At 42.7% G+C, this 288,358-nt stretch overlaps 2 protein-coding genes and 2 pseudogenes across 8 annotated transcripts; 2 read left to right on the forward strand and 2 right to left on the reverse strand.

The window, feature by feature from the left end:
* Positions 1 to 30,983: 30,983 nt before the first annotated feature.
* Marchf3 (membrane associated ring-CH-type finger 3) lies at positions 30,984 to 203,604 on the forward strand. 7 transcript variants are annotated; one of them, XM_076912630.1, is made up of 5 exons: positions 30,984 to 31,249; positions 135,635 to 135,878; positions 139,854 to 140,058; positions 164,973 to 165,182; positions 193,226 to 193,461. In XM_076912630.1, the coding sequence occupies exons 2-5, from the start codon at positions 135,691 to 135,693 to the stop codon at positions 193,427 to 193,429; spliced, it is 807 nt and encodes a 268-aa protein (XP_076768745.1). In that variant the 5' UTR covers positions 30,984 to 31,249; positions 135,635 to 135,690; the 3' UTR covers positions 193,430 to 193,461. The 7 variants fall into 7 exon arrangements, with proteins under 7 accessions (XP_076768745.1, XP_076768746.1, XP_076768749.1 ...); XM_076912631.1 differs by lacking the exon at positions 193,226 to 193,461 and adding an exon at positions 201,269 to 203,604 and having other exon boundaries at positions 30,985 to 31,249; XM_076912634.1 differs by lacking the exon at positions 193,226 to 193,461 and adding an exon at positions 200,051 to 200,103 and having other exon boundaries at positions 30,985 to 31,249.
* On the forward strand, positions 41,981 to 43,011 carry LOC117719595 (small ribosomal subunit protein uS3 pseudogene; annotated as a pseudogene).
* Lmnb1 (lamin B1) lies at positions 193,932 to 235,285 on the reverse strand. The gene is made up of 11 exons (XM_034517774.2): positions 234,801 to 235,285; positions 216,552 to 216,708; positions 215,868 to 215,993; positions 214,105 to 214,275; positions 212,271 to 212,396; positions 206,888 to 207,108; positions 206,009 to 206,234; positions 203,611 to 203,715; positions 198,691 to 198,810; positions 197,043 to 197,150; positions 193,932 to 194,763 (listed from the first exon to the last, which is right to left on the reverse strand). The coding sequence occupies exons 1-11, from the start codon at positions 235,157 to 235,159 to the stop codon at positions 194,722 to 194,724; spliced, it is 1,761 nt and encodes a 586-aa protein (XP_034373665.1). The 5' UTR covers positions 235,160 to 235,285; the 3' UTR covers positions 193,932 to 194,721.
* Positions 235,286 to 265,455: 30,170 nt separating this feature from the next.
* On the reverse strand, positions 265,456 to 266,324 carry LOC117719945 (NADH dehydrogenase [ubiquinone] iron-sulfur protein 3, mitochondrial pseudogene; annotated as a pseudogene).
* Between the last annotated feature and the right edge of the window lie 22,034 nt (positions 266,325 to 288,358).

The raw sequence follows: 288,358 nt of genomic DNA on the forward strand, positions 1-288,358 counted from the left end.
CTTGAGAGAGAGGTAGTTATGTGATAAAGATTCCTCTGATCCCAGTAGCTGGTAAAGATAAAGGTAGATACCTAGAAATGTAGTGTCTAAAAAACAATTTGATGATGCCACTATTGACAGGTATCAGAATGTCTCTTACAGTCATTTTCCTGTAGTACTTGTAGCAACAGGTTCTTGTCTGAAATTATGTCCATGGATTGATTTGTACTTATGTAAAGATTTATAGCATAAGCTCAACATCTACCCCCAAAGTAATGAAGCTTTCCCTTTTTTCTTTCCCTTTAACTAATACTTTAAGAAGGATCAGAAGGAACATTGAGTTTGGGTCTTCTGTTGCTACTCTCAAACAGTCATGCACTGTAATATGCTAAGGACTTACTGAAACACATACTTTTTGGACACTTCATTTGAGAAAACAAGATTCACTCCGAGAAGGGTTTTGGTTTAGTTTGGGTTTAATAATGTAACAACTTCATAAGCATCTACAACAGAAATCACAATTCAGCATGCTGTTATGAGCCATGGAAAACAGATACTGCCCTTGCACAGTGCCCTGTCTTCCTTGTCTTTCATTCTCTCCAGGCTCCCAGCTCCCCTGCTCATACACTATATCTCCTTCTGCAAAGCTGCAGCATGCCCATCCCCATAATTCCTTCTGAGATGTCTATTCAGCATTACAATGCTCTGATCAGCTTATGGCCAACTCCCTTCATCTCCTCAATTTTGAAATTTCAGGAGAAATTTTATTCATATTTTATAACCACTGAGATTATAAGGTGGTTAACTAAAACTATGAGAGAAGCCACATTTGGGACACCGGTAAGTCCCTGGCCCAATTGGCTGTGGTGACCAAAATCATGTAGCATGAAGACCACAATCAAATTCCCTATCCATGCATCAGAGGATGAAAGCAGGGCAGGAAATAGTGATCAGTAACTGGTATTCATTCAAACAACTTAAGAGTGTGTCGTTTGGTATGTTCATCAAAAGTCAAGAGAGTCAGTATGGTTAGTTCATTATCAAGAATTTAAGACAGGTTGACTGAAATTCATGGCTGATTGGATTTTGGGGGAGGTAGTGATAGAGGTTTGGGAGACAGCTGTGAGGGCTCAGTGGATGGGCAGTGCCTCTGCTTTGGTTGTTGAATAAAACAAGGTTCTTATTCCCTGAGGCAGAGAGTGGTTAAGAAAGTTAGGTTTTGGTTGTGTTTGATGGCTAGAAAAAGTGAAACATGGTTAATTTGCCATACTGTGGGACATCCAGAAACAGATTAAAATCTAAAGTGCAAACCATGGGTCTAGGTTTGGGGTATAGACTTAAGAGCCACGGGGTATGGTTGGAATCTCATCCACTTGGCATAGTAGGAGCATGCACCTGCAGTATACACATCTTTCACACAAAATATAGAGAAAGTTCCTGGGGATGGGATGAGAGATGACAGGACTGGAAAAGGTAGGAGCTTATCCACTTTCTGTTATGTGATAGCTGTGATTTGATAGCACCAGCACTGTTCCAAGCACTGGGACTAGCACACCAAACCTGATAGCCAGAGATCATTCTCCCAGGGGCTTGCATTCAAGAAGGAAAAGCACTACATCAATAGAAAAATAACTATCTCCTCAGAAGAGGGGCTTTCCTATAGTACTGATGGTGTGAAATGTCAAGAGATTTAGGACAGGGACTAAAGAGACTTCAGAGTTGAAACAAGGGAATTGGTGCTGCTGTAAACTGAATATTCCCCAAGATACTTGGGTCCTTGTTCCCAGCCTTAGGGATGTTAATTACAGTGAAAAGGAACTTGAAAGTGTGGTGCATCTCAACATGGAGAAATCCTGTTATCCACATTAATCTCATGTCTCTTTAAGAAGGAGACGGCGTTTGACAGCAGAAAGGAAAGGACATGTAGCAATGGAAGCAAGAGGTTAGCCGGATACAAGAAAGAAGTCACAAGCTTAGGAGGAATCGTAGTGGCTTCCAGACACTAGAAAAAGCAAAAGGCCAACAATGGCTCCCTAGAGCATAGTTCTCAACGTGTGGGTTACTACCCCTTTGAGGTGTGATCTCTCAGCTTCTCTAGTGGCCTGCTGGCATGTTTTCCTCTCCATGACGGACACTCCCTCTGGGACTATAACCAGAAAGAAACTCTTCTGTAAGTTGCTTTCGGTCATGGTATTTAATCAGAGCAATAAAAAGGTTACTAATAATCAATATAGGAGAATACATTTGTGTTCTTTTAAATCACCAAAATTGTTCTCAGTTGTTACCATAGCAATAGGAAGTAGATGCAGTTGTTGACATTTGAAGAACAGAGGTAAACTGCACGGAATTACAGAATGAGTCAGTGATTCAGAAAGTATCCATTTCTTTTCCTTATTCACTTAACATCCTGCTCACTGCCCCCTCCCACAACCCTTTCCCCATTCTCCACCCCCCTTCCCTTCTCCTCTGAGAGGGTGGGGGCCCCCTGGTTATCCCCCCACCCTGGCACTTTAAGTCTCTGCAAGACTAGGCATTTCATCTCCCACTGAGGCCAGACAAGGCAGCCCAGCTAGAAGAACACATCCCACATACAGCCAACAGCTTCTGGGATAGCCCCCCCGCTCCAGTTGTTTGGGACCCACAAGAAGACCAAGTTGCATGGTTGTTACACCTGTGCACAGAGGCCTAAGGTCCAGGCCGGGTATGTTCTTTGGTTGGTGGTTCAACTCCAAGAGTCCTGGTTAGTTGATTCTGTTGGTCTTCCTGTGGGGTCCATTAATCCCTTAGTGGCTGCAATCCTTTCTCCTTTTCTTCCACTAGAGTCCCCAAGATCCATCCACTGTTTTGCTGTGGGTGTATGCCTCTGTCTGAGTCAGTTGTTGGGTGGGGCCTCTCAGAGGACAACCATGCTAGACTCCTGGTCTGCAAGTATAGCAGAGTATCTTTAATAGTGTCAGGGATTGGTGCTTCCCCATGGGATGGGTCTCAAGTTGGGTTGGTTATTGTTTGGCTATTCCCTCAGTCTCTGCTCCATGCCTAGTCCCTGCATTTCCTATAGACAAGGTAAGTTTGGGGCTGAAAGTTTACAGGTGGTTTGGTGTCCCTACCCCTCCACTGGGGTTCCTGCCTCACCACAGGAGGTGGCCTCCCCAGACTCCATATCCCCAATGCTGTGAGTCACAGCTAAGGATACTCCATTGATCTTTGGGAGCCTTTTCTATCCTAGGTTTCTATCGCTTCCTGGAGACCACCTCACCTCCATCAGTTTCTGATTTCCATTCATCTCATGGCCATCCGGCCACCCCCTGACCCTCCCTACACCACCCCAAGCTCCCCAACTTCCCTCTCTGACCTAGTTCCCTCCTTCCATCTGCCTTTCACAACCATTCCATTCCCCCCTTCCAAGTGAGACTCAATTATCCTTGCTTGTGTCCTCCTTCCTGTCCGGCCTTTTTGGGTCTGTGGACTGTAGCATGGGTATCCTGTATTTTATGGCTAATGTCCACTTATAAGTGAATATGTACTATGCATGTCTTTCTGGGACTTTGTTACCTCACTCAAGGATGATATTCTCAAGATCCATCTATTTGCTTACAAAATTCATGATGTCTTTGTTTTTCATAGCTGAACAGTATTCCATTGTACCATATTTTCTTTATCCATTCTTCAGTTGAGGGACATTTAGGTTGTATCCAGTTTCTGGCTATTACAAATAAAGCCGCTATGAACATAGTTGAGCAAGTGTGTTTGTAGGATAGTGGAGCATCTTTTGGGTATATACCCAGAAGTGGTATAGCTGGGTCTTGAGGTAGAACTATTCCCAGTTTTCTGAGAAACCACCAAATTGATTTCCAAAGTGTTTATACAAGTTTGCACTCTCACCAGCAATGGAGAAATGTTCCTTCTTGCTCCACATCCTTGCCAGCATGAGCTGTCTCTTGAGTGTTTGGTATTAGCCATTCTGATAGGTGTTAGATAGAATTTCAGAGTTGTTTTGGTTTGCATTTTCTGATAACTAAGGACTTTGAACATTTCTTTAAGTGTATCTCAGCTATTTGAAATTCCTCTGTTGAGAATTCTTTTTAGCTCTCTGCCCCATTTTTTAATTGGGTTATTTGGGTTGTTGGTATTTCATTTCTTGTGTTCTTTATAAATTGTGGATATTAGCCCTCTGTCAGATGTAGGGTGGGTGAAGATCCTTTCCCAATCCGTAGGCTACCGTTTTGTTCTATTGACAGTGTCCTTTGCCTTACAGAAGTTTTGTAGTTTCATGAGGTCTTGTTTTCAATTGTTGATCATAGAGCCTGAGCCATTGGTGTTCTGTTCAGGAACTTGTCTCCTGTACCAATGAGTTCAAAAGTAATTCCCACTTTCACTTCTGTGATATTTAGCGTACCTAGTTTTATGTTGAGGTCCTTAATCCACTTGGGCTTAAGTTTTGTGGAGGGTGATAAATATGGATCTATTTGCATTCTTCTACGTGTAGCCATCCAGTTTGACCAGCACCATTTATTGAAGATGCTTTCTTTTTTTTTCCATTGTATGGTTTTAGCTTTTTCTTTTTGGAGGCATTTAGTGCTATGAATTTATTTCCTCTTAGCATTTTCTTTCATTGTGTCCCATAACTTTGGGTATGCTGTGCCTTCATTTTTATTTAATTCTAGAAAGTCTTTATTTTTTTTTTTCTTTGTTTCTTCCCTGACCAGAGATCATTGAGAAGAGGGTTGTTCAATTTCCACCAATGTGTAGGCTTTCTGGTGTTTCTGCTGTTGTTGAAGTCCAGTTTTAATTCATGATGATCTGATAAGATACAAGGTATTATTTCAATTTTCTTGTATCTGTTGAGGCTTGCTTTGTGACCAACTATATAGTCAGTTTTGGAGAAAGATCCATGAGGTGCTGAGAAGAGGGTATATTCTTTTGTGTTTAGGTGAAATATTCTACAAATGTCTATCAGGTCCATTTCATTCATAATGTCTACTAGTTTTATTATTTCTCTGTTTAGTTTCTGTCTTTATGACCTGTCAATTGGTGAGTAATGTGTTGAAGTCTCCCATTAATGTGTGGGGTTCAGTGTGCACGATTTAAGCTTTAGCAATGTTTCTTTTACAACTGTGGGTGCCCTTGTGTTTGGGGCATAGATGTTCAGAATTGAGATATCATCTTGGTAGATTTTTTCCTGTAATAAGTATAAAGTGTCTTTTACTGTCTCTTTTGATTAATTTTTGTTGAAAGTCTACTCTTTAGATATTAGAATGGCTACTCCAGCTTGCTTCTTCGGTCCGTTTACTTGGAAAACTTTTTTCCAACCCTTTAATCTGAGATAATGTCTATTTTTATTGCTGAGTTGTGTTTCTTGTATACATCAGAATGCTGGATCCTGTTTTCACATCCATTGTGTTAGCCTGTGTATTTTTAGTGGGGAATTGAGTCCATTGGTGTTGAGAGATATTATTGACCAGTGATTGTTATTTCAGGTATTTTGCTGTTGGTGATGTTAGTGTGTGTGTGTGTGTGTGTGTGTGTGTGTGTGTGTGTGTGTGTGTGTGTTGGTGCGTGCTTTCCTTGCTTTTGTTGGTATGGATTATTTATTTACTATGTTTTCTTGGATGTAATTATCTTCCTTGAGTTGGAATTTTCCTCCTAGTATTTTCTGTAGGACTGCATTTGTGACTAGATATAGTTTAAATTTAGATTTGTCTTGAAATGTCTTTTCTTCTCCATATATGGTGATTGAGAGCTTTCCAGGGTATAATAGTCTAGGTTGGCATCTGTGGTGTTTTAGAGGTTGCAAGATATGGGTCCAGAGCCTTCTAGCTTTTAGAGTCTCTGTTGAGAATTTGGATGTAATTCTAATAGGTCCGCCTTTATATGTTACCTGCCCTTTTTCCCTTGCAGTTTTTAATATTCTTTCTTTGTTCTGTAGATTTTATGCTTTGATTATTATGTGTTGGAAAGATTTTCTTTTCTGGTCCAGTCTAATTTGTATTCTATAAGCTTCTTGTATGTTTATAGGCATCTTTTTCTTTAGGTTGGGAAAGTTTTCTTCCATGATTTTGTGGAAATTTTTTCTGGGTGTTCGAGCTGGGACTCTTCACCTTCTTCTAGTCCTATTATTCTTAGGTTAGGTCTTTTCATGGTATCTCAGATTTCCTGGATGTTTTGTGTCAGAATTTTTTTAGATTTGACATTCTCTTTGACTGATGTATCGATTTCTCCTATTGTATCTTCTACACCTGAGATTCTCTCTTCTATCTCCTGTATTCTGTTGGTGATGCTTCCATCTGTTGCTCCTGTTCTCTTCCCTGGGTTTTCCACCTCCAGGATTCCCTCAGTTTGTGTTTTCTTTATTACTTCTATTTTCACTTTTAGGTCTTGCACAGTTTTATTTATTTCCTTCATCTGTTAAATCTTATTTTCCTATATATCTTTAAGGGATCTATTTGTTTCCTCATTAAAGACATCTACTTTTTTATTGTATTTTCCTGTATTTCTATAAGGGATTTATTCATTACCTCTATAAAAGCCTCTATCATCTTTATACGATTGGATTTAAGGTCATTTTCCTTGTGTTTTCGTTATATTAGGGTATCCAGGGCTTGCTGAAGAAGGGTATCTGTGCTCTGAAGGTGTCATATTGCACTAGCTTTTGTTGCTTGTGTTCTTTCGAGGAAGTTTAATCATCTAGATGGCTTTGGTCCCTGGATATTCCTGTTGTAGTCAGTATTGGGAAGAGGTTTAAAATATCCATTTTTTAAAAAGTTTTCACAGATACCTCCTTAGAGCCTCTAAGAAAAAATATTCAGAAAAGATCTGAAAAATTATCTCCTTAGTCACAGACAGTACCAGGAATAGGCTGCCTTCATCTTCAGCCTATCTTGGGGATGGTTAGTGCCTAGCAGAGGCATTCAGGACCCCGCCCCCCAGGGTGGCCCTAACTCTAGAAAGTAAACTATGATAACCCTTCTTGGTCCACAGACACATTGCTCTTGCTCACCATGGAGACCAGTATATTTTACACTATGACCCTAAGTACCTGCCATAGATGTTCTGTTTATGAATACAGAAATACATGTTGACCTTGGACGCAGAGCCAGCAAAGACTGGCCTTTGGTCAGTCTGGTTTAGGCACTGATGCTTCGCATTTTAATATCCCTCTGGTTGAAAGAAGATAATTACTATAGCTTACATTCTGAGTTGGGAAACCTGAAACGTAAACCTTCAGGAAAGAGGAGAAATATTAGAGTCATACAACAGATGGGGAATAGCAACACTGACACAATGCCTGTCAATAGAATAGAAACAAGTCCAGCCAGGGTACCTTATAAGAGTCAAGAACATACCTTTTCATATTGAAACGCTTTGCATGAGGTATTAGTGATAGAACACTTTCTGTCCTTAGAAACAGGGTAGACTGATAACAGAGACTCTTGAATGATTCTGTAACAGCAGGATGTAGAGATGATACAAGCTAAAAGACAAGTTAGATCTATGACCAAATTAAGCTACTTACATCCATCAACATGTTGTAAATCCTGAACTCTGACAGCAGTGCAGGACTATGCTATTCAAAAGACCCCAGCCATCCTGAGTCGCCACCACGAAGTCAACCCATACTCTGGCCACTGAGGCAAGAGAAAAAATTTATTTTTTTAAAACTTCCTCAAAAATGACCAAGGGACCAGTGAAGTGACTTGTAGATAAAAACACTTGCTACCAAGCCCAGTGACCTGAATTCAGTATCTGGGACTTGTGTATTAGGAGAAAGTCAATTCCCAAAACTTGTCCTCTGGTTTCTACACATGTATGTGCATGCACACACACACACACACACACACACACACACAAGAAATATAAGGGTGGAAACTTAATGGGTGGCAAAGATGACTTGGTGGGTAAACATACTTGCCATTGAGCCTGATCACCTGAGTTAATTCCCAGAACTCACAGGGTAGAAGGAAAGAACCAACTCCCACAAGTTGTCTTCTGACTTCCATAGGCATGGCACATATGTGTGCACATACAGAGAGAATTAATGAAAACAAGGAGTCAAAAGTGTTCAAATACATAATGGCACTAAGCTAACGGTTGGTTGGGAAGCTCTTACATAGAACAGCTTACTCCTTGGCCTACTAAGTAAAGCATTGCTGTGCTCTTTGTTAGGAGTTTAATACCGAGAAGAAAACATAGATGCTCACAGAGACAGAGTTGGGGTGGGGGATGGTGAGAAAGAATTGCCAGAGGAGTGAGGTTTAACTATAGCTCATCCAGTATTACTTTGTAAATTTATTCTAAAAGCCAGACTCACTCTGAAGGTTCGAGAAATTAAGACATTCAGAGACTACAAAGGAGGATTTATTCCCATTGTGGCTACTGGCTTGTAGTATCAGTCTTTCACTTGCACAGCATCTTTTGCCTTGCAAAGTAGCAAGATCCCTGAATTTGGCAAGGATCCTGCTCTGTGAAGCATTTTCAAGTTAGGAGTTTTAGCAGTGTCAGATTTCTCAAAGCCAGTAACAGAGAACAGGTGGAAAAGGCCATGGGGCTGCAGAGGTCTCACCTGACAGCACAGGATCACCTCTCTGCTGGAAGATGCAGACCACAACCTGTCCAGCGTAGTCAGGGACTTTCAATTAGGTGTTCTTAAAGCTCCTCACGCTATTAGCAGAGAAAACTTAGTTCAGATATTCCTTCTTTTACCCTATTTATGTATAGTGGTATTTTCTGTTTATACATGGAGAGTATATTGTATAGTTCTTGATATGTTTGTAATCTGCACAGAGTGAGGCCAAATGATGCCTTCAAAGTAAGTAAGAGGACACTATTGCCATTTAAACTAAATTGTCCAATGGAGGCAAGAAGAGTAAAGTTGATGATTTTGAATACTTAAGAAGAAACATCACTTTGCCACTGGTGCAAAACCTATAATTATGTGCAATTCCCTGCTTAAGACTCTTTAGTTATGCTGAACAATTGAAAAAAAACTAAATAATGGGGAGGAGAAAAGAAGGGAGCTTTAAACACTCAATACAAGATGTTCATTTAAATAAAGACATTGCCTCACCAGAAGGGAGCATTTAAGGGTCTGATCATCCCACTGGCATGCTATTATCAAATCGTCATCTTTAAACCATGGATTTGCAATCCTAAATTTTCATCATTATTTTGAAACCAGGAGTGGTTCCTTCTGTTCACAAGGCGTGATCATTTGTCACTGATATCTTTTTTTCTCTCTCTCTCTGCAAAAAAATAAACCTTTAAACCTTGGAAATAAGTCTTTTTTTTTTTTTTTTATCTTACCAAACCCATAATGTGATCCTCTTTTTAATCACTGACACAACACTATCAGTTCAGAGAGCATGCCTTGCTCAGTTAGAAGCATACTGTGATTTTCATCAGAACTAAGAACATGGTTGTAGACCTCAGTAAGACATGTTCGGCATAGGCTTGACACTGGCTTGTTAAATTCTGTTCAGGAAGTGTCCTCTGAAGCCCTGGACTGACAAAGGGATGTTTTCTGGTGGCCAAGTCAGGTGTCCTGCAGCAAAGAGAGATCCTCCAAATAAAGGACACAAAACTTGGAGACAGGATGATTAGAGAGGACTCAGTTACTCTTTCCATCAGTGTCCAAATACCTGAAAAGAGCAGCTCAAAAGGATGCAATTAATGGTGAGGGAGACGAATAGGGGCTCCATCCACATAGGAACTTGAACTTGTGACAGGCGTCTTACATTTTGGTAGATCAGGAAGCAGAGGACAAGCCAGGGTAGGCTCTAACACATAAGGACCTAGCTAGGCCCCACCTTACCCAAAGTTTCCACAGCCTTCCAGAACAGCACCAACATCAGGACCAAGTGTTCAAACACATATACCTATGAGAACAATTCACATTCAACCTACAACACAGTGCCCTGGCCTCTGATTCCTCAGGATTCATCTGAATCTTACACTAAAAACTGAGTTATACCAAAAAGAAAGAGAGAAAGAAAGAAAGAAAGAAAAGAAAAGAAAAGAAAAGAAAAGAAAAGAAAAGAAAAGAAAAAAAGAAAAGGTGCTATGGCCCTGTGTGGTTGTCCAAGCTTTTAATCCTAGCACTCAGGAGGCAGAGGCAGGTGGATCTCCTAAATTCCAGATTGACCAACCCTGCCTCAAGTAAATAAACACCTGGGGAAGAGGCAAATCCAAAGATGAGTGTGGTGATCAGCTTTTTGTTGCTGTAATATCCCACCAGAAATAATGCACTTAAAGGAGGAAAGGCACCAGCCAGTGGTGGCGCACACCTTTAATTCCAGCACTTGGGAGGCAAAGACAGGTGGATTTCTGAGTTCCAGGACAGCCTGGTCTACAGAGTGAGTTCCAGGACAGCCAGGGCTACACAGAGAAACCCTGTCTCGGGGGAAGAAAGAAAGAAAAGAAAGAAAGAAAGGAAGGAAGGAAGGAAGGAAGGAGAGGAGAGGAGAGGAGAGGAGAGGAGAGGAGAGGAGAGGAGAGGAGAGGAGAGGAGAGGAGAGGAGAGGAGAGGAGAGGAGAGGAGAGAAAACAAAAGGCTAATTTTGGCTCATAATTTTGGAGGTTTTAATACATTATTAGTTGGCTCTGCTGCACTTGGGCCATGGCAAAGTACTATATGGTCTTAGGATGTGCATAGCAAAGTTCTCACCTCATAGTGGCCAGGAAGCAAAAACACAGGAGAAGTCTAAGTTCCTAATATCCTTCCCAAGAATACATTCCCAATGACTTAACTCCCTCCAACTAGGCCCTACTCCTGAAAAATTCCATCAGCTCCTAATATACTTGTGATGGTTTGTATATGCTAGGCCCAGGGAGTGGCACTGTTAGAAGGTGTGGCCTTGGAGTAGGTGTGGCCTTGTTGAATAGGCGTGTCACTGTGGGTGTGGGCTTTAAGACCCTCATCCTGGCAGCCCGGAAGCCAGTATTCTGCTAGCAGCCTTCAGATGAAGATATAGAACTCTCAGCTCCTCCTGTACCATGCCTGCCTGGATGCTGCCATGTTCCTGCCTTGATGATAATGGACTGAATCTCTGAACCTGTAAGCCAGCCCCAATTAAATGTCCTTATAAGACTTGCCTTGGACATGGTATCTGTTCACAGCAGTAAAACCCTATCTAAGACAATACCATAAGCTAAGAACCAAACCTTTAACATAGAAGCAAATCACAGAACTATTCAGAGGCAATGGAAAATGAAGCACGAGGATCTCCTTGAAGAAACTGACCCAGGACTAGGAGGAGACAGAGAGCTGAGAAATTAAAAGAGAGCAATCAAGCCATTGGCTGATATAACAGTTGGAGAAAGAATGTGCTCTTGGTACCAAGGACATTTGTGCGAAAATCTTGCCAAAACTAGTTACATAACAAATTACATGACAATCACATTAATTATTTACTTAATTACTTCCCACATAGCCAATGGCAGCCATTTTAACTAACTCATTCCAGATAGCCATACCAGAGCCATGTTATTTAAACCTTTATCTGACCCTTCTGGTCCTTATTCCCTCTGTTTCCACAGTGGAAAGAAGTCCATTGCATACCTGAGACTCCCCCTGTTTGAACCTGTGATGCCGCCCTCCAAAGTGACTGCTTACATTCTCACCTGAGACTGTTGTCATTAGCTCTGCTAACAACTGTCATTTGAAAATGACTTGCAATCATTGTTCCCTGAAGGGCTCAGGTAGGCACATCTCACTGAGTGCTGTTCTAAATGGTGCAGCCTGCTTGGTAAACTCCTGTAAGGCGTCTTTGGGGACACTGTTCTCAAATTCTACAAACAGCAGGCAGTGCCGTTGCAACATTTTCCGAAGCCCACAGAGAGAACCTTAGCAGATAAATCCCCAGGAAGCATCCCTGGATTCACTATAAGAAACTATTTCCATCTTGCTTGGGAGCTGGCTGCTTCTCCTCCTAGAGGAAGACATAAGCAAGGCCTTACAAGGCTGAGAGTCTTGTCTCCCTTGTCCTTGAGACGTCACCATTTCAGATCTTCCCTACTGAACACTTGTAAGGGAGAGTTCAGATGTGTGATACATTCATCCTATGTTTTTCAGAGTCTGCAGCTTTATTAGGAACAAAACAAAATAATACTTATGAACACCTGTTGACAAGGACTGAGCCAAGTAGCAGTGTGGGTGGTGGATGGGAGGTGCTGCCAGGCCAGTAAATCCAAGTTGCTCACACCAAAGGAAGTGTTTCTAGGGAAGCTATCTGAGTAAGTGGTAAATACTTAGTCATTTAGGATAGGTCTTAAGAGACCAGTTCATCAACAAGGGAAGGTCTGTTTTCAAAGGGCTCGCAGAGTGGTAGGACACTATTCTCTTCTTCAGTCCACCCTTGATGCATAATGCACGGTCCTTAGTTTAAAAATGTAGGGGTTTCTGTAACCAAACGTTTGTCAGCAAGATGTTCAACAGCTACAGTTGTTGGGTGTCATTTGAACAAAAAGTTTTGAATACTGTGATTGTAAATAACAAATTCAGCCAGCTCCAGTCCCCTCGAAGGCTGAGATGGTGAGGTACACATCTGGGATTTTTCACCTGCCCCCCAGTGTCAGTGAGTTTTATAATTCTACCTAACTGTCTTGTCATCTGTCTCCGGCCTGCATCTCACGTCTCATATACTTCAATAACTTTTACTCCTCGCTGCTCTCTCACCCCACCCACAAACCAGCTCCAATAAAAGAAAAGAAAATCAAATTCAGGATGCCATCCAGACCCCACCTACTGCCCCCTTCATGTGTCTTAAATGCTATTTATTCCCGGTACTTTGCCATTGTGTGTGCACGAAAGCACACACACACACACACACACACACACACACATTTGTGTCTTTGAGCGTGACTGACTATGTAATATACCTTGCGAAGTTATCTGTTGACTCAGCCCAAATGCTACTTCCTTCACATTTTCTACTATCTTCTTCTAGTTCATAGTAATACCCCTTCCTTCAAGAGTCTGTCTCTGTCTCTCCCTCCCTCCCCTCATCAAAACATATTCCAAAACTTTAAATGGTTCTTCCATTTAAATATAAAATTTAGTAGCTTCTAGTATAATCAACACATTTGAAGATTTTTTTTAATCACCTCTCAAACCCTATGTCCGTTAGATGCCAGTCCACATTCCTCCTTCCCTTTTCCAGCCTGATGCAACCATACATTTGCTTATTCTGAACATTTCATATAAACGGAATGATAAAACATGTAATCTTTGTCTCTTTTGTTACACTCCTCGTAGCTGTTTTTGACTTAGCATAATGTCTTCCAGGCCCATCTGTGTTATAGTGCGCATGCGTACTCTATCCCACTTGATATGGCTTTTTGTGGTGATAGTTTATGCTTAGGATCAAACTTTACACACACTAGGCATGTGTAACCCTACCATGGAGTTATATCTACAACTCCTACTTTATTGTATTTATTTATGCATTACTAGATGATAGGTGTTTAAGAAGTCATGAAGAGTGCCTACCTAACACTACATTTTTACTTTTTATTACCGTTTAGTATATGTGGCCTAGTATTCTAGAGCATTTTGTTTCTTAGTTTCTTTTTTTTAATTTGGTTTTACCTATAATTATTTTTCATTCTATAATCTCCACATAGCAAGCATTTAATAAATGTTTGACAGGAGGATGCATGAGCAAGTATTATTGATTCTCCCTATGTGGATCAGGAAGAAACACAATGTACTTAGAGTGAGAACATTAAAATGAACCAAATAATAACTGAAGAATGGATCAGTAAATTATAATCTCAAAGATTGATGGTTCTCAAATAAACCTTAATCTCTACATGACTTCCTGAGACAATATGTAGTTGTTATAGTTACTTCACGCATGTGGTTCTTTTGTTGATATTAATCATGATCTGGTTGGTTAGAGGCCTGGAAGACCCCAGACAAATGGAACCATGGTATCTTTTGATTGTACTTAGCTTATGATCGAATTCTAGAGTAGTGGTTCTTGATTCTGTCTGAGCATCAGACCTTTCCCCCCAACTCCCAGTCAAGAACTTTTTCAAGATACAGACAATTTATCTTCCACCCATCACTTATAAGTCTAGAGGCTGAGTAAAGGTGAGGTATTCATATGCTCTTAAAAATGTACAGACATTTCTGGTTTGAGAATGACTATTTCAGAATCAGCCTGCAGTTGGAAAACTTCATGTTACGGAGTCCAAGCCCCTTAGTCCTGGCAGTACTTTACTCATCCTGAGAGTCTGCTACCACCAAGGCTACTTCACAATTTGTAAGCTCTTTTTATTTGGAAAGAGTTTGCAGTCATCTTTTACTAGCTAGAGTCACATGCTGGGTGACCCTGTACAAATCACATAATCCTTTTGTGTCTTAAATTTCCTCACATGTAAACTGTAGGTGGTAATACTTGCCCCACCCTCAAGGGGTACTGTGGAGACTAATGAAGGCATATAAAGCAGTCACCAAACACAAAATGTTCCATGCATGCTTATTAGACTGGTATGAAGTCCTAGTCACAGCCTTTTAAAATGAGACAAATACCAAAAGAAACACTTACGCAGGCCTCCCTGAACCCTCTATCATCATTTGAAAGATCCTTTCCCAACAGCAACATATTCCTTCTCACTATCAAAACAAGGAGATACAAACTATGATCACAGGAAGACAATGCAGTAAAAAAAAGTATAGGAAGAAGCCCTGTAATCTGTTTGCTGTCTCTTATCAACTTAAGATGCAACTAGAAATTATGCCTATAAATGCTCTCATTGGGGAAAAAAAGACTATTCTTACACATTATTTATGCATGCTCACACAGATCATTCAGATGAAAGCACTTACTCCTTTTTTATTTAAGCTGGAAGTTTGTATTCTTCACTGATCTCTTCTGCATAGCAACATTTAACCTCATTTCTCCATATGACAGAAAGAATAAGTGGTCAAAGAGACCCTCATCTCTATTTTATGATGAGACTGGGTAAGAATGAGAAGATGGGACTCTGTAACCTGGGAATCTGGGTAAGTTTGTATAAACATGTTGGCCCACAACTAATAGCTCATTTGTGTGTGTTCAGCTTCTTGGAAAAAGGAGACAGAAAACAAACCTGGATTTTAAAATATTTCTACATTTTGCTTTTAAAAGGTGAAAGTTTAAAGGGCCAGGTCCACTTTACAGCTATTCAGTCCACAGTTTCATGGTTTCTGTGACTCTCCACTTTAGCTATTGTGAGCCCTGAGCCTTAAGGAGAAGGCCCTTTCTGGGCCATTTGATCTTGAGTTCACTCGTACTTCCTTGGAAATTTAGGTTGAATGTCTGAGGACCGTTTCTTTGACTAATTTGAAGATTTATAAAAGATCCTATTATCTGTCAGCAACACCACAGCCCTTGCTGTGGAGGTTACCTGGAGTTTCTGTAATTCAGTAATTCACTTATAAGAACACCAGCCTCCCACAGAGACTCCCAGGATTTGTTTGGCTGATGTGCTAGTTTTGGGGAAGACTCTTGGACTAACCTTTGACAACAGGCAAGTTGAAATGTACTTTATTTTATTTTTATTTTTCACCCTGTGACAACTTTTAGAGCCTGGTTAGCATTCAGAGACTCCAGGGAAAAAGAGCCCTGGTGCAGAGAGTCTTGTTGGATAGGAAAATTATGTGCAGCTACTGTTTTTTTTTTAATTGGATTTTTATTTATTTATATTTCAGATGCCATCCCCTTTCCTCATTTCCCCTCCCTAGAAACACCCTATCCCATCCCCCTCCCCCTTTTTGCTTTTATGCCATTTTAATTACATGCAAGTATTAAGAGCAGTTCTAGGTTGAGGAACTAGCAATACAATAGATGCAAATAGTCAAGGAACAAGCAAGACAATAAACACAAATAGTCAGAAAACAAGAAGGCAATAAATAAAATTCTGTGAACACTCCCATGATCACTATTTCTAAGGGCTTATCAGGATGACCAAAATATCTGAGCCAACTTCCCTGTCCTGGACCAAAAAATCATTTTCATGTCTGAAGCCTACTTCCTTGTTCTAGCTTAAGACTTAGATTCCTGCCTGAAATTATTTCTTTGTTCTAGCCTAATGTCAGCTTCCTGCCTGAAGCCTACTTCCTTGTCCTTGGCCAATGTCATATTCCTACCAAGCAGCCCATTTCCTTATCCTTGTCCCATGCCAGAGTCTTGCCAAGCAGCCCCAAAAGTTCTCTGCCTCTCCCCCTTTTTTATTTCATAAACAAGATTGAGCATGTCTTAGGTCATTCTGCCAAGAATGCCTTCCTTACCTGTCATGGAATATGAATTATCAAAAGCAATGCACTTCTGTCTTAGGTTGGTAAGGCTCTATGCAGAATCTTACCCGTCCTTGGCTTGCCAACCTATTAATTTAATAATTTTGTCTGGGGGTCTGTTTTCAGGTTCAAGCCATGTACTTTGTTTGCCAACATGTTGATGTTGTTAAAGATAAGCTTTAACATGATGGGCAGGAATAAAAGTATTTCCAGGACAAAAAGGGCTAGCATGATCAAGCTATATATGCCATTCTTGAAGCTTGCCCAAAAGAGAAATACTGACCTCAGGTCATGGGTAATTTTATCAGCAGTATCTGCCACATCAGTGATCAGCAGAACAGCATTCTTTAAATTCATAAGCTCACTATGCAAAGTTAAAACAGCCAGAGAGGTGTTAGAATTATGTCAAATATACTGCAAGTGTCTTTAAACATTTTCCTAATTATAATGACTACCACTGTAAATTTTAGAACTAACATGAATCCAATGGTATTTGGCATGACACTCAAGATGGCTCCTTACTCTTAAACTCTGAACCTCCTTCCAATAATTTGAATAGGATAAGGAGCATCAATCCATTCTTCCAAATGCCTATCTAAATCCTCTTGTATATTCAACACATTAGTAACATTTTTTTTTTTTTTTGCTAAATGATTAACAAAAGTATCTGTATTAGCTTCTTGTGTCAAAGCAATTGCAGAAGCAGTGGTGCTAGCAATTAATGTAATTAAAGCTGTTATGCCAGCAATAATCAAGCCCACTACCTTCCTGCTTCTCCTTAAAGCCTGACTCACTTCTACCAGTACTTGCAAGCTTTTTTCAGAATACCAAGGTTCTGTGATACTCAGGGCAATAAAACAAAAGCTGGTTGATAGACCTCCATAACTGACATGCCGAATTTCAACACACTAACACAATTAGAAACTGTACAATCAATGCAACATACATTAAATACTGTAGAAGAAACAAAAGTAATTTTAACTTGAAAAGTAAAAGAGCCTTAACACATGTACTAACACTTGTTTGATTCTGTCCCAACTTTATCTCTTGCTAACATAACAGCATAGAGAACTCCAGCTAACTTCCAAATATGTCTCTGAAAATGTCCAAAACCAGCCTTCCAAATGAAGACTGTTATTTCCAATATTGATTGATTTCTAGACCCGTAGATGATTGAGTCCAAATAACTGGTCACATTTAAGAAAAATACAAGAGTCATTATAACTTCTCTTTTTGATTCTCTGTTCCACAAGGTCTACAAAGTTGAGGCAAGGCAGCTTGTCCCATCAGGGGTATAGATAAGCAAATGTGGGTCAGGAACATATGTCCAATACAGCTTCCCAGTCACCACTGTCAGGGCACTCAGCAAGCTCACAGGTGAGCATCATTCTTTGTCCGGGCATCAGCTTGTCTCACCCATCGCTCTGGCAGCCACCATACTCCTTCAGCATCCTGCAGAATAAAACACAAACATGCCCTCTACAATCCTGGGCATGTTAGAGCTCCCGGGAGTCTGGCCTCCTCTGGGTTTTGGGGGATTGGGTGCAAAGCTGGACCCTAGGACTGTTCCCAGCACCAGCACAAACCAGAAGGCATGCAGCTACTTTAAAAAAAAAAAAAAGTTAATTCAAGTATATTTCTACCACAATAATCTTAAAAAGATCTCAGTATGTTTTGTTGAATGTTTCAGGGGAAGAGAGAGCCATATAGAACAAAAACTTCATTGCAATAGTCAGAAAATATTAATGCTAATCTATGCCTTCAATGGGATTCACTTGAGTATATTTAACACTTTCTTCCACTAATATGGAAAATCCCCCAAAGTGTGTATTGTAGATTTTTCCCTTTGTAAAGAGATGCAAATGATTATATTAGGTTATATGATTCCCTCTGAGTCTCAAAGTTCTGTTTTTCCAATATCTCAAGGTAAGTGTTCTCTGCTTTGCAGATCTACAAGCCTAAGCATCATGTATTCATTCCATTGCCTTCCTTGGTGACACGTAGGCCACCTGTGTCCTACCCCACTGCTCTTCTTGAAATTGGAAGACAGGGTCATGGCACTTTTAAGACTGGACAGCATTCAGGTACAAGTTTATGGCCTAATGCATGCTCTCCACATCTCTTAAAGGGAAACATAAATTCCTAGATGAAATTTAATTATCTTTGTGCATTAACTTTTCTTTCTCTCTTTTAACTTCTTTAAAAGAAACATGGAAAAACTCTTAACTTTTCTTGATGACTTAGGTCATATGATCTGGGCTGAACCAGACACATCTCTAGAGGATAAAAAGGCAAGGAGAGGACCCCATATAGATGTTTTTTAGTTGTCTGGCCAATTACTTATGTCTATTTGTTCTAGAGGCTTTTGTCACTGGTTATTGGTAAGAACTTTTTTAAAAACTCTTTCCCTAAATCAGATCAGTGAAAAGAATCCTATTTGACACACATAAATTTTTTTGTGTTTCAATTTTTATGTTATCTAAATAACCTCCTTGGAGTTCCTCTTCCTTGTAGGAAGATTTACATAAACAATATTTTCATTCAAAAATATTTGTTGGTTAATGATAATATTCCTCTTGTTTAATTAGAATTATTAAACAGTAAAAATGTTGAAGAAGACCCTAGATCTCAAGATCAGGAGTGGAGGAGAGAGGGGGGGAGGGAGGGAGAGAGAGAAGAGAGAGAGAGAGAGAGAGAGAGAGAGAGAGAGAGAGAGAGAGAGAGAGAGAGAGATTTTGACTTGTGGGGTAGAGATTTAAACAGATATGGACAGAGGTTAAATGGATAGGCAGTTCTAAAAACAGGGACTAGTGAGTGAAATGACCAGTTTTTTTCTTTTTTTGAGAAAGATTCTGAAGTAGTAGAAAGACTAGGCTGAGATCAGAATGTATGCAATATCCACAAGAAGAATGTCACTGTAATTGTAGAGTAGGGGAAAAAAGGAAAAATGCTCTTTCTTTTTTTTGCTAGAGCAGGATGTAGACATAAAACACCTAGAATGTTAAACATTATTTTATTTCTGGAAAGATACTCAGCTGGGGAAGGGGGTGTGCTATTCTTTGGGTATCCTAGTGCATGCACACTCCAGAATCTGCACCTGTCTTTCCCAGGTGGGAAGTCGGAGGTCCTGCTTTTGAGACCCATGTCTCATAGATATTAGGTACATGATCTCATGGAGGACTCTCACAACACCTGTAATCCCTGCTCCAGAGGATCCAGTGCTCTCTTCTGGTCTCTGTAGGCACCTGCAAACACATGTGCACATACACATGTATACACACACACACATACACACACACACACACACACACACACACACACACAGAGAGAGAGGAATAAAATATATATATATATATATATTTTTTTTTTAGATTTATGTGAAGTTTAGAAAGCTAATATGCAGAGACATACTTGTGGGATAAGCCTATAGCCACTGTTATAATAATGAGAAAGTAAGAGAAATCAGAGATGGTCTAGTCCAGCCCCTGAGGCCTTACCATGGGCTTGAAATCCATATATTTTTACATGGGCATTTAAATTACCTGGAAAACCTAAAACCTATTCCTTTCCTATCCTCTGGACCTTTCCCTGTAACTACTCTGCTATAGTTGGACATTCTCCTATCCTGTATTAAATTATTTCCCCACCTTCATGTGTCTGTGCCATCCCCACAACCTACAGCCCCATTAGTCAAAACTGGCCCAACTTTCAGTGGCTTCGAGTCCCACTGTCTCCAGGAATCTTAGCAAACTCTCACTTCCCCCTCCTCTATACTTTGGTGATTTGTCATTGGGGCACCTTTGATTGACAGATCAGTTCCTGGTCCAGCAGAACACAAGTTCCTGCAAGAGAGTGGCCACACATAAGGTACCCCTGTTTGTGCACTGCCACCACACAGATGTTGGTGCCTTGCCAAAAGTAGTATTGAATAGACGTTTGATTGAATGAACAATTTTGTACCCTGTCCCTATTGTGCTTTTGGACAAAATCCCTTGCCTCTTTCAGTCTCAAATGCCTCTGCCATGAACAGAGGATAACAGCACAGGCATACTCCCCAGGTGTGCAGGAAGAATAAACCAATGACTGAAAAAGCAATTTAAAATTGTAAAATGAGATGCTATATATAAATGTTACATAATCAAAATCATTTCCTTCTGTATTATGTTTTATTTGGCTTTATATCTGCAAATCCTTTGTGGGTTTCAGGATTTCACAGATGCAATACCATTCACATTAGTACCTAGATTCTCCTGGGTAATAAAAAATTTTGTGTATTATAGATCACAGCTACTTTTCTTTGGCACACTTACATGTAAATCTGTCATAATTTGGGGTATTCATAGTAGCTAATGATAAAATTTATTTCTAAGGGATAATACATTTTTTTCCGTCTTTGACTGGCCAGTTATTATTCTAATACTGTTGCCTCCAGGGAACTAGCTCCCATTAAGTCTAAAATCTGGGTGATAAACGTAGGGTTTTAGAAGCCTAAATCTTCTAGGAGCTTTACAATGCTAGAAGCCTTGGATTTTAAAGCTCTGTTTCCTGTGGCCTTCTCTATCTTCATTTTGATCTGAGCCACTCATTGCAATGTGATGTCCTAGGAATCAGGAAAGATATGGGTTAGGACTTTCACATGAAAGCAAAGCAGTATGAGTTTAAGATGCTATTTTCTTCCTTAATATGGTCAAGAAGTTGCCAATAGCAAAATAAATTTTCTTGTATTACCTCTAGTGCCTATAAAGAACTTTGGGCTGCCAAGTATACAGCCTACTCTTATTCCTAGAATAGTTCTTCAACTTAGGAATTCTGAGGAAGGGGAGTCCTTACATGTTAAAAGGTTAAAGTAGAACACTGTATTCAATAAGTACTTGATAAGTATTATCACTAGAGGGGCTTTCATAAGCCTGGTCCTGTGCTAGCTCTCACTCAAGCTTCATAACAAGCTAATGGGGCAAACCTCATCACCTCAATATTCCTGGACTCAGCAATTGGATTTCCAAAGAATAGGACTTCTTTGTGTAGCCTAAAATTCTTCCTGTTTTAATTCTATCTATAATAGTTAATTTTATGTGTCAATTTCACCAAGCCACAGTATAGCCTGATTAAACATTAGTTTCTGATCTATAGTGGTGTCCTGAGTAATCTGACTCAAGCTACAGTTTGTTATCTGGGATGAGGAACCTCAGTAGAGAAAATGCTTCCATCCAATTGCCTATAAGCAAGGCATTAGTAGGGCATTTTCTTGATTAATGATTGATGTAGGAGGTAGAGCCCACCTATGGATAGTGCCACCCCTAGTCAAGAGTCCTGACTTAAGAAGCAGGCTAAGCAAGCTGCAGAACAAGCCAGTGAGCAGGTCTTGACTCCAGATACCTCCCTTGACGTCCTGCCCTGATTTTCCTACATGATGGCCTAAAACTGTAAGCTGAAATAAAGTGGTTTCTAGATGAGGGTAGCATTTGAATAGGTAGACTCATTAAACTGCCCTCTCTAACATGAGCACCATCTAATCTGTGCAGGCTTGGAGGCCTAAAAAGAATTTCATTTTTGCTTCCTGCCTGCCTGCTTGAACTGGAACAGTACGCATTTCTACTTTAGATTTGGCTCTATGTCACCAGCTCACCTGATTTTTTTTTTTTAAGTCTCTAGGCAGGAGAAAAGTTAAATCACTGATTTTCTGACAGACAACAGATCTTAAGACTTCTTGGCCTCCATAACTGAGTCAATTCCCAATAGTGAGTTTCTGTGTATGCACATATAGACTCCATTGCTTCTATTGCTCGAGGGTCTCCACAGTGGAGTCAGTTTCCCATCCCATGCCCATACCCAACACGTGATCTTCCCTTTCTCAATGGCTGCCTAATCTCTGGGGGATGTTCATTTCATTTTGAGGGGTTTTTTTTGTTTGTTTGTTTGTTTGTTTGGGGTTTTTGTTTTGTTGGTTTTTTGTTTTTGTTTTTTTTTTTTTTTTTTTTTTTTTTTGAGACAGGATCTCACTATGTAGCCCCCAGCTGCTCTGGAACTCACAATGTAGACAAGGCTGGCTTCAAAATCAGAGATCCACCTGTTTCTGTCACTCTGGTGCTGGGATTAAAGGCATGTATCACTATGTCCAGCTTCATTGTGAAGTTTTAAAACCAGGAGTATGTGTTTGTTAGTTTTACACCAGGCTATCGTTTTTCAAGGTTATTAAAGTCTTCCATCAGGCTGGTTCTTAGTGGTATAAATGTTTAAGAAATTGAGCATAGTTTTTCTTCTGAGAATGTATGTTGAAATCCTAAGTTTCTGTAGCACAAAAACTGTTCTTCCCTACCCATTTCTGTTAGCACATTTTATCGTGGTTGGGCCTGTACCAATCTAACCCTCAAATGGAGAAGTTGCTTTGGCATCCATGTAGAAGAAGAGTGCATTGTTTTGTGGGTGGTGACACACTGGCTGAAGATGCTGTGCCATCAAAATCTCTTCCAAAATTCTCTCCTAGTGGATATGTCCAAACTAACAGCATACTTCAGTTTGCCAAAAACACCTCCTTGATATTTTTTAGTCTGTGAAAAAAATTAATATTTCAGACTGCTTCATCATTAGTTATCTCTCTCATCTGTGTGAAATTGGTCAGAAATATTGCTGCATTGTCATACATGGGAAACTATTAATGAAGTTAATGACTTGCTCGGGGTCTCAATGATTCCCAAGCAAAGCTGCTGTTAGAGTCTTATAGCTTCTGGCAGGATTTTAGAAATGTTTGCATTTCCATGCGAGATCTTTGGGGTGGTCTGTTAAAAAATGTGGATAATTTTCAAAGTAAATCTATGTTGCAAGAGATGGCAGGAACAGAAGAAAGGAAAACACATCTTTAGTTAGGCACATTTTCCAGCTCTAGATCTGCTTCAAGACTTTCGGTTTTAATTATGAATTGTCTCCTTCTGAAAGTGTGTGTGTGTGTGTGTGTGTGTGTGTGTGTGAGAGAGAGAGAGAGAGAGAGAGAGAGAGAGAGAGAGAGAGAGAGAGAGAGAGAGAGGCCATTTTATATGTGCCAACTTTGTGCAGTAGGTCCTCTGCTTCCTCTTTTCTGAGAATCAAACTCATGTTACCAGGCTGTACAGCAGCCTAGGACTTTTACCTGATGAACTCTCTCACCAGTCCCTGCAATACATGTTTTAGTTTGCTTTTCTCTTGCAGTAATAAATACTATGGTGTAGCAGTGGTGACACATACCTTTAGTTCCAGCACTCAGGCGGTAGATCTCAGAGTTTGTGTCCAGCCTGGTCTACAGAGTGAGTTCCAGGACAACCAGGGCTACACAGAGAAACCCTGTCTCAAAACAAAAAAAAGCAAGCAAGCAAGCAAGCAAGCAAGCAAGCAAGCAAGTAAAAGAGCTATGACCTAAAGCAACCTGGGGAGGAAAGAATTTATTTGGCTGACATGTCTTAAGTCAGAGTCCATTGAGTAGAGGTCAGAGAGGACCTGAAGCAGTGACCACAGGTGGACACTGCCTACTGATTTGGTTCTCATGGTTTGTTTAGTTTGTGTTCTTATACACCCCAGGACCACTTTTCAAGGCCTGGCACTGCCCATAGTGGTCTGAGACCATCCACACCAATTTTCAATCGAGATATTGCCACAGGCCAATCTGATGAAAGCGGTTTCTCAATTAAGGTCCCCTCTTCTTGGATGACTCTAGCTTGTGTTGAAAAAAAAAAAAAAAAAAAAAAAAAAAAAACCCTATCCAACACAGTATGTATTCTCTTTAACATCTTTTTAAATGTGTGGCAATTAAAGAAGGATGGTAAAAGGCCTTTCCCCTTATTTCCATTTATAGGACAAGAATCTAAATAGATAAAAATTGCATATGTAGGAAATTGTCCAGAGCGCACTGTTTCTCCATTTCAACCTCACACTCTTCGCCACAGCAGTCAGTACTGCTATAGATGCAAAGCATTTGCAGTGCATAGTAACCATTGTCATGGGGTCCCCCTTGAGCAGCTAAACACAGTATGACAATTCTGCCAGCTGTTTTACAGCCAAGGAAGAAAGGGTAAACAGAGGTTAAGTGACTGCCAGAAGCACTCGCCATGACAGCTGTTCAGATCGGAACTCAACGACTCTTACCAGTCACAGCCTATTGAAAGGCTCTAAAGTATAGCTTGTCAGAAAGGGATGGTGGTCCCTAAAAACAAATTTGCCTTCATCCACAAAGGAGAAATCCTGCATCATGGTTCTGATTCTTCCCATTCTTTTTAAATTTTTTTTTTTTTTAGAATTTTATACATGAGGACTTTATACGTCATTTCCACTCCTCTGCCAGCTTCTGTGCCCTCCCCAGTGCCTATCTTAGTAATTGTGTGTGTGTGTGTGTGTGTGTGTGTGTGTGTGTGTGTGTGTGTGTCCTATTGAGTCCATTTAGTGTTGCTCAGATGTGTATATATGTTTATGGCTGACTGCTTAGGCTTGGATAACCTATAAAGACGCTTAGGCTTGGATAACCTATAAAGAGGCTTATCCCCGAAGAAGAATGACCCTCCTTCTCCCAGCAGCCACTAATTGCCTGTGATTCTCCATCTAAGGGTAGGGCCTTATGAGAGTCTTCCCTCCACATTTGTATGTCAACATTTGTATTGTTATTGTTCAGGTCATGTTTAGACAGCCATATTGTTGAGATTTTATGGGTATAGTACAGAAGTCACAATCTCACAGTAGACATTTTGGTCCTCTGACTCCTCCAACTTTTCTTCCCCCTCTTTTACAATGTTACCCAAACCTTCAGTGTGGGATTTGTGGATGTATCAGTTGAGATTGAACATCCACTGGTCAGTGTTTTCTGCATTTTGACCAGTTGTGGATGCTTGTAATAGTCTTGCCCACTAACAAAAGTTCTGATTATGGCTGTGGGTATAAGGATAATTATTTAGAAAACAGTTAGAAATTGTATTAGTTTGGGAAAGCATAGTCAGTTCCTTTTAGGGTCAATGACAGTCAGCAGCCACAGGTAGTTGGATAGGTTTACAGTACCAGACATGAACTCCCTCCTAATGAGTGGGCTTTATGTCTAATTAGTTTCTATTAGATAGGCTATGGTTCTTGGAAGCATTTTTACCCTAAGGGCTATATCTCTACCTCCATCTTTATCTCTGTATCTCTTTATGTAAAACTCTTTCTCTATTTCTATCCGGGTCTGTCATCAACAAGTTAGAACATGTAGCATTTGTGTTTCTGAGTCTGGGTTACCTCAATCAGTAGAAGATTTTCTCTATCCATTTATCCATTGACCTGCAAAGTCTATATTTTTGTTTATATCTGAATAGAATTTCATTGTATGTAGGCATCATTATCATTATCCATTCATCAGTTGAAGGACATTTAGGTTGTTTTCATTTCCTGGCCATTGTGACTAGAGAGTCATTGAATATGGAAGAAGCAGTTATCTCTGGAGTATAATATCAAGTCCTTTACATTTCTAAAGAAAAAAGTTGTGGAAGACATGAAAGATGGAAAGCCATCCCGTGTTCATAGTTTGGCAGAAGCAATATTGTAAAAAACAACCATCTTACCAAAAGCAATCTACAGACTCAATGCAATCCCAGCCAAAATCCCCACAATGTTCTTCTCAGAAATAGAAAATTTCCTAAAATTCATATGAAAACCTGAGACCCCAGATAGCCAGAGCAATTTTGAAAAAAAGGGAACAATGCTGGAGGGATGACAAGCAATATTACAGGGCCATGGTGATAAAAAACGGCATGTTACTCTGCACAAGGACAGACAGGCAGACCAATGGAATGAAATACAAGACCCAAACACAAGTGCACACAACTACTGCCATCGGATGTTTGATAAAGATGTCAAAAATGCACACTGGAAAAAAGGCAGCATCCTCAACAAATGATGCAGGGGAAACTGGATGTCCACATAGAGAAGAAGACATTAGACTTGTATCTGTTACCCTGCCTGTATAAAAATCAACTACAAATGAATCAAAGATGTCAACAGGAAACATGAAAGGCTGAAACTTCTAGAAGAAAACACAGGACCCTGCAAGATACAGGTATAAGAAAGGACTTTCAAAATAGGACATCATTTCCTTAGGAACTAAGACCAACAACAGATGAAACAGACATAGAACGAGACAGTTCTGTACAACACAAGAAACAATCCAGTGAGGAGGAAGCCTACAAACTGGGAGCGAACCCTTGCAGCTAATTATCTAATACAATATTATTCTGTATTTATATTATAATTATAATTAATATATAATTATAATTATATATTATATATAATATTATAATTATATATTATAATATATAATTAATATTATAGTATTACTATTCAGAATATGTAAAGAACTAAAAAAAAAAAATCAAGAAACCAACAACCCAACTTAAAAATGGGTTTTAGATCCAGGGTTCTCAAAATAGGAAATATAAATGGCTGAGAAATCTCTTTTAAAGTGTTTAATATCCTTAGCAATTAGAAAAATGAAAACTAAAACTACTTTGAGATTTCATCTCACCCCAGTCAGAACAGTAAAAACCAACAAAGCAAGTGATAACAAGTGCTGGGCAGGATGTGGGGAAGGTTGAACCCTCATTCACTGATAGTAAGATTGCAAACATCTTAAAATCAGTGTGAAGAATTCTCAAAACACTAAAAGAAAGTCTAACATCCAACCTGGCTATACCATGTTTTTCAGCCTTAAGCCATTCCACAAACTTCTCACCCCTTTAGTGGAAGAAATGTTATGAAGTAGGCTGGAAGTAAACAAATGACTTTCACCCCCAGGCCTTGGGGGTTTCTTTCTGTTTCCTATAGAGTTAGCCTAAATTCCTGATACAGGAAGACATCTTGTTTCCACTCATAGAATATCAGAATAACTCAAACTCAATAGATTATTATGGGAGCTAGCAACTAAAGGAATGTTCTGTCTTGTGTCCAAGTGATAGGCTCTTGTGAGACTGCATACAATAAAAATAAAATAAAAATACAATTCAATGAAAATAAAAGATGGTGTGGAACCAACTGGTTGTCCGGTGTTAAATGGTAAATGGTCAGTCCAAAAAAAAAAACCACACACACACACAACAGCAACAACAAAAAACAAGTAACAAATAGTCAACAGATTATATTTAGGAATATCTATGTATTTATGCATGTGATAACAATTAATGAAAAAAGAGACCATGAATTTAAAAGAGAATGGGGAGCAGTATAACAGGAAGGTTTAAAGGGAGGAAGGAAAAAGAAGAAATGTTGTATAAATTTTAATCTCAAAATGAAAAATGTTTTTAACTTTAAAAAGATGGTGTGGGAATGTGAAAATAGTATAAACAGGCTGTCTTCCTTGCCATCTGTGCTGGCTAGTTTTTAATGTCAATTTGACACAAACTAGGGCCATTTAAGAAGAAATCTTAATCGAGAAGATACCTAGATAGGATCAACTATGGGCAAGTCTGGGAGGTATTTTCTTAGTGATTCACATAGGAGGGCTCAGCCCATTGTGGGCGGTGCCACCAATGGGCCTGTGATCTTGGATGGTTTAAGAAAACAAGCTGAGCAAGCCATGAGCAAAGCAAGCCAGTAAACAGCATTCCTGTGTAGCTCCGGCATCAGTGCCTGCCTCCGTGATCCTGCCTTGAGTTCCAGCTCTGACTTTGTGGATGAGGAACTATCAACTGTAGGATGAAATAAACCTTTTCCTCCCCAAGTTGCTTTGATTTTTTTTTTTAAGTCACAGTAATAAAAAAACAAAGACATCACTCATTTTTAAAGAGAAACTGAAATGTACAATTAATCTAAGAACTGTGGATGGATATATCTATAGAAGAGAGACACGGAAAAATAAACATGAAATGTATCTATTTCTTATTTCCTAAAGAAATTTATTTCTCTGTCAGCAACTAATGTAAATGAGACTTTAGGTGGAATCATCCATCAGTCAGTGATTGGCTCCAATACCAAGGTGATTTAAACTTTTTCTAGTGCTCTTAAGCAAACCATACATCACAATGCTTCACTGGCTCTACTAAAATGATTTTTAATTTTTTTTAATATTATAATCATTTGTGTGTGTGTGTGTGTGTGTGTGTGTGTGTGTGTGTGTTGTGTGTCTGCCTGTCTGCACATGCATACACATGGCAGCATGCTAGTGCCATGTCACACATGTGGAGCTAAGAAGTCAATTTGAGGGGAGTCAGTTCTAGTCCCCTAAATGGGGCCCAGTGATAGAACTCAGGTATCCAGGCCTAGTAGCAAAATACTCTTTACGGTCTGAGCCATCCTACCAGCCAAAAGATGGTTTTAAAATAACAATTAGCACCTGTGAAAAGCCCTCACAGGGTGTGATCATGATGAGCACTGATAGCCAACTTCTCTAGTTACATCATAGGTGTGAATGGAAAAAGTCCAAAGAAATACATTTCTCCCATGGGAGCTTCCTGATTATCCAAAGATGATGTTTCATGACAGCCTTTAGTGAAGGGGCTTCCAGAGGGTCATGTAAGCAAACAGAGGAACATGGGCTTAAGGGAAGATTGAGGTTCTCCTGTTTACTGGATCCAAGACTCAAGTGTTGGAGGGTTGGTTGGCAGCTTGTGGCACCATCGGGAGGTTGTGAACCCATTAGGAAGCAGGGCCCACTCAAAGGACACTGGAGCATTTCCATCCATCTCCCTTCTCTGCCCAACCCCCTATTCTTCGTCACCACTGAAGTGTGTGGTGTTGCTCTACCTAGGGCTTCCACCTTGAGGCACCATGCTGCCACAGGCCCAAAGAGACCATGAACTCTTACTGTAAGCCAAAATAAACCTTTCCTCCTTATACAACACACTTCCTTGGGTATTTTTGTCACAGTGAGGGAATCTGACAGACACACTGCTAGAATCGGGGAGTAGTCTTCGGGACCTTCTTTTCTGATATCTCCAGACCTGTCCTCACCCCAATCCCACTCCATCCCAACATGAACACAGATTCATAGATTCTCTCCACCTTATCTACCTCTAAATTTTTGTAGGCAAAGGCTGTTCCCCTTAGTCACTCCACAGCTGCCAGTGACTGCTGGGATTGAATCTTTCTTATCTGTACCAGTCTTTTGGTTCAGTAAGCAAGAAAGAACTTAATGTGCAGGTTTGACATTACTAATTTTTTTTTACAGCTTGTTAAGGGCTATCCCGTTTTTTCCCCCTTCAAACAACCTGCCTATGGACCCCCTTTCCACAGAGTTAAACCAAACCCATGCCAGAGCTCCCCTAAGAGTCGCAGCTTTCTCTGCTACTGGTGCTGTTTCATTCCTTGCCAGATGAAAGCTGGCCTTTTACCTTCCTTCTCCCGGGTGACCTCATCAGAACCTTCTCATGAGACAAGAGTTATAAAAGGAGGAAGTTGTGGAAGCCAGATGGCCATTGAAATTACACCTGCGGCTCTCTCACACATGAACAGTCACCTGGCCTAAAAGGCTACATAGTTTAGAGTTTCTCAGAACTGAGAGAATGAGCTGAAGTGCTTGCGTTGGAGGCAAGAGTATGGACGTGGGGGACACGTGAGTGGAAGTTTGTTCCGTTTCCTATACTGTTGTGCATTCCTATTAACACGAGTTCAGGTCTAAGCACAGATTGGATCTACCTACCCCAAGATGACAGGCTAAGACATGCTCATTTCTAAGCTTAGACAGCAATACTCAAATATCTGCTTTCGACTCTCCGTTCCTTTCAACCCCGTATGTGCGTGTGTGTGTGTGTGTGTGTGTGTGTGTGTGTGTGTGTGTGTGTGTCTGTGCGTGTGGTCTTAAAACCTGGCTAAAAAGACCATTGTGGCAAGACTGTAGCTGTGAAAAGCTGATAGTGACCGAAAGGCTCCCGGTGCACTAACTACCATGAGCTACTTCATGCCTTCATCCTAATCAAGGTTTTCCAAAGGGGGAGAGGAGAATGCAGAGTCGGATCTGGCTTGCTCTGCAGTTTTCCGTCCAAGAAGACGGACGGTTCTGGCTTCTCGATAGTCCTGGAGGATCAAGCAGACAGCAGCAGAACCCATTGTGGAGGATGAGAAGTGTCTGGGGAGCCTTTGGGGCATGAGAAGAACCAGGCTTTTGCTGAGGGTCCCTAGGGGATGTGGATGGAAGAGTCTTGCTTAGTACTTTCCTGGAGGTTGGCTGAGCCAGAGTTCTTGTTTCGGAGACAATCGCCAGATCGAGCTTAGAACCGTTTCCAGTGTAGTTGGAGCTGTGAGACTCAGCCTGTGTGAGTACTCCCATGGCTGGGGCGCCTTTGGAGCCAAGTTCCTTGCCTCCTATTGGTGTCAGGTATGAGGGCTGTTCTCCGCAGCGTGCCCACTCGCGACGATTCTGGGAACTCCTACCGTCTGTCAGCAAGAGCCTTCCCCGGCCGCAGCCTCGTTCCCGGGGCGTTCGGGTCCCACTGCATCAAACCATGCAGGAGCCGCCAGACGACGCCGCCACAGCCGCCACCACTACACCACCACCACCACCACCACCACCACCACCACCACCACCACCACCACCACTGCACTTCACAACTGCCAACTTGCGGGCAGCTAGAGTGTCTCCGGGCCAACGCTCAGCCGCAAGCGATTGGACATTGTGTGAGGGGCGGGACCACGCTCTAAGCACCTCCCACGGCCTCCAAGGATCCTGGTTGCCCTGACGATTGGCTATGGCCTCCGCCAGTCAAACGGTAGTAGACGCCCCGCCTTACGGGGGCTGGCCCGAGGCTGGTTCCGCCCCAGGGCTCCGCCCCCTTCGGAGCCAAGTCAGCGCAGCGCGGTGTTCCGCCTCATTCGCTGAGCGGGTCCGTGGATTGTCAGAGCGCTCTGGGCGACTGCTGAGCCAGGCGACCGCGGAGCTTGCGACGATCCCCGTCAGGTGCCCGGTAGAGCTAATGCGCCCAGGTCTCGCGGGGCAAGAGCAGCCAGCGGTTCCGGGCAACTTGGGACTGAGGATCTGCAGCAGGGGCGTGGATTTGGCGTCTGGACTGGGCCAGGAGGGTGAGTAGCCGCGCCGTGAAAGCGGCTCCTCTGCTCCGTGTTGCCAGCGAGCCGAAGACCGTGTCGGTGCTGGTGGGTGGGAGCGTGGCGACTATGGGAGGGCAAGGCAAGGAAGGGGACACTTACTCTGGGTCAGCGTCCTGGCTCCCGAACTTCTGGTTTTCAAAGCATCCCAACTCGGCCCAGGACGTGGCTGTGCGTCGGAACCGACTTGGCATTGGTGGTTGCCACCCTTAGGTCCCAGACGCGCCCTTGCCCCTCTGCGGCGGCGACAAGGCGCGCGGGGACACCTCGGTGCGCGCACAGCAGTTCCTAGATGGCTGCGAGTGGTTCCTAAACATTAACCGGCGCCCGAGCCGGCGTGCGCAGCGAGCGCGGGTCGCGTTCCGACTGAGAACTGAAGGGACCCGCTGGGGACAGTAGCAGGCCTCTTTCGTACTCTGCAGATCTGAAGAAAATGACAGCGGTGCTGAACGTTAAACTTTGGGAAGTAATTGCTTTCTGTCAGTTTTTGAATGTGCGCCCCCTCTTCCTGGGTTGCTCAGACCTCCGCATCCACCACAAGGTGTGTCTGAGGGACTTGGTTAGGACCAGCAGGGAGCCTAGAAGCCAACACTAAGCTGGGTATCCCCAGCCTGGTTTGGTGGTGTTCCTTAAAACACCTGCGTGTTTTAAGTGATGAAGTTGTGGCAAGAACTGACAACTGAAGATTCAAGGTTAGACCTGACACTTTGTGGCAAAGTGTGGGTTACATTCCCCTCTCCCTGCCCCCGCTCTTGTAGCAAATGCAGCTTGATTTTTCTGAGTGCAGTTGCATGCAGCTTATATTCTGTATGAACTAGATAGAATTCTGTGCAATATTGTCTTGCCATTCTAATTTGATATGTGTGAGAGCTTATTAAGAAGACTGTGGAGAGTTGGCTCTGGTGTTGGGAATAGTTCTGTCTTTTAAAATATATACAATGTTGATTTGCATAGTAGATATGGACGTACAGGTGCATATATCTGAGGGTGTGTACCTATGGGTGGAATTGATAGGGGAATGAGATAGAAATATATAAAGGATTAACTCAGCCTTGAACTTCCTCTGGATTATAGAGGTGAACCCTCTTAGCTATAAAGTGTATAATCCTGTATGTGTAAGCATGTCTGAATCTTGTCTGGTCTGTCTGGGTCAGTATATGTCCGTGAACTTTACGAGCACTCAGTTCAATACCCCTCAGTACAGATTCTGCGTTCCTGTCTTACAGACCAGCCGCCGCCAGGCAGCCCATCTGTTAAAACATAGCATGTACAATTGAACCAGAACACTGGGGTGGATAGTGGGTAGGGGGCGACCCTTAGGAGAACAACACACTACAAACAAAGCCTTCCTCTTGACTCCTATTTTCATCTATTATTTGGCCAGAACTTCAAGTTTTAATGAGGGAGATGCAGGATATGGTGTCTCTTAGAACGGGGAGAGTATTTTCTGATATAATTGTAGCCATAAGTTGAGGAGGGGGAATTATAGAAGAAAAAACAAAATCCCCTGAGAAGAACTATGGTTGTTACCTCGACAGCAGGGCTGGTTTGCAGCTTTGCAGTAACATGTATATCACAAACTGTTGTCTTTTGCTTCAGAGAATGCACTAAAAATAAATTGTTTTGAACACACACACACTCACACAGTTTAATAGACGTAAATAGAACTTTATTGGCAAGGCTGAAGTTAAGATGGTGTTAGTAATCCTAATGAAGCATGCCTTTAGGAATTTATACCCTGGAAATAAGTTCCTATTTGGCCTAATCACTAGTAACAGTGGTTCGCAATGTGTAGTTTTAAAATAATAAGAAGGCTTTATCATAAAATTTCTGATGACTAAGAAGGTATGGGAGGAGTATTATTATAACAGCTTGTTAAGTTCCTGCTGGCAGGTGACTGATACTTTAAAAAGCTATAAATTCCTTTAATAGTATAGTTACTTTTAGTGACAATAGGGACAACACCTTCCAGAAGTGCAGTTGATCTTTTTCACAGTAATTTTACGTTCTTAATTACAGTTTAATAGTGGTGTTCATTATAAACTGGAGTGGTTTTAAGGACCCATCACACGTATTTTCATTTTTATGTTTCATAAACATTTGGAGGAAATATGTAAATCCCTAATATATAAGTCTAAATGTATGGAGGGCTATTCAGATCCTCCTGGTTTCACATGAATCATCCAAATTAACTGAGTAGCCCCATGGAAATTCAGTTCTGGGACCTAGGGTAGCTTAGGAATGTGCATTTTCAAGCACTCAAGACAAGTTCTGATACAAGGGGCCACTTGGACATCAAGAAGTACTGAAATAGTGTTTAGGATATAAAATAACATGGTCTGTGAGTTGATGTAACAATTGATTATTCAGAAATTTACAGGTGGTATTTACTGGCCACATAAAATTGATAGTTTATTAACTCTCTCAACAATGGGCCTCTTTTGCCCTGTGCCTGTAATCTTCAGTCATTCCTATTCTGAATTGGCCCAAATTTTAAGGAAGTCTACCTGGAAAAGCAAGATAATTTAACACCTCTCCTTGGTCTTGCTTCTCCAATGTCTGTTTCTGTACCCTATGCTGGGATATTCTGGGCTGATTTGGCCAGCCCTAATATATGTCATTCCTCATTTCTCCGTGAAAGATGAAAAGGGAGCCCCTTTTATCTCTTGGTGCTAGGTCAGAAGTATGCACATAATCAGGACTAGCACAGAGTTAACCAGAATCAAATGTTTCCTTGGGAAACTCTAGCTACTTGGCTGACCAGCCATGAGCCCCGCCCACCATGATTCACTCTGAAAGTTCATTTAGATGTACTTTAAGCTGTCCCTCAGAAATGGATTGAAAATGTTGTTTACCTGTATTCTTATTGAAATCAGTGTTACTTTTTACTTATAAATTATTAACAATTAGGTTTTTTTTTTACTTACCTTCTGATCCTAACATGTACATTCTGTGTTTTGTTCTTCTATTCCATAATGATAAAATTTTCCACATTAGACTTTTAGTTAAGATTCAAAAGAGAATGGATCTATATCAGAAGTTGTCCTCTCTAACATTCAAGTTTAAAAAAAAAAAAAAAAACTCAGAGGTCAGAAATGTCAAGAATATTTACTTCCTTGATGACAAAAGGCTTTAGATAGGTTGAGACATTGACCTCATATAGTTCCGGATCATTGGATCATCACGGAGACCTTTATGGAGCAATTTCTGTTTAGAGGAATATTTGGCATTTGATAGGTCACTTAACAATCTTTGGAGGACAATGATTTTTTCCCCACTTAGTTCCAGATGAGCAGACAGCAGCCACAAAAGCATAATACTTGGATTCTGTCGTTCATGTTTAAGACAACAGTGATCAGTAAGATGTTGGCTTTATACTGTGAGCTATCTGCCATTGTTTAGTTTGTGGTAACACTTCTTCTGAAACTGTTTTCTTTCCATTTTTGTTTATGTTGGATTTGACTTTATAAGTGTTCCTTAGAAAGTTAACCAGCGTATGTGATGAATGTTTGGGTGACCCTGAACTTAATCGGCCAACCTTGACATGGAGAGGCAACTAGTTTGCTAAAGGTCACAGAGCACAATTGGGAACAGAGCCTACAAGAGGAGTTCTTTGGACCCACATTTTAGTCTTGTGCTATTTTTGTCTGTGGTCACATTATACTTATACTACTGTTTCTACACTAACAAAAATATTACTTACACTCCATTTTCCCAGCTTCTGCATGAGTTGACGGATTTAGAGTGGCTGTAAAAACCTAAGGTATACCACGGCCCCAGACAACAGCAGTGACTTATTCCCACTTTTGGCAGACAGACGGGGGGAGGGGGGGAGAAGAGAAGAGAAGAGAAGAGAAGAGAAGAGAAGAGAAGAGAAGAGAAGAGAAGAGAAGAGAAGAGAAAGCAAGCAACTACCATAGAATGCATCTTTTCTTAAAACTGGGCCATAGGTGATTACAAGCTTCTATGCAACAATTTTTTTTTTTAACCATGGCATACTTTTGGCATCTAACTTTTATTTGACAAATTCTTTTCAAGTGTTTGACCCTTTTTTTCTTTACCCTTATTCCCACAGTGAAATCATTTTTGTAAAGGCTCGCTTTTCAAGTCAGTCTGTTCTAACATCCCCTAATACATAAATTACAACCATTTTGAATACCCCTTTGCGTTCCTACCTTGCTAGTCTAGTGGTGCTCAGTTCCTGAGCTAGACAACCTTCAAAGCTTTAGCTGTGTAGATTTAACAATAAGGAAAAAGAAAACTGGGGAAGGATGATATTGAAGCAGTAGTGATATGTGCATCATCCTCGGTGTCCCCGGCTTACAGTGTCAGTGTTATATTTAAGATCCAGATGAATGAAGTGACAGATGCACTCATCTGTGGCCTCACAGACACTACTAATACAAGCTGAACACATAGCTGCAGACAGCAGGGCCTGAGTTACACAAGAAAAACAAATGCTGAGCTCTGAAAAAAGAACTGGGCCGAGAGTGAAGGGTCAGGGGGTGGGGGCAGGATGGGGAGGGTGTGGGAAAGAAATACCTCCAGTGAAATGCCAGACAGAGTGGTAAGAAATTTATAGAAGTGTGGATGGCTTGGGGTTTCTTGCGGGCATTGATTCTGTTTTATATTGTCTTTACAACCCACTCACTCTGTTTGCTTTTAATAATTTATTATAGCAGCAGGCCTTCCCATGGTTAGTTTCTTTTTTTTTTTCTTTTTTATAACTTTTTCCTTCTCATTTTAAGGTCTAATCAGAGGCATATATAATAGTGTGGCTGGTCTCAAGTACTTAGGAAAATCCATGATCAATATCACAACATCATAAACTGCTGACTGTTTCATTCTGCTTTGCAATGTTTCCTCCCTGTTATATTTAACTTAGTATCTGTGCCTTAAACAATATTTTATTAATCTTTATACAATAAGATGACTGATCTTATTCTTCTTGGCTGGAAATATCTTTGAAACAATCCATCATCAGACCACCATTGATCTAATGATGTATTTATTGCTTACTATTGCAGCCCTGGCAAGAAACCCAGTATGGTTCTAAAAATTTGATTAAAAAGAAATCAGGCTTTTGCAAGGCGTAGCCATCCAATTATATTAGGACCTGCCAAGTATATTTTATGCTAAAACACACACATATTTCAAGTGAGAAAAACGTGCTCTTCTTGAAGGTTCTTAAAACTTTTTTGCTATGAAATAAATAGAACAAGAAGATGCACATAATTGGAAAATTATGAGTGCATATCCCAGTATTTTCTTTTGAGACAAGGTTTCACTGTGACGCCCTGTCTGGCCTGGAACTCACTGTATAGATCAGGTTGGCCTCAAACTCACAGAGATCTGTCTGCCTTTGCATCCTGAATTTGAGGATTACAGGCAATGCTCCACCATGTCTGGTTTCAAGATTCATTTTTTTTATTATTTTATTGTATGTGTATGAATGTTCTGCCTGCATGTATGTCTGTGCATGCTAAGCATGCCTGGTGCCCACAGAGTCCAGAAGAGGACATTATATCCCTTGGAACTGGAGGTACAAACAGTTGTGAACTTACCATGTGATGTGGCTGCTGGGATTGAATCTGGATCCTCTTCAAGAGGACCAAGTACTCTTAACCACTGGCCCATTTCACCAGCCCCCAAGGAACAATATTTTCTTTAAAAATTGTGTTCTTGCATTTTAATATAGATAGATTTATCTTTTTAGTTGACATAAAAACAAATATGATAAGAACTAGCTTCCAGCCTAGAAATCAAAATAAACTAAACTTAATTAACAAATACTAATTAAGTACTTGTCATGGGAAGACATTATTTTTTAAAAAGAATTACAGTTGACTATTAGCTCTTATCTGCTTAGCTAGCTCAAAATTCATTTCACATGTTAACACTTTTGGGAAACTTTTTTGTACATGCCCCCATGTGGACTAATGATCACATCTTATCTTGTCTCCTGCATTCTCCTTTCCAGTCTGGAACCCTTTAAAGGCAGGGAACTATTTGACATCTTATAATCTCTCAAGAAACCTTGGCAAGAAATAGTGTCTGTGTGCACTAAGTGCTGCAAAGAACTACAAATGGACATTGTTGGGGCTTCAAAGGGTATGGATAAAATCATCCACCCTAAAGTATAAGAATAGCAGAAACAGAATTGTAGGACCAGTCTTGGCCCTTCATAGAATGCTCTTCCAATCCTGCTCCACCTTTAAAGTCCCTTTGCTTCATTCCTGCCTTACCTCCTCCTCTCACTACCTGCCTGTTATGACTTCTAGGATGCCTCCAGCCCTGTCTCCCCCTCCCCCTCCCCCTTCCCCCTCCCCCTCCCCCTCCCCCTCTCTTCTTGTTCTCTTGCTCCTTGTTAGATCCTGAAAGGCAGCTTTTCTTTGACACTCCAGGCTGCCTCACTCATGTCTTCTGAAGCCACTGATGCTTTAGTTCCTTTCACTGTCCAGTGTAAGTGACCAGGTCGCATTGGTGGGGAGATTCAGGGGCCTTTGAGGAACAAGATTTTGATGAACCAAGAAGCTGCTGTCATCCACATTTACTGTGATGGGGAGGAAGCTTTTTTTTGTTTCAATTTAAATACATATTTATTTTTTTATTATTAACTTTAAAAAATGTTAATCAATACTCAATAACAAGATGTCCATACAATCAGAAGTGTAACCCAATACCCAACCTAGATATACCAACTATCTTTGACTGGCTGAGACACAGGAACATCTGCCTCCATGTCCCCCCCCCCCTCTCCTAACTCCTCTTTCTCTCCTTATTCCTCCTCTTCCTCTCCTTACTCCTCCCACCTTAGCTCCTCCTACATGTCACCCTTCCTGTTAAAATAAAACTTTTCTCTCAAAATACAATTATACCATAACTATACCAATATATATCAGTAAGGTACAAGATAGACCTAATACCCAGTCTATCATTTTGTTGACTAACCAGAACCTCTGTCATCTCTCCTAACTAAAAGACTTAGTTCTGAACCTGGCTTTTTTTTCCTTTGCTTTAGAATGAATGTCAGCTGAAAACCATCCTCTCAAATCTTTTCTCTCAAAATAAACAGCTGGAATTGGCTATGAGACTATAAGTATTCAACCCTGTCAGAAATCCAGAATGACTGAATTACTGAAGTTATGGGAAGCACAAAGCATAGCTTCTAAAACTTAGCCAAATTTATAGAGGCTGCTGAACACCTGGACAGTCCCTATACTACAAAATGTTGGAGCATCTGATCTTCAGCCTTCTGGCCCAGGATCATCTGACAGACATAGTGATGCAGAATTATTAAGGGCTGATTACTCTGTCTTGGCAGATATAATCAGTCGACTATTCTGCAGGTGTGTCCTTTTCTGGATAGTAATTTGTCTGTACATGAAAAGAGGCAATTCTTGTCTAGTGGCTGTTTCACCACAACTGGAGTAACTCCAAAGATGCTCAATTTCATCTTAGAATCCAAGACAGGAAGCTGTCAGGAGCAGACAGGTCTCTAATCAAAATGAACATTAATACAGAAATGCTTGTAATGCCAATTCCGTGGACTTCTGACATTTTAAAAACCAACTACCCATGTAAGGCAATCTAGACTGTTGTCTGTTAACTCCTCTCAGCTATTTCTAAATAAAATATAGAAAACACCCTAACAAACTCAGAGCCATGAATTTGCTATAGGCCCTTAGCTCACAGGCTAACCATCTCAAATCAGTTAAAAAAGTTAAAGAAGGACTGGGTCTAAGCCTTGTATTCCTAAATGTGTTATATAGGCATAATGCCTATGAGAGCAACAATATTAATCTCACTTTTATATCAATAAAAAACTCATATCAACCAAAACCTCAAATTTGAAATAAAAGTAAATTTTGTATCATTTAAGAAATTATAACTTCACCGGGTGGTGGTGGGGGCGCATGCCTTTAATCCCAGCACTTGGGAGGCAGAGGCAGGCGGATTTCTGAGTTCGAGGCCAGCCTGGTCTACCGAGTGAGTTCCAGGATAGCCAAGGCTATACAGAGAAACCCTGTCTCAAAAAAAAAAAAAAAAAAAAAAAAAAAAAAAAAAAAAAAAAAAAAAAAAAAAAAAACAAAAAAGAAATTATAACTTCGGCTTAATGACAGTTATATAGATTTTTACCTATAGGTTATAGCTATGCAATAAATCCTAGCTATTCTGGGGAGGAAGCTTTTAAAAATAATAATTGAGGTATGTTTTTAGCTTAGAGACTAGGTTTTATAATAGTTTTCATTTGTAAATCCCTTTTCCTTGAGGAAGCACCCTCAACATAGCTGTAGCAGTTTAGTGGCTTAGGTACGTTAGTGCAAAGAGTTGCATTACTGAAGTCATGTATAGACCATGCATTCAAAGAGCTTATAGTTCAATTGAATTAAGCATAACTGTCTGAAATAAAGCCATTAAAATAGCTCTTTCATGTTAGATCTTATGGGACCTTAGAGGATTCAGCAGATCAAGAACCAGGATTATGTGTCTTATCTGGGAAATTGAGTTTCACTTAATATATGTGCTTTACTCTTGTGCCTTCCAAGAAGACATTAGAAAGTTGAACAGTTTAAATCCAAAGGCATTTAGATGCTCAAGACCACTGGGAAGATGAACAGCATGAGTTCAGACATTGACTTTGGATCCTATAAACCAGGATCATTTCTCTCTGTATACAGGAGGGCCTACCTTTTTTACCCTTTGGGTCTAGATGCCTGAAGGACATGAGAGGAGCTCCAGGAAAGTGCAGAATTCAACATCTGTGATACAAATAGATTCACATTCTTGCCTGCAACGAATGAGCATCCTCCCCGTGATATTGTGCTTTGTAATTTATCCCATCTTTTCCTGTATCTTCAATAGGAAATTTCTTCCTGTAGGAGGAGCTAAGGTGGGGGGAGTAAGGAGAGGAAGAGAAAAAGGAAGAGGAGGATCGAGGCAGGGGAGGGGCAGAGATGTAGGAGGATGAAGAGCCATGCAGGTATGGAGAGCAGTCCTGTGTAACAACTTATATTTATGTTAGCTAATTAGGAAACACCTCTAATTGTATGGGCATATTGTTATTGAGCATTACTAAACATATAAAGCCTTTGATTAATATTTAAGCATTAGAGTCTCATTTTCTACCAGGCCCGCAAAGATGGCGGGATGGTCTGGGCACAGCCCAGTCTTATGAAGACAGCGTGGAAGATTGGCAGAGCCATCTCCCACACTGGCGTCTCATGGGTGGCAGGCCGGTGTCTCTGACTGCCTGAGCGGAAGGCCCAAGCTGATGCTGCTCCTGGCCGCAGGCCTAAGCTAGTCAGGAACATGGCAGCTGATTAAGAAAAGCCAGATTGAATGCTGCTGTTTTAAATATCTTCCACTACACTTCCTCTCCTTGAAGTTGTAGGGGATGAGTGGTGGTGAGGTGGATGTAATGGTTGTGGGGTAGGTAGTGGTAGTGATGTGTGTAGTGTTGGGGGGTAGGCAGTTGTTGTGGTGTGTGTAGTGTTGGGGGTAGGTAGTGTTAGTGGTGTGTATAATGGTTATGAGGTAAGTAGTTGTGGTGTGTGTAGTGGTGGAGGTAGGTAGTGGTGTGTACAATGGTTGTAATGTAGGTAGTTGTAGTGGTGTGTGTGTAGTGGTGGGGGTGGGTAGTGGTGTGTGTAATGGTTGTAATGTAGGTAGTTGTAGTGATGGGGGTAGTGGCGGGTATAGTGGTGGGGGGATGTGGGAAGAGTTGGAAGGTAGAGTGAACATGATCAAAACACATTGTATATACATATAATGGTCTTGAAAAATAAGTTTAAAATATTATATTTTTTAAGAAATGTATTCCTCTTACACTTTGTGTGCATGCCTCACAAACAGATGATCAGAAAAAGCTGTTACCCCTTAAGCTTTTAGGTTCGCCTAATTTCAACCTTTCTTCGTAATTCAGTCCTCACCCCCTCTAGTATTTTCTTTCCTGTGTATTATTTTCCCCTATTTTCAGGTAAAAACACTTACTGATAAAAGCTCTTTCACAGTCAGTGTTAGCATTAATCCCTTCCCTGTAAGTAACTACAATTCCGACCATTGGCAAAGGACTTTGTGCGAGCATTGCATGCGCTTTTCTGAGGAGCTATTAGATGTTCTGAGAACCTTACACAGCACAAGAGAAATTGGCTTCGCAGAACCTGTTCTCGCCATTCTTACCCACGTGCAACGGTGGAATTCCCCTTTATCTGTTGGCTTTTTTCTTTCTCTTAAAAAATATTGACAGTAACTTTCAATTTTCCTCACTTGTCTCGCTTCGCTGTTCTTTTTGATGTCTCGGTTTGCTCTCCCTGATCTGCCTAATCAGGTTGTATTGTTCCTAGCCTAATCATCTATTTTTCTACAGCTTTCTTGCACTGGCCACATCTACACATTTAGATACCATTCCCACGTTGCATGAGTTTCCCCCTTTGCTCTGCAGTAATAATGAAGACATTAGGTAGGGTTCCGATGGTGCCCCTTTCACGAGCTGAGGCATCATTTACTATTCCAGTCTTATATCCAGTTATAATGCTTACCCCATTTCGCAAGTAGTGTTTCTTAAATACTGCATAAAATTGTAAAATCTGGATTCATTACCTTTGTGCTTGCCTTTATGTTCTAAATTTATAATTCTATAATTTTCCTGTAGGAAAGTGTACATTAGACTGAAATGGTTAATTTGGGTTTAAGCCATACTGGCTTTGGCATATTGTGAATCATTTATACCATCACTTAATATAGTCCCAGTCCTTGTCATCATCTCCCCTACACAGTAACCCTGTTCCAGCTCCTCTAGCTTATGCTTATTTTGCAAAATGAGTTTATTCCCAAGCCCTATTACTTATTTCACTGAAAAAGAAAAAGAATAAAAACAAGAGGACTCCACATTGCTGGGAAAAGTAAACAATGTTCTTTGATGGTATCTTAGTTTCTTTGGGCTGCCATAACAAAATACCTGAGATTGGATGATTTATAAACAGCTAAAATGTACTGCTCACAGTCTAGAGCTGGGGAAGTCCAAGAGCAAGATGCTAGCAATCTGGTGACTGGTTTCTTCCTTGTAGATGGGGACCTTTCACTGTAACGTCATATGACAGAGCTGGCTGAAGATGGCTACTCTGGAGTTGAGGTGTGAGTTACACCAACCAGGGTAGAAATCATTATCTCAGCCACCAGAACACAGGATGTTCTTGGTGAGAAGGGTCATGGGATCAGAGTTGACTGCAGTATGCAGAAGAGGTTCTGCTTTCCTGAGGGTAAGGTAGAGCTTTGTACAGAAAAGGTAGCCACAAGGGGTCTGTGTGTGTTTGTCCAGGCAGAGTCTCCATGTTACAAACTTTTAGGAGGGCTTGCTCTATGCGGGCCTGCTGTGGTGTGGTGTGCTATGGTTCATTATGGAGACAGGGACCAAGGGCTTCGAGGTTGTGGTGACTGGGCAGCTCTGAGGACAGAGGGCCAAGTCCATGAAGATTGGGGATGACCTGATGATCCACAGTAGAGACTCTATTAACTACTATGTTGACACTTCTGTGTGCCATGTGCTCCTCAGACAGCGTATGATGGGCATCAAAGTGAAGACCATGCTGCCCTGGGACCCAAGTGGTAAGACTGGCCTGAAGAAGCCTCTGCTTAACCATGTGGGCATTGTGAAGATGAATGATGAAGTTCTGCCCACCATCCCCATCTCAGAACAGAAGGGTGGGAAAGCAGAGCCACCTGTCATGCCCCAGTGATTGCCTGTAGCATAACAGAGTCTTGGCAGCTGCTTCTGGATGTTATCCTTGTCCTGTAAAGATATTTAATCAAATCTTGCACAAAGAAATTTTTTAAAAAGCAGAAAATAGTCAAGATGTTTTCCTTTTCAGGCAAATCTACCTTCTAACTTGAAATCCTAACCTTCTCTGGAGTTTTTTTTTTTTTTTTTTTTGGGGGGGGGGAGGGTTGTTGTCGCCACTGCTTTGTTTTCCAATTTAGTTCTCTAATCTAAGTGGAATATGAAGCTGCTTTTGCTCCTTAACATCTGGCTTATGCTGGGATCTGTGACCTCCTTGTGTGGTCTCTGTTGAAAATCTTGTAATGGGATAAAGCCTTAGTTGTCAACCTTACAGAACAAAAAAATCCATGAAAGCTATGCTTTGTTTAGGCATCTGGAGAACAACTGTTGCAGACAGGTAAAAGATGAAAGCAAAAATCTTGAAACAGGTAGGGAAAGCCCAATAGAGAGCATTTGGTACTGGCTACCCATGTGTTTGCCCGTATGACTGTCCCAGTGATGCAGAGTCAGATGCTGTATTGTCCTATATTCCAAAAGTCTTAAACTTAACTGAACTAGAGTAAGACTCCTTCTTCTAGCCTTGACCTTCTCAGAGAAAAAGAAATGGGTAGGCTCTTTTTCCTTGGGAGATCTTCTGCATCCAGTTCACACTGACATGTATGGTAAAGAAATTTAAGTCTCAAGTAAAACACAGGGCATAGAGAAAGAGTGACTGATTAAGTGGCCTGCCTTTGTTGTCACAGACCACTCTTTGTATTTGTGACTCGATTATAGCACTTCAGATGTTACTTGCAAACAGGACAATGTCGAGAGCCAGAAAACTAAAACCACCCCTACCATTTCAGTTTCCTTCTGAAGAGTATAAAAACATTCGTTAAAAGACTTCCACTTGGGTCCCCACACACCAATCAGAAGTGGCTCAAAAGGCCACCCCTCAGTCAGTCACTAGCCATGGAACAGTGCCTGAGAAGGGGAAGGATGAGCAAAATTAACATTCTGTTAACAAGAAAGATGTAGGTATTGGGAGAGGCAGGGTACAGAATAGACACTGAGAGGCATATGTAACTATCTGCCACATGCTACCACTTCAAAAATAACTGTAAAATTCCTTGGGATGGCGGCTATGTAGCTGATAGGTACTGCTGATGAGTAGAAACAAAAAGGGGACAATGCAAACTAATTAAGGACAGAGAAGTGAGCCAAGATCAATGATTATTCTGATTACAGCCACAATCAACTCTAATGAGTTTGAATGTAGTAATTTATGTCTTCTTGTACTCAAGAAGTATATGCTCTTTGCTTAGTGAAAAAAAAAATGATTAAAATAATTTATTTCTCAATAAATCTATCTAGTATATTTTACAGTATAAGTTTATATGAATGTAAACAATTTTATTAACTTTATATATCATTCTGTTAACAAGGCTGATAATTATGGGTGATTATAACTGGCCATGAGTTCTTATGTACGTTTTTATACAGTAAGACTTTAGTATCCAAGAGAAGTTAGGAATGTACTGAGATCATACAATAAGTTGCTAAGCTAGGATTCAGACATGAGTTCCTTTATGTCCCTTCCTACTCTACATGACTGCCCATTTTCTTGGAAGACAGTCCTAGGATTATCACGGCCAGCAGAGTTTTAAGTGATTGGACCCTACCCACCTCTGTGACCTCATTATTTATCCTGTGGCCCTCTCTCAATTTTCTAACCATATGGCTTTCTTATTGTTGGTGTAATAAGCCAGTCTCTTCCCCACCTGTGACCCTTTGCATTTGTGGTACCTTCTGCTTGGATGACACAGCCTCTGTTCCTATGGCTACATCTGCTCTAACGAGGCTTTTAAACATCCCCTCTTTATAACGATATTCTGTTTAGGAGTCCTCCTGGGCCCGACTGTTCCCGCCCCACTTCTGTTTTCTTCATGCTCCTTGCCATAGTCTCATATAGTTTACTTAGTTATCTAGTTTTTGACCTGTTGTCTTCTACCTGTATTTTAAAATGAATGAGCAAACAAGTTAATAAATGAATGAGTGCTTATAATATAGATCTCTAGTAATTCAGAGTCGGCCTTTATCTCCCACCTAAGGTAAGATGCCAGTTGTCATTTGAGCCTGAATCAATCACACTCAGAATTTTTCTTGGAAAATTTGAAAATTAATTAAATCTACCTTTTATTCTGTTCAAGGGCAAAAGAAATGAATATTAAAGTTCTTTGGAGAGAAAATACACTTACTATGGTTATATGCATGCGGGTTTTAGTAGAGCCTTATACTAGGGACATTTGAGTAATAAATTCTGAATTTCTTATTTAGAATAGCCTATTGACACCAAAACTTTTAATTTGGTATAAACTGTTAAAGAACAAAATTATATATAAGACTGAACTTTAAAGTGGGAGAATTACAGTTGCATTTAGAATGGTAAGTTCACTTAAAATTGACTTCTCTGCATACACATAATTTTCGACTCACATAAGTACTTAAATGACTCCTTTCTCGGAACTGTGTTCTTAATTGTTCCAAAGTAATTATGGAGGTGCAAATTGAAAAATAGCTTTACCGCACATGTTAATTCATAAGCAACTGGAATACATGAAGCAGTATTTTCTTCCAAAGTCCTTTTGCTCTGGTTCCCCCTTCTTCATTAAAGTGAGTGCTTTTGTAAATGTATACAGTTCTTTATTTTATTGCTGTTCTATGGGTTGTTTCATGCTAATTACATTGTAAGACATTATGTTCTGAGGCAGTGCGATGTTGGCATGTAATTAAATTATCATTTAAGTTGGACAAAAACTTTGCATTCTGTTCATCCCTGTTCATTTTCCCTAGGCCCTTCCCCCAGGGGACCTCACGAACTAAGGTATCCTGGCCCATAGTGTGAGTCAGTCCACTTGGGGTTTTTGTCACTTGATATTCCCTTGTTGGGAAACCTGCTGCTAGTCACTTACTATGAAATACACTTCTGGCTAACCTTTCTGAGTCCGACTTCCAAAACAAAACAAACCAGATTTCCATTTTACAGTGAGTAAAACACATCTGTGTTTGAGAGCACTCTTTAGTTAGGTTCTTCCTGGTTGTTTTTCTATGAAGCCTCAAAAACAAGTCAGAAGAAATGAAAGGAGGATGTTTCAGTGTTCACATCAGACCTTCTTCCTGGGGCTGTTGGTGAAGACTCCTTTCTCCTTGCTGTATTCTCACTTTATAACCTGAGTAAAGTTGGAAGTACAATTTTGTGAGCGTACATTGGGATCTAGTGAAAACGAGACCAGGAATTAAAGAGCTGGGTTAATGTATCATTATTATTTAAGTGTCATTATTATTTAAGATTTATAGGCATACAGTCTCTGGCTCTTGGGGGCCTGCTTTTGACAGGGTAGTTTCCATGTATAATAGATCGGCCCTTTTATGGATCAACTGAAGCTTTTCTTTTTCTTTCTCTCCTTTTTTTTCTCTCCTGTCAAGGCTGTGTAGGTGAGAAGCAGCATGGGCTTATGGAAAATGTATAGCAAAAGCAGTGGCGATGAGAAAGAATTCATAATGGGTACACACGGAGCTGGAGTACTTCCCAAGTACTTTGCAGGGTGCCAATGAGGTTTCTTTGGCAGAGGCAAAGTGGAACATGTGCTTTGCCATGTGTGAACACTGATTTGAAAGGTCCTTTATGGTTCACAAAAGCAGCTGCTTTTGAGCTGGTGTGGTAGCCATAGCTTCAGAAATTGACTTAAGTATCTGTAGTGCAATCTCCTGACATCCATTTGGAGGTTTGGTTGCATATTGGGAGCTTACTTATTCACAAGTGACATGGAGCAAGAAAGTATTCGTTGTTAGATTGTGGGGCCTTTGTTCATTTTCCTGAGGGGTTTGTATATTCACTACATTCTGAGAAGTGTTTACAGTGTTCCATACATATGTAAATTTGAAATGATGACTTTCTTCTTAATTCTGAAAGCTATGGATAGCAATATTACTTTGCCTAGTGGAACAACACTGAGGTACCTTTAGGCATATTTCATTGTATTGACAGACTTTCTTCCCTGGGATTTGTACCCTTTAGTGCATTGTTACTCAGTGAGATTTTAGACTTTGCTAAGTTTTCCTTTATGAAACCTGGGGCTCTTTCTGTGTGTTTCTAATCTGAGACTTTTGTCCACTCTTTTTCTTGATTTTAGTGAGTTAGGTTCCCTTCCCTAGGTGTCTCAGCTCTAGGTGGTGCAGGCAGCATGGTTTCCTTTCGCTTTCAACAAGACATGTGTTACCGGTTCCTCCCTTGAGTAACTAGGACATGATTCTTTGACTCTTCATTAGTTTTCTATTTATTAAATGCTAATATACCTTAGCATTTTCACAGGTTGCTTAGAAAACAAAGGATGAGTGTTTTGGTTTTAGTAGAGCATAACAACTGTATTGCTAAATGCCAAGGAAAAGAATTACTGCAAGACGGGGTTAGTGCAGATAGCTTAAGCTGGAAATCATTTTAAATGTTTCATGGCTACATTTTGTGCTAAATATAAAAATAATTGTGTTTCCCATGTGCTAGCATCAAAAGCTCCGGGTGGAAAACCACATGGTCTAACAAGTAGGTCACTATTGATGGTAAAACATGAGACAGGAAATGTCACAGCTAAGATTAGAGACCCAAGCAGTATGTCTTGCCATGCTTGCATTGGCCATCCAAAGCACTAGATGGGCTCAACAGGATATAACTAACTTTAGCCCAGTTTGAAAATATTAGCAAGGATAGCCTTTAATGTCTTATTCTCCTTTGTTTCTGGATATTGCATTTCTCCAGTTGGGCAAAATAATTGAGCCACTTAGGTTTGCATAGTGACAGACTTCAGAATGTCAATTAAAATGGCAGTCATTACATTCTATCAGTGTACACAGAAAACCATAATCAGCTGTATACACTTACATGGATGGGTTCACTTGATGTTTGAAAATGTTAACAAGGAATAATAGATTGTGAACAGTTCTCACGGGTTCTCTTCCAAGTCTCCTTTGTCTTCATATTTGAAAGTGTGATAGCATAAGCACATCTGGGAAGGGGTGCCTTTAGTAAAGCCAGCTATCATTTCTTTGTCTTTGGGGACAATATGAGGAACATTTAATATTTAAAGTAGAAATGTTCACCATTGCAGATATCTGAGTTTTGCCAAGACACTTGAACAGTCTCATTTTTATGCAAAAGCATGAGGGAGAAAGGAGTAGTAGTCCCTAGTCTTTGTTTTGATGAGAGACATACTACATTTTGGGGAGGGACCCAAACCAAAACAGAGCCTTGGATTCTGAGCATCCATCGCCACTCCCCCATGCTGCATTAAGCAGTTGAGTGCATGCCCAAAGAGCCTGTGGTTATTTGGACGAGTAGATAGAGCATGCCGTGATGATTGAATTTGAATCTGTCATTAGAGCCTTATTCATTCACTTCCAGCCTAGAGTCCTTCACAAATATATCCTGGCTTACGAACTCACTGTACTTTGAGTGGAGAGTTTTATTGTATGAATCTCAGAGGCCTCCCAAGGCTTGTGTTTTCAAAGGTTATTAATGCAGATTAAAACACTCTATTTTGTACTGGGAATATTTTGTGTAGGTTATAACTTTGAAGAGGGCAGAGAAGTAGAAGGAAACCTGAACAGAATAAGTATTTTTTTATAATTTATTTACCATATTAACTTTTAAACTATGCAGTTCAATTAATACTAAATACCTTTATAATGTGCACCTGTTAACACCATCTACCTCCAGAACCCGCTTTGTTTTGCACATGAGTAGTATCACATGACCTTAACACCAGAACATAGAAATGATCTAGGTTTTTGTTCCTTTCCCAGAAAGGGAACATATGGCTCTGGAAGGACATATACACCCATATTAACAGTAGCTGCCTATTCTCTCCTCCCCAACACCCTGAAAAGCACCATTCCCTATTTTTGTCTCCATTTCATTTTAAATGGGACCATGGAGTTTTTGTCTTTTTGTGTGTCCGAGTTACGTCATTTGGTATAATGGTCTCAGCGCTTGTGCATGCTATTATATATACACCAGACTCTTTCTCTTGAGGCTGAATATTATTCATAAGTGAGAAAAGTATAGACAGTATTTTTAGTCTATATTCCTTCTTCAACTTAAACACCCAACCTAGATCTTCATGCCTGATCCAGGGAGAGTATTCTCGGGAACAGGTTGGACATACAGCCCTCAAGAAGCAATGCTCTGGGGTTTTTTCCCCTGTCGGCAGTAAAAAGTCTGGTTGATTTTGATTGAAGAAAATCAGAGTATGACAACTGAGGTGACAGTTGGCTCTTTCCCCCCTTTACAGGCCTGTTTTCAGCCATCACAGTATGAGCTGGTTGTGAGTTATAGGGTCAGTCCCTTGTCTAGACCTGGGTTGGAGAATGTGAGGTGACAGGTTTCTGGAAACATCCTAGAAAAGATCTGGAAGTGCCTGAAAAACAGTTTTAAATGGAGACTTAGATTTTTGGCTGTTCTTTCCAGTTTCAGGAATGTTATGAATAATAAATCTTTTAACCCTTATGTGTTTTGTGCAACCACTTACCATCTTATAAAATTAGTTACCTGTTTCTAGTTTCTATGACATTTCTTCCTAAAGTCAATGTGAATGACCAGATGGTCAGGTCTCCTAGTCTGTTCTGACCCCAGTCAAAGTCCTGCCTCTGACTCTACCTCTGCCTCTAGCTGGAGGTGATGTAGAAGGCCATCAGATTCCTTCCAGGGCTTTATGTTTCCTTTCTGGGAAAAGGAAAAAAAAAAAAACCTAGATCATTTCTAAGGACATGTTCTGGTGTCAACATCACATGATACTATTCATGTCTTAAGCCTATTGACTGACTTCCTTCCTGTAAGTTAGAAGGTTGTAAAATCAGTATCTGCTTAGGAACTTTTAATTGTGAAGTCAGTGTTGGTTGCTTAAATTAGCATTTGGCTTACTATTAAACCTGTGGTGCATTGAAGAACTCGATTAAATGTGTTTGATCCTCCAAAGAATAGCCAGTATGTTTTATACTTGAATGCAAGAAGAAGCAAGACTATTTTTCAGCTGAGTCGGGTGACTGGAGTCAGTGGGGTGTGGAGGGTTTAGTTTCATAGGAAAATAAAGAGGGGAAATTCAATATGCAAACATGTAACCAGAACCCAGTGAGGATTCACATAATTAGTTACTTCTGTCCCTTCATGTATGAAATATAACACCAGTGCTTATAAACCAACATTGGTATGAGAAGTAGCACAAACAAAAAGGTTGTAAGAGCCACCCTATCAGTTTCCTAGAGGCCTAAGGCAAAGGTTATTACAGCTCTAAATGAGACGTAGCTCATTTAGATTTATCTGAATTATTTATCTGATTTATCTGAGTCTTTTGGATAGACAATATTGGTGAGATCTCTAAACTAACAGAAAACAACTTAGATTTGATAGGTTTTCTTTCTGCTAACAAAAGTTTTTCCAAAGAAATACTGAAAAGTTAGATACAGTATCTGTTCCACAGGCATAGACATAGCCAACCAAGTTAATTTCCTACAAATGAATTATCCTTAGCTTTTGTGAAGCTCTCTAGTTAGGAGAGCAGTTAGCGTCTGGAAGGAATGAGGGGCTTTGGCATCTCTTAAGATTCTCTTAAAACAAGAGGGATTTTGGTAGGGACAGTGTGACTGGAGGTCATCTTTTGGTCCTATTGTTCTTTATTTTGAAGCCTACTAAGTTATTGTGTAAGTACTTTAGGAAATGTTACATACGGATAACCAGATACTCCTGCCTAGAAATAATTTCTTTTAAATGTTTGACTGTCCTTTCTTAATACAGCTTTGGTCATCAGACCAGGTTGCCTGGCTTCTATCAGGCACATGACTTTGTCATTGCTGCCTATGGTAGTACATCTGGAGTTCTGAGTTGCTGCCCTTAGGCTAGCACATATGGAAAACCCTGTTCAAAGCAAAGAATTCAGGTGATAAAGACTAAATTTAGAAATCTTTTATTCCCCACATAATAAAATGCAATTTGTTTCTTCTTCCCACACAAAGTAGAGCTGTCCAGGAGAATGATTATGAACAGGCATGACCCCATCACATCCCTCCACATGCAGCTGTTAAGGCTTCTGAATGCAATTTGTATGTGTCGAATAATTTTGACATTACCCAGCATTACTCTAACAGAGTAGATTTGCCCAATTCCCAGAGTGGATTCACTCTTCTCACTAACCACAGGAGACACTCACTCACCAAGTAACCCTCCTTGGTTAGTCACTCAGGGCCTTCTGAAGGGAAATCTCTGAATCCACAAGGTCATAAATGTGACCTTAGACATTATTCAGGGGCTCTTCTGCAGTTGGAAACTAAGAGCCAGTACCCTTCAAGCACGGGGCCCATTGCTTTTTTTTAATTTGTGGGTTGGACAACAGGGATAACCTAGATTCAAGTTTTCAGAGCAGAGTTTACAAGATTAACCAATGAAGACATAACCAAAGAAAAACTGGAATTTTAATCAGTGTCATTCATTCATTCATTTTTACATTCTGAGTCAGTGTGTGTGTGTGTGTGTGTGTGTGTGTGTGTGTGTCATGGTGTATGTATGAAGTCAGACTGGCTGTCGGAGTCAATTCTCTCTTTCTACCTTGTGGGTTCTGGGGATCAAACTCAAGTCACCAAGCTCCTTTATAAAACCTTTTTTAAAAGATGGTAGGTACCTTTATCAACTGAACTATCTCATAGACATTCAGTTTATTTTTAGTCCCCCAAAATAATAAAAATTAAAGTAATGCATAGATAAATTGACATTTGTTCTTCCCCATAATGTGTTAAGTGAGTGGGGGGGAGTTACAGTGAGACTTTCCCTGGACATGCAGAGTTTGAGGTTTATTCTCTCACTTGCTTTATAGGATGTTGTTCTGGATTTATATAGTCCAACTAGGTCAACTTGTAGAATATTAAATATTTCCAACTGTACAACAATGATAGCAGCAGAATACATCAAGTTGCTTTATTGCATCAAAAATAACAACCAAAGCCAGATGAAGTGTCACACACCTTTAATTCTGATACTCAAGAAACAGAGACTAGTGGATCATGGATCTCTCTGAGTTCTAGACCAGCCTAGTCTACATAGCTAGTTCCAGACCAGTCAAGACTACATGGTAGGACCATGTCTCAAAGGCAGGGAGGAAGGAAGGAAGGAAGGAAGGAAGAAAAGAAGGAAGGAAGGAAGGAAGGAAGGAAGGAAGGAAGGAAGGAAGGAAGGAAAAAAGGAAAAAAGGAAAAAGACAAATATAAAATATAATCGAAGATGTTATGTTTTGTGCAAGCACCAATAAGCAATACAAAAATGGAAATAACATTTTATTCTAAGACAAGTTGCTTGTTATCCAAGTTATTAGTTAAAAATGATAACAATCTAATATTTTATAAGTTGATCCTCACACCTCAAAACTAATAAAGCTATTTGAAATATAGGTTTGTACCCTCTATTATTAAGAATAAAAATACTGGAATTAAACTTACATTTTGCCTTGAAGCACTTCCTGATGGTAATATGAAGGTGTCGTTCGAAAAACATGGGCTCTTTTCAACTTAATGTAGCTTTTAAAATAATGTTTAATTCAGGAAGTTACTTGAGGGGCCTCTTGTCATTTGGTATCAGTGCTGTAGACTGATCCTGGGCCTTAAGTGCGTCAGACACATGCTTCATCATTGAACTGAATCCCTAGTCTATCACAGTGAATTTTAATAAAATACATTAAACTAGATGATATGGTTTTGAATCCTCTCCCGGTCTTTCTTTTATATGCAAAAGTAGAGAAACGACTTATCTTTTGGACACACTTGTTGCCTCCTGGTTTCTGTCCTAACATAAGATAAAGTAAGATGTTGAAAAAAATTATCTAAAATGGGTTTCTTTATCAGAAAATGTTATTGAAAGAATTAGAGATGTTGCTACTGAAATATCAAAGAAACAAATTCTGTAGGACAGATGACATGGGGCAAGGACATGTGGAAGGTATGTTATCTGACTTCCTGCTCTGTCTAGTTTCCGTTTCAGAGATGAAGTGTGCTAAAAGTTTCTGTTGGTAAGGTGCCACTGAAGAATCCTTCACAGTCAATAAAACATGTTTATGAAAAACAACTGAATGGCATTTCCTCTAAAGCAGATGCTTCTTTGAGAAAGATCCCAGAGTGAAGTGACAAAAGATTGGCTCATTCACTGTGAAGTCGCTTTGAGCAGCTAGTATAGCCCAGTAATGAGAGTAGAAGTACACAGTATGTCATGGGATGCTACTAATAAGGTTAGTTTTACAAAAACAAAACAACAACAACAAAATGTTGTGTCAGAGAAGCCATACAATGTTAACAGTTCATGAAAATCTTTTGTACCTTATGGAGATTTGCTGATTGCCTTTGTAAAACGTCTTTAAAAGTGGTCAGACCTACAGATAAGTTATATTTGTTTTTCTTCTTATGAAAAAGAAAGTATCCTGCAGTTTTGTGATAATATGCCACTTTACTACTGTGCTACCTAGCAGAACGATGGGGTGGGGCATAGCAGCAAATATGTCCTCTCAAGATAAATGTGTGTTCTGAGACTAACCAAGAAAATAAATACCATTCTACACAGACTATTATGAAAACAGTGTCTGGAAATGTTTATCTTATGTGTGATTTTATTGCTTAAAACTATAAAAAGCACTAAAGTCCACATATTATAATAAAAAAAATTGAACTTAGAGCTACATTTCCAAATTAATGTATCATGAATAAATAAATATAGATTCTTCAAAGGTATCAAAGCACATTCAGTCATATTCCTCTTGGAAAAATGACGATTTAGGATGATAAAAGGTTTTATGTTCAGCTATATTAAAAATAAACATTTCTTTTTCCTTTTTTATTGAAAGTAGATTCATCTCTCATAAAATACATTCGAACTAAAGTTTCCACCTCTTCTAGCACCTCCTACCTCCCCTCTTTCCCAGATCCACTCCCATTTTGTTTTGTCTTCAGAAAAGAACAGGTCTCCAAGACATGATAGCCAAACAGGGTAAAACACGATATAATAAAACAAAGTGAGAGCCCTCATATCAAGCCTGGACAGGACAAGGCAACCTAGTGGGAGGAAAAGAGTCTTGAGAGCAGGCAAAGATTCAGAGGAGTCTCTCAGGAACACCAAGCTAACAGGCTTACCATACACAGAGGACCTGGTACAGACGCATGATGGCTCCACGCTTGCCATTTCAGTCCCCATACGCCCATTTGAGCCCTTAGTTGATTTGGTGATTTGGTGAGTCAAGTTCTCCTGGTTTTCTATGTCCCCTCTGACTCCTAAAGTCTTTCCTCCCCCTGTTCCTCAGGGTTTCCCAATCTCCAAAGGAAAGAACTCTCTCTCTCTCTCTCTCTCTCTCTCTCTCTCTCTCTCTCTCTCTCTCTCTCCCTCTCTGTCTCTCTGATTAATGTCTGGCTATAGGTTTCTGAACCTACTCCCGTTTGCCTCCAGAGGAAGGCTCTCTGTTGATGACTGGGTAAGGAACCCATCCAAGGTCTCTGGCCTATCCAGTCTCTGGCTCCAGGCAGTGTAGGGCTTGGGCTCCCTCTCATGACATGGTTCTCTAGTTAAAGTAAACATTGGTTTACCATTGTTTATTTTGCATCCACCTCATGCTTTGTGATTCTGATGTGTAGCACAACATATCTACATATGTATACAGACACATATTTATCTATATATCTGTATACAGACACACCACACATATCCTAAAGGCTCTCAGTGTTGAAATTCACGATCCAATCATTTTCCAAACTGCTTGTTTAGGCTAAGGGTTCTTAAACCTGTAGGGACAGGGAAGACACATAGGCTACTTTAGAATGATAGGAGATGCACACTCTCTTCTCATAAAAATTATATTCAGATTCTGGGAAATAAAAATTTGCTTATAATTTCAGGATGTTCACATGCCCACTAATGGCTGTTGTTGTGGACATCACTTAATACTCCCATATGAGGACAGGGTGTCCCTAAGGACTTAAATGACTTACATAGGGTCAGAGAGTGACATAAATAGGACATGAATGTCCTGAAGACTTATGTAACTTGCATAGCATCACAGAGTGGCATAGACTAATCCTTCAATCAAGTGTGTCTGCCATTGCAGGCTTTTGTCTGTTTCCCAAAGATGCACATATAAAATGGGGCTCCCTAAGACCCCACCCCTAAAGTTCACAAGTCTACTGGGGACTCAAGTATTCATTGATACTATTTGTGTTTAAAAGAAACTTGTTTTTCTTCTGACCAGCATCCACTCATAACAACCAAATGTGAGTTTTATGCTGGAAACTCCATAGGAAACACAGAAATGATAGATAAAGTACCCCTAGAGAGAGTCAGATCCCAATTACTCGCTTGGGTGTTCAGTGCTATTTCTAATACACCTTTTATATTGTTGAGCCTTGTGGCCCTTCTCACTGGGGTTCTGCAGGTGTGATTCATCTATGCACTAAATGATGTTTTAGTAAAGAAAGGTAAAGCTGAGGGTCATAGTCCTTCCCATTTCCAAGCAACTCGGAGCTTTCTCTTTGGATTGTGAGCCTGTGCGATAAAGAATCGAACCTTAGATAAATTGGCAGATGGAAGAACACAAGGAGTACTAAAATAAGTATAAAATTTTATAAGCTTCATGGTCTTCTTCCCCAAAGGCCTAAATCCATGTGATAAGATAGTAGAACAAATACCTATATAGTCTAAATTTATTACTATTTTTAAAGACATGACAAGATTAAAGTAAATTAATTTTAGTCCTTGCTGCCCTGGTCATCAGTTGGTAGTACTCCTGAAGGTGATATGAAGTGTTTGAAGTTTTTCCTATAAATATTGGGCTCTGCATAGGGGCTAAAAATAAGCAGAGCAGCATGGGGAAATGGGCAAACATTATTGATCTATGTTAGGACTATTTCTGCTTTAATGTTTGCAAAAGGCACAGTGCAGCTTGGCAACCTATTTATAGAGAGCAGATATGCACTGCTATATATAGATGATAAAAGTAAGGTGGGTCCTCAGGTAGATTTGAGGTTCTATTAGGAAGTCAAACCAGAAGGAATCTCCTACAGAATAAATAAAAAATGGAGTGCCCATGACATCGCTATAGAACAAAGAGCCTAGAATTGAGGGCCTTACTGGTGGACATGCCCCCCCCACCAGAGTTGAGGACCTTACATGCCTTTCCTCCCCAGTGTGTCACCTCCAATTGTTGTTGGCCCTTAATAGCTGCAAGCCAGCTTCCTGTGAGCAAGGGCTAAAGCCAACATGAGCAGCTCCAAAAGCCCTCTGCCCTTTCATCTTTGCAGCAAATGCTAACTTCCCAGTGGTATTTGTTGTGTTTATACGTGTGTGTGTGTGTGTGTCTGTGTGTGTGTGTCTGTGTGTGTGTGTGTGTGAATGTGTACATGTTACATTAGTGAAAACGTTTACAAACGTAATGCTTTTGTTGGATCTTCCTTTGACGTTCAATTCTCCATCCATTGTTTGTAAATAGCTGTAACATTTACCCTCCACTCCTCTGCTACTATGATTTGCTTATGTCTCCAGTACCCCTACTTACTCTTCTAGTTTTCCACCCCAGTCACCAACCTTCTTCTATTTTTTCCTTTTATTCCCATTATTGAATTGTCCATTTGATTCAACAAGCATTTTTTTGTGAACACAAGGCACCTGCTAGGTTCCAAGGCTAAAGAGCTAAATAAGATGGAAGCTCTGTTCCTCAGTTGCTTTGTCCTGAGAGGCTTGCATTCATTGTTCTGTTCTCTTCTCTACTCTGATTATTGATTGCTCCCTCCAGGCAGAGTTTCTTCCAGCACACTCCATTGTAGCAACAGCTAGACATGGGGCTGGTAGAAGTTAATTTCATCTTAAACTCCTGATTATGTCTGATTTACAAGCTGGGCTTTAGAAAGAAGCTCACCCAGCCAAGGGGAAAATGGAGAGTGAGGGGTGGGGGGATATAAGTAACCATGGAATTCTGTGTAGGTGAAACATGCCACAGGAAGACTAATAGGCCCAGCCACCTCTGAACACCTAAATGATGCTGTTTCACCTGAGGCCAAGTTGTCCAGGCCCTGGAAAATGGTTTCTCAACAGTTCCCTCTTCGTGCCAATGCAGCAGTGGAATGCTGAAATAACTAATCATCTTTACATTCATTACAGAAAATAAACCCTGACTAACCATAATAACAACTGACTTCAGTTTAGAGCTGGTGAAATTGCTCTTCTTCTCTATGCCCATCTCTTTCGCTTAGATGTGTTATGCATATGAGTTTCTTTGCCCATGTGAATGTAAGGAGCATCATACTTCTTTCAGCAAGAGAACCACCAAAAACAGAGATAGGTAAGCATGCTTTTCATAGTCTCAAACTATGCCAGTTGTATGGAGGTCAGGCTTAAATGGTGAGGAAGGAACTTGAAAACAAGCATTTAATTATAACTCTCATCTCTATTGCTGAGTCTTCTGGTAATCAGCAGACAAGTGTTATTAGGGCTGAGATAATGCAAGAGCTTTTCCCCTAAAGGCCATGTGGTATGGCTGGAATTCTTAACCAGTTTCATCACTCGCCACAGAGTTAACATCTTCCTGGTAGCTGGCATGGTTTCCCAGATTCATTCTTTAAATCCTTATGAGCCATGTCATTCTTCAAAAAGTCTATCCAGCTCCTCCTCAGTCTTCCTGTTTCCCACTCTAAATCCTTAGGAATGTGTCGCTATGTGCAGTGTCCATTCTGTAGTGTTCTAAGTGGCATACATCCAAATGATTGCAGCTGTATTCCCCGAGTCCCATATAAAAAGATTCATTCTTGCCTTTCCAAAGTTCAGTGATGGTGTGAGAGCTCTGAGTCTAAGACATCCAAATGTCCCTCATCCCTTATATGCATACTCAGTGCCATATTGCTGGGACCAAATTCATCATGATCTACTTGTATTTTCCCGGGCACTCTGATCACTGGTTGCTATAAAGAATGATAGATTATCCAGTGACAAGAAATGGAAGCAAAGCAGCCAACATGGTCACTGCTGTAGTTCAGGTAAGACTAGAGACTAGTTTGGATGATAGCAGCAGGGATGAAGAGAAATTAGTGTAACAGAACAAAGAAGACCTGGTAATAGGTTGGAGATGTGGGGTGAAGAATAGAAAGAAAGCAAATATGACCCCACATTTTAGGCCTGAGCATCTAGCCATATGATGCTATGGTAGGAGAGACAGGTCTTATGAGTGTGAATCAAGCCATATTAAGTCGTACTATTTTGTGCACAGCTGTAAAGTTCAGGTGTATATACGATTTATGTCTGAAGACTTTAACTAGAATATCTGAACAGAAAGAAGCATCATCTTTCTAACCCATTATGAATAACACCGAATCGCCAAAATTTCTACTTTCTTAAATAATATCAAAAGGCCTCTAGTTAGGTCAGCTATAGGGATTTTTTTTTTTTTTTTTTTGATAACCAGTATTTTCTTGTTTTAATGTTTTCAATAGTGGACATGTATTATTAGCATTTTGATAACAGGGTTGTCTTTATTTTTAGATGTTTTTAGTTGAAATAGAATTATAAACACCATGGGGCTTTTTAAGAGGACAACTTGAGAGCCATGAGTCAGTACAGCACCTCATTTACTTATAGATGGTTATACATGCCTGTGTTCTGCCCTGTTAGTGAAGGGACTCCAAAGGTCTCTGCTTTAGTGACCCTGTCACGTGAACGTGCTCAGCAGCATCTGCTTCTCCTTCATCGTCCCTGTCTCTCCTTTCTGTGTAAGGTCCGGGCCTGTTACATTTATCTGGTCACTTACAAGTATTGAGAGATCTAGGGCCTTTGGCTCTGTTGGCATCTAACTCAGTGACTAAGTTACTTAGTCGCCCAGACCAAAGGACTCTGTGGACTAGATCTGATCTGTCACGCCACTTCAGGCCTTAAAGCCGTTTCTCCTATCAGTGAGAAGCAGTATATGCAAGCAGGCATTTGAGGGCGGGGAAGCCTAGGAAACATGTCTCCAAGAGATTCTCGTTGAAGGAAGATTGATGAGGGAGTTGTGCTAAAGGGGAACAGAACTAGCACAATCAAGGTTGCTTAAATGATATTAAAGGTCTCTTTCAACTCACTAGTGAGAACTTAACTCAAGATCGTGAATAGTAAAAGATGTGTTAACAGCCCTTTGAAAACTGAGCTTTAGCCTGGCTTTAAGGTATTATTACTATTTTGCTTTGTTTCCATAATTTGGCTTTGATGGAACAGGCAAATATCACCTGCTATGAGAGAGACATCAGTAAATGCTGTAGGGAGAAGGCCAAAAGGACAATGCCCCATTTGTTACAGCTTCAGCATTACGTCTTATAATAATAGATGCTCAGTATATTTGTTGAATGAAGATCTCATACCATATATGTTACTTCTAGAAAAGTCTACCTTATGGAAACAAATAACTTTTTTGAAACTATACCTTTACTTGAGGCTACCTTGACAGAATACTAAAGACTAGGTCGGCTTAAGAGACATTACTGAAGTGACTGGATGGGACAGTGCTACTGTCATTGCTGACCGGGAGTAGATCAGTGTGGATCAAATCAGAATATCAGGCAGAGAGTAGGCTTAGGGAACAAGGATGAAGTTTGAAACTTAGAAGCACAAGATGCAGGGCTTAGCCCTGTACACAGACTCCATGTCTCCAAGGGGCAGTGTGCTCAGGAAGTTGTGCTGGGCTGGATGGCTCTAATGGATTCACTGAAAGCTGGTTAGGGCATAATTGCCATACAAATGGGCATTGTATAAGAAAACAGAGACCTGCCATCTGGAAAGGGGAAGAAAAAGGACATGTTTTCCACACCGTCTTATTAAATAAGAAGTTCCTATGCAGTTGGCAATATTTTGGTTTTGCCCCAGCTGAGTCCCATAGCTTACAAACTTGCCAGTATTTCAGGATCAATATAAAAATTCCTGTTGTTTTGCTGACTTAGGTATTCACTGAAGGATTGTGTGGGAGGCAGACCTGAAAAGCAATTATGTGGAAAATACAGTATGCTGCGTCTCCTGAGGGCTGATGAGGAGGAGCTTGCCAGGGACCTCTGGGGCTTTGGCATGTATGCGTTAGTCCTGATGTCTGTGGCGTGTACTGATTCTCCAGTTCTCTGTCCAAGGTCTTCACTTCTTTATTGTTGCTCTCTCTCTCCCTGTCTCTCTCCCTCTCCCTCTCCCTCTCCCTCTCCCTCTCTCTCTCTCTCTCTCTCTCTCTCTCTCTCTCTCTCTCTCTCTCTCTTCCTCTCCCCCCCACCTCATGTGTGTGTGTGTGTGTGTGTGTGTGTATGTGTGTGTGTGTGTGTGTGTAGCACACATGTGGCGGCCAGAGGACAACTGTAGAAGTGAGTTCTCTTCTACCATGAAGTCTGGGGATCAAACTAGAGTGAGTCATCAGCCTTGGTGCAGCAAGCTTTATCCCTGGAGCCATCTTGCCGCCGAGTGTTCATTGTAATCTATGGCTTAGAGCTTCCTCAGGTAACATCCATAGACTTGGGGTTTGTCTCTCTCAGTGAATTTCTGTGGTGTCTCAGTTGGTTGTGACACAGTCTGAAGAGTGACATGGTGGGAGGGTGGTACAAGGAGAATAAGTGAGACTTCTGGCATTGATGCCAATGATGGATTTAAGTAGATTATCTTTATGATCATTTTCCCAAACAACCACGTATGCTTTTCAGTGATAGTGATACTAGAGTCTAGTTAACTCCCTAAGAGTCAAGTCTACACTGTCAGTGTAATCAGTCTGATGTGCAAATGGACAAAATCATTATGGCTGACCTAATATAATTTCTCAAGAGAGAAAGAGGGGAGAGATGGGGCTTGGGGACGGGAGCAAAAGAATAATATTAGGAGGAGGAGGAAGGGGAAGAGGAGGAAGGAGAGAAGGAAAAGGAGGAAGAGGAGGAGGAAGAGGAGGAGGGAAGGAAGGACAGAAACAAGGAAGAAAAGAAAGTATCTAGTCAGTTTGAGTAGAGGGTTTAGAAGACAGCCTAAACAGATTGTTACACCATTTCTATTAGAAACGGGATCTAAGGGCTGGAAAGGTATTCCATGGTTAAGAGAACTTCCTTAATCAGTGTTTTCTCACTAGCTATTTCATCATGACCCTTGAGTCACTTTATTTCCATCTTTAAGGTCTTTATTTCAAAGGTATATATGTTTAAGACTGGAAGAGATTGGGATTTTTCAGTTTCAAAAGGATTTGGGGATTCTGCCCACCTTGTTTCTGGTACTAACTGATTCTGAAACAGAATTGATAAAGGTCTTAGATCTATGTGTTTGGAATCAGATCCTCAGAAGTGAGGTGGAAGAATCCAGAATCTTTCTCAAGGATCATGTCAAGCAGATTCACTGATTCTTGGACAAATCACTGAAAAGGATATATATCTTATTCCACAAACTCAGGGGATGAGAAAAATCAAAAGCCAGGTATAGTGTGGCACATACCTATAAACACAGCTTTCAGAAGGCTGAGACAAAAGGATTAAGCATTCCAGGTTAGCCTGAGCTACATAGAAAAACCCTGTCTACCACAAGACCTACTACAGAGTCAACTAACCTGGGCTCGTTGGGGGTTTCACAGAGACTGAACTACCAACCAAAAGGCATGCAGGGACTGTACCTAGGCCCTCTACACATTTGTAGCAGATATGAAGCTTGGTCTTCATGTGGGTCCCCTAACAATTGGAGTAGGAGCTGTCTCTGATTCTGTTGTCTGCCATTGGAGCCTCTTCCCCTAACTGAACTGCCTAGTTGTGCCTCAGTGGGAGAGAATAAGATTATTTCTTCTGGGATTAGGTGTCCCAGGGTGATGTGTCCCAAGGTCTTCCCCTTCTCAGAGGAAAAGAGAAAGGGTTAATAGAGGAGGGATTTATAAAGGTGGGACTGGGAGAAGAGGAGGGAGGGGGCCTGTGATCAGGACGTAAGGTGAATAAATTATTGAATAAAAAAGAAAAACCCTGTCTAAAAAATACATAAATAACAAATTTGTATCCCTTTGTAAACATGTAATCTTTTGGACTACTTCATCTGCCTTTCTTAATTTCTTACCGCCATCTTAGGCATGCATATTTCCCTGACTCTGGGCAGTTGCTCACACATCCTATGGTCTCTCTTTGTCACTAGCTTGATATCAGTTCATCACACTGTTTAACAATGAGCCATCCAGTTCTCTAGTACCAAAATGCCTTTCTGGTTCAGTGGTTCCCACTCATGTCCATCCCAAGAAATCTTGATATAGTCCTGGAGTACAGAAGGGCATCCAGTCTCCTTGGGCAGCTTTCCAGCCACTCTGGAGTGAGTCCTTACCCCTCTACATTCCCTTCCTTGTCACATGAAAAGCTGTGTATTCTTCCTGTCTTCTCATTCTGCTGTCTACTTGTGTCTCTTCTGCTTTGACATTCCAAACCTGTCCCACTCTATGAGGGAAGTTTTCTCTGACTGGCTAGCTGTATTGTGCATTCATACCATGTCTGTTGCCTTTCCGCGTGCAAACTCTCACCACACTTCAGTGTTAGTTACTCAAGGATTGGGCAGTAACATTAGTAACCACTATGAAGCTAAGCTTCTTACTTGTTTTGTGTGTGTGTGTGTGTGTGTGTGTGTGTGTGTGTGTGTGTGTGTGTGTGTATGTGTGTCTGTGTGTGTGTGTGTATGTGTGTACATGCCCATAGACATACATAGAGAGGCCAGAGGAGGGAAGTAGGTATCCTCCTCCATCACTAAACCTTATTCCTTAAAATAGAGTCTCTCACTGAACCTGGACACATGTTTTACAGCTTGGCTGGCTGGCCATCAGAATTCAACAATCTTACTGTCTCTGCAGCCCTTTCCTCAGCATAGAGACTACAGTCCTACAGAGCCTTGCACAGCTTTTATGTGGGTGCTGAGGATATGAAAACAGAACCTCATTTAGGGGAGGAGGCACTCTTCTTCTCTGAGGCATCACCCAGCCTTAAGCTACAGGGAAGGTTGACCTTCATCACCTATTAGCACTATCACGTCTAGTTTTCAGATGGCATTTCAGGCTAGCCCCAGAAAGTACTTGTTAGCATCCTTCATTATAAAGTGTTATTTTAAAAGCAAACTTAAGCAGGCACCAGTCTGTTCTCTGTGAGACTCCACCTTCATGTGCTGTTGCTGTGAAAAACAGCAGATCACAGTGTATCCCATTAACTTCATCTTCAGATCCTTGCAGAACAGGTCCCTGATGCAGGTGTGGCTCTGTGGATACATGAATATGCAGAGAGAGGGCTGTACTATCGGTCTGGACAGGAATGTGAAGCTCATAGTAGATGATACAGAAGATGTTCACTCTAAAAGTCGAGGAAACAACTGGGTCAGATCATGCTCAGGGGAGATAACATTCTGCAGCCAAGGGGTCTCCAGAGATGCTCAGTGAAGTGAGAAACCATTGAGAAGCCACTGCAGTGTTTTAGGTTGGGAGGTTAGCTCTAAAATACTCATGTTGTTTCAATTACCCGTATGCTATTAACAGATGACAATAAATGCTCTTGGATTGGTTTTAGTAATAAACAGTTACAGAAAGATATGAATCAAGTAGTAAACTTTTCTCTTCTGCCTCTCATTTTTTTCCTTCCCAGCTATAACCAACAACTAATATTAGCATTTGTATGTGTTCTTCTCTAAGTGAGTATGCAGTAAGTGCCTGTTACTCACATTCTCCTGGACTCTGGTTTTTAACTAATTTATACTGGACACTTTTTTCTCTCTTCCCACTGTTTTTTTTCTCTTACTGGCTCTGTTGAATTCACCATGTATAAATAATCCATTATTGATTTTAGCAGCTCTCTGCTGACCATGTAGGTAATAGTCAGTTTTTAGTTAGCAATGGTAACGCTGCAGCAAAGGTCCTCCTGAATTTCATATCAGTGCTTTTTGTTGATGTCCCTCCACCAGGAGATTGAAGATCCTAGATGCATACAGTCCCTGGTAAGAGCGAGTACCCCAGTCTCTCTCAACGTGCACCACCAATGTGTCCCTTTGCTATTTTTCTTGGGATCAGCTCTGCACATTCCCAGGCTTGGCCACAAGCAGTACAGTCCCACCTGAGCCCTCTGCTGGAATGCCCTAATGGAAAATGTGGGTGACTCGGACGGTGAGGCCATAGCAAGAATGAGCCATCAGGACCCCTTGCCTATTGTCTGCTGAAAGTTTATCTATTAAAGCTGCATAATGATTTCTTAATTGCCAAATCAGATTATTGGCTCTGTTATGCCAGCATTTTGACCATGCTGCAAAAATTTAGAATTGTTTATTACCCCGTGATTAGTGCTTCTATTCCCCCTTAATTGCAGAGTCTTTGAGATTTATGGAGAAATGCAGAGGCTTGAGGCCCAAAGACATTGAATTTGGGGGAAATTTTTTAAATACCCATGATTTCCAGGTTCCTCCAACATAGTAGATAATGGATTGCTTAAACAGATATGAACTCAAGGTATGCAAATCATGAAATGTCCAATCTCATACCTTATCTATTCTTGAAGGACCCAATGTAAATCGTGCCTTCTGAATGTGCTTCTGTCCCCTCCCCCAGCTGTCTCGACACTGTGTACATAGGCTTCTAACACATCCATTGGCAGGATCTGAGTAGCCATGCAGCTGCTGAAGGCCAAGCCTTTGACTTGTTCCTGGTGACAGTCCTTAGCATTTATTTCTGTATAGGTATTTCTCCATTTGTGCTTGACTGGTGTATTTGTTAGGGGAAGGATAGGAAAAAAGAAAACTTAAAATTCAAGTCATAGCCATTCAAAGTTGAGATCGTATATGATTGGGCATATTTTCTGCTAAAATATTAATTCTGTAGAAATACTTTATGAGAATGCCACAAAACTAGAGGGCTCCCCCCTTGCTGTGTTATGTCCAGACAAAATAATAAGGATCAATTTGCCTCATCATGGAAAATGCACAGCAAGTTCAGATCCCCAGTCTGAAATAATCTCTTGACTCCCATGATTGTGAAGGCATTGACATCCAGGCAGACTCTATACAAAGGGAACAAGGAACATACAACAACCTACAAAATAAACAGTCCCTCAGTTTCAGAATACTAAATCCTTGTGCGGAACAGGCTTAATACCCTCCAGAACCATTGGCACAGGACATTTCCACACTAGTGCACTAGGTAAATCATGTCAGAGAAGGACGAGGTGGCTCTGAGATGCTTCCGCCTCCAGCTCTCAAAACAAGGGCTGCAGATCTTGATGAAGGTGGGAAGTTAACTTGTTTTGAGGTCTGTGACTCTAACACTCAATATTTTACACAGAGATTTCATTTGTTTTGTTTTGTTTTTGAGATACACCTTACCTGTTGTAAAATGCAACCTTTTTAGTGTATTCTATGTACTTTGACAAATACATATAGTAGTGTAACTATCAACACAACCTACAATTTTCTCCTGCCCTTTGGAGTCCACTACTTTATTCCCAAGCTCTGTTCACACTGACATAGTTCTTACGTTTGTTTGATGGTGGTGGTAGTGCTGGTGGTGGCTGTGGTGATTTGCTGTACTACGGATCAAAACACCTGCAGCTATCTGATGTTTTCTAACTCTAGTGGTCTCCCTTTTCCAGGGTGTCATATACTTGGGATCATATGTATCCTTGTTTGAGTCTAGATTCCATCCCAAAGCCTTTTCATCTGAAGGGTGCCCATGTTATTGTGTATAACAATAGTTACTTCCTTTTCTATTTTTATGTAGTATTCCATTGTGGATCTACTCTTTATCTGGTGATTAGCTATAGGAAACTGGATTGTCTCCAGATCAGGCTCACTATTAATAAAGCCATAGTAAATATTCACATAACTTTGTATTGTTCTGCTTTGGTGAGACAGGGTCTGACCTCTAAGTGAACTACGTAGCTAAGGGTGATATTTAACATCCCATCTTCCTGCCTCACCTCCTAATGCTAGGATTATGGTATTCACTGTTGCACTCAGAATGGAACCCAGAGCTTCATGAATTCAAGACATTGTCTTTATATCTGAGTTACACACCCAGCCCTGCAAGCCTTGTGTGTGTGTGTGTGTGTGTGTGTGTGTGTGTGTGTGTACACATATGTTGATGTTTCTTTTATCAAGATGCCAAGAAATGAGCTGAGCAGTCTAGAAGATGAACATCAACTTGCTTATTTTCAGTAGTGGGAATTCGATGCAAAGCTTTATCAGTGAGCTTCTCTTCCAGCTCTTTCTTGAATCTTTATTTTGAAACAGGGTCTAAGTTGTCATATCGAGCCTCAGACTCACAGTTCTCCTGCCTTAGTGTTCTCAGTTGCTGTGATTACATGTGCTGGCTAATTCAAGTCTTATTTGAAAAAGGGGTAGGGAGAGGCATGGGATCACACACCTAAATCAACACTGGAGAGTCTTGAGCATGAGAATTAAGTGGGATTCTATAAATAAAAATGGGGTACGGTGGGGAGAAATTACTGATTCCTTCAGCATACCTGAACTCTTTTCAATTTCTATAATATTGGTGAAAATTCAGAAGGCCCATGATTATGATGTAACTATCTACACTATTTTAGATCATTTCAGTAGGGTTACATGTTTGAGATAGATTACAAGGCACTTAAAGGGTTTAGTTAGGTTGTATTGCCTCAGCTGCAGGTACTTTGAGGGGGTAAGATGTGGATTAGGGTGGTAGACACCATCCAACAGCTTACACTTTTTATTTAGACACAGAACTTCTTTTCTTCCCTAGAAATGTTTAAAGAGTGTTGGACTATTTGGTGAGACTAATATTCAGGGGAGATTAGAGAAGCATTTCAGATGAACTAGGAACATCTATTGGGCCTCAAAGATTTCCCAGGCCCTTCGGGAAAATCCCCAAAGTTGATTGCCTCTGAAGATGTCCTGTATTGGAAACTTGAAGATGGACATTTTTTTAACAGGGTGATATTTCCAACATATATTCAAATTCTCCATTGCCCAGGAATGCATCCTTTTACCTCCTCATCTGAAGATTTTCAGATTCTGAGCACTGGGATGCGTTGCTTGTAAGACACCTTCTCTTCTGTGTTCAATGTGCTGTCCTTATTGGCTTTTCTAGTTTGCTTTCTTGGTTGCAGTGATAAAACACAGAGCAAAACCAACTCAGGGAGGAAAGGATTTATTTGGTTTATAGTTCCTCATCACAGTTCGTCACTGAAGGAAGCCAAGACAGGAACCTGGACGCAAAACCTGATGCAGAAGCCATGGAGGAGATCTGCTTACTGGCTTGTTCCCTGCGGCTTGCTCAGCCTGCTTTTGTATATAATCCAGAACCACCTGCCCAGGTGCTGCACTCCCACAGTGGGCTGAGCCTCTCACATCTATAACTAATGTTTAAAAAAAAAAAAAGTGTCTAGAATACTTGGCTACAGGCCAATCTGATGGAGGCACTCCCTCAATTGAGGGTCCTTCTTCCCAGGTGTGTCAAGCTAACAAAGTACTACCAGCACATAGTGAAAATAGAGGAATCTGGACAGGTCTTCTACACCTCATCTTGGCACTTTGGCTTTACCTAGGAACTTAGATCTTAATTCGAGAAGCATGTGTCTGTGTGCTGCTTAGCTATTGCTGTAGTCAGCATCTGCTATACTGAACAAAGAAATCAGCTCAAAAACTATTTGAGTGGAGGGTCTCATCTTCCTGTGGTTTGTTGTGGGTTTGTGGTGACCTGATCAATCTAGTTGGATGGCTGTCAGAAACAAGAAGATAAAGGCTTGTGGACCCGAGCCCCCCAACACCATGTCCCTTGGTAACTTTCAGAGTTCCACGGTAACCAAATCAGTACCCTAACTTGGGAATCTGGGTAGTAACCCCAAAAGCACCTAACCAAAACATAATGCTAATACCAAAATAACAAAGGAACCTGACTAAGGAAAATGGGCAACCTTGGCCTCAGAACTCTGGGACTGTTTCATGTTTTCTCGAAACTGTGTCCTATTCAATAGAATAGGAGTGGAGACAACTGGAAAATTCTTATTTTCAGTGGGATTTTGCTTCAGGGAAATGCCCATTCAAAAACCTGCCTATGAGCCACACTGCGATATACACCCTTCTCTGCCCATTCCCAGAGATGCCCTGGGAGAGAAATCATTCTCAGGCATCCCTGGTGGTTTTTTGTGCTGCGGGCTCATTTAAGGCTCTTACTTTATGGGTGTTGTCTTGGACCGGGTAGTAAGGACCAAGAAGTGAGATGAAGAGGACTGCTTTGTTTTCAGCGCCTGATCTCACTACAGGAGAATGTTTTAGAGCTGAGCTGTCAGAATGTGAGTGCCAAGGGAAGTTGGAAAAAAACAATCACAGGTTTTGATTGTACCAAATGCCCAGCAGTTTTGGAACTTTTCACCTGGTATCAACTAAACCTACCCAGTACTGTGTCCTTTTATTGTCGAGTAAATTGTTTTCTCAGAACTGCTTCTGTTTGTAGGCCTAATGAATTGTCCAACTTTTTGTTTTCCACATGGCCTCAAGAACACTCAGTTGGCAGATCCTAGAGGTCAGTTCAGAAAGGAACAAAAGAATGTAAATGTCTTTCAGCATTATTGTGAGGCATATGAAAAGTTCACAAAGGAATGCACTTGCCAAGGGAAGAATGCAGTGAAAATGGATACAGAGAGAGAAAGGCATTGATTAAAGAAGCTGAGGTACCGCTTCATTTTAGTAAACACAAGTTGATATGACTGTAGAAGATACCAAGGGGTGGTCATAATATAATAGGAAGTGATGCTTATTTATCACTGATGAGCCTTAAGGATTATAATTTAAATATTCATACAGTAGTACCAATGAAATGTTCTCTTCTTTGAAATGTGTTACAGTATGTGGTTTGCTGGATGATAGAAAGACTCAGTGTACACTCCATATATCTCACCCCCTTCTCAGCCGGAGGAAGGCTTAAGGATGAAGTTTGTGCCCTAGGTTACACAGCTGTTGGTCCTTTTTGCACTTAGATTTTCAGTGCACTGGCACTCTCATTCTCTAATGAGAACCATGCCATCATCAGGAGGAAGAAGGCAACTTCTTTGATGAATTTGGATCACATGTATACAGTTACAATAATAAAGATTGATTCGGGGTGCTCTTCAGACTTCGGGCTGTGAATGGCATATGATGAAGTCATTTTCTACTTTTTAGGATGCTGCACTCATTTAGCTCGATAAAGTCATTGAGGCTCGTAGGCTGGTGCTGAAACTAGAGCAGAATGTAAACAAACAGTTGTCGTGGTCGTATTCAGCCATTCAGAAATCCAGTGCTTTTAAAATTTTTATCTCCAGTCCCTTCAAACTGGCAAAAGGTAATTCTCAACATACTAAGGTAGCCAGATGATCAAATGGCAGTGTGGCATCCTCGTGAGAAGCAAAAATGACCTAGCTGTCCTATGATTTTAAGATCAGGGTTTGAAACTTGTAATTTTTCAGCCTGTATACACTTACCCCCAGATTATAGTCTTTGGAGTCCTGTGTATTGCATGCTGAATGATCCAAGGAAATGACTTTGTTAACAAGACAGGGTTTGATGTGTGTGTAGTGGTTGCTTTCCGCTGAGAGAAGAGCTTTGAGTTGGGATTAAATAGTGAATTAGGATTTTACTTGGAGAAAATAAGAAAAATCTCTAGCTAAAACTGAGCATAGTTTTTCAGATTACCCCATTTCTTAGTTTTCTTTCTGTTGTGATAAAAAAAAAAAAAAAAAAAAAAAAAAAAAAAAAAACCATGATGAAAAGCAACTTGAGGAGGAAAGGGTTCATTTTATCTTACAGCTCCTAATCCTGGTCCATCCCTGAGGGAAGCTACACAGGGCCATAACATGGAGGCAGGAACTGAAGCAGACATCAGGGAGGCACTCTGCTTGCTGACTTCCTCCCCATCGCTTGTTCAGCCTGCTTTCTTATACCACCCAGGACAGAGGTGGCAGTGACTCCAGTGAGTCAGGCCCTCCCACATCAATAATTAATCAAGAAAATTCCCTGCAGACTTGCCTGCAGGCAATCTGATGGCAGCATTTTCTCAACTGAGATTCCTCTTTTCATATGACCCTAGCTTGTGTCAAGTTGACAGACACCTAGCCAGGATACCTTTAAATTACAATTTGAGTACCTTGTGCTTGGTGTGTTCCCCTACAGTATTGTGATTTGTTTTTCAATGCCTTTACCATTTAGAGATATAGCTTATACTTTAGATTTTGCTTGCTATCTTGCCAAAATAAGTATTGCTGTGTTTCAAGCTTGATTTTTTTCCCCTCTCCCTCAAATTGTCTTTTTTTTTTTAAGAAAATTAAAAAATCATATCTCTGAGTCATAGCCTGTATTTTGGCATAAAACTTGGGATATCTTTTTCTTCATGTTGCTTCTATCTAGGCAACTGAGAACTCTGGATAATGAGTGCAGTTAACTAAATCCTGGCCAGCCCACTCAAAGCCCTTGGACTTCAGACACAAGTAAATCCCTGATGTAAACTCTGTCTGGGCTCCTAACTGTATTTGAGTACTTGTCTTCAGCACAGAAACTTAGCATCTATTCCTTTCCACAAAAGGGCATTCTGGGAATTAAGAGCTCATGTTGTTCATTTGTGTGGCATCTTAGCTCATATATCATTTGCATCCTATCCTTGGTGTCATCTCACAAATTATAAGATTTTAATAACAAATGTATTTTTAAGGCTTTTCACTTTGAAATTCTACATGCATTTGATAAAAATAAAGCCCTACTAACACTCTGGAGAGCACTGAACAGGATAGAAGCCACATACCCAGAAGGATGTGCTGTGCCACTCCAAAGAGAAGAGTTTGCAAACTTGCATATCCCCCAGGTTTCAAGTTCTTTGTTGCATAGCTGGCCCATTTGTTTCCATTCTCTGAGATTCTCTAGTAGTTCATCACTTTCAGTGTCCCACTGGTACGATTTTTCTTAGTGCTGTTTCTCTAACAGGAAACAGTCAGGGCTTCTTAGTGCTGAAGAGCGATCTTGGGCTTCCATCACTGTTCAGTGTGCTACCAAACAAGTGGGACTCAAATTCACACAATGGGCTTGTGTAAATTAATCATGGAGTAATCCTTTATTGCTCTATTGAATTGCCTTAAAGCTTTCTGTTTCAAACAGCTATGTTACTTGATTAAACCAATGTTAAAGTAAAAACAAAACCTCCCTTTGAGGGTCTGGTGAGACAGCTTGTGGCTAAGACTGCCTACTGCCAAGCCAGATGACCGATCTTCAATCCCTGGATGAAGGAGAGTACCAACTCCCACCAGTTGTCTTCTGACCTCCACACATGAGCCGTAGTCCCCCTTTCCAGGACATTTGTCTCTGATACTGGATATGTGAAACTGGCTACAGTCTGATGTAGTTAATAATAATAACTTGGTCAATAATAATAACCAATGGCCAGTTTGCCATTTGTTTTCTTACATTATGTTTTGCCCTTCCTAAGTTGGTATTTATTTTAATTATTCTATTGGTCATCTTTATGCCTTAGTAAAGCGTTTTGAGCCTTAGTGTCCTGCCCAGTCCACTCATGTGGTCTACCATGACTCTGTTCAGTTAGATGAAGCATGAATCTGCACTTTTGAAATGGAGCATGAGTTTTCTTCAACTTCTTATGTTTCCCAGTATTCTGCTTCATGGCTTACTTGGTTTTTCTTTTTGATGCTTCTGTTTTGCTTTTAAATAAGAGTGGTGAGCTTTGGATATCCATTCATATTTAATAACAAGGGTTTGGGTCTTATTTTTCTTTAGAGATGGTGTGGGTTTCCCCGTGCTATTCTGTGTGTGGATCTGACTTCCTGTTATTGTTGCCCATGAATAGGAGTTCTGTGGAGAAGTTTGATCATGGTAATTTCACTGTAGGATCCACTGAGAGTAGGCTGGATTTCAGAAGGACCAGATAGCAGGGGTTAAGTGTGTTTACACATCCTCTAGCCCTTTTATTGATCTTTGTGTTTTGGTCTAATATGAGACTTAGAAGCAAGTTACAAAAACAATTCAGAATTACTGTGCATCCCTCACTCAACTTCCCTTAATATTAATACTTTCTAGGCATTTTTAAAAGTTTCTTTAGAAATATAATTTTCTTTTTATTTTCTCTCTAATACAATTCTGGTATGTGGGCCAAGACATGTGTGAGAGGGAGTGAGAGATGTCCACAGCCCAGTAGGCTTTGGGCAGACATTAGTTTCCTCTTTTCTTTTCCATCCCAATTCATAATCCCTGGGGACACCGTGGTTAGGCAGCCACACCTACATTCTGTTTCCCATATCGCTCCTGTATATTCTAGGCTTTCAGGTTGTTTGTCTATCTCAGTCAGTTTTCTCCAGAGAGAGAAAGTGAAAATAAAAGACTGAGTGATAGAGCCAAGGCTGAGAAGGGAGAGGAGAGGGTAGGAGCTGATTGGTTGGTTTGGTTTGGTTTTGGCTCACCCGTTGTATGAGCTGGGAAGCCCCAAATTTGCAGGGTAAACAGACTCAAGTAAGAATTTAATCTTGCAGTCTTGAGATCCAGATCTATAGGGCACAGCAAGCAAAAAACTCAAGACTGTAAATGCTACGTTTTCTCTTCTCTATCATTATTATTTGTAGTGGTGGTAACTGTACATTAGCTGCTCTCTTGACAAGTTGATAAGTATACCATTCATTGCTATTGACCATACATATAGCATTGCACTGTAAATCTCTAAGCATATTTATCTTATTTAAGTAAAATTTCTGCCCTTTGATTAATAACTTCCTGTTCTCTGCGCTACAGTTTTGAGGCAGAATTATTTCACCAGGAAACCTCAGTTTTTGCTTATAACACCATCAGCTGATTGCTTGAGGCCCATATAGATTATAAGAGATAATCTGCTTCCGAGTGTTAATCATATTACACCATGTAGAGAAGTGTTTGATGGAACAGCTGGGTGCCATGCTCCAGCCAATTTGATACATCATGTGCTCTCCTCTGCTGGTCTCTGTTAGGAAGTCTTGCCTGACCTCTCAAAACTTGAACTTCTTTTCCTGACATTCCTTCCACTCTAGCTTCTTTAAATGTGATGTTTTCCCCTGTTTAATGTGGTAGCATAACCTTTGATCCCAGCACTCGGGAGGCAGAGGCAGGTGGCCAGTCTGGTCTACAGAGTGAGTTCAAGGACAACCAGGGCTACACAGATAACCCCTATCTCAAAAAAAGTGTGTGTGTGTGTGTGTGTGTGTGTGTGTGTGTGTGTGTGTGTGTGGTGTGATAGTTTTACTTAAAACCCTACAAAACTTAAAGTCATCTGAAAGGCAGAAACGGCAATTAAGAAATGCCTCCGTAAGATTGGGCTGTAGGCAATCCTGTAGGGCATTTTCTTAATTACTGATTGATGGGAGAGAGCCCAGCCCATTTGGTGATACTGGGTTCTATAAGAAAACAGGCTGAGCTCCTGCCTCCAAGTTCCTGCCCTGTTTGAGTTCCTGTCCTGGCTGCTTTCAGTGCTGTGGAAGTGTAAGTCAAATAAATCCTTTCCTTCACAAGTTGCTTTGTTGTTGGTGTTAGAAATAGTAACCCTAAGACAGTGTGTATACACATGTATATGTGGTCTGTGTGCAGATGCTCATGTGTGGATATACATGAATGTGGAGGAGAGAGGTCAGTGTTCACATTTTCACCTGACTACTTGAGACAAGGTCTGTCATTGAACATAGACCTCACAGATTGGTTAGACTAGATGGTTAGTAAACCCCCAGGGAGTCTCCTGTCTCCATCCCCAGAGCTAGGATTAGAGGAGCTCAGCACTGTTCGAAGTTTTATATGGGTTCTGGGGACCTGAACCTGGGTTCTTAGGCTTTCACAGCAAGAACTTTATAAACTAAGCCATCCCTGCAGCCCTGATGTCATTTCATTAGGGTTAGGATGTAAGCTGTATTCTCATCCCACCATCATCTACTAGACATCAAAGTCCGTGTACATAAACTCTTCTAGATACAGGCACAGGCCACAAGTCCTTTTGGTATTTAAAAAAGAAACAGAAGAAGAAACAAAGAAAGACATCCATGATTCAGCTCAAATCTTATGTGTTCACAGACTTACCAGTATGTGTCCTTAGGTGTCGATTTGCATTGTACTTATTTCAGATTTGTTCACATATTCATTCCATTTGTTGTGAGTCTAAATTGATCTATTAGCCTATTTGTTTGAACGTGATCCCATACAATTTGAAATACTCTTAAAGTCTTCATAATGTGATTTTAATTTTTAAAATAGACCAGTATCTCTGAAGGGCTTATTCCTTCCTGGAATTCACAATGTCTAGAGAAATGGCTTATCCACAGTAGGCACTCAAAAAATTTAAAGTTTGCTAAAATTTTATAAAGCTTTATATAATAATTGCATGGTACTTTTGAGATTCCAAGTGTTCTAATTTCTGATACAGTTTCCTGCTCACAGTTGATGCTGTTTCTGAGATGTTGTGGTGGCAGACATATTTAATCTCATCTTGGACACTTGGGCTCTATCTGAAATATACCTTAGTTTCAAACTTGCTACAGACTGCAGGCCTTTGGGCCCCCAATTCTGTGATTTTTTTTTTTATTTTGCATAGGTTACAGGATGCTATACATATCCTTGGGGAACATTTGACAATGAGCATATTTCTATAAATGCTAGTACTACTAGAAATGCTTGCTGAGGACTCATGCAGGGCATGTTCTGCTAATGATTTAAACTTTCTTTTGTAAGAAGCTAAATTTTCTTGGACAATCAATCTACCCCACTGTTGCATACCCAGGGACCAAAGTGAGTCAGGCATGAAAAATCCTTCCAAGGTCAGTTTCTTTCCCTGAAAAGTGTGTTTAAGAATTAAAAAATCACTGTGTATTTTCAGAACCAAAGCCTCCCCACTATCCCCTGAAAGTTCACCTACATAAAAAAGATAGCTCTAGTATTAATATAAAAATATCAAATTAAACCCATTGCATAATTCAATAATAGTACATAAATCTGTAATTTTTTTCTACCCTTACTTCTCAAAATACATCTCTTCAGAATCACATTATGGTTTTAGTAAATGTCTAGATGAAAAGTATATACCTCATATAAAAGTAAACATCTAGATCATGCCTCGGTTCAAAAAAGAGAGAGGGTGGGCATCACTTTAGTACAAATACAGTCTCTCTCTCTCTCTCTCTCTCTCTCTCTCTCTCTCTCTCTCTCTCTCTCTCTGTGTGTGTGTGTGTGTGTGTGTGTGTGTGTGTGTGTGTGTGTGTGTGTTTCTTTTTCTTCACTTTAGAAATGCTGTATGTCTTAGTCTAGTGTACGATCTGGACTTGAAAGGCTAAGAGGAGGCTGCTAAAGCAAACGTCCATCTCAACTCCATCCGCCATTGTTCTGTTGATCTTCTCTATCAATGTTGGCACTAAATGGAGGGCCATTTGCTGATCTCACTCTGTACCTCTGGTTTTCTCATCTTTCTTTATTCTCCTTTTCATTCTGAGCTGTTTCTGAGATGTCCCTACTGTCCTTCAAGCTCCTCCCTTTCCCCTGGAGTCAGTCCCGTACTATCAGCTTAAGGATCCAGCTAGCCTGTTAGGCCAATTATGTATTATTCAGGCCAGGTTTCATATTATCCCATATAATTTGCCAGAGGGTTAAAGGACTAAACAATTGCCCAGGTGTTTCCCACTGCCACTCTTCTTTCTGGGCACAGCAGCACCCTGTAGACATGAGATTTAAAACCTTGGTTGGGTCTATACATTGGCTTTGGGCACCTGTGATCCCGAGAAGTAAAAGGGAGAATTGTTTGGACATTACATTTTCTTCTAGTGGCTCTGTAGTTCTCATCTCCTAAAAGAAATCCCTGTAGGCTCTAGAACTTCAGTGTGCTGCCTTGTGGTTCCTCTGTGCACTTCTCTCCTGGCTGGGCCTACTCCACCTCAGCTAGACCTGACTTGATTGGTTGCCCTTACTCCTTCCCACATCCCTGTATAAGACATTTGTTCCCACAGCACATTACTGCCCCAAGTTTCTTTTCTGAATATAGACTATCAACAGGAATTTTCCTAAACTTCATTCCCCACACACTCTCTGCCTCCTCCACCCCAGACCTACCTGTAGATCAGTACCTTGCTTTCTCAGAGAGTAGTGATTCTCAAAAGGGAAGTAGCATACACCTGTCTAAAAAACCTATCCATTATTCTTGCCACCCTTGTCCCCCTCTATCAGCCTTATATACTAACCCTGCCCTTCCCTTTCTAGAGTTATCTGAGGACCATAAACAAGTTTTCCCTGCTACAACCTGACTAAAATTTTCTCCTACTTAGTTCTTTTATAGTTATTTTTTTACATATTCTAGCTAACTTCTCAATGTTAGAATTAGATAAGTAGTAGACAATACTGATTAAATATGAGAAGATTAAGAGAGCTGAAGATACAAAAAAGATAAAGGATTACAAACTCTAACTTGGTTTGAATGTTTGCTCTGGGCCTCTTCTAAGAGGAACCTTTGAGTCCTGTGTTTCCTTTGCTTTCCCTCAGAAGGAGAGCACCAGAACAGAAAGCAATCCAATTGGAAAGTTGGAGACCTTGCTTCCTCACTTATGAGCCTCAGTGAGCTGAGCCCAGCACCATAAATCATAAGTGGCAGTGAGGATGGATTTGAAACCCTACATAAACTGCCATTCCAGGCCAAAGTTAGCTCCCCACAGGTCTGCATTCTGAGCCTGCTGACACTTCCGATTGCCTTTTCTGATACTCAAAGGAGAGAATTTGAGCCCTGCCACTTTTAGATTCTGGCCCTGTAAGCCAGAGTTCTGAGGGGCTCCTTTGCTGTTCCTGACACATGATCCTGCACTGAGGAAGTGACCAGCCTGTGGACTCAGACAGCAGCAAAGCCTGGTCATAGGCAGACAGCTAACTAGCTCCTGCCCCAGGGAAAGACAGAAGTAACACAGTGAGGTCTTTTGCCCATTCTAGTCCTCCTCGGCTTTCTTCCACTCCTTCTAAAGCTGGCTTTTCAGAAGAGATCCATCCATTAACTGGAAAGCAAAACCCATTCTTTGTGAAGCCACAGGGAACTCCCCATTGCAGTCCTAGGTGGTGCCAGAGTGGTACACATGGCATGTTTCTACACGATTCTCTTCAGTGTTTCCTACACCAGAGCTTCCACAGAGGGAATGTGGATATATAGTGAAGAAGGAGGCAGATGGCACCTCACTGTGCTCATGCACTAGTTAATCTACTTACCAGCCAAGAGACTGGTGGTTGTACCTATGACAGGTTTAGTTGTTGGGGCCCAGTATACCCAGACACACAAGCCTCTTCTTGTCCATTAAGAGTCATCTACATGTGGGTCTTATGGATGAGGGGCAACAGTTCATGATTGCCACCTCAGCCATATTAGCAGTGTAACAAAGAAAATCCAAGACAAGGTATACTGCCACTGTCTCCCCTTCTACCCCACTCCATTCCAAAGTACTTTCTGTGCCAGGAAATACAGAGTGTCTTAGTTAATGTTCTATTGCTGTGGAGAGAGGTCCATGACCAAGGCAACTTATAGAAAAGAAGTATTTCATTGGGGGCTTGCCTAGAGTTTAAGAGGGTTAGTCAGTGATCATCATGGTGAGAAGACAGGCATGGTGCTAGAATGGTAGCTGAGAGCCTTACATCCTGATGCACAGGCAACAGACAGACAGACACTGAGCCTGGCATGGGCTTTTGAAACTTCAAAGCAAGACCTAATAAGGCCATGTCTCCTAATCCTTCCTAAACAGCACACTGACTGGGAACCAAATATTTAAACATATGAGCCTACGGGGACCATTCTCATGCAAACCACCACAGAGGGTAAAGAGCTAATGTGCCTTCAGTACCCCATCCAGCCTCTCTTTGCCCCTCACTTGTCCTGTGTACCACACTGCCATGGATGGCAGTTCAGGAGCCCCGAAGGCTGCACCTTAGAATCATATAGGTGAGATACTGTAAAACTCATAGTCAGAACCTGTGCATGTGGGGCCCAGACTGCCCAAGGAGAAGCTGAAGCATGTCTGCTTTGTCTTCAGCTCTGGGGGATGTCTGACTCACCATCTCAGGTACTAGTGTAAATTGATGAAAACCATGAGCTGCCCTCTTATTCCTTCCCATTCTTGTCTTCAAAATAGAGCCACTTGATGTATTCACCCGGTGTATGCCTCAGCCAGGACAGAGGGGATTGAGCAATGTGAGAAATAGACAGCCTTTGGTGGGACTGGCCAAGGGCTGTCACTGAGCCTCTAGGACATGGTGAGCAGGCAGGTGAGAGATTATGAAAACGCAGGGTAGAGAACTATTCTAGCACAAATAAAAAAAATAACTTGTTGGTTTTAAAGTTACTTCAGGCAGATGGTCTTATTGTTAGCCAAAATGAGTAAATCACGAGGAATATTGTGTGGAGAGAAGGAAAGCATGAGGCTACTTTATATACATGGGTTTGGGGTGCAGTAGGACAGAACGAGGAGATGGCTACTGGTGTGTGACATTTTCAGAAATACCGAGAGCACCAAGGTGTGGTGCATACTGTCCAATGAAGGCACAAAAGCATATAACAAATACAAGCTGTACAAATCTTGTGGAACATTCAGACAGTGTGTGTGTGTGTGTGTGTGTGTGTGTGTGTGTGTGTGTGGGAGTGTGGTTGAGTCTTGAAACTTAATGTGAACTGAAAGAAGAATGCATTCCCAGAAGACCACATATCATTCACGAAGTTATCGAAAAGGTCCTGAACAGGCAAGTTTGTAAAGACAGAGTGGATTCATGGAAATGCCGGGTCCGGGGGACAAGAGAGGAAAGAGGGCAGCTGAGGAATATGGAGTTTCTTTTCAGAGAGATGTGTTCTCAACTGATTTCTGTGATAGCTGCACAACTCTATGAGTCTGCCATAATCCAGCTGAAGTGAGTGTAGCTCACAAAGTATCTCTCAATTTTTAAAGCAAAAGCACATGACTGTATCTTGTTCAAACTGTAGCTCTTTACTTAACTGAAATTAAACCCCAAAACACACTCTGCAGCTCACCATCCAAGCTTTAGCTCCTGAGTATACATGTGGGTAGACTTCCTTATAAAGAGGAAACATTCAGAGATGCAGATGGCCTTAGCTTTGAGTTAGGAGGTAGGGAACAGCTTAAGGAATAGCTGTGTTGTCCTCATTTGTCTGTAGTAAGTTTTTGAAAGTAACCTTGTGAGTTGCATTGTTTGGTCCATTGAACCACCTCTCAGTTGCCCACTATTTAAAATATAAGCTCTATATCCTGGAGTTGAAAAGGTAGAGCGTAGAGCGGCAGAGGTGAGGTGGGATGTGGTTCTTTGGTGGGGGAAGAGGGGTTTACACTGATATATGAGTTTGAACTAAGTCTACAATTTTCTTCAACCTAAAAAAGTGCAAATGTAGGGACAGTCAAACCAGGTTTTGTGATCACTTGGTTGTCCTTAGGCCTCACTGGAATGGGATGGAAGAGTCTGAGGTATCCTGAAACTTGGAATGGTGCTGTCTACCAGGCGATAATAAGGAAGGAAGGTGGCAATCGAAGTAGATGTGCTTTCTAGAAACAGTCTCAAACAGTTCACGACACACCTTGTGAGTGCTCCAGTGTGGGCTTTTGAGTGCTGTGGCAGTCAAGCAAGAGTAGTCAAGGAACAGGCATAGTTCTCATAAAATGAAAAGGCATGAGCCTGGCAACCTGTGGTGACAGTCACTCTAATCATAATCTTTGATGTGTCCAGCAATTCAGGCCTCTGGTAATGTTAGCTTAAATATATATGATGGGTACTTTTCCTTTATTGCTTAAAGGGGGGGGGGAAAGCTTAGAAAGTCCTCTACCAGCTCTGTGTGGTGGGGCGGGGAGGTAGGGGGTGAGGGAGTTTGTACCAGCAGAAACAAAAAGCTGTCTTCCACTAACACTGCATGTAACACCTCAGGTTTCAAGAGAAACTGTTATTCCCCCAAGCCTTGAAGAGCCCATTAATATGCCATGTTGTTCCTTTCCTCTAGTGTATTTAAAGAAAGTGAGGCTCTGGGAAGCTATGTCCAAATATGGTTCTTATAGCTACAGCAGGAACTAATTTTACAGGTGTCCGAAGTCTTCTCTTGTTGCGTTTACATGGCCCGCTCCATCAAAACCAGAGACTATGCTGTCCATAAAGTAGGCAGCAGGCCTGAGACTCTCATGCCAGGAAAGCCGGCTTCCAAAGAGACACAGGTTTGCTTGGTGCCTTTACAGCTTTGCTTGAATAAATGGGGAGCACCAGGCCCTTTGACTCAGGAAAGTTCCATTCTTCAGAAAAGCTTTTCACTCACAGGACATTGACTCTCCGGAAATGCCCTCTGTCTTAATTAGGGTTCTGTTGCTATGATAAACTCCAAGGTCAAAAGCAACTTTGGAGGAAGAAAGGGTTTATTTCTTCTTATGGGTTACAGTCCATAATGAAGGAAGTTAGGGCAGGAGCTCAGGCAGAAAGGGAACTGAAGCAGAGATCAGGAAGGACCACTCTTACTAGCTTGTTTTCCATGGCGCACTAAGCTTGCTTTCTTATACAACCCAGGACTACTTGCCCAGGGGAGGGACATCACCGACAGTGGGTTGGACCCTCCCACATTACTCATGAGTCAAGAAAATACCCCACAGATTTTCCTACAGGCCAGTCTCATGGAGACACTTCCTTAACTGAAGATCTCTCTTCCCAGATGACCCTGGTGTACGTCAAGTTGACAAAAATCTAACCAGGGCACTCTGGACGAAGGCCTTGTTTGATGCTGGAGGGTGAGATGCTGCCCCTCAGAATCACATGCAATGTAAGGAAGGTATGCATGCATAGGGCTGCGGCTTTTCCTGCAGGTTCAGCAACACACTAACAATCAGCTTGAAGGATGTTGATGTCAGTTCTATAGTGCAGCAAAAAGCTTGACTGCTTGTGAGGGAGAAAATAATACATAGTCACAGTAGCTGCCAGCCATTCCTGACGTGGGATCTGGGTCACAAACAGCACATCCCAAACTCACAGATAGTCTAAAATAAATTTCAGCCCATTGTCCAACTCTTTTTCACAACAAACACGCTAACAAACAGCAAAACAAGAAACATTAGTTTCACCCCTTCCCCAGTCCCTTAATCTACCAGAGTAGGCAAAGGGTGGCTCTAGATAGTCCCCAGATGAAACTCAGTTTGCAAGCTGGAACCCCCATAGGACACCTAGCCATTGATGATTTATTTTATTTGGCCATAATGAGTTTTTCAATACATTTATATAAGCTATGATCATCCATAACTCAGCTGTCTACATACTGTCTGTGTTTCTGGCTTCTCTCAGAATTCAGAAGATCAGCCTCTGTGCCCATGAGGCCAGTAGATGGTGCTTTCTACAGTATGAATGCAAGCTTTGCCTCCTGGCTAGTGTAGTTCCCACCAAGATCTTGTGTGCCAATTGCATTGTCTCCTAGGCTCTATAACATTTAAGGTTGTGGCCCTCGATAAGACAAGGAGCCCAGAAGAAAGAATGAGATATCCTTACAGATAACCATGGTGACAGGTGTTTGCCAATCAAATATCAGTTAGATCTGCTGAGGAACAAGATTCTCATTCATGCACAAGAGTTTTGCAATCAGAGGCAGGTGAAATGAGTTTGGCCTACAGGATTGTATTTCCTTTTCTGATAAGGAATGAAGACTATTTGAAACATGTAAGAAAAGCACAAATGAAAGACACACATTCTACCCTTTGATGAAGCCCTTTCTCCCATGTGGTATCCAGTTTCTTAAAGGATGTTTTTATGTTTTGTTTTGTTTTGTTTTGCTTTGCTTTCTCAATAATGGGAAATGAACTCAGAGCATGGTGTGGGCTAGATAGTTGCTCTTTCGCTGAGCTGCTTCTCCAGCCCCTGTTTCTTCACCTAAATGATGGATATATACTATCATACACGATAGATCCCAGAACTTTTAAACCAAACCATTGCTTCTGCATAGGGCTCTTTTGGCTTTCCCCACCACCACACCCCCAGGTGCCCCAGTCTCTTCCTGGTCTTCATTCTTCAGATTTCTGTATGCACATCTCCAGCCCTGGGCTTCACCTGAATGATGTATGATTATCATCACACATCACCTCATTCTGCATGCATTCATCAGCAGAGTTTATAGAAAGTAGTGGGCATAAAATGTTTTCAGTTTTCGAGTGTGGGTTTATACTTGGGACCTTATTTTCCTCATCTACACAATAAGATCATATTAACAAACACCTCAAAGTCTGGTATACTCTGAATACTCATTGTGAGCTTTTATTATTTATTAAATATGAGGTATTTTGTCCTAGGCCTTAGAAATAAAAAAATACAACAACATGTAGAGATTAGGTCCTGTACTGGTGAGATGGCTCAGCAGGAGAAAGCACTTTCTACAGGCGCCTGCTGGCCCGAGGTCTATCTCCAGAATCCATGCAAAGATGGAGAGAGAGAACTGATGTCCCAAAGTGGTCCTGTAAAACCTCTATGGGTGTGCTTCATCACCACAGAATGTCCACACGTATCACACACACTCACTCACACACACACACACACAAAAAAAAAAAAAACATTTTTAAAAGATTCATTCTTACTAAAGAAGAAGATTCTAGGTTAATGAGTGGAATCAGTTATATCCAGAAAAATTCTCAAGATAACTGCACTGCTGCTGAAGCATAAATAGATGGGTAAAGTCTAGTTACCTATATAGGCTGGTAAAGTCACAGCCTGTTGAACCTCATATCAAATGAAGGAATGTTTAATGTATGATACTGACCTTTAGAAATATGTATGCTCATACATAACAAATATGACAGAGGTAACAAGAGTTTGCAACAAGATTCTTTCTTCAGATAGTTCTGTATTAGACTTTTAAAGTGGAGTCCATGAGATCTGGAGAATTACCTCATTTACAATGGAGTGAGAGTCACTTACATATCTTTCCAGTGTTTGGGATCTCTGAAAGTCCACGACCCCCAGCTCCATTAGGTCTGGACTGGTTCATTGCACAGACTGAGGAAACAAGTTCTGGAGAAGTAGTCAGTTACAAAGAGAGAAGCCACACAGAGGAACCACAGGACAGTTGTGTGTCAGGGAAAGAGGTGCAGGTACACAGGAGTAAAGGGCTGGGAGGAGAATTTTAAGAAGAACATGGCTTTCTTTTTGTCTCTTCTTCAGGTAAAGCAGATAATCTGGCAACTAAGTAATGTTGTCAGAGAGAGCACTAATTCTGTGTATGATCATCACCATATTAAGTTCTGGAATTGTCTTCTCACGATGACCATCTCACCCTTACCTAAATCACCATCCAGCCAGGAAAAGAGATTTCAGCACTTTTAAAGCCAAACCATTGCTTTTGCATAGGGCTGCTTTGGCTTGGTTCTCCAGCACACTCCCATCTGCCCCAGTCTCTTCCTGGTCTCCAGCCTTCAGATTTCTATATGCACAGATCTGATTCCACATGGGACCTGATTATCTATGGTGACTCAAACGGAGATGCTGACCTTCTCCAACTTTCAGGTCAAATGCAGCACTTTGTCACATTCCTTTCAAATCAGACCCACTGCAGATGCATCAGCAAATAGGTATATTTATCTGTGTTATGCACACAAAGTGGAAAAACTCACCATATGAGCAGAAAGCCTAACAGAATTCCCATTGGCTGCCGGGGCCTTTCTCAAAAGCCAGCCCCTCACCTCTCTACCATCCCTACCATCCTGCCCAGTGTCTAGTTACTGCTCGCTAATTCTGTGACTATGACTCCCTTGGCTTCCCCACTTTTGCTTCTTCATCATACCAATTATTTAGCAGTGCCTTGAATTAGGAGAGTCTCTGTGCTGAGGATGACAATTTCATTAACACAGCATACGACCATGTTTGTGGTGAGGTTTTAAAGATGTTTAAATAACAGACACACCCACTCCTCACTCGTAGCCACAAGTTTTTTGCTCTTGACTGAATCATCTGAAGGATTCCTTTATCTTAGGACACATATATTCTCCTCTCGTTTTGGATGGCTGCATAATGTCCCCTTAGATGCATGCAACATTCATTATACATGTGTCTTGTCTTCTTTTCTCTTTATCACAGACAATACTGTGATCAAACAGATTGCACACTTACATGAGCATGACGATAGGACAAATTTCTGGAAATGAAGTCTCTATGTCATGAATATGCATCATTTAGCAATGTTATTCTGCAGAAATTTATTTCCCAACCTCCTGTGTAAAAGAGACACTGCTTCCATTTTCTGTAAGTTACTTTTATACAAATGTTCATTCACACCCTGACTTGATTAGAAAGTTACTAGGTGGCTGGCAAGGAAATAAAAGTTATCAGTAGATGAGCAGAAATGATATGAAACAAAATTAAGTGCATCAAGTGGACTGGTGATTAAAACTTTTTAAATTCACATAAGTTTGTTTTCTGTCCCAAGAAACCTTCCTGTTTTCTGAAGTACTATGTTTTCTGAAGATAGATGCAACTGGGGAAAACTGATTAACAACAGACTATGTTAATAATAACAAAACCATCCCAGTGTCATCCCCATCACACCCCTATATCTGCTCATTTAAAACCAAAACATGTTGCATGACCACAGAGCTCTGTGTTCAGTCACGTACAGCCTGCCTCTTCTGGGTGGAGGATAGTCTGGCCAAGTCTGATAAACCTACCCCTGCCTGTCAATTAGACTAGATAGCAGGGTGGGCAGGGCAGGCATTAGCACTCATGCACTTGGGCCTTCTCTCCTAAAAGCTTCTAGGAACTACCTTCAGAGTTGGGAGTAGCAGCAAATCTGGGATCAGTAGATGGAAACCAGGTCAGGGCAGTACTCCCTAGTAGGTATGTAGGCCACCTGCCAGTTGAGTGGGCAGGGTGCCAGAGGTGTATGCTCTCCTGGTAGCCCAGGGCAGGATATGGAACCCAGGACTCCAGGAGAAGTGAGGGGGCAGGGCCTCCCATGGAGCTGGACATACTAAAGAGTGTCTATTTAAAAAACAAGGCGCATTTTAGCCACTGAGCCCAGAACAAGCAGATAGGAGGAAGCCAAAGTAAGGGGAGCTGGATGGGGAGACTGAGCTAATTAGCTGCCCCGGGTGGGACGGGCAAGGTTGAGGTGGAGGATGGAAGGAGCCCTAGTCAGACAGAAAGGAAAGGCTTGCAAAGGACCTTGAATGTCCTGGTGGAGGGCCAGGTGACCACAAAGAAAGCAGGTGACCCAAGCAGAGGCAGTGGAGCTGGAGAGAACTTGAGTGGGACCTGAACTGAAAACAGCCAGGCTCAGAGCTGGCAAATGCAGGAGACTGGTGACTGGGTCACAGGAGATTTCTGCCTTCACAGTCCACTACCATCAATGTACTCTATTCTCCTGTATGGACACATCGCTGTAGAACTTTTGACACCAGGAATGCATTTTGAACAAGGAGAAAGGGAGGTAAGAACATGTTCTCCAGCCCCACAAATAGAGGAGAAATGGCCTCCTACTTGGTTGTGCTCTAGGGGGAATAGGAGAAAAAGATGACAGCAGGATCTGATCTAGGAGCTGTTTTAGAGGGTCACCGTGGAGCCACCAGAGAAGGACAAAAAGACTGCGGGCAGCTTCAGAAGGAGAAAGAAAAACCACAAGAGGCAGTAGGCCTGATGAGGGAATATTCGATACCCACCAGAGGAGGAAATAAGGCATTTTCCAGCTAGAGAGGTTGAAAGGACTTTAAATCTGCTTGGATCCTTTGGTTACATCCAAGAGAAGGTTTAAGTTTTGAACCATCACAAGTTGAGCCAGAACAGTGCTAGGTTTTTGCACCCCAAAATAGACCTGGTGTACCTACTACATAAAAGCCCCCTGCCCGTCTCACCAGCTGCTGCCAGATTCTGCTGTTGCCTGGCCTAGAGGTACAGCTTCCTCATCTTGCAGTAAGCATTCCTCCAGATGGCAATGAGGAGCTTCCTTCCGGGGGCATCTGGCATCCATGGCATATAGACCAGTATAGGCTGTTTTACCAAAATATTATGCAAGTTAAAAATAATTTGAATTTATATATGGAAAACATGAAAATGTAATCAGAAAATTTCAACACCAGAATCAAATTCTACCTTAAAATAGACTGAAGAATGAATATTAGCCAGATGACTTTAACTGCTGCGTGTATCTTATACAGCTGTCCATTAAGACTTTCAGGTCATAGGCAAAATGAATTTATTGGAATAAAGTGATACCCAAAGCATGACTGGATTTATAAAAAACCCCCAAAATAAAAAAAAAAAAACCTTAGCTTACAAAAAGAGCCCCATTTTCTCATTGTTTACATAATCACTGTCTACATAACTAGAATGTGGTGATCAGAAATCTTGGCCAAGAATCCCCGAGATGGGTTTGAAGATGAGTTCATCAGAAGAACAGTGCTTCAAGGTCCTACCTTTGATCAGCACACTGATTTTAATTTCAAAACCTGCAGCTGCGGTTCTTAATCATTACCCTGGTAACAGAAAGCCTCACACAAAATGTAAGGGCAGGAGGATTAGGCAAAGGTTGTTTGTTTTTCCATCTGCCTCTGATCATCCAGAGAACAATGCCAAAATATGGAGGAGGAGAGCAGAAGCTCTTTGGCAAGCATGAAGCTCAGTCTTACTAGGGAGACTTCTCCCTCCCATGCTCTTGTCTTTAGGATTCCCCCCTTTTAATCAAGTGATGTAGCCTTGACAGGAGAAAGTAGCAGCCAGGTTCCTGCATTATCCTTTCTATCAATCAGATGCTCCTAGGGAAGGGAAGGCTTCTCTCCATCTGCTTCTCTTTCCCTGCTCCTCACTGTAAAATGGCTTTTTCTTATTATTATGGATACCAAGTAGATACTGCTCTAAATCTTCCTCTGTCCCCAAATTAGAATTAATGCTTTTAAATAGTGTTCTTTTGTGCCATCATGTAGGTAGTTTGTTTAGTGATAAACTACATTAGATATATTACCTGTGTTCTGACACGTAATTCACTGCTTTGTAATCAATCCCTCAAAGCAGTAATCTATAGGACCATTTTTTTTTCTCTCTCTCTAGTCATGGAGGAGAAATACTTATTATGCTGCACGTTAGGCAAAAGGGATGTGAGAATCGAGAATTGTAACCTGGATTCTCTATGCCCAATTCTGTACTCCTGTGATTGTGTGTTATCACCTCTCTAAACTAGAAATTGGTGTTACATGACTCAGAGCATGTAGCCTCAGGGCTTTGAGTACCCCCAAATCATAGAAGTTACATGTGCCAGACGCCTCAGAGAAGGGACCACACAGGTAGTTTCTTCCATCTCCACAAGCCCACATTGCTTTGGAATATGTTGTCTGGGCTAGTATGACCAAGCTTGCATACATGTGGAAAGACACTAGGACACAACTCCCATAGCAGCCCAAAGGGGCTATGCAGGTTGGGTTTTGAAAGCACCTTGAGTTTTTCAGATGGGTATCTGGGCATCATGGGAAGATTAGTTTTGTTATGAACTATTCTTGTTGAACTGGTAGAAAATGGTGTTGATTGCATTTGTATTCTCTCAAACTTTAGTACTTCTCATGGGAAATGCCTGCTGCATGATCCTCCAGGGAAATGTGACAGCATGAAAGTAGGTCCTGTAACCAAGTGTATGACAAAAATAACCAAACAGCTAGGGAAGAACTACTGAAATTGCAGTTCTAAGTAAAAGCAGAAATGTGAGGCAGAGCAAAGGGATGGATCATGTATATTTGAAGGGATAAAGAGAGGGAATACTTTTAAACTGATAAGCCATCATGTCATGTAGAGAAAGAGGTACATGATTACGGTTGGTTGTGGGGAAGTACCAGACATCGAATACAAAGAAAAATAATGTTCTCTGTTGCTTGAGGATATTTGAGATTGATATCAAAACTCTCAACTGTGAACCTGATGTGGTTCACACTTGAATCCAAGCCCTTTGGGAGACTGAGACAAGAGTACTGCTGTGAGTTTGAGCTAGCCTGGGCTATAGATTGAGATCATGGTTGTTGTTGTTGTTGTTGTTGTTGATGATGATGATGATGATGATGATGTTGTTTTATTTTTAAAAACATGTTTTTGTTGTTATTGTTAGGTTCTGTTGGGTGTTTTTTAAACACCCTATCTTAACATCTAGAACCTTGACAATAAGCTGCATTGTGACATTTTCAACCATGGATGTAAATTATTTTAATCATATTCATCCCCATGACCCTCTCTTGTTCCCCACCCCCATCCCCCCCAATGCCTTTCCTTTTTCCAACTCTTCCCCCTCTACTTCCATCTTATCTTCTTGTGACCCAATAAGTTTAACTAGAACTGCTTATTACATCAGCATGGTGAGGGCTTCTTTATAGGAGTATAGGCAGATACTTTTAATTCCCAGTGGAACAAAGAGCCAATAAATTCACACATGCAATAAGAAAGCCTGTGTTTCCTTCCACTGAGCTCTTCCCAGCAGCCACACAGCACAGTGCTGGGGTGTGAATTGAGAGAGGAAAAGCAGTCCCATGTGGGAGGAATATGCAGAGGAAAGAATCTGGCCCTCGATTAATGAATGGCATTAACACCTTTCATCCTGCATGGCACGCCTAAGGCCAAAGTAAGACAAGCAGGACAGGAAGAGAAAGGTTCTATCTTGTTAACTGACCTCATCCCACCTCCTCCCCTGTAACTACACCCCTTGTGCCCCAGAGCTTGCTTTAAGTTCATCATAGTAACTCAGCCAGAAATGCAGTAGCGATTACAAATACAGAAATATTGTGCGTCTACCTTTTGCCATTTCTCCTATACACTTACTTAGGGAAAGCTGACATGGTGCTCACTTTTTACTGGGGTTTTTATGGTGATGGGAGGCATTGTATTAGCGACAACAAAATATTGTTTTGGTATTTTCTTTTTAAGTATTCAAGATCTCTTTTCCAAATGGAGGGCAAGCCTATCTGTTGCATTGTAACTTGGGTGAGAAATGCCGGGCTCCATGAGAGCAGCAACAGTAATGGTGTAGATAATGAACGCTTCTGGCTTAGGAAAGGGGAAAAAACGAAAAGACCTGTGCAAAATTGCAGAGCCAGGGAGTCTGGCAGTTTTCCCTCATAGTTCACAGTGATAGACAAATTGTTAGTTACCACATGTATAATTTATTAGTAATTGCTCTAATTTGCCTCCTAAGTTTCTAAGTTGCCAGTTCACTGAGATCAACTATTTTCTACCCATAAAATAGGAATCATATGGTAATTTAATGAAGTAGCTAGCCAGTTAGGGTGATTTCCATGCAAAGGGGTTATTGCCTTTGTAATTTAGAAAAGAGGGGGAGGAATAACAATATCTGCTTCTGAGAAGCCCAGTGACTAATATCACTCTCTGGGATTAAAATGCTACACGTGTTTTCCTCTGGTGGACATATGGCCACTGAGATAACTGGCTTTCCTTTGGGTTGGATTACAGCCTATTTGAAAGAAAACCTTTCTTTCCCCACTTGGTGCGTTATAAGGGCTGCTGAGTGATAGATGGGGAGCCCTCTCACGGGTGATATAGTAGGCAGAGGAATGGAGTCTCCAGGTAGAAAGAGAGTATAGTTGAGAGTCTAGTCAGACATGCTGAAGGCGGTTTAGAAAGGCTTGGTAGAGAACTGGGGTTTCTTCTTAAAAGCAAATGATCCACTTCTCTCCAAACAGGATTAGTTGACTTGGCGTATAGCTAACTCTAATGGCTTAACTGTGTCTTCTCAGGGCCAGCCTGCCATATTCTCACTGCTATTTTTCATTGATGTATGTTCCTTGTGCATCATGCTTAGTTACATAAAGATAATTTTAAGCATATTATTTTTTAAACATTTCACTCATCTGTACGTCCCCCTTACTTCCATACATACACTTTCCTAACCCTATGGTTTCATGTTTCTATATAAGAACCTAGGATCCATAAATGAGAGAAAATATCTATTTGCCTTTCCCTATAGTCTGGCCCATTTCAATGTTCTCTGGTTGTATCCATTTTCCAACAACATCATCTCGTTGTTCTTTATGAGTAAACAAAACCCCATTGTGTTTTTATCACATTTTCTCTGTGTATTTGATGATGGACACCTTCGCTAATTCCCTGACTTGGCTATTATGATGGTGCTGCAATAAACACTTTGTGTAGGTATCTCTGTGGTACATACACAGCAGTAGTATAGCTGGGTCATATGGCAGTTATGTTCTGGTTTTTTGTAGGAACCTCCAAACAGGTTTTCATAGTGATGAAGGAATTTCTATTTCAGTAGCAGTTCATAAGGCTTCTCTTTTTCCCACATCCTGCCCAGCATTTGCTGTTATCTGTTTTCTTTAGGAAAGACATTCTGTTGCCTTAGGTGAGATGGAATCCCAGAATGGTTTAAAAATGCATTTTTCTGATGGCTAAGAATATTGAACTTTCTTTGCTGTGTTTACTGGCCATTTGTACCTTGCATTTTGAGAACTGCTCCTGCATTTCATTAGCTATTTGTTGGTTGGGTTTTGTGGTTCTTTGATGTTTAGATTTTTTTAATTCTTTTTATATTCTAAGTATTAATCCTTTGTCAAATATATTACAAATACCTCCCCTTCTTTGAGCTTTCCCTTCACTTGATTGTTTCCACATGTCAGTTTTTGATATTATTTCCTGAGTTGTTGGAGTCCTTTTCAGAAGGTCCTTGCCGATACTTGTATTTCCAAGTGTTTTTCCTGAACAATTTCAGAGGTTCCAGTCTTGCATTAAGGCCTTTGGTTAATTTTGAGTTGATGTTTATACAAGGTAAGGTTTGGCTCTAGTTTCATTTTTTTACTTGAGAATATTAATTTTTTCCAGCATAATTTCTTGAAAAGGCTATATTTTTCCAATGTATGTCTTTGGCTTCTTTGTGAAGACTCAGGAGGTCATACCTGTGTGGGTTTACTTCGGTATTCTCTGCCCCACTCCACTGATCTGAATATCTCTTTCTATGCCAGGGCCACACTGCTTTGTTATTAAAATCAGGAATAATGATACCTTCAACCGTTATTCTTTTTCTTAGGCTTTATTTTGGATTTGAAACTTTTCACTTTACCAATGAAACAAATTTTCTACTTACCTTTCTTCACTCAAGCAAGCTTAGTTCTCAGCCTGTATCACGTAACATCAGCAAGCTATGAAGGCCCTGCTTCTTACTGATCTCTGCCATGGCCAATTTGCAAGAGGCAGAAGCACGACTTAACATTTTGTTCTCAGGTTTAAGCTCCAATCTTAGAAATGACAGAGACCAGAAAATAGAGTTCTTTACCCAACTTTTAAGTTAATAGAAAGTAAAGGTGGGAGAACAAATGTAGATTGTTCTAGACATTGTTGGAAAGTCACTTTTCCCACTGGCAGCCACCCTGGAACTGATAAATTCTTTTTGCAGGCCATCAGAATATCACTTTGGCTCAATCTGTCAAAGTCACAATTACATCTCTCCAGAATCTCATTTGGCCACAGGTCAAATACATTACCTCAAAAACAGAAGATGTTCCTGAATAGCCTTCTTAACTACAACTGGTGTCCACATAGATTGAGCAAGATCAAATGGAAACAAGAAAAATAAAATATTAGTTGTATAATCCATACTAACATTCTTGAAATCAAGATACTCTCATGCATCAGCAGATGACTTTTGACAAAAGAAGTCTGTAGTCTGTACACTGAAATGAGACTCTCGGTGATTAGGAATGTGAAGCAAACTACACTTACAGCCTTTTGACCCTATTAGTGTATCGTTATTTGTTACCAAGCAGGTTCAGGGAACACAAGGGGAGAGGATCTCTGTATTTAAAATAGCGCTGCTCCATGTGTGACCACCAGCAGCAGAAGTGCCTGGAAGCCCATTGGCAATGTCAGTTGATGGCCCTATCTCAGCCCTCCATAGTAGAATCTCTGGAAGAGTCTGTTCCAGAGACTCGAGATGATTCTGATCCTCACTGCAGAGATCCTAACCTCTGCATCCCTGGAACAAACTGTCAACCAGCAACTGATGGCTAGGTCTTCTGCTTTGATGTCTTTCTGCCAGTGACCAAAGTGTAGCTGTCCATGCTATCATCCCTTGGCAGAAAACTAGGTCCTACATGTTGACTTTCTCTCTCTTCTCCAAATTTCTCAGCTATAGATAAGAAGAACTGTAGGACATCACATGAGCCCACCCTAAGATAACACTGTGTTTTTAGATTTGGAACTATAATGAGCTTCTCTTAACCATGTTTGATACTTTATTGATATGAAGAATTGATCTCAGTATTGATTTATTATATGATTACAGAATTAGCTGTAGGCCTCTGTGAATACCTTAGCCATCTGCCAAGAGAGAGAAAACAAAAACAGAAACAGAAACCAAAAGGAAAGGGAAGGGCCTCTTATCACTGAGCAGGCCTATTGCAAAACTGCACCAGAGATCACACTTCTTTTTTCTTCTAAACTTGTCAAAATCCACTCACTTCCTTCCCAAGCTGCTTCTCCCTGAGAAGTACATGTGAATCTTTTTTAAAACTTTAGATGCACAAGATGTAAATGTAAAAGCTAAAACTATAAAATTTTTGAAGAATTCAGGTGCAAATTTTCATTATATTGGGTCAGGCAATGATTTCTTAGATATATCTCCTGAAGCATAAGCTATGGGGAAAAAATAATAAAATCTAAAACTTCTGTGTTTCAATTGACACTATCGAAATAAAAATAAGAACAGAGCTATGAAGAAGAAGAAAATATTTGTAGAACTGAGAAGAGTCTAATATCCAGAATATGTAAATAACACACATGTGCTTGCGTGTTCGCGCACGCACACACATGCCATTTGTAACTTTAAAAAAAAAAACCTAGTGCAACTAAAAACTGGCAAAGATTTTTTTTTAAAAAGACATAAATAAATAAATAAATAAATAAATAAATAAATAGCAGGAGCTTCCTATGTAGCCTTAGCTGGCCTTGAACACACTGTATAAACCATACTGGCCTTGAACTTTCAACAATCCTCCTGTGTCTGCCTCCCGAATCCTGGGATTATAAAGCAACACACCATTACACCTGACATACAGAAGTCAAAATATTTAGCAAGTGAGAGCAGGAACCTCAACATCACTCCCCTCCCCACTCCAAGCATGGAAGTACTATGAAGCCATCAAGCTAAGGGAAAGAAGCCACACAGAAAAAACTACCTATTTCACAGTAGCATGTACATATAATGTTCAGACTAGGCAGAGCCATAGAAGCCAAGCTAATCAGTAGTTGCCAGGGGCTGTGGAGTAGGGTGTAAACGACTGCCAGTGCATGCATGGCTTTCTCTGGAGTGATGATAGTGTCTTAGAATTTGTTGATGATGATTTCACAATATTGTGAGACGTTAAAAACACAGAACTGTACACTTTAAGGAAGTGAAGTTCATGGTTTATAAATTATATGTGAATTATTTAAAGTCCTGGTTTTTCTCACTCTAGCTCTGATGGCAAAGGATTGGCAAAGTATTAAATATTTTGAAGCTATATGATGGGCTGGCCATTCATTATACTATTTTCTGTTTTCTTCTGTTTTATGTATGCATATTTCTACAATTTTAAAATCATGAGTGAAGCCTACAGAGTTGGATATTACAATTTCTAAGGCTAGAACCTGGGCATCTATCATCTTGTTTGCTAACAGCTTGTTTCCAGGGGCTGGCGTTTGTGTTGGTGTTTGTGGTTGAAAACGAGGTCTTGACATTTAGCTCCGTCTGGCCTGGAATTCACTATGTAGCCTAGCCTGGCCTCCACTCATCCTCCTGTCTCCAGCATGAGTGCTGTAGTCATTGGCATGCATGTACTACCACATCCAGCTTCCAGTTTATTCTTTTAAAATCATCTATTGCAAGTTTGAAAAGCAATCCACAGGGACTGGTGTTGGGTATCTGTAAACATGATGCTCTTAGCAGGTTTGAAGAGAAGAAAGCAGCTCTACTAGGGAAAGTAGTAGGTAAATAACAGAAAGCCCTTATAACTCAACAAGAGAGACAGCAGAAAGAGGTGAGATACAAATGCAAGAGTTTTAAAAGATCATTATTCTGGAGCCACTTAACTAAAATGAAACAGCCCTGTGCACCATAACAAACTTAAAAGCCAGCACCATTCACAGAGTGTCATTTTTCTACCCATAGTAATGACCTGGAAACATTCAGAAAGGGAGAAATTATGTTCAGAAAATGCTACTTAAGCAAATGGAGGCAAACAATTGTTTTAGAAAATAGCATTTTTTAAATGTTACATTTTTTTAAAATTTCAAATACCTAGGAAATCTGATTAGCCAGGTAATTTTACTTATAAATCTTTAATAACTTTATTTTTGTCCTCCATTTTTCTTCTGCTTGATGTTTAGTTTCTTAAGATTTATTTTGTTGTATGTATGAGTGTTTTCCTCACATCACATGTCTGTGCATGGTGCTAGAGGAGGCATCAGCTTTCCTGGAGCTGGAGTAATGGACAGTGATGAGCCATCATGTGGGACTAAGCACCAAACTGAGGTCCTCTGCCAGAACAAGTGCTCTTAACTGCTGAGCCATCTCTCCAGCTCCTCTCCGTGACTCTTTATAAACAAAAATCTACCTTGCTACTGAGAGCCAACAACAAGATATAAACTTCCTTTCTGAAATAAGCACTGGATACACTAAACATTTTGAAAATGCAAACTGAGAAAAAAAGAGGTTTTATTGTTGGTTTTTAATGCACTTTCTTCTAAAACATAATGTTTCTTCAAATCAACAGTGCTGGGATAAAATTACATGTAATTAAGTATTTTAAACATAATAAATATTTGGAACATTTTGATAAATATATACGTTTATGTAGCCATCATCCCAACTAGTATATAAAACATTCCTACCTTCCAGGTTTCTGTGCCCCTTTATAATCAGGCCCCTGTCCCAACACTAGGAAACTACTGGCGTGGTTTTTCTCACCATGACTACATGCATGATATCATGAGAGCATGCATGTGAAATGTTCAAACTAAGCTGATCCATCCATTAGTTTTGTCATATAAATTGTATAAGAAAAGACTTAAGCTGTGTGTTCTCTTGTTTTCTGGGTTCTTTGTTTCTGCATATTTCTAAGTTGCACCTGTATCCTGGCATGTTATTAGTGGTCATTTCATTTTGCTGTTAAAAAGCAGTCACTATATGAATATACTATAAATGGTTTATCTCTTCACCTCTTGTTTCTGATTGTATGAATAACGTTTTTTATGGACCTATGTTTTGATTTCTCCTTGATAAATATACAATGTTCATGTTAAACAGATGGTTAGCTTCTTTTTTTTTTTTTTTTTTTTTTTTTTTGGTTTTTCGAGACAGGGTTTCTCTGTGTAGTCCTGGCTGTCCTGGAACTCACTCTGTAGACCAGGCTGGCCTCAAACTCAGAAATCTGTCTGCCTCTGCCTCCCAAGTGCTGTGATTAAAGGCATGCGCCACCACTGCCCGGCTGATGATTAGCTTCTTAAGAAACTGCCAGACTCTTCCCGGAGTAGTTTCAACATTTTATACTCCATTAGCAATGCAAGAAAGTGCCAGGTAAAGCCTGTGACCTTGACTTCCCTCCTCCTCTAGTTTCTCCTCTCACTTGTTGGCTGCTTTGCCTACTGCTTTAGGAGCTTCGCAGCAGCAGCAGGAAACCACCCTCGTATTTATGTCAACCTGCCCCTATAGGGTTATAAACCTTCCCAAGATTCACTCAAGCATTAGTATTAATGGCGTGTTGCTGATATCCTAAGAAATTGTGTTTTAAACACAAATTTTCCTAAACAATGATGCCAAAAAATGGTTTCTAAAGCTACATTTATTTATGTCGCTTTCTAGCAGGTAGGCAATGAAGATTCGAGTCTTTGGCCATCCTTGTCTTGGCAATTTTCATGGCTTACTTTTTTATTATTATTATTTTTGATATTGCCTTTCTGTGAAAGTCAGCCTTTCAGGGGTGTTTTATTTTGTTCTTAACAGAGTCTCAGTATGTAGCCCTGGCTATCCTGTAACTTGTTACATAAAACCAGTCTGGCCTTGAATTCAAAGCTCCACCTGCCTCCACCTCCTAAGTGATGACATTAAAGGCATGCACCACCACTCTTGGCAGCTCTCTGTTCATGACAGAGGGACAGTACTGACCAGTTTTTGATGAGCAGCTCAAGCTGGAAGAAGTGGTCAGATCAGTCTGAGAATCTCATCTTCTTTCCATTGACCAATCTGTACTTTACTTTCCTCACCTATAATCTGTAGAGTAGGGGTGATAATTACCCATATCTCATGTGATTATTATAATGGCAATGATCTCATCGATGTCAACCCTTTGGCAGTGTTCCTGATTGTTTATGGCTCAGCCAATGGAAACTAAAACAGGTGTGCTCCAATATGATTGAAGCAAGGTCATGAGAAGAAACGTGGGGATGTGTTCCAGAATATAAATTCTGTCTCTGACCTGGACCGTTTCCCCTCTTCTGGACAGTCAGATGTTCCTGTTCCATTAGCTTCTAATGAGCCTCACCTCTTCCAGGTTAGCCCCTCTTTGTCCTGCACTTGAGAGGCAGGTAAGAGACCTCTTGTTTCCTACTCATACCTTGGATCCAGGCTGGTTTACGATGGTGCTGTCCGTCCCAACCATCACAACTCCTGTCTCGCTGAACCATCCTTTCTCTGAAGCAGTCTCTGACTCCTCATGTGCTCATGTTAAATAAATGCTTAGCTTCTCATGAAACTCCCAAACTTCTTTTCCAAGAAGTTTCAGCATTATATTCCATTAGCAAAGGGAGACCTATAAAACATATAGTTGAGGAATCATGATGTATCTGCCGTAAAGACCCTAGACTAGTGAAGCTGTGAAATCTCTTTTTTCTCATTAAAAAAAAAAAATGACCAGAATATGGCAAAGGCCCAGAGGAAATCCTAAACTCACATCTTAAAATTCTAGAGTGAATAAAAAAAATCTATCCCATAGTAAGTATGAAATCATTTTAGTTTATATTTTAAAGAAAAATTACATTATTTTGGAGTCCCTTCTATTTGCTAAAGAAAAATACATTGCTAAAATTCAAATGTTTCTTCTATCACTGTAATTTATCAAAAAGATTGCAATAATTCGAAACAGGTTTCTCTTTCAAGTAGGTGCTCACAGGACCATTCATGCTTTGTTCACTAGTTACAGGATAAGAAAAGAGTAGAAACATTCTACTGTGTATTTGCCAGGTACCATGCGCTGAGCTACACATTACCTAGTTAATGCTCGCAATATGCCATAAACAGTGCTAGGGGCATTATTAGTTTACTCTTATATAAAAAGAAACTAACATTGTATCAACTTTTCTATAGTTACATGAACAAAAAGCAGAAAAATTAAAAAACAATAAAGTGAAACCAGTACAAAGTTATAACATCATGGGTGCATATTAGCTTTATTATTATTGCTCTTAGTAAAAAACATATAGTTTTGTGTTTGTGTGTGTGTGTGTGTGTATACATAAACACAAATGATTCCTGTTATATAATCTTAAATTAGAAGGGAGGGGCCATGAAACCCCAATTCTCTCATTTTCCAAACAAAATTAAGGACCACAGGAATGAGATGATTTACTCATGGGGACACAGCCAGCTAATTGAAGTGCAGAAGCAATCAGCACACATATATCATGTGCCTCCTGTGAACATGAGTTCCCTGAATATTGCCAATATGTCCAAAATTTCCTTCTCTTCTTTCTCACATTGCAAAACCACAGGTTAATGCCATAGTCATATACTAATTTCTCCACATGGTACTGTTTCCCACATTGTAGGTCAAGAAAACATATTATACATTCAGGTCTTTCAGGTGCCTGTTGGTTGACACTGCGACTAAGGCATCCTGTTTACTTCAGCATTCAACCTTGAGCGTGTCTGTGGAGGTGTGCTGTGGTTTCACTAGGGTTGCAAAATAACCAGTAATATTCTTCTTTGTTTTTATATTTAGCAGTGACTATTAATGGTGTGATTATAGGATGTAAGCAAACCCCTCCCAGAGAGTGTGTAAATGACTCAATGATTGCCTGGGGACAGGTTACCCAATGCTATTTCACTCTGGAATGAAAATATGTAGCCTAGACAACTTTATTATGACTATAAATTTGGCTTTCTACTCTTACTCACATCAAGCCAAACCATATATGTTTGATGAGGCATAATTTTTTATTAGATCTGGAGAATCCTAGTACAGACAACATCATAATAGAAACATAATTTGAATTTTAATCAAGTTTATTCATTCCCAAATGTTAGCTACTAAACAAATTCAGTACTGTAGTTACACAGGAGAACAACCCAGACCAAAAAGAACAAATTCTATTGCTTCTCATAGATATTTTTATAGTAAGAAGTATAACTGTTGACACCTTTTCTGACCTTACCCTGAACCCTCCTTCATCAGCTTAATGTTTGGTGACTTCAGAAAGACAGATGCCTGCCTCTGCATTTTGCCATCGCTGGATTCGGTGCATTGAATTCTGCCCACCTATTCTCTACAATTTTGCTTTGGTAACTTCTCCAAGAGTGCATGTAGATCAGCACTCCTCATTCTGCACAGTGAGAATATTTGAAACCTTTCTGATAAAATAACACTAGTGAAAGGAAAAAAACTTACTGTGAAGGAAGGGCTTTGGCTGATTCCATACTGCTTGCTATTTCTCTCTTCTTTATCTAGCACATAAGAGATTCATGCATTTGAAATAAGTGTTACAAGAGATGTCATTGACTATATGAAGTCATAGCTGGAATTGCCTCCAACACGTGATAGTGTCTAGTCCACCTACACCAGCACATAAGAATAATATGAATCATAGAAACACTAGGATTCCGCTGCCATTTCTAACTCATGTTTATGAGAACTTAGCTTCTAAGCAGGGTATTTACTCTCTGGCCATTTTTCTAAATTGCACATATGAGTATGTAAAAATTAGAGTTTCATAGGGTTAAGGAAACAGGCAAAATAAGCCAGTGGACACAAAGGGGGTTAATTTTCAATATTAAGACTATAGTATTGCCACAACACTAGATAATTATCTTATTTTTTAGTCGTGAAAACAATAACAAAATAATATTGCTGTAAATGGCTTGGGGCCCTGGAAATACATTCTTTCTCTGAAGAATTTACGTCATCAAAACAGTTACAAGGGATATGTTTTCAATGGCTGGAGGCAGATTGGGATGATCTTAGTTTTTTTTAACATTTCATGGGGAAAATATTAATAATAATTAATATAAAATTAAAAGAACTTTTATTTAGAGTTTGCATAAAATGAGCAAAAATAAGATGTATGCACTGCCTCCATAGGGCATTGAATATCATTTCAACTTGCAAATATTGATACAACTGTCATATTATTTTTACATTGAGACAATTTTGAATTTTCTTTTCTTGAAGAATTGTCCCAAGAGGCACTGTGATTATTAAACTAATCTTTATTCATGATTTGTACAGCTTGACTCAAATCTCTAGAACAAAATTAATAAATCACATGTCAGTGGAGTAAATGGTGCAGACTAAACATTTGACGAACAATTCTAGGTGAGTGGTGCCACTTATATCAACTTTTGGCTTATGGAAATGTGCTGCTTAAGATAGTGAAAGTCTTAGGATCCTCCTGGAAGCTGTAGAAATCCATGTTTTTGCCAGATTTACTCCAATATGAGCCAAAGCTAGACTGGATGAGTCACTGTTTCTTCATCCCCTACTTCAAAGGGCAATGAGCAAGGAATATAAGACAACTGAATTTCATAGCTCACCAGAATCCGAACCACTACCTCTCTGGCAGCAATTTGTGTCCATTTCTTCTCATCTTTTCTTCAGAGGAACCTTTACAAGTATGACCAAGTGCCCTCTGTGCAACTCTAATTAAGCAGTAACCTAGGAGACAAGGATCATTGGTGGTTAGTATAGAATGTGATGCTGGCCAGAATACCAAGCTACCTGTCAGGAGCTGATAGTTTTCCATAAAGACAGTAATCATGTCTTTAAAAAAATATGCAGAAGAGTTGTAGAGATGGCTCAAAGGTTAAAGCACTGGATGGTCTTGCAAAGGACCTGGGTTCGATTCCTAATACCCACATGGCAGCTCGCAAGCATCCCCAACTCCAGTCCCATCTAACACCCTCTTCTAGCCTCCATGGACACCAGGCACACATGTGATGCACAGATATACATTCAGGCAAAACACTTACCTACGTTAAGTTAAATTATTAAGATAGATAGATGATAGATAGATAGATAGATAGATAGATAGATAGATAGATAGATAGATTCACAGAAACTATTACTATGATCATTTAAGGCATGACCTTTTTCTTTCTTTTTTTCAAAAATTGGATATTTTACTTACATTTCAGATGTTATGACCTTTTAAAGCCAACTATATTTTTAGAAAGTTTTCCATTTATAAGAGCATGCAAAGATAGTACAAGAAGTTATAATTGATTCCCCTAATAACATCTTACATCGCTATTATATATATATATATATATATATATATATATATATATATATATATGATACCACTAATAAAATGAGATTGAGAACTAAAGTACATACTTAATTCAATTTTTCTTAAGGCTTTAATATTTAAGTAAGGCTTATACTAATAAATAAAAATATGAAGCTTGTATTATTTAGAGTACTATATGACACTGTGTGCTTTTTCTTTTTATTACTGTGTAGTGTATGAAAATGGGTTTCATTACTCCCCCCACTCCACCCCACCCAAGACATGGTTTCTCTGTGTGGCTTTGGATGTGCTGGAACTGGCTCTTTAGAGGCTGGCCTTGAACTCACAGAGATATGCCTGCCTCTGCTTCTCAAGTTCTGGAATTGGTCAGGTACTTTGTATACTATCTATTGGGTTAATCAGGCTGACATCATTGGGACAAATACCTGAGAGAAACAACTTAAGAAGAAGAATTATTTATTTTGCCTTAAGGTTGCTGAGGTTTCAGTATATGACAGCTAGCTCCATAGTGACGTAGAACATTACAATAAGAGGCTGTGGCAGACAGTTTCTCACTTCACAGAGACCAGAATCAGGAAGTGAGATAACGTTGAGGCTCCAGCATTGGATATGCCCTTTAAACCCTCCTTCCTGGAATCTGCCACCCAGTGACCAACTTTCTCCTGCTCTAGTCCAACTCCTAAACTTTCCTCCAGCTGAGGACCAAGCCTTTAATACACGAGTTGTGCAAGATACTTTAAATATATTCAAACTGCATATAGCACCCACAAATGGAAATGTATCTGATGTTACAGTAGTATATGGTTGTAGATTTGAAAAAGGCAGACCATGGAAGTATTTTTATCACATCATATCAAAGGAACATCATATCAAATGACTTGCTGATGTTGACCTTGATCACCAGGCTAAGACAGTATTTGTCAGCTTCCTTCCTGGTAAGCTGATTGTTCTTTCCTTTCCTCTAGTACACTTACTGGAAAGAAAGCACTGTGTTCAGCCCACTTTTAAAGACTAAAGACCTATATTCTTCCTCTACAGAAATAATTGCATTTTCTTCTCTACAGAGGTTTTCTACCACCTGACTCTTATTTACTCTGTCAGTCATACTCCCATCAGCATGGACTAACTGACCTTTAATGACACTTCAAACTAAAATGTAGTCCCACTTTATTTTGCCACTTAGCTGCTGTGGCCTCCTTCGCTTGGTCCTATGTCACTTTAAGATGGCTCCATATCGTGAGATTCACTTTCTTGTCTTCTTTCAAATGAGTATTTAAGTTAATTTTATATGGCACTCAAAATATCAAACAAATGGTAGTTGTCAAGTTTTCCTACACATGACAAGACCAATCACTTTCTATTCAAATGAGCATTTTAAGACATGTCATATCAAACTAAATATTTTTCAGTTCCATTGGTCTTTCTGTTATATATTTCCCAGTCCTGGTGGGGTTTTTTATTTGAAAATGATTAGGTAGTAATAAACAATTTAGATCAGGAATAAGTAGGAACTTAAGACAAGATTATAAAGAATTAGGTAATGAAAAATTTACAATATAAATGCAGTGGGGTTTTAGAAATTAAAAGTTGAACTCTTAGAAAAACTTACAATTCAAGGCAGTAAATCAGCTGGACTAGCAAACTAGCATCTCAGCATAGTCAAGTTTGTGGGCCAGAGAAACAACTTGTAGTACACTTGAGATGCTGCAGCATCAGCATCTCATTCAAATCAGGAAGACAAAACACTACTCACTCTTCATTAGGACCATCTTTGACTGAAAGTTAAAGTTCATCTATGGAATAAAAATCAGGCAAAGGGAAGAACAATATAGTCATATTTATATGTTATTTCTGTTTACATAGAAACTTTAAGAACTAACAAAAAGTAATGTAATGAATGAATATATATATATATATATATATATATATATATATATATATAACCAAGGTCAGTAACTTTATTGCATATAGGCAATTCATTGTTAAGAAATGCAATCGAAGAAGCCTGTGATACAAGTTTAAAACATTGCATGGTCTAAATTTAATAATCAAATACTTTACAGGCAAAAAATTTAAATCTACAAATAAGTTGTTTCTCAATAAAAAAACAGAATGTTTTCAAAGTTTAATTCATTTGCCTTATTATCAGGTTTAGCCACTTGAAATACAGAATCAATTTTAAGTTGGTGATCAAAAACAGTTCAAGAAAAGAAAACCAAAAGCAGTCATCAGTAAAATATAGATGACATAATTGGGCATCTTCCTCTTCCAAATATTAAAATAAATCACAGCTAGCAAAGGTGGCTAAGGAGGTAAAGGCATTTGACACCTGAATTGGATCCCAGGGCATAAGTAGTGGACAGACAGAAGCCCAGCTTCCACAAGCTGTCTTCTAACACACACACAAGTTAATTAATGTAAAAATATCTTTAAATTAGTTATAATGCTATAATGACTTTAGAGCTCTTGTTTTATAAGAATAACTGGATAAATAAGTCAGAATCTAAAAACAGACTCTAGTGCATCTAAGAGCGTACAGCAGATCAAAATGATGTAAGTGAAGTTATTAATTAATTAAATTGACACAATTGAGAAACCACTTGTAGAAAATTAAATTAACTTTTAATATCACACACTACACTAAAAGAAACTACAAAAGGATTGAAGAATTCATGAAATTATAAAAGTTATAGACAATTTTGGATGACTGTTTTTCTAACGATAAAAGAATAATGGAAGAGATGCAGAGAAACGGTAATATGCCTAAGTTCTATGCCTTATGTTAGCTAGCAGTTCAACAAATTTAGGGCCGTGCTTGGCATGTACCTCAGTGGTAGAGCATGTACCCAGCATGCACAGAGCCCTGGGTTTGATCCCTGGGACTGGAAGAAAATTACAAAACAAAAGATTTTTTTTTTGAAAGCTATGAATACATTTTGACAAGTAACTAAAATCTGTATAGAATTCATAAGCAGCATTAATAAAAGAGAAAACAGAGACATGATAGACAGAAAAGACTAAATACTGTGGACAAAAAAAATACACAATAAACCTTAAAGACTTACCTGTTTGTGTAACATATGTATTGACAAGGAGTTAATAGTTTAAAGGTTCATGTCCGGACTCTAATAATGAAGCATCATGCTTTCCCACCTATATGAAGGGATGTTGTAATTGATAAAACCTAGACTCAGGAACTGGAAAGATGGCTCAGCAGTTAGGAGCACTTGTTGTTCTTGCAGAGGACTCATGTTCACTTCCCAGACCAACATAGTAGTTCACAACCATCTGTAACTCCAGTCCCAGGAGATCCAATGACATCCTCTAATCTCTACAGACACCAAGCATGCATATGATGCATATATATATATATATATATATATATATATATATATATATATGTATGTAAGTATGTATGTATATATATATATATGGAATACTCACATAAAAACATAAAATTAATAAACTTAATCAAAAATTTAAAATAGATTTAACAAAGATTTGGAGAAATGGGCAACCTGACTCAACTTCTAGTGGAAGTCAAAATTTGACAGATGGTAGAAGCTTTTAGGAAGGGAGGTGTTAGTGGGAAGAGTGTAGGTCCTGGTGAAGATGTAGTCAAAGCACTATGAGGAGCTTGCTGTGTGAAGCTCCATAGCAATGTAAAACCTCTGAAACTCCAGTATATGGTATATGTATACTGAGACATGCTTTAAAATATGGCCAGCAAAGTGGAGAGATCCTGAGATTGGGGAAGTGATCGATCAGGAGAAGAGAAGAAAGTTGTTTTGAAAACATCTGAGATCAATGCTTCATGACTGTAAAAGGCCCAGAAACAATCTCAAAATAGGTATAAGAACTCAGCTTATGGTAGATGAAGCATTAAAATGTTGACAAAGAATTATTTAATAGTGATTTAGCTCTCATTATGGAAGAGAACAGAGTACTGGTATTATATCCTATACAGATAGCTGTATTTTAAGTATGTTATGAATCTAAATGTGAAAGATAAAACTTTGAAATTATTAGAAGAAATTGCAGAAGAATATGTTTATGACTACAGGGAAAAGATTATTTCTCAATACACAAAAATGATAGTTCATAAAGGAAAAATTACATTAAGAGGTAACACTCTTTTATGCAAAACCCTCTATAAATAAATTTAAGAGACAAATCTTGGACTGAAAATATAGTTTTTAGCACATAAAACAGAAAATATGTTGGGTTCCATACCTTATAGTTGGAGAATCCTTATGAATCAGTATGAAGAAAAGAAAAAAAGAAACGTGTTACAAAAGTGGGGAGCAAAGGAGATTTTCAGAAAATACACGGGGGCGGGGAGATTTAAGTGATACATAAAAGAAATGCTGACTTTGCTGACACTTAGGAGAAACCCATGTGTATTAAAGCAAAGCAGCCCCCTCTCCACCCATCCTAAAGGCACAAATAAAAGTAGTAAGACTATCTGCTAGGATGCATGGTGGGTAGAATGCAGAAGTTTCCCACCTTGCTGCTATGTGGAAAGTAAGGTGGAAAAGCCTGGTAAAGCTGGAAATATGTATACTTTTTGTTTTTACCATTTTTACCCCTAGTCATATACTTTAAAAAGAAAAAAATTTGTAAAAGTAGTATTGCCAGCCAAAACCCAATGCCTCTTAATGAAAAATCAGAAAATAAATTAGAAGTGACTGTCATTTTTATTTCTTTGGTATGCCAAGCCACTAAAATACTGTGTGGAAGCTGGTTAGTACACATACAGTTTTGTTAAAGCACACATCTGTTAAAAATAAATAAATGTATATGTTATTATGTAGCATCATGGACAGATTTCAGAAAGAGCATTGAGTCACCTGGGGTGTTTTGGAATATTACATTACTGCACATAAAATGAAATGGCAGCAGTTTCCTCAATGTGCACACTTAGGAACAATTAGGAGTTACTGTCTTAAGATGATAAACTCATAAGTAAATGTATAGGCATGTTGTTATTATTATTATAAAGGTAGTGTTATGGCTTGCACCTTGAATGTCCCCCAGTGGCTCATGCATTGAGGGCTTGTTTGCTAGCTTATGGCACTGTGGAATAGGGTAAAACCTTTAAAAGTGGGGCCTGGTGGTTTGAATTTAGATCTGGGGTGCATTCATTGAAGAAGATGTTGAGAAACTTCCTTCCTGCTTTTCTCTTCCCAGCTGCCAAGAGATACACAGCTTCATTCTGCCACATGGCCTCGCCCTGCCAGGCTATACTGTTCTACCACAGGTCCAGAATAGCAACAGTCAAGAGATCATAGCCAAAGCTTCTGAAACTATGAGCCTTTCCTGCTTTTGAGTTATTTTCCATGAGGGATTTTGCCAGAGTAATGGAGATCTAACCCAAGTAGCCAAGAATGTAAGCGTAGAAGACAAAACCTCAGGGAGAAGAGGAGAGCACAGACGCTAATAAAGTTGATAATGTTTGTTGATAGTATTTGTCAAAGGATGAATGATCAGGGACTACTTATAAGCACTCCCAGAGGAATTCAAAACCATAATAGAGTATTACTGGGACTTTAGATGGTGTATTAACTGGTGACACTATTCACCATTTAATGAGGGATTCCATATTATCCTGAAAATATGCTGTTTCTACGGTATGTTTGGAAAGGAGAATTAAAGAAACTTAAGGTTCCCTTTGCCATGATGATTCTCTCTCCTTTCTCTATGCCCACTACAAAAAGTCTTGCTAGAGAAACTTGAAACACATGCTGTTGCAGCTATTTGTCTGGTAAATTCTGTATGCCTCTTAGAAAATGGAGAACTTGGATTACAGTTCAACTAAAACTCAAAAGCCTACAGAAGAAATACTAAACAATGGAGAAAAATGTGCAAGGACCTTGAATGGGAACATTAATGGGCAATGCCTTACAAACAGCGCTATTGGACATGTCTAGTCACCCTTTGGCCAGTTGTGTCAAATGTCACTCTATATCAACAAGGAGGAGATGAGTCCTGTGAATGCATTAACCAAGAAATGAGTGGGCACACACTGATGGTGTGGATGCAGATGTGTAATAACAATGATGAAGCTGTCCAGTCAGGTTCATCATTCTCTCCGAAGAAGTTGCTATAGTTGAAGCATCATTCAAAGCCTTCTGTGAAAACAAATTCTGTAATAGTATCATGCATATTCTACCATTTTAAACTCTATCATTACTACAAAGGATAATCATGCTAATAACTAAATAATCTGCCTATAACTGCCTATTATCTGTCAAGTTAACCATGATACTAGTTGAGGATCATAAGGGAATGAGTGCATAGAGAAAAGAAAAGAAGGCCAAGAATGAAGTCTGTGGTTCTCTAGTGGAAAAACGAGTACCAAGACAGGAAAAAACTAGAAGGCAGCATCAGTGAGGAGTCAGGAAAACCAATCAGCTACATTATCTCAGAAGTCAAGTGAAGGCAAGGGAAGAAAGGCTACCACAAATGCAAGGATAAAACAAGGAGGTCACAAGCTGGGCTGAGGTCATATGAGAACCTAGAGTTGACTGTTGAATCATCATGGAGAAAACAGTCTATGACCTTGACAAATGTTTTGATGGAGTGGCAATGACATGCTTATGGGATTGTGTATAAACGAAGAGGGGTGCAGCAGGATGCCTGTAGCATGGTGGAAAGGTTCATTATCTTCATTGTGACAATGTCTCAAAGTAGTCACATTGCATGCTTTCTCATCGCCCACTTCCAGACAGCTCAGTGATCTTGGTAATGCTGAAAAGAGGAGAGACTGGAAGGAAAGAAATGGAAAAGTTGTCAAGGAGATTTTGTGCGAGGGGAACTGATTAATGAGATGATTAGCTACAGAAGACACATCACAAAAGAAGGATTTTGTTTTTAGTTGGGAAACATAACCACATACTTGTGTGCTATTGTGAATGGTTCAGAACTAAGGAGAAATTGGTGATATTGAGTAGAAAGATGGTTGCTAGTGATCTTGTAGAACAGAAAGGCAAATAGAAGAATGAAATTTAGTGCACAAATGAGGACAGATGATAGATAAAGTCCATGGTACAGATAGCACCACGCATTAGAAGTGGGACCATAGGAGTTTGTGAAAGTTTTAGAACTCTCCAGTTGTCTCCATTTAATAAGGGGCAAGGTCAGCTAATAGAAGGTATTTGAGATTGGGGAAAGAAAGGGCAAGGTGAAATTGCCAAAGGAAGTTTAAATGAATGGAATGAGGAATGCTTGCTGACATTACAGTTGTCTTCATTATAAATCAAGATTTATTTGATTCAAGATAGGTATCTTTTTCCAGCATGTTCCTCAGAAAAAGAGCAAGCATGGGTTCAACAAAGAGCTTGATCATTATTTTGCTAAGAGACCAGACAAAGTATTCATGTGCATGGAAGAGGTTGACCAGTGATGGACCACTGTTTACACTGGATTTTGTAGCAATAGGAGATACTAAGGGATGGGCAGAGGTGGAAAAAGAAGGAAGATCAATGCATCATAGGTCCTGGGGAGACAAAGATTATTGGTGTTTAGGTAGTAAAAGAAGTAACCTGGAATGGTGGGCGGAGTCAGAAGACGGGATGCTTCCTGTGATATTTTATTATATGTATATATAGGTTTTTAAATACATGAATTTTATCTAATTCCTTATGACTCCTTTCTAAGATATGACAGAAGGATCACAGAAGTCACACATCTTTATTACTAATCCTACCTGTTAGTCGTTGCCAATTGGCTGTTTCCCCCTTAGGTCACAAGACGTTTTGCGGAGTCCTTTCCCTTCCTCCTCAGACCACCTAACCCAAACCTAACTGTTCTCCCTGAGCATCCTTGGCTCCCTAATCCCAACTCCCCATCAACGGCTGACCTTGAGCTATACTGGGAGCTTTGGGATTCCCTCCACAGCAAGAAGGGAAGTGAGAGAAGGCCAACCTGTTGCACATGTCTTGTCTGTCCCTAGCAGGTCTTGTAGGCAGCTTTCCTCCTTGTTGGCCACTGGATCTCAGATGATAGGCTACTTACTGGAAAGGAGCAAAGTACTTTCATTATGTTTTGTTTTCCTCTTACAGCTTGGGCTCTAGATCCCTGGTCTAGGAATGCAACGATAAAATAGTTTGGATTTCCCTGAGGTAGCTCTCTACCTTCAGAGAGCTTGCAATATGGAATGCCATCTGCCACTCTGTCCTGGAAGGCATCTATGCGTCCTGTTCCATCAGAGGCACTGTAAATATTACTTGTAAATACACTAACTATTATGGTATCCTTGTAGTTTTCTTGGTTTAAATGATTTGTGTGTTGTGATTGTTAATGGTAAATCAGTTTCGTGGGATAATTAAATCCTCTAGGAAGGATGAGTTTGAGAGTTCCCATTATTCGCTAGCTGCAATGTCTTGTTTCCTTTAACATGTGCTCATGTAGGCATTGGCATTTAGATTGGAAGGCATCTATTGCGTTTACCTCCTACGTCATGTATTTTCAGGTAGTTCCTCTACTGAGACTTCCTTTTGAGAGAGTTAAACTTGTATTCAAAAGAATTTTTATGCTTGTATCAGAAGCTTTGTTGATTAACATGGCAGATTTTATTTCAAGATAGAAAGTTTCCTCCTCACTGCATGTCTACAAGTTCACGTTCTAATTTAACTGCAAACTGTCAAGGACATACTCAGAATTGCTGAGGACTAAGGACAAATGCTGCCAGTCCAGGAAACCCACTCTTACCATGACATAGTTCTCAGCTTGCCCCTGCCCAATGTAGATTTTTTTAATTTTATAAACTTTTTATTTAAAAGAATCCTTGCAAATAAAAACATCACAAATGTGCACCAGGGGAAAGATGATTTGAACTTGAAAAGCTGGTCATCTGGAAATATATATTGTTTATTTTTGTTAATGTTTTTAACTTTAAAATTATTTTATTTTATAAAATAAAATTATTTTATTTTATGAGCACATGTGGGGATATCAGGTGACAATTTATAGAGGTTGGTTCTCCCCTTCATCACCATGTAGGTTCTTGGCTCAGATCATTAGGTTCAACAGCAAGGGCCTTTATCTGTTGAGCCATCTTGCACCCCCTAAAAATGTTATTTCTAAAGCAGCTTTTGGTTCACAGAAATATTTGAAAAAGTATTAGTAACATCTCTCCCTTGAGTGACATGTGTATCCATGAGCCCACCGTGACATATCCTAATCACCCCAAGTCCAGAATTCATATTAGGGTTCATTCTTGGTGTAGCACATTTTATGGGTTTGGGCAGATGTGTAAAGATGTATATCTACCGTTTCATATCTCACAGAATAGGTTCACTGTACTAAAACTATCCATGCTCTCTCTGCTCACCAGCCACCCAGCCTTGCCACCATGTTCTTTGTCTCCTGCACCTTCCTCAGTTAAATCAAGGCTTTAAGAGGCTATTTTCAGCCACTTTAATCTGGAGGAAAAGAAGAGAAAGAGGAAAATAACTAAAGGAGCCCAGATGTCACAGCTTCCTGTAAAGAATGGGCTTTAAGAAACATCATTGGTGAAGATTAATTCCTTTGTCAATAAATGCCAGCAGCTAATCTGGTGCCAATTACATATGCCTGGGGAGTGAGCCCTGCGAGGACTCAATCTTCATGGGGTTTTTCTGCCAAGCACTGGTCAGGCCCCCACCACTATTTTCCATTTTTAAAATTGAAAAGGAAAAAGAAATGCCAAACAGTGTTTGCAACTCCAAAGGGCAAACTGGATATGTTTTGACATATGTTGGAAATAAATTATTCTAAAGTCAGTTCACATATAGAATTATCTTTCTGGGATACACCAAACTAAAAGCAATTTCATATACTCGGACTCTTCATCTACCAAGTTACCGGGCAATATTTTGCCTTAGATAGTTCTGGTCTCTGGGGCTGACTCAGTCAGGGGATGACATTAGGAAAAGCAAGGCAGTTGAGGGCCTGCAATGCTTCCTCCAGCTTGAGAGATTTTGTGGTGCTAGGAATTGAACCCCAGAGCCTTATGCATGCTACACAAGTGCTCTACTGCTGAACCACATATCCAGCTTTGGTGTTTGTGTCCAGTTTGGGATGTGTGTGTCTCTATGTGTGCGTGCACATGTGCATGCATGTGTGGGTGGTTTTATTTTATGTTCGGAAGAGCTAGTCAGGATTCAATAAATTGGCTGTATAAATGAATCAGCAGCACCTAGAGTATGAGAAACAGTAGCATAGAGCGTTCTAGATAGGAGAGGATTGTAGCCAGACCCTATAGAGTGAGTGGCTGTGCTTGTTGGACAGATGCCCTATACCTGGACGCCTCCAGAGCAACTCCTATGAGCCAATCATGGGGCTGAGTTCTCTACCTGCAACTTCATGACCACCCCAGCAGGTATAAGTGCAGTGGCTATCCCCTTTTATAAGTGAGGCTCAACTGTCACCTGAGGCAAATGTGCTTCTGAAATCACTAGGCTAGAAGACCCAGAGTTTAAATGTTACCTCGCTGACTCTGAGCTCACCCTTATAACCTTCATATACTTGCTGAAAGCCCACTGACAGACAACCATAGTCCTCAGAGTGAACTGGATCCTTTCCCCCTTTAGCCTCATTCATTTTCTCCATAGCACTTAAAGAACTGCCTTCAGTTACTCTAAACTCCTCCTTACCTCCACCTGGAAGTCTTTCCTAAGTCTGGCTAGCTCCTGTTCTTTTCTGTCTCAGCTTAAGGCCCATTCCTCAAGATGACCTCTAACTGCCTAGGGTCATCCCTCATAGCTCTGGTAACTCCCTACCTACCTCCAAGCCACCTTGTGCTCTCATCCCTAGCGCTTGTGATAGTTTATTACTTTGCTTCTAAATTCAGATGTGTGCTTCTAAATATACAGCAAGTAGTTTTCTGGTTGGGAGGATAAAATGAGAGTAATATGTATAATTTGCCATCACTGTGATATAAATACTCCCAGTATCACCAACTTCAAGGCATGGTTTCCCTGAACTGGAGTTGGGAAGAACTGGAGGAGATAAGACAAGTTTGCTCCAACGTGCCATTGTGTGTCTGTCTTGTCATCTCCAATGAGAGATAGGAGTCAGAATGAGGGGGACAGGTCATGTTTCCTCAGTGAATAAAGAGGAGAAATGGGAAAAGAAGGGGCAACCAAGAAAAACTTTTGACTATCAAAATTCTGTGATAGTCAAATATATTGCTTGCTTACAATGAATACAGAAGGAATGGAAGAGACGAGAGTAAAGGCTTTGTATAATAAAAATAGGTACAAACTGCTATTCAGTTCTTATAGATGATAAAATACTTCCACACATGGAGCCGCCTGATCTTATCCATAAGATAAGATCATGTTTTGTCCATGAAGAAACCAGCTCTTGACACACTCTTCAGTAGGGCTTTCATATGAACACTTCTGTTCAGAGTGGGAAACAGACCACTAGATCCCTGCAGAATGAGAGGGGAGGCAAATGGCCTGGTGATTAGATACTGTAAAAGTGTTTGGCAAAGGACTGCCAAGGAAGTGGCAGAGCTTTACTGATTAGACCCCTCCCTCAGTACTGGGATCATGAGTCACTAAGAGCAGGGTTCCTGCCTAGGCCTGGGTTCAGACTCTGCTAAGGGAGCATAGGCAGTGAGCCTAAGCCTTCTGTTTCCTACTAATAGAGAATTAACAAGTTTTAAATTCCTGTCTCGGGATCATTACGGCATTAACTGGGGTAACAGAAGTCAGGTGTCTGGAGCTCCACTTAGCATATAGGGAATACTGTTATTTTTATGTCCTCTAATACTTCCTCTTCTTCTGGTGTTTTCTATAAGACACTGCTATATTTTAGCATAGTTTCTTAATGTAAATCCCAGGAAAAGAAAATCTTGCCAATCGCTGTTAATACAGCAGGGATCGAAAGCTGCTCAGTGTTTGATTTGGGCATATAAGAAGTGCTTCTAAAGAAATTTCAAGACAGTCACCAAGTCAGCATGAGAGCCAATAATCATGTAGGGTTTTTTTTTTTTTTTCACATTGAAAACTCTACTGATTTCTCTTCTTCATATATGTTCTTCGGTGGCTTTAAATGGCCTTGCAAAATACTGCGTTCAACAAAGCCTTGAAAATTTTAAGCATTTAATAGAAATAGCTCACCCTAAGCCATTATCTTACCATGCTGTGTAGTTAGTTCTCTGTGTGTGTTTTAAATCTGTATCATTGCTCTTTGCTTTGGTTGTTAAATCCCTACTGGGCAAAGACTAGCTTTTTCAGACTGTGATAATAGTTTTTATATTTCTAGTTTTTTTTTTTTTTTTTACAAAACTAAAACAAAGACTGACACTTTATGACATGTGAAATGTATATGAAATTTAAATCTCAGTGTCCCAAATGAAATGCTATTGAAATACAGCTGCACTGTGTTGTTTAGTGCCTGTGTCTGTCTCCATGCCACTGTGGCACAGTAAAGTAACTGTGACAGAGACCACACGCTCTGCAAGACCTAAAATGTTTACTAAGGGTTTGGTAAGTCCTGCCTGGAATAACTAAGACAGATCCCCTGAAGAGTTAAGATGGCATTAGTAAAAGCCTCACTGATTACACTGGGGCTTTCAAGGTTTTATTGCTTCTTATACCGTGTGGGGAGCGGTGGAAACAGTGTTGTGATACCATTTTTTAAAACCACAATGTGATTAAACAGCTCAAAATACTCGAGGGTTTCCGTTCAGTCTTTAAGAGAACTGTAATGGGGTTACCAAGTTAATTTTAGGTATGAAGCACTAGGCAGGAAGACTGCACTGTGGGTCTCAGAAGCACACGAGCACCACAGTTGTATAACCAGGAATAATGACACTTTGTGCAGGCTTTATGGAGTCACTGAGACAAACTGCATTGCTAATAGCTATGATACCCTCATTGTGTGCATGCCCTTACAGAACAGACCTCTCATTTCCTTCAAGCCTCTTCTATAGGACAAGTGTCCATCCTGGGTGGAAATGGGTGGCAATGGGTCAGGATCTGATAGCCTCTCTGGCAAAGACAAGGGACCGAAGACAGTCCAGCAGTGCTCTTACCTATGAACCATTGAATAAATGACTAAATGAGTGAATACAATTTCCCGGGATCGGGGCCAAATGCAAACAATCGCTCCACCAGAACCTTATGTACTTGAGCGCTGTGCTGGGGAAGTGCCAGTCAGCCCTGCCTGATTTGTATTCTGCTCTTCAGGGCACCAGTAGCACATACAACATGTGTGTGGCTTAGGTCTTGAAAACCTAAGCACAATTCTGAAAGCTTGTTTCTAAACAAGTGTGAATCTTCTCACCTGCTTTTGTTAGTTTGTCTTTATTTATTATACCCTTTGTTGGGTGGATGGTGTCAAAAACCTTCCTGGATGGTTTAGGGAAGACAACTTTTTAGAAAATTAGGCTGGCATCCAAACCCTCTTGGAGTGTAGCATCGCACACAAAGCGCTTAAGGAGACAGAGGCCTCATTTTCTTAGGTGTTCCTTTTAGCACCTCTCCGAGAATATTTAGTAACATCTTGTCATTCTATAAAATTATGAAGCAAGGTAAGTTTGAAAACATTAATAGCTTATAAAAAATAAACTCTATCATCCACATAACTCAGACTCAACGCTGCCTAATTTCTAGAGCAGAAAAAGAGACTTTTGTAAGCTTGTCTGTCATGCTGTGTTTTCCACCAACCACATCATTCTTTCACTTTTGAAAATCACAGCTCCTAACTCTTGTGTAAATAAATCACTGAGACACAGCTGGACTGCAGTAGTGGAAGCTGCACAGAGTAAAAATATCTCTGTTTAAACCTGAACGATTAATTGAAGGTATCAGAGAAAAAGAGAATCAGAAAATCTTAGGGGGAAAAAATGATAAAGAATACAGGATATTCTATTGAATGCGAGGTAGAATTTATACATTCAATCTTCATTATTCAAGGCTTCCCTGTATGCAAATTCCCATACTTGCTAAAATTTGTTCATAACTCCTAAGTGAATATTCAAGGCAATTTCACAGACTTTCACAGACATACATGGGGTGGAAAAAAGCTTGAGTGGCCCTTATGTGCATGGTCCAGCTGAGGTCAAGCAAGGTGCTGTGCCTTCTTGTCTTAGCTCTAATAAACTTTTTTTTTTTTAAGTGTCCTTTTGTGGTCCACTGAGTGCCACGTTTTTCACAGTTTTGTGCTTTGGGTTGGTGATCTCACTCTTTAAAGTAGTCTTCAAGGGCAGCTTAAATGCTGTTGAGTGTCCCAGGGTACAGGAAGACTCATACTTTGCAGAGAAAATAAGTGTGACAGATAAGCTTCACCCAGCCATGACCCACAGTGTTTGAACCATGAATTTAATATTAATGAGTCACCAATGCATGTTAACTAGCATTTAATCATTCACAGGACAAAGCTATACGTTGATTGGTAGGTGAATATGCTCTGGCCAGGAACCTAACCCCATATTTCCCTAGGAGCAATGGTTCACTGTTCACTAATTCAGTGTTTGCTGCAATTTATAGAAGACGACCACCATGGTGAATAACAAAAAGCCATAGCACTTAGATTTCTTTCCATTCACATCTCAGATTTGGGGATCATATGCTGCTAGCTCAGAAGGATATCTGATGTTAGAATTACAACTATTTAAAAAATGCTAATACAAATTTCTTCCAAGATTCCACTGTGCTCTCCTTTATTAATTCTACACCATGCTTCAAACGGAATTGGACTGAGGTGTGGTTGCCCACCACTTGTTTATAGAAAAGGTTGGGGATGAGAAGGACATAAGGAAAAGGCAGTGCTAAAGGAGTGTGCTCCATCCAGACCATCCCTGGGTCTTTTGTCAGCCACAGCCACTTCATGCCGTGTGAGGAAGCCTTCTATTCCAAGGAAATGGCATAAAGGTATGGATTGTGTAGGTAACATCCTGATGGTAGCCTTTTCCCATACAGAAGACATACTGGAATAGATAGCAATGTCAACACACAAGCAATAATTATAGTATTTAAGTTGAGCGGTACCTGTTAAAATCAACCATAGCTTAGGTTACATTTGTTGGTGAATCCATAGTAATGGGAGTTTGTAAGTATGCAATTATTACACAGTATCAGGAAAAAGAAACCTTAGCAGCCCTTGTAAGGTGAAGAAAACAGCCATCTGGCATATTTCTGGTACACTTTTACCCAGTGAGAGATAGCCTTCAACTTTCTCCTGTTACCAAAACACATGATTTCAATAGCTAGAGGAGATCACTTGGGTTTCTTTGCTATGCATAAGAATTGAGGGGGATTATTTGTTTGGGCCCCTGAGAAACTGGGGAAATATTACATTTTCTTCATTGTAATGCACATGTGAAACGATTTCCCTCAAACCAGATTCTAATTTCTGTAATTCAGTAGGACAGCTCCTAGAACTTTCTTGCCTACAGTTCTAAAGTGCTGTGGGGGAAATGAAATCATTGAGGAAGACGGAACATGAATGAGTTTTGATGCCTTAAAAACAGACACTGATTCACAAATATAAGATGCTACATCCACAGTGTGAAACCTTGAGGACTCTAGGAGAGGGCCCAGGGTCTGCTTTGAAAGTCTCTCATGTTTGTGGGGTGGTTTTGTTTTTCATCTCTGCTTGTGATCTGCTAGCTTAAATAAATAACTTTCTGGAGAACCAGGTCAGCACAACGGGATTATGTTCTACACTCCTCCAAAATGCTGGGGAAGCAGAGGTGCCCAGCATGTTGGTGATAGGCACCAACAGGACACATTATAGATTTTAGCTAGGACATCCCACAGCCTTTCACACTGCCTTGCCCAGGGGTTAAATACCAAGATTCTTCCTGTTTCAAAATTCAAGTCTTTTCAAATGTTCTTGTGCTTTTCTTGAGTCTGCAACCCTACTCGGTATGATCAAGAAACGTGGGAGAGTTTTTGTGGAATATATTTGTCATTCCTAAAGATATCACCTATGGTGCTCACTTACTGGAGGGGGTTGGGGGGGTCCTCTTGCCCCATCCCACCTTTACCCATACCCAAACAAGCATACTAAGGCTGCTGTTATTTAATCCATACCTAAGAAGAAGAAGAATGGTAGCTGGTCATTGAAATTTAGGTCAGAAATAGAATTAATCAGGCTCTTCTGCTAACTTTGGGTGCTGAGAAAATTATAAAATCCCTTTGCTTTTAGTTTCCTCGTTACAAAACAGAGGCCCACAATTCACATGAGGCCACGTATTTAAATATACATCTGCTGGCCAGGCAATTTGGATGTATGAATTCCACAGAGGAATGATAAATGCTGCCTTATAAAAGCTCGGCAGACTAATGCAGCAAGCTGCTGTTTATAGATTCGTCTTCCCTCACAAGAATATGACTCCTGTTAAGTATATGGATTTTTAATTTAATTTGGCATATTTCTAGTCAAAAAGGAAAAAAAAGTCAACTAAATGCTAATTTAGGCATATTGTATTTGTGCTGGGAGGAAAAGGAGAGTATCCTGTCTGGATCATATTGTCCTTCCACTACCAGCATCTGGGGCTGACACCAAGGAGCAGGAGACCACAGGAGGACATAAACATGAGCCTGGTGCTGACCACTGATAACCACTTGTTAACACTGCAGCAGCGCCTCGTACTTGAGGGCATTTGTGGGTTCACCACTTCATTTTTTTCTGACAATGTCTGCTATAGCTCAGAGGCTGATTTAGTTTTCATGTGTCCTTGATAAAAGACCTGCAGCTGGGGGACAATCAATGACATGCTGGTGGTCCCAAAGCCAGTCAGCGGCAAAAGCCCAGGGGCCTGTGTGGTACCCAACCCACCATCTCCCCAACTAGCTCAGCTGTTTCCTGGAGTAGGCAGCCACAGAGAGAGCTTACTGGATTTCTTCCCCAGAGATTTATAGTGTCCTTTCAAACCTCTGGAATAAAGGAAGTCCCTTGGCTGGTATGTGGGTTGCTTGTGATGAAGCTGTATCCTTTTTGAGTTTGGGTTGGCTTTGCTCTGGTTTGGTTTCTTTATTTATTGTTTGTTTTCTCAGGAAGTGGTTTGATGTTCTTCCCCGGTAAGGCCTGTAAAAAGAGGGGTTATTTGTTCACCCGTATTTTAAAATATAGTAAAAATATTTTTTTGTTTTAAAAAGGTAAGAAACATAAACAACAAAAGCACTAGAAAGCACTTACTGCTTGGAGAGAATCAGTGTTCACACACTGATAAACTACTTTCTATCCTTAATAAATTAGACTAATTAATTAATAATTAGACTTGAAAGTCTAAGTGTAAATCCTACATCTCCTACTTTTTCTTACATAGTCTTATATTTTCTTCCCTAGTACTATTAACCACTTACGTAAAGGAATGCCAGTGGTCCCATTTATAATCCATGATATGGAGGTGCTCTGTATAACCTTTACCCGACTGTTATGTCACATTATTCTACAATAAAAGGATATTGCAAAGTATAAAGAGGCCCTACTGATTATGTATAACTCTGTTTGCATTTCTGAATATGTTTTTAGAGTAAATTTCTTAATAAAAACACTCAAATATTTTGTCCTAAAAGTAGATTCCAAAAAAAAAAAAAAAAAAAGGCAGGGCCATCTCAAAAGTATTGGTGCCTACATATGAAGTATTTCTCTGTGGGTCAGGAGCTGACATCATTCTCAGAAGAACTTTTGGTACTCCCAAGAAGCCAGTGGTGTCATTTTAGTGAAATCTAGCAGACTGAAGAGCCCAGAAGAGTCAGTGTTTGAGTTTGTGCTCAAGGGCAGGTAAAGGCTTCTGTTCCTTTAGAAGGCAGGAGGAGAAAAGAGTTTCCTCTTCCTTAAGGGAGCTCCAATGGTTTTGTTTTACTCTAGCCTCTAAGTTCCCACATTAAGGGCTCTGAGCTGTCTGTCAACTTAAGCGTTAAACTTATCCATAAATAAACTATCCAGTATAATGTTTAATAAAATATTTAGGCACTTGTAGCCCTATCCAGATGACATGTAAAATTATACATCATAACATTGGGCCACCTGTGTCTGCCTGTCTTTTCTGCTTACAGTTATAGGTGATTATTTGAAATAGTAACTTTTTGTTTTCTTTATAACAGTTGCTGTCTCTTGTGATTTTGCCATGTCCACAGCCCATCATTCAGAAACAAACCTCCCTCCACTCGCAGCCATTATGGACAGCCAGGGATACACACACACACACACACGCACACACAAATGTGTCTCAAAAACAAACAAACAAACAAACACAAATAGTATTTCTAAGTATGGGAATTGTGGTACTGTTCCAACTCTCTCCCCAGCCATTCTGTCCCCAGTGAGAAAATGTAGTCATAAGTTTCCAATATACTATGTTCACACTGCATCTCACACAGCAAACCAAGGACCTAGGCCTTGTGTAGGGTAAGATGGTCTTATTTAACACATGGCAATCCCCTTTTCTGTACTATAGAAGTATTGTGAGTTAGTGGGAAGGAGATTCCCTTCCTTCTTAAGTGTTCTGCCTCTTTATCTACATGTTTTGTTATTCTTTGCTTGCTTGCTTGCTTGCTTGCTTGCTTGCTTGCTTGCTTGCTTGCTTGGCTGGTTGTGTTTTTGAGACAGAATTTCACTGCATAGCTCGGGTTGCCTTCAAACTCAGTATCCCTGCCTCAGGCTCCAAAGTGCTGGTATTACAGGCATCAGCCACAAACTCTGCACTCATTCCATTTGTTCAAACAATACTTTTCATGCCAACCTAAGAAGACTATGTGAGTGGGGATAAAATTTAAAATACTTTATTTTAGATATGCCACCCATTACTATGTTGAATTTAAATTCATGGCCTGCCTACTCATTTTCTTCAATGAACAGATAAGAATAACTGACTTCCAATGTGAAAGTGAATACAAAAGTCATTCAAAGTTCAATAGAGAAATAAAAAGACAACTGTCAATTAACAGAAGGGATACAAGAATGCTTCCTAGTCATCAGAGCTAAGTAGGAAGTCTGTGTTTAACTAAATGTATTATTAAGATAGTGAATCTGTCTGTTATTCAGTAAGTCAACAAATACCTTTAAGCGCCCATTGTAAGTCGAGAACTTATCAAAAGCAATAGGTCCGAATATATATAAAGGAGATGGAACAGGCTATCAGGTGCAGAGAAGCCCCATGAAATTTGCTGTTTAGTGCCATCTTCCAATCACTGCCTTGCCAGTAACAAAGATTGCTCATGTAAAGAAACCACAGATACTTCTGTAGTTTAAAAAATAACGCAGTTTACTGAAGCAGATTGAAGCTTTTTTTTTTTCCTTGCAACTAATAAAAGAGGCTTATGGGAGTTAGAAAGAAATAAAGAAAATGACTTCACCGTCATTTGTAGATACACAGGCATCTTTAGATGGCCTTTTTACTCTTTTTAATGAAAATATTCCAAAGCCTCCACAGTGATGGTTAATTCACCTCAGAACTCATTTTCATTATTTGTGTAATTTTTAATTCTCCCAGCTTTTAGTTTCCTGTACATCAGAACCACTTAAAGGCTGTAAAGAGATGCTGAGGGTCTGCCGTGTTTACAGCAGAAAATTCTGTTCCTGGCTTTGCCACAGTGATCATCGTTTGTGAATTTAAGAAATGAGTCCAGTTTATGAACATACAGAGCTGGAAGAATCAGCCAGGATTGTTTGCATGCATATGCACTGCCATGGGTTACCTTAGGGCATATATTTTATGTCATCTTGAAAGTAGAACTTAATAAAAGTCTTGATAAAGTATAGTCTAGTCTCCTTGGAGAGTACATATTCTTATGACCCAGATCCAAGAGTTGCAAAGGCCCCTATTTTGTTTCTTAGGGCTGTATATCCCTCCCCAGTACCTACTAAACATGTACGTAGGCCTGCACAAGCACTGTGTAAACGAAGTGAAGAGTCCCTGGCTTACAGAAATGCTGGTGTCAATAGATGGAAATACAGGTATGAATTCAGTTTGGCTTTTGTTGTTGTTGTTGTTGTTGTCAGAAAAGTGCAGACACATCCTCTCCTGGAAAGAATAAGACCACACACTCCTTTGTATCTGCACTGAGTACTTCAGAGAGGCTACCTCATTCTGAAGTCAAAATGGTACCCAGGTGTTTTCCAAGCTTAGTGGGGACAAAGAGAAAGTACCAAGCACTGTCGTGGCCCATCTGCCACCTCAAATTTACTCCCTGAGGCATAGCCAAAGGGAGAGAGTTTCCTGTGCTCTGTTGTGGGGAAATACTCTGTGCACGTTTCACACTCCAGTAGCATCTCATGTCCTTAAATTTCCTGTGCACCTTGATGTGTGCATCTGTCTTACCCAGATGTTTCCTGGCATGTTCTGGTTAGTCTTTCCCAGCCCAAGATCTAGTGGCAGGGTTTCTCAATCTGTACCTCCTCAGGCAAGGCCCTTTAAATACTCTCTGCCACAGACAGTTGCAAAGTCATGTTGATGACATTCTCCTTTTTCTTAGCTATATGAAGGAGTTAAATAATTGAGCCCTACTACCTGAGGGCAAAAGTCCCATTTGCCTCATTCCCAGTCACATTTTTTCTGTTTATCTACTTTGTACTGTTTTGAATCCCATATTAATGAATGTCAGTATTAGAAAGGACATGTGTGTTGGCTTAAACAGAAATAGTGAAGACTAGTGAATCCCCTGGATCCGTTTGAGGTTAGGTGGCCTATACATCAGGCACAGCCAGCAGTGTTTGCTGTTGTGCCAACCTTTGTGCTAGGTACTTCATATACATTATTTCACTTCATCTTCAAATAGACATGATGGCCACCATTTTGGTCCCAGCTTGCAGAGAAATAACTGATAAATGGAAGAGCAAAGGGATTCAAATCCCAAGTGTCTAATTTGAAGACTCCCATATCAAATCGTTGTACCAAGAAATCTTTTCCTGCTGTTTCAAAAAGGGAAATTGTACCTGGGTGTGGTGGCTCATGTCTGTAGTTCCAACACTTTGGAAGCTGAGGAAGAGGGATTATGAATTCAAAGCCATCCTGAGCTACCCTGTCCAAATATGAAAGAAAGGGGGCTAGGTAGGTAACCCTTCCTGCTGGTCCAGCCGATGCTTTATAATTTCCACGTTAGTCAAGTTGACTATCCCAACCACTTACCCACTGAAACCTATTTTCTTCCTATGTGCCCATACTTGAATTTTCCAGTAGTATTCAGATAGTCCCTAAGATCTGTGGTTAACATTAGCATAAGCATAGTTTTATAGAAAGTCCATCTGTATTATGTGCTTTGGTTTACATTAGTATAGTCAGGACATGGAGATCCAAACACTGGCATATACAGCATCACTCTCCAATCACAGCCATTCACTAAGCAGCGTCTCAGCAGCAGGGGACTGCTTTTGTTAGGTTACTTGAGGTTAACACTTCTCTTTTACTCCTGAACGTATCAGCCTTTTCATAGCATGTGCAAGGCTTGTGCTTACAGAGGCAAGATGTGTCCTGCCTCTTGGTTCAATAGCTTTAAGTCCTGGTGAAGCTGAAAAAACACTCCTCCATCCTACCTCACCTCTTGGAAAATATCCACTAGTGTATCCCCCTCTTCAGAGCAGCAGTGCTCACAATAGTGTCTACAGCATAGTGTGGAAATTTCCGGATTCTACCTCTCTTATTCCTCCTGTCACTGCGTTCCTAGTCTACACTCAGTAAATGAACTGGAATGCAGATGGGCACTTGAGCATCTAGGTTTCCCAAAATACACGTTTTTATGAGAGCTTCTTGAACTATGAGGACAGAGCCAACATAGTATCTTCCCACTATCACTCTGTCTTACTGTCTAGGTGACAGATGCCTGTCAGCACAACAAGGAGATAACAAGAAAAAAGAATGTACCTACTCTGAGAGAACAAAAAAGAAAGACCCTGGAGTCCTGCCTTAGAGACATTTGTCAACCATTGTTTTAAAAGGCTTATGGGTGCCTCTCTGGGGATACCCACAAAAATGTCTAAGCCTTTTCATTCTTACTAGAAGAAAGGAGAAGCATTTCTCAAACATATGCAGATTTCCCCCTGGTGAAAGCTTGCCCAGCATGTGAATGTATTAACCAGCATGGCACTGACCAGGATATAACCACTTGTTAGGTTCACTGGGCAGGATCACAAAGTCTAAACACTTAAGCAAAATGCCCTCCACTAGGCCCTGTGCTAGTGCTATCCATGGGCTTGCAGTGCCTCTGGGTGTGTCTAATAAATAATAAGAGATTGGAGGCCTTCAGGGGACAAGCGACACCAATGAGATGTAGCACAGCAAGCAAAGGAAAAGCCCTTTTCTTTTCTCACTATCCCTGAGGAATAAGTAAATTCAGGTGGCCTCTGTACACACGGGCTTGAGAGCTGACAGCACCAACCACAAGAAAATAGTCTTGGATACCACAGCAGGTAAAGGAAACCATGCCTAGCCCTCCAACCTAGAGTGCTATGATATGGTAAGACCAGGCCTAATTTATTTTACATCCCTGAAGCCACAAGTCTGTTTGGCCTCATTTAAATACTGGTTTGTTTGCTCATATGTGTGTGTGTATATGAAGGCAGGCACATGCCTTGGTAGTCAGATGTTGGTCAGAAGGCAACTTGGGTGTTAGTTCTTGTCTGCCTCCCTGTTTGAGGCAGTCTTGTTTCAGCTGTGTTATATGCTCTACCGTAGTTGGCCTGAGAGTTTCTGGGGGACTCTCCTGTGTCTACCTTCTTCTTGCAGTAGGAGTGCTGGGAATTCAGACACACTGGCATTTACACGGGTTCAAGATTATCAGACTTGCTCAGCCAACTCCCCAGCCTCTAGTTTTCTACATTCAAAAAGAAGAGCTTGTTATTATATAATGATCCAATTCTTTAGTTCACTGGAGACAAATGAGCCCTTTAACATTAATATAAACAAAACAAAATGCTCCAGTTATTATGGGATGTCACCAATTCCTATAGGAAGATACCAGCCCTCATTCTGAAGATTGACAGAAGAGAGAATTGAGCAAGAATCTTTCCTTTTATGTATAAATTGAAATTCAGGATGATTATTCTGCACTGGTTGATGAAGAAAAGTTCTTTGTAGCCAAAGAATTCCAAGTCCTGATTGGAAAGGGGAAGGACAGATGGAAAAAGAAGTATTTCTCTCATCCACAAGTGAGATAATTCGGGTACATGTCACTCATGGATGCGATCATTACATCTTTAAAAATGTCAAACCTGGGAACTTTCTGCAACCCACTAAAAGTTGACTTCCTGGTGTGATGCACCACAAACTATACAATACTGTCCTTGAGCTCTTATCAACTGAGAGTTGAACTTGAAACTAAGCTGAGCCATGGTTCCAGAAAATAAAGGGGCTGGAACAAGTTAAAGACACTACATGACAACTCAGAAATAAAAAAAGGTGTTAATTGAGATAGGGCTTTAAATTTGACATGTATAAACTTTCAGGAAAGGGAAGAGGGGGCCAGTGAGAAGGCTCAAGAAGGGAAGATGCTTGCTGCCAGGCTTCACAGTATGAGTTCAGTCCTCAGAACCCACAGAATGAAAGGAGAGAATGGTTTTTTCCAAGTTGTCCTCCGACTTCCACAGTCTTGCCGTGGCAAGTAAACACAGACACATAAATAAATAAATGTTATTTTAAAAGTAAAGATGAGGGAAGAAGGCATGAAGAGAAAGTAAGGCTATGCATAAGGAAGAAGGACCCAATATACAAATGCAAATGTGTTCTGTACAACCTGTTTGAATAATTTTTAAAAGCCTGTCATAACGAGATTTTTTTCCCCAAAGCAGATAGAGAAATGTGAGTGTGATATAGATAATATTACACAGTACATATTATTTAATAATGAATAGAATATGTTACATAATAGCAAATATATTCATTTATTTATTGGGTCTTCTTTGGTTGGTTGGTTTTGTATTTTAATAGAGTTTCTCTATGTAACCCTGTCTTGGAACTCACTCTGTAGACCAGGCTGGTGCCAAACTCAGACATCTGCTTGCCTCTGCCTCCCAAGTACTGGGATTAAAGGCGTGCACCACCACTGCCCAACGCATGATAACAAATTTATTATAAAGGGTATAAGGTATAATTACTTTGGGCTGAAATAAGAAATGCTCATATTTTTGAAAATGAGATGACATGACTTCTAGGCTATGTTATGAAATCTTAAGGAGGTGAGGGAAGGAAGTAGGGAGGAAGAGAGAAGGGGGAAGTAGGGGAGAGGAACAACCAAATGGGGGTGCCGCAGTCCTGATTATTTTTTACCTTGAAATGATGTGGTATGTGTGGATTCAATGTAATATCCTATTTGTTTGGTGTTTTTCATGATAAAGACATTAAGAAAAAAACTTGAAAGATTTCTAAGAGACACAATAGGGGTCACATTGCTTATAGACAAATTAGAACCTATGACTTTGATAAAGGTTATTATCTAATGATTAGGAGATGTTGTGTCCTTATTGTTTTTAATTACCTCTGTTTAAAAAAAATAAATGTAAATAAACTTCATTTTTGAAATCATCACTACAAAGCACTTCCTTGTTTTACATCAGGCAATTGGAGCAGAGTTTGGGAACCTGTCTCCGGTGTTAGTGCTGATCTTAGCTGGAATAACTTGCATTCTTCAGCATCTGCAGTGGTTGGTCTCTGGGGACTTATCTAACTACATGTGTTTTTCACATTTATTAGTGAAACTGGAGATTCAAGAATAAAACACTGTCCTCAGGAACATTGTGTTAATTTGTGACACACCAGAGATTTTTTTTTTTTTAGCCCATAAAGCAAATGAATGAGCTCTGTGGGGGCATGGCTGTTATTTTCTCCCTAGAAGGCAGTAAAGACCTGCAGTATTTATTAAGCACTTAGAAAAAGGGAAATGAATAGTGTTATGAATGTAGAAAATATGCTCACACTGTTGCCATCAATAATGTGATTTTTCTGTCTGTTTTGAAGGAAAACAGGATGCAAATTTTAAAATGTGGACCTCTGTGCATTATTAAGTTGTTTTGTTTGGGGTAACTATGCAGTTCAATATCAATATAAAGTTACTTCTCTTTCTGTCAAACAGGCTGACTTGAGCTAAGAAGCCTTAGTCATTCATTTTGATAGTGCTGACTATACAGAGAAAGAGCCAGACCTGAGATCTGACTCAAGACCTTTCCTCTGTGGAACTGAAGGACTTTAGGGGGTCTTCTCGTAGGTGTCAGCCCTCTTTGTAAGGTGACAGTGCGCTGGAGCACTTCTACCAGGCTTCAATGGGTGACTTTCCAGGAGGACCAGGGAGAATGCAATCCCACCCTCACCAGGAAAAAGGCCAGATTGAGCCAGCACCTCAGAGGCTGTGGAACAGGGAACTGTTCCAAGTTCAGAAGTCAAGGCATGGCAAGCTGGGAAAACTAGGCAGGTCCCAGCAAAGGTGCAAGTACAGAGTGGAGAAGCTAACGAGCTCACTGAAAAAGAAGAGTGCTGAGGTTCTGTGAAAAGATTTGTAAATGCTTTGCATTGAGGTAGGCATGAAATAAGTTCCAGAATCAAGGAAGAGGCTCTATTGGCCAATTTCATGGTTCACAAGAATCCAGGATACAAACTGAAGTGGCTAAGTAATAAAGGGATCTCAGGTCGCTGCCTCCTTTGCTGTATGATACTTCCTTATGTGCTTTCCTCTCGTCCTTCTTTCTTTCTTTCTTTTTAAATCTTATCTTAGAAACCACACCAGCAACAAAAACCTACTGGAGCCATTTTAAGGAACCAACAGAAAATAGTCCGTGAGGAGTCCAACTGATGTGATGGCACATGCCCACCATCCTAACACTGGATAGAATAAGGCAGGAGGATCATGAGTTTGAGACCAGGTTAAGAAACATAGCAAGACTCTCAAAAGAGTACAGGTGAATTTTGGACTAAGAAAAGGAGATGCAGAAAGCAGGGTCTATGGCCAAGAAAAGCAATTCCCTGAGGCATTTCTGTGATTTTTATTCATCTTTATAAAAGCTGTCGAAGCAGATACTAGTGGTAAATACATACACACACGCAACTAAATACAGAAGCAGTTGGTGACTTAGTCTGATTCCTGTCTATTGACCACATATGAAAAACTTGGTGTTTTACGGAAAGCCCACGAGCAACCCTGGCTTAAAGTAGTCAGCCCCATCTGGGAACACAGGAGGCTCAAGTAAAGAGCTGGCACATCTGCACAGCTGATGCTGGGTTGCTTGAGGATAGAAAGGCAAGTAAAGATGAGAGACCAATCCCAGATCAACTTCCTCAATGCCAGGCATTCATTTGCATGCTGATAGAGCATAGATACGAATCTAACAACAAATTAGGAACTTCTAGTTTAAAATGTGTTTAGCTTCCTTGTAACTAGGGAGTTTCTTTTCTTGCCAACATACTTTTCTCTGCCTCCATATCCTCACAAATGCTGGACAGGGACTGTGTTTGGTTGGTACAGGGTGCTCTGAGAGTCATTTGAAGACTATACTATACTTATGTATTTCCTTTCCAAGAGGCATCATATAAACATCTCTCTCTCTGTTTTGCCTGCCCCCCCCCACACACACACACACACTATTTTCTAACATGGTGTTTTTAAACTTCTTGGCCTGCCCTCAAAACTCCTCTATGGAGTCCCACCTCTTCCTCAGCCCAGCAGGGGCTCTGTGTGCACGAGCCAGTTGTTATTTACAAGTGTAATTCAGCTGCTGATGTATCTTTGAACACACAAAGTTGTTATGGGATTTTTTTTAATTGCCATTTTCATCTCTCTAATTAAAATTAAATGGAAAAAATGGATAGCCTCCAAAATCTGAATTAATTTCATGAGCACTTCTTCAGGGGGAAAATATGTATAAATATGATAATTGGTACTTTATTTGCCTTCAGCAGAATGAGAAGGGTTTTACCTGAGTCAAGAGAAAATATAGTCATTTTTAATGAGAAAAATAAGGCTTGTTTGATACTTCTGATACTTCTTGTGGCTACAAATCAGAATTAATTACATGAATGAGAAATGATAAATAACTCTGAATATAACTTTAACGTAGTGTGCTAGGAACATGTTGTTATCAGAACTCATAGTGTGGCTGGCTTCCCTTTTGCTGGGCTGTAGCTTTTCCCTCTCTGTAACTCATCATTGATATTTACATTCCTCAAGAAAATGTCATCATCCCATAGTCAAAACCTTCATCATGCTTAGAAACAGGCAATTCACTTGTTTACTGTGTTCTGTATGTGTGACAGTGAGCACAGAACAGTAATAATGAGACAACAGAAAAGGGTGGGAGATTAGTTTAGTTTAGTTTAGTTTAGTTTAGTGTTTTCACTTATTTCGTAATCCAGTGCTTCCCTCTACAGACTCATCAAGTGCCTGATGGACATGTTTATTAAAACACGGAATAACATACCCTGTGTTCTACATTAATGAGGTCAGTGAAGCATCCAGAAGAAGTGTATAATTTGGAAGCCTAAGTCTGTAAGCACAGCCTTGCCATGGCCATTTAAGTAATGAAGCAGCTACTTTGTTGCTCCGCATGCGTAGTGAATGGCCTCCTTGGCGTGTTTTTGAAAACTTCAATGTTGCTGGTAATTGTGTCTCAGAAATCTCCTTGGAGAGCCATTGTGTCCTGTTCTCAGAAGAAATATGTGGCTTTTACACGTTAATAGTTCTGGAATTAGTCATTTGCTCCATTTTCATTGGAAAGGAAGGTCGCTGTTGATTTCCTACCTCCCCTTATTTGCTCTGAACATTCAAGATACTCTGCTCATCAGCCATGCAATGCACTGTCTGCTTTTAACATGCCTGAGAAGCCAAGGAAATGTTCCATCAAAGAGCATTTCTGTTCTCAGGGACTGCTCTGAGAATCCTGTCTGCCAAGCAGTAGCTTAGAATGGAAGTTCACAGACAGACCAGTATTTGCCACTTTTCTCATTTCAACCACCGACTGCCCTGCCTTGCCCACCCATTGGAAGAGGCCATACTCCTTGAGCAGGTAGTTCTTGAAGAAAGCAAAAGGATATTGTACAGCTCCTTTATGATGCAGATCATGCAGGGAAGTTGAAAATTAGGCTTCTGAGTTCTAGACCAGTGTTAATGACAGGGAACTCTGCAAGCAATAGGATATTCAACCATGACATAGTTCTGTGATGTCTTTCCCACAAAACTCAGGGCATTGGAGTCCCCTGAATTATCAAAGACATAGATGGCAATGAGAAGTTGCTGGTCTCTGTAGCCTGGAAGAGGTGTAGGGCTCCAGATTATTTGGGTCCCCATACTTCTTGGGAAATGTCAAGTATGATTTGGGATAGCTGCACCCTATACTACTAGAAACTTCCTAGGACTAACTAATACATCCTCAAAAAATTTTTTTCAAAGGTGTATTTAGATAGAAGAATTAATAAGTGACTTTTTTCTTGGATCTGCTCTGTTGACTAGCTCTGGTTATGGAGGTGACCTACAACCCTTCCAGAACAAGTTGGCACCTTAACTCCTGCCTCTTGTACCTTTATAGTTCATTGTGGTAACAACATTACATGAGCTCTACTCTCCTGATAAACGTCTTAAGTATTCAGTATATTACTGCTAACTGTGACTACAAGATCACAGAGCAAATCTTTGAGGTGCATTCATTTCACTTGACTTGATGCTTGTTGACTACTAGCTACTCCTTGCTTTCAAGGATCATTGCTATCTTTGGTTACCAGTTCTTAAAACCTCTAGGGTTAAGCATCAAGGTTGACTGAAGCCCTCCCTTTGCTGCAGATCACCAGGGAAGTTCACATGTGCAACTTAATCCTAGCCAGCACTCACACTCCTAGACTTGGCTTCCACATTTAAACCTTGTGAATACATTAGAAACTCAGAGATGTTAGTCTAACAAATTTCTGCCTCTCAACCTGTACCTAAGAGACTAAAGTTGACTTTGTACTAAAAATTCAGTTCTGGTACAATTGGGCCTGGAAAAGAACCCTGGAGTGGCTTGTGCTTTGTTTTCAAATATGTTCTCAAATGCTAGATAAATTGAAGTAAAAGTTAAGTGGCTGCTGTAACACGTAGACCTAGGCATCTCCGATGTCACAGCATTGTTGATCAGATATTATTAAACATCTTCATCACCACATGAAGTCAGAGAACATGGACAAGGTTCCCTGTCCAACACATGGAGTGACACAATGTCAGAGTTCAAGAAGAGTGCGAAAATACAGTGCAAACTCGGTTGAATGCCATGGGGGAAAGTAATTTTAAAAGACAGAAATCAGATCTAGTCCAGGCTAGAAAAGAATAGGAATTAAGATGAACACAGTTCAAAACATGAATTGCGTACACAAAAATGTCCCAACTTTATTAATTTATTTTAACTTTTTATTTAGATATTTTTATATTTTGTGTATATTGATGGTTTTCCTGCATATATTTATGCACCACATGGGTGCCTGGTTCCCAAGGAGGCCAGGAGAGGGTATCAGATCCCCTGGAATGAGAGTTATAGATGGTTGTAAGCTGCCGTGTGGATGCTTGGAAATGAATGTGGGTCCTCTGAAAGAACAGCCAGTGCTCTTAACCACTCAGTCAGCTTTCTAGCATCTAAGATCCCAACTCTAAAATCATGTTCTTCTCTTGTGCTGTTACCAGAATATAGTTTGTACCCAAAAGGTCATGTGTTAGGAACTTGGTCTTCAGAGTCACAATGATGGTGGAGTAGTTGAACATTTAAGAAATGGACCTTAGAATTGGAGAGATGGATCAGAACAGTGGTTCTCAGGCTGTGGATCACAACCCCAAAGGGGCGCAAACAATGCTTTCCCAGGGGTCACATATCAGAGATCCTGTACATCAGATATTATGATTCATAACAGTAGAAAAATCACGATTATGAAGAATCAATGAAATAAATTTATGGCTGGGCGTCAGCACAACATGGGGAACTGTATTAGTGGATGCATGAGTATGTGTATGTATGTGTATATGTATGTGTGTATATGTGTGCATGTGTATGTGCATGTGTGTAGGAGAGTGTGTGTTTATGTGTGTAGGTGTATGTATGTGTGTTTATGTTGTGTGTGTGTGTGCACGTGTGTATGAGTGTGTATGTGTATATCTGTGTGTGTATTTGTGTGTGTGTTTAGGCACATATTTGACACACCATGCACATGGAGATCAGAGGACAACTTCAGAGAAGTTGGTTTCTCCTTCCACCATGTTCAAGATGTCTCATTATTTGTGTTACTACACATACACCAAGGCTAGCTGGCTTCGGAGCTCCTGGGCAAGTCACCTTCCTGTTTCCTACCTTGCCAAAGGAGCAATGGGACTATAGATGCAGGCCACTGCATCAAGGTTTTATGTGGGTTCTGAGTTCAGGTCATCAGGATGGCTCTGCAAACACATTCACCCTCTGAACCATGTCCACTTGCACTCTGAGTTCAAGGAGTTTTGTTTTGTGTTTAAAAATGCCCTGAAAGATCTGAAGTTTGTGATCTCTCCCCTTTGAAAAGCTCTACTGAGACCCTGTTCACTGTGATCTCATGCATTCAGTGAGGCCTTTATTCTCATTAGTGCCATGCTGTTAGAATTTTAGCTTCCAAACTATGAAAATAATAAGTTTATTTTTCTTACAAGAAACCCGACCTCAAGTATTGTATTATAGCAATGGAGAACTTAGTAATTACTCTCGGGCCTTACAAACCACCAGGTAAGGTGACTCATGAAATAAAAATACTCAAAGTTCAGATAGTCAGAAGTGCTCTGGGACGTCTGAGAGATTGTCTTGTTCTCATCATTTATCCACTGAGTGGTGCATCTCTTGTCTGTGCAGCCTGCTGCCCAGACCATGTGTTTCCCATAAAGCCATGGATACAGCCCAACACATTATAGGTGACATTGTGTCACATTGGATACCTTAATAAATGGTGTGCCTCTAAGAACAAAGGTAGGATTTTTTTTGTTTTGTTTGGGGGGTTTGTTTTACTCTGTGATCCTCCTGGAGCTCTCCCATTGCTGAGGCACTGGACTGTAGACGTGAGCCTGAAGTGCTTTTTGAATGCTTTCCTTCCCTCTCTCCCCCCAACCCCAGAGTCTGCATCTTCATGATGCCAGCCACGTTCCCATGGAAATCACTTACCAGTGGCACACTGTTCCAGAAACCCGGCAATGATTAGCTACAGCCTGGTTGGAGCTCCTGCTTTTGTAAAACCTGTACTCTGTCCTTTGCAAGGGTCACAGTTTTAACAGACAAACCTTTTCTTTTAACAATCCTCTAATCAGGCTTTCATTTATTTAGCCTCCTAATCCGTGTTCACTGTCTCCCTCCTGTTCTCCTACGCCTACTCTTCCCACTGTGTGCAGCTGAGTTTGCCTAGTACCAAATCATCCTTTATTCTCAACCTGAGAATGAAATTGTACAAGATCTCAACTCCAGCCAACAAAGGACTGTCCTACCAGTGAAGCTTGAGATTTCAAGTTTGCACATACATAACTTCTTCCTGGCAGTGTAGAAATTCTTAGATGGGCTTGGAAGCTGCTTTCTTTTCCCACTGAGAAAGCAGTTGAATGGTGCTTGAAATTCTGCAAAAAGATCAGTGGAAGACCAGTGTAGCTACAAACCCACAGTTCAGCTCTTTAGAGCATCCAAGCCAATACCCTGCTGTTTTCCCAAGAGGCTCCAACCAAGACAGGGAAATGTGCTGGGCCATTTGTCACTGCCCCAGGTGCAACATATGCATGCCAATTGGTGCATACAGCCTGCAGGCCTGCTTCTGCCCACCCATGCCTCATCTCAACCCCTGAACTTCCTCCTCCGTAAGATCAGGGCACAGTGTACTCTCCCCTCCTCCTCTGCATGTGTAACTGATTGGATCCATTCATCTAGGGCTGGAACCAACTCAACCATCTCCACTGTGATCAAGCACATTCATGCTCTGTGTGATCCCTCCCACTCCAGTTTGAATTCCAAGAAGAGTCTTTTTAGGACTAGTGGGATTCTCTGCCAGCATGTCAGTCTTTGAATCTCAGAGGTATTCAGTAGTATAGAGTACGCATGCTGGTTTGTTCTTCCAGGAATGCTAGATTGGAAGAGCCCTTCAGTTTACTCCTAAGCTGACTGATGGCTTACAGTAGAGGTTCTCAACCTGTGGGTTGCAACCTCTTTGGGGATTGAATGACCCTTTCACTCTGGTCACCTAAGATCATTGGAAAATGTAGATATTTACAATATGATTTATAACAGTAGCAAAATTACAGCTATGGAGAAGCAACAAAAATAATTTTATGACTGGGGTCACCACAACATCAGGAACTGTGCTAAAATGTCACAGAATTAGGAAGGTTAAGAACCACTGGTTTAGAGGTTCTGAAATGCATGGCTCTATAGACGTGGTACAGTAAAGGGAGCAGATGGTTTGCTTGAAGGAGAAGCAGGGTAGAGATGCCCATGTCCCTTCATGTTGAACATGAATGCTCAGAACCCACTAATTAAGTGGCTGATAATATATCCCTTTGCTTGTGAGAAGCAAAATGAAGTATATCACTCAGAAGCTAAATCGTAGATGAAAAATAAGTCCAAGAGAAACTGCTTCTAGAATATTTTAAGGGCATTTTGTTGTGGATGTAGGTCACTGCTTCCTTCTGTCATTAGTGAATGACCATGCCTGAATTGGATAACCTAACTAGGGAAAGCCCTGGCTCCCACCAGCCACTGTGCACCCTTCCCTGCCCCCTTCCGTTCAGCAAGCATAGGGAGAAAGCGCTTGACTCTCTGGGCTGGAGTTATGCAAAAGCCAAAAATAGACTCTCAGAGTGCACCCAGACATAATGATTCCATGCAGCAGAAGGTCACTGTGTCTGCTTTTCCTGCCAACACACCCCTGGCTCTTCATCTATGGCTGCTTTGTGAAGCAAGAGAGCCGTGCCAGGAAGCTGCACTCTGTGGCTGCAAGGCATTATGAGAATTTAAAATCATGTCAATGAGGGTTTGTCAGGGTAGGCTAGAGGAGGGCTTACACACAGTTTTAGAGGAAGACCATCTTTTAGCATCCTTTTGTTTGTTGGCCTGAGAGCTACTGTAACTCCATTTAAAAAGGAAAAAAAAAAATCTCTGGTTCAGCTACGATCAATCTCTATCCTGCTATGTCTGCCAAAAACAAAAACAAACAAACAAACAAAAAAAAAAAACAAAAAGGTTTCTGCCCAAAAAGAGTTCTGTGGTTCTGAGTGGAGGGATCATAAGTGAGATTCCCTGTGCTTTCTAGAATATATCATATATGTTACATAAAGCGAAGCAACGAAACCTATTTTTGCATGTGTATGTGTGTTAACATGTATTGGCATGTATAGGGGGTATGCACATGGATGTGTCACACAAGCTCAAAGTTGATTTGATGCCTCAGTCTCTTTCTCTCTGAGCCTGGAGCTCACCAATTCCCATCATCCTAACTAGCTAGCTTCTCCAGTAATCCCCTGATTCTGTCTTCTGAGTGCTGGGTTACAGGCAGCAGCCATATCTACTGCTTTCATGTGGGTTCTGGGGGCCTGGACTCTGGTCTTCATTCTTCCACAGCAAAGCACTTTATTCCCAGAGCTATCTCCCAAGGTCTTAACGAATCTGATTTTTTTTTTTTTTTTGAAAAATAAAACGATACTCTATACCATCTATTTTTTTTAATTTTCAATATTAAGTCTGTGAAATGTCATGGATAGACAGCCACTGCCTATGTTCCTGTGTCACCCCCTGACCAAGGATTGGCATCCACAGCCATTTCCCCATTATAGAACGCAGAGGGCTACTAGACAGGAACACATACACACAATTACCCTGAGAAAATTCTGGCAACAAGGAAAAAGGAAACCAGCCACACACCTCAGTAACAAGGATAGAGATCGTGGCCATTTAGCTCAAATAATCAGACCTGGCCTTGTCAGGAGGAAACCTGTCCACTCAAGTACATCTGAAAACGCTGTGTTCTTGTGCATATGATGCACACATCATTCTGAAAGTGGGAAAAATCCTCTTTTCCAGACCTGTAGGGATCAAATAAAATGTAATAAGTAGAGATAAATGTCCAGAAGGAAACCACCCCTGGAGGAATCTCAAGAATCTTGTTTGGAGTTAGAGGGGGAAAGACAAGGCTTGCATCAGCTGCACTTGAGCTCTGATGATGACCCTTACTGATGGAGGACAAGAGCTCTGTCTGTGAGCCAATCCCGACTACTGAGCTCAGGCCATGTGGAGCACAAGGGGAACAGGATGATGGAGAGAGCACAGTGGGTGGTGCTCCATCAACTCACCTTTGAGTGCAATGAATCTTGCAAGTTTTCTCACAATACACACGTGTCTTTGACTGTTCATTGGTACACAAACAAAAAGCCAGTGGTGATGCATTTATTTTAATGTCCATTTGAAAAACAAAACAGTTCATCAAACTAATCCTTGCCTGAATAGTTGTTTGAGACTGGCTCAGCTGGGTGAGCTTCTTAATGAGAAGCTAATCTGTGGCTTGCAAGGTAGAGTGTTCTGTTACAGGACACAGATATGGCAGAGGTTGGAAAGTGATTGGATAACCACACTTGGCAAATGATGCCCCAGAATGTACAAGTTAGCCAAAATCTTTGCTTTTCCTTCCTTTTTTTCCTCCCTGTTTTTAATCTCAGTATTTCTGAATAAAACTGCATAGAGAAGAAATTGCTTACAAGAAAAAAATAGTTGCAAGCAGTTTTAATAATGATTCTAGTAACTTTTAGAGAGTGTCAACAAAGACTTATTGCATCTCTGGGGCAGAGCGGGAGAATTGCTTATCTTCTCTTCAGATCTGAGCTTCGGAGCTATCATTCTGTCCCCTCCCGGAAAGCAGGGCTCCTGAGTGTGTGTATATATACACACATGCTTGCTGTCCTGTTCATAAGCAGGTGTTCATAACTCTTGTGGCCTATGTGTCTCTGAGTAAGTGTGTACAAATTTATGTGAGTGTGCTTGTTTTAAATAGTAACAAGATAATAATGCTACATCTAAGCTACCGTCGTATTTATATTAAATAATGACATGCTGATGTTGGTGGCTCATAATTCTCCATTTTCCATTAACCATCCAGCCAAGTTAACTGTTTTCTGATCTCTCTTAGATGGAAGTCCTCTATGAATGTGGAAGCCATTAACAGAGTAATTGCTGTCTGTTGCCATGACAACCAGCCGCTGCAGTCACCTGCCCGAAGTCTTGCCAGACTGCACCAGTTCAGCTGCGCCTGTGGTGAAGACGGTAGAGGATTGTGGCAGCCTAGTGAATGGGCAGCCACAGTATGTCATGCAAGTTTCAGCCAAGGACGGGCAGCTGCTGTCAACAGTAGTGCGGACTCTTGCCACCCAGAGGTAGTGCCACAGTTAAAATGAATGAATCTACAATTGATCCAAAGAGCTGTTTGTCAGGTGGAGAATGCTAATGGGAGCGTAATTAGTGCTCAGGCCTTTGTGTCAGGAAGGGGAGGTGCTGGGGAAAAGTAAAAAAAAAAAAAAAAAAAAAAAAAAACCTACCCAAGTTCTGTTGCTGCTGTTTCCACAGCAGCAGGAGCATAAAGCTAAAATTCATGTTGTCACATGTCCTCCCAAGGCCACTATAGAGAGCTAGGCAGGGGAGGGCTGCCACAAGATGTGGGGTTGCTTGCTTTATATTTGTTATTTTGACACTGTTGTGGCTAGTTTTGTCTTCTTGTCTCCAGCAGCTAAGAACGCTAGCCCTTTGTTAGGACAAAATGAAGAATCCGCCTGATTTCAGGTGACAGAGCCAAAGCAATTTGTGGGCTAGAGATAAGGCCTTGGGTAGCCCAGGCTAGTCTCAAACTCACTATATAGCTGAGAATGGCTTTGAAGGCCTGACCCTGCATCCACCTCTTGCATACTGGGACTAGAGGCATGTACCACCATGCCTGGTTTTGTGGATAAAACCTTTGAGGTAACATTCCCAGTGTGTATGCTGCTTAGCACTACCCAATGGCTATGCTGCCCAGGCTGTTCTCTGAGTGAGTCTCCTTTTGCCATGTAGAGGTCTGTTCTGCTGTCCACTTCTTCAAACTCTATAATCCCATCCCTGCCCCTTCATGAACACTCCAACCTGTGAGGTACTGCTGTTTCAACTGGTTTCCCTATGTGGAGAAGAGGGAGGGCTCTAAACAGCCTGGGGACTACTTACTCAGGCCAACTCCTTGTCCCTGGGATCTCCTCTTATGCTGCTGTTGCCCATGGCACATTAGGAGCCATAGGCTGCCAAGATAATGGATGTGCCATGTATTCTCCAATTTTCTTTCAGAAAGAAAAAAAAAAAACTTCTATTTTTCTAGTACCCATACCAAGCAGTTCACAACCTCCCGTAATCCTAGTTCCAGGGAGTCTGACACCTCTGGCCTCCTTAGGCAAGTGTACTCATGTGCACACACACACACACACACACACACACACACACAAATACACACACTATTAAAAATAATAAAAATCAATCTTTAAAATATGTGTGGCTGTCTTAGAAAGAAAGGAAAGTATGTCGTGTATATTTTCCACTTCTTGGAGAATTTCCAGCAATTGGTTAGGGCTCAGAACATAAAGAAGAGGTGAATGTTAGTGTCCCTCTGTGATCCAAGGATGGATGGCAGTGTGAACACCAGCCACCCGGGAAGGCAGCAATCAATCACCTTATTTGATCAAGAAGGGAAGACTGTTTGATGTGTGTGTGTGTGTGTGTGTGTGTGTGTGTGTGTGTGTGTGTCTGTGTGTGTGTTTATGTGCGTTGTGTGCCTCTCTTTCACCTATTCCTAGACCACACAGCACTGCACACCAAAGGCTGTAGCTTTCCTGCCTATGACTCAAAGTGAACAAAGGAAGCCAAAAGACAAAAGCCAGCTGTCACCTTTTTTTCTCACCTTCCTCTCCCCAGAGCATGTATGGGTCTCCTGGACAAGTAAAAGGACAATCCTGCCTGTCTCCAGCTTTCATTCACTCTCAGGGTCATTCCCAGAGAAGCCTGTGTTTCTGTGGTTGGCTCCATTCAGATCGGAGATAGCATTAAAAAGTAATGGGGCGGGGACCTAGGTTAACATCATCTCTGGAGAACATGAGAGAAAGAAAGCAGAAAGTGTGAAAGGAGACTAGGTTGACAAAAGAATGACACCATTCTTTTAAAATGTCATTCAGAGAGGGAGCTGGCCCCTCTCATTGAAAAATGAGGCTATCTTAATTTGATGTTTTCTTTAAGCATACATGATGAGGGCTATGCTACTTGATTTTCCTCAGCCTGAGTCATCCTGCAAGTGACTGTAGCAAGCATTAAGTAGGTTTGGCTGTCTGTCAGACCTCTACTTATAAGTCTCTGCTCTGGACCAACTTTTCTCACATCCTCACAATCACTATACAGAAGGCTCCACTTCTGAGCCCATTTTAAAGATCAGGAGACTAAAGTATGGGGAAGCGAAGTTACTTGTTCATCAGACAAGCCCCAGAGCTTGGGTTTAAGCCCAGGCAGCTGTTTAAGTCCAGTTCCCAGCCGGATTGCAAAGCTGGGAACCACTCACCAGGCCAACCCCTCTTCAAAAAAATGTGAGGAAGTGGCTTTTCCACACTTGAATGCAGAACTCTACACAGAGGCCACCTCAGTAGGACAAATTTACCACTTGCTTTCACATAGTGTCCTCAGCATCCCAGAGCGTATTCTCCTCAATCTCAAAGGACCAGCCACACCTCAGCTTTGTGCCCCACTCTGCCTTAGTCAGTTACCAGTTTGCTCCCCTGCTCACGCTCTCCTGCAGAATTGAAGAGAAATGATAGGAGCCTTGCATACACCTTCATCTGACTCAAAATATGCAGTCTGTCTAGAAACTACAATTGATGTCATTTCAAAAGACTTTGTTCTTGGGGCTGGAGTGATGACTCAAATGTTAAAAACACTCATTGCTCTCACAGAGGACCCAGTTTCAGTTCCCAGAAACCTCATGGTGGCTCAGACCATCCATAACTCCAGTTTCATGGATCCAGTACCCTCTTCTGACTCCGGTGGGCACTGGGTATGCATGTAGTGCACAGACGTACATGCAGGCAGAACACTCACACATGTAAAATTAAATAATAAAATCTAAATGCATGCTTAAAAGAATTTGTTCTTAATGGTGATGACCGATTTTTGTAGATCTATTTTATTTTATGTGTGTGAGTGTTTTGTCTGCATATATGTTTGTGTACCACATGTGTGGCTAGTGCCTACAGAGATCAAAAGAAGATGTTAGATCCCCTAGGACTGGAGTTGTGGGTGATTGTGAGCTACCATGTGGGTCTGGAAATTGAGCCACATCTTCTGGAAGAACAGGTGCACTTAACTTTGGCACCATGTCTCCAGCTCATAATTTTATTTTTTGATTGGTAGTTTGCCTGAAATGTTTCTGTGTCAAGACAAAAATATGGGCTGGAAAATATAGAGAAAAAAAAAAAAAAAAAAAAAAAGAAGTGGGCCTGTAGATGGTTTGGTAAAGTGCTTTTCACACAAGCGTGAGGACCAGAGTTTGGGCTTCACCTGCATCAAAGCCAAGCGGGTGTGATAGTTGTCTGTACTCCCAGCACTTGTGAGGAGGGGAGAGGGGAATCTCCAGAGCACAGTGGCTGACTAGACTCGTTATCTATTTGCTTGATCTGAGTTCAAGAAAGAAAAAGGCTCTGCCTTAATATATAAAATGGAAAGCAGTTTCTCTGATGACACCCAACATCAACTTCTGGGCCCTGGCATATACACATGTGAATTGTGTGCCCATATATACATGTGCCCACAGACATGTAAATATACACATACAAAAAAAACCCTCTAAATTATCAAAATACATACACATATTTAAACCTATCAACTCGTGGTGATACCAAGTCTTTCATCACTTTGAAGATACACATTTTTATTTTTCAAAACAAGCAATAATAATAATTATTAATTCTAACAACCTATTCAAACCACATCACTAGGTAACCAGATAAAAGATAATGTTTATACCTAAAAGTATTTCAACAAATAATGAGAATAAGTGGTAGGATTAACACATCATTATCCATCTGTATTCAGCAAATTAAAAAAAAAAAAAAAAAAGTCAAGTCATTAAGACTCAGTGGTTTGTCACATCACACACCAAAAGACACCATGAGTCAGCGGTGTCCACAGGAATATATTCAGGCACACATACAACCATAGAGAGGAGAAGTTAAAGCAGTTTGTATTCTGAGCAGCTGTATCTGAGGAGGGCCCAAATGATGCAGATCAAGGGCCCTCCTCTGAGCAGTGGGTGGCTACCCAGTGACCAGCAGCTGCCCCTCCTTCTCTTGCAGCCCCTTCAATGACCGGCCAATGTGCAGGATCTGCCACGAGGGCAGCAGCCAAGAGGACTTACTCTCTCCATGTGAATGTACTGGGACCTTGGGGACAATCCATCGGAGCTGCCTGGAGCACTGGCTGTCATCCTCAAACACCAGCTACTGTGAACTCTGCCACTTCAGGTTTGCAGTGGAGCGCAAACCCAGGCCGTTGGTGGAGGTCAGTAAGTGGAACACGTCTTGAAACCTCAGATGTAAGGAGCAAGTGATGTCTGTTTTTATGCCCAGGCACAAATCCTGTAGAGTCTCACTGAAGCTTTGAAAGAGAAGGAGAGGGGGGTGAGGGGGCACACAGACACCACTTACTATCTCATTCTGGACTCAACAGCAGAAGAGGGACCTCCACAAGGGTAGAAACAAGAAAGAAGAATTCAGTGTAAGGAGAAAGGGGAAGTTTAGAGACGTGATCTCCATTTGTTAATTCCTGTAAGACAGAACATGCATATCAGACCCCTCTCCACATACTATGCGCCAACTTGAAGCAACACATAAAGAGGCATTGGGCTGTACATCCCAGAAGTCTTCTCAAGGAAGGATAGCTGCATAGCTCAGTGAATTAGACCCAGATTTCCTAAGCTCTATCACTGTGGTAAGCCATCTCACCTCTTGAAACTACTGAAAGAATTAAGGCCATCACTGGGTATAAAACCATTAAAATCAAGAAACAGGAAAAATGTTTAAATGAACAAAGGTCTTTCTGACGCTTTTTAGTGAATTGCCTTGCATTGGAATTTCTTTTTGTAAAAGGTGGTGCTTCAGTTCTGTAGCCAGTATAGCAGGACATTCTCCTTTATGTTTTAGATGCGCAGGATTTTCCTTGAGACCCAGGGGCTGGGCTGGTCTTAGAGTAAATGAAGGGGGACAGTTATTAGGGTATTTCTGCTCTCTCTCCTACTTCCAAATCCTGCTAATCAATTAAAGCCCCATCATTGGCAACAATACATATTTTAATACATTATGAGGCAAAGAGTGCTGAGAGGGGCCAAAGTACAGTCTGTAGTGCAGATGTGCTGAGAATCCTGTTGCTGTGTCAAGGCTATCCCAGGGAAACTACAACCAGACCTAGAACCTAAAATAAAGAGGCCCTTCCTGGGAACCATGCAGTAGATACCGACGCTGAGACACTGAAAGCTCTGTGCATGCGTTCTCCTGGTTTTGACCTTGAAACTTTAACTGGAACTTATAGCTAGAACTAGTCTGATTTGTGACTTCATTCCCAAGCTGTGCAACGTTTATTTGCCTTGCTCCAGCAGGCTCTGCTTTTGTGAAGCCTGCATTAAGTGACCTCCTTGTATAGCCATTTTGCTACTTGACAGTCACTTTCAGAAGTTCATATTGGTAGATTGCCTGTCAGTATCTGGCCCTGTACCAGGTTCTCAGGACCCTATCATGACACAGCCCCTCTGCAGAGGGACAGATACAATGAAATAATAAACAGACAATGTGAAGATTTTTCAAGCCCAATAACGAAGGGAAAAAAGAGGTCTATTTCTCCCTTCCAGAAACTCTTGGAATCTCCCCAATTTGCCATTGCAGCCTCTCCAGGGAAGCTGGCTTCCCAGGGTGAGGAAATCAGGCTTTTAAATGGATCCTTCCCAGTAGTCTTCTTTACTGAGATCTTCAGATTGGCAAAAATCCCGGAGAGGAAAGGGCTGTTGATGCGTGTTCATGTGCTCACACTATAGTGTTTTAAACACACCATGATTCATCCTTTCCCATCTCAGAGAGTGTAACACCTCCAGAAGGCTCTTCAAAGTTGCCAGCGTTGAGTCCCAGCCTGACCGGCAGGATGGTCCCTGCTATCGTTAAACAAGGCAGCAAGGCAAATGACCTTGAGAATGTGCGAGGTGCTCTACAAGATTTAGGGCCTCACCTACAAAAACTTCGCCCAGACAGTCGCCAACGGTGGAACTCTCACTGCACAAATGGAATGTGACCATTTCCAGAGTTAATGATGATTGAACAAGTTGAAAGTGAAAGGCAAACCGCCTCGGACTGGGGGAGGCTGACCGTTTGATCATCCTGTGCTGAAATGAACTTGCTGTTTGACCACAGCCATAAAACGTTGTCTTTGGTTTCTCAGCTGGAGAACAAATGAGAACCAGGTGCAGGCAGATTTTTTTTTAACAAGTGACATTGCTAATTGACTTTTCCCAGTCTTACCAAAGGGCAGCATATTCGCAGCAGCCAATGGGTCTCAATAATTTCATCTGGAGATGAGCATGCGTCGTCTTAGTGTGGCAGCCCAAGCTGCCTGTTTGAGTAAAGGATTAAGAGGACTGATGCACTCGTTCTCATTTTTATTCTCTTAATTGCTTTAATCATTACTCTGTTTATCACTTGGATCTGCCTTCTCATTAAAGCAAGAAAATTCTATAGCATTTAATTTTAAAATCAATGTGACAATAACAGCTCTTGTTGCTGGAGGAAGCAGTTTTAGAAGTCATTTATAAATTTTATTTGTCAGCCCCGAGATGCTAACACTAGCTGCAATTACTTCAGCATCTCAGATTTGCACTTTTGGGATGCCCTTCTGGTCCTTTACTCACCACAACCCTCCGGTGCCCTTTACTCCCTGTGCCTGAGGCCTTCTCTTTCACCTCCTTTTCTGTATGCTACAGCCAGCTATTAGTCATTCATTTAAGGTCCAGAGCCCAAGACTGTTGTGTATACAAAGGCTGTATTGCAAAATGTTTTTCCCTCGGAGGGTGGGTTTCGGCTCATAATGGCCAAACCCATAGCTAGTTTTTATTAGAACCTCCAGTCTGGACACCACCTCCCAGTTTGCCACTGACCATCTGTGTGGCCATCTGTGTGGCTTGCTCAGTTTCTTTGCTTCACTGTGGAAGAGGGTAGGCAAGGAGCTCCCCAGGACATCTTTTGGTCTCTATAAAGCTAAGTATCCATATGAGTTTAAAAAAAAAAAAAAAAAATCTGAGATTAGACAATGTCCAATGAGAGAGCACTTGCTTAGCATGCAGGAGGCTCTGGGTTTGATCCCCAACACAACAAACAAATCGCACTTTAAAGGAGCATGTCTCTCGCCTTCTTACCTAACTTGCCTGCCTACCCAGGTCACAGATGTTAAGTCCTAAATATTTTCCTGCTACAAAGCAAGCCAGTAAAACAAGCTAGTTCCGACCCGTGAGAGCTACAGAGCAGCCATCTCATTTAGTCAGGTATAGATGACTTCCTGTTGTGGTCCAGCTAATGCAGCCTCATGAGGTCTGTGTCCAGTTGTGCATGGCTTGAAAGAAAGGAAACGGTTAAAACTGTACACGACATAAAGGAGGGGCCATTCTAATACTCATGCACTTCATACCTTCACAGCCAGCAGGGCCCTCGGCAAGCTGTTGTGTGTTGACAATGAAAATGTACCCAGAGGCAGTTTGTAGGATGAATTACCACCAAGAATAATGGCCCACTAGAATGTAGTGGATAAATACTAACTGTAAGAAGACCCACTGGATGACCAGCCCAGAAGGTTTATGGTCTGCTTCCTGTTCCTCTTTAGTTTTCCTCAGTTCTCTTGATAGGACAAAATCTGATACTATTCTTTTACACACACACACACACACACACACACACACACACACACACACACATTGTGATTGCCAGGATTTCAGCCCACTGCTAGGACAGTGATTCTAATTGACCACTTTGCCAAGCAAGCCCACATTGCTGTGTGCAAGTAGGTTGCTGGCAACATCAATTCCTAAGGATGGAGAATCTGCTGCAGGCTCTCTTGAGACATACATGTGTAATAGTCACCTTTGCCCAGAAAACTCAGGAAGTTAGAGATCAGCTCAACAATGCAGTGACTGAAATAAAACACTAAGAAATGGTGGAAATGTGTTAAAAAGACTTTCTGACTCTGATCCTCCTTGATCAGAGAGATGTGATTTTTTTGCAGCGAGGGCATGGTTAGGTTTCCATATTCCTATTTCCTTTACACAGACCTAGCTTACTGATAAGAATTGTATGAACAGTTTAAAAAGCTGCTCCTGTGAGTCAAAGGTTTAGTTAAATTGAAAATGAGAAGTGTTTTCACACATATCAGCTATCTACAATAAGAGAACATGAAGCTAGGGAAATGAGGATTAAGGAATTTTTATCAAAAAAAATGTGACTTTTTTTCTTCTAAGACACTATAGAAATATGGTTTTAAAGTGTGCCCTGAATTTGGTGTAATCTTTAGGTACCCAACAGGGAGAAACTACACACAGAGCAGGGAGAAACTACACATAGGACAGGAAAAGCTGCCCACGGAGCAGGAAGAAGCTACTCACAGTGTAGGGGAAGCTACCCGTAGTGCAGGGAGAGCTACACATAGAACAGGGAGAACTATACAGAGCAGGTAGAAACTGTTCATAGTGTAGGAGAAGCTCCCCCATGGGGCAGGGAGAGCCACAGAGCAGGGAAAGCTACCTACACATAGCACAGAGAGTTACTCGGGGAGAAACCACTTTACACCTTGCCACTCAGTATTTAATATGTTCAAGATTTACTTCTGAGACTGGAGAGGTGGCTCAATAGTTAAGAGCAGTCCTCTTCCAGAGGACCAGGGCTCAATTCTCAGCACTCAGGTGCCAGGTTACAACTGTCTGTAACTCGTTTCAGAATATCTAAGTCTTCTGGCTTCCATGGGCACTACTGACATGATACACAGCCATGCCTGCAGGCAAAATACCCATATACATAAATAAAAATAGGTAAATCCTTGAAAAATATTTACTATTTGTGTATGTGTTCATTTCCTATATACACTATTAATTTTACATCAATATATGACTATATACATTTACTCATATATATCAGACTTAGGTAGAGCAATGTTGTACTCTTACTGTGCTTTGCTTTCATTTGGAATCTTCATCTAATTAAAAACAAGAGAGTTCCACTTTAGAATGGCCATCATCAATCCCTTATGGCAGTGGATAATTTGACAATAACGCCACAGGGGTTTTAAGTTGATTTGAGGAAATTCTGAGGTGGATCTTGTAGTGTTTGGAGCACAAGCAAGCTTCTCTCTCCATCAAAGTCTGTGAGTGCAGCCCAGGGAGTATGGTAGGTATGTAGACCACAGTCAGACCATGTGATGGTTGAGTTGTATTGGATTGAGAGCTTCATCTTTCACTGAGGAGCTTGAATGTATTCAGAAGGGGCCCACACTTTCCAGCTCCATAGCTTGTCTGCTGCTCACACCCACTCGGCCCTCTCACTGGCTTTCATTGCCTGCCTACTGTTCACTGAGATGGAGTGATTTCTTCCACCCCGTCTATACATGTCTTTCTATAACCATTGGTCTTTAAGGGGGCTTCTAGATGAACCTAGTGATTTCTTTCCTCTTGTTATCAATCAGGCTGGAGGGGCTGATCTATAACTATAAGGTAAATGGACCTTGAGAATAACAGTGGCTAGCTCTGTCTTGCCCTTGTGTATGACTGTGTTGCTAGCCACACATTACCTTGACCTTTGACATGGTCACTTAACAGACCTTCCTTCAAACTGTCTGCTTCTATGTGGCCTTGTGGCACCATCCTGACTCTACCAGCCATTCAGATGACAGGTCAGATGGCCAAGAGCCACAGCAACCCTGAATCCTGCAGTCAGTCGGCCTTGTGATTTCCTCTTGGTTTGCGTGGCTAATTTGGCAGTTGTTTCGTTACTTAACGCTTAGCTACAAAGAAGCTGTTTTAAGGTATCTATTAAATTCACAGCTTGCTTCATTAAAAATCACTTCATTAAAAAAGCAAGCCAACCGAAGTGTTCACATGGCCATGGCAGATGGAAGGAAGCTAAGTGCTCGGCGCCTGTGCTTTCAGCCCTTTCGCTGATGGGAAAGGATTAATTTGGGGGAAAATCCAATTCGCTGCATAAAAAGAGTTATATGAGAGAATTCTATTATTTTAAATTGTACTGACACTTGCAGTGAACTTGGGTTAAGATAACCTTGTAATCCACATTTTCATTAAGACCTGGTTCCTCTCCTTTCTTCATCCCACCTGAAAACTTCAATGGGATGAGATTTACAGAGACAGAAAATACCAAGAATTGTTGCATGTGACTTTATTTTCACTCTTCTGTGTTTCAAAAACAGAATGGAGGCAAAGTGGAGCTTGCAAACAGGTGTGCATCTGCTGCCCAGATATTAGCAGCATCCCCTTCCCAGGGCAGCTTCTTAGTGGCAGAGAAAATGTCTGTGCTCATCTCAAATCCATCCCTGCATATTCCCACATGGCAAGAAAATCCAGCCAGGTTTTCTTTAAACACATCTAGACAGAGAGAAAGAGGAAGTCAACACAAAGAGACTGGACTCCCATGGCTGACTTCCAATATGCCTACGTGAACAGCAAACCTTGACTGTTAAGGGGTTGAGTCTTTGAAAGGCAGACAATTAAATGTTATTACATGGGAATTGGGGAGGTGGAGGTAGAGCTGCCCCTGGACTCCTGGCAGGAGAGCTTTGTAAAGGGAAATCCAAGAGAGAAGCAGCGAAGTGTCACCAAACGCTGCAGCTGATAGTTCTTCTCCTGAATCCTGCTGAAATAATAAGGCACAGTTAACTCTCAGGAATTACCTGTGCAAGGTACAAGGCACCTGGCAGAACCAAGAAGAGGCATAAATTGTAGGAGGCATGTACAGATTTCTGAAACACAGAATATGCATAGCAGTCCCTGCTGAGGGCTCCTGCCAGGCCCCCGTGTGCCTCTGCAGTCTTAAGTCAACTAGCTGTAATGGGAGCTCAGTAGTTTAGTCTCTGGTAATATTCTGTTGTGCCCTATTGTACTGAGAGCCTTACTTTCCAGAATAGGCCTGGATTAATTAATTTACTTTGAATTTACCTATATTTTAACTTTAAGATGTTCATACCCTAGTTTTTCCCTCCTATTGATCCAAGCAAAGGGAAAATATTATGTTATCCTATCTCAATGTCTCCTATATTTCTACAGTAACAAAAACTTTGCACTACTTTGTAGATAAGGAAGCTGTAACTCAGAGGTATTAAGATATTCTTCCAAGATCTTAAATACTTTCAGCTTCAGGGCTAGTTAGGTGAAGAATCAGCCAGGCCTCCTCTCACCAAAGTCCACATGGTTTCTACACATCTGGTGTCTTGAACCAATTGGGACTGCTGTAACAAAATATTATAAATAAGGTGACTTATAAAGAATCCAAGTTTATTTCCTACACCTATGGAGTCTGTTAAATCCATGATCAGAGTGCCAGGATGGTCAGCTTTAGCAAGGGCACTCTTCCAGTGTTGTAGGTTTTTGACTTCCTATGACATCTTCAAATGGCAGGAACGGTCTCGCTTTTAGTTATGCCAATTGTAAGAGTTCTAGTCTCATGACCCAGTCACCTCCCAAAGGCTCCACCTCTAAATACCACCAATCTGGTTATTTGCTGTTCTTTCTTTCTTTGCTCACCAGCACATGCATGTGCACAGGCAGAGCCCACAGCTTCCTTACCAATCACCCAGTTTTCCACAGAAATGAAGGTTGAGGATAGAGTTATTGGTAGAGCACTTGCCTGGCAGGTGAGACCCTAGGCTCATCCCTGGGATAGAGGCAGGGTAAGGAAGGGGACTTTGAGTAAACAATGACGTGTCAGTGGAGGCTGATTGATTGACACGTGTGCCATTCTGTTAGGGACTATTGATGGCAGGCATTAGTTCCTTTTCTCATTTCTGTGACAGAAACAACTTAAAATATACAGTTCATTAGGGCAGAGAAGGCCTGCTAGCAGGGCTAGCTCCTGCCCATGGCAGCAGGAGCATAAGGCTGTTTACTCTCCTCATGGCTGACCAAGAATTAGAATGCACAAGCTGGATCTGGGGTCAGGCAATAACCTACAAGGCCTGCCTCACCTCCAGCTGGGCCTCACCTCCCAAAGGTTCCACAAGCCCCCAAAACAGTGCTCCTAGCTAGGCATCAAGTGTTCAAATACATGAAGGGGGCGTGTTGCAGTGGATATTGGGAGTGGGAACAGTGGTATGTGGGGATTCTGTACTTCCCATTCTACTTTTCTATGAACCAAAAACTGCTCTAAAATGTAGTCTAATTTTAAAAATCCCTAGGCCAGCAGCATGGCTCAGTGGGTAAAGGCACTTGCACAAAAGCCTGGTAGCCTGCGTTCATTCCCGGTACCCATTTAAAGGTGGAAGAAACTGTCTCCACAGAGTTGTCCTCTCACCTCCACACCTGTGGTGGCACACATGCCACACACTCAATAGTAATAATAATAATAATAATAATAATAATAATAATAATAATAATAAATTTTTAATAAATAATAAAAATGTACCTGACTGAGTGCTGGGATAACCAGTGGCATTTCGCCCTGTCTCTTACACTCAAGTCTAATTGAAAAATATGTTAGCTCTCCAACCCATGCAAAGGGAGAAATGGTTGTTCTTCCAAAGGGCATTGCCTGTCCCTTCCTCTCTCCTCTCACCCAGTCACTTTCACTGAATCATTAGGTCACTGGTTTCCTCCGAGAGAACGTCTAAAGCAAAGATGCATTAGAAAGCCAGGAAGCTCCACAGTGAGCAGAGCCCGGCCCCTTCTGTGCACAGTGGTGGCCAAACGGTGAGGCTAAGTTCTCCAAAGATGCTCACTGGGATAACTCGCTTTGCCAAACTTTGTTTCTCAACCTGTGAAAAACAACAATGAATTTTTCCTGGAATTACTTGTGTAATTGCCTCAGTCTCTGCTTCATGTTCTTGACAGACACAACTGGTCTGGGGAAAGATAAGAACAGCCCCTCGACAGGTCTCTGGCTCCTCTGCTTTGCCTTCCCTCTCCATTATTCATCATGCATACATTTCTATACTTGCCTTCTCTACTGCACAGCTGACCCTCACTCCAAAACCATGGGGAGCTTGGGAGCTTGTTGGGATAACCGTTGCTTTTCAAGTCCGTCATCACTGAGTTAGGGGACAGACGTGCACTGCTGGTGTGTGAGAAGAAGCACAAGACATGTTGTGTGTGAATAACACAAATAACACAAAAGATAGGGAAATGGTTTTAAGCTTTTTCCTTCCTTTTTGAATTCTGAAAGATTAAGTTTGCTTTTATGCTATGCCACTTGAGAGGATGTATAAACCTGTGATCCTGTGAAGACAGGGATCAGATTGAGAGAGAAACAATGTTTTCCCCTCAGTGTTGTCAAGGCTTCGGTGATGGTACTAGCAACTGGAAGATGGAACCAGTGTTGAGATTCAAATCTTGCAGGAGCTGGGAGGGAAATGGCTGAGATCATTCATACAAGACCCTGGCAGTGACATTGTCGTGAAAGGTTAAAATGGAATGTACAGACACTTCCTGATCAGCCCACCTCGATCCAGAGGCTTGCTGTTTGCACATAGGTGGTGTGAGAAATGCCCCAAGAGACAGAAGGAAAGATGGCCCCACTATGTTCCTAAACATGTGGCTTTAGCATCCAAATCCTGAAGTCACTCATTTGTCACAGGTCATTTCCAGCTGCTGTAAGATATACGTGGTGTTCATATGAACACACACCCCATCAAGTGAAGGGTGACAGCATAACGGTACACCTGCAAGGCTCATCTTGCAAGATGGAGGTTTCTATGAGGGAATCTATAGGAGGATGTTCAGGTGTTTTTAAATATGGCATTTTTCCAGTCTCCATTTTTTTTTCTTTCTTTTTTCTTTTTTTTTTTTTTTTTTTTTTTTTTTTGTTGTTGTTGTTTTGTTTTGTTTTTCAAGAGGGTTTCTCTGTATAGCCTGGCTATCCTGGAACTCACTCTGTAGACCAGGCTAGCCTTGAACTCAGAAATCTGTCTGCCTCTGCCTCCCAAGTGCTGGGATTAAAGATGTGGGCCACCACTGCCCGGCTTCCATTTTTCTTACAGCTTTCCACATTGAAGTAGAATTCACACATCATGAAATCCCACATTTAAATCATACCAACTCAGTGACATTCAGTGTTGTCACAGAGCTGAATAACCATCACTGCAGCCAATATTAGAATGTTTCCGCTGCTCCCCAGAGAGACATTACATAGCTCATCCTCCCGCACCTCCAGCCTATGGCTCTCACCCTTTGAGATTGGCCTCCTTGACTTGGCATAGGATTTACAAGGTCCAGCTTTGAATTCACAGGAACAGCATTGTGAGCCTCCTGGCTGTGGGTGATCCTCACTTCTTGATTGCTGTGTTCACTGGTCCTCCCAGTTACTGCCTGTGGCCATCGCATGGGCTGTTGCTCTGAGCATTTAATGCTCCTGTTCCTAGGCACAACCACCTCCACTTTAGCAGTTGGAAACCAGTACAGGGAGGGTAGTAGTTTCTCCGTCTTGAAGTCTGACTCTCTCCCTGTCATGGTAAGATGATGAAACCTTGCTCATTTTCTCTCATTTCATGGAAATCTCTTATGCATTGACTTTTTTTCATATTATTAGAATCCTAGTCAATCTTTCTCAGCAAGCTCTTTCCTTAGTTCATTTATTCAGTGTACTTCTCATTCTACTGCCTTATGTCTCTCAGAGTTCATTTCTTAAAATCTCACATTTTATGCCTTTCTTTGATCTTTGATCTTTTCTACAGGGTAGGCAGTACCCAGGGTCTAAAGAGAAATCTTACCCTAAGGCAACCAAACCCTACTGCCCATCTCCAACTCATCAAACCCCAGAGAATCATGCTGGACCAAGGACTATATTAGAAAATGTAGGGAGATATTCTCCAACACTGCTTCTTACTCTCTCCTCTATCTCTGTTATATTTTGAGAATCTAGTAAAAAGCTTATGTTCAAATACAAGTTCAAAAGGATGGTGGGTTTTCTCAAGCTCTTCATTTGACCGTAAGTCAAAGTGCCCCCATCTAGAAAGTTGTGTAAACTGAAAAGGAACAGTGATTTATTTTTTCCAAAAGTGAGTCCAGCACTTATAACAAAATATCTGAAATCTGAAAACTGAGAAAAGTTCTCAACACCTCATAGCAGCTTCCTCTCACACAGAAGGTCCTGTGATATCATGTGAAACACAGCAGTGGGTGAATTGCTCTTGGGTGAGAGTACACCATGCAGTTATGCACATACACAGGGCCTGGATTAGTGATTAATTTGGTTTCTTCTATGGTTGACTTGGCTCTGCCATAAGGACACCTCTGGGTACATGTCTCACGACCACTGAAGCTCAAAATGTGTGTGTGTCCCAGCTGGAGTAGTTGTTTCCCACAGACAGCAACTACTCATCCAGCCAGGGTCCTCCATGCCCCTCCTACACATATTAGTCCCTGAATCCATGATTCATGTTATATTTGAGTTCTCAGCCTTACCCCTTAAGAAAATCTTCTCTGGGGGCTGAAAGATGACTCAATGTTTAAAAGCACTTGATGCTCTTAACAGACGGCCTGAGGTCAGTCCCCAGTACCCATGTGGGGCACTGCATAGTAACCTGTAACTCTAGTTCTGGGGGATCCAGTACCTTCTGGCCTCTGCAGTCACCCATACACACATGGCATACACATACACACACATACTCTCTTTCTCTCTCTCTCTCTCTCTCTCTCTCTCTCTCTCTCTCTCTCTTTCTCTCTCTCTCTCTCTCACTCACACACGTATACACACACACACACCGTGATACAACAGCACACCACACAATCTTTAACAGATTAGAGGTTCCCTGGGGCACCTCTAATTAGCAAAGCAATATATAGTCATTGAACATAATAAGGTAATGGCACCAAAATAATCAACACTGCCTTTCCCTCTGTGACAGAGTACACATATTCACCTGCTCTGATCATCTACACCAAACCCCATGGGAGATAAGCAGAGAGTCCAGGGAAGCAGTAAGAATGGGTGGCTAGGCCCCGAGTGAGACACTCTTCAGTGAGGTGCCTAACAAGGAACATGCCTGAACTCTTGAAGGCATGAGCCACTCACATGATCCAAATGGAGATGTACAGCATCATCTAAACTGCTCCTGCAGCAAGAGCTGCCATTGAAAGTGATGCACAGAGTTATCAAGCAACATTAGGAGTCATCAGCATTGGCACAGCTCATGGGTTTAAGCATTGCCTCAAGTAGAGCCTTGAGAAGATTCCAGCCCACCTTGTGCTAGGGTATGCCTACCATCAGCAAGGTCAGCCAGTCTGTATCTTGCATGTGTAACTAGCAAGACCTACTTTACTGTATTTGATGGGAAAATTCTGTACTACTCTCTCTCTCTCTCTCTCTCTCTCTCTCTCTCTCTCTCTCTCTCTCTCTCTGTGTGTGTGTGTGTGTGTGTGTGTGTGAGAGAGAGAGAGAGAGAGAGTTCTCTGTTCATTTTAATTCTACCCAGAGATATTCTTTGGTTTGCAAGTATTGTTTCCTCAGCCAATATTTATCAAGTGCAACTTAAGGATTCTAGAAGATAGGAATAGAGCCGTGGACAGGACAGGTGTATGCAATATTCTAAGAAGGCTTACATGCTAGGAGAGAAGTGCCCATGGTATAGAAGGTTGGAGTGGATGTGTGTAGATCTGGGATGTCCTGTGAAGAAGGAGCCATAAGTAACAGTACAGCCATGGAGAAGCAGGGATAGAGGAGCTCCAGGCAAAAGGAACCAAAAGGACCAAAGTCAGAAATGGGAAGAGCTAAAGATACTTAAGATACTTAGACCCTGCGGCTATCTGTTAGAGCCTTGTATTTTTAACTGCATAGCAATAATTACATAAGAATGTGAAAGAAATAGATTACATTAAAATGTAGTTATCAAAATATTTAAAAGGCAGTGATGCAGTGAAAGGCAAATTCTTCTTTATTATTACATTGTGTCTCAGACCAAGTAATTATCTTTGAAATAGCAATATTTCAGACTACCTGCAACAGTTGTGATGTGATATGAAATATCTATGGCTCTGGGGGTGACAAGTGCTGCTAGTGGCATTGAGATTCTCTGCATGACTCAAAGAGGCTCAACTGCAGTTAAGTTTCTAAAACCAAAGGTGAGATTTTTGTTCCCCCATCCAAAACCATGGATCTTGTGAACCTACTGTTGACCCCTTGGCTCTATGTATATAAATACCCAAATCATGCAAGACTCTTCCGAGAGTGTGGAGTTTGAAGCAAGAAAAGTGGTGCAGTCCCACCACTCTGTGGAAACTGGCTCCTGGTATAAAAGAAGATTGCTGAGTAGCTCAGAAAATAAAAAGGGAACTTGGAAAAAAGTAATAAATGGCATTGGAAGACAGGTGTAATGGCAGCTGCCATCAGTCTCTGTACTTTAGAAGACCAAAGCCAACAATCCCAAGGGTGAGGCCAGCTTGAGTCAGCAGTGAGACCCTACTGGGGTTGGAAGAGGAAGCAATGGCATTAAAGAGACATGAACAATCCAGGAGATAGGAATTGCTCATGGATTGGATATGGAGCTGGGAGGAGAGGAAGAAATGGGAGGTGACACTAGGGCCACTGACACTGATGCTTCTGCACGCGGGTGTGGCCCAATCTGGGAGGGGCATGGGTTCACTGGAGTGATGGATGTTCATTATCCCATTGTCTACCTTGTGAGATTTGAGCTGCGTATTCCACACATGGAAAGGTATACAGTAAGCTACCATGCACACAAGTCCGGAGGTCATAGAGGGGCAGCCTGAGGGGTAATGTGCATGCTCTGTAGTTGAGCCTAATGTTTTCAGTTCAAGTGGGAACCTGCAAGTTCTACATCATCTCTGTGTCAAGTAGGGAGGGCCCTTTATCACCCCTGAAAAAGCTAACCCTTCTACTTCCTTCTAAGGGAGGCTCCCACATTTTACTTCCTAAGAGGTGAAGGAACTTGATAACAGTCATGGTGTCAGGGAAACCTACATGGAGACAAATGGACAGGACCCCATCCCCTCTGCCAAGCCTGTGTCTTATCCACTGCCGCCTCGATGCTATCCATGCAGGAAAGACTGAAAGACAAGAATTAACATTCCAGGGAGAGCAAAAGCAAGGAGAAAGAAATGCTAAGAGAAAGGAGGCCGGAAGCGTTACATACTGGCTCCCCCACCATCTGACCTAGAACAGGCAACTTGACTGCCTGCGGTAGGCTTATCTTTCTCTCTGGAATGGGAATAATGACACCAACCGATACTATTACATTCAGGGAAATGTTCAAACTGGCACGTGAGAAACACTCAGTGCATATTTCTGGTTAAACTAGAGCTGTTTAATTTTTAAATGGATATTTGCTATTGTGGACTTCCCAATTATTTCAAGGTAGTTTCCTCAAAAGAGAGAGAGTAATTGTATCCAAATGAGTACAAAGAACCTTGACTAATTTTGCTGGGTTTCTTATGCTGTTTCATGACCTGACAAGAAAAGAGAGCATTCCAAGGTCATTTTCATCTTAGAAAAAAGCTTGAATAGAAACTACAGGTTTTTCATCTTACAATAACAACAATCAAAAAAAGTAGCTGTTTCAGAAATCAAGTGAGATTTTCTGTATATGGCTCTCTTTAATCTAGACTGAAAGCAATGAACTTGGTGACTTGGTGTTTGTATACAACAAAATACTTTCTTTCCCATCAACTTAATTAGTCTAACTAATACCATAGGATCATCCCTGGTTGGGGATGCTGACTGCTTATCTACTAGTTCATTTTCATTAAGTGTCTAAGATGTCTCAGTGCTGCTTCCAGGTCAAGCCATGTATGAATAAACAAGAGTAAAGTCTCTGGGGCCAGAGAGATGGCTCAGTGGTTCAGAACACCTGCACTCTTTCAGCGGACCCAGGGTTCAGTTTCCAGCATCTACACAATGGTTTACAACCATCCATAACTCCAGTTCCAGGAAATCCACCCTCTGGCTCTGTGGGCACCAGGCACACTCATGAGATGTATACATATTTGTAGGCAAAGACTCACATACGTAACTAAAAAGTTACATGTTTTTGTTTTGGTTTGAGGGGGAGGAGGTTCTAAGACAGCATTTTTCTGTATAGCCTTGGCTGTCCTGGAACTCTCTCCAGGAGCTGGCCTCCAACTCAGAGATCTGACTGCCTCTGCCTTCTGAGTGCTAGGATTAAAGGTGTGTACCTTTATACCCAGCCTAAAAATGAATAAAGAATAGAAGGAGGAAGGGGAGGGGCAGGGGGAAGTGAGGGAGGAGAATGAGAAGAAAAGAGGAGAAGAAGAAACTCAGTGGTATTTTCAGAAGGTTTTTTTCTCATATCACTTTGGGTCTCATTTTCTTTTTTGACTCATATTACTTACAGATCTTTTGTTTATATAATACAATTTCTGGTCTTGTGTTTTTAACAGGATTTCCATGTGTGTGTCTGTGTGTCTCTGTGTTTATTGTGGTTTTTCACTGGCTCTTTTTTTTCTATTTGTTTTATCCTATTCTGGTTTATTTGTTTTTACTTTATTTATTTTATTTTTTAGATGCCTGTTTGTTTTCTAATGAGAAAGAGAAAGGATGTGGATTTGGGTGAAACGGGAGGTGGAGGAGATGAAACTTTAATCAATACAATATATTGTATGAAAAAATATTTTCAATGTTTAAAAAAGGAAAAAACACTAAGGTATTTGCTAGAATAATACTGTAACTACATAAAGAGAAGGAGAATTAGGCTCTTCTAGAGATGAGCCCCAATTGGTTATCCAACACAAAGTACCCAGCCCAGAAACCACGTCTGCACAAGCTGGACTAAATGTACTCAGCAGTTTGCACGTGTGTGTGTGTGTGTGTGTGTGTGTGTGTGTGTGTGTGTGTGTGAAAGTGTATGTGGGGGAGGACAGACGTGAATACCAGGTGCCTTTCTCTACTACTATCCCCACCGTGCTTGTTCACAAGGGTCTTTTCACTGAACCTGGAGCTCACTGATTGGCTTGACAATCTGGCCAGTAGGCCCTGGGATCCTCCTGACTCTGCCTCATGTCCTTCCCTTCCCCATCAAGTTTTAGGGTAAGAGAAACACATCCCATGCCCAGCTTTTACATGGGTACTTGGGATCCCAAATCAGGTCCTCGTGCTGACAGAGCAGGTGCTTTGCCTACTGCGCCCTCCCCTCACTGTGTGAGCATTTCCAATGAGAAGGGGTCTTTGAGCTAAGAGTTAAATGACAGGAAGTTAACCATTTAAAAACATGGGCAAAGTCTGGTCTCTGAAGGCGAAGCTAGTGGGAGACACAATCAGAACAGTGGGATAGAATGAGGTCTGACCCTGTATTTCCCAGCAGGATGGATTTTATTAGAACTTCTCGGGAAATGGGAATAAAGAGTGTGTTCAGTATTTCTAGATGACAATGACTATTGTTTCTGACTGTGCTGTAAGGTGGCAGAGAGGAACCAGGGAGGTATTGTCTCCAGGCAGGACATAATAGAGCCCCAGACTGACCTGGTAGCCATGAGGGTAGAATGAAATACACAGACCATAGCTGTCAATTTGAGATAGTGCTGGCAGGACTTCCTGAAGAGCTGGGGGGTGGGGGGGAACCTGGAAAGGAAACAGGGCTCTCAGGTGAGTACGATAGCAGAACTGTCATTTACTGATAGAGATTTGGAAATAAAGGCTGGGGCTGGTCCTGTTAGACGGGTGACATTTGAGTTGTTTGTTAGTCATCTTAGTGGTGATGTGGAGTGGGCTGTCGGGCGTCTACAGCTAGAGCTTTGGAAGGAGGCCAAGGCTTGAGCAATCGTCTGATAAGTTCTGACTTCCAGCCTGGCTGCATGGGCATCTCCTTAGCCTCCCTACAGTCAGACTTCCCAGACTCTGCCCAGCTCCAGCTGACCAGGAAGTGCATGCATGGACAGCCTGGGATTCGGGGACACTGGTGTGTGGTCATGTTGTCAGCTTTGTTTCAGGCAAGGGAAAAAGCCTGGTTTTCAGGTTTTATCTCCAGTTTTTAAACATGCAAAGAGTCTGACACCTCCTTTTGTCACACTGCCCCCTGTATGTCCCAGCTCCACAGACAAATGGAGACAGTTCAGCCTAGGATGTGTGCACTTCTAAAGAACTCTCCCAAGAAGCAAAGTTGGGTTAGTAATTCCCCGAAGGGCCAAGTGAACAGGGCACATTGAGACGAGAACCGGAGTGAGTGCACACGGAAACCTTGCTTCTCTGCCTCAATTCCAGCTCCAGAAACATGTGTGTGTCTTCCTCCCAGTTTCTTTCATTCTCATGGTGGCTTCCAATTAAGGAGATTTGTGGCAGGGGTATAATGGATGGAAACTGTTAGCCACCAAAATGTGATCTGGTTCTAGTACAAACTCACCTTCAAAGTGTCCTTCCTGGCTTGGGGACTTAATCTTGGCATCTCAGGCAGAGTCTGCTATCCCCTCATACCCACCCTCCAGCGAAGGACTGTGCTGGCCAGGCTTGTGTCAACTTGACACACAGACTAGAGTCATCTGAAAGGAGGGACCCTTAATTGAAAAATTCCTCCATAAGTTCCTCCTGTAAGGCATTTTCTCAATTAGTGACTAGGGCCCAGACCACTGTAGGTAGTGCTACTCCTGGGCTGGTGGTCCTGGATTCTGTAAAAAAGCAGGCTGAGCAAGCCAGTGAGCGACACCCTTCCATGACCCTCCCATCAGCTCCTGCCTCCAACTTCCTGCTCTGCTTGAGTTCCTGTCCTGACTTCCTTCAGTGATGAACAGCAATGTGGAAGTATAAGCCAGATAAACCCTTTTCTCCCCAACTTGCTTTTTAGTCATGCCACTTCGCTGCAACAATAGAATCTCTAAGACAGGGACTTATCATGGTAACAATGTAATTAGGTTGAACCCACAGCTGACCCTTCTTGGAGGAGGTTCATCCCAGCCAGTGAGTGAGACCATGTCACTGGTAGTCGAATGCTGGGCTAACTCCTAGAGTGTCTCAGGCCCCTTACTCTGCTCACTACAGTTGAGTTTCTCCTGGGTTTGTTTGTTGAATGAAGTTATTTCCAAAAACAGATCAGCATCATGACTCAGGAACAAGGTAGTAATTAAAGCGAGATTTCCATAGAGAAGTGGGCAGCTCAGCTCACTGCTGGCTATTTCAACACAAAGATTTAGTCGGCTTCATACAGTTGGTCGGTTTATCCATGTGTTTGCTTGTTTAGGCTTTTTGAGACAAGATCTCCCCTGGTAGTCCCTGCTGACTGCTGCCTCCCAAATGCAAGGATTAGACATGAGCCATCACACCTGTGTGCCTCCTTCTCTTTTATGGCACCAGAGAAAACAAAGCAGGAAGAAGGGCAGCCAGCTGAAAGATGCCATACAGATTAGTATTCTCCAGCACTGTCTTGGCCTTCAAATGTGATTAACCAACCAAGTGTTAGCTGAGGAGTAAGATTAAACCAGTCAGTACTGGCCTGTTAGCTGCAAACACTATCCACAGTGGCATGGTAGTGTCTCATACCAGGGCAAGCACCACGAGCAGATATTGTTTGTGTGATGAGAACCGTTAAGGTATGAGCCTCTGCCTCTATTCTCTCCCCTCAGATTTTGCTAAGGATGAGAAAGGATTCAGTAGAATGGTTATGAGCACACGCACTAGAACTAGACTACCTGAGACAAAAGCCAGGGCCACTCTTGTACAGCTCACCCTCTATAAAAATGATTGCATGAATTAGTATGTGCCACATATAAGGTAATGCTGGACATATACAGAATGGGCTCAGGAAGCAAGCCGCTATCATTGGTTCAGGATATGAACCATGTCTGCCCTGTGGACAGCAAGCACTGACCTGGGCACTGCTTGTGAAGATGGGGCCCAGCAGGAAAATCAAGGCTGCTTACACCTTCCCTGATGTTTGCTGCATTCTTAGGTGATGAGATACCACTACAGAATGGGTGCCTTGCTTGGTGTAGGGTAAATGTAACTGACAGAGAAGCAGAAGTCATACAAGAACCAGAAAAGCAAAAACCCTGTAACTGAGATCAACCTTTTTGCCTGTCATGAATTAGGCCAATATGCATGATAATGTTGCTAAGATTAAACGCCCAGAAATTGGACCTTATTCTGGTTAGATAAAAAGAATTAACATCGATCAAAGCAGCAGCCCAGGAGATTTTGTAGAATTACCATGATAACATCCTGGGCGGCCAACCATTCAGCAACTTGATATACATGCCCTAAACCCCCTGCTTTGCACACCACAGAATTAGCATGACTTATCACATCTTGCCCAAGTTTAAAAAAAAAAAACAAAAAAACAAAAAACAGCATACACTTGTACTCACACACAGTTACCATTTGGTGTACAAATGGTACAAGTTAATACAAGTGTTAATATAGACAACAAAGAACAAAAAGTGAAGGCTGGTTTGAATCTCACTCTACCACTCACTTCCAAGCTATCCTTAGGTAGGTTACAAAATGCCCTGCTCCCCTATGTCTGTACCCGTGAAGTGGGAATACTGCTGGCTCTATGTCACACCAGGTTCTAAGGTAAGAGCTTGCACTGTGTGCTGTGGACCAGCCAGACACCCATTTACCCCATCTGCTTCTCTTCAATCTCTCCCGCTCTCCCCTTGCTCTCTCCCTCTCTCTCTCTGTCTCTCTGTCTCTGACTCTATCTCTTCCTTTCCTCTCTCTCTAAATATGAGTTTGTGTGTATATATGTTCTATACAAAGCATGTGTAGATATAGCCTTGTGGTTCATATTCATTTCAGAAAAACAGAATATATTTCATAAAATCTTAAAGCCAGTCCTAGTCTTAAAATTTTATGTCAAGAATAATTGCTGCTTTGTCAAGTATTCCTTTAGTCTTGGTCCATGCGATACGCCATGTGTTAGCAAATATAAGTTTCTATATCTGCAAAAGTATATCTACATTCATAGGATCAGAGTATATATTCTAAGCAGAAGAAGTTTTTCTACTCAGCAATATACCCTATTTATGAACAAAAGATTGCATCATCACTTGATACTACTATTTTAAGGAAATTCTGTAATTTATTTCATATTGTTAGAAATTTAAGCCGATCAAATATTCTATTACAAACTCTGCTAGAATGAATACCTCCATGTTGGTTTATAGGTATTTGTCCATGTTTTCCTCAACAACAGATTACTGCCACTCTTCCTGCTCAGAGAGGCAAGTGGCACACAGGGTTCAAAGAAAACACTCACTTCACATAACAGTACTAAGAACACTTCATTAAAATATAATCAGAAAAGTAAGTGGGGCTTCCCAAAATGGCGCTAATAGAGTACAGTCGAAGACACACAAAGTGGGCTAGGCGTTTCTCAGGGATACAAATCAGAGAACAGTTAGCCTGCCAGACACAGGGACCAGGCCGTCAGAGTTTCCACGGTTCTCACTTTTATAGTGGGAGGGGGTGTTGGGGTAGTGAGGCTTGAACCCAGGGCCTTGTGCATGTTATGCATTCACTGTGCCACTGAGCTGCTTCCTAAGCCAGTGTGTTTGTTTTGCTAGATAAATATGGTACTGGGGAGATAGTTCCATGGCTAAAGCACTTGCCGTGTGTACAGGTAAGGACCAGAGTTTATGAAGTTCCCCAGAACTTCATAAAGCCAGATACAGTAGTACCTGTCTGTAATCCCACCCCGAGTCCTGTTATACTCCAGGAAGATGGGAGTCAGAGATAGAAAGATGCCAGAAACTCGTGGACTAGCTGGCCTTGTGTACCCGCCAATATAAACTAAGAAACTGTCTCAAACAAGGTGGAAGCCGGGGAGCCACAACTGTCCTCTGACCTCTACTTGTGCACCATGGTATATATACACCTACACTCACACATACAAAGATATAGAAGATAAATAAATAGAAATCTTACATATGTTTATCAAGTAAATACTGGTTCATAATTACTTCCTTTCATAGCTAGAGCATCCCTTGCACAGGGCATTGTCAGAGGCCACATAGATAAGTAAAATAAGTTAGTGTTAATAAAATATGTCCAGGCAGTGGCTCACCCCTTTATTCCTGACATTTAGGAGGCAGAGGCTGGTAGAGCTCTGTGAACTGGAGGCCAACCTGATTTGCATGGCAAGTTCTAGGCCAGCCAGAGATGCATAGGCCCTGTCTTTAAATTTAAAAAAAAAAAAAAAAAAAAAAGTGTTCAGAATTCCCCAGTAAAGGAAAGGTCAAGGAAGCAAGCCAGCCAACCTCTGCATACGTGTAGCATATTTCCTGAGGACCCTATTCCTGTAAATGTGGGTGCAGAGGTGAGTGCATGGACTTTCTGTCCACTTCCAGAGAAAACCCAACTCTAAAGGGACTGCTGTGCTTGAGTACCGTTGTTTTAGGAACCTGAGTAATGTCTCGCTATTTAAATTTTCAAATATTTTACTCTAACATCTGGACAACAGTGGAGAGAGCCTGAGCAGGCGTCTCCTCACTTTGGCCTCTGTGTCACATGGTGCAATCATTTAACCTCTCAGAGTCTGTAAAACTGGGATAATAATGACCTATTTCTATCCTCCACTTCTTAGGGGTTGTGCCAGTATTTAAGCAAGAAAATGTTAGTTAATGAGAGCTCTCTGAAGCTTTTGAGTGTGGGAGGTGACATGCCAGCACATGGCAGGGCTAATGGATTCGCACTTGATCGTTTGGGTATCTGTGTTAAATATTCATAATGCAGGATTCATAGCCACGAACAAGAGGACTCCCCCTATCTGTGTCCTCAAATTAATTCATGCCCACTTTTGAGCTGAGATTGACTTCTTTCAGCATCTCAGCCCAGTTTTCAAGGAGGTTATCACAAGAAGCTGATGTGCTGGGATCCAGGCAAACACGAGGAAGGACCCCTCCCACAGACACTGTTCTGTGCCTTATCCCACTGCCCCTTCGACTTATTCTTGAGGCTTCTGCCAGTCTAGCCCCAGCTAGACTGTGGCACCTGTGTTTTGCTTCTGTCTTCACATGACCCTGTCTTCCTTCTTTGGTCATTACCACGCTCTCATCAGCCCATGGCAGTGATACAGGAATTGCTGCACTGGCCAGTTGGGGTCTCCCTTCAGCATCCTGCAGGGCTCCTGGTTGGTGCCATCAATTGGCAGCACTGGGAACGTGCTGACAGACAGACAATCAGTAACTTGTATGTTGGGGGAACAGGATAGAAGACAGAGTTCACAATGTCAGTCCACCTACCCCATTACTGTACCTCCCTCTCAGGGCTTGTTGGCCTCTTCTGTCACTACATGGGGCAGGTGCTAGAAACAGGAGCTAGAATCGTTCATTTGGTTGAGTTGTGCTTCATGCTAATCTGTATAAAAGCCACTAGGCTTCAGTACTGGTGTATGATGACACCAATATGCAAATGCAGAATTGCATTGTAACCCACTGCAGACTGCAGGCTGTGCTGAGGCATGCACCTCCCCATCTGAGGCAGCTACGGAGCACGACAGCAGCCCAAACTCCCTTCACAGACTTTCAACAAGAAATGCTCATCCCTGGTCTTTCTGCAGATCAGAGGTGATCCTGAGTGAGGACATTAGGGGTCTGAAAAGCCAACCCAGGGACATTCCTGAGTTTGTGGAGTTGGGCCCAGTGTCATTGTGTGCCAAGAGTCACCAAGACTGTCCTCGGATTCAGTGATTCACTGGGACTCACAGGACTGAGAAAAGCTGTCACACTAGAGGTGTGACATTACATCAAAGGGATCCAGATTAAAAGGAAAAACAAGACAAGGCACCTGGGACACAGTCTCAACTACCAGATGTCCCATGGATGTACTTTATTTTATTTATTTATTTATTTATTTATTTATTTAATCTGGTGAGAAGTCTGGTGTAATTCTGGTGTAAGGTCCGCCTTTATATGTTACTTGGCCTTTTTCCCTTACTGCATTTAATATTTTTTCTTTTTTGTGCACTTGGTGTTTTGATTATTATATGATGGGAGGTATTTCTTTTCTGGTCTAGTCTATTTGGTGTTCTATAGGCTTCATGTATGTTTATGGGCATCTCGTTCTTTCGATTAGGGAAGTTTTCTTCTATAATTTTTTTGAAGATATTTATTGGCCCTTTAAGTTGGGAATCTTCACTCTCATCTATACCTATTATCCTTAGGCTTGGTCTTCTCATTCTGTCCTGGATTTCCTGGATGTTTTGGGTTAGGAACTTTTTGCATTTTGCATTTTCTTTGACAGTTGTGTCAATATTTTCTATGGTATCTTCTGCACCTGAGATTCTCTCTTCTATCTCTTGTATTCTGTTGGTGATGCTTGTGTTTATGACTCCTGATTTCTTTCCTAGGTTTTCTATCTCCAGGGTAGTCTCCCTTTCTGATTTCTTTATTGTTTCTACTTCCATTTTAATGTCCTGGATGGTTTTGGTCAATTCCTTCACCTGTTTGGGTGTGTTCTCTTGTAATTCTTTAAGGGATGTTTGTGCTTCCTCTTTAAGGGCTTCTACCTGTTTACCTAAGTTCTTCTCAAATTCTTTGAGAGTGTTATTTATGTCCTTCTTAAAGTCCTCTATCATCATCATTAGAAGTGATTTTAAATCTGAATCTTGCTTTCCTAGTGATATGAGGAATTCAGGACTTTCTTGTGTGGGAGAACTAGGTTCTAATGATGCCAAGTACCCTGGGTTGCTGATGCTTATGTTCTTGCACTTGCCTTTCACCATCTGGATCTCCTTAGTGCTACCTGCCCTGTCTCTGACTGGAGCCTGTCTTTTCTATTATTTTGGTTGTATCAGAACTGCGTGGGGTGGGTGTTACTACTGGGGTTAGAGCTGGGGCCCAAGATCTACTCAGTGCTCAGGCACAGACAGGAAGGAATCAGTGCTCCAGGCCAGGAGTGACTTCCTGGGTCCTAGTGGGTCCCAGTTACTCTCTGTTTGGGGCGGGTGTTGCTGTCTCCTTACCTAAGATACTGCCTGGGTTAGAGCTTCTGGAAGGCCTGCTTCCTCTGGGTTCTGTGAGATTGGGGGCAGAGCTGCCACCCAGGATCTGCTCGGTGCTCAGGCCCAGACCAGAAGGCATGGATGTACTTTAAAATAAATTTTTTTGACATAGTCTCATATATAGCAAAAGATTGCCTTGAACTCAATTCTTCTGCCTTTTCCTCACAGATACTAGAACGATGGACATAGCCACCATACCTAGCTATTTATGCTTTAATTTTTAGCAGTAATTTGTATAAATATCTGCAAAATATTGTCTATCAAGGAAACTCACCCAAGCCTTAGCATCACTGGGGTCAATCACGTGGGTATAGGATACCTGTGTAACTGACCGTAGCCACTGAGAATATAGACCCTCAGAACAAAAATAGGTGTTAAGTATGTATCACATTATTGGCATAAATTTTCTGACATGCCCTAAGGCCTCGGGCATACAAAATGCTTATCAGACCGACTATTATAAGGATTTAGATGTCTTTTCTTAAGAGCTAATCCAAAGCCAGACTTCTCTTAGGGATTTGCAGATTTCAGCACCCAGGCCTGCTGAGCTAACCCACCCTGCACACATTCTCAGAGTTAACATACAGGAAAGGGAGGCTCGTGAGCACAGGTCTCAGATCTCAGCAGTTGCCTTCTGTATTGCTCAGCTTCCCATCCCTACAAGGAGATACCTAAACAGATAACTAATAAAGAGAAAAGTTTTATTCATGCTCATGTTTCTCAAGGTGCAAGTCCAAGGATGGCAGCCAGAATGGTTTGATCCTCTAATGAGGTTAACACAAGGTCAGAGCATGTGTCAGAGCAAGTGGTATCATCCTAAGGAAGCAAAGGAGTTAAACCCACATCCCACGATGTCCTTCAAGGCCATGATTCTGGTAACTTTCGTAGCTGCCTCCCCTTTTTGGCACCACTTCCCAGAGTGCCACAGTACCTAATCTCATCATCCTGGGACCAAGCCTCACATAGGAAAATCTGGGGACCACTTACTACAGAACATAGAGTAAGTTTTCATCTATCCTCACAGGATCATTGCAATTCCTAACAGTCACCACTCTTCTCACAAAGAGCAGGTCATCCTCAGCAAGGACTTTACAAACTGGTGTTGTCATTATTATTCAAGGGACAGAGGCATGAGAATAAGCCTTGAGTGCTTCCTTATCATCCTAGGTGGGTCAGAAGCACTGAGATACTGAAACAGAGGCAGCTTGAGAATAGTGTGTCCCCACCCCTAACTGCCATCCTTCTCCTGACTTGTTTGTCTGTCTCTTTTCTGGCAGTGGCTTAGAAACCCCGGGCCCCAGCATGAGAAGCGGACTCTGTTTGGAGACATGGTGTGCTTCTTGTTTATAACACCTCTGGCTACCATCTCGGGCTGGCTGTGCCTGCGGGGTGCTGTGGACCACCTGCACTTTAGTAGTCGGCTGGAAGCCGTCGGACTGATTGCTCTCACTGTGGCACTCTTCACGATTTACCTCTTCTGGACACTAGTGAGTATGGCCCACGGCTGGGGTGTGGGTGGCTCAGGCTGGCAGCGCCATCACCACAGGCTCCCTCATGTCTGCAGCCCCTCTCACCTGCCCAATTGACTTCAAATGCTGTCAGGGCACACATGCGTGGTTTGGAGGAGTTGGGGGTGCTGAGAATATGAATGAGAATGTGCATACAAACACTGCAAGGAAGAGCACATCAAAGAAAGGAAAGCCAGGTTCCCAGCCCTCATGAGTCAGACACATACTCTGTCCAGTCCTCTCCGGTGGACTGAACTGGTCTAAGGCATGGTGCTTGCTTTCCTTTCCTTCTGCTTCTTGCTTTTGCTGGGCTCCTTTGTGGTAGGTTATGCATGAATTTCACTGCTACCTTCTGCACAGATCATGAATCCTGCCTGCTTGCTGCTTCCTTCCTGTGTCCTGACACAGCCTAAAGTCTTTGCTGGACATGGCGCTGTACTCTGCCTAATCATTATTCCATGTGTTGGGATATTGACTCTGCTGCCCATAAAAGCACTAATTTATCTAGTTGAGAAGACTTTTGCTGCCACTGAAGAAAAGCCATTTCCCAATAAGTGTTCCTGCTGTGTATGAGAAAGACTATGTAAGCATCCCCTTTTTCATGCATTTGACTTCGGGCAGTAAGTTGATTGTTGAGGCACCCATTGGAAGCACCCACCAAGTCCACCATTTGTTCCCTCTTTGTGCTGTCCAGGGGGGCTGAAGGGCTGAAGAGGAGGCCACTTCAAGAATACCTCAGAGCCCAGCCTCCTGCTTCCTGGTGTGACTCTCCTGGGTGGGCACAGTTATCATCTGGTCACATTCCATTGTGATTCAGTAGTATTTCCTGTCAAAAGTGCACCCTTCCCACATGCCCTAGCACAGTATCAGCACCTCACAGTGTTCCCGGCTCCCTCTCCCTCCCTCTTCCTTCCACTGCCAATCAGACCCTCTCTTCATTTCCCTCTTACTCATTGTGAGCTCTTCCAGCTCTGGCCCTCCTCTCCCATAGTGATGTTCAGACAGTCAAGGACACATTTCAGTCTCTGGAAGGGGAACATGACTTGAGCCATAAGAAGCTGGGTGTGGACAGCCAGGGCTATACAGAGAAACCCTATCTCAGTAAAAAAAAAAAAAAAAAAAAGAAGAAGAAGGAGGAGGAGGAAGAGGAGGAGGAGGAAGAAGAAGAAGAAGAAGAAGAAGAAGAAGAAGAAGAAGAAGAAGAAGAAGAAGAAGAAGAAGAAGAAGAAGAAGAAGAAGAAGAAGAAGAAGAAGAAGAAGCTGGGTGTGTTCTGATGCCAAGAACTCAATGAGACATCTGGTTGATTTGGAAAGATTACTCCCACTAAGGACACCCCACCTCAAACTATTTGTCTCCCCCCCTTTAATGGCCCACACTTTTAAAGTGTGTCCTGCTTCAGTATCAATCAAACAAGATTTCACTGTGAGAAGAGAATGGGGAGAAAGAAGGCCGGAAGCAGGTCTAGAGAGCTAGCTTGGTATGTAAGAGAACATAGTACATGGAGCTGAATTCAAATCCGCAGTGCCCATATATGTGTGAGGCGTGGTTCTGCATGCCTGTGACAGACAGAGCACTAAAGCTCTCTGGCCACTCAGCATAGCTGCGCAGATGAGTCTCCGGTTCATCGAGAGATCCTTTCTCAAGGCAAAATGCTTATGGTCGTTTAAGATTCCCTGTGCCTTGCTCTGGCCTCGTGCGCACACACCACATACACAGATTAAGCAATCTACATCTTGCTCTGGCACCTGCACACCTTGTAAGTAAGTCACTCCTCTGAGCCGTGTTTAGCCCTATCATGACCTACTCCTCCTGGTGTCATGACACTGAGCTAGAGGAACACACGGTAAACTGCTTTGAAAAGTAATAATTAAGCACAAGGGAGTTTTTCGTTTGGTTGATTTTTTTGTTTGTTCATTTGTTTTACACCATAGTTAGGCCATTTGGAGTCTGGGATTTTTTCATAAGACCATATCTATGATGAAATGTGAAGGAAGGTGGACCCCACATGATGGGCCTCCAGAACCAACTGAGGTCTTGAAAACACAGTCTGTGAAATGTACACCTGCCAGATAAGAAAGGAGGAGGGGCAGAGCATTGGGCAGAGAGGATGATGACTGCTTAGAGCAAAAAGCAGGCAGCCTTGTCTCATCTTCCATCCCAGATGAAAGGCTGGCTCTGGTGGGAAGTGAGCCTTATACGGGGCTTGGCTAGAATCTCGGAATGCTTCTGCAGGGTGGTACTGCATTAGAGTAAAATTTAGCTTCCTAACAGCCTTTAGAGAGGACACTTAACCTTTCCTACTCAGCCTTCTTACTCAAAGAGAAATGAAGGAAATTATTGCTAATCCTGGGTTGTGGTTATCATGAAGATTAAGTACCATAAGATCTGGTGACATGTCACTACCTACCATGGGGCAGGCCCAGGGTCATCTTCCTGTGTCTTCTCTGCTCCTCCAAAGCCCACCTTCTCGCAGCCCTCCAGAAAAATACAGAGTAGCAAGAGGAGGGAATGACTCTCCTCTGTCTTGACTGGTGTGAAAAAATGCACAGTATGGAGTCAGCTCAGCAATAGGTTACTGAGTATAGAATAATTCCTTCCCAGATAAATGCTGTACTGAGCAGCCCGGGCAAAAGCCGTAATTCAGGAGCTGACAGCACTTGGAAAGTGCCCTCCGGCAGCAGCCCATTGTAAACAAGCTGTCAAGCTTAAGGAGAATATGCTGTGAAAATGTCTCGCTAAACAAACACGGCATCAGTCCAGACCCGGCTCCTCAGAGGGGCCATTCCTGGAAGAGCCTCTAGCCAGGTGCTGTGACAAGGGACAAGCACTCACACTACAAACCTCAAAGTGCCCTTGATAACTCATGACCGCAAGGGTCCTGTCATAATGCAGACTCAGAGGCCTGCACCAGACAGTCTGATGTGTTCTAGAAACCCACCTTGAACCCGAGAGGCCAAGCCCTCAACTGTCTCTGCTCCTCATGGTTTAGGGCAGACATTCTCAAGCTGTGGGTCTTTGACCCCTTTGGGGGTTGAATGACCTTTTCATAAGGGTCACATATCCTGCATTTCAGATATTTACACTATGATTCATAACAGTAACAATGAAAATAATGTTATGGCTGGATGTCACCACAACATGAGGAACTGTATTAAAGGGTCACAGCACTGAGAGCCACTGGCGTAGGGGAAGGTACAGGAATTTAAGTCTGTGAACAGAGAGTCAGCTGAGACTAGGTCCACCATACTGTGAAGACACTGAGTATACACTAAGCCTTGTGTAGGCTCAAGAGTCCAGTGCTGTGGCTTGGGACATCTCTGCATGTGCCACATTACTGATACTGCAAGGCCCAACACAGTGAGTGAAGGACCAAGTCTCTGGTTAGACTTGTTCCATGATTTGATCATTTAAATTCTGGATGTGAACAGGGATCCTCTGCTTCTACATCCTGCCAGCCCATGCCACTGTGGAACTGGCTTACACCCACATGTTCTTTGTTCTTTAGCAGATGTGTGGCTGGTTTTTTGCTGTTGACGGGTTTTGTACTCTGGAACCTGGGCTGGTCGTGATTCATGGTGATTGATGCTCATCCCTCAGCCCCTGTGGAGTGCAGTGATCACAGGCATGAGCCAAAGCACCCAGATTTTATCAGGCTTTCGGCAGCGTATCTGACCTAAACAGGATCTCTTCCATAGTCAATCCATCCCTATACAGTCTGACAAGTGAGCTGGTCTCACTGTGGGGACAGTGACACCCCAGAACCCTGGTCCCATCTATATGCTTTAATCACTCCAAAACTTCCCAAGAGAAGATTTGGCTAGATTTCCCAAAGCCTGCTGTGCAGTCACCACAGGTCTGCAACACCTCTGCTGCCTTCCTGGAAGGTAGATATGGATGGTAAAGCCCCCTTCTTTAAACTTTTTTGTGATCAGAGCCCCCTGTAAACAGACCCCATCCAGGGTAGGATGTTTAATGTCCTTTAGGTGAATAAGCAGATAAACTTTGGAAATCAATCCATAAGCGATAGTAATTTTAAAATAATAATTCTATGCATTTTCTTCCTACCCTCTCCTTAAAACCCCAGCGATTAAGATCTAAATGAGGTGATTTGCTTTTCGTCCCAACATCTCTCCCGTTAGCTTTCCTTGCTTCTCTTCACCTCTCTGATTTAAACTTTACTTTTTCCCCACTCCGATACTGCATTAAAAGGAAGGGGGTGTCTTAGAACATCTGGAAACAGGAGCAAATATTAGCCTGGGGCCACTGCAGACCTACGGTCTCCTCTGCCTTGTGCGCAGCTTCCTTTATGTTCCCTGAGAAGGGTCCTCAAGATGTTCTCCTTGATTGAATTTGCCTGCAGACTTTGGTAGTCAACAGTAATTAAATAGATTAATATGATCTCATCTGTTCATCTGTTTGTCTACACAAGTGAGCTTTTCCCCCCTTCAATTTCCTGATCACAGAACAAGGAAGCCTGCTGAGTCCTTGACTCGGGGTGTCCCTTGGAGCAGTACTTCTCAGGCTGGGTGTGCCTTCGGATCACCTAGGGATCTCGTTAAGTCTGGGCTGGGGCCAGAATTTTCATATTCTAACAAGCTCCCAGGAGCTGGTCCACTGTGACACTGAGAGCCAACTTGAAGGAAACAGCTCACTTTCTTCACTTTTCCAGTATCTTAGGAAGTTGTCACAAAGTTATTATCACCCTTTTTGTATTTATAATCTGTAAAGAAATTCCAGGTCCTGAACCCTGAGTACATGCAAGACGGAGCTAAGTGCTTTAGGAGCCCCTCGGGTTCCCAGTTTACATACAAGGAAACTAAAGCCCATAGGTGACAGCCTCACACACTTAGGCAGCTACTGGGTACAGGAGGACACTCCAGTCCTATGTGCCTGTCTGCCGCCTGCCTGTCCCCTCAGCAGTTTCTCACAGAGCTAGCTCCAGTGGCTGGACCTGCACATCAGCGAGGAGGAGCTGCTGATGTGTGATCCAGCCGTCAGCACAGATGCTGGGCTCTGGACACCTCAGACACTTCTGCAGCGCTTGCTTGTGCTCTACTCCTTTCTCCCACACGGTGTTCCCACCTGCCTCTCAGTTCCAGAGAACACCAACAGTCACACAATGGAATAGATACAAGAGACTCTAGCTTTTAAAAAAAGATGGACCCACTCCAGCATGGGCGGGGCATTTTGGAGAGAGTACACCTGTGAGAGCTGAAAGCTTATATTTTCATACCCGGATCTCCTGGGCACTCAGCCTCGGCATCTGCTTCCTCACCTGAAGTCCAACAGTGGCCTTGCATTCCATGGTCCTGCCATGGCGGTCAACAAGCCTTTCTGATCAAAGCTTGTACTTTCATTTATTTCTGGAGATACTAAGCCCAAACCATCAGATCAGCCTACTTCTGTGGACCCTTCCTGGGGTCTCGAACACAGCTCCATCCCAAGACTGCTAAACAGGCCAGACTCAGGAGATTTGCCACTCTGAGCATGTGGGCACCTTCCTAATGGCACAAATGAGGACTCTGTATGCACTCAAACTGAAAGCTACCCCAGTTTGGAATTTTGTTTTGGGTTGTTTTGTTGTATTTCTTTCATTTATTGGGAGGAGAGGAAATTCTGAGGAAGCTTAGGGAAGACTGTTCTGTCCCTCCACCATATGGGTCCCAAGAATGGAGCTCCAGTCTTCTTGCTCAGTGGTGAGAGCCTTGCCTTCTTGAACTATGGTTCAAGAAAGTATGGTTGAAGTATGTCTTCAGCTGAGCTTGGTGGCATACACCTTTAATGTCAGCACTTTGGAGCACAGGCAGGCAGATCTCTGAATTTGAGGCCAGCGGGTCTACATAGTGAGTTCCTGGCCAGCCAGGGAGACATAGTGAGACCCTGTTTTTTCTGTTTAAAAAAAAAAAAAAAATACACCTTCAAAAACACCATGTTTTTTTGATACATGTGAATTTTCTGAGCAGGCATCCGTTTCTGCCAGCCTTTTCTAAAACAAACAGTTTGCATGTCTCATTTTAGAGCAATTAGATAAAAAGCAATCACTCTAAGGAACAGTTAGGTCCTGAAAGCATGGGTCTTCTGACTCATTCACTCGGCATATTCCAGCAACTTTCCAAGTGTCTAACGCTGTGAGGAATGCTGGATCTGTAAAGATAAATACAGCATGAGCTCTGCTCCCAGGCCACTTGGGTCCATGGCAAGAGATAAGAAAATACATCACTGACCTCAATACCATGGTCAGGCCAGAGCACAACCTTGCACACTGTCACAGCACAGGACAAAAAGCTGTCCTTTATTTCTGAGTGTGAATGGGGTCCTTCACACTGTACAGGGTGGAGCCTGGTTAGTATATAAAATCCCAGCACCCCTCTGCTCTAACTGAGCAGGTGCATTGTCTGGGGTCCACAGCTGGACAGGGCCTGCACCTGTCTATCATGTCAGGCTTCTTCATACCTGTGGCCTTGGGTGCCAGGGCACCACTAGGAAACAAACCCCAACTCAGAGAGGACCTCATTTCCTACTCACATTCTGATCTCCCCAGTCTGTAATGGAGAAAAGGAAGCAGCCATGCCAGCCCTACCAGGGGTCTTGGTGGTTACCTAATACCCAGCACTCAGCTGCTTGCTGGAGACCCTGCCCCATGCCACGGTCCCAGTTAAATGACATGTTTATTTCTTGAATTGACTGTCAACTTCTGCCACCTTTGAGTCTTCCATCCTTCTCTCCCCCACCCCCAGGTGTCATTTAGGTACCACTGTCGATTGTACAATGAATGGCGTCGGACCAATCAGAGGGTGATTCTCCTCATTCCAAAGTCTGTCAACGTACCTTCTAACCAGCAGTCCTTACTGGGACTCCACTCAGTCAAGAGGAACTCAAAGGAGACAATTGTTTGATGTCTGTGTGGTCAGTTGGTGGACTCGTTGTTTGGGTTTGGAAGTCTCTGCACTGGGGCCATGCGCTGAGCCACCCCAAAGCCCTTCCTTTAGTCTTTGGGTCTAATAACATCTGGAGCCATGTTACCACATCGCCTGAGTGAGGAACTCAGCCAGAAGGAAACAATGCTGTTTGACTTCAGAATCATGGATGCTGCACTCATATGATACTTGCTAAGCTGCCAAACATGTCTATTTAGCAGATACCGAATGGAATTTTCCGAACATCTCTTTAACATATGAGGAAGGTTGTCCTGCTGAGGATGCGATTCAATTCTTCCTTTTTTATTCCTATCTCAGATACATATATATATACATATATATATATATATATAAATATATAATTTAGATGATAATCAAAATTGAAAAGCCAATGTACAAACTGGTTTCTTGGTTTGGATGGGTTTTATTTGGGTTAGTTTATTCATTTCCTGGTTTCTACTGTGGATTCTTTGGTGGCTAACTTGATGGCCTGAGTGGTCTTTTTCATCTCTTATATGTCCCTTATTCAAGGAGACAGCATAATTACTGCAGAACAAGTCACATTTGAAGAGTGTTTTGTACTAAACCTCATTCAGTTTTTCAGTTTTTCAGTTTTTAAAGGGAAAAGAGGCGTGGCAACTCACCACGCGGTGAGCTGTTTATTTAAATATTAAGGAGGAAGCCGATGGGGAGAAACTCCCTCCTTTCAACTTGTTTGGTACTGACAGCTGATAGAAGCTATTTTCTAATAATAAATATCTGGTGTGTGAAAGACAAACCTTACTGATGCAATACTCTTTCTTCTTGAATTCCTAAAACCTGTATAGCTTCCCAACTAGGTCGCCTCAGTTAGCTCACGACTTCATTCCGCCTTTGCAGGGACCCGAGCATCCAGCTTCTAGGACCCCTAAACCTGTTTTGCATATCAATCAGCATTCCCATTGCTCTGCTGAGAAGTAGGTGTGACAATGGAGCCTGTCCTCACAGCCTAGCATGCTCAGTCAAGACCCTTTTGTCAGATTAAAAAAAAAAAAAAAAAAGTGTGCCACTCAGTTCCTTTCCCCAGCCATGAGCCAGTTCTGTCACAGGCCAAAATAGACTTCGTCTAAGGGTTTCAAGTCTCCCTTTTATCCGACACAGCATAGATGTCTGACCCCTAGCCTGCATTGTGTCCACTGAAGCCAGGAGCGGATGTCTTTGAGACAAGCACATGCTGGGGAGGCTCCCAGGCCTGTCCACCCACTTCTACATGCACAGGGTAAGAAGGCTGGACCGGCTTAAAATACAGATCTCTGGAACATGACCCACATTCTGAGTATCCCTCCAGTGCCCGCCTTCAGCTCCCTGAGTGGAACAGCAGAACTGCAGAGACAAGGAGGGTAACAATTTTATCTAAGGATTGAGGAAGCCACTGCAGCTGTCCCCTTGGTGGGCCAAACCCTCTCTCCCGGGCTGCTCTCCGTGCTGCCCAGGGAGGGAAACAGCTGCACTATCTAACTCGGATGTGCTTTACTATCTAAACTCGGATGTGCTTTATGGCTTATGACAATAGGTTTCCTCCCCACCACGCTTCACTCCAACACTTCCATTCCAGTAATATAGGTCTCAGTCCTACTGTTTACACGGCCCTGCTCACCCCTCTGGGCTGTCATTAGCCGCACCACCATCAACTGTTTCTTAATTGACCTTTTTAAAATGCTGGACACCGCTGGCTGCACGCAGCTGCCGCACATTTAAATTTCCTCGGCAGAGTCCAGCCTGGTAGCCTGTGAATTGCTGCAGCGCAATATACTTGATAAATGATGTCCATCCAGCCTTGGGCCCTGAGCTGTCAGAGAATCCAGTGACACCGCTCAAGTGAACAGCACAACCTTCATGAAAGGTTCGCTCCCTCGCTTCCCTGCCACCTCTATGAATTAAGGAAGTGGTGGCTTCGAGGGTCCTGCTGAGATTGGTTGTTGAGAATTCCTGCTGCCTTGTATCACGAGAGGAAAATACTATCAATAGTAGGGTGGATCCTAGAAGCTCCCTGGGGCATCTGTGCTGGCGAGGGAGCACATTGCTACTATCCCTGTTCCATGCCTCTTTCCTACAAATCTGAACCGACCTAAGGAAAGCAGAGGCCCCGCTGGAGGGCTGAATGGCAGTCGGTGGTGAGAAGGATGCATCTGAAAACCAAGAACAGCATCCGTGCCTGCACCTCCTAAGACAGCGCTTCTCAACCTCCCCAATGCTGTGACCCTTTAATAGACTTCCTCGTGTTGTGGTGAGCCCCAACCACAAAACTACTTTCATGGCTACTTCATAACTGTAATTTTGCTGCTGCTGCTGCTGCTGCTGTGAATCATAATGTAAATATCTGCATTTTTCCGGTGATCTTAGTCGACCCCCTATGAAAGGGTCATTTGACACCCCCAAATGGGCCGTGGCCCACAGGTTGAGAACCACTGTCCTTGTGAGCGCCCCCTACACTTCCATCAGCAACAGCACCCATCTCAGGTTTTTAAACTTCTGAAAAACATTCCACTCCCTCTTAATCGTTTAAGCCCGAGGCTGTTCAAGGTAGAGAGTCTGTCGACAAGGGCGTACCTGGAAGAAAGCTACTTTCCAGCTGGTGCAAGGCCAGCACATGAGGAGGGACAGCCTTGCTGGCCTGAAGCCTGCCTTTGCTCCTTTCTGGACTATCGAGAATGAAGTAGAGGAACGGACAGGGACAGGGAGAGTAAAGGTGGCGTGGTGACATATACCACTGGTGTTCCTCGACGACGTGATCCGAAGACAGATGGAGGGGACCTGCCTGTTCCGCACCGCCAGGAAGATGTTTAGCATTGTTGAAGCTTGTTTTAAAAAAAAAATCACTGTTAGTGTCCATGGTACGTTCTCTAAACTCTTGTTTCAAACGTTCCTTCTCAGGTTGGTCTCCTGCATAAACAAAGACAGTGTGGGCTAGGGCAATGTGACTCTATGTTTGCCTATTATACTCTCCCTGGTCACCTAGAGGAAAAGGACTGTCCATCAAACAGTGAATCAAACTACCTTTATTCCATTGTTAGCTGCCTCAAACACTCCACAGACACCATGAGACAACGACACAAGTGTCACAACTGATTGCTCTAGCTTAAAGGAGCAGCTTCAGCCAGGGCTGTACCAGGCTTTTTGTGATCACAGCTGCTACCCTAGATGACCCTGCAAACCATTTCCAAGTGGGCCTGAGGACGGCATTACCCCTGTCTACCTACCAGAAGGACTACTGTGATTGGTGCTTAAAAAAAAAAAAAAAGGCTGGGGTTGATCCATATGTGAATCTCCGTGGCCTCAACTGGCTGCTAGAGCTCATTTAAGTCAGTCTGGGTGATAGTCCTGTGCTGCCTCCCCTGATCCAGCAACATGGAATCTAATAAAAGACTCCTCTCAATTGATCTTTTCTCGTCTACTTCTGGTGGTGAAGGCACAGGGTGAGCTGGTAACAAAGAGGCAGCAGCAGAGTGGCAGTGGATGCCACAGCTGAGCAGTCAGCGTGTTGAACTGAGAAAGCAAGACCACTGGCGGATTGACAGCTGAAGCAGCCCCAGCTGAACAGAGAAGGAAGACAGTGAGAGATGGGAAGAGGGGTCAAGAGAGCAGAGATAACGAAGTAATGATCAGAGAAAATGCCGCAGGCTGCAGTCACCCTAAGTTCCAGAAAGCTGCCACATCTTTAGGGCCAACAATCTCAGACCCCAGGCCAAGAGGGATCCTGATAGCTAGACCTGCCTTGAAGTCTCGCTACCAGCTACAGTCAGGGGATGATGTATCCCAGTTCCCTGGGCCCGCATAGGGGCAGTAAGTAACACTGTAGGACTAATAACAAGATACCCACAGTCTACAAGAATACTGTGAGGCTAGCAGGGACCACCCACTGCTGCTCCCACCTGCCTGCTGCCATCACACTTTGCTGCCAGATATCGAGGCAAACAGAAGCTGTCAAAGACAAAAAGTAAGATTTGCTTACCCATGATTTCTATCTGAGCACAGCGAAGGATCCTAGCCAGCCGACTGGCAGTGTTCCCTTCCTAGCCATTTATCTTGAGAATGTCATGGAGAAATAAACATGTGTTGATGATATCCGGAAGACAACGTAGCAGACAAGCCCAGGATGCTCTTACCTGCCCCGTGTGCGTGTGCATGCATGTGTTTCTGAGCGTCCTCATCCTGGGAAGGAACAGAGGATGCAGGGGCGTTCACGTGAATTCTATGGCATATGACAGATGAGCCGTAAGATCCAACAGTAAAAGTTCAAAGGAATGATTTGGATTTTATTTTGTCTTTAGCTGCCATGGCCCCTTGTCCCAGTCACTAGGACACTGCCAAAGATTATCACCTCATCTGAGCTAGAGCCATGTAGCAGTGAGGTTTTGCTACACCACTTTATGCTCCCGGCAGGTCGCCTGCTTCCAGACACCCACCCAGGACCTCTTTGGATTCTTGAATGAAAGGCGCACACACATTAGCTTATTTATGAAATGCCTTGGCAAACTCAATGACTGGGCACTCCTAAAGCTTCCCCTGCTACTCCAGGCCCAATCAGAGAAATGGCCAGTGGCCACCCACCCGAATTCTCACATGGCTGGTTGGCTTTCTCTCCTGCAGCTCCTGTGCCCCATCCTTCTTCCCCAAGTCACCGTGATTTTCCTCTGTTCCTCTCAATGTCCTAGCCCCTGAAACTCTAAGGGTCCCGCTACGTGCCCAGCCATTGGCCATTGGCATCTTTATTGATAGATCAAAAACCAATTGGGGAGCTGGAGAGATGGCTCAGCAGTTAAGAACACTGACTGCTTTTCCTGAGGTCCTGAGTTCAATTCACAGCAACCACATGGTGGCTCACAGCCATGTATAATGGGATCCAATGCCCTCCTCTGATCTGTCTGAAGACAGAGACAGTGTACATAAAATACATAAAGTAAATAAAAAAAAAAAAAACCACACAACTGGGGACAAGGACCTTTAGCGTTTGGACACACAGATTCCTAATGGAATCAAGGCATTAGAACCAATCTCCAACACAACCATAACCACTTCATTTTCAGGGAAAGTCATCTGGAGCAAGGAGGAGTCAAAGAAAGATGGGAGAGAAGCACTTGTTCTACACTTGAGATCAGCACCAGCAGGCCCCATTTCTTCCCAGGTGTCCCTTGCCCCCTTCCACACTGTGTCCTCCATCCATTCCACTCCCTTGTCCCAGATTTGAATCCCATCAGCTTTTCATGATGCCCCCACATAGCTTCCCTAGCTTCTCACACTTAAAAGAAAGGCAGAGACCAAAAGAATCCAAGGTGTAAAAACAGCCAAGAAATTAATGAGCCAATGTTTCCTTTCCGCTTCAATCTAGAGTTCTAGAAGCTACCAGAAGACCAAGCACATAGTTTGTGGTCCCTAACAATAAGGAAAATAGAGCCATCCTGAACCTCAGTGTAGGGCGGGACCTGAGCCCATGTGTGGGGAGACGGTTTGGGATTGGTTAAGGAAGTGAAAATTGGGACCATGATGGAACTGACTTGGTGTTGCTCTCGGCTGAGAACAGGGTTGCTCAACAGAAGATCAGGCTGTATGAAGCCTGAAGCTTTGATGATGGAGTCACGAGAAATTGGGTAACACTCAAAACTGAGGCAATTCAGCAAGAACCTGTGTGCTCCTGCTCAGCTTTTTATTACCTAGGCAACAACCTCAGCATCTAGAGGTTGGCAGGGGACATCCTGCCTTTTGCTTTACTCTTATTCGCGGTCCTGGTGATTGAAGCCATTTCTTCATGGAGCAAGAGTGAACAAGAACCAGCTATAACATCAAGTGACCTGAATTCAGATCCTGATCCTGCAATGCCACCGCCGACCAATATGGGGAAAGGATCTTGTACCCTTCAGTTTCTGTCAACTTGACATAATTAGAGTCACCTGGTAAGAGAGAACCTCAAATGAGGAATTGCCTCCATCAGATCGATGTATAGGCAGGTCTGTGGTGTGTGCTCTTAAATTAACGGTTGATGACTGAGGGCTCAGACCACTAGAGGGATGCCACCTGTCCTAGTCTGAGTTTTATTGCTGTGAAGAGACGTCATGACTAAGACAACTCTTACAAAGGCAAATATTAACAGGGAGCTGACTTAACAGTTTTGGAGGGTTAATCCATTACCGTTGTGGGAAGCATGGCAGCATGCAGGCAGATGTGGGGCTGGAGGAGTTACATCTTGATCCAAAGGCAGCCAGGAGGGGCGTCTGGTTTCACACTGGGTATAGTGTGAGCTTGTATATGAGACTTCAAAACCCACCTCCATAGTGACGCACTTCCTTCAACAAGCCACACCTACTCCAACAAGGCCAACCTCCTAATAGTGCCACCCCCTATGGGCCAAGCATTCAAACACATGAATCTATGGGGGCCAAATTTATTCAAACCACCATACCACCCCAGGTACAAGAAAACTGTGCAAGCCATGGAGAACAAGCCAGTAAGCAGAAAGCTACCTCCATGGTCTCTGCCTCCAGGTTCCTCCTCTAACTTCCCACAGGGATAAACTGTTGCCTCTAAGCTATAGAATGAAATCAACCCTTTCCTTCTCAAGTTGTTTTTGGTCTGTGATTTATCACAGCCACAGAAAGCAAATCGGGATAGACCTCCTAGCTAAGCCTCAGTCTTTGTATAACATGGGAACTATCTTACAGCCCTTATAAGACCAGAGGTTTAGCTCTCAGGAGTTCATAAGTGATGCTACTACCTTTCCCATCCTCTCCTGTCACTCAGAGCTGCTAGCCAACTGAGCCATTTTTCCTAACTGGCTTTTTTTTTTTTTTTTTTTTTTTTTTTAAACTGAAAGAGATAGGTCTCACTCTGTAGCCTTGGCTGACATGGAACTCAATATGTAGACCAGGCCAGCTTTGAACACTGAAGTGCCGGATGTTGATGAACAATTTTGATAATCTATTTGAAAGACTATGAACAAATTTCTTTGAAATGTTTTCTTTTAAGTAAGAGGGACCCATTTAAGATAATCCACATGTGTGTTTGAATATTGTGTGTGAAAGGACCCTCCTGGTGCTGAGATCACGGGCTTTGGGTTCTGTGTAGGTTTTGTTCACTATAATTCTTGATCATAGAGCCTAGAGCTACTTGAGAATTCATTAAACAAAAAAAATCCTACACATTTCTATGTCTGTCTTCCAGAGGAAAACAAATAATCCATCCATGTCTGCATTCCCAGAAGTAAAGGACTGAGTGTCTGGGATCATACAACTAGAGCTACCCCGAAGGCTGAATCCTGTACCAAAGTCACTGGGAGAATGGGGCTTGGTGAGCCCTGCTCTGCTCTGAGATATCCCTTTTTAATGCTTTTTTTTTTAAAAAACTCTTACATGTATTTATCTATTTTGTGTGTGGATGTATGTGTGTGGACACACACATGGCACATCATATATGTGGTGGTCAATTCTCTTCTGCCATGTGGATCTGTGGGATCAAACTCAAGTAGCAGGCTTGGGAGCAAGAGCCTTTACCCACTAAACGGTCTTGCCAGCCAAGACACTGTTTTTGTGGAACACACTTTCTCCATCACAAAAATGCACAGGCATTTTTTTTTTCTAACAAAGATCTTCTCTTCCTTTTGGATATCAAGCACAACGAATTAAATTAATCATACATTTAGGTCCATGTCAGTTTCTCTAGTCCCCCCTCACACACACACACACACACACACACACACAACACTGTATTGTGGGTGTTGGGGTCTTGGATTAGGGTGGCCAGAGCTTCTTATTCCACCCACTGTCCCCCAATGCCATACTCCTGGGTGCTGGGTTCATTGACCATCTTCGAATTTGTTCAGGGTGTTAGTCCCGGGACATGAGTCAGTTTGCACTTGGAATCTGAGAGCATTTTGTTACTGAAGAGTGTTACAGTATTTAGCCAAACACCCAAAGCAATGCATACGGCTAAATACCAGCATAGGGACAGGAACACGGGACCTGCAGCTACTGCAAGCTCTGAGACACATTACCATTGTTAGTACAGGACCTGTCTGTACAGGTCCTGTGGGCTTTGTTTGTCTGTTTGTTTTTGTTTTGTTTGCTTCCACAAATATACATATGCCAAACACTTCCCGAGAACCCAGTAAATGGGAAATATCTTCACTGCAACTTTGTCTTTATCTGAGAGCCCCTTCTGGTGCTCTCAGGAGATGGTACGGGCACCACATGGCTTGTCCCTCCATCCAGCACCCCGGCTTTAAGTCCTTCTTTGTCCATCCTTCACAGGCAAATGCACACAGTCTTCCTTGGCGTCCTATTAGCCACCTACTAGGTCAAATTAGTCATAGGTTCTGCCTCCTCTGGGAGTAGCTTTATAGACCGGAAGAGAGACTTTTGTGGGGTCCATCTTGGGAGAGATTAACGATCAGACTTCGTTTATGAGTGGGGAGGCTTAGCAGAGCTAGTGAGAGGCATAACTGGGTTTCAAAGCCAGGGAGCCAGTGGTCCAGGCTTAGCGAGGATGCTATGATGTTCCCAGGAGCTAGGTTTAGTCTCTTTTCCCCTCCCTCCCAAGTCTCTTCTCATTATCCCCAAAAGCACCAGTGTGCTATAGAACTGCACCAAGTAGCTTTGAAAAGTGATTTGCATATATAGTTTGACTTACATTAAAAGCATAACTGTTTTCCTCATTTAGTATGTGTGTTCCTGCATGTACATCTATCTCCTAGTAACTGGCTTGGATTTTGCCAGTTTTGCCTTCAAAATTATAGTCCGTGTATGAGTACAGTCCCTGCAGAGGCCAGAAGAGGGCATCAGATCCTCTGGAACTGGAGTTATAACCAGTTATGCGCCACCACGTAGGTACCGGACTTGAACTAAGGTTCTTTGGAAGAGTAGCCAGTGCTCTTAACTACTGAGCCATCTCTCCAACCGTAATGCTATCACTTATATCTCACATATTCATTTTAACCAGTCTTCTAAACCTGTCTTCTGGTTTGGAGTCAAATTTACGTATCTCCATTGCTTGCTGCAGTCTCTCTCCTCTACAGCCCCCAGTCTGTTTGATGTGCTGTCTGATTTACTCTCCCTCTTAGCGCTGACATGTGGAACAGAAATCCTTAATCTTCATAGTCAAATCTGGTTGTGTTTTCTTTAACTATGAATCGTCTTATTTTAAAAGTGTCCTCTCATTCCAAATGCAAAGGTATTCTCCTACGCTTTCTTCTCCAGCCTTATGGATTTGTCTTCTGCCCTTCAGTCTTTAAAAGCCCCAGAGTCCACCTGTCTGCAGTTTAAGGGTTCCATGTGATCTCCTTACAGAAGGTTAATTTTTCTATCACCTTCCACTAAATGGTCTCTCCCTTGCTCATTCCCTAGCCTGTCAACCATGTCGTTCTATCTAGCTCCTTGTGAATTCCATCTGCAGTGGGGGGAGCATTTCCTGCCGCAGTCTGTCTGATCCCACCTTTCTCAGGTAACTTCCCAGTGTCTATCCACAGGGAACAGTCACTCCCTGCAGGCTTTCAACTCCACCCCCACCCCAAAATTGGCCTATCTGTTATCAAGTCAGTTCCTTTAGTGTAGACACTTTAAATCATAGGGCAGTCTTGCTGCCATTAAAGATTCTGAGATTAGAGTGCATTTATACATAAATTTCATGAAAATCAACAACTTGACAATCTGTAGTGATCCCACATTCCATTTGCTCTGTTTTGTGCGTTCTGTAGTAGAATTTGCATAAAATTCCAGTCCTAACTTGTTAGCTACTCCCTAGTCTGTGGGTGCTAACAGAGAACATGCCTCTTGCTGTGCCTTTACAGGAACCTGTTTGTTCTGCCTGGGGGACCCTGGGCACTACGGCCTCTTAGCCTGTGCCTACCCATCTTAACACAGGGGACAGTCCTGGCCCCCACCTTTCTTTGGCAGCAAAATGTCTGCTGGTCTCTCGGGCACAATGTGCCCCGTGTCTCCACTATTGTTGCTATAAATAGCCCTCATGTAATCTCACTGAATTTTTCTATTTCTAATCGTCTTAAAGCTATTAAAATAATTAAATATAATAACATTGAGGAATATGTATAATTTTTTTATTTAACCCCATCTAATAAGATACAGTAACTTGCACCATTCCTAACAAGATTTTTATATCTAGTTCTGGTGAAACCCGAAAGTTCACACTAACACTGCCGTTCCCATACAGCATCAGAAAGCTGACGTGTCTGCCTGGTTCCCTATTTATAGCTCCCCGTACTGCGAGGAGACTGGCACTATCAACCTTGCCATTTGCTTATCACATCACTCCCTCCGTGTGGAGTCAGCAGCACTCTGGCTACTTTGACCTGGAACTTGTTCTGTAGACCAGGCTAGCCTCAAATACAAAGATCCGCCTGACTGTGCCTTCAGAGTTCTGGGATCAAATGTGTGTGCCGCCACCACCCAGCTAACACCATGAAAATTTTCTGGGTTAACACATGGTTGGTTATTTCAAACATGCCGACATCTATACTACATTAGTAGCGCTGGCATTTCTTCCAGAGGTCCTGAGTTCAATTCCCAGGAATACACTATTCCTCTTTACCAAAATATATTAATATCCTGCTTGTCCACGTTGATGTTTTCCAACCTTCTAAGTCTCCTGTAGACAACATACTGGCAGATACTTCTAAAATATATCATCTAAGAGCCAGTATGGTGGTGCATGCCTTCAATCCCAGCACTTAGGCGGATCTCTATGAGTTCAAGGCCAGCCTGGTCTACATAGTGAGTTCCGGGACAGCGGGAGCTACATAGTGAGAGCCTGTCTTGAAAAATCAAAACAAAATATATAATCTATGTATAATCTAAGACTCTGAAGTCCATCAGTGCACATGAATTTTACTGCTCTGTGCGGTCTTCAATCTACCATCTTCATGTCTCGTTTCCCTGTGCTCTTAAAATCTGATGATGTGACTATCAGCCTAACAATGTGGGATGGTGGTAAGAGGAGTTGTATCTCTTGGGGGCGACAGGGAGTGGGGGACCCATCAGAAGACAGCCAGTTTCCAATGGCCACGTAAAATGTGACTATCTGCTGTCCGTTACAAAGGTGTCCCCTCCCCATTGACTGTAGTCAGTTTGCCCTTTTAGAGTGAAGGGCTTGTGCAGAGGAAACCCATGTGCCTCACCTCTGTGCCTGCGCACCACATTGCATGCAGCTACCCGGCAAGCAGGCACTGCAGCCCAACCTTACCCCACTGCCTGGTGGCACTGGCCTGTCACTGACTTCTTCTGTGGTTTGTGTTTTGTCAAGCACTGCACTGGAAGAGGAGCTCAAGCCAAACCACCTCCAGCTCACCCCCTCCTCCCCTCTCCCCATCCACCCATCCGCCTGTCTCCCTTGGTGTTTGTTTTATCTTCCCTGGGATGCGGGGTCATACTCTCAGCCTTCCAGCAGTGACTTCTCCCGGGTGTGGGGCGGGGGCAGACGCACCTTCTGCAACAGCACAGGGTCCATCTTAGTTAGAGCCATGGAGCCGAACTGGGAGGCAAGACATGGGAAACAGAGCCGTAACCCTGGAGTTAGCATCCTGGCCAAATTCAACCACTCTCAAGCTTCAGAGTGGACATCTGGGCTCGATTTCACAGCCAGGGGCCCGGCTGCTGCCTATCAATGTTGGAATGTTAAGTCTTTAACATTCTGGATAGAGTCCACTGGCTCCCTGGCTCTTGGGAGTGATTCTATTCAGTACAAAGGGTAATTAAGTGTACTTGGTAGGACAGTCCAACAATGTCTCTGTCCTATACAAAAATAACCACACAGCTCTCCCCCAGCACAGCTCAAGGAAGGAGACAGCTGTGACCAGTCCCCAGCAGCGCGCCACTACCATTCAGTGTTTACTCTGGTGGAACTCAAAGGCTGTTGCTGCTAGGATGATTGTATGTGTGGTGGTTTTCAGCTTATAATTTGAGGCTTCTCTGAGGGTGACTCTGCAGGACCCAAGTCCCAGTGCCACAGAGGCTGCCAAGGGAGGGCCAGTTGCAATGTTTTTACAGTATAACTTTTTCCCATACCCTTGAAACAGGAGGCACAGACAAGCTTTATGGCACTTTGCAATTAACTCTGCTGATATATAAAATGTCACCGGGCTTTTTCTATCACTGACCTTCCTTCTCTCTGCCGCTGTCTAGCAACTGCAAGAAGCTGGGTCGCACAGCCTGGACCACAAGACACCACAAGGTTAGACACACTGTTCATTCAGGGCCCAAAAGCAGTTAGTTAGAGGCCTGAAAAGTCCAGTCAGACATGGTTAGAGAGATGGACAGAGTCTGTGCAAGGCAGCCCAAAGTTCTTGCCATCTGTAACATCTCTGTGAGGGCCCAGGACTCAATCCTGCAGGCAACAGTTTAACAATAAAACTAGCAAGCCAGGTGGTCATGGCACGTGCCTTTAATTCCCACACTCAGGAGGCAGAGGCAGGCAGATCTCTGTGAGTTAAAGGGCAGCCTGGTCTACAGAGTGAATTCCAGAACAGCCAGGGTTAGCAGAGAAGCCTTTGTCTCAAAAAAAAAAAAACAAAAAAAAAAACAAAAAAAAAACAAAACAAAAAAACCAAGCAAACAATAAAACTAGCAGTCATGGGCCTCTGCCGCCTGAGATCCACAGAGGCAGGCAGCGTCCTGACACTGGCAGTATAGCCCTGTTGGCCTCCCCGTGGTGTCACATAAGAGGGTGAGGCTCAGGGACAATAGGCTACGTCCACTGGGGAGCTAAAGAACCAGTGATGGCTAAACCATGGGCTGTAGGTTCAAAGCTGGGTCCCTTTTACAGAGGCATTATGTACAGCAAAGTTAACCAGTTTGGCATCAGCGTGGATGTCAGAGGAGAGGCCTGAGTTTGTTCCCAAGCATGATGCTTTTTCCCCCCTCATGGGCAGAAGGCCAACAGTTCTCAGAGCATCTGACTAAAAAGGCAACCCTGTGTCTTCTTCAATTTAGAGCGTCCTGATCTGATGTGGCTGCCACTGCTAGGCCAAGGTGTAGTGAAGCGGGGCATCCCTTCCTCTCCAAAAGTAGACTACACAAGGCGCCAGAGGCCCTGGCACTGCCTTCATCAAAGACGTGGCACGGGGACAGGCCAGCACAGGTTGAAGGTGGTGGCTCAAGGCTACATGGAAAGAGAAATCCCCGTCTATTGAACTAGCATACAGTGTGGAAGTCGGGGAGGGGCAGGGACTGTCCCCAGCTGTGAACCATCCACATCCTTCAGACTGTCCAGAAGTCCCAAATGTCCATCTCACCCTGTCTACCGGCAGACAGACCACAGATAGGGGCCTCTAGAATCCATCCCAATGTGGGCCACTGGACATTTTAGAAACCCCTACCACCCAGAGAAAGAGAAAAACTTGTTACTGAGAGCCCTCAGTGGCCCAAGGGAATAGATCCAGAGAAACCAGGCATGGCACATGCCTTTAACCCCAGGACTCAGAAGACAGAGGCAGGAAGGTCTCTGTGAGTCTGAGGCCAGCCTACTCTACATAGTGAGTTCTAGGCTAGCCAGAGCTACATAGTGAGACCCCCGACTCTAATTAATTAATTAATTAATTAGTAAATCAATCAGAGAATGAAAACATAGGAAACTCAGGCTCCTCTGACTGGGAAACCCTGGAAAGATACAGAACAATGAAAGAATCCCAGGGTAGGCCAATCTCCAAGTGAACCCCACACAAGCCCCCTTGTTTCCTCTCCCACTCCCACCTCACCCCCAAAGACTGCTCCTTTGAGCCACATTAGCACCAGGAGAAAAAGTACCTGAAGCAGGCCTGCTGCAGGACAGAGAACAGATCACCCAGCAAGAAGTCAGAGATGAAGCAGCACAGGCCCCCTCCACACTGGGGACCAGATCTGAGGACCATCTGCCTTGTGGCCCCTGGGTAGCTTGTCAAAACAGAGACAATATGATGCAAGTCATCAAACAGACAGCACATGTTCATCCCCTGCCTGTCCCATTTCCATGTCTAACAGCAGTCTCCTGCAAGACCATGGCTTCCCTAACTTCCTCAGACAGCACTGGCATTAGCTTCTTCCCCACTATAATCATCCAGTCTCTCAGCCAAGCCAGCCCTTTCCTGCTGCAGAACAGGCGGCCAGCAGCACCAGCTTCAGAGGCGGATCCCATTCCTGTATCTTGCGATCCGGGTGCCAAGGATGACAAAAAGCTCTCCTTCCTTTATTTCATAATTCAGTGTTTCCCAACCTCTCAACGCATTCCTTTTTGGAAAACAGTTGCCAAAGATACCTCGTCACTTCTTCTCAGCAGCCTGGGTGAGGAACAGAGTAGAGCCCTCCATGGGGCAAGCCGTGGCTCCAGCATGCCTGAAGCTGTCTGTTGGCACATCAATCCTGTCTCCTAGCTAAAGGCTTACATTATTTGTTTAAGTGACAGTCTGCCATAAAACCACAGCTTTCATCAAGGACAGGAGCACTGCCATCAGCTCACTTCTGTAGATCAAGCAGAGTGGTATCCAGCTTTGTTCAAGGTGGAAGCAGGAGCGTCCAGCAGACAGATCCGGCATAGCAATGCGCAGGCGCACACTCATGAAGTGCTCAGAGGTCGGCCAACTGGCAGGAGCAAAAAGACTCTTAGTGCTTAGGGTCTCGGTGGGAAATTCAGAAATGACAGCCACGCACAGTCCAGAACTCTCCATTTCCTGCTTGAGGCTTGAGCACACAGGGTACCTCCAGGGTCACTGTCATCTTCAGTTTCAAACAATGCGAGGGGTACCAATGTGACCAGCCTGTCACAGACTGGCAATGTTCACAATGCACCCTTCCTACCAGAGAAGTGGAGAATCCCAACAGGGTCACTGAAGTTCCCTTGGGGAGTTTGAAACAAAGGAATACCTTTTCAGCCGGAAGGATGCTCTGAATAATTATGAACAAGGGGAGGGGGATATTCCATGAGGAGCCATGAGGAGCCTACATTAGCACTTCCCAAAGGGGGCAGTCACCAGCCCTCCTGGAATATTCAACCGTGCAAGAAAGAGGCAAATACTTCTTGGCTGATACTGTAATAGGTTCCCACCTGGGTGTTTGTTCCGATGGGTGCCCATCAGGGTCTTGAAGCCAACACACAAAGCACAACTTTTAAGTCCCCCGACTCCAAGCTGCCCAGCAACTCCACACTCCAGTCCAGATGTCATCTGCTCAGCAGAAAGAGCCATGTCGTCCCCCCCCCCCCCCCCCCCCCCCGGAGAACTTTCAATCCCATGCCGGGCTGGAACCTCTTCAGGCTCCACTGCCAAGAAATCTCTCTAGTCTCTCTAGTTTGATCTTAACCCTAGAGCAGTGGTTCTCAACCTTCCCAATGCTGCAACCCTTCCATACAGTTCCTCATGTTAGGCGACTCCCAATCATAAAGTTATTTTCATGGCTACTTCATAACTGTAATTTTACCGTTACGAACCGTAATGAAAATGTCTGCTTCCCAATGGTCTTAGGGGACCCCTGTGAAAGAGTCATCCAACCCACAAAGAGGTTTTGACCCACAGGTTGAGAACCGCCACTCTAACAGTTTGGTTGTTTATGTATTTCACCCCTAGGACCTTCTGGGGAGTTTGGAGAAAACCAGCTCAGGGTTGAGCTGGGTGGACATAGCCCTAACCTCGGAGTTGGGGACTCATGAAAGCAGCCCTAGGGGAACCCTTCCCAAAGGCCATTTGCCAAGAGATCCGAGCCCCCTGCAGCCTGGTGGCAGCTTTGACCTGGAGCTGGAGTATTCTGAGTGTCAGTCAGGGAAGGATTCCCTTTACTGGACCATCAGGCGCGGCAGCTCAGGCTGTGCATGGCAGTTAGTTAATGGCTGACAGTGCTTGCTCAGTTATTACTCGTGAAAGGAAAAATGTGGTGCTTCTGGTATTCTCAATGGCTTTCCTTGCTGAACCATTGATTAATTCAAGATGTATTGATTCTGAGAAACACCATGTGCACTCACAACTCCGCAGAAACCCCACCATTCTATACCAAATCTCCTTACTCTGACCTCAGTTCTCTTGGTTAATTTTAAGTTCAGTTTTAAATTCCTGTGCACTTGCAACTACCATATGGCCACGACCTCTTCACACAGTCTAATTGAATTCTCCCACTAACACTAGACTCGACTTTTAATCTAAACATATACCTAACAACACAGATAGAAGAATGTATGGTTTCTCAGGACCATGCCATGCTACTACAGCAACTGGTGTCATTAACTGCTATTCTTATATGGGGTTTTCCATTCGGAGAACTAGGTCAAAGGTCATCAGTGTTATTCTGTTTGAATCCTGTCTATAGAAAATCCTGGGAAAGTACAAATGTGGAACATTACCATGACTACACTTGGCATGTCCTAAACGATGGTCAATCCAGTTGTTAAAATTCTTTTTACCTCTGTCTAATCACAGCTGAATCACCAGTTCCAATAATCCCCATTATTTTGTAACCCCCACCCCACACAAATAACCAGGAGGTGCTGGCACACAACTCTGGGTCACTGTCAACAATTCACAAATTCCATGGACAGACACATTGCTTCACTTAGGCCAAGTGCTTTTCGACTGCTTTCTGCGTGCTCCAATGACTCTGTAGCTTGTAAGCACTGACCACCTCCCACAGGACACTCTAACAGAACATTTAATGACCTCCCTGAACAAAGACTGCGTGTCCTGAAACACAGCCAGCCTGGCAAAGGTCAGTCCTCCAGGGCCGTGGCTCAGCCTCGAGAGACTAGTGGAAAACAAGGCAGAGGGTCTCACAAGACTGTCCAGAGGTTAAGAGCACACAGGTTCAGTTCCCAGCACCCACGTGAAGGTTCAGCACCTTTTCTAACTCCAGTTCCAGAGCTCTTATGACTTCCAGAGGCACTGGACACACAAAGGACACATACATCCATATAGGCTAAACACCCTTACACATAAAATAAATCTTTTAAAAGACCTGGGCTGGGAACAGAAGCCCTCTCTTCAGCCAATCTGCCAGGGCTTCCTTTAAATTGCCCCTCAACGGCACTGTGCAGCATTCGTTGTATTTGCCACTGGGTTGAGGAAGTTTGGATAAAACGGATTGGGAGGTTACGTGACAATTGGAAGCATTCCAGTTCCTACTTGCTGAGGGGCACGTGTTTCATCAGTAAGCTAACTCTAACTGGGTAAAACTGTCTGCTGCCGGCAGCCTGGGACAGCAGGAGAGGCAGAGCTAGCTGTCAAGGACAGAATCAGTCAGAAAGACTACCAGCTCTGGTAGTCCCCAAGTCACATCCTCTGAGTGCTGAGAGGACAATGACACCTTTCGGGCTCTTTCAGTATCCTACCTGCAAAACAGGAATACCACTAGCTAGTGAGGTATGCACAGCATCTGTGCAGGTGCATGTAGGAAGACAATGACTATTAACATCTGAGTGTGCCCCACCCATTCTTTCCTCTGAAAAGCATCCCTGGTTGCCTTTCTGTCCCCCAATCATGTAAAAACCATGCTTCAGGGTCCTGTGCTCCAAGTGTGCCTCTAGCTGCAAGACAAACGCAAGCCCTGCCTCAGGCTTCTCTCAGGACTTCTGGGATAAGGTCATTCTGACACCCTTGGCCACCTTCTCCACAGAAAAGGCCCTTCCAGGACTGCCATTGGCACCTTTCCTGTCGGGTCCATGGCAGCTTCTCAGAGTGAAGCCCAGGTCACTGTTCCTTTAATGATGAAAAATGAGTGTTCTGGAGTGTGGGTATCTGACCATCACTCCACCCCAACCCCAGGATCAAATCTTCTATTCCCCTCCCCACCCCCCCCACCCCCCACACACAAAAGCTTAAGGAGAAATGGACTGACTTGTCCTCTGGAAAAATGGCTCACAGGAAATCTTTGGTCCCAGCTTCTAGAACAGGGGAATGGGAAACTGGTGGGGGAAGGGGCCGGGCACGGCAGGGTCTAAGTCAAATAACCTGGTGCTGGTACAGGCAGTGAGCCAGGAGGCTCCCTGGCTCAGATGGATGAAAAATCAAAGAGCTGGCATTCAGTTTGGGAACTGGATAACAAACAGCTATCTGGCGATCACTGCCAGCCACTAAGCTAAAAAGCCAACACAATGAGGTCCTGTATACACCACACAACGTGACCAGACTTGGGTCACAGGACTTCATAAGGGCTGAGTGGATGCATATGTATATTTCTCAGAGCAAATCACACCAGTTAAGCTGGGGGGGAGGGGGGTAGTGGGGGAGGGGTATGGAGTGAATGTTGTGGCCCACACACATCAGGAAAGGGAGGCAGGAAATAAGTTCCCAGTGGCCTGGATTACATAGCGAAACCTGGGAATACTGAGTCAGACTGAGGAAAAACCACTGTCCTGTCATTGCACTGAGGTCTCCCCAAAGGCAGACTCATGGCAGATGGCAAGGGACCAGGAAGGCCACGGGAGCTGACAAGTCTGGCAATGCAGCTTCAAAGTGTAATCATTTTTACGTCTTTGTACCCTCACACACCAGGGCAAGTGTGTACAGGTCACAGGACAGCTTTGGGGAGTTAAGTTTTCCTTCCTGCCATGTGGGTGGGAACTCGGGCTAGCATCTTTATCCACAGAGCCACCTCCCTTTGAAATCAAAGAAACCAACATCAATTTGCTTCAAACAGCATACAAATGAGGAGGTCTCTTTAAGGTCCAACCTGAAGCTCACATGAGGACTCAGCAAAGTAGGTCTGAAAAGGCAACGGAATAAATACTACAGGGTGGCTGGCAGGGTAACCGAGCAGCCAGCCTGGTGGAGGAAGCCCTCGAATAGGAATCTGGGTGAATCTGTGCTTTATTGTTATAAAGTCATTAAGCTACTGGGCAGGCTGTCTCCTGAAATGGAGAGGTGCACTTTGTCTCTGGAGGAATGTCAGCCAAGGACGGGGTTTACTGAGCAGCTGAAAGTGAAAGAGAAAGAAACCATCATTGTGGAAGTGAAGGCGGAGGAGGTTGGAAGTAGGGCGATTTCACACCCTGGGCTAGAGCGGTCTCCACGACAAATTGGCAATGCTGACTGACTCTGTGTACTGTTCTCTGCCCTTACCCTGACCCTCTGTACCAGCCCAGCTTCTACACCCAGAACCATTACCTGTGAATTTGCTGTCCCTTCCACATACTTAGTAAAGTGGAACTCTAATCCCCCAACAACGTGAAATACGTACAGCTTCTCTAAATATTTCTATTTTCTGTAAGAAGTTTCCTTCCCATTTAGTTTGCCTGATCATCCTTTCAGAAGGCAGTCAACCAAAAGAAACAGAATTCTAAATCACACCTCTGTCGAAACCATTGCTTCAAGCAGCAGGACAGCACCAATGTCAGAATTCTAGGTTTTGCCGTGAAAATATCAAACTCTAGCTTCCTGGACTAACACTGGACCATTGACTCCCCTCCACAAGGAGCACAAGCTACCACATGAGAGGTGCAGAGTAAGATCCTTTCTTGTTTTAAAACACACACTGAGACATTAAAATAAACTTCAACATGAGAATGGTGCCTAAGTCAATGGGCACAAGACAGGATAATTATACTTGGAAAATATGCTTCTGTCTACACAGAGGTGTATATGACAATTAACATGTCATGGACAAGCCCTCCCTTCCACTCAAAGACTGATTAAATAGAAGCAGCTAAGGCTTGTTCAGTAGTATGGAACAGTCTAATAGCATCAAAACCCTAAGATTTCTAACAAAACAACCATTACTGCCGAAGAGGTAAGGTTACAACCCTAACCTCCGAAGAAGCAAACCACCTACAATTAGGAAGTCAATAAATGTACCTATAACTTAAAAGTAAGTACCCCAAAACTCAATATAACAGAATTACTAAGACTATTAAGCCTCAACAATAATGAAAGAAATGTTCTTTTTAAAAAAGTTTTTAAAGGAGTGGACTAAGGATATGGCTCGCACCAAGACCTGAGTTCAATCCCCAGCAGCTACCTAACAGAACTTGGGACATGATGCATGCTCATAACTCCAGTGCTGGGGGGTGAGGGTGGGGAGTGGGGAGGCAGGAGGATCCCTGAGGCTTCCAGGGTAGGTCAGGTCCCAAGGAGAGTGCCTATCTCAAGAAAAGGTTGGCCGCTCCAGGGGAAGGATGCCCAAGGCTGTTCTCCAGCTTACACACTCTCCCTCCCCAAGAGAATCAAAGGCAACTTCAGAAATGAAGCCAATGAAATCAGAAACTCAATGGCTTGGATAAATGCCAAGGTGGACAGCACAGAATCAGTGAGGTGAGCATGAAGCACTCACAGCCCAGAAAAAAAATCTAAAAGCAAGGAAGGAGAGGTTCAGTGTCATCTTGAAATCCTAGACTAGAGAAACAGTGAACCAAATGACATGGTCTCCAACAAGAACATGCAGAATTGTCTTAGACAAAATGAGATGAGACCCAGGTCAGAGGGATGCAAGTAGCTAAACATGAAGATCAAAACAGACAGCAGAAGATGAAGCAAGGGAGAAAATGAATTCTCACCTGATATGAGAAGGGTAATTTTAAAGTGTGTCCATGTGTGTCCTCTGCCTCACCTCCATCAGTGGAGCTGCAGGGAGGGCAGCCTTAGGGTCCGAAGTCCTCGGGACAGGCTTACAGCAGCCAATCCCTGAAAATGGCCAGAAGCTAACAACTACTTTGGTTAATTGAATCCTGGATTTTTACTATAAATTTCACCAGATCGCACACTATTCTACTACATTACAACCATCATCTCTCCTTAGTGTCTAAAGTGTTGGGTTTTATAGCATAATTAACTGGTTACGAGAACCTCAGGTTTACCTTGAAGACAAGAACCCCCTCTTGTGGCAAATGTTTCACCGGCACACACAGCTGTCTTCCCTACTGCCATTCAGAAGATAAATCTGTGTTGAGAAGTTATCATTTTATCTGCTTCAGCAGACAGGATCTCTGACCTGGCATTTATCTTGTGTCTGCGACAGCACCAGTGTATGCTGTAAATCTGTGCAGCACAGTAATTTGGGGCTTTGTGAGTTATTTTCAAGTGAAAGCTGGTAGTCTTTGCACGGCTTACTGCAGGAATATTTTAAGAGAAGCGCAAACACTGGCTTTGGGTTAGCTGCTGAAATGTCTTCTGTGTACTCTAGGGAGGCTTCCAGTGTTCTGCTTCTACAAGAGGAACTGTCCCTACCAAAGCAATTGTAGGGAAGAAACTCCAAATCCACAACCATCGAGGAGCTAGTGATCAGATCACCTCGGTAACGGATGCCTGCCACAACACTCCTGACCATGGCCATTCAGTTCCTCATCTAACAGGGATTCCTAATGAATTTTTTCACTTTCTATTTTAAACAAGAGTAAAAACAGACTCTAAAATCTCTTCACTTTCTTCTTCAATATAAAGGTGATCCACTCTGTGTCTTTCTCTGCTGTTTCTCCAGAGAGAGCCTAAAAGCCACTATGGATAAGCTGAACATAAGGCCTGAGCGTTCTGTTCCACTGCCACAGAGCCCAGGAGTCTGAACGGTCATCTATTTACCTTCCTCAATTGTGAAACATCACCGACAAGTCCAGCTCATGTGGGTCAATCAGAACTAAAGCAGTTCTACCCAGTCGACATCGGCCTAAAGCAGTGGTTCTCATCCCTCCTCATGCTGTGGTGATCCCCAACCATAAATTCATCTTCATTGCTAGTTCAAAATTATAATTTTGCCGCTATCATGAGTCATACTATAAATAGCTGTGTTTTCTAGTGGTCTTAGGTGATCCCTGTGAAAAAGTCAGTCACCCCCCAAGGGGTCACAACCCACAGGCCCCGACCTGCTGATCTAAAGGGTTAAAAAAGACAGTAAATTAATAGTAAAACAGCTTTTTATTTGTTAATGTCAGATAAGAAATTTAAGCATGTTACACTATCTTAAAAACTCAACTAGCGCACTTGAAGAGAAAGCCTCCCCCCACCCTAACCCCGCCTGTCCGTTCCCCTCAGGAATCAGGAATCAGGAATCACGAATCTAAGAGAAGTGTAGCTGACCATATAACAGCTCTGTGGAACCCCCACCCAGAGTGCTTACATGATGACTAGATTAATATTGCCTTCTTACAAAATGTTTCTTCTCTTTTCTATTAAAAAAAAAATTTGTAACCTTGATCACTTATTACAAAAAAATTCCATACAAAAGTTCATATATTGAAAACCTGCCTCCCCCTCCCGCACAGCACCATTTTATAGAGAGCAGAGAAGGACCAAGAGCAGACCGCCCGTCTAGGGAGAGCAATCTTCAATTATGCCCGGACACGCAGTGGTTTTCTTACCCTCCCTGTCCCCTCCTAAAAGAACTTAAAAAAAAAAAAAAAAAAAAAAAGTACATACACACATACAAAAAGGAAAGAAAAATGCCAAAACCTTGAGGGCCCCTTTCCAAACAGTACAGCTAGCTGAGTGTCAGGAATTCACATCTTGCAACGTGTATGGATAGGATTTCTTTTACAAAACTTTCAGTGTCAAAAAGGAAATTAAGGCCATCAGATTCGCAGCTTAAAAATTCACATAAAGGAAATACAAAAATATCGTGTGCTTCTGAGAAGGCTCTGCACTGTATACAGGACTCCGTGCTTCTAGCTTGAGGAAGATGTGACAAGTTCACATAATGGCACAGCTTTTATTGGATGCTCTTGGGGCTCCCTGAGAGGGGAAACAGAAGGAAAATCAGTACCAACAAAATGACAATATTCTAAACACAAAGCATTTCCCACAGAGGCGCTAAAATGCTGCCTCCCTACTTAACATGGGCCTGCTCAGCCTCACGCCTTCTAGCTTTCTCTTAGGGCTTACGTCAACTAATCCACAACTGAGCTTCTACCCTGACTATACCAGATTTTTACAGAAAACAAACAAACAAACAAAGCTGGTCTAGGCCTGTATAATTTCTCATTAAAATAGCTCAGGCCAGCTGAGGTAGCAAACATAGCAAGATCTGATTTTAATAAGAAAAAATCTATAAACAGTGTTTTTTAAAGAGCTACAGCAGGGGCTGAAGAGATAATTAGAAGGCTCTATGGTTAAGAGCACCAGCTGCTTGCTAGGCGGACCTGGGTTTGACTCCGTATAATGTAGTTCCAGGGGATCCTATGCCCCCTTCTGGACTCCACAGGTACTGCATGGTTAGGTGCAGGCAAAACACTCAGACCCTTAAGATAAAAAGGTTTAATCCTTTAAAGAGCTGAGACATTGCTCAGTGTCACTTGCCTAGCAAAGCTCAGTCCTTGTGTGACCTGTGACTCGCTAACTAGACCAAAACTGAAGGTTGTCAGTCCCAAGGGCACTGGGTCACTGCCACTGTGCTTGGCTCTCCATCACGGCAGTGGCAAGGGACTTTCCTAGCATGCGGGATGGAGGGGGCTCTGACAAAACACCCCACAACTCTCAGTCCCTCCTTCCACCAAGGCAACTGCTTGCCTTCTCCTTCAGTGCTTGAGGCCTACTTTTGAGACTGCAGTAGAAGGGGTTCTGGGCCCGCTTTCAGGAGGCCTAGGACTTGCCAGTTTAACCATCTTTCCCAGATGCTATTTTGTAAAGAAGCCTGGGCTGAACTCGTGAATCACAAGAGCCACCTGGAGAGTACAGCACTTTCAGCCCTGGCCAAACCCAGCCAAACCATAGACTTCAGGACTAAGAATGCCTGACAACTGACACGCTATCATTTGTTCTTTCTATAAAGCCCAAATATCCTACCCACCACACTGTCCAAGTGCCTTTTCCACAGCTGTTGACAATGACACCAGAGGCCGAGAAAGCTGTCCAGCCAGGACTCATGCAGATCACTTGTCTCAAGTGTCATCTTACTTCTAGTCCTTTGAGGGTAAGACTATAACATACTTGTTAAAACTATGCCAGCAAAATATCAAGGCATCCAGATGAAATAAAATCCCATGTCAAGTGATTTACACAAATGGGGTTACACACATGGGGTCTGCTGAAGGCAGGATGTGGTGTAAGGATGTTCCCCATACACTCATGTATTTGAGGGCATAGTCAATTGGGAGTGGCACCATTTGTAAAGATTAGAAGGACGGAGGTGTGTCCTTGTTGGAGGAAGTGTATCACTGGGAGTAGATTTTGAGATTTCAAGAGCCTTGCCAGGCCCAGCCTCTGCTTTCGATCAGGACATACAGCTCTGGCACCATGCATGCCACCATGCTCTCCACCATGATGATACTTAAACTGTGAAACTGCAAGCGAGTCCACAATTAAATGGTTGTTTTCATAAGAGTTGCCTTGGTCATGGTGTCTCTTCACAGCAATAGAACAGTGGCTAAGACACAGGCCAACCTAAATTACAAATATGGAGACGTGGAGACAAGAAGAGGCAAACTAATGATCACACTCAACAGCTTACAAACTGTTACATAACAGAATATAAACTGAAGGCTCATTAGTTATTAGTATTTTTCCCAAAATTAATTAATTTAAACAGAATTTGGGGTTTGACTGGAGTTTAGTTGAGGTTCTGCAAAGCCCAGGTATCAGCTAAACTCTTGCAATTACTTAGTGAATGTCAGCTTACTCTAACAGAAATGGGTTTGGCTCCAGTGGAGCTCAGTGTGGCTCTGGGTCTTGTTCTCTATTCTGGGATTCTATGTGAATGCTGCCCTCATTTAGTAGCATGCACTTTTCAGAGTCCAGTAAGACTTCAACATTCAATCTAATCTATGCATTTGTAAGTAATGGACATGCTCAACACAACATAGTATCTACACCAGAAAACAAAACACAAAAGCTAAAAGTTGACAAAGAAAGCAAAAGTAAAGGGGCTAACATTCCCCGCTGTTTCCAGGTCTGCTACCCTGTGCACCGCTGCTGAGTGTGCAGCAGGGGGATGGCCACTACCTGGGTTTGAATACAGGAAGGAAACCCACACACAGGCTTTCAGGCAATTCTACTACCACAAATTAAAACCATACCTGCTGGTGGAAACGCTCCTCCTCAACAGCCACTCCAATGGGCTCCTCCTCCTCTTCCTCCTCTTCAGGTATGGTAGTTTTGAAGACTGTGCTTCTCTGAGCAACCTCCTAAAGCAACACAGAAGACTTCAAACCAGAAGGCTAAGGGAGGCGTGTAAAGCCGTTTCAGCAGAGCTTTAGCAAGTGAGTTTTACATAATTAGCAGCAGTTAGTAGACCTTCAATTTTTCCTGCAGGGGAGCTACTGGTATCCAATTTGAAATACCTGCTGAGCAGTTTCTAATGCTTTTTATCCTAGTCTCTATGAAAAGTCTGTGCGAGTGACTTGGCATACTAAATTCTTTATAAAACTCAACGTCAATTCTGCTTAAACATCTAGGTTCCTGGCAAAGAAAAGGTGCTAAATAAATGCTGAATGAAACAAAGGGAGCAGCTGCTGTAGCCTCGGGCGAGGGCAGGCAGCAGGACCACCCAGGGAGGGCGGAGGCCAGGGCAGCACCTCTCATTCCATCAGGAATGGAAGCTGGATGGATTGGCACTAACTCCTAGTTACAGACCATTGAGTTCAAATGTACTGTATGGAAACAGAGCCCACTCTTTAAAGTGCAGCACAAAGTACCTAGTTCCAGTTTCCACTAAAACCTCCAAGCACCGATAACTTTCCTGCAGAGAACGCTGAGGTGGGCAAAGGCTGCCAAGGTGAAGCACGAGCTAACCTGCAGCTAGTGTGAGTACTGTCGAGTTCAAAGGTCACTCAACACAGAACTCCACAGTGGAATTGCTTCAGTAAGAGCATCTGAAAGTTAACAGAGCCCCAGGTTTAAAACAAAAGACCAAGAAACCCCAAAGATAATGTCACATGGCTTCTTCACTGCATCAATATGAAACACAGGCAAGAACATTCTGTAAACAAAACAAGGTGCTGAGATGGCTGTGTGACTGAGTCGGTGCAAACAGCCTGAGCCAGGAGCTGCAGGCTGCAAAGTCGGTCTTCTCAGACACACAATACACACGCATTACTGTTCTAACCAAAACAACAGCATTATGATTAACTATTTTGTCGCTGTTTATCAAGAGAGGTTTCTCTGTGTAGTCCTGGCTATCCTGGACTAACTATGTAGACCAGGCTGCCCTCAAACTCAGAGCTCCTCCTGCCTCCCAACTGCTAGGATTCAAGTCTGTGCTACAGCCAACACAGCATTAGAATATAGAACCTGACTCCTTACATCAAGCATCAACTGCCGTTGTTCTTTGGCGAGAATCCTCCACTAACATGAACTTACACTTAGTTTCCTGAGCACTGGGAATTAGGAAGGTTGACAAACACTTGCTAGGTTAACAGCATAAGCATTTACCAGTAAACAGCCTGCACCACATGCTGTGTAATAAAATGTGAACATTCAGAGGTGAAATTATTCAGGGTCCCAAAGCCAATGTGCAGTGGAGACTGAACCTACCTAGGAAAACTGGACCTGGGAGAATACATCAATACCCTATGAGACACTGGTTTTCAAATGTGTGGGGGTTCCCTTACTCAGTGTCTATTACTTGGCAGCCTTACTCTGAGTGAAGTCTCGGTTACTTCACATTTCAATGGGATTTCTGATAAGAAATCACACAGCGAACCTTCTGGGGAAACGTGCTCGTACCTCTCCCTGAGAATTCTTCAATATAACCTTCACGTCTTCACCAGTGCCCCAAGAGTTCTGGTTCTTCCAGATGAGGTCAGTTGGAGGACTGGCTGTGACTCCAGCATTTGCAGCCCACACCTGAAAAAGAAAAGATGTCAGTCCACCCAGAAGCCAGCGCTCACATATTTCAAGTTCAGCAACATGCTGAGACTTCATTCTCATAGCTGTGGCCTGAGAACTCTGCCCAGCTGCTGTGCTGTTGGCTCTTTGTGGTCACTACCGCTCAGACATCATGTAAGCATTCAACTTCCTCCCGTGACAGGCATATGGACACATGAGCCCCTGAAATAAAGCTGTCACAACTGGCCTAGCTATTCCACAAAGCAGCTAACCTAGAACAAGTTTACTTATTTTCTTTATCCACAAAAACAACAGTACCTACAACAGGTGAAACAGTTGGTAGACTGACAAGCAATGCAAAGGAGCCGGCTCACTGTGAAACAGTAGTATTAACAATCAATTGTTCTATGTGCTTCAGGGGCCGCCCTTCCAGTGAACACACACACACCCCACAGAACTCCAATTTCAACAACAGAAGCTAACCTTCTAACAACAGTCTATCTGAAATATTCAGGGAGAGTGGCTTATCCCCAACCGGAGATAGTGTCACAGTGCCCCAGCCCGTCTCAGATTCTGCTTCACAAAGAGTGCAGGAAATGTTCCAGGTAAAATATGATTGCTATTGAAATAAGCCAAAGAAAAAAAAAATACATTCCCCTCATCAGCATGGAAATTCTGCCGTATTTTTATGTATTTTTTGGCAGACAGAAACAGGCAGAAGAGGGAAAATACTGGCAATCAGGAAACCCAAGTACAGAGGGCTGGCGAGAAAGCTCGGGGCGAGGTGTGCAGTGCTCTTGAGAGCCTGGGTTCAACGCTCAGATCCTGTATCAAGTTGATACTGACCATCCCTGACTTTAGTTCCAGGGGATCCAGCGCTGGCCCCTCTGGGCATGTACATGCATGTGATAACACAACCGTATAGAGCACACAGACATTCAGAATTCATTCTTAAAGGGGAAAGGGGGAAAGAAAACCTGGGTGTAAATCCTAGACAAATCATTATGCTTTGCGGCCTCGCTGTCCTTAGAGGCGGATACAACCAACCCTAATCCTGCAAAGAAATAAAGAAGACAATGTAGGACTAGGCACAGAAACGCCTCAGCTGGTTATGGAATGAAGGCTGGAACTGGTTGCAGTATAAATGGTGTAACTGGTTGTACAATGTTTTGGTTGATACCAAAACTGCCAAGGACAAACCCAAGCTTATAGGGGAAATCTATGAATCTCTGTGACCCACAACCTCTGTTCCCTTTAGGTTGTTCTCCTGTCTTAGACAAACGAGGCTGTGAGGTCCCACTCTTGCAGCAGGTGAGCTTTTCTTAGAGTACCTAAAGCCCACAAGGGGGTGACTGGACCTCTGTACCTCAGAGAAACTGAGTTACTTCTCTAGTTCTGGACAGAAAGGTCCATGGAAGTTTCCAGGTCTTCCATGAGCATTACAGACAGAAAGGAGCATTTACCAGGATAAAACTGAAAAAAGAATAGGACCTGAGCAGCTTTCAGACACAGAGCAGCAGGCTTCCGGTCTTCACTATTTCCATGGACTCACACGGTTAGGTTAGTGTGAGGTGAGCTGTCAGAGTGAGGCCGAAGTCCCAACAGGCGGCTAATCAGATAAGAGATGTGTGTGCTATGCACCCCGACTGCAAAGACTTAGGAAAAAGGTGACATACCTAACTAGAAATTTTTGTATTAAAATAATATTCTAGACTTTTGTTTGTTTCTTGAGACAGGTGTCTCTGTGTAACCCTGGCTGCCCTGGAACTCTGTAGATGAGGCTGGCCTCCAACTTAGAGATCCTCCTGCTTCTGTCCTGGTGCTAAGACTAAAGGCACATGCCTCTATGCTCTGCTTTGATATATTCTGAACAAACAATAAACAAAATCCCATAATTGTGGGGAGCGGGTATGGCGGCCAGCTAAAATGGCGCCTAAGCTTATGAATGGCACCCGCCAAAGCTTATGAATGGCACCTGCCTAATTTTATGAATAGTGCCTGACTTCCTCACACACCTCTGTCAGAGCTACGTCCACAGAACTACTGCGCAGACTCGCTGCCACGCAGAATCAGGCCATTTGACGTGTGCCAATGGTGTGTGCCCACGTGGCAGGCTCTGAGTGACCAGGCATGGGGATAAAAGAGAAAGTGGAACTGGGATCTGGGGCTTCCAGAGAGATATTGTAAAAAGGTTCCTGAGTAAACTGTGTTGGGAAGAATCCCATGTTGTGTCGCTCCTTTCTGTGGGTCGGAACGGGTAGCGACACATAATTTTATAGCTTTCTAAGTTTTTAAACTATAAAAATTAATTTTTCAAAGCATACATAGGACTTTCATCTCTGTTCTGAATCTTCAGACTGCTCTTACAATTTGCCTTGTACAATGCCATAGAAATCTCCCTCACTACCATGTCCCAAAAATCTGATCACACTTAATCCAAGGTACTAAAGACAAACTGTACTACATTATCTCCTAGGATCCGTTCTGCTATAAAACACCTACAGGAGTGATCGTTTTCGTCTCTGGGCAGCACATCCAGAGGATAAAGCGGATGACTGGCGTGATGGCTCCACATCGTGAGACAGACAATATTCAAGTCTAAACCTTTGGAATTAAAATAGCAAACTTTTAAACACATTATGTAGTCTCCCTAAGACTTATAATAGAACTATAAGCAAGCTTCTCTCACTATAATTATTAAAGAATAGGGTAGTTAGGATATTTGTTCTCATTTTCACTCATTATTACAAAATTAACACCTGCTGTTTTCAGAGATGTCAAAGCTCTCTATACTTTAGAGAAGTTCTAACCTGCATTCTGAGCCTTTGATCTTCAACATTAAGGTTTATACTAATCAAAATTATAAATATGTGGGAGACTAAGACAGGGTGTGATCACTTCACAGTCAGCCTGGGCTGTAGAAGGAGACCCAAGGAGGAGAGAAGGAAGCTCGGTGTGGAAGTGACTGTCTTTAATCCCAGCATTCAGGAGGCAGAGGCAAACAGATCTCTATGAGCTCCAGGCAGCCTGGTCTATATGTAGGACAAGCAAGTCCTAGGACAGCCAAGGTTATAGAGACCTAGTCAAAAAAAACCAAAACAAACCACAAGGGGGCGATATATAGGTGGCACCTTTTGTTTTCTGGATATAGGGTTTCATGTTGTCCAAGCTGACCTCAAACTGTGTGGCTGTGAACAGACTCCTGACTTCTACTTCCCAAGGGCTAGGATACAAGTATGTGTTCACCACACCCAGCAGCATTTGCTTTTTGTTTTTTAAAGAACCCATAAAAACAGTGTGCAGTCACATCTACATCCTTCAAAGATGACGATGCCTTCTTTGAAATCCGAAGTTAACGCACTGGCATGCTAAGTAAAAACAAAGGAAGCTTCTGTACGCTCTATGATGCATACTTTTCTAAACTCAATACATTACTGTTTAAAATGTGGTCTTTTACAGCATGTCAATACAGAGCTAAGTCAGAGATAAGAGCTAAAAATGCCATTTAGCCATCTCTCAACATAGACAAATTCACAATGTTGTGCCAAAAGCATGTTATTCTGGACAATACCAGAATCCTATCCCAAAAGAAGACTTCTTTGTACATTTCTGTAGGTGGCTTTAGAGTCCAGAAGAGGGTGTCAGGTCCCCTGGAGTTGAATTCACAGGTGATTCTGAGTCACCCAATGTGGGTGCTGGGACTTAAACTGGTCCTCTGCAAGAGCAGCCAGTGGATATTTTGTTTGGTTTTTCAGTGTCTAGTCCTGGCTATCTTGAAACTTGCTCTGTAGACAAGGCTGGCCATAAACTCAGATATCTACCTCCCTTTGCCTCCCAGGCCCTAGAGTTAAAGGCATGTGCTTTTTTGGTAAAGCCTGGCTCTTTTGTTTTCTTCTTTCCTTTCTTTCTCTAATTATTATTAATCCTTTGAGATTTTCATACAACGTCCTCTGAGCACATTCATGCCCATCCTAGCTCCTCCCCTTCCCACCCTCGCCATCCTCCCAGCCCTGCCCATCTACTTTGAGATTACTTTTTTCTTCTTTCCCCATCAAGTGCAGTTTGTGTTGCCCAGCCCATTCGGGGACTGAAGCCCACCTCTGCAGTGGGTCAGACTATCTATCAGGAGTCATGTCAGTCACAACTTTTCCCATAGCTATCAAATGCCAATGGCTCCTTAGCCAGTGCCTTCCCCTTGTGTGTTGGGATTTCACTGGCTGGAACTGCAGCAAGTGCTCTTAACTATCCATTTCCCACCCTAAGATGACAAAGTCTTGCTAATACAAGCTAGGGTGGCTTTGAACTTGCAATGTTCTGCCTCAGCTTCCCAAGTGGTAGAGGTGCAACCAACTACATCTGACTACTGAAGGACCTTTGTTAGAACTCCAAGCCTGCAACTCCATCCCTGAAAACAGCTAAGGGTAAAATGGAGCGGCAAGAGAGCAAAACATTCAAGTTTATCCAAGGTAATTTAGGCAGCTGTTGTTTTAGGTGAATGCTAGTGTTGGCTTCCTACAGATCTTTATGCCATGCAGAATCCTGGATTGCACTAGGCTGCAAGTATCAGTAAAGAAGCAACTATTTTATACCCAATGAACCAGACAAAGTAATCCAAACATCAAATCTCTTCACTGCTCTAAGGCAGAATTTTTAAATATTTCACAGTATATGTAATACCCTACTAACATAAAGGCATTTTAAAGCCCATTTCTAAAATGCTTCTTTCTCTGTCAGCCAAGCTGTTATTTTGGCTTTTATCACAACTACTTTATCTGTGATTAAGATAAATAAAATTAAATGATGAGTGAGCTCACTTACTGTAACAGTCTGGCCGGCCTTCAGCACGTATCTTGAGGTATATTTGTAACTGACTGACGTATCTCCAATTTTTCTGATCATCTCCCAGCCTCCCATTGGTTGATCCTAGTCACAAACACAGTATAACAAGGTCACTTCACATACACATAAACTATGAAATAATCAAACCCACGGCCCCATACAGGCTCTTTGCAAAAAGCAATGTCATGAACACTGCACCCACCAGGAAGAATTTTAAAAGGGACAAAACCGAGGAGATGAAAATTACACCCAAGGATCATGTTCGCTGCTCAGTTATATGGGTCCTTAAGATTTACAGCACAAGGCAGCCATGGAAACCACAAACAAATTCCTATGATCTGATGGCTTTCTGTTTTTAAATCATAGACACTTATGACTAACAAAGACAAGGAGGAAAATTTTCTTTTGTCTCTTACATCTGTGACAGTTTTGCCCAGATAAACTATTACTGAGGGAGTAAAGCTGAGCCACAGAAAGCAGTCAGCACGCCAGCCCTAGCCGACACTACCAGCCCCAGCCCTGCGTGCCCAGGGAGGAGCCACGGGGACAGCAAAGCAGGAAGGCTCCACGCTAGGCCTGCACACTCCTGGTATCTGTGTCTCTGGAACCTGGAAACATCAGGAGAGCGATAGCTTCTCTGTTTCCAGGCTGGGGCCAACCTGGCCTAGAGCCCAGACCCTCCTGGAACTGGCTGTGCTATGGAACTTACTTAAACACACATCAACACACAACGGCTGGAGAGAAGGCGCGCTGTTGTGGATTTGGCCTAATGCTGTTATACTATGTTAATCTGGTCCCCAAAATTGCAGGAGAATCCACATGGTCACTGAGGGCCCCTGCCCCCAATTGGTTTTCATTGGTAAATGAAGTTGCCGGCAGCCAATGGCTGAGCAAGCAGACAGAAGAGGGACTGTTAGGATTCCTGGGCAAGAGACCTAGAGAGGAGGAAGGAAGGAGTTAGCCACCATGCAGAAAAGGAGTAGCTGCCACACCTGAGAAGTGCACAACAGAGAGACAGCCAACATGGAGGAGCCCGGGAAGAGCATCCCCGGAGGGATGGGGACAGACTGGGGCTAGGACAACAAATATCGGTGGGGAGTGTTAGCCACATGGAGGTTTTGGAGTGGCCCAGCCGGTAAGCTCTTAAAACGTATTAAACTACAGAGACTGCACGTGTGAGTCTTTCTTCCCTTTGGGAACCAGAACACTGGGGCAGGTAGCTGGGTAGATTTGAGTACAGATTAATTGACAACAGGAACAGGGAGTGATCTTGCAATTCTTATCAGACCCCAAACATTTTTCTACTTAAAGTGACATTCTCCCCACTGCGCCCCATTCCCTGCTTTCCCAACACCACCCTACATCCTCTGAGTCCCATCAGAGCCACAGAGCTCTTTAAAGTCCAAGTTCTAAACCTTAGAAATCCCTGAAGTGGATACTTCCTATTCACATAAACTTTCAAGATGGAGACTCGTGTTGTCAATATTTCTATATAAATCCAATCACGAGCATCTAGTCACTCATGACCTTTAAGAGTTGAACATACCTGAGCCTGCACCCGCATCTTTCCAGAAAGCTTTTATTGATAGCTGCAACTTCACCTTCACCAGCTAAGGAAAACTATCTTTGAAAAGAACATCATGAGGGCTGGAGAGATGGCTCAGAGGTTAAGTCCTGACTGCTCTTCAGAGGACCTGAGTTCAGTTCCCAGCAACCACACGGTGGCTCACAACCATCTGTAATGGGATCTGATGCCCTCTTCTCATCATTCATTGTGTCTGAAGACAGCAATGATGTACTCACATACATAAAATGAATAAATCTTAAAAAAAAAAAAAAAAAAGAACAGCCGGGCAGTGGTAGTGCACCCCTTTAATCCCAGCACTTGGGAGGCAGAGGCAGGTGTATTTCTGAGTTCCAGGCCAGCCTGGTCTACAGAGTTAGTTCCAGGACAGCCAGGGCAACACAGAGAAATCCTGTGTCAAAAAAAATCAAAAAACAAAACAAACAAAAAAACAAACAAACAAACAAAAAAGAGACAAGGCTTTCATGAAATGGACGGGCTAAGTCTATGGTGAAGGGGAACGCAGCTTTATAAAGCAAGATTAACAAAGAAAATCTTAGGCTGGTAGGGTGGCTCCATGGGTAAGGGTGTTTCCACCAGTGCTGATAACCAACTCAATTCCTGAACCCAACAGGGTAGAAGCAAAGGTGATTCCTCTGGCCACACCAGCTGTAACATGGACACCATTCCTATCACCCCTACCTAAAGGCTTTAGACTTACTGACACATACAAAAGATGGATAGCTATTACTACCCACGACAGCAGCCAGGCGGTCTGCAAAGCCAGGCCTGAGAAGCTGATAGACTCCTTACCTGCTCAGATGTGTTCTTCAAGCGAATGAACTTCCCGTCAACATCTATCTCTTCAATGCACACGTTCCCAGTGGCTGAGGCAGAGTGGGAGATGCTGACACTGCTGCTCGCCTCCGACTCTTCCACATCAACTCTCTTCCGCTTTCCCCTGGTGGTGCGCACGCTGCGACTGGACGATGCTCTGGACACGGTCACCCGGGAAGAAGGACTTGGAGAGAGCTTTAACCTGCGTGGGAAAGAAGGTTGTGTGGATGAACAGGCACCTGACTCACCTAGGCTTTGGCCCACACAGGCAGCTGTGAAGCAGGAGTCCCTCCCTCGCCATGTCACACACAGCCAATAGTGGCCTTAACCAAAGCAGCATTTAGTGCTGCTGGGATCTTCAATTTGCATTACTAAAACACGTGAATGGGCCAACCTGATAGTTAAAAGTAATGACTAAGATCTATTTATACTTATCACCGGATGTTAAAACTAATGACAGGGAAATTTCCAAGTTGCTTTCCTCCTTTATAAAAGGAATGTTTCATTTTCCTTAAAAGTAAGCATTTAATATGCAATTTCCTTCCGTTTGATCCGTTGGGAAACGTGCACTGCAGAACAGTTCTCCATGCTGGAGAATGCACTGGGTTTTCATCTGATGCTTTCAAATGCTTGAGATCCCTGTTTGGCTGTTCTTTACCATGGACCATTTATAAGTGTCTCACTCTGCTGCAAATACCTCTGAGACACAAGGTGCTAGCCTGGAGCAGTCCTAAAACACTGGATAGTAAAAAAAAAAGAGAGAGAGAGAGAGAGAGATGGGGGAGGGAGTAACACGAAAACAAAAACCAGCCTGTCTGGCCCGGGACGCCGAGCCCCGAGCCCCGAGCCCCTTACCGCTCTTCTTCGCCTTCCAAGAGTTTCCTGTAGGCGCTGATCTCCATGTCCAGGGCCAGCTTCACGTCGAGCAGCTGTTCGTAATCATTCAGCTGCTGCTGCATCTGGTCCCTTATTTCCGCCATCTCTCTCTCTTTGTCAGACAGCATGCGGCGCGAGTTGTCTCTCTCTTTAGCAAGCATGTCCTCCAATTCTTGAATCCTTTCCAAACATGCTCTAGACTTCAGAGTCAAAGAAACACATTTACTTTCTAGGACCATTTCGCCGTGAGCACAAGGCAGCTATTTTAAACCACCTTGTGAACTAGAAAGCAAATACAGTCCCACAGTCTTAACCCACAAGATCCTGACTATGAGCAATTAATTAAATTAAATTCCCAAATCCTTAAAATATTAAACACATCTCTTAAAGTTTTGGGTAGGCCGGGTGCAATCGTGCATGCCTTTAATGGCAGCACTCGGGAGGCACGGGCAGATAGATCTCTGTAAGTTAGAAGCCAGCCTGGTCTACAAAATGAGTTCCAGGACAGCCAGAGCTGAAACCCTGCCCCCCACCCCATAAAAGTTTGGGGTAACAAAAGCCTACAAAGAAATATTCCTCACATTAAAGCTTTAAAATTACACATAAGTTTTCAGTATTAGCCAAATGAATGTTTACAGCTCTGGAAACCTCAAGTCGACTTTCCTACAAGGTTCTCACTTCAAAAGTGCCAATTAACTACAGAATGCCAGCATATTCCTTCACAAGAGGGGCATAAAAGGATGTGTGAGAATACTCTGAAAAACTGCGAGGGACTTTCTAAAAACAGAAGGAAAGGGTTTCTGGCTGCCATGTTGAACGCACCAGAGTCTCATTAGGATGACCCCATCATCTCTTGGTTTGGTTAACACACAAAGCACACGTGCTACAGAGAGATGTATAAAAATTGCCAGAGATATTGAAGCTGTATTTGGAATACAGAATGAAACAACTCACACATCCTACATTGCAAAGTTCATCCTTAAAACCTTGTAGCTCACTGGGTTAGGGCAATCACCTATGCTTCATCTCAGAGGCCTCAGAAGGGCAACCAGATCAAAAGGAGAAGCCAAGGCCCCAGGATCCCAACACTCCGCACCAGCGGCAGAGGAAGGGGCCCGCTGTTGAAAACTGGAAGGAAGACGCTGCAATAAATGCTGCACTGCTGAGCTGCATTTCTTCAACAAGTACAGGCTCAACTTTTAAACACATAATGGGCTGTGCAAGGAGCTTGATGATAAAAACCAAGCTGCCTGGACTGAGGAAATAAAAAAAAAAAAAAAAAAAAGACACCCCCACCCCACCCCCAAACCCCTGTAATACCAGACTTGAGAAAAGTGCATGAATTCCTGCTTACAGGGGAGAAGAACCCTTTAAAGAGCAGTTCTACTCAATGAGTACAGATACTAAAATACATATATCACTAGACAGAAAACCAGTTAGATTGTGGCTATACTAAGTTTGCATATTCATGTGTGCAACATTGGTCTATGAGAATGAGTGTGTGCACACAACCTATTCCACGAGAAGGCCCAGAAGCTGAGACAGCAGTGCGCAGCTGAGACAGCAGTGCGCGTTCAGTGTCCTGGCCTTACATTCACATTCCATTCTCCAGTAAAAAGAACCAGGACTTCTTAGAGAAATGCATGATTCTATCTATCACAGCAGAGGAAATACGTGGTAAACCTAAAAGCACATTACAAAACCAGGTCGTAAGGTGTTACTGGGTTGACTCAGTAGTGGAATACTTGCATAGAATGACCAAGGCCCTGGCTTCAATCTGCAGCAACACAAGAAAAGAAAACCTCCAAAAAAAAAAGTGGCCAGGCTAGAGAACTTGGCGGTTAGGAGCTCTTGTGGTCCCAAGTCAGTCCCCAGCACAAACACTGCGGGCCTCACAACCACTTGAACTCCAGCCTTAGAGAATCTAAGGCCCTCTTCTGGTTCCCAAAGGCATCTATACTCAAATGCATAAACCACATGCACACGCACACGCACACTAAAAACAAAGTTTAAAAGTAGTAAGTACTGACTACTTGTCACACAGCACTGAAACTTACAGCAGTCCCAACAGTAGAACCATGTGAGCCAAACCAACAATGTAGCGCTAGATTTAAAAAATGCACGCAGTCCACCGATGGAGTAGAGGGGGTGAGGAGAAAAACCCTTCCTAACAGAGTGCTACTCAATACACATCTGCCTCTCTAAGACAGGGACCTTATATTTACTCTTGTCTGGGTGGGCCAGACAGCAGGAAATTAAAAAAAAAAAAAAAAAAAAGACTCTATTAACAGTTAATAAACCTAGCCAATGCTACTACAATCAAACATCCCCAGTTATTCCACATGGTCCCTGATGTGACAGAACAGGCACGTGAAACCCACAGCCTGTCTAATCATGTTACAAGCAGACAAACAAGCTGAAGAGGATCTAATGGGACACCAGACCCATTCTGGTGCATCCCAAACAGACTGCAGTCTAGTCACCAGTATGCTACTGCCAGTTTCTGAGTTTGAGCAATGTCCTATGGTAATACAAGATGCTACCAACAGGCAAACCAGGCAAGGCAGAGGAGAACTGTCTTGTTCCTATTTCACTAGGAATCTAAAATTACACCAGTACAGGGCCAGTGAAATAGCTCACCCAGTAAAGGCCACTTAGCACCAAGCCTGACAACCAGAGTTCCATCCATGGGACCCACATAGCAAAAGGAGGGAAAGTAGTCCTCTGACCTTTACAGCTAGCTGTAAAGGCAGCTAGCTGGTGCAGACTCAATTAAATAGGAAAAACTATACTACATCCTCAGATAACCTGAACTGCACACAGAGGACGTGCTATGAGGTATCCACTCCCCAGACGTGCTCTGCTTATTTTTATTTCCTTTCTAAAACACCTTGTCGTCACTTTATTTTCCACATTGTGGGGGGGGGGGGGGTCAAGGATAGAATAAGCCACGAAACAGCAGTAAGTGGGCTGGAGAGATGCCTCAGTGGGTAGATGGTGCTTGCTCCAAACCTGACACACGAAGCACAGTTTGCAGAATCCACAGAGGAGGAGGAGGCAGTCACCTGCTACGAGTCATCCTCTCTCACCCCTATGTGTGCCTCTATACACACACCACATATATGCACATACAAGTTTGAAAAAAAACCAACAAGCCATAAACTACTCAAGACTTAGAGGTAAGCACTGAGACAAAATATGGAAATGTCTCTATTGTATACAGCTTTCGATAATGCAGAATTAAGAGTAAAGATCAATCTAGGTATAAAAACGTTTTTAATACAAAATTAGAGTGAAGATCAACCTAGGTATAAAAGACTTTTTAAGCCATTATAAGTTGTTTCATTATTTTAGATGTAAATGTTTAAGCTTTACATTATGTATCCAGTTGCACCTATGTAGAATTGTAAAGACTATGAGATTAGACCCACGTGCTTTCCAGACCTGCCATCCACTCCTGGACAGCCAGCCACCACTAGACTAAGCCAGTACCCACTACACAAAGGAGGAATGGAACTATGCTACCTCCAAGATCCTGCCTCAGCACCCCAGCTCTATGCCTGACATCGTGTGATCTCTTTATTGTTTAAGACATTCATTTATTTTTATGGATCTGAGAGTTTTGCCTGCACACATGTATATGTGCCAAGTAACACGAGTGCCTGATGCTCACAACAAAGATTAGAAGAGGAGTGTTGGATCCCCTGGAACTGGAGTTATAGATGGTTTGTGAATCGTCCTATGGGTGCTGGAAACTGAACCCAGATCCTCTAAGAGAGAACTAAGTGTTTTTAACCCCCACTAGGCCATCACACTAGCCCCAGGTTTTATTTATAATTCCTAATACAGTGATACTGATTCATTATGATACAGATGTAGTAGCAGTTTCCAGAGTCTGAGTGCTAGAAAGATTCTCTGGCGCTGCCAGTGAATCTCACTAGCTCACTCAGTGAAGTGCTTGCTGAGCAACCATGGGGGCCTGAAGTTGCGGGGAGGGGGTGCGGGAGGAGGGAGACAAGAGAGATCATCTCAAACTTGGGGGAAGTAGTTTGTAACATTTGTTATAGCAGCCCAAGAGGACTAAGACAGATGGTGCAACAGAGAACAAACTTCTCAAAGACAATTTTCAGTAAGAGTTAGATATAAAGGGAATATTGGGAAGGAAGAGAGAAACCCTTTGTTACCCTGAAGCCTTGGGGCAAGTAATTAAACTCACCTTGGTCTATGGTTTAATCAAGTGGATAGTCCATTGTTACACGGAACTTCAAAATACTAGCAGAACAAACTAATTCTAAATAATTTAAAATTTTATAACAGGTAATAAACACCCAAGGCAACACCGTAAAGTCTCTAATTAACTGATTTATCACACCATTTTGTGACTCGTTTTCTGCTTTATTTTCTAAACCTCACAATAAATGATTTTATACCTAAAAAGATTTTACAAAAAAGAAAGAAAGAAAGAAAGAAAGAAAGAAAAACCTGTTTAATAAAATGACAATAAAGTTTGAACAGGATTTTTTTATCCTCAGGAAAATAAAGGCTAAAGTTACTTCCTATATAACTAAAGACAGGGGCAAGCAGTGCTGAATCCATGCATGGTTCCACACGTGTGTCACTTTCAGAATAAAGCTGACCTGAAGCCTCGTCTAGGCCTACTCCACTTCACCTGGAACATGTCAACACAGCAGGCAGCCGGGCAGCACAAAGAGCGATGCAGTCACTCGTCACTGAGGTACACTAGTGATTGACTATTAATGAATATAGAAATTCATAACCACTACGTATTTCAACTACAGGGAGAATTTAGGAAGGTATTTCACCACTCACAATCTGAGTATGGTTTTGGTTTCCAAGTGTGAACAAAAACTGAGTGGGAGCTGTACTGCAGAGTGAGACAGACAGCACAGCTCTGCATCCTGTGACAGAGTTAGCACTAGGTCTCTGCATAGCCAACTTAGTCAGGGCTAATGGGTCTCCCTCAGCACTAACTTACGTTACTGTTGTGAAACAGGAAAAGCATGAATGCTTGGCCTGCTGACGTACACTGAGTGTTTGGGGAGGAGGGGAGATTCTGGGGCAGCATCTCACTATGGAAACCTGGCGGATCTTGAATTTGCAGACATCTTATCTCTGCCCCTCAGAGGGTGGGAATACCCGTGTGCACCACCACAAAGCCTCACAGTATTTATGCGATGAAAAAAAAAAAAATCCAGAAAAGCATTATACAAAAGAAAGCCTGGAGGAGAAAGTATGTCTCACCTGGGACAAAGGAAAAGTAGCAGCAGGCAGACACTGATGGCACGGGTGGCCAGCCTTCCAGTTAAAGCCCAGTTCTGCTCCCAGGAAGATGCCTACTTACCTCTTTCTGCAGGTTGGAAAGCTGTGAGGAAAGGCTCTCAATCCTCATCCTGCTCTCCATCAGTTCTTCCCTGGCACTGTTGACAGTGGAAGTGTTCATCTCTGAGGACAGTCTGGCATTCTCAAGCTGTAAGGACAGGAAGCCACAGTCAGCCTTACCTGGTAAGTTGGAACTAAGAAATGAGGAAGCATGATTCACCAAGACCTTTTAAACCCAAGCCCTTCTGGTAACCGGATGATGAAACAGGAAAACATGCTTGCTTTGCTGACGTACATCACCATACACCTGTCTCTTCAGACTCACTTCTAAAACTATGAATTTAAACAATTTCTATATATCTAGGTCATTAAGTCAGTTTATTCTTTCAATATTCATCCACTAAGCTTTAACTGTCTAGGATAGCACTAGCAAAGACACAATAGAAACTTGACTGTAGCAATGTCTGCGAAGGAAGCATTCTATATTCCAAACCAACTCTAACCCGAGACTCTTCCTTTCAGAAGCAAAACCAGGTCTCAGAAAACAATGCCCACATCTCCAAGTGTGTGTGTGTGTGTGGGGGGGGGGGGGGGGAGTAACTGAAGAGTAAAAGACAGACAGAGAGAGAGAGACAGACAGACACAGAGATGAGAGTTCTTGTCATAGTTTAATGGCAGTACTCAGCAGGCACTGGCAGCTGCAGGAACTCTTTGGTATGACCTCTTGTGTGGGATGCTCATAACCACCTCATTAAATGACTCACACCCTACATGAACAGTGTAGTCCAAGCAATGGAAACTATTTAAAATAACCTCACCACATTTTCTAACACTGCCTTCAACTAATAATTCATATAATATTTAACATGTGAGAAAAAAATCATTTGCAAACAAAACCAAGACATATCATGTGATCTCTTCATGTAAGTGGGATGATTCCACACCTCTGAAGAGAACACTGTCAGATTTTCCGATTGGCCCCTCTATAAAACAAAGCAAAAACCACCCACAGGGAGTGACAATCTACAGACACAGCAATGTGGAAGTCAAAAATAGAAGCAGTCTGTAGGAAGGTACCAGTCGAATCTGGGAGAGGAAAGTATTTGAGACACATGGGATTAACTCCTCAGATATGACATGGGAGACCAGACACAGGCATACGCCTTATGTCTAACAACATTGGAATGACCCCGTTGTCATCTCCATCCTAGCCTATATGAAGCTAGAGTAAGAAAATATCCATTTTATTTTATTCCTAAAGAAAATCATTTTTTAAACTTCCTAAAGTTTTTTTTTTTTTTTTTTTTTGGTCCGTTATTGTGTGTGTATGGGTATTTTGCGTGTGTGGGCATTTTGCTTACACATATATTTGTGCACCACACTGAATGCAGGGGGAAGGCACTAGATCCCACACGACTACTATTATAGATGGGTGTGAGATGCCATCTGGGTGCTGGGAATTGACTTCATAACGTCTAGCTGGAAAAGCAACCAATGCTCTTAAACTACTGAGCCATCCTCTCTCTGGCCCTTGTTCTGGCTTTTTAAAAATGATTGCTGGAGCTGGAGAGATGGCTCAGCAGTTAAAAGTACTGGCTGCTCTTCCAGAGGAGCCAGGCTCAGTTTCCAGCACCCACAGCCCTCACAACCATCTATAATTGTAGCTTCATGGAATCCAATGCCCTCTTCTTGTATACAAATGTACAGACAAAATACCTATATACATAAAATAAATAAATAAATAAATAAATAAATCTTAGAAGAAAAAAAAATCTAGAAAACGACCTCCCCCCCTTCAGCTGTGAGTGTGACTGAGGTACTGACTGAGCGTGCACACAAACCCATGGCAAGCTCACCTTGGCGTGGTAGGTCTGCTCCAGCTCTTCCTTGTACAGCCTCACCTGCGCGTCGTGCTGCTCTCTCATTTCATGCAGGGCCTGAGCCAGCTTGTACTCATACTCAATCTGACGCCCAGAGTCCACTTCCACCAGACGCGTCTCGTGCTTCCTCCTTGTCTCATTGATCTCCTGCAGGGAGAAAAATAGCATAAAACCAAGCTGCTTACAAGAGCCGCCCTAGCAGCAGCAGCCTGAGTAACTCCGGGCCATCTCAGGCTTCATACACTAACCTCCGTGTCCGTCCTGACCCAGAACAGGTCCACGATTACACTGCTGCCTTTTAGTTTTCAAGCAGAAGACCTGCAGTGGGACTAATGACATAATGGCAGTACCTCAAGTCCCAGGAAATCCTCAGCTCTTCTCAGGGGTACAGCTATGTCATTTCTGATGGCCAGAAATGGCCTGGTGATTTTTTTAAAGTGCCATGCAACTGTAGGTACCTAGACAATACACTACACCAAACACCAAACAGTTTGTGTCCCTAAACTGGCAATTCCTATGGACACCTCTAAAAAAGACATTTTCTTAGATACAGTAATAGCTTCCCTGACTCCTCTTAGAATTTGATGTTACACTACCAGTAACAATGTATGCAGGCAGGGTCTTGTCCATAGCAATGTCTCTTGACTAATGAACACAAGTAAACAAGTAACAGTTGAGATCCTTCACTGTTTTAAGAAATGTCCTGCCAGGCAGTGGTGATACACACCTTTAATCCCAGCACTTGGGAAGCAGAGGCAGGCTGGTAAACAGTGAATTCAAGCATAGCCAGGCCTATTACACAAAGAAACCTTGTCTCAAAAAACACATGTGCGCACGTGCACATATATACACACACACACCAAATAACCTGGGACAGACAAACTGTGGCTAGGTACATAAACCCATTAATAAAAATTGTCTGTTTTAGCTCTCACTATGAACATATTTTCTTGAGAGTGAATAATTAAGGAAGCCACAAGGGGGCACTGTAGCTCAAAGTGTTTGTGTATCTTTGTACAGCGCAGAGGATTGAACCCAAGACCTCACAGGTTAGGTACTTATTTTATCACCTACCTAATGCCTAGTACTGTGTATTTTTCCTGCATATTTCTTCATTGTTGTCTTTATCATTAAAAGGGGAAAACATCTTGTATAGTTATCTGTAAAGCATCTCCTATCCCTAAATCCTACCATCTCTGAATTTAGCTACCTTTCCTTACAGCAAAAAATAATACTTCTGTTTGTTTTTGTCTTTTGTGTCGGGGGCTTTGACACACACAAATGACCCGTACCCACAGAGGTCAGAGGACAATCTGCAGGGGCAGATTTTCCTTCCACAGTGTGGGCTTAGGGAATCAAACTGAGCCTGTTGTGTTCAGCAGTAGATGCCTTACCTGAGAAGGCATCTCAGCAGTCCGTGGTTTTTGGAGACAATGCCCTAAGTAGCCCAGGCTATTCTGAAACTAATCACATGGCAAGGATGACCCTGAAAATCCTAAATTTCCTATGCTAGGATTCCAGATATGAGCCACCACGCCCAGTCTATTTCCTTTAAAAGGAAACATTTGCCATGCAGTGATGGCACACACCTTTAATCTCAGTACTCGCAAAGCAGGCCAGGCAAATCTCTGAGTTTGAGAGCAGCCTAGTCAACAGAGGGAGTTCCAGGATGGCCAGGACTACGCAGAGAAACCCTGTCTTAGGGGAAAGAAAGAAAAAGAAAATCTTTATACAGTTACCTCTTCGTACATATTTTTACGAAACTCCAAGTCCTCAGTAAGGCTCTGACAACGATTCTCCAGATCCACTTTAAGTAAAGTTTCATCTGCTAACTGCTTTTTGGCGGCAGATAAGGATGCTTCCAGCTATAAGGATAAAGAATGATAAAAATTATATGGCATTTCTTTAGTAATAATTTAAGATATGACTCATATCAGGCATTAAAGTTCCTTTGTATTTATTAACAAGATTATATCATTTAAACTTTGGGATCATTTGCTGGTTCTACCCCAGGGCATCACATCAAATCACCTATCAATGTCGTCAATGAAGAAGTCAAGCCTTCGTGTCTCAAAATCCAAACTAAAAATTTTTAGCTAAGCACTTTCATGTTTCCAGTGTGCAATGACCTCTCTTCCCACTTTGTGTCTGGTGCAAGAATGAAACAAGCTTTGATAGAAGAGGGAGGGGAGTGCGCCCAGGAAAGCATGGAGATCTAAACAGCCCAGACCAGACAGGGAGGAGGAGCTGCCACGCTCTGCATGCAGCTACCTAGACTGCCCTCTGGGGAAGCCACCGAAGAACACAAATACGGCTGCAAAATTAACTAGTTAGTTAGTTAGTTAAAGAAAAACAATCAATCACAGTTCATGACTTACAACTACCAACTAACTAGCCAAACATAGATCAGGGCAGAATCTTACCTGGGCAATCTGATCTTTTAGATCTTCCAAGTCTCCCTCTAAACTCTTTTTGTCCCCAAGGGCAGTAGCCAGTGCTGCATCCTTAGAGTTTAACGCCGCCTCATACTCTCGAAGCTTGATCTGGGCTCCACTGAGATCAGATTCCTTCTTGGCATAACTGTAATATCAGAAGAACACCATCACAACCTTGAGGACTTCCTGCCTGCTTAAGGGAGAAACCACAGCAACTTCAACACCAGCTGCCTGAGGATAACCCTGCCAGGGACAGTCTGGGTAGACGACATTTGGCCCCACCCCCCCCCATCACATGTTAACTAATGACTGTGGGACAAAGACCCAGTCTCTGGGGACTAAAAAGATGGCTCAGGGTTAAAAGCACTGGCTGCTCTTTCTGAGGACCCATGTTCAGGTCCTAACACCCATATGGTGGTCATTTATTAACTTCAGTTCCATGAGATCAGACACCTTCTTCCAGCTCCATAAGCCCTAGATACAAATGCAGGGTACAGACATAGATGCCAGCAAAAACACTCATTCACATAAGATCTCTGCTATTAGTAACAGCTAACCGGTGGCAAGAAGCTTTGCAAGTACCTATTTCTAGCATAAGAGGTGATCTGAAATTTCCCTAGTTATATGGGAGTTCTATGTTAGAAAAGTAATATCATTATATAGAGTTAATCCATATAAAGGCCGCACTATGCAGCCCTAACTAACCTGGAACTCTGTATGTGAATCTGGCCGGTGTCAAACTCAGAGATCCTAGAATGCCTCCAAGTATAGTTAGAGTAAAAGGTATGTGTGCCACCAAACTCAGGGAATAATTATGTGGACAATTACATTTTAAAAGACATAATGATTGCAATTTAAATAAATTTTTATCATTAACTACACAGGAAAGTCTTCACAATGTCAAGACCTTGAATTCTTGCTCTTAGTTAAAACTGGTGTATTGCTAATGTTAGAGAAATTGACTCAATGGTAATTTATTAATTTAATGAGAAGACCCCCTTACTCTCTGTGGTATGGCAGTCATAGTCTCAACAGAATCTTTTGTCCTGAGTCCTGTATTTTTAGGGCCACAAGATGGCAGGCTTTAGCTGAAAATTGGCCCAGAAGGGACAAAGCCACTGTTTAAATTTGACTTGAAACAAAAGTCTTATGTGTGGACTGGAGAGATGGTTAGGTTCACTTTCTGCTCAATCTTGAGGTCTAGAACCAGAATCTCAAACACACATGGCTCCGGCTCCAAGAGATCTGACGCTCTCTTCTGGACCCTGGGTGCACCTATATTCACATGTGCACATACTCATACATTCTCAGACAGATACACTCACATGTGCACATGTACATACATTTTCAGACACACAGGACAGACAGGCAAGCAGGCAGGCACGCACACACTGACACACAGAAAGACATACACCTTTCCTAAAGAAAGAATCCAATCCTGGGCTGGAGAAATAGCTCAGTGGTTAAGAGCACTGACTGCTCTTCCAGAAGTCCTGAGTTCAATTCCCAGCAACCACATGGTGGCTCACAACCACCAGTAATGGCATCTGACGCCCTCTTCTGGTGTGTCTGAAGAGAGCAACAGTGTACTCATACATGAAATAAATAAATCTTAGGAGAAGGAGGAGGAGGAGGAGGAGGAGGAGGAGGAGAAGGAGAAGGAGGAGGAGGAGGAGGAGGAGGAGGAGAAGGAGAAGGAGAAGGAGAAGGAGAAGTAGTCGTCGTCGTTGTCGTCGTCTCCAATCCTGGTCAATCACAGGCAAACAAACTCATGCAAAAGCTTGTGAAAGAACCACAATTTTATTTCACAATAAAATGGCCAAAGCGGAATACAGATCACACATACCTAGAATCAAAGGGAAACGACTCTTTTTTGAGAAAAGTTTTGTGTAGCCCATGTCAGCCTGGAACTAGCTACTTAGCCAAAGACGGCCTTGAAGTCAGATCTACCTGCCTACATCTCCAAGTGCCAGGATTACAGACACATAGGGACACCGGTTTTACTGTGTTCTGGAAACAAAACCTAAGGTTTCACACATGCAAGGCAAGCACTTTACCAACTAAGATATGTTTCCAGTCCTTACACTTTAAAAATAAAAAAAATGAGAAGTTGGAGATGGCTCGGGAGTGGGGCATTTGTTGCTCTTGCAGAGGACCCAGATTTTATTCCCAGCATCTCCGTGTCCCTAACTCTGTTAACTCCAGTTCCAGTAGAACCCTCTTCTGACCTCTGGGAGCAACAGACATACATGTGGCAAACTGACATACATGCAAGCAAAATACTCGTTCATAGAAAGCAAATCCCCCCCCCAATCTATTCACATCTTATAGTTTACATAATATTTACAAAAGCTACTAGCACAAATTAGTTAGAGAAAATATTACAGCACTGCCTAGTTTATAATACAGAGCACAGCACTGATTCTGGCGGGGGCCATGAGCCTACACACAGCAGGCTATAAAATGACCATGTTCTTTCTTTCTACATGGTATCATTATGCATGCACCCATTGATGCATTGATGCATTGATGCATTGATGCATTGATGCATTGATGCAGTGGAGTGATACATGCAGAAATCAGAACTCCTTGTCACACCAAGTTAAGACAGAATACCTTGCCAGGCAGTGGTGGCACACACCTTTAATCCCAGCACTTGGGAGGCAGAGGCAGGTGGATTTCTGAGTTCAAGGACAGCCTGGTCTACAGAGTGAGTTCCAGGTCAGCCAGGGCTATACAGAGAAAACCTGTCTGGGGGGGGGGGGGGGGGCAGGGGGAATTAACTTTGCCCCCTGGGGGAAAAATTAGCTCTTATTTTAAACACATGGCCCTTTCTTCTCTCTAAGAGTACATAAAAACCTATAATAGCTCTTTCCAGAGAAACCCAATTGACAGATTTTTGAAATTTGAACATTAGAAAGTTATAATGATAAAAAATGAAGAAGTTAAACTCTCCAAAGAAATTAATAGTAGTCATTTCATGGCTCCATGGGGGGTAGGGGGGAGACATCAATACATAGACATGTGACTATGCAGACTCTAAGCAGGTACCCAAGAAAGCAGAGTTCCTATGACAGACTCAAGGAACTAGTCTAGTCTCAGTATGTAATTTGAAAAACTATTCCCATTCACAACTACTACAGTACACCCAGACAGACAGACAGACAGACAGACAGACACACAGACACACACACACACACACACACGAACTGGAGCTAATACATTGTGAGAAGGCTTAATATGATTAGTAAAACCCAAACATCCAGATAGGCCTATAAAACCCAAATGACTCCAAAGGACCTGAGGCTTACTAGTTTATCATTCCAAAGATAAAAGTCTGCACTCACCAAAAAGACCTTTACTATCTTCATGTGGCTCAGTTTAAGAGCTCTGGTTGCTTCTCCAGAGGACCTAGGTTCTAGTCCCAATGCCCCATGGTAACTGTCTGCAAGTCACTCCAGTCCCAGGGGACCTGACACCCTTTTCTCCAAGGACACTGCACACAGGTGTACAGACATACAAGCAGGCAAAACACCACAGACATATAACAAAAATTTTTTTAAGTCAGTGTGAAGTGATGACCCCCCTCTGGTCACAGGACCAAATTTACTCTGAGACTCAACCAATCAAGATCTACCCTGCAAGCCAGCAGGGTCTTCTCTTAAAGTAAGACATCAGGCCTGTATTGCACCTCAGGGAGGGCTCCTGGCTCCTGCCACTCAGATATATACATAGGTACATGAGTTAGAAACAGAAAAAGGCCTCAGTCAAGTTCCTAAAATTGGCAACATAGTCACTTAACTGTGTTACAGCCACTCTTTGGATCCATCAAAGACAGACAGACAGACAGACAGACACAGACAGACAGACACACAGACACACAGACACACAGACACACACACACACAAAGCTTATTTTTAAAATGTCTTGGCTGGTTCAAAGGCTGGACACTCCTAAACCTTCTCCTGCTACCCTAGAGCAAATCAGGGAAGTGGACAGTGGCCATTTATCCAAAATCTCACATGGCTTGTTGGCTTTATCTCCTACAGCTCGATGTTCATCCATCTCTCCCAAGTCATGGGGATCCTCTATCTCCTCCTCTCTCCTGCATCACAGCCCCAGTAACTCTACGGGTCCTTCCCCGTCTCCCTTTGTCCAACCATTGGCCACTGGCATATTTATTAATCGATCAAAAACCAATTGGGGACAAGGACCTTTAGCATTTGGACATACAGATTGATGACTGAAGCAAAGCATTAGAACCAAACACCAACATAACTGAGTGCTACTAAGGGTCTAGGCTTGCAGCTGTCTGGTGCTTTAGTAAAAGAATACATTTGTGGACATGCCTGCAGGGAAGCTGGTGGCACACATTCCCTGCAGCTGTCCTTATATCCCAAGTACCTTCCAACTCCAAGTAACTGTTCTGTATTCATGCAGGCATCTTTCTCCTCTCCTCCTTCAGTCCCAACATTAACAGTAGAAATGTGGGTGGCTCCAGCGAGCCTCTGATAAAGGGAGGAGAGCCCACGGCCACGTCTATACGTGTAGCACACTGATGTTACACTAAAGACACAGATCCCTCTATGTGGGATGCTTGGCTCCCTCAAAAGACTGAAGACCCAAAGAAGGGCAGGGCCTCTTTTATTATTCCTGAATTTTCTATACAGCAAACCTGAAGATAGCAATGGTCTTGCTAAAATACCTAATGAACCTGAGGCTGTGGAGTACTCAGTAAGAGTGCATGCCTGTCATATAGATCCCAGAGTGCAATTACAGTACCAAAATACCCTCCCCAAAGCCTCACCCTGGCCTTTCATCCTGCAGAAAATGTCTTTTAAGAAGAAGGCTGTAATACTTTTATCACCTCTGAAATTCACTTCCCCAATTCTCCTCCCTCTCATCCTGCCAATGTCGATGAATCATGAAAACATTCTTAAGATTACACACATCTCCAACCAGTGAGTTTTATGTCAGACTAGTGGCCAATGCCAAGGGCATAGGAGGCCATTCAGTCCATGAGTTAACAACCTGAACATAATCTTGTCATAGGTTTCTAATTATTTTCTTATTTCTCATTCATGAAACATGGCATGGACAGTCAGTACAGAAGTACAGAAGCTACAGACTTGAATTCTGAAACACATTGTATCACTTAAGCAGTATGACATCTGATACTGTCAAAGAAGAGACCAGCTTAGACAGGAATCAAACTCAAAGCAGCAATCGAGGTGCTACAGTACATTTCTCTGACTCTTCCTTGGCTGGAGACTTGTACGGTGCTGTTGATCAGCCTAACTCAACGGCTTCTAACTCCAGATAGATCATAACGTTTTCAATTAAATTCAGCACATGAATCTAACGCTACAAATATGCACACTACTGAAAACAAGCCATAAAACATTTCTTCAGACACTCCTCACAAGAACCAAAACCCCAACTACATCCAAGAGCCAAGCAGTTTTATAAAATGTAGTTGGCATTCTATTCTGATAAAGGATTTCCACCCTCAAAGTTAGCTTTCCTTTCAAGAAAGCTTGAATTTTACCAGAAGAAACATTAAGCAATTAAATACATCTAACCTGATTGTTAAAGAAATAATCAGCCGGCGATTGTCCATTCACATTCTACAGCAGACTCGACAGCGACAGGGTGTAGCTGTCCTTTCCTAACAGAACTAACACTGCCTGGCTGGAAGACACCCACTCCCCAGGGCCTGAAAGACTACAAAACTAAGTCCACGTAGTTACTCAGTACTTTCCAAATCCCATGTGCTTCCCTTTTCTGTGTTCACACATGGCTCCTCTCCTCCTTCACGGTCCACAACATTAACACTGGAAACATGGATCTCACCATAAGGCCACTATAAAGGGAGGAACCAACTGCTGCTCTGCAGGGAGGCACACTGACCTCTGTACTTGTGGATGTGCTCAGGGGGCCCGATGAGCAGAGCCCCCTGACTTGGTTTCAGATCACCGTTACACCCCAGCTTTAGCAGCAGATACACTGGGCTCTGAAACAGGGTGTATCAGCACTGGCTCCACGCCCTACACTCCCCTAGGTATTCTACTCTGGAACAGTTTTACTCCAGTTACAACAAAGTCACAGGACTACTCAGTGGAGTAAATGCTCAGTGAAGCTGGACGTGGTGGCACACATCTTTAATCCGAGCATTTGGGAGGCAGAAGCCAGTCAAGTCTCATATAGCAAATGAATTCCAGGCTGGCCAGAACTACAAAGTGGGACCATCCACAAAAAAGAAAATCTCAATAAAAAGCTCTTTAGAAAATCTTGAAGACCTAGTATCTGGCAATAATAGCCATCTGAAAATGAACTATCATGTAAGCCTATCATGTCAGTAAACATGTTCCTCTTTGGTTTCTTGACTCTATAATGTATGTATTTATGTATGTATGTATGTACATATGTACGTACGTATGTATGTATGTTTTGTTTTACACAGGTTTCTCTGTAGCCCTGGCTGTCCTGGAACACGCTCTGTAGACTACGTTGCCCTCAAACTTAAGAAATTCACCTGCCTCTGCCTCCTAATTGCTGGTTTAAAGGCATGAGCCACCATGATCCAGCTTTATATATTGATTTCATAACACTTTATACTATGAGTGCAGTCAAGCTATCCTTTCACTATATATATATGGAGACACATACACAGAGACATACTATACATATAAGAATCTGGCATTGAACATGATCATCCTCCTGCCTCCATCTCCTAAATGCTGAGATCATAAGCAAGCTTTGCCATACCCAACTGTAACAATAAACACATGAAACAGCAAGAAACTGCAGGGGTCAGGGCCATTCTACCTAGAGAACTAAGCCAATCTATCCTGTTCTAATCCACCATAAGGTGGTTCTGAACAGCTGCATCGAGGCAGCTGCCCTCCACAACACTGGCACATTCACTCAGACAGCAAATGTTCTGGGGGCTTACAATCAGAGCTCAGGGTCTACTTGCCTTGATTATCTACACATGGTCTGGACTCACAGAAGAAATAAACTTTGAGCTTAAGATTTTAAAATGCACTCAGGAGACTGAACCAGTAGGTTTGCTCCAAACTAGAGACAAAGACCAGGTTCCCAAAATAAACACATCTGCTTTCCTAAAACCAAATAATCTGATTTCATAATAGGCTCAAGTTTCATGATAAGACGAGTTTCCTCTGGTGTTACGGATCATTTTCAATACTATGTGACAGGAAAAGGGACATTGAGCCACCGTGTTTCTCATGAGGAAAACTAATGAACTTTCTCCTGCGATTAAAATACACATAATATACAAAATACCCAGGAGAATCTTAGTCTTGTGAACACAATTCCCATGAGAAGGGTCTCCTCTGACACATGCAAAGTACTACGTGCTACGAAAGGTAAAGCAAACTGTCCGCTGACAAATGCAGAGTACAGTAAGAAACAAGCTAACCCCAACAAATCAAATTAAAATTAGGAAAATACTAAGACTGAACCTGAACCACAGAGCATTTCTCTCATCCATGTTAATAAAGGATTGGTTCTGGGACCCCTCTTACACAGATAACCAAAACCAAAACTTCCTTCTACAAAGTACTGGATTATAGATACATATTATGTGTTTATATACTACACAAGTGATATATAAACATGTTACATATAACCTATACATATCCTCTTCTATACTTTAAATCACCTCTTGAGACAATGCAAATCCCATAGAATGGTTGTTCTGCTATATCTGGTGAATAGGACAGGAGTCCTTACATGATTAGTATAACTGTACCTTTTGTGTATTTTCAGTTGAATCCTATGGGTGTAAAGATCAAACTATGTACTAATATATAATAAAATCATTTCTCTACTAGTCACATGGGCTAACATGTCATGAAAGCATTTGCAGCAGACAAGGAATCTTTTAAATACTTAATTCTGACGATCTAAGTGGACCTGCCAACATTTAACTATGCTGGGAAGCAGAAGGAAAGCACTCAACTCCACTGTACAGCAGCCAGTCAACAATGCCACTCACTCTGGGGTATACAGACAAAAGGAAATGAAGGCAGCCACCTCAGCCCAAGCCCTTGAACTGCACTCATGCACCTGGATGCTCACAGGGGCCCGGATTTCAAGGCACACATCACAAAAGTCTGAGTCAGCACTCAGGGAAGGCGCCCCTATGTTAGTCAACACTGAACTGAGCTGAGCGGAAACTACCAAAGATGAAAGAAATCCAAGGGAACCCAAAGAGCAACCCTGCTGGCTGCAAGGAACCTGGTAAAGGGCTGAGAAAGGCTTTCACCTTAGAAAAGATGAAAGCCAATATGTATCTGAGAACAGACTCAAACTCGGGGCGGAGACACACTGCAGGTCAGCCCAGAGAGAAGAGCCTTTCTTTCTTAGCTAAGCAACATGTCCCAGTTTGCTCAAGACCATTCATTCAAGTATGCTTGCTGCCTCTTCCAGAGGACTCAGGTTCAGTGCCAGCAACCACACACATGGCAGCTCACAACCAACCATCTACAACCTGAATAGAACACAGTCTTCTGGCCTCCGAAAGCACCAGGCACAAACACACTGTGCCTGTCTCCTGAGGGCTGGAGGCATGGCCCAAGGCTGAGGGGAAGAGTGCTTGGCGTGCAGAGTGCAGAGTGCAGATGGCGGCCCACACCTGCCGCACACAGCAGGGAGGACAGTGCTGTGGAGGTGGGGCTGACAGGGTGAGCTGACAGGGTGAGGGATCAGGGCGCCTCACTAGCTCCCATCTAGCCAGGCTCAGTCAGTGTCTCAGAAGGAATCATAAGGAACAGAGTGATGGGGCAGGCCACCTCAAGTCTTTTTCTTTGGTCTCTACTCATGCAGACGTTGAGTACACACGTACACACACATGTACACAAACTCACACACACACATACCCCTACACAACACTTGCCCAGCTGCCCCACTGTATACAAAGCTCTGCCTCAAGCACCAGCACAGCAATCGTAAAGATCCCTCGCTGTCAACATTCTTGTGGCTTAAACCATGACCTGTGTTGCGTCCACTCCCTCACTAGCAGCTGGCACCTTAACTCCACTGCATCTCACTAACACCAGGCTCTCCCTACAATAAAAGCCATCTCTCAGGCACTAAGACAACAGACTTGTTAGGCTTCGCTAACCTAGCTAACTCATTTTCTCTGATTATTACAGTTCACGTGCAGTCTTGCCCATCTTCTGCCTCGTCTCCAGTACCTCAGAGTTCTACGTTGCCAGCTGACATCTCAAAGTCCAAATGGCACTATGTCATGACTACCCAGAGCAGGACTCTTCAAAAGAGCCTTCCCTGGCCCCGTCGGCCCTGGCTCCTTCCTAGCCCACCTCCTCTCCTTCCTGAAAACCTCAGGCCAAGGGCTGCCTTCATCCTTCCAATGTCCTGCTGCTCTTCCTGTCTGTTTATGTGTATGATGCAGCCAGGTCTGTGTCACTCCTTCTGAGTCCCGAGGTCCCTTAGGACTAAGATGCAATCCTCAACCTTTCATTTCTACACCCTACTTACATGAATTTCTGGTTCTCAGGGAAACTGCATACTAATTTTTCCCATTGAGAAATGAAATTCGTCTTTACCGGCCAATCCCTAGCTTCCACATCAGTGCCTCCCCAGGTCCTGAGGGGTCTTTCCAGTTTCCTCAGGACTCCTAATGAGCAGCTCTCCCTGCACTCACTGCTAGACATCACAATACTTTAACACTGGCTTTCTGGTTCCCACTCCAGACTGTAAGCAACACAATGGGGACAGTGTCCTACTCTGTCCCCACCACCTGCTGCAGAGACTTAACACTTAGTCTGTTCCAGTATGTGCTGAATACAAAATGGAAGCACATTTCAGTCATGGGTATTAAAGATTTAGAGAGGTATTAATTTCTTCTAAATTATTAACTCATTGAGTAGGGAGGCAGCTTTGTATGAAAATGAAAAGAAACCTTATAATTTACTCTCACCCATTTCTTAAGAAAGAATATATTTATTTGGGAATGGAGCAATGGCTCCGTGGTTAAGAGCACTGGCTGCTCTTCTAAAGGAGCCTGGTTCAATCCCAGCACCCACATGGCAGCTCCAATAGTCCATACCTCTAGGTCTGGGAGAGCCGACGTCCTCTTCTGGTATGTGGCACAGACATATCCATGCAGGCAAACACCCATACACATAAAACTATCTTTAATTTTAAGATAATTAATAGATTTATTTTGTTCTTAATTGTGTGTGTGTGTGTGTGTGTGTGTGTGTGTGTGTGTGTGTGTGTGTGTGTAAGTGCCTATGAAGGCTAGGTGTTGGATTCCCTGGAGCATGAGTTACCAATGGTTGAATGTCACCCAGCATGGGTACTAGGAGAGCTGAGTCCTCTGGAGGAGCAAAACCCCCCTCTTAACCACTGAGCCATCTCTCCAGCCCCATCTCCACCTACTCTACTTCTTATTAGCAAGTGACACCCTCAGTATTTCAAATGCCCTCTAAATTACCGCACCCTCTTGACAAAATCCAAAATTATCTCCTTGAACACTATCAAAACCAAGAAAACCACAGTTGGTACCACTACCAAAAGCAGTACCCTACCACCCTGAAAGTCTTCAGTCCTGTGTAAGACTTCTAGTCCAAGTATCAGCCTCTGTGTGAGACTGCTTCCTGTCTGTCAGGAAACCCAAAAAGCCATACAGCTCAGCCCTGCTATGACTGAATGAGACTGTGTAAAAGGCCAGAGCAGACTGTTAGAGCAATCTCCACCATGCATTCATGTGAGTGACCCCAGGGCCTCTCCCCCTCATCTGTCAGCAGGGTTATCACAGCCCTTACACGATGGTATCAATAAAGCTTCTAGTTCAGTGTCTGACAACCAGAACAGAATAGAGGGGAAGTAACTCTCAGCTTTGTGTCCAGCATCACAGGAAACTCAAACCCTCCAGACTTTGCCCTTTATCAACAGAACGAGCTGATGAGGGAAGATGCTCCATCTAACTGCAAAAGCCCCCTGCTTCTATCTCTATCAATAGATCCAAATGAAGCGAAAGCAACATAAACAGAACATTCTTAAAAGACCAAGCAAGCAAGTTAGCTGAGGAGAACCTCATGACTGAGGCTCAGGCACAAACGACATGATTAGACTTTGATTCCAGCGTAGACAGGAAGCTTTTGCTCTCCGTTAGCACCATAAACAATAGCATAAGAATGACAAGAACCACAATCAGCTTCCAAAAACTTAGCTGCTGCTGCTAGGACCAAATATTCGTAAAGCTGCCATGCCTTTTCCCAGTGGCTAATACTTAGCTAGCAAATTATGCAACATTTATTAGTAACCTGATACTGTTTGCCAGACGGCTCCTGGATGCTCATGCACTCTCTGACCTGAGAAACTGGCTAGTTTTCTCTGTCAGTGAAAAGTTTTTTTCCTTTGGTTATAGCAGTTGATGGGGGCCAGTACAGGCTCCTGTCATATCTGTAAAATGTGCTAACTCATAGCACTGAACACATTTACTGCCATTAAAAATGTCAATAAAAAGTGTATATAACAAAAAATTACCTGCCTGTATCATAAACTCCTTTTTTTTATTAATGACAAACACAATTCTTCAGAACTTTAACATTTTCCCCATTTAAACATGTTTTATGGGGTAAAGGGAAGAGGGAGGTGAAGTCAGAGGACAGCTGGAGTCTGGCCTGGCCTGCCATGGGCCCTCGGGATCAGACTCAGGAAAAAGGTGCCTTCACCTTCTAAGCCATCTCACTGGCTGGGTTTTGTTTTCCTGGACAAGTTCTCACTCTGCAACCCAGGCCGGCCATCCCTGAACTCAAGTGATCCTCCTGCCTCTCAGCTGAAGCAAAGGATTACTAACTAGTGTGAGGCAACATACCAGGTTCTCGGATCTCTTAATTCTAGGGGACAGGTGGATAATTTTTATTTTCTACTTAGTGTCTTTTTTCTCATTTCCATTTTTGTATAATTTCTATTTTTAACATTGTGTATGTGCTCGCAGATACTCATGTGCCAGTCTTTGCGTGCCAGAAGACAGTTCTCAGGAGTTGGTCCTCTCCTCCCATAGGTTCAACAATTGAACTAGGGTCACCAGACTTGAGCACCAAGTCCTTTTACTTGCTGAGGCCCTCGTCAAAACTAAAAATATTTAAGTCCCCAAATATCTTTGTCATACAAGTAAGTACACTGAAAGAAAACTGGTTAGTAGCCATCTCTGGATCCTAGAAACAATGAATTAGGTTATCAATCCTCTATTCTCTATCACCAGCTAACAGCTGAGGCTCAGATCATGTGTGCATGACAGAAACCTTTAACTTAGGCTTATCAGAGGTAATAGCTAAACAAATCAAAGAGCACACAAACCGGCGACTTCAGAGGAAAGACGCATACTTTTATTATGCTGCATGTACACAATTCCAACAGCTAGCTTACTCCCTACCCTCCTTTCCAAGAATTGCAAGGAAGGATGTAGTTACTCGGGGCCTGTTTCCTGGACTTTCACATCAGTTTGAAAGGTTTAGTTAAAGGCCCATGTATTAAAGACTTGTCCGAGTTATACTGGATTCAAAAGAAAGCTGCCTGAGGTCCCAAGGATCAACAGCATGTAAGCAGGTAGCAGATTCCAGCAGGACCAAGAAACACCCCTAAATGGTTCTAGAATTTGGTTTGGTGAGAAGGTGTTATTTGTTTGCTTGTTGGTTTGTTCATTTGGAAGATTTTTTTTTTTTTTGAGATAAGGTCTCCATGGTGGTTTGAATGAAAATGTCCCCAGAGGCTCATAGGGAGTAGCACTATTGGGAGGTGAAGTCTTTTTAGATACAGCAGGGATGATTGTTGGAGGAATTGTGTTCCTGGGGTTGAGCTCTGGGGTTTGAGAAAATAGTGTTTCTTTACAGCATAGAAACCCACACCCTAAGACAGTCTCTGTAACTCAGGCTGACCTCAAACTTCAACACCAGTCTCAGCTTCCCAAATGCAGGCATTACAGAAGCCCACAACACCAGCGAATTCTTGTCTAAGGTATATTAAGGAACCAAAGAAAGAAAGAAAAAAAAAAAATAAGGAACCAAAGAATGGTTTTTCAAGACAGGACTTCTCTGTGTAGCTCTGGCTGTTCTGTAACTCTTTCTGTAGATCAGGCTGGCCTAGAACTCAGAGATTCACCTGCCTCTGCCTGTGGAGTGCTAGAATTAAAAGCATGAACCACCACCACTGCCCGGCTCTAAAAGGTAATTTTTTTTTTAACTATACTAGAACTGTTTCTTTAATAAGTGTGTCTAAATAGTAATTACTCCATAAACACTGGCTCAAAGTAAAAACGTACAGATTTTTAAGCAAGTTCAAGAGCCACGTGGACTCACACCAACAATAAAACAATCCTTTTCATTTTCCAAATTACACTTCTTTTATTGCTCAAAAGTAACTTATTTAAAAGGTGATGGGGTACTCACTAGCCGTCTCACTAGACACTAACAGAGATAATATACACCAGGCGTGGTGGCACAAGCCTTTTACCCCAGTGTTTGGAAGGCCCAGGCCAGAGAATTTGAGTCTGAGGTCAGCCAACATGACACGGTAACAACCTATTTCAGAAAGGAGAGTGATTGCTGGGCTGTGAGATGGCTCTGCTGATGAAGGAGTTTGTTAGCCTGGCAACCTCAGGTGAATCTTCAGAACCGGTGGAAAAGTAGGTAGAAATCACGGAGCCCACAGATCTGTCCTCTGACCTCCACATACTAGCCCGAGAATGCACATACCCACAAACTCAAAACTAATAAACAGGATGGGTGTGATGGTGCAAACATCTGTGAGACAGAGGCAGGCAGATCTCTGTAAATTCAAGGCCAGCCAGCCTGTTCTGCACAGTAAATTCTAGACCAGCGGAGGCTATATGAGGTCCTATCTCAAAAAAATACAATTAAATTAAGGTCTTCATTGTACTATAAAGGATTTAAGGTAATTTTCCAGTAAAAAATAAAAAGGCCTGTCTGTAACTTTAATGCCTGGTGTGTGTAGCCAATCCCCAAAAAAACGACTGGGAAAGGAGTAGCCCAGCAAAAGACAACAGAAAAAAACGGAGTAGAGAAGGCTATGGTGACATGTGTTTCCCAAAGCAACTAAATCATTAGGAAACCAAGCCTAGAACTGGAAGGACTTCAGATAGAAAGGCAAGGGCTCATGAAACTGCATCAACAATTTCGAAAACCTGCAACAAAATTTCCACAAGTTTTCTAGGAATGTATCCCAGGAGACTATGTCAGCTAGCTTTGGTCAACCTGACACAAACGTAAGACTTATCTGGGAAGAGGGACTCTTGGCAGTGTTCCTCCATGCTCCTGCCTGAGTTCCTGCCTAGCTTTCCCCCATGATGGAGTTTAATCTGGAGGTGAAATAAACCCTCTTCCTCCAAGTTGTTTCTGGTCAGTGTCTTATCACAGCAATAGAAAGCAAACAAAGAACTGTCAAAGAAACAGTACATCAAAAACCAACAGCAGTAAGTGCTAGAAGACCGGGGAACAAAACAGCACTCTCTTGGACCAAGACAAAATGTTAAAATAACCTTGCCCAACTATTAATCAAATACAAGACAGTTATTCTCAGATATCCAGACAATTTCCTGCTGTCCTTTCCACTTAAGTTACTGAAAAGATGTTATCCAACAGAGTTCTCAACAAAATCAAAGGAAAATATATGATCCAGACAAACCTGGAACACAATGCAATATATCAGCATACAAGACACCTTAAAAACAGATGTGGTGACATACACCTTTAATTCCAGCCCTTAAGAGACAGGGGCAGGCTCTGGAAATACCAGGCCAGGCAGGGAGAATGAAACCTTGTCAAAAAAAAAAAAAAAAAAAAAAAAAAAAAAAGGCAGAGTACAAAGTAAAAAAGACTTGTATAACAGATTAATGATTAAATATCTTCAAGGGTTTGCAGATATGAAGGTAGTTTGTTTTTTTTTTTTAAATCAGCAAGAAAAATGAACAATTTAGGAACAAATCTGTACAAGACATGACAGGGTCCAAATAAAAAGGAAAAAACATTGGCATGGTTTGAGAAAATTGTGGTGATGCACGCCTTTAATCCCAGAACTTGGGAGGCAGAGGCAGGTGGCTCTCTGTGTCTACAAATGGAAGTTCCAGAAAAACCAGGACTGTTACAGAGAAACCTTGTCTCAAAAACAAAATGGGAATACACCTGATCCTGACACTTCAAGTGTATACTGAAACACAAATCTAGAAAAATAGAGACCCAAGATGCTACTTGGTATCAGAAGATCCTCAACTGTCCTGTTTCAGATACACTTGACTGTGCTCTTCCTTTGCTACTTCCCCTTAGTCCCCCTTCATTGTTTTATCACCTAAATTATACCACATGCTCTACCATACATCAATAATCCCACATGACCTTTTTCAGTTTTTAATCCTACTTAAACCAAGAGGTGATTGACCCATATCGTTGACAACCACCGTCAGCCAGGTGGCAGTATTGCTGCTGTGTAGAAAACCATCAATGGTTTATCTTCTAGAAAGATTATCAGAGCCCCAGCATCAAAATGCCTCAGACCACACAAGACAGTTTTTGTTTGCTAGCCATATGGTTTCCCCCACTGCACCCTAAAACTAGGACATTGGTTATTTACTTAATCTGTGACTTCAACACATGAAACAGTAACTGGTACATACCAGTTTGATCTGTGTAACATTTTAACATCTCTGAAATTGCCAATGGGCCCAAGACAAGGGCTGGCCTTGATTTTGTTTTTCTTTTTACTAATGCACATAATAATGGCCAAGTTTTACAAGCAATGACACCTAAGGTTTAAAGAAATGTAATAAAAGAAAAAGAAAAAAAAAAAAAAAGAAAAAAAGGTGAGGCACAGCTTTAACAAGGTTTCTGTGTGTAGCCCTGGCTGACCGGGAACTCACTCTGTAGACCAGGCTATCCTGGAACTGAGAAATCTGCCTACCTTTGCCTCCCAAATGCAGAGATTAAAGGCCAGCACCTCTGTGGCCACAACCACCTGAGGGTAAGATGCATCTTTTTTTTTTAAGATTTATTTATTTTACTTAATGAGTACACTGTAGCTGTCTTCAGACACACCAGAAGAGGGCATCAGATCCCATTACAGATAGTTTTGAAGAGCAGTCAGTGCTCTTAACCACTGAGCCATCTCTCCAGCCCCCAAGGTACAACTTTAATTCTAGCACTAAGGAGATAAAAGACAGGCAGATATCTGGGAGTTCTAGACCATCCAAGACTAGATAATTGAGGTCCTATCTTAAAAAAAAAAAAAACACAGAAGATAAAGAGATAACAATATCAGTGAACGTTCACTTCAAAAGATCCCAAATGTTGCTGAATCCAGGAACAGAAATGGAAGGTTATACATACAAGAACAGACACTGGGCCTTAGCTCCAACACTGGGGTTGAAAGACTGGCGTCAGCAACTGAATATCCATCTCAAAGAAGAGGGAAGTGGGAAAGACAGGGAAAAAAGAGAGGGACAAAACTTTGAGCATAGTAGCATGTGCCATTCCAGTTAGGGGGCAAAGGCAGTTGGATCTCTGATTTGGGGACAAACCAGCATGGTCTACAGAGAGCTCCAAGCTAGCCAGTACTACATAGAGAGACAGTCTCAAAGAACAAAAAGGGCTAGCGAGATACCTCAGCACTGAATGCTCTACCAGTGTGCCCAGGTTCCATTCCCAGCACCCACGTGGTGACTCACGTCTATAACTCTAGTTCCAGAGGATCCTACGCCCTCTTCTGGCCACTGTGGGAACCAGGAATACACGTGGCCCAGACAAGTATGAGGGCAAAACACCCATATATATACACTTAAAAGATGGGTGGGCAAGCCTGTGAATCCTGGTTGTGTCAGGAGTGTCACTTTAGGTCAAGAGGTGCAGACAGCTTGGGGAAGAGTAACTTCTTGTCTCAAAAACAAAAGGGAACAAGTAAATGTTCAATTCTAAGCCAGCCTACATACTATTTTACTGTTACCACATTCATTCTTACCGATCTTTATTTAAATATCTGTCTAGGGAGTATACACAATTCTAGAGAAGGGGAGCCAGGGAAATAAAAAGGTTCGGATGTACAGAAAGATATCCCGGGCAAACAAGTCGGTATCAGATACCTCCCCCAAAATATGCTGGCAGTGGCCAAAAGACGTGAATTCCAAACAGAAATTTAGCAACTCTCTAAAGCTTGACACCAGTACTTGTTACACACACTGACAGTTACACATTTTACCCATAAGAAAATCAAGGAAAAGGACAGCAATGGTGTACCCTGGTCCAAAAACTCAGCTACCATTAGGATTACAAGCTCAACCCAAATCAACACATCTCATACACGGAACCCTTTGACCTTCCACGGCCTGCTGACTGCACCACAGACCGAGGGGTGAGGGATCCCCAGCATGGTTTCTAGTTACAGGACTACTTGATAGGAGAACTAAATCGAGGAAGAGAGCGCTACTGCCTACAGGGTGGGCGATCGCGACTCAAAGCACGACAGTCGTGGCCTACGAAAGCCTAGTTTAAGGAATCTGGCGCGCAGAACACCCAAGGATCAGGAGGCCACCAGAGGACATCCTAGTGCAAAGGAAACTCCCCAGAGAGGAAACCCAACTAGCCCTGGGCCAAAGGCGTGCAGCTCAGTCCCCGCCCTTCCCGCGCGGGGAAGACTGGCGCAGCTCGCAGGCAAAATGTCACAGGGCCAAGACTGTGCGCGCCAAAGCAAGACCCACCCCCGGGAGCCGTGGACGCTCCGGGCCGGTCCCTCCCCTTCCTCCGCCCGCCTAGAACTCATTCATTCTTCGGGCGGTTGACGAGTCCACCCAGCCCAGCCGCCCCGGCCCAGCAAACCCACCAGATGCTTTGTCTCCCACCAGCCGGAAACACGGACGCGCACTCGAGCGCGCGCAATGGCATCAGCTCCCCGTACCCGGGGCCTGCAGATGGATGGATCTGGGGTCCGAGGGCAAGTACCAGACCCAGCCAGCTAGAAATGATCGCCACGACCCCACCGTCTCCACAACTCGACCACCTTCCAAGGCAGCCCTGTTCAGTTCTAGATCACCAGATTCCCTACTCTACTTTCAAGACAGAGGGGCCCAGTCCCCTTCGGAAGGCCAAGGCACCTGGCCTGTGCTGTCCCTCCCAGGAGTACAGCGCCCAGTGGGGTCCCGAAGCCTCTCGGCGAGACAATCCAGCCCGTACTCACTTGAGCAGCAGCTGGTCGTGCTCGGCCTTGAACTTGCCCAGCTCGATCTGTAGCTTGGCGCGCTCTCGGGCCGTGTCGTCCAGAGCGCGGCGTGCGTCGGCCAGCTCGGTCTCGTAGAGAGCCTTGAGCCCGGTGAGCTCGCGGCCCCGCACCTCCTCGCGCTCGGTCACCTGCAGCTGCAGCGCGCTGTTCTCCGTCTCCAAGCTGCGCACCTTGTCGATGTACACCGCCAGGCGGTCGTTGAGCTCACGCAGCTCCTCTTTCTCCTGCAGCCGCGACAGGCGCGTGGGGCTGAGCGGCGTGGCGGGGGCGCTGGCGCGGCTGCCCGCCCGTTGCTGCACGGGGGTCGCGGTCGCCATGGCGGGCGGCGGGACCGAAGGTACAAACCACAGGCCGGCGAGGACGGAGTGTACCTGGGATGGCGGCGGCGGGGTTACCGCACAAAGAGCGAAGCGGGAGGGCCGCGATCGCCCGCCGGACGCCCTTTGTGAGTGTACACGCACACTCGCAAACGCGCGCGGGAAGAGGCCAGGGCAGCCCGGAGACCGAAACGGGTGTGCGCGGCGGACGCGAGTCTCCCGCCCGCAGCACTTTGTTTCCTCTTGGGCTGCTCAGAGCGGCAGGCGGGCCGGGGAGGAGGGCGGCGAGAGGCGGGCAGGAGGCGAGGCGCTGGGGGCGGAGGTGGCACGGGCCGCGCTCCGCAACATGGCGGAGCCCCCACGTGACCGCCGCCGACCAATGGCGAGCGGCCGGCGCGCCCCTGCGGCTTAGGGGCCCCGGCCTGGAAATTCAAAATCTGACCCTCGGGCAACCGTCGGCCTCGCGCTCCGAGCTGGGCGTGGCGGGGAGGGGCGCCCCGAACTGCTCGTTCCGTAACCCGGAACCCAGCGCTCGCCGGGTCTCGTGGAGTCCCGTGGGGACCCCTGGAAGGGCCGGGCCTGAGAATGGCGGGAAAAAGCCGGAGGCTTCCGGGGCGGGTCCGCGCCGCCTCCTGCTGCCCGCGGTTCAGGGAAATTCAAAAGTAAACGAGACCGGTCCCGGCGGTCTTCGGGTTACGCATCCTCACCCCGGGGCCTGGCCGTAACGGGTGCCTGCCGTCCCAGCTCCCAGCTCTCCTTGCTAGTCCCAAGTGCTTGCCCGTATTTTTCTCTAGGATGGAAAACGGTCCGCGGGAGCACTTGGGAGGCAACGGATTGTTTATCATAAAAAAAAAAAAAAGCAGCATTGATTTTTTTTTTTTTTAAATCATTGGCTACGAGTGCAGATGGGCGGTCCCTGGTCCGTTTCTTGGTATGCGGTTTTGTAAAATCAGAAACAGCCCACCAATGGTCTTATTAATATGACTTGAATAATTGGATAAACTCTCGTCGTGGTTCGATAAAATAAGATTAATAAAAGTCTAGACTTGGGAAAATTGAAATTACCTTTGTTTTGTTTTTTTAAAATTTCCCCATGACAGAATTGGCCCCTAGATTGATTTTGATGTTTTGATCCTGGGACAAGATTTTTTTTGCTACGTCACCCCGGGTAATCGTTAATTTGAGGCAATCTGGCCTCAGCCTGCACAGTGCTGGGATTACAGGTAGAAGAAAGATACCACCCTCAGGTTTGTTTTGGGTTTTTGAAGTTCTCTGCTCTCGCTGGAGTGGTTCCAGCCGAGCACTGCCTGCTCTCAACAGCGAGCGCTTTTCTATGGACAGAGTTTCTCAAACTCAGACTTTGTATTTGCAGTTGATACATTGTATTTTGTGTGTGAGCTCTCAGGGGTCAAAAGGAGGCCAGAGGACTTCTGGAGTCTCTTTCCACAGTGGATTCCTGACATCAAATGGAACTCAGGCACAACAAGTCCCTTTACCTGCTGATGTGTCTGTCCTGCCCACCCCAGAAAGCTCTGTCATTTTGAGGACATTATACCACGATTCCCTCTTGGGAAAATGGAATGATTCCTAGTTTCCAGGAAAGATCTATAAAGTATGTGAAATGTAAAGTCACTGTTATCATGGATAGATGGTAACTCTTGCTAACTGTAATCAACTATCCCAATCAAAAGCAATGAAAAAATTTTTAATTAAGTAAATAAATAAATAAGCAATGAAAAAGATTTTTAGTTGAGTTTAGGTACTTGCCCCCTCCCCCATTTTTTGGCCACATGTTTTACCAAATGTATACTCCGCCAACCAGCTGTCACTCCTGGGATGAAAGTAGCTTTCCTCTGCACTTTCCCCACAGCTAACTATCGGGTGTGCAGCCTGTCTTCCGTTCTTCCCTGTCCTCCTAATAAAAATAATTTCTGAAATCCCCTGACCTCCAGAGTTTTCCAGAACTAGAAATTGTTTTTAAGTGTGATGAGAATACATTTATATTGACTAGAACAGCCATGGTTTCAAATATACTTTCCTGTTTTTCCTATAAAACTCAACCTGTCAGGGCACATATCTAATTAATGGTTAGTTTATATAGACCCCACCGGGCTCCAACATGCATGCCTTTGTTTTCCTCTTATAGCCTTGCTGTAATGACAGCCACCTTACTACATATAAGGGACTTTACAAGGCACTTGCCCTACTTCCTGTTTATCATTTGGACTTGGAATGGAAAATGTAGGATACCCAAGAGATCTAGGAAGAAGGGGCCCAGAGTGGGATGAGGATGGCCAGGGAGGGGTGGTGGGGAGAGGAAAGTACTAACTAGCAGGAAGCCACTTCCATCCCAGGAGCAGAGAGTGACAGCTGGCAGGTAGCTGAGCATGCAGTGTGTACAAGCAGGAGAGCTAGGACAGAGGCACAACTGAAAAGTGCTAAAGGCTGCTCTTTGGCATCTGTTTACCAAGTAAGAGAAAGCAAAAAATAATTGGAAAACATGATCTTCTACAGAGGTCAGTTGTTTTATATTTACTTTGCAAAATGGACTTTTTTTCAGTTGCAAAGGTATAAAAGTATATCGTGTTTCAGGCAATTGAGCGACTATCCAGTCTTCCTTACAATTCTGATTTTGATTTTTGTGTGTTAAAAGAGTGTAGAGAACCGGGCAGTGGTGGCGCACGCCTTTAATCCCAGCACTTGGGAGGCAGAGGCAGGCGGATTTCTGAGTTCGAGGCCAGCCTGGTCTACAGAGTGAGTTCCAGGACAGCCAGGGCTACACAGAGAAACCCTGTCTTGAAAAACCAAAAAAAAAAAAAAAAAAAAAAAAAAAAGAGTGTAGAGAAGGACTGGAGAGATGGCTCAGCAGTTAAGAGCACTGACTGTTCTTCCAGAGGTCCTGAGTTCAGTTCCCAGCAACCACATGGTGGCTCACAACCATCTGTAATGGTATCTGATGCCCTCTTCTGGTGTGTATGAAGAGAGCAATAGTGTACTCATACACATAAAACAAATCTTTAAAAAAAAAAAATAAGAATCAAGAGAATACAAAGCCCCGTACACGGGCCATCTGAGGTTAAGGTTGTCCTCACAAGCCTCGCCTCTGCCAATTCATGTACCACTCAGAATTGTTTTCCAAATCCACTTGTTAAAATATACATGTGTGGTAACAGGTTTGGTGGAGTTCTCTTCCTTTAACTCTGTACTTTCATCTTTTTGTTGTTTTGGTTTGGATTTCTTCAAGCCTGAGTTTCCCTGTGTAGCTGGTCTCGAACTTAGAAATCGACTGCCTCTGCCTCCCAAATGCTGCCTCCCAAATGCTCACCACCACTGCCTGATTTACAGTTTCATTTTACTACTAGCATACTGATTAGGTTTTTTTTTTTTTTTAAGTGATTTGCACTCTTACCCATAGGAGTCACATGACAAAATGTGATCATAATACAAGAGTTTAAATCACTATAAACATATTTTAAAGCATTTTTAAATCAATGTTTACGTATCTGATTTCTAGAGTTTTGTTTAATCGTAAAAGGGTTACCCCTTCACCATGCATCTCTGTCCTTGAGCGTGATTTGGAAGTGGCAGTAATTTTTTATTGCCGTCAAAGTGTAAGGTTTGTAGATAATCTGGCTGCTTCTAATCTGATTGGAACTGGCCCAGCTCAAAGAGTCAGGAGCTTTCCATCCTCATGATCAACCCTAGGTAGGGTACTTTTTTTTTTTTTTTTTTTTTTTTTTATCTTGAGCTATGGCTTACTAGTAGCCAAATTTATTATTTTAATTCCTCTACTACAGAAATGTGACTCTTATCCCTGAAGCACTATGGGTAGTTAATGGTTACTGGAGAAGACTGAGTCATTTTTGTCAATGATGTAGGCAGTGATAAGTTGCCCCAGCTCTCATAAGTAACGCACTGCTCCCACACATACTCAAGCAAGCAACTCTGATTAAACTCAGCGGGTCACTGAAACAAAAAGAGGAAAAGAAAAAGATATGAAAATAAGAGGGAAGTCGGGTGTGGAATACTCAGATGCAGAAGCAAACCGATCTCTGTGAGGCCAGCCTGATCTACAGAGCGAGTTCCAGGACAGCCAGGGCTACATGGAGAGACCCCATCTCAAAAATAAAAAAGGTGGAGACTCATTCAGAAAAAAAAAAGAAAGAAAAAAACGATTCAGAAAAAAATAGTGGGAGGTGATTAGACAGGGTGATTTTGATTAAAATAGCATATATATATACATATATATAATATTATGTATATAATATATAATATTTTATATATATATGTATATATATAAACTGTCAAGGATGGGCCAGTGGAATGACTCAGTAGGAAAAGCATTTGTTACCATGACTGATGACATGAGTTCAATTCCTGACACTCAGTTGGTGGAAGGAGAGAATGGACTCCCACAGGTTGTCCTCTGACCCCCACACAAGCACCTACACACACACACACAAAATCAATCATCAATGAAATTGTCGAGGAATTATAAAGACTTCCTAATACACCTTCCTCCTTGGCTTCCTCATGTTTCCTCTTCAGTTCCTACAACTGAGTTCAGGAAAACAAAGAAAAGGGGGGAAATGCAACATCTGGATTGTCGGCATGGTAATATAAAATGATGAAGTTTCAGCCAGATAGCAATGAGTCTCCTGGTCCCAACATCGGGTTGTCATTCTTCCTGAGATTGTCAAACTGGGCTAAGGTTTCAAGAAAAAGTCTGACTGAACCAGTCCCCACCACGATAATCTTTCCACACCTTAACAAAAGTCCCAACTGTGTAAAGGACAGTTTGGAAGCCAGGTACCCTGTGAGACTTAAGCTCTTTAGTATTTAGTAGTACTTGTGGGCTGAGATGAAGGTGGGGGTTGAGGCTCAAACAGATGATTTGTGGCTCACAGAAAAGTCGCCCCCCACACCCACCGCATTCCCTCCATGTTGGATCAGCAGAGCAGAATCCAGCAGCAGCCTTATCTTGAACTGTGGAGTCAGCAGCATCAAAAAGACAGGCAAATAGCAGAGCACTTGCCTAGGGCTCAGTCCCCAGGGCCAAAACCAAAAAGCAGTCCTGAAGGGTAAGATAAAAGGGACACCTGTCCTAGCCTGGGATGCCAGATGCCCAGATAGATAGTCAAACCTCATTCTAGATTTTTCTGTAAGGTGTCTGGATGACATTTAGTTTCGGTCAACAGTCTTTGAGTGAATGGGAGACTGGGATAGAACAGGACTCTCCTTCGAGGAAGGAAGTGGGGGAAGCTAGCTAATCTCTGGCTTGGTCACCAGCCTTTCCCGGCTCTCCATCTTCCAACCCACGCTGTAGATGTTAGGCTACCAGCCTTGAACCGATTCCTTAAAATATATCTGCCCTGTGTAAATATACACCCTGTCTGTCTGAGAGATTTTTAGGAAAACTACACTAATCCACCTTCCTTCAGCCCATCTGAAGGGTCTGAAAGAGCTAATGAAAGCCTGCAGGCTGGAGTGAGCCACTGAGACAGGAAAGATTCCAACATCTGTTGAACATATGCATGTTGTGGTGTAACGCTCTAATTACACTATGGCATACTACATACCAAACAGGAAACACTGGGGCAGGTGAGCCCCACGTCGAACTTCTCATATAAATAATCTAGGCCCCAAGTACCAAGTGCTGAAAAGCCATGAGCAAAGAAAATTTAGGAGCAACCAAGTGCTAAAGGTGTGTGGGAGGAGGGAGCAGGAAAAAAAAACGATCTATGAGCTGGTGTCTAAGAATATCAGCCTCCAGGGATTGGCAAATGGATCCGATACCTTGTAGAGACCTGAAAATGGCAACCCACAGCCTCCAGGGGAAACTGGTGGAACTCTCAGGTGGCATCACTAATCTCCTTATGTTGTGCTTTTTGTTTTAAACTATGCCACACGGGGAGTATGTTGAGAAGTGATGAGTGACGTAGATTTCATTCACAGGACTGGCCCTCACTAGTCAAGAGGAACAGAAAATTGAAGACACTACTTTATTAAAACAAGTAAATTGGTTAAGATGGATCAAAAATAATAGTAATGTCTACCTAAAACAAAAATGGAAAACCAAGCAGGAAATGTTCTTATATACCTACTGTGTGTAAGGCACTGCTCTGTATACTTGAAAAGAGATGTATACGGACTGGGGAGATGACGCAGCAGTTGAGAGCACTTGATGCTCTTGCCGACGACCCAGGTTCTATTCCCAGCAACTATCTTCCATAAGATCCAACACCCTCTTCTGGCCTTCATAAATACTTTATTCACATACAAACATGTGCGTACTTCATACATGCAGACAAAATACTCATATAAAAAAATCTTAAATAAAGGGAGGAGGAGGGATGGGATGGGGAGCAGTCAGGGGAAGATGGGGAGGGGGATGAAGTCTGGACTGTAAAAAATGATTAAAGAATAAAAATAAGGGGCTGGTCGGGCAGCGGTGGTGCACGCCTTTAATCCCAGCACTTGGGAGGCAGAGACAGGCAGATTTCTGAGTTCAAGGCCAGCCTGGTCTACAAAGTGAGTTCCAGGATAGCCAGGACTACACAGAGAAACCCTGTCTTGAAAAACCAAAAATAAATAAATTAATTAATTAATTAATTAAATTAAATAAAAAATAGGGGGGCTGGAGAGATGGCTCAGTGGTTAGGAACACTGACTGTTCTTCCAGAGGTCCTGAGTTCAATTCCAGGCAACCACATGGTGGCTCACAACCATCTGTAAAATGATCAGATGCCTTCTTCTGGTGTGTTGGAATATAGCTACAATGTACTTATATATATTAAATAAATAAATAAATTTTAAGAATAAAAATAATTTTTTAAAAAATCTTAAATAAATCTTGGGGTGGGGTGGGGGAGGAACCCAGGCATGGTGGTGCCTGCCTTTAATCTCAGCACTCTGAAGGCAGAGACCGATTTCTAAGTTTGAGGTCAACCTCAAACAGAGCAAGTTCCAGGACAGCCAGGGCTACACAGAGAAACCCTGTTTGGGAGTTGTGGAGAAAAGAGAAAGAAGGAGATTTATGATCGCAGATGTAAAATATGTGATAGGGGTTGGGGGGGTGGGGCGGGGTTCTGGAGCTCTTTGAGCAGCCAGCCCTGCCAATTGGCAAGCATCAGTTTCAGGGAGAGACGTTTTATCAAAAGATACGGTGAAGAGCAATTGAGCAAGACACCTAACATCAACTTCTGCCTTCAGCACATGTAATACCACACAAAAAATAAAAATTAAGGTAGAATTTGACTGAATACTTGTTAGAGAAGTTTTATAAAATTTATGAATTGGGGGCTGGAAAGATGGCTCAGTGGTAAAGAGCACTGACTGCTCTTCCAGAGATCCTGTGTTCAATTCCCAGCAACCCCATGGTGGCTCACAACCATCTGTAATGGGATCCAATGCCCTCTTTTGGTGTGTCGGAAGACAGCTACAGTGTGCACTCACATGCATAAAATAAATAATTCTAAAATTATTTTATTAAAAAAAAAAAGATGAATTTTCCCCTGGGCTCATGAGGAAGGACAGGCAGTACACATCCCCAAAGGTACTTCTCAGATTTGAGGAGCACATGGGGTTTCTCTCATTGATCGAGGGATCATGAGATGATACAATCATGGAGAACACAGAGATGTGGAACTAAAGGCTAAGCCTCGTCTCGCTGGGACTCAGTAGCATCCAGAACTATCAGGGTACGTATCAGATCAGGAACAAAATGTAACTGGATCACAGGAGTAGCCATGGCAGCTGGGCCTACAGAAATGACCCAACACTCTGCATCCGCTGGGGAAAAGTGCCCTCCCTGTGTTAGCCCCTTCACAGAGTTTCCAGAAGTGTGTGGTCACTGGTAAGATATGGGTTTCATTTCTCTAACTTCCTTCCATTTACTAGACTTCCTTTAATGGATCCCAGTTGGTTGATCTTAAGATGGAGGATGGAGAAATGAAATCTCAATTGTCATTGGAAAAGGGAAGTCACCAAATTATAGGAGTCCAAAAGTTTTATTTCTTTTTTTATAATGTTTTTGTTCTTTGAAATTATAATTACATCTTTTACCCCTTTTGTTTCCTCCCTCCAACCTCTTCCACGCACTGCCTCACTACTCTCTCTCAAATCCATGGCTTCACTTTAGTTCACTATTAAATATGTACTCTCTCTCTCTCTCTCTCTCTCTCTCTCTCTCAATCTCTCTTGCTTTCTCTCACTCACTCTCTCACTCTCTCTTTCTCTCTCTCAATCTTGCGCGCTCTCTCTCTCTCTCTCTCTCTCTCTCTCTCTCTCTCTCTCATATCTCCCACTGTCTAAATAAGAACTGAACAAGCATGACACCAATACACATGATAACATGACAGGGCCTCAACACTAGACAGAGAACTCCGGGCATCTGGGGAACACTGACAGGGTAAATATCAGATGAGGAACAAAATGTAGCTGGATCACAGGAGGAGCCACAACAGCTGAGGACCTAGGTTTGATTCCCAGCACCCACATGATGGTTCCCAGTCATCCTTAACTCCAGTTCCAGGGGATCTGATGCCCTCTTCCAACATGGTGGTGTACATACATACATTCCGGCAAAAACACTATATATATATATATATATATAATTATATCCTGAAAAAACTTAAAAATAAATAATAAATATAATGTGAATAAAAGCATCTGTTTGATTTTGTCATGGACCCTGTTTATCTTAGTGTAGCAATCCATTTAGCAAATACTGACTAGTGCATGCAGTAATTGAATTGTTATAGCTTGATTCAATCATCTCCCATTGTTTGTTTTCATTTGAGTTTTTGTTATTCAAGACTGGGCTGCTCTGTTTAGCTTAGCCCTGGCTATCCTAGAACTCACTGTTGACCAGAGATCCAACTGCCTCTGCCTCCTGAGTGCTGTGATTAAACAAGCTGAATTTAACAAACATTCAATGAGCCAGGCAGTGGTGGTGCACGCCTTTAATCCCAGTACTTGGGAGGCAGAAGCAGGTGGATTTCTGAGTTCCAGGCCAGCCTGGTCTACAGAGTGAGTTCCAGGACAGCCAGGGCTACACAAAGAAACCCTGTCTCAAAAAAAGAAAAACAAAACAAAACAAAACAACAACAAAAACCAAACATTCAATGCATACCACTGCAAGCAGCTCCAGAGAAGTAATAAAGTCAGTCTCCATCCCCCAAGAGTGTTAGGGGAAAGGTCACTGGTCAGTTTCTTGACTTGTGCTCTCCCACATTGTCTCACAGTAACCCGGAAACCAATCTCTCTCACAATGACCCGGAAACCAACCTCTCTCCCAACACAAGCTGCTCCGGCTGCTGAGTGATAACCAGTCACTTTCCATTGGTGTCAAGGCCTGAACAGACACCAAGCTATTGCAAAAGGTCAAAGGAGATAGATGAGACCGTATTTAAATTGTCCCTTTGTATGTCCACCACTTCCACATCTTGAAAAGAAAAGTAAATGTGTGCTTTCTGCATGACTGTCAGACCAACCACTGTTGCCTTCTGGACAGAGAAAGGGTAGCATTAAAAATGCAGCCATCTGCATGTTCTGGCTCCTGAGGAGACTAGACAAGCTAATTGGCACCCTTACCCACCTCTATACCCACCCTTTACCATCATGCCTCCACCATCTGGCTAGATGATCCTGTCTGCCAACCCCAGCTCCTTCCAGCTTTCTTTGGCTGAAGCAAACCATAGATGTGCACCCTCCTAGAAAGGCAAAAACCAGGCTTCGGTGCAACTTTCAGCCTTGAATTTGTAAAATTTCAAAAGACATTACACAGATTATCTTCTCTGTCCCCACAACCAATACCCTATCCCTCACTAGCCCCTGTCATCTCTTCTTCCTGTAGGCAAAGTGGTAGGTGTGGGATCCAGTGTGGTTTGTAATTGACAGCTGTCTAATGATAGCCAAGAGACTAACTCCTGCAATGATTCTCTCCCGAAGGTTTCACTCAGATAGTGAGGGGCATACATGAGATTCAAGAACAGTAAATATAAGGTTTCTTGCTATGAAGCCACAAGAAACGGTCACAGGTACATTTCTGGGACAATAAAAGCTCAGATGGCTTTGATCCTTACAGATTCAGCAGAAAGAGAAGGCCAGTAACGCACACTAAGGTTTTCAGAGGTTTGCACCTTCCAACAAGTAAACACCAAGTAGCTAATAACAGAGAAGAACTAGGACTCCATCTGTCTGAGGATGGATGTGATCTGGATAAGCTGATGCTCGGACCACCGGTTTTGTTTTGATGTAACAAAATCCTGTTAGCCTATGTTACACACACACACACACACACACACACACACACACACACACACACCTTCCCCCATTAGTTCTTTCTTGTTCTAAGTGTTTGTTTGTTTGTTTGTTTGTTACAAGACAGCATCTCACTTTGTAGCTCTGACTGTCCTAGAACAGACTATGGAAACTAGGCTGGCTTCAGACTCACACAGCTCCACCTGCCTCTGCCTGTGCCACGATGCCTGGCCATACCTTTCTTTTTCTTCTTCTTCTTCTTCTTCTTCTTCTTCTTCTTCTTCTTCTTCTTCTTCTTCTTCTTCTTCTTCTTCTTTTTTTTTTTCTGTCTTGAACTGCAATCATTATAGACTTTACATATATATCACAAATAGTATAATGTTAAATATATTATATAGTGTTAAATATATATAATATGATAAGGCCTGTTTGAGACAAAAGGCAATTGAATACACACATTGAAAATGACAAAGCTATCATGGACACAGAGTGGGAATCCCAGTTATGATGTTGGTAGTGGGCTGTGGTTAGCCTGTGATGAGAAGACTTGCTCTGTCTTTACATTTCGGACACAGCAGTGTAAACTTGGAAAAGAAAAGAGCCTCAGGGTCCTGATAGCCCAGTGTTTACCGTGCAGAAGTAAGTTCCTCAAGGAAAATGCCCAAGTGTACTTTTTACTTTATAACAGGGCCAAAAAACTTAGTGTAGAATGTTTTTCTAAATTAGGTGAAATTAAGCTGTGACCCAGATCTGTACAAAACCAAATGTATTCCTACCTGCAGGAGATTTTTTTCTATATTTTTCAGCTCTTCATCTACTCTACTGAGTTAAAGTGTCTAGGGAATTTCTCACCATTTGAATTTAGCAAACAGGTGCTACCTCCCGCCCCACTCCTCTTCTTTCTTCTTCCTTCTTCTTCCCTCTCTTCTTCCCTCTCCTCCCTCTCTTTGAAAAGAAAAGAACAGGAAGGCAAACTGTAAGCCTTGGCAGCCTCTGGAAGGGGGAGGATGGAGAAGAGGAAGAAAGATGACTGTGCTGAGAGTTAGGATTTAAGAAAAGAGGGCAAAAGGTGAAAGGTCAGCTGGATGGTGGTGGCACATGCCTTTAGTCACAGCACAGGGAGGCAAAGGCAGAAGAATCTCTGCCTTTGAGGCCAGCCTGGTCTACAGAGCGATTAGAGGACAGTCAGGGCTGTTGCACAGAGAAACCCTTTCTGAGGGGCAGGGCGGGGAGCAGGGAGAAAAAGAAGAGAATGTAAAGGGTCTCCAGAAAAACAGTGAAAATCCCAGAGTGTCAAGGAAAGAATGTTTAGGCCTTTGGACCCCATCCAAATTAGATATGGGAAAGTAGAAAAGGAAAATTTATTGCTTTTTCATTTTTTTTTCCAAGACAGGTTTTCTCTGTGTATCCCTGGCTGTCTCAGAACTTTCTTTGTAGACTAGGCTGGCCTTGAACTCACAGAGAGTGAGTGCTGAGATTAAAGGCCTGTGCCACCACTACCAAGGTGAAAAGGTTATTCTTTTTTTGAGTTTGAACTCCAGAAAAGCAGACAGGCTTAGGCCTAGCAGCGTTGCTGCTGGCAGCGCTATACTGGGGGGTGGCCCCAGGGATGTCATTAAGGGCACCATCTCATTAAGGAGGTAATTACTCCTTCCAACTTCTTAGCATGCCTTCTGTAAATCAGCTTTCCTGCAGAGTGGTCTCCAGGTGATTGACAGGCTTGGTTGGGTTAATTCTTATGGTAGGGACTAATAGTTGGCAGTTCTAATCTTTGATCAAAACCACCTCTCATACTTAACACTAAAACCTCCAGCTCCTCATTTCTTTGGCAACTTTAGAGAATGGCCTCTCAGATGAACCAGCTCCTCATTGTGACCCAAAAGCCAGTGGCCCAAAGCACGGCAAGAGAGGGGAACTCGTTTCAGTCTGCACATCCACTTCTTGGCCATGGGGACATCAGCAGCCTGTACAGCATCTCAAGTGATGATGGCAGCTCTATAGACTATGTTTGTTGCTTGGCAAAAACAATCTGACCAGAAAAGTCCTGGGACTCCTGCATTAGCCTCCTTGGAACCTGAACTCTAACCTTCCCAGGAGTCTGAGAGCTACACGGTCCATTTTCAGGACTTCCCTCCTCTGCTTACATCAAGATCACTTTCTACTGTCTGTAACCAAGAAGCCTATGAGAAAGAGCCTCTAATAATAACTTCCAAAGATTTACAGGCTGGGGATGTAGGTCAGTTGGTGGTATGTTTGCCCAGCATCCTGAAGCCCCAGGTTTGATCTTAAGCAGGAGAATCAGAGGTCCAGGGTCATATTCAGCTACACAGCAACTTCAAGGCATCACATGAGACCCTGACTCTAAAAGAGGAGCAAACAGAAAGGAAGGGGCGGGGAGACGGCTCAGGGGGTAAATCACTCTTCAGGCAAATGTGAGGACCTGAGTTTGAAAAGAATGGGCACAGTAACAAATGTTCCAGTCTTCCTACAGAGATGAGACAGCAGAGAGAGAAACTTCAGGTGCTCAAGAGCCTGGCACAAGCCATCAGTGAGTGACAGAGACCATGACTCAAATAAGGTGGAAGGTTATCAGTCCTCTGGTCACACATGCTCACTGTGTCATCCAAAGTCTCTCTCTCTCTCTCTCTCTCTCTCTCTCTCTCTCTCTCTCTCTCTCTCTCAGAGACACACACATGATTTCTTCGGAAAGAAGGAGAGAAAGGAGAAAAGAAGAAAGAAAAAAAATAAACAAATTATAAGAGCTTATAAGAGCTGTTGTGGGGGTATCCACCAGAGAAGACTACTAACACATGGCAGACACAGGTTTAAGCCAACAAAAAGTCTTTATTAGCTGACCTGCAACTACACTGGGTGCTCCAGATCCCAGTGTGGCCCCGAACCTTCCTTAGGGTGAACTTTTTTTTTTTTTTAAGCACAAAAACACATGTTCTGGATTGACATACTTCAGTTAACAAGAACAAGAACGGTTAGTCAGAAACAGAACTACAGAAGCCAAAAGGCAAGGTTAATACATTTAGAGACTTTCCCAGAACTATGGACTTTGATGGGTTCGGTCTTTGCTTGCATTTTGGCAGGTGGTGCTGTCTATGTTTGGAATTATGGCCTGAACAGTTCTTTTATCATGGTGTCATTGTGCTAGTATCAGGAGGGGAGGGGGGCCTGTTAGAATATAGGATCTCTTAAAAATATTATATTGCTCATAAAGACACGAGTTAAGGGCCAGGTGATTCACGAAGACATATATATTTTGCTTGCTATAGAGGGAAAGGGAATGTTTACTGATACTTGAAAGCAAGGAAGAGAACCCTCACTTTTTCTAGGTCTAGGTCCCAAAACTTGTGCAAAATACAGGGCTTGTATCTGAAGGTCTCTTGTCCACATACCTGGTACCATTTTTGTTGCCCTCAGGTCTCCTGAAATGAAAGACACTCTAGCTTCTCTAGCTTGGGTAAGAGCAGAGCAGATGGATCCTGAAGGTAATGTCAGATCCTACAAAGTCTATAGCTCCCCGCTCAGAAGCTGAGACATCAACGGTCAGCTTGGGGGGGGGGGGGGGGATGCGGGAAGGAGAGCAGGTTAGAATGACATCTGGTGGAGAGTCACCAGCAGTGACTAGCAGTGTCAACCTCTTGATCTCCACCCCCACCAACTCCTTTTAAGTATTTTTAGTCTAAGCTTGATCAGATACCATATTAATCAGGGTTATCTAAACAGAACCAATACAGTGAGTATATATCTTTAAAAGGGAAGGTTTGTTTGTTTATTTGTTTGTTTGTTTTATTAAGACAAAGTCTCTCTCTACACAGCCCTGGCTGTCTTCAGTCAGATGTAGATCAGACTGCCTTGAACTCACAGAGATCCTCCAGCTTCTGCCTCCCAAATGCTGGGACTAAAGTCATGTGCCACCACAACTGGGGAAAAAAAAAAAAAAAGATTTATCAGACTTGTGTTTTCAGGATCTGATTCAGGTAGGGTAGTCCAAGAATGACTGTCTCATGACAGAAAGACAGAGAAACTGGTAGTTCCAGTCTACAAGGCTAAATCTTCTGCCATCCCAATCTGGAGCTAGAGGCCTGAGGATTTCTGGAGAGCTGCTGGTCTTCAGTCTAAGTTGGCTTCAACACTGGCCAAGCAACAGGAGCAACTCGCCAGCAAACAGGCAAAACACGGAGTTTCCTTCTCCCCTGTCCTTTGTATCTGGGCTCCCAGCAGAAGGTGTGGTCCAGATATTGGGTGGCTCTTCCTGCTTCAAATAATCAGACTAAGAAAAACCCTTACAGCAGTGCCTAGCCCCTTGGGCTTTAGTTGATTCCAAATGCAGTCAAACTGACACCAAAGACCAGCCATCACTGATAGGATAGCAACATTTCTACATTTTCTTTGAGGTGGATGGCTCCTTGGGTAAAGGTGCTCGCTTTTAAGCCCTAAAACCTGTGTTTAATTTCCAGGACCCACATGGTGGAAGAGGAGAGCTGACTCCAATGAGGTTTTCTCCAGCTTCTACATGTGTTCTGTGACACACATAGTCACACATAGTTAGACACACACACAAGTAAATAGACATAAAAATTTTAAATAAAGATAGCAAATTTTGGGGCTGGAGAGATGGCTCAGTGGTTAAGAGCACTGACTGCTCTTCCAGAGGTCCTGAGTTCAATTCCCAGCAACCACATGGTAGCTCACAACCATCTGTAATGAAATCTGATGCCCCCTTCTGGTGTGTTTGTACTTACATAAAACAAATAAATAAATCTTAAAAAAAAAAAAAAAGATAGCAAATTTTGCTTCATAAACATTTAACACATATTTATTTATTTATTTTGTTTTGTTTTGTTGTTATTGTTGTTATTCTGGTTTTTGAGTCTAGGTCTCTCTATGTAGCTCTAGCTCTCCTGGAACTTTCTGTGTAGACCAGGCTGGCTTCCAGCTCACAGAGATTCATCTGCATCTGCCTCCCGAGTGCTGGGGCTAAAAGCATGCAATACTACATCCTACCTTTACTTTACATACATTTTAGAAAGTACTGATGTCAATGGACATGGGGTCGGTGGTGGTTTGAATGAGATGTCCCACATAGCCTTGGGTGGTAAACAACACAGTCTCTCCAGTTGGTGGTGCTTTGGGGGTAGGTTTAGAAGGTGTGGCCTTGTTGAAGGAGGTTATGTCACTAGAGCAGGGTGGCGGGGTGGCTCTGAAGTAGACTCTAGACATCCCCCATATCACTTTCTCTGCTTTGTGCTGGCAGTTCAAGGTGTGAGCCCTCAGGCTAGAGAGATGACTCAGTGATTAAGACCACTAACTGCTCTTCTAGAAGTCCTGAGTTCAATTCTCAGCAACCACATGGTGGCTCACAACCATCTGTAATGAGATCTGATGCCCTCTTCTGATGTGTCTGAAGACAGCTACAGTGTGCTCATATAAATAAAAAATAAATACATCTTAAAAAAAAAAAAAAAAGATATGAGCCCTCAACCTCTGTTTCAGCAACTGTGCCTGCTGCCGGCTGCCTGCTGCCTCTGATCCACCATCATGGACCCTAACCCTCTGGAACCATAATCCCAAATAAACTCTTCCTTCTATCAGTTGCTTTCATCATGGCATTATCACAGCAATAGAAAAGTAACCAGTGCGTTGTTATACACTTATACTAGCACTTAGCAGACTGAGACAGAAGAATAGTAACTTCCAGTCCAGCCTTGGCTCAAGACAAACCTGGGCTACATAGTAAGACCCTGTCTCCAAGAAACTTAAAATCATGTTATACTTCAAAAGAAAATGAATTGACCAGGTATAGTGGTGCATGCCTTTAAAGCCCAGCACCCAGGAGGCAGGTGGATCTCTGTGAGTTCAAGGCCAGCCAGGTACAACAAGACCCTGTCTCATAAAAAACAAAAACCCTCTTCTAAACTTCTAAACTTTTGGTATTTGGTGCTAAGCAGTTCCTCTTTTGAGAGGCTAAGAGATTGTTCCTGTTGTCTAATAGACTTAGTCACGTTCCCTTCCCAATGCATTGACTGTGTATATCAAGTACAATAGAATCACCAGTGGTGCAAGGTTTGTAATAATACACCAGAGATGAATGAGAAGGAAAAGTGGGCCTGAGGATGTGGAGGATGTAGTTCAGTTAGTGGAGAACTTGCTGAGGATGCATGAAGCCCTGGGTTCAAGCCCCCGTACTCCATAAAACTAAGCATGGCTTGATGGTGCATACCTCAGAAGACAGAGGCAGTAGAATCAGAAGTTCAAGATCATCACCAGCTGCAAAGCAGGTTCAAGGACAGCCTCAGCTGTACCAGACCTTATCTCAGAAAAACAAAAACTAGGAGAGACAAACATCTGTTACAATTTTGACATAAAGTATCCAGGTGTTTAATATTAGGTATCTATCTGGTGGCCTTATTGAGAGGTAATTGGATCATGAGGGGACTAATTTCATTGAGGAGATTGTAGCTGTGGTGATTTGAATGAGAACGGCCCCCATTGGCTCATAAATGTGAATACTTGGTCACTAGGGAGTGACATTGTTTGAAAGAATTGAGGTACCTATGGTATATGGTCTGGGTGGGCTTTGAGGTTTCCAAAAGCCCATCCCAAGCCCAGAGTCTGTTCTCTTCCCGCTGCCTGCAGATCTGGACATAAAGCTTCTCAACTGTTTCTCCTTTACCATGGCTGCCTGCATGCTGCATTGCTTCCCACCATAATGAACCAAGCGTCTGAAACTGTAAGCAAGCACCAAGTAAATGTGTTTCTTTGTAAGAGTTGCCATAATCATGGTGTCTATGCAGAACAGTAGAACCCCGAGACAGTAGCTAAATGGAATATTGGAGGTGGGGCCTAGGTGGAGGAAGCAGTCACTGGGACATGACCTTTAAAGGGCATATCATGTCTCTAGTCCCCTACCCTCACCTCTCCTGCTCCCTCCTCCTGTCTGCCATGAGGTGAAACTCACTGTGCTCTCTTGTACGATAGTCTTCTGTCTCACTACACATGAGCCCAGAAACAACAGAGCTAAGTGACCAAGAACTGCAACCTTTAAAACTGTGAGCCAGCCAGGCAGTGGTGGTGCACGCCTTTAATCCCAGCACTTGGGAGACAGAGGCAGTATAGCTGCCTGCAGCCACAAGTAACCGGATTCTCCTAAGAGGAAGCCTAGGAATGAATGGGAATGGAGGGCAAGAGAAATGTGGGGCCAAGACAAGTATTCTGATCAAGGCCCGAAGTTTAATAATTTGCTTTCACATATAAAGGGGAAGCCCCACCCCCCAGAGTCTCTTCTCGGTTCAGCCCAGGGGCTGGGCAAGGAGATAGCAGTCCGAGAAGGTGTCAAGGCTAGCTCAGCAGGCAGTCCATTCTTCTTAGCTCAGGTAACAGGCTCCAAGGCGCCAAGACTGGTAATGTAATGCCTATCCTAGGTCCTACTGTTGCTTGATCTATTGTGGTAAATGACTTTGCAGGCCTGCTCAGGCCTGGGGGAAGGGCACAAGGCAGACCCCCCCCCCAAATCAATCACTCAAACAAACAAACAAACAAACAAACAAACAAAAAAACCATGAGCCCAAACAAACCCTTCTTCCCTTAAGTAGTTTATCTCAGACAAAACACCAAGTGACACAACACCCTTACCTAGAATGTGGCAGCGTGGCCAGACAGAAATGAAGAATCATCACCTGAAAAGGAAAGCAGCACTTAGCAACAGATGATTTATGTGGTGGTTTGAATATGCTTAGCCCACCAAGTGGCACTGTTTGGAGGTGTGGCCTTGCTGGAGAGGGTGCCGCCTTGTTGAAGGAAGTGTGTCACTGTGGGCATGGGCTTTAAGACCCTCATCCTAGCTGCTTGGAAGCCATTCTTCTCCTAACAACCTTCAGATGAAGCTACAGAACTCTCAGCTCCACCATGCCTGCCTGGATGCTGCCTTGCTCCCACCTTGGCAATAATGGATTGAACCTCTGAACCTGTAAGCCAGCCCCAATTAAATGCTGTCCTTATAAGAGTTGCCTTGGTCATGGTGTCTCTTTACAGCAATAAAACCCTAACTAAGACAACTTAATTTAACAACAACAACAAAAAAAAAAATCTATAAAATTCACATAAGAAGATGATGGCTGTAGACCAACTCACTCATAAGACAACATGCTTGGAAGCTCTCAACAGATTCAGCTTCCACTGATGGTCTGAGCTGCAGCACAGCCCACAGCTACCAAATTCTACACATACACCCTGCACCAAGTCTTCGATTCTGGACCAGCACCTGAATTTGCCTCGGACACACCAGTGTTCATGTGATGTATCCAGCTGTTCCCTATCCCTGGAGTGTCCTTTCTACTTATCAACATTATATCTGGGTCCTGCAAGTTTCTCAGGGTTCATCCAAAATGCTTCCTTTCTCTTTCTTATGCCCTAGCTCGGGCACCTCCTTCAGCACGAGCCAAACTTATTTCAAAACGATGATTGCAGACACAGTACTTAGATGCTTTTGACCACAGAGGGTAATGATGGAAGAGATAAGAAGGGCCAATGTGTGGCTGCGGGTGTAGCTCAGCTGGTTAGAGTGCTTGCCTAGCATGCAGTAAACCCCGGGTTTGATCCTCAGTACCAGATAAAACCGGCATGGTAGCACAGATCTATCATCATAAATCTAACTAGAATAAGAAAAAAATCTTCCTTTATGATAGCTAGTTTTCATAATCCCAGAAGATGTTGTACAGGACACTGGGAGAGAAAAAGCATCAGTCATCGTAACAAGCTGGGAATTCTATGAACTACAATCCCAGCCTGCCAGATAAGATGTGTCCCTCGTGCAATAGTGACAAAAGTGTTATGACAATAACCCACTGTGCTCTGACTGGATTTGAGACCTGTTCTGTAGGAAGGGACCTATGCATGATACTCAATAAACATCCCCAAGGGAAAACAAAATATAAAACAGAAAAAGAAAAGAAAGATTCCTGGTTAGACATGATAGATTATGCCTGTAACCCCAGCACTGAGAGACAAAGACAGGAAGACTGGCGTTCAAGGTCATCCTTATGGCATATGGAACTATATGGCAAATTCAAAGCCAGCCTTGGTGATATGACACTTTGTCTTACAAAAATTAAAAAACATTAACAAGCCGGGCGGTGGTGGTGCACGCCTTTAATCCCAGCACTTGGGAGGCAGAGGCAGGCGGATTTCTGAGTTCGAGGCTAGCCTGGTCTACCGAGTGAGTTCCAGGACAGCCAGGGCTACACAGAGAAACCCTGTCTCGAAAAACAAAAACAAAACAAACAAAAAAAAAAAACATTAACAAAGCAAACTCACTCATATAAAGCTTCTGAGTTTTTATTTCTACTGTCAGAATGAAATCCTAGACATCTGGGCCCAGTGTTCTCATTGAGGTCTGTGGTGTTCCCCAGAGCCCAGCACTGGGCCACTCCATCTGCCCCACACTCCCAGGTTGCCCAAGGAAGCAACGGTCATTTATTTTGTGGGAGCTATTTCAGCAGGTCGTTCTAACAAGGTCCTCCAGGACGGCATACAGGAAGTGTATGGCTTGGGGTCACGCCTAGAATCTCAGCATCATGTTTGCCTGCATGCCAGCATCCTTCCCTGCATAAGATAATGGACCAAACCTCTGAACTATCAGTCAGTCCTATTAAATATTTTCTTTTATGAGAGTTGCTATGGTCATGGTGTCTCTCTGCCCAGCAACAAAACTCTAACTAAAGGAGTACTTAAGAGATCTATAAAACAAAAATGCCTCTAACCTGTAAGCCCCACTTACCCAAGGGCTGATAACTTCATAGACTTCTGTGAGCTGTTGTTCATGTAACATAGCAAGCCACGTGTTTTCACTTCTGTAAACAAGGTTGGTTTTCCCAACTGCACAGGATGTGCTTGATCACTCATAGACGTATGTAGGCAGGAAGTATGTCAGGATATATGTTTGCCCCTGATTGGATGAAGGTGAGTAGTACATAGCCTGGAGGGTTTGCCTTTATAACCATCGGGCTAATGTGGTCCACAGCCATTCTTTAGGAATCCTGGTTGGATCTGGCCAGTGTTCATTTTCCTGGCCAGGATTTAATAAAGCTTGCCTCAGATTTGGCTCAAAAATCGTGGTAGTGGTCTTATTCTCGTCTGGTGGGATTAGCTATATAAATATTTAGATGCAGTATAACTTTGGGTTCATTTAATTTAACTACACAACAGTAGTAAAGTTCCTCTTCCCCAGGGTCTACCAACTCCTCAACCATGAGATTTGGACCAGGTTTAAGTGACACATGCACCAGCACATATGCAAAAACAAACACAAATATATGATCAAAAGGAAAACATAAGGGAAGCCCTTTAAGTTACAAGCATTGGTACTCAGTTGTCTTTTTTGTTTTTTGTTGTTGTTGTTGTTTTGTTTTTTTTGTTTTTGTTTTTTTGTTTGTTTGTTTGTTTTGTTTTTCGAGACAGGGTTTCTCTGTGTAGCCCTGGCTGTCCTGGAACTCACTCTGTAGACCAGGCTGGCCTCAAACTCAGAAATCTGCCTGCCTCTGCTTCCCAAATGCTGGGATTAAAGGCGTGTGCCACCACAGCCTGGCATCACTTGTCTAATCAGGACTCTGAGTTCAATTCCCAGCAACCACATGGTGGCTCACAACCATCTGTAATGGGATCTGATGCCCTCTTCTGGGGTGTGTCCGAAGATAGCTACAGTGTACCCATATACATAAAATAAATAAATAATTCTTAAAAAAAAAAAAAAAAAACAAAATACATGAAATAAAGTATTCCTTAGCCACCAGAGGAAAGTAGACTCCACTGAGAACCCACCCTGATCAGAAAGGCTATTATTGAGAAAACAACAAATCCTGGAGAAAATGAGAGGAATTCTGACGTGGGAGGGGGGACGTAGGTTAGTGTAGCCACTTCGGAGTCAGTATGGTGATTCCTCAATGAGCTAAGTACAGAAATATCATATGACCCAGCTATGCCACTCCTGTGTACACACTTGAAGGAATCCAAGCCAGTAAGCAATAGTGATACCTTCACACCATATTTACCATGGCCCTGTTCACCATCGACAAAAGGAATCAGCTTGGCGCCCATCAACCAATGAAATAATGGCTAAAGCAGAAACCCAGGCTATGCAGAAAGTTCCAGAACATCCTGAACTATAGAGTTAGACCCTGTCTCAATCAACCAATGGCTCAAGCAAATACATACAGCATTACTCAGCTATGAAGGAGGGTGAAAAAGCTGGAAGTAGAGACCATGCACAATAAACCATGCAAGATAAACCAGACTCAGAATGAGAATATTTGAGTAAGTAGCATCCCTCCATGGCCTCTGTATCAGCTCCTGCTTCCTGACCTCTTGAGTTCCAGTCCTGACTTCCTTTGGTGATGAACAGCAATGTGGAAGTGTAAGCTGAATAAACTCTTTCCTCCCCTCCCAAGCACCCCCCCAAAAGATAATATCCTAAGTTTTCTCTCATATGTGACTCTAGGATGCAAGGGTGAAAGGCATGAAGGCAGAAGTGGTACATGCCTATGATCCTATTATCTGGGAGATTGAGGTCAGAGAAGCAGAAGCCTTAGCTACCTAGCAAGTTCAAGTCCAGCCTGGGTTACAAGATCAAACAAGCAAACTGAAAAACAAGAGCGACATGGGGGGAGGGGGAGAAGAGTGATGGAGAGGGGAGAGAGACACACAGAGAAAGACTGACAGACAGACAGATGTTCATTAAGAGCAAACAAATACACTATAAAAACAAAACAAAAAAACGCTGGGCTACAAGTGAGTTCTAGTATAGTCAGGGCTACACATAGAAATCCTGTCTCAAAACAAAATAACAACAACAACCAACCAAACAAGAAACAAGGAAAACAACTGGGGAGAGGAAATAAGGGAAGTTAAGAGCGTGAATAGGACCCAGCCATGTCATATGCATATATATACACATACAATGTACGTTAAAATAATGTACAATGGCTGGGCAGTGGTGGCACACACCTTTAATCCCAGCACTTGGGAGGCAGAGGCAGGTGGATTTCTGAGTTCGAGGCCAGCCTGGTCTGCAGAGTGAGTTCCAGGACAGCCAGGGCTACACAGAGAAACCCTGTCTCAAAAAAACAAAAATAATAATAATAATGTACAATGAAACCAATTATTTTGTACAATTAATATATATGATAAAATATTTAATTTTTTTCAGTCTGGAGTAAAGAGTTCTAGGAGTCTCACAAATATTAAAGCCTTAAAAAAAAAAAAGAAACTGCTTTCTATGTTCTCTGGGAGTGAAGAAACTTTATCACCTAGACAGGAAGCTCATCTTGGCCCTCCTGGCCTGCATCTCAGAGCTTCAGCAAATGCTAGGAACCCAGCCAGCTGGTCTGGAGCGGCCCTCTTCCTGCTGATGCCTCCTGAGACTGGTGACACAGCAGGTGTGCTGACCCTTTCTGCATTCCTGAATTTCCAGTCTTTCCAGTGACTCCTGAAAGTTGTCCTGTGACCTCCATATATGGACAATGGCATGTGTTTGATTCCCCCCTCCCCCATACACACTTAGAGAAAGAAGAAGAAGAAAAAAGACCAGCCTGCACTATGCAGAAAGTTCTAGAGCATCCTGGACTACAGAGTAAGACCCTGTCTCAAAACAAATAAACAAGAAATAAAGGGGGCGGGGGGTGGGGGTGGGGAAGGAAGCTAAGGAATTTACAGAGAAACATTAGGCCTGTTAACCTAAAGGTTTCTTTCTGTTTGGGGTCTGGGTTGAGGAAAATCCATCCACTTCTCAGGAGACTGTGAACTGTCACTATAAGGCCATTTACCTTTTTGGGTTTTTTTTTAAGATTTACTTTATTATTTTATGAGTCTGATTGTTTGCACATATGTATGTATACACACGTGTGCACCTGATGCCCTCAGAGGTCAGAAGAGAAGAGTTTGATTCCCTGCAATTAGAGTTGTAAGCCACCATGTGGGTTCCAGGACTCAAACCTGGGTCCTCCACTCTTAACCGCTGAGCCAACTGCCCAGCCCCATCGTTTGACTCCTCAGAGTCAAAATGACTCTTCTTGGACTTAGTCATCAGACGTGAATGCTCTTGCCTACCTATGCAGGAAGTGACAGTCCTAAGTCACAATGTGCCAGTAATGTTAAAACAAAACAAAACCTAAACAGGAGGAAATGGAGCAAAACCATTCCGAGAGCAGGCAGTGTCCTGTCTTGCCTCAGTCCGTGCTCCAATGGCTCTGGGCTCAGAGGCTCAGAAAGAAGGTACTAGATGCTTTTTGCCCAGACAGGAGCAGGCAGCATCCTCTAAGTCCCTAATTCTAAAGTTTAGATGAAACCAACCTCTCTGTTTTGTCTGACGTTCAGAGTTTGTCTCCAATTGAACTGGACTCTCAGAAACCTCCTCCACTGGCTGCTTTTTCACAGTCTCTGTCATGAGAGATTCTATCCTCTCCCAGCCCACTCCCAGAAGCAACAGTGCTGGTCGCTGGCACTTGAAAGTCTCCATTAGGGGATGGAAGAGCATCAGAGACATTACCTCCTGTGGTCCTGTACTGGCTGGTTTTCTGTGTCAACTTGATACAAGCTAGAGTCATCACCGAGAAAGGAGCCTCAACTGAGAAAATGTGTCCATGAGACTCAACTGTAGGGTATTTTCTCAATTAGTGATCAATGGGGAGGGCCTAGCCCACTGTGGGTGGTTCCACCCCTGAGCTGGCTATCCAGGGTTCTGTAAGAAAACAGGCTGAGCAAGCCATGGGAAGCAAGTCAGTAAACAGCATCCTCCATGGCCCTGTGCATCAGCTCCTGCCTCAAGGTTCCAGCCCTGTGTGAGTTCCTGTCCTGACTTCCTCCAGTGCTCTACTATGATCTGGAAGGTTGAGCTAAATAAACCCTTTCCTCCCCACCTTGCTTTTTAGTCATGGTGTCACAGCAATAAAACCCTAAGACAGGTCTCCAAGGAAATGATGTAAAACTGAGGGTCTGTTGGGCACACTGATAGTGGAGATTTGGATGAGCCTGTAGCTAATCACACTATCCTGTCACTGAATTCCATCTCCCACTACTTTTTTGTTTATAAGAGCTTATAAGAGTTTATAAGGACTTTTAATTTGTTTATAAGAGCTCTGAAGAGAGAGGGAGTCTGCTAGCCAAGAACTCACCATGTAGACCAGCCTGACCTCAACCTTACAGAGATCTGCCTGTCCCTGCCTCCCTGATTAAAGGTGTGCACCACCGCCTAGTGCACTTTGAACCTTTGGTCTTTTCTCCTCCATCCTTCAGTACTGAGACTGTATTCTTGCACCACTACATCTGGTTTATTTGGTGCTTTGGCTCAGACTCGGGGCTTTGTGCATGTTAGGCAAGCACTCCACCTCTCCTGCGCCTTGTAAAAGAACTCTTCTAAGGGCACACTCTTCCTGTTCAACAGAGTTTCAAGTATCACTTAGAGGTCTTTGAGATAGTTCCAGCGAGTGAGTCTCAGTGTCGGCTGAAATGGACAATCCCACTGTCCTGCAGCTGAGTCCTTGAGAACTTTGTACAATCCATCTTTGTATCCCTCACACCTAGGGTCATGTCTGCTATTCGGAGAACCAATAAATATTTGTCAAATCAGCATATCTTCTGTATTTTTCTACAAAATTTTTGTTCTTAGAGACAATGAAAGTCATGTAGACTTAAGACTTTAACACAAGACTGACCAACTTCACTCATGGAGAAGAGGCTTAAAGTCTGTCTCAAGAAGCCAGGAAGACAGCTCTGTTCACATCATACTTTGCTACACAGTCATAACAGGAGTTCCGATGGCCCGGGAACCAGGTAAAAATTAAGGGCAGTGGTGTGCCTCTGTAACCCCAGCTCTGAGGAAGCAAAGTTAGATATATTCTAGTAAAAGTGGAGAAAGCTTGCAGGCCAGCCAGTCCAATCTAGTCTAACTAATGAGCTCCAGTTTCCGTGAAAGACCATGTCTCAAAAACAACACAAACCAAGGTGGTGAGCGACTGAGTTAGGCAGGTAATGTCAATCTCCTTACAACAGTACACATATACTACTGTGCACGTGCGCACATGCACACACAAAATATATCTTAATACGGCATGTGGTAGACACTTGTAATTCCCATACATGGGTGGTGGATGTAAGAGGAACGTTAGTAGTTTGAGGGCAACCTAGCCTCTAGTGAGACGTGAGTGAGTGAGTGAGCCCCTGTCTCAAGGAAGAAAACTAAAACAAACAAAAGCTACCTCAATATATATCTGTCAAATTCAAGAAAATGTACTATGTTCAGCAAACACACGAGTTCGATTCCCTGCAATTAGAGTTGTAAGCCACCATGTGGGTCAAATGTGTCTTAAATATAAAGAACCTTGGTTGCATTTTGAAAACGGAACAAAGAATCAGCAAATAAAAACAATGCAAAGCAAAGCAAAACAAACAAACAAACAAACAAACAAAAAAACAAAAACCCAGGGGCTTTGTGCTTGGAACCAGGAATGTATCCCCAAAGAAGAGGAAAATCTCACCCAATAAGTTTCAGGAAGACCCACTAAGCATGGGACTCTCTGATCTGGGGGTGGAGCCCTCTGACAATGAGGATGGAGCCCTCTGACTATGAGGATGGAGCCCTCGGAACCTTGGGGACTGCCCCAACAGGGCTCTTAAAGAGACACTTCATTCTTTTCAGTTGGCTGATGAGTCAAACCAAAACTGTCCTGCAGTCTCCCAGGGTTTCCCCTCTTTCTTTTTGCAACTTAGATCCTCCGTCTATTAAAGGGAGGTCAGAATATACCACAACAAACAGTGCCACTTTAGCATAAAGAATATTTTGAACTAAAGGCCATAACAAAACAATCCAGGAAATGTAACCCATGTTCCTTCTGCCTGAAAGCAGGTCACAAACAACCCATTGTAAACACATTCCCCTCACCTTTACTAGGAAGAAAAAATTGACTCTCATGTGCACAGCAATTACTAAGCACCCCGAATCTACTATGCATTTTTATGCACTTCCCTATACAGAACAGCTTCTAGAAGCCCACGCCCCTTTTCTTTTTGTTAAAATGATACATACACTCCTGGGTCTTACTGGGTCTTTCAGTTTCTACTTCTTTTGCTTGAGGCCCATATGCACATAAAATACTAATGTTGTCTTAGTCTCTTTTCTATTGCTATAACAGAATATCTGAGAATGGCATTTATAAAGGAAAATGTTAATTTTGGCACATGGATCTAGTGTCTGGAAAGGCCAAGAGTGTAGCACCAGCTTCTGGAGAGGGCTTTGTGTTGTTCTAACCTGTGACAGGAAGTGGGTCTGCAAAGGAGGGAGAAACTCATATTACAGTGAACCATTCCTGCTGGAAAGGCATGACGCCATTCTTGAGGGTTTGCTGCCACCATGCAAACACCGCCCACTGGAACCCACCCCTCAGTACTGCTGTACTAGGGATTTAGAATTCCACACATAAACTAGAGGTGGGGTCAGGTGGAAATGAAGATATGACTACTCCTAAGTATGGTTCAGAAGACCGGTTGTTTGTTTTTGTTTTTTAAGACAGGGTTTCTCTGTGTAGCACTGGATATCTTGGAACTCTCTCTGAGGCCAGGCCAGCCTTAAACTCACAGAGGTGCACCTGTCTGGAACTAGTGATGTGTGGCGCCACTGCCTGGGAAAAAGCAGATTTTTATTGTAGGTATGAGGGAGAGAACAGCCAGAAGCACCAGGAAGGGACCAGTCTGAACCAAGCCATGAGAGGAGAGAGTGGTAGAACAAGTGAAGGGAGAGGGGGCCTAAAGGACCCTTGGGAACCAAGAGACCCAGAGGGTGCATAGCTAAAATGGTTGAGTTCGATGGAGAACAGAAGCTGGGAGAAGGGAAGCCCAGCCTCTGGGCTGGAGACAGTTAAGATACTGAGAGAGGTAAGAAGTGCTAGAAGGGCCAGGCAGTGGTGGCGCACGCCTTTAATCCCAGCACTTGGGAGGCAGAGGCAGGCAGATTTCTGAGTTCGAGGCCAGCCTGGTCTACAGAGTGAGTTCTAGGACAGCCAGGGCTATACAGAGAAACCCTGTCTCAAAACAAAACAAAATGTGCTAGAAGGAGCAGCTGTTTCTAAGTGAGATTTGTCTTCACTTTCTATGGGACCTGACACCCCTGAGTGCTGGGATTGAAGGCAGAGGCCACCATGCCCAATGACACAGCTATCATATTAATTAACTTTTCAGAAGAAAGACCTGACAGGGTTGAAGTTGGGATGGAGTAGGGTGGCGAGACGTAGTACTTAAACCAGCGGTTCTCAAAGGTTCTCAACCTGTGGGTCTTGACCCTTTCACAGGGGTCACCTGAGACCATTGGAAAATATAGATATTTGCTTTACAATTCATAACCGCAGCAAAATTACAGTTATGAAATGAAATAGCAACAAAGATAATTTTACAGTTAGGGTCACCACAACATGAGGAACTATATTAAAGGGTCACAGCATGAGGAAAGTTGAGAACCCTGACTTAAACCACAGCAAACATCAATGAAAGAGCAGGCTTTTGTCCTGACTCCTTCCACCTTCCTTCCCTCCCTCTTCTCTCCTTTCTCCCTACTGTTGGAAATTGAGCCTGTAAGCCTTGTGCCATGGATCTGAAGCCTCAGCTCAGGCAGTCTGTAAATCTCAGAAGTCTGTAGATCTCAGAAGACCTGGCAGGCAGCCAACGGGGGAACCAACAGAAACCCAGTGGAGAAACAGTGCAGTTGGAGTGACTTACTTGCTGTCTTTGGGAGTGGTCACTGAGGGGTTAACTCAGTTCCTCTTCTCCCCAGGACTGTCTGGGAAGGCAGAGGGAGCGACAGACATCCCTACTTCACAGATGCTTCTATGCATCATGCTCTGAAAATAACTTTTTATCTGGGGCTTACGTGGGAAAGGGGCCAGTGGAATGCCACATGTAAGAGTTCTGTGGTTAATGTGGAAATCGCTAGAACAGCAAGTGTTATGGAAATGTATGTTTTAATTATGTTTTTATTTGTTGGTGTTTTACGGCAGTTTATGTAGCAAAGGTTAGCAATGTATTCCTGGTGCTCTTCCTCCATCTCCCAAGTGCTATCTTATCACAAGTTCGGACTACCATACTGGCTTGTAGTATATGCTTTTTGTTTTTTGTTTGTTTGTTTGTTTTTGGAGATTCATTCATATTATTTGGTTTTTAGTTTGTTTATTTGGTTAGTTTCTTGTGGGTTTTTTGAGACAGGTTGTGTGTGTGTGTGTGTGTGTGTGTGTGTGTGTAGCCCTGGCTATCCTGGAACTTGCTCTGTAGACCAGGCTGTCTTGAAGAGATCTGCCTGGCTCTTGCCGCCCCAGTCCTGGGATTAAAGGTATGTACTACTATACCTGGCATATTATTTGTATTATCAGTGTACATGTGTGTGTCTCTGTGTGTGCATACACACAAGTATTCAGATGCCTAAGAGAACAGAAGAGGATGTCATATCCTCTGGAACTGGAGCTATAGGCTGTTGTAAACTGTCCCATGTACATGCCTGAACAAAACTCTGGTCTCCTCCAAGGGCATCAAGTGCCCTTAACCACTGAGCCATTTTTCCACAAACACAAACCACACTCCTTTAATTTAGTTTTTTGTTTTTGAAGTAGGGTCTCACTATGTAGACCAGACTGGCCTAGAACTCACTAGATAAACCAAGCTGGCCTTGAACGGATAGAGATCTGCTCGCCTTTGCCTCCTGACTGCTGGGATAGAAGGTGTGCCCCATCAGGACCAGCTGAATGGTTGTCATGAAATATGTTCCCATCACTTTGTGTTTGTGAGTTGCTGGACAATGCCTGGAGGATTGAGAGTTATAAGGAAATCGTAAGCAGAGTATGGGTTTCACTCTCAACAGTGCTACGTCTTGAGGTTGTTATAATTTCAATTCCTGTCTGCATGTATTTATTCATTCACTATCTTTTTGGGAGGCCCCTCCTATGTTCACATGCCTACAGGTGTTGTACTTATTCAAACCTTGGTTAGGCAGCCATATTGTTGAGGAATCTTGAGTAAAGCTTTTCTGTCATCTCCTCCTCCTCTTCTTCCTCTTCTTCTTTTTCTTCTTTATTTTTATTTTATGTGCATTGGTCTTTTGCCTGAATGTAGGTCTGTGTGAGGGTGTCAGATCCCCTGGAACTGAAGTCACAGACAGTTATGAGCTGCCATCTGGGGACTGGGAATTGAACCCAGGTCCTCTGGAAAACTAGACAGTGCTCTTAACTGCTGAGCTGTCTCTCTAGATCATTTCTAGGAGACAAAATCTCACAGTAGTTTTGTTTTGTTTTCTTATCCTCTGGCATCTTGTATACCATCTTCCAGTACTAAAACCATTTCTCAAAGAGGAGGTTTTTCAGGTCAGATCCTGCTTTGATTCTCCTAATCCTGTGTCCAAAGTGCATGGTGTCTTCAGCTGTAGGGTATTACCTTCAACCTCCAGAAGATAACCGAGGACAATGTGAGAGTCTATAATGTTGGTTTTTGGGGGGAAGTAAAGTTCTTCTCGTGACCTTAATGCCACTGGTGCATTAAAATGTAGACGTTATAAATAAAGTTTCATCTAAGTATATTAAAACCTTTTTTGGAGACAAGGTTTCTCTGTGTAGCCCTGGCTGTCCTGGAACTCACTCTGTAGACCAGGCTGGCCTCAAACTCAAAAATCCACCTGCCTTTGCCTCCCAAGTGCTGGGATTAAAGGCGTGCACCACCACTGCCTGGCATATTAAAACCTTTCAATTAATGTTTTTGAGGCAAGGTCTCAGGTAGGCTAGACAGGCTTTAAATTCTCTATGAAGCCAAGGATGGCCTTGAACTCTTGGCCCTCCTGCCTCTACCTTTCAGTTCCTGGAATTACAGATAGATTTTTTTTTTTAATAATATTTCTTTTGCCGGGCAGTGGTGGTACATGACTTGGGAGGCAGAGGAAGGCGGATTTCTGAGTTGTTTTTTTTTTTGAATGTCCACTGAGTTTATTTACAGACAACCTTAGGTAAGGAAGGCATTTTCCTCTAGGATCTACATGCTTTTGAAGTTACTTGGCTTCAGGCTTCTTGTCTCCAGCTTTGAGCTTGAGACTCTCAGGCGGCTGATAATAGGCAGGGAAAGCCTCCTCCCAGGGGCTGTTCAGGTCAAACTTTCGGAATTCTTGTGCCAGCTCCACTGGTTCAGCCACTACCCGCTTCACCTCATCGTCATAACGTAGCTCAACATAGCCAGTGAGGGGAAAGTCTTTCCGGAAAGGATGTCCCTCGAAGCCATAATCTGTTAGTATCCTTCTTAAATCAGGGTGGTTAAAAAAGAAGACTCCAAACATGTCCCAGACCTCCCTCTCATACCAATTAGCCGCGATGTGCACAGACACTGCGGAGTCAATGGGTGTCAGCTCATCTGCATAGGTCTTCACAAGAATCCTAGAGTTGAACTGCAGAGACAGCAGGTTGTAGACAATCTCAAAAGGGTTCTGCCAAGTTGGGACATCCACTGCCGTCAAGTCGGCCAAGGACTTGAATTGTGCATTGGTGTGATCCCTGAGGAAAGTCAGCGTTGGGATGACTCTGTCAGGATGGATACAGATTTCTAACTCATCATAGCAGGTCACCTGAACTTGTTGGACATACTTAGGTAAGATTTCAGCCCCATACTGTCCAAATGCTGAGAGCTGCTTGTGGGTCACATCATTCCTGGGTCTGACAGTGGGGCGCTTGTCAGCCGCCGTGCTCTCCCTTCTCACACGCTGCAACAGCACTGAGGGTCGCCCAGCCCCCCCCTTGCTACGAAAGTGGCCCCCAAGAGCCCACGCCACCAGACCCTGGCTGCAGCAGCCGCCATGTTCCTTAAGGTGCCGACTAAGTAGCGGGAGAACACACACGAGTTTTTTGTTGTTGTTTGGGGTTTTTTGTTTGTTTGTTTGTTTTGTTTTTTCCAAGACAGGGTTTCTCTGTATAGCCCTGGCTGTCCTGGAACTCACTCTGTAGACCAGGCTGGTCTCAAACTCAGAAATCCGCCTGCCTCTGCCTCCCAAGTGCTGGGATTAAAGGCGTGCGCTACCACCACCCGGCAATATATTTCTTTTAATACAAAATAAAAGTCATTTTAAAGAATATTATTTTGTTACATAAGTGTGCTATGTTGGTAAGGGTTCTCTAAAATATAACAGAATAGCTAGAATGAATATATCATTTTCATCATATATATGAATGATTTATTAGAGCGCCTTACAGGCTGTCTGGGTAGTTCAGCAATGGCTGTCTCATGACAGAAAGGTCAAGAATCACGTAGTTGTTCAACCCTCAAAACTGGATGTCTTATCAGTTCCCTGGTACTGGAGCCCTGAGGATTACTAGAGACCTGCTCTTCTACAGTCTTCGTTGAAGTTCTGAAGAAGTAGGTTCTAATACCAGATAACGAATGCCTCCAACACAGCATAGATAAACTTGCCAGAAAACACAGGCAAGCAGGCAAAAAAGCAAATGCTTTCTTCTTCCATATGAGCCGCCACCAGATGCTTGCTGTTACCTAGATTTATGGAGGGTCTTCCCAACTCAAATGATCCAACCAAAAAAATCCTTCACAGGTGTGCCCAGATGCTTGGGTTATAGCTGATTCCTGACATAGTCAAGTTGACAGCCAAGATTAACCATCACATGTGGCCTGTATTTTCCCCCTTGAAAGAAAAATAAACTCTGGGCAGGGCATAGTGGCTCACGTCTGTAATCCTACCACATGGGAGGCTGACCAGAATTACCAGGAGTATAAGGCCAGCCAGCTCGGGCTACATGTTGAGTTCCAAACAAGTCTGTATCAAATATACACCACATACAAACTCACACTTGAATGAGCAAGCCAGCAAGCCAGCCAGCCAGCCAGAGTGTGTAGTGGGGTTGGGGGCTGGGGAGAATAAAACCTGAGTCACTTTCCCTGAGAGCCCAAAGGGGGTAATTAAGAACACCTGGAGCAGTAATGGCTCCATCTCCCACTGAATAACATAGGAGAAATGGAGACTGGAGGCATCTGGATAGCCCCCTGGGTAAGGGACGGTCATTAAGGACTGGAGATTCTCCAGTAGCTAACTGTGGCTTGATAAAGGCCAGCACTCACACACAGCTGGAGCCAGAGAGTTGTGCCCCAAACCAGGAGCTAAGTCGCCTCAGGCGGGTGTTGGGAGATAGTGCAAAGCCTGGGAGTCAGGCTGCCTGGAAGATAAGAGTAAGGACTGTCCGGAGCCTGGGCTCTGAGGCTCAGAAGGTAGAGCTTCTACAGTGTTCTAGAAGGACTGGGTTCAGCCACCAGCACGAGGAGTGAAGGGAAAAAGATGTCTGAGTTTTAGATTCCTGGTAATCACCTAAAGCTAAGCTTTATATCCTGCCGATTTCAGAATATTTCGTAGTGGAACCTACAGGCAGGAATAAGAAAGTTTAGAGTTGAGGACAAGATAAATTTAAGTTCGAGCATCTGGGAGAGCCAAGAGAGTCGATGTTTATGCAGTATTAAGTTCTTCAATCCCGGCCGGGCGATGGTGGCACACGCCTTTAATCCCAGCACTTGGGAGGCAGAGGCAGGCGGATTTCTGAGTTTGAGGCTAGCCTGGTCTACAGGGTGAGTTCCAGGACAGCCAGGACTACACAGAGAAACCCTGTCTCGAAAAACAACAACAACAAAAAAGTTCTTCAATCCCACCTGTTTGCTGGAATATCAAATCAAAGCAGTATAGTGTAGGGGCCTTGAGTGGATTCATTTTCTCGACAGTTAAAGAATTAAAAGGAAGAAAAATCTCTGGCTCAATTGGTAGCAGGAGAGAATCGGCAGATTTTTTTTTTTTTTTTTTTTTTTTTTTTTTAAATTAGGGTTGAGGAATCATACTCAGAGCAGACACACTGAGGAAGCCAAAAACACAGTCACTTCTTCAAGGCTGAGGTTTTTTTAAGTTGCTGAAGAATCCTCCTCCCTTAATTTATAGAGTTGGTCAGTTTGAAAAGAGGCTGGACAAATGTGGGTGGGCCCCAAAGAAATCCTGATCCGACTGGAACTTGTCCGGCCAGTCCATCAGCAGGGGGCTTCCTGGTTGGAGAGAAAGCCCACAAGACCTTTGTTTTAAGCTGCCTGGCTTTTGTCTCAGCTCAAGAGGGGGAGGAAAGAGTCAGCCATTTTGGAAGTTTGCCACATTTACTGCATAGCACCGCCCCTCTGTCCATCTGCGGATCAGGGAATCTAAGGCGTAGTCCTTCAGTGAGATAAATCCGTGTGCACCTGTAATCACAGTACTTAGATGCTTAGGGGAGAGGATCCCAGGTCTCACTGCCAGCTGAGGCTCCAGTCTCAGAAAAACAAAATGCCATGTGTGGTGGACTGAAATCCTGGCTCTTTGGACACCAAGCAAGAGGCCAGAGGAAAAAGCCACGCTCAGCCTCTAAGCTAATTAAAGGCCAAGCTGGGAATGGGTGAAGAAGCTAACCTAACCAAGGATAGATGGTACAATATTTGTGTTCTTTTAAAAATAAGACAAGGGTCTTTCTATGTAGCCCCGGATGTCCTGGAATTCACTAGAGCACTTTCAGGAGCTAGCCTGAAACTCAGAGATCTACTTGCCTCTGCCTCCCGGGTGCTGGGATCAAAGACGAAAAAACACAATACCTGCTTCTTTCTGTTGTTTCGGTTTGGCTTTTCCAGACGGTTTTTCTGTGTGTATTCTTGGCTGTCCTGGAACTCACTCTGTAGGCCAGTCTGGTCTTGAAATCTGAGATCCAACTGCGTCTGCCTCCCAAATCCTGGGGCAAAGGTGTGCACCGCTTTAAAAAAAAAAAAAGTTTAAAAAATGTTTTTACTTAAGTGTATATATCTTGCTATGAAATACAATGAGGTGTGTGTGGAGGGGTGTTGTGTTTTATAAAAAAGCCAGGATATGTTTTGTAGGGCGCAGTATGGTGAGGTGGGAGAGGTGCCTCTGCGGGCTCATGCTGAGGCATCCCTTCCCCCTGAGGTAGCAGCTATACAACAGGTATAAGTATAGAAGAGAGTTTATTTAGGGGCATGGGAAGGGGAGTTGAGAAGGGAGTAGAGACAGAGAGGGGGCAGAGAACGACTAGGGAGGGGGGAGAGGAGAGGCCAGGAACTCGTGGGGGGGGGAGGGGAAGGGAAAGGGGTCAGAGAGAGAAAGGGGGCCTAGAGAGCAGGGAGGGGCCAAACAGCCTCTTTTATAGCAAGCCAGGCCTACCTATTGGGCAGACCCTAGAAGGAATGCCAACATGGGGTACTTGGAGTGTTCACGCCAAGGGGCCCTCTGAGAAATCCCACTATGCAACAAATCTGGTATAAAGGGCATTTATGGTGGGGAATGCAGGGGAGGGAGAATCAGGAGAAGGGATAGAGGCAGGCAGACAGGAGCAGAGTGATGAGCGCAGTGAACAGGGAGGGGGAGGGGCAGAGGGCAGAAAAAGGGAGAGAAAGACCAGCCAGAAACACGTGGGAACAGAGAGCCAACCGAGGTGGTGAGCTGCCCTTTTTTGTGCTCGCACCTGATGGTCAGCAATGGCGGCAGGTGACAATGATGTAAGCCATCGTTACTTCCCTGGGAGGAGCCTAGTGGAATCCCCTGCAAGCTAGCATGTCTGAATGAATAAAGGCCACGTGTGTTGGTGCTCAGGGAGCCAAAAGGGGGCTGTCATAGGTATTAGAGGAGTTTGTGAGCTTTCTGACATGGGTCCTGGGAATTGAGTTCAGGTTGCGAGACCAAATCAGGAAAAATATACTTCGCAAGATTAGAGTTCTGTTTGCTGTTAAGAAGTTCGCATTTGTCCTATGTTAAGTCCTTGCAAGTTAAGATTTCTAATTATAATTAAGTTCCTGTTTGTCCCCTGGTAAATCCTACTTAAAGAATAAATTTTTGTTTGCTCTGTGTTGAGTTCTTGCAAAATAAGGCTTTGTTAATCCCACCAGGCAGGAATTAAGACCACGACCTCAATTCTGAGCCAACTTTGAAGCAAGCTGTAATTACATACTGGCCAGGATGATGAACTCTGGCCAGGTTCACTCCTTGGGTTCCCAGAAAATGGCGGCGAGCCACATCTTTTGCAGAAGCTTAAAAAGGCAACCCCATCAGGCCACTGTATTTCCTGTCAGGTCCAATCAGGAACAAGCATACATCCTGACGTGTTTCCTGTTCATGAACCTGCCCCCTTCTCCCCCCCACCCCCTATGTATCCAAACACATCCTGTGCAGTTGAGTGAAACAAACTTGTACAGGGAAGTGAAAATGTGTGTCTTGTTATTTCTCATAAACTATAGACTCCAGCATTTCAGGGAGTATCTGTCCTTGGTAAAGGGGCTTACAGGTTAAAGGCATTCTTGTTTCATGGATCTCTTAGCACAGTAATTAAAGCTAAAAACATAACTTTGGCCTCACTATTTCTATTTGTAATATGAAACTCCTGTCTGCTCCATGTTAAGTCCTCGCTAAGGGACAAATCCCCTATAAGTCCCTGCAAAATAAGGTTTCTCTTTGTAATTAACAGTAAGTTCCTGTTTCTTAGGTCTGATGTAAACTGCTTGTAACCCCATCTACACGATGTATATTGTATAGTCCTGTCTCTTTTTCTCTTTGTATAACTGTAACCCTTCTAACCCTCCCCCCCCCCCCCCCGGCCCAACACCTCTCCTATAAGGACTTCAAGAGGCCAGCCATGGCTGCTCTCTCAAATCCTGACTTGGAGGTGCGGCAGCTGGCTGGCCAGTCATGGGTGTACCCCAGAATACAGCTTGCTTTAACTGGACAATTGTGCGCTTGGTCTTTTCTCCTTGAGAGTCTCATGTTTTACAAGCTCCTCTGGAAGAGCAGAAAGGACTGAGCTCTCTCAGTCCCCAGTAATTTTGTTTGTATAAGAAATTTATTTTATTTGACATGGGGGCAGGGTAGGTGGAAGGCAGGGGACAACTTTCAGGAATCATCAATTCTTTCCTCTACAGTGGGATCCAGATATCAGACACTGGACATCAGGTTTGCAAAATGACTTAACACACTTTTATGCTTTTATGTGATTAGCCATTGATACTTTTTTTTTTTTTTTTTTTTTTTTTTTTTGGTTTTTTGAGACAGGGTTTCTCTGTGTAGTCCTGGCTGTCCTGGAACTCACTCTGTAGACCAGGCTAGCCTCGAACTCAGAAATTCGCCTGCCTCTGCCTCCAAGTGCTGGGATTAAAGGCGTGCGCCACCACCGCCCGGCCATTGATACTTTTAAAATTTTTTAGAAAGATCACTGTGGTGGTTTGAATGACAATGGCCCCCATAGGCTCATAGGGAGTGGCACGATTAAGAGGTGTGGCCTCGTAAGAGTAGGTGTGGCCTTGGAGATAGTGTGTTTCTGGGCATGAGCTTTGAGGTTTCAGAAGCTCAAGCAGGCTGAGTGGCTTCCTCTCTCTTCCTGCTGTCTGCTGATCCAGTTGTAGAATTCTTAGCTCCTCCAGCACCATGTCTGCCTATGCACCAACATGCTTCCTGCCGTGACAAGAATGAACTAAACCTCTGAACTGTAAGCCAGCCTCAATTAAACGTTTTCCTCTCTAAGAATTGATATGGTCATGGTGTCTTCACAGCAATAAAACCCTAAGACGTGATCTTACAATGTAATATTCTTAAATGTGTAAAAATGAGCAAATTCCCCTTTTGTAAAGGCATCCTTGCCTCTGCAAACCCTCTGTAGGAAGCCTTGTCCTTTTTGTTGTCTTTGTTTACATTGCTGGTGGGAGTGCCAGTTACATCATTCAAAAGGACTCAATTCATCTGGCAGATGTAGAGAGAGAAGGAAAATGAGCAGAGAAACCATGAAGGCGAATGAACCAACGATGGTGTCTGGGCTTGCCAAAACCTTCCGGGTGTGTCTTACTTCTGAATGTTTTGACACTTCACTTTGGCAAATTGAAACTTGTAACATTTCCATAACAAACAATATCATTATTATTTCTCAACCACATAAAGGGAATTGAAATGATGTCCAAAAACCCGATCTGTTAGAGGATTATCTTTCCTTCACACACACACACACACACTTCTGTTAGAAGATTATCTTTCCTCATACACACACACACACACACACACACACACACACTTCTGTTAGAAGATTATCTTTCCTCATACACACACACACACATATACACACACACACAGTTCTGTTAGAGGATTATCTTTCCTCATACACACACACATACACACACACACACACACTTCTGTTAGAGGATTATCTTTCCTCATACACACACACACACACTTCTGTTAGAAGATTATCTTTCCTCATACACACACACACACACACACACACTTCTGTTAGAAGATTATCTTTCCTCACACACACACACACACACACACACACTTCTGTTAGAAGATTATCTTTCCTCATACACACACACACACACACTTCTGTTAGAGGATTATCTTTCCTCATACACACACACACACACACACTTCTGTTAGAAGATTATCTTTTCTTCAGACATTCTCTTCTCTCTCTCTCTCTCTCTCTCTCTCTCTCTCTCTCTCTCTCTCTCTCAGACAACTGTGTCAGTGTGCTTATGCTGGAATGGCATTCACAGAAAAAATCTCTCAAATATACCCATTTATATTATCTGCTTATATAATCATCCTTGTCCAGGCTAGCTTTGAACTCTTGGCTTCAAAGGATTCTCCTAGCCCAACTCGACTACACCCAGCTTTTTATGAATAGGTAGGACCAGTTCTGTAAACATCCAGGATCTGCCAAGTGGACCATTGCAACTATGATGCTTGTGCTGGATATGCTTCACACATCTAAATGTTTCTTTTAGTTACTTTATCAAATCACACAATATTAGATCCTTGTGATATCTAAAGGTTTGGGAGCCAACAAGATGCCTCACCAGGTAAAAGTGCTTGCCACATAAACTTGATGACCTGAGTTCAATTCCTGGAACCCATCATGGAAGAAAGCAATGGACTACTCAAAATTGTTCTCTGGCTGGGCAGTGGTGGCGCATGCCTTTAATCCCAGCAATTGGGAGGCAGAGGCAGGCAGATTTCTGAGTTCGAGGCCAGCATGGTCTACAGAGTGAGTTCCAGGACAGCCAAGGCTAACAGAGAAACCCTGTCTCGAAAAACCAAAAAAAAAAAAAAAAAAAAAAAAAAAAAAAATTGTTCTCTGGTGCTGGAGAGATGTCTCAGTGGTTAAGAGCACTGACTGCTCTTTCAGAGGTCCTGAGTTCAATTCCCAGAAACCACATGGTGGCTCACTACCATCTATAATGGGATCTGATGCCCTCTTCTGGTGTGTCCGAAGACAGCAACAGTGTACTCACATATATAAAATAAAATGAATCTTTAAAAAAAAAAAAAAGAAAAGAAAAGAAAAAATGTTTTCTGACATCCACATGTGCACCAAGACAGCATGCACACACAGGCACATAGACTCGTACAATAATAACAACAATAATAGTATTAATAATAAATGAAATCCATGGTTTTAACCAAAGGATACAGGGAGAAAAAAAACAAAAACAAGCTACTTAGCAAAATATCATTTATTAAAATGTCTTATAGATGACTGGGAAAATCATGAAGCTCTGGCTCAGCTGAGAAGTTGAGCTTGCTACCGTACTTGTTAGATTTGTTGTTGTTTGCCTGTTTGTTTTCGTCACACGCTAGTGTCATCTTGGAGGACAGAGCCTCAGCTGAGAAAATGCCGCCAATAGATTGATTAGTGTGGAAGTGTGTAGGGCATTTTCTTGATTAATGATGGACTTGGGAGGGCAAATTCCACTCTGGGTGGTGCCACCCCTGAGCAGATGCTCCTTCCTGGGTTGTATAAGAAAGCAGACTGAGCGAGCCTTGAGGAGCAGCATTCTCCCGTGGCCTCTGCTTCAGTTCTTGCCTCCTGCCTCTAGGCTCCTGCCTTGGGTTCCCTCCCCAATTTTGCTTCATGATGGACTATAAACAGTAAGCTAAAATAAACCCTCTCCTCCCCAAGTTTGTTGTAGGTCATGGTGTTTATCAGAGGAACAGAAAAGTAACTAAGACCTTGGTTTTGAACCCCATCACCACAAAGACTAAAAAAGTTAGAAAGTCACCAGGCGGAGGGGGCACACGCCTTTAATCCCAGCACTTGGGAGGCAGAGGCAGGCGGATTTCTGAGTTTGAGGCCAGTCTGGTCTACAGAGTGAGTTCTAGGTTAGCCAGGACTACACAGTGAAACCCTGTCTTGAAAAACAAAACAGGAGCTGGTGAGATGGCTCAGCAGTTAAGAGCACTGACTGCTCTTCCAGAGGTCCTGAGTTCAATTCCCAGCAACCACATGGTGGCTCACAGCCATCTGTAATGGGATCCGATGCCCTCTTCTGGTGTGCCTGAAGACAGCTAGCTACAGTGTACTCACATACATGAAATAAATAAATAAATCTTGTAAAAAAAAAAAAAAAAAAAGAAAGAAAGAAAAAAGAAAAAGAAAAACAAAACAAAAAACAAAAAAAAAGTTAGGAAGTCTTTTCTGTTGTAGGAATGTCAGGAATGTCCAGAAAGGCTGAGCCAGCAGCTGGACTGCATGCAAGTAGCAGTTTCACATCTCCTGTGATGAGCTTGTGAACTAAAGTTTATTTTATTTTATTTTATTTGCTTTCTTCTTCAGCAAAGTCAGTCTTCAAAAATGTTAGTAACACAGAAAACCTCAAGAAGTCCAGGGAATCTTCTACTCTACTAGTCGGATCCAGGAGGCCAGGAAGCATAATTTACACTGGGATTTATATCCCACTGGAAACCACACTATAGACTGTTACACTTTGTGCACGCAGGCAGGACTCTCTCCCAGCACAAACATCTCAGAAATACACACCTAAGCCAGCCTTGGCCAGGAGCCGAGATAATACAATAATCCACTCGGACAGCTGAGAAGGTGAAGTTCGGTCAGAGATAAGCAGTGGCAGAGTGTTCTGAGCTCATCCACCACCTGACAAGCCCAGGCACCGGCTGTAAGGCACAGCAGGTGTGCCCTCTGTGCCTGCCCAAGGCTTAAAGACACCATGATCCAGCCTCTGATACTGTAGCTACATGCTCCCCTGGCATGGAACATGTGCCAAAGAGAATAAATTTTCTATATTCCTGCATAGATGCTGAAATAAAGTCCTCAGGTTTTGGTTTGGTTTGGTTCGGTTTTCAATACTGTAATTTTACATTTCTCCTGGGTTTTCATTTCACTTGTTCAATAAATATTTATTGAGTACCTCCTGTGGCAGGATTTTCCCTTTGGATCAGTCAAACAGAAGACAGATGCCCACACTGGCCTTGTTCAGTTTCTCCTAAGTCAACAAATTCCCCAAGGAGTCATGGTTTAGAGTTGGATACTGTGGCAGCTCCCAGCTGCAGGGCAGCAAAGGCATCATAGCTTACTAATGACAGATGGAAGTAACAGCTTGGGTTGAAAAAAATGAAGGGAAGCCAAGTGTCTGGACCAAGATAGGAAAGTCAAATTTCTTTAATCACATACATCTAAGCTCCGAAGTGGTAGAACAATCTAATACTCCCAGTTTCTCCTGCAGTAGCCAGTACATTTTCCTTTGCAAGTGACAGAAACCCAACTCGAAACAGCCTGGGTGTGAGGCGGTTTATTGGTTTGTGTCATTGCTGTGTGCAAAGAGGGGCAGGTTTCAAGATGACAGGGTTAAGGTCTCAGATGAGTTTTCTGTAAGAGTTTTCTCTCTATTTAGGTTTGTGGTGCTTGTGTGTGTGTGTCTTTGTGTTCTGTTAACCTTGAGTTATGGCTTTACTTTGTAGCTAATGTTGGCTTTCAACCCTGTAATCCTACTGCCTCAGCCTTGGGGTGGGGGTGGGGGGTGCTGGGTTGTAGAGCACGCAGCACACAGCAGATAATTGAAGAGGTAGTTGATGTTGGTGCCAGGTTTCCACTGTCTACAGCTAGTCTCTCACAGACGGGCTTTCCCCAACAGCCATGGGGGATTATCAGACGCTGTGCCCTAGGTCATATCTGCTCTACCTCCAAAGTACAAAAGAGAAGGATCTTTCTCTCCAGGGACTAACTCTCCAGCTTCGGTTACATACCCTGTCCTGGCCTGGAACAGTTGGGAAAGCAGGTAGGATGTCAGAAATGTCTGGAACATCAGGAGCCCACTAGTGAGCAGGATCCCCGTTTACTTGTCCCCCTAAAACCATAGCACGGCTGTGGAGGATAGATTTCTCAAAGGAAGAAGAGATTAGCACAGCAAATGAAAGCAAAAGACATGTCAGAATTTACATGTTTACAAAATTAAACCTGTTCTTCCCTCCTGTTTCAGCCATGTTTCAGCCGTGTTTCACTGAGTTACTGAGTAGCATGGCTATGCTTCTATCTCCTTGGGTCTTAAACTTTAACACAGAACAGAACCGTATCTGTTATCAAAGCACAAATGCCTGGGATCTAGCCCAGAGTTCTGACCTCCAGGTCACAGATGCTGCTGGTCTAGCATCTCGGTGAATCTCTTTTCCCAATGAGTGATATCCCGGCTATCTGCAGGCAATGTGTTTGCATCTTTGGGGAGCATGTGGAGCTCTCACACTGATTAACTCTGACACGTTGGGGAAAGTTACCCAATTACTGTATGTGCTAGATTCTGCACACTATGACCTAGCAATGAAAAATCCCAAATATTAGCAAATGGAATCCAGCTGAGCATTAAAATACAGCTGCATAGCTGTGTTAGTTACTTTTGTCACTGTTATAACAAAATACCTGGCAAAGGCAATTAGAAAGGGAGGGTTTATTTTGGCCAAGATTTTAGAACCATTTCATCATGGCAAGAAAGTTCTAGCAGCAAGAAGGTGAGGTGTACCCCAGACAAAGAGCTCAGTGAAATGCTCAGCTCCCTTCCTCTGTGTGTGTGTTTGTGTGTATGTGTGTTTGCTTGTGCAGGCCACCATAGAAAAAGATGAATGTTGGCATTCAGAACTCTCTTTCTTGTATATGTTATATGCATCTGTGTGCTGACATATGTTACCAAGGACTAGCCTCAGCGTGGAGAGGGGTTCTGAGGAAGGGTGTCTGGGAGCAATACAAATGTCTCAAAGTGAACTCATGGGTTACAAGCTGACGGCCTATGATCTGTTCAAGACAGCTTTCCAAATTGCTCTATGTTCTGCTTGAGACAGCTTTCTCTTGCTATTCCAAAAACTCTCTGGATAGCTAATCTCTTGCAGATCAAAAGACCAATCTTTTATTTACAACTCAGTCATTACCACAGGTTTCCTTTTGATTATTCCATGAATCAGTATCTCACAACTCCAACCCCTTCATTCTTAGAAAGAGACAGCAAGTGCATTTTTTTAACATTTCAAAAGAATTCAGAGATCTGCTTGCCTTTGTTAAATACAGACAAAAGGGTGGCTGGGTGAGACCCTGTAGTGGGAATTTTTCCTGATAGTTGGGAGGAGCAAAGGTGGGAGGAGTAAGGAGAGGAAGAGGAGGAGTAAGAAGAGGAAGACAAGGAGAGAAGAAGCAGAGATGTAGGAGGATCAAGAGTCACGAGGGTATGGAGAGCAGTCCTGGGTAACAACTTATATTTAGGTTAGCTAATTGGAATACACCTCTAATTGTATGGGCATATTGTTATTGAGCATTATCAAACATATAAAGCCTTTGGTTAATATTTAAGCATTAGAGTCTCATTTTCTTACTGGGCCTGTGTAGATGGTGGGATGGTCTGGGCGCTGCCCAGCCTGGCAGAGACAGTGTGGAAGATTGGCAGAGCCATCTCCTACACTGGTGGCAAAGCTGGTGTTTCTAGCTGCGCTACACACACACACACACACACACACACACACACACACACACACGGCCTCTGGCTGTGGAACATGACAGCTGAGCTAGGCAGAGCTGCCACAGCTTAGTTGGTTTGACCAGCAGCCATTTTAAATAATTACTTCAATAAGACCCTGCCCTGAAATTACCATTCCTACCACACCTGGGTCTGAACCTAAACTCCCTCTGTCCCAGGCTAACCTTGAATTAAGGAATCTGCTTGCCTTTGTAAATACAAACAAAAAACTTAGCTGGGTGGGATCTTGCCTTGTGATCAACACCCTCTAAATATCTTTATCTCTTCTCTTAGTATCTTTCTGACAAAATAGCTCATAGTGCAGCTGCTGCTGTTCTTTCAGACCTGTAAAGCTCTTTATACAATTTGTATTGTATCCTTATATTTTATGTGTTGAGAACTTATATATGTTTGAACTCATGTTTTCAGTCTTCTTTCCCACAGCCTTAAAGCCTGTCTTGAAGGTCTCAGCATTTACCATTTTGCTGAGACATTAGACATACCCTCAAATCTTAGACTTATGCTGTTTCTAATTATCTGGGAGTCATTAACCTTGACAGGAGGAGCATTCCCTGAAGGAGGAACATGAAAATATGTATATTATTATACAAACAAGTCTTAAGTCCACAGCAACCATAACACTTATGGAGGTCCTCATCCTGCTGGCTCTGTTCCAGGGGTGGGAATTGTGTAATTTTGTCCCTTGTATGTCCCTTGCAGAGTTCAACTCAAGGTATCTTTATCATTATCTACTTTCCCCCCCCCCCAAGACAAAGACCTCATGCTTGTATATCAAGCAATTTGCCCACAATGAAATCATCTACCACAGCGCCCCAGCCTTCTTGGGTTTTTGAGACAGAGTCTATCTATATAGTCTATATAGTCCTGGCTATACTTGTACTTTCACTGTGTAAACCAGGCTGCCCTTGAACTCAGAGATTGGCTTGCCTCTGCCTCCAAAGTGCTAGAATTATAAAGGATTGCACCAGCCAGGCGGTGGTGGCGCACGCCTTTAATCCCAGCACTTGGGAGGCAGAAACAGGCAGATTTCTGAGTTGGAGGCCAGCCTGGTCTACAGAGTGAGTTCCAGGACAGCCAGGGCTACACAGAGAAACCCTGTCTCGAAAAACAAAAAACAAAAAACAAAAAACAAAAAACAAAAAACAAAAAACAAAAAACAAAAAACAAAAAACAAAAAAACAAAAAAAAAAAAAGGCTTGCACTCCTCTGCCTGGTCCAGTTTCTCTTTTTTATTCAGTCTGGAACTCTAACTGTGCTGTCCACATATTCAGGGTGGTCTGCCATGCTCAAGTAAGCCTTTCCAGATCACCTGGAATGTGTTTCCATAGTGATTCTAAATCCTACCAAGTTGCCAATGAAGACTAACCATCAAAAACCAGGTGGGTTTTATTCTAACATTATAATATCTATAAGTTGTGGCATGTATTGTGGTCTGGTGGGTACCTTCAGAGGGATTTCAGGTGCTTGTGTCTGGAAACAGAGAAGCTAAGCAGAGACATACAGCTACAGCAGAAGCAGCAGTTGATTGGAAACCTTTTTCCCTCAAGGGTAAAAGCAGGCCCAAGCAAAGGCTCACAATGGCTGTGCAAAGTCTCCACACACACCCCTACCCCCCCCCCCCCCCCCCCCCCCCCCCCCCCCCCCCCCCCCCCCCGCTTTCGAGACAGGGTTTTTCTGTATAGCCCTGGCTGTTCTGGAACTCACTCTGTAGACCAGGCTGGCCTCCAACTCAGAAATCTGCCTGTCTCTGCCTCCCAAGTGCTGGGATTAAAGACGTGTGCCACCACTGCCCTGCCATGTCCTTTTGTTTAAGGCAATGCAGTCTTAGCCCGGCTAAGAATGGAATCTTTAATGTCATACAGTGAGGCTTCTTGGTTCATTTGCATGCTGTGAGCTGGCACACTTCATGCACCTTACACCCCCACTCTCACCCCCCAGAGATGTATGTTCCACTATTATAATGAGGCAGAGGCCACCTTCAGACTCTCTGGAGTACCTGGAACCATGCCAGTGGCTTTAGCTAGCTCTAGTTGGCCTTGTCCTGAGGTTTCCAGCCATCATCTTTGCTGTTGTTTTTAAAAATTAAATTGCGGCCATTCAATTTTACCACAGAAGACTCAGGAGCCAGATGCTGGATTGAAAACCTGCTAGTTCAGAGAGGCAGAGAAAGCACCCAGCTGACCTTTCTACTCCACTGACATCTCAGAAGGAAAAAGCTCCGTTTCCTTCTTCGAGAGATGTCTTAAATACCTTTTTCTTCAAAGTCTTCTTTTCTGTTTACTTATGTTCACTCCCATCAGCTTGTTTCTTACTCTGCCTCTTGACCTAGGATTGACTTTATTTAGCTCTAGGATGAAAGGTGTGAGCTAGGGCTGGACCACACCCCAAGTACTTATTTACAGTATACAGAAAGCTCTAGGCTCAAAGACTGAGGATACCATGTTAGAAACAGGTTTTTACAGTTCACAACCTCAGGGTTCACAATGTGATCAAATACCCTGCAACACTTTACCACCTTGCTCTTTCTTCCAAGTTTTTCTTTTCACGCTACCCTCTTACCTTGTTTACTATGGCAATAGATCTAAGAGAGAAAAAATGTACATGATTGTATCAAAATGCTTAAAATATAGCTCATATGAGCTGACATGTTTTGCGAAGTCAGGCTAGATGGGTAGTATGTATTTTGTTGTTATTCAGCACAGAGTTTGTGTGAATCTTGGCAAGCATGGTATCTCACTCAGGGTCTCTATTGCTATGGTAAACCATCATGACCAAAAACAACTTGGCAAGAAAAGGGTTTATATTTCATCTTATACTTTGAAGTAACACTTTATCACCAAGGGAAATCAAGGCAGAAACCTGAAGGCAGGGACTGAAGTAGAAGCCATGGAAGAACGTTGTTTACTGATTTGCTCCTTACGGCTTGCTCAGCTGATTTCCAATCAAGGGCCACTTACTTAGGCAGGACACTGCCCACAGTGGGCTGGCTCTCCCACATAAATTCCCAGTCCAGAAAATATCCTACAGTCAGTCTACGGTTCAGTCTGATGGAGGCAATTCTTCAGTTGTGATTTCTCCTTCCCAGCTTTGTCCAGGTGTGGGTCAAGTTGACAAAAACCCATCTGCACAGATGGGCTCTACTACAAAATCTCTCTCTCTCTCTCTCTCTCTCTCTCTCTCTCTCTCTCTCTCTCTCTGCCTCTCTCTCTGCCTCTCTCTCTGCCTCTCTCTCTGTCTCTCTCTGTGTGTGTGTGTGTTTGTGTTTGTGTGTGGGTTTCTCTGTGTAGCTCTGGCTGTCCTGGAGCTCATTATGTAGACCAGGTTGTCCTCAAACTCACAGAGATCAGCCTGTCTCTGCCTCCCGAATCCTGGGACTAAAGGTGTGCTCCGCCACCACCCAGCAAAAATCACTTAGTTTTATTTGATGTTTGAGTGTTTCATCTGCATGTATTTCTATAAACTATCTGCATTCAGTACCCACAAAGGCCAGAAAAGAATGCCAGATACCAGGAACTAGAGTCACACATGGTTGTAAGTCCCCTGTATGGGTCCTGGGAACTGAGTCCAGGTTCTCCGCAAGAGCAACGAGTGCTCTCAACTGCTGAGCCATCTCTCCAGCCCCAACATCCAACTTTTAAGTTGTCAGTGTTCTTGTATGCTGAGTTTGTGTCTTCAGCCTTCCCAGGGAGTCCACAAGCTATCAGATGCTCTTTTCTTTTACTTTTAAACTTTAAAATATTTGTTTCTTGATCGTGTGTGAGCACACAGTTACAGCAGCATGTATGCAGGAGTCAGGGGACTACTTGGGAGTGTCAGTTCTCTCTCTCCACTATATAGTTCCTGGGGTGGAAACTCGAGCTGACAGGTCAGGTGGCAAGTACCTTTACCCACAGATCATCTCACCGGCCCTGGGTTCTTCCCAGATGTTTCAAATAAAGACTTTTGACTAGTGAAAGATGACTAGTTTCTTTTTTATGTTTGTTGTATTTTAAGGCAGGGTTTTATGTAGCCAAGGCTAGTTTCAAACTTGCTATGTAGCCAAGGCTAGTCTCAAACACATTATATAGCATCTGGGTTTTCTTCCTCCATGTTTTGAATTCTGGGATTTCAGTTATGTATTACCATGACCAGTTTGATTTAGTGCTGGAAACTGAGCCGTGTATTCTTGCATCCTAGGTAAGCGTGTTACCAACTAAGCTGCCTTCCTAGTCCCAAGGTGAAAAACATGGCTTTTAAAAGAGTGCATTTCAAACCAAAAGCCAACAGTGTGTGTGTGTGTTTGTGTGTGTGTGTGTGTGTGTGTGTGTGTGGACACATGCACCTGTAGGAAGTGATGTGCATGCGTGGGGTGTGTCTAAGCATAGAGGCAGAAAAGGCTATCAGGTTATCAGGTCTTCTTTCTCTCTCTCCCCATTAATCTCTTGAGCAGAGATTTTCATGTGTCAGCTAAGGCCAAGCAAGCCCCAGCAATCCTTTTGTCTCCCTACCCTACTCACCTTTAACACTGGGGTTATAAATGAGTGTGGTCATGGCTAGCTTTCACTATGTAGACCATGCTGGCCTTGAACTCACAGCCTTCCTCTGCCTCCAGAGTGCTGGGATCAAAGGTGTATACCACCTGGATTTTTTGTTTCTTTGCTTGTTTCTTTGAGGTGTTGAGGCTCAAAGCTCAGGTCCTTAGGCTTGCACAGCAGGAGCCTTTTCCCACTAAGCTATCTCGTGAGCCCTGGACAGTGTATTTACTGGTTAAAATAATGAGTTTTCCATCAGCACCAGCACAAGACATGGATGCTCTCCGGGCCTGTTTCTAGGGAGGTTATGGAAAGGGACAACTTTTATTCATTAAAGTCTTGTGAACACAGTATGGGCAAGGTGAATAAAATAATCAGTAAGTCAAGGGGACTTTCCATAGAGCAAGCTGAAAGGGATCCTAACTACATGTAACAGATGTTCACACTCCTCCCTCGGTGGGCTGCTTCTGGGATCCAGCCTAAGAAAACAACCAGAGCTGAGAACAAAGATGTGTGTGTGTGCGCGCAGCTAAGAAAGTCTGCACCTGCCCTCTACCGATGACAAGCAACCTCACTGGGAAAGAAGAAATGGCTTTCTGTTTCTTTTCTTTCTCCCATTTATATTTTTCTCTTTCTCTTTAATTAATCTTTAAATTGAATTATTATTATATTTTGTATGTGTGTGTTGCTGTTGTTGTTGGTTGGTCTGTTGGTTGTTTTGTTTTTGGAGATAGGGTTTCTCTGTGTAGCCCTAGCTATCCTGGAACTTATTCTATAGACTAGGCTGGCCTCAAACTTGGAGATCTGCCTGCTTCTGCCTCCCTAGTTCTGGGACTAAAGTCATGCGCTACTTGTGCCCAGCCCTGCTTTAATTTCTGTACCGACTTCTTTCATGGTGAACTGTTATCAATCAGTATAAGATGAAATAAACACTAACCTCTTCTCATTGCTGTAGGTCATGGTGTTTTATCACAGTAACAGAAACCCTAACTAAGACACCTGTTGAGGCATTTCACCTGCTTTTTTTCCTTCTTTCCCTCCCTTCCTTTCTGCCTCCTTCCCTCCCTCCCTTCTTCCTTCCTTTCTGCGTGTTTTTGTTGTTTGCTGTTGTTTTGACACAGAGTCTTATAATACAGTCCAAGCTGACCTCAAACTTGAGACCATCTTGATTCAGGTCTGATTATAGGCAAGCACCACCCCATCTCACTTGGCTGCCAACTTAGAATTCTCAAACTCACTGTCAACTCCAGCTAAAAGGCCAGCCCTGCCCAGCCCTGAGTCCCTATAGCCTGCCTGCTTGCTTTCTCCTCTCAATATGGGCCTTTTGTGTGCAGCCATGGGAAGGCCTTATCCCAGATACAAACTCCATCCTCAATCTTGTCTATGCCTTGGATCTAGGATCAAGCATACAGTGCTTCGGAGAAAATGGATCAGGGCAGGACCCGATGAATGTCCAAAGTAAGCTTTCACCATTACAAGGGTAGGGAATTTCAGCATACCCACGAGGAGGAGCTGGATTGCCGAGCTGGTACAGGCTCTGCTCTTTGGGACAGGGTGTGATCAGGGGAACATTGGATCGACGTAAGAAGAATTTCACTTGAAGATGACCTTAACTTTATTTTTTTTTTCCTGTGATTTCATAAGTCTTTGTAAGTAAGGTTCAAGCATATCTGCAGACAGGTAGACTACAGATAAGTATGAAAAATACCGAGTAGTAGATGTTAACAAAGAAAGGGAGATAATTGGGCAGTGTATTAGACGAATGCCTAAATTACTAATGGCTTTTGCATAAGGTCATCTGCTCTGGTATTCCAGACTGCAGGTAGGTATCAGCATGGATTTTCTTGGTGTAAATGGTTAACCAGTAAGGGACAATTTTCCAAGTTGTCTTTCTAGAAACCCCACAAGGAAGTGATATCCCAAACCAAAACCAAATTTTGAAAACTAGTTATTTGGGTAAAAAGTGGCTCTCCTTTTTGTAGCTTGGCTTGGTGATGTGACAAAGGCATCCTTTCTGCCCTCCCCACCCACCCCACTGCCCCGCATCCTTTATGGGACACATCATGTCTTTCCATATGTCTTGGAAATATCTTTCTCCTGGCAGCTCAGTACATTGTAGAGAGTAAGCTCGGGAGATATAGAACAGAACTTACTTGGCTCCTTTCTCACTGCGATGATGAATACCTGACAAGAGGCAACCCAAGGAAGCAAGGGTTTAATTTGGCTCACAGTCTTAGGGATACAGTCCATCACAGCAGAGAAGGCATGGTGGCAGGTCATTCTATAACAGAGGGGATGCGCATTTGGGAAATTCTTGACTCTCAGCAGCATCTTTGTGAAACAGGAGGCAGAGACTGGCTAGTGTCTTAGTTACTTTTCAATTGCTATGGCAAAACACCATGATCAGATCAAGGCAGCTTCAAGAAGAGCCAATATCATGGTGACAGCATGGTGGCAGGCAGCCCTCACACCGCTGACAATTTTGAAACTGTTTCATCGGCTCAGAAAAGCAGGACAACTTAAAACGCATACAAGGTCTGTACACGTCTGCACTAGGGGACAGGGTTCTGGGAAGGAAATGTACACTATCTCTTTAAAGAGCTAATTATTCTGCTTTCTTCTTTCACCTTCCAAGGGGTGGACCTTAGTCTGTGATTGAACCAGCCCGACTGGAATGTTAGGTTCCACCCAAGCCAGAGATTTCATTCTCTTTACCATGAGTTTGGTTGTTTTGTTTTTTTGTTTGTTTGTTTTTCCCTGTGTTAACAGTGGACAAAAGGAACTTCTGCAAGTTGTGCACACTGTGATACACAAATACACAGAATCTATCCTCTATCTATCTATCTATCTATCTATCTATCTATCTATCTATCTATCATCTATCATTTCTCTCATCTATCAATCATCTCTCTAACATCCATCTATCTCTCTATCATCTCTCTATCATCTATCAATCATCTATTTATCTATCTATCTATTATCTATTATCTATGATCTATCGATCATCTATCTATCTATTGATGATCTATCTATCAATCTATCTATCTCTCATCTGTCTGCTGTCTGTCTGTCTAATAAAGATTTCCTTTTAACAAATCTCGAGGCTATCCATCTAGAAGTCCAGTAAGATCACGGTCTGTATGTAGTAGAAGTGTAGTTTCAGCCATTTTGCCTTAGACATGACAAACAGGAGCAAGCACTCCCAACAGCCGTTAGCTGAGCTGTGATAGCCTCCCTCCTCAGCAGCACAGTGGCACGCTAGCACCTGCTGTGCTAGAGCAAACTTCTTCAGATGGGGATGTCTCTAAGGTGGGGGTGCCAGGCATACGGCATGGGCGTCTGCATTGACACACTGATAGGATGGAGCAAGCAGGACCTGTGATTGAGGTGAGCAAGTGCATTTGTATTTGGGAAATTTCTCGCATATTAGGGAGAAAGACTCAGGACAGAAGCTGGACATGCTAATAATCTGACAGGCTTTGCAAGTGGGAGGCAATTCTGTACCTCAGGTTATATTATGGAATGCCTTGCTTAGGGTTTTCTGAGACATTTCACCACACTGCCTAAGTGGCTCTGCAATTTGTAGACTCTCATGAATGTCCCAGCTCAGCTTCTGACTAGCTCAACTACACCCCAGCCCCATGCCTGGCTTAAACATCAGGCTTTTGTGGGTTTTTTCCAATGTTGGGAATTGAACCCTGAGCCTTGTGCTTGTTAGGCAAGTGCTCTGCCACTGATCTACAACCCCAGCACTCGTTATACTTTAAAGAGAGTTTACACTATTGTTTTAATTCATTTATTATGAGCATATGTCTGTGTGTGCGCGAATACGCTGGTGACTGCCCAAGGAAGAGGATGCCAGGTCCCCTAGAGCTGGAGTTACAGGCTATAGTGAGCCCCATGATGTGGTTTCTGGGAACCAAACTCAGGTCCTCTGTGAGAGCAGCAAGGGCTCTCAACCACAGAGCCATCTCTCCAGCTCTGGACTATTGCTCTGAAATTCTAGGGTCCTTGCCTTGGACATGGGGGCAACCTTAAATTTCATCTCATTAAGCATACACTCAATGTTTAGATCTCATTGCTGAGTGTCATCCAGCCTTTCCCACCAGATGTGGATGGAAACCTGGATTCTGTGTCTTCTTCCCTCTCTCTTTAGAAAATGTAAAGAATGTGGTTTTTTGAACATTGACCCTAAACGCTGGGCTTGGTGGCTCCTGCTGGTTATCTCAGGCACCAGGGAGTCTGAGGCCAGAAGATTACTGATAGATAAAAGTCTATTCGGACTACGTAGTAAATTCAGCCTAGGTTACAGAATGAGACCCTATCTCAGAAAACAAACAAAACAGAAATTAAGCTGAAATGTGTCCCTTGTTTTTGTTTTTCAAGACAGGGTTTCTCTGTGTAGCCCTGGCTGTCCTGGAACTCACTCTGTAGACCAGGCTGGCCTCGAACTCAGAAATCTACCTGCCTCTTCCTCCCAAGTGCTAGGATTAAAGGCATGTGCCACCATGTGCCACCACTGCCCTGCCATGTCCTTTTGTTTAAGGCAATGCATTCTGGGTTTAATCCATCTTCCACAAAACACCCTCAGGAACCTGAGACCTTCTGTTTTCAAAGTCAAACAGGCTCAAGTTTTAGGGGAATCTGTCTCCTGCTTCATCTCCACAAACAGGTTTTCCTTGTAAGAGTTTACTGCCATCCTTCTGGGTAGAAAGAGTAGCAGTTCCTTATGTTCCTGTTATGAATACAGGCTAGGGTCCTACTGTTGGGGAGTGGGTAGGGCAGAGAGAAACCTCAAAGTGGGTTTGACCAGCGCAAGTGCTGGCGTTAGGAATTGTTTTTTATTCCAGGCAATTGCTGGGCTGGAAGTCCCTGAGGGCCACAGTCCAACAACCTAGGAAGAGCTAGCTGATCCAGGTTTCCAGATTCCGGGCAATACCATGCTTTCAGTTAGAAGTAGTAGCTCTCCACAAAGGCGTGGCTAGGTATCTTTTAAACTTCAGGGAGGATGCCTACAGCAGCAAACACCTATTGCTGTCTGGATAAGATCCGAAGCATCAGGATTATGAGTGTGTTTGGATTTTCACATCAAGTTTTTCATTCAGTTTCACAATATCTTTACTTATTCCAGTCCTGAAATATTAATATTGCAGATTTTTAGAAAAACAAAACATAGTAGTAGAAAACCGGGGAGCCAGGTAGTGGTGGCGCACGCCTTTAATCCCAGCACTTGGGAGGCAGAGGCAGGTGGATTTCTGAGTTCGAGGCCAGCCTGGTCTACAGAGTGAGTTCCAGGACAGGGCTATATAGAGAAACTCTGTCTCAAAAAGCAAACAAAACAACAACAACAACAACACAGTAGTAGAGTGTTTGAGAGTGAAAGAATGCTCAAGACTGAACCCAGGGCCTCATTGGAAGCCCTTCAAGGCTTGCTAGTGGCCAGGCTCCGCCCTTGAAGACCTCTGACCACCAGGATCCACCCACAGAACATCCTCCCGATGAATGTGGCTAAGCTCCACCCTACTGAGTAAAAAGCCCAAACTCAGGATTT

This window comes from Arvicanthis niloticus, chromosome 14, assembly GCF_011762505.2.
Source record: "Arvicanthis niloticus isolate mArvNil1 chromosome 14, mArvNil1.pat.X, whole genome shotgun sequence".
In the NCBI taxonomy this organism is placed as follows: domain Eukaryota; kingdom Metazoa; phylum Chordata; class Mammalia; order Rodentia; family Muridae; genus Arvicanthis; species Arvicanthis niloticus.

What these genes read in the sequence shown, in the direction of transcription:
- Lmnb1 (XM_034517774.2), bottom strand. Translation starts at nt 235,159, where the DNA reads ATGGCGACCGCGACCCCCGTGCAGCAACGGGCGGGCAGCCGCGCCAGC. An exon ending in AGGCCGGCCAGACTGTTACA is followed by an intron (nt 198,811 to 203,610) that starts GTAAGTGAGCTC and finishes TTTCTTTTTCAG; the next exon opens with GTGTGGGCTGCAAATGCTGG. An exon ending in TGAAGAATTCTCAGGGAGAG is followed by an intron (nt 197,151 to 198,690) that starts GTACGAGCACGT and finishes GTGTTGCTTTAG; the next exon opens with GAGGTTGCTCAGAGAAGCAC.
- Marchf3 (XM_076912630.1), top strand. Translation starts at nt 135,691, where the DNA reads ATGACAACCAGCCGCTGCAGTCACCTGCCCGAAGTCTTGCCAGACTGC. An exon ending in CGGACTCTTGCCACCCAGAG is followed by an intron (nt 135,879 to 139,853) that starts GTAGTGCCACAG and finishes CTTCTCTTGCAG; the next exon opens with CCCCTTCAATGACCGGCCAA. An exon ending in AACCCAGGCCGTTGGTGGAG is followed by an intron (nt 140,059 to 164,972) that starts GTCAGTAAGTGG and finishes CTTTTCTGGCAG; the next exon opens with TGGCTTAGAAACCCCGGGCC.